General features: G+C 38.9%; 1 protein-coding gene across 1 annotated transcript; it reads right to left on the reverse strand.

Annotated features, from left to right (window-relative positions):
- Positions 1-68,468: 68,468 nt before the first annotated feature.
- Positions 68,469-243,334, reverse strand: TNS3 (tensin 3). The gene is made up of 35 exons (XM_041471326.1): positions 243,165-243,334; positions 243,018-243,065; positions 239,889-240,000; positions 235,768-235,834; positions 218,359-218,435; positions 214,297-214,352; positions 212,823-212,962; positions 184,613-184,665; positions 183,666-183,837; positions 179,554-179,604; positions 178,198-178,320; positions 176,637-176,701; positions 172,093-172,176; positions 168,754-168,866; positions 167,067-167,127; positions 166,839-166,911; positions 155,869-155,998; positions 154,796-154,861; positions 151,376-151,480; positions 126,970-128,229; positions 116,649-116,827; positions 116,172-116,289; positions 115,989-116,072; positions 113,758-113,775; positions 93,828-93,999; positions 90,666-91,306; positions 89,951-90,037; positions 85,869-85,997; positions 83,477-83,572; positions 79,894-79,971; positions 78,112-78,189; positions 73,881-74,049; positions 72,838-72,906; positions 72,681-72,707; positions 68,469-71,721 (listed from the first exon to the last, which is right to left on the reverse strand). The coding sequence occupies exons 7-35, from the start codon at positions 212,841-212,843 to the stop codon at positions 71,577-71,579; spliced, it is 4,467 nt and encodes a 1,488-aa protein (XP_041327260.1). The 5' UTR covers positions 212,844-212,962; positions 214,297-214,352; positions 218,359-218,435; positions 235,768-235,834; positions 239,889-240,000; positions 243,018-243,065; positions 243,165-243,334; the 3' UTR covers positions 68,469-71,576.
- Positions 243,335-252,150: the final 8,816 nt, after the last annotated feature.

Below are 252,150 nucleotides of genomic sequence, written 5' to 3' on the forward strand. Positions count from 1 at the left end.
AGCTTAAACATGCCCCACTTGTATCTAATTAATTCTTCTCAGGAAGATTCTTCCAATTGCTACTCCATAAATCCTGCTGGATTGAGCTCAAAACATATATACACTTACATACTCTTGTTTAGTGAAATCTATACATCCCTTTCTGTGGTAGCTAACAGCTGGCCTGAAGGCCTCACAATTATTTATAATCCCAGTCTTACAACTGAAATATTACTAATTGTGTAAGTGCCTTGATTATGTAACTTGACCATTGTGGACTGTTAGAGAGCAGGGCTAGTCCACTGGGGACACAAGCAGCTATTGGCTGGTTGGCCGGGTGGCAACTGGTTTGGCCAATGGGAATTAAATGCACAGACCTTCAAATCCCTGCAAGAAAAATATCATTCAATAAAAGTTGGCTGTTGTGCATGAACCTTGGTGTGTTTTGTCGCATTCCTGTCTTCAACACCAGTGATACTTTGCTCCAGCCTTCAGTTTTAAGGCAACAGCAGTGTTCTGCATGATTGTGGGGGGACATGAAAAAATGTCATGTTGGATTAATGCAGGATTCCCAGGGATAGCTCTCAAACTTGTCCTCAACACAGAGTTTTATGTAAATATTATTAAATGCATATTGTCATTTGGGACAAATGTTCAGTGTAACACAAATTTGACAAAAAACTTAATGGACAAGTCTTAAAACTCTTAATAGATGCTACATAATGTAGCAGCATATACTTTTACCACAGAATATGTTTAACAACAGTACTATTTGTAAATATTGTCTGTGATCATACATTTGATGAATACAAGTGAACACCTTCTTTGACATGGAGAAAAACAGCAGTGGGCAAAGGATCATGAGTATAACTTCACACATTTCCTTTGCTACATGGTAATTCTTCTCCCCTGACTTCCCCCCTAATTTTTTTCTGTATGTTTGTTATCAAATTAACTGTCTTGAAAAGATTAAGAACCCTGAAAAGATTTTGTGAGTTTGGAAACATGAACCTAAAACTACAGCATGTGCCTTATGCTCACTAGTGAGAGTGATATCACATTTTTAACAGCAATTACTGCAGTATGACAAATGTGTAGTTTTAAGAGCCAAGCTTATATGGAAGGAGTGTTTGTCTTTGGAGTTTTTCCCCCTGTAATGTACATGTAATACTTTCATAAATTTTATTTATTATATTTACCCTGCAGCATTCTGAAAGCTAAAATTTGATATCATTAAAATCAACTTTGCATTGACATCAGCAGATTCCTTTGAAGCAGATTTTTAGTAGCCTCCATAATTCAGAAGATGGAATGACTTTTATAAATTATGTGAAAAATAGAAAAGTATTTTCCTGGGTGACCAAAAAAAAGGGTATTTTATTCCATTTTTTCTCTACATCAATCCACACGGTTTGTTTTACTGCCCCTGTAAAACCTGGGAACGAAAATAGGAACTGGAGTTTTGACCCCAAGTTTGCAGGGACCAGGGGATTCTCAGGTTCTCTTTAAGAGACAGGGAACAGGCACACAGAGCCCTCTTCCATTCTCACTGAGCTGCCAAGAGAGTTAGCTGGGGCAGGTTCTCTGGGCCAAGGCAGCATGAGGCAGAAGCCTTCTTTTGTTTCTCTCTGAGGTCTGTGGGAAGTTGCCTGGCCAGATCTCCAAGAAACTGCAAATTTCACAATCCAAAACTACTTCAGAGAGAGTTTCACAATACACAGCTGTACCATCAAGCTGGAGCTGTTGGGCCCGGGGCTATGGGTTTCAATGCCCAGTGAGTCCATTTTCTTTCTCCAGAACACAGCAGCAGTTCAGGACTGCAACACCAACATCAGCTGGGTCCAGCTGGCCAAAAAGAAGCAGAGGAACTAACACCAAAGGGAGAAGGTTGAGCTGAACAGGGCTTCTCCACCATTTTGTCTTTGCCCCATGGGCCACGCAGTGGACTAAAGAGGTAGCCATATTGGGTGAGGGATTTGACTGTGTTCGGGGTTAGGTTTCTTGAAGGAATTTTCTTCACATTTGTTGTAATGGAAATGGCAAACAGATGTTGATCTTAGTTGGGGGCGGAGCAGTCTTTTACTGGCTTGCAGGGGAGATGGTTGTGGTGATTGGTGCTGGACTTTTTCAACCCAGGGGGTCTGGCACTGCTGTGAAATTTTCTCCTGACTGCCTAATGGTGAGGCCACTGCTTACAGTAAACTGGACTCACTCTAAACAGACTAGGACTCACTCTGCAGCACCCACCCTCGTCAGGACAGACCTGCATGATCTGCGTGGGTATTTCCAATGGAAAAAGACTGGGCCCCCAACTCTCTCTCTCTGGAGGGACCACTTCCCAGCTGCTGGTAGACTAAACCTCACTAGAGCCACCATTACCAGGTTACTGCACCAGACACCTGAAAACACAGGGAAACTGAAGAGCCTCCAGCCCCTCTACCTTCTCTGTCTTCCCTGGGCCACAATAAACCCCTTGGGAGGCTCAGGGCTTGTATCAGAGCATCCCCTGAAGCCCCGGGGGAGTCATTACAGCCCCTCTGCCTCAAAACGAGCCATCAGCACTCCCTGCCAGTTGTGGTCATAACTACACCAAAGGGCGGGAAAAGGCTGTTATTGAGTTTTCTTTTTTGTGTTGTTGCTGTTGCTGTTGTTGTTCTTGTTGTTGTAAGTGTGTGTGTGTGCGTTTGTGTGTGTGTGTGTGTATTCTAGTAAAGAACTGTTGTTATTCCTTTTCCCCTATCTTTGCCTGACAGCCCCGTAATTTCAGAGTTATAATAATTTGGAGGGAGGGGGTCAGGGGGTCAGCTTCTCCATTCCAGGATGATTCCTGCCTTTCTTGGCAGATTCCTGTCTTTTAAAGGACAATCCACCATATTGTTTTGGTCCTGGGGAGTCCACAGGATTCAGCACATTAATATCTAGTGCTTATTATTGTTATCTTGGTTGTTGCTGTTTTGTTTTTTTAGTAAACAGTTATTTTTTCTTACTTACATCTTCTTGCATTCATTTCTCCTTATTGGTGAAAGGTGAAAGGGTTAAATTGGTGAAAATTATTTAAACTAAAGGGGAGGGAGCTTGCTTCCCAGGCTCCACCCTGTAAATTGTCTTAGACAAGTATGCAATGATTTTTTTTTTTTTTTTTTTTTTTTTTTTTTTTTTTTTTTTTTTTTTTTTTACTATTTCATTCCAAATACTTTCAGAATTTAGTGAATAAATTTTGAAATTTAATGTGAGGAAATTTAAGTCATTTGAACTTCACAAATTGATTCCTTACCCCTCAAAGGGAAGTTGACCACCTGAACAAATACAGGAATTATAAGAAAATCCTGAGTCTTTAGGTTCACATCCCTAACATTCAGTTCAGGTCATATGTAACACTGAACTGAGTCCCATTTTAAACACAGATAGGTTTAACAAGCCTTAGACATTTCTGTCTACAGTGACAAAAAAAATTGTCCCTACTGTATCTATTTGTTCAAATGTTTGAAAAGCTCAGCTTTTAGCTGATAGAAATGTTTCTCCTATTTTTAATATTTAAAGAGATTACATATTTATAGAAAACCAACATTTATTTTTCTCTTATGAAGCAAGGTTTCTATGCTCCCATTTATCTCTGTCTGCAAGAGCCTCAATTTGACAGGGTACACACTATTCAAATGAGACTTGATCAGTTTGTTTTAAAATTACATCCAAAATGACATATCCTTACTGGAAATACCTCAGGCAATACAATTAAGGGCTTTCTGGTAGGTAATTGTCACAATTTTGGACACAGACTAGTCACGAGACACACTGAGCTCATGCAGCAACAGTTCTTTTTAGTCAGATCTTGCTTCTTCATATACCTTAGGAGCCCATGAGGTTAATCCTCATTGGCTGAGCCTGTTACTTCCTGGTCAGCCAGCCAATAGAAACCTGAGACTCCAACGGCCTGGGCCTGCTCTTACTGGCCACATTATAGAAGTCAGGTAATTATGAACTGATCACATATTTCCATTATAATTTCATAATTATTTATACTTTGAGGCCTACAGGCCAGCTCTAGGCCACCACAGACTGACTGCAGCACACCATTTCTCATCTGCCTGCATCACTTGAAGAAGGGGGAAGGGGTCTAGCATGAAACTAGAGTGAAGGAGTGATACTGTGTCTGAGAAGCGGGGTAAGAAAGGTTGTTATTTTAAAGTTTGTCCTTATTTCCCACTACTCCAACTACTGATTATGTTTTTATTTTAATTGGCAAGTGATTAAGTTATTTTACCCACAATAAGTCTTTTTTGCCCGCAAAACTGACTGGTAAGCAATCTGCCTGTCTTTTATACATGCCCTCAAGCTTTCTCATTCCTGCTCTTTCTATTTTCTGCCCCATCCTGGGGAAGTGACAAGGGATAAGCAAGCAGCTGGCTGGGATTTTGCCTGTTAGCTGAGGCTAAGCCACAATATGAAGTCATAAGAATGTTTGGCTTCACTTAGATATTTGCAAAATATTTTTTCTCTCTTAATAAGAGGAAATCATAGTGGGCTACTCTGTACATCAAAACTTCAGTCCTTGTCATCATTATAGTTACTCCTCTGAAATAGAATAACTAAATAAATAAACAGATGGATACTGTTATCAAAAAGTTATATTTCTATAAAAAAGTCCTATTCAGCAGTGGGGAAAAATGTTAGGAATTAATTAACAACAAGGGTGATTTATTCCATGAAATAGATAGCAGTTAACAAGCAAGCTCTGGGTGATATCCATGGGTTAGAAAAACATTTAGAGCCTGTCATGCTTCAGTGCTCTCAGACCTGGGATAGGAAATTAACAAATCCTGGAAGTGAAATTTATTATTGAGACCTGGACACCAGGGATGCAGAATTTATAAACCACAAAGATAAATTACAAAAACCAGACATGAAGAAGAAACTAAGACAATTACTGCAGCTCTCCCTATCTGGGAAAAAGTTAATAAAAACACAGAAAATGTGGACTAATTGGCATGAGCAGCAAGAAATCGATCACCAATAGAATACAGAATACTAATTAATGAAGACAGCTATGCTGTTGGTTTTCCCAGCTTTTCAGGGGCAACTGAGAGGCGTTTTAAAATTTTTATTCCATTCTCAGTCTTGATGAAGGGTGAGACATAAGAGATGTAAAACTCTATAAGACATGTAAAACATTCTATCAGAAGCCAACCTATTTCCTGGCTACAATACCTTATAAATGTTTTTCAGCCTATTAGCTTTTGCCACACAGTGCTACTAATACTTCTAATACCAATCACCTATATTTTTACCCCACGTGGTCCTGCTACAATGCATATTTCACAGTTCTAATTCTCTAAAATATCTGGTCTTTTTGCAAAGCCATATTTTGAAACTTGCTGAAACTTGTTTCTAGTTCAATATGTCTCTCAACAATGTCATGTCTATTCCATGGCCTTCCTAAGTCAGCACACCTTATCTCAGTGTTTTTATACAGGTGTACAAGACTATGTGAGATTTCTGACAAGTTTTGAGAATTCCTTACAAATCCATTTCTCACATCATGTAACTTGTTAGCCAATGAACACTAATTCCTTTGTGTGCTAAAATCTACAAATAGTTAAAAGTTTTGATAACTGATGTACATGATTTGTGGAGGGATCCCCATATAGCTCAACACTGAATAAAATTGACTTTCTACCCTAACAAACTAGTGAGTTTATTTCCTGATTTTCAGCAATACCACATGTTCTTCCCAGCCCGAACATGAGGTTTCTTTGTATGCACTGGATGATGCTAATGTTGAAGAAACTTTCTTGTCTGACCATTGAGGAGCCACTCTGGCAGTCACACCATCACCACCTAAGACTGTTACCACTGGGATCGAAGCTCCATCACAACATATGGCTCCACTGAGCCAGCGCGTGCCCTGCTTGACTCTACACATTCCACTCACACGGATAGACAGGTTTCCCTCACCGGCTCAGCCCCAGGTTCCATGTAGCAGTCACAGATGTCTGGTTCCCGTAAGTTATGGTCGAGCCTTTTATCATGGTGCAGCAGCACAACAACAGCTTGTACTGGTGCTACCCAGAAGGGACCCCAAACAAAGAAATCCTTGGGCGTTTGTTTCCTTACAGTCTGTTCCAGTGGTGATTTTGGGTCTGGAGTCTTCTTGTCTTTCATTTGTTGCCACAGAGTCCCTGAGTGACAGACCAGCCTGCCCCCAAATTCCCGATACCCTCAGCTGTGCAAAGGGTTGGTGCCAGGTCATGGCTTATTGCTGGGGGCAGTCATTTACCATGTGCCCATCCAGGGCACAACCTGCAACTTGCACTGCAGCTGTTCACTGAGCTGCTTGCACGGGGTGCAGTTCTCAACCCTATGCAGATACAATGGGTCACAATCTTAGACATAAGGACTGCTAGCTAAAACAACAGAAAGATGCTTTCCCCCCCCCTCAGTTCATCAGCTTAAAATCTAATACATTCCCCACTAAGATGTGTAAAACTTCTAAAATTATTTTACCCAAATACTCTGCAATTCTACTCTATTTTGTTCTTAATTCTTTTAATGGCATCACAGTCTTTGACTGCATTTAGGAAACTGTACAGCACAATAAACGCAGTTTTGTACAGCACCCCATGCTGGGGATTTCATGTCCACAACACATGCAGTTGGGGGCTTTATTTTGGAGTAGCTTTAGTCTGACCACCTAGACTGAGCACCTGTTAGTGATTAAAGTGCATTAGGTGTACTTCTGGAGCACATTTTCTGATATAGATTGAGGGGACAGGGAGATGGAGCAGGAGGAAGGGAGGAAAGAGAAAAAAATAGTTCCTGCACTCCAAGACTGTTTCAGGATATGAACCAAAATATTTTATGCGGTAGCAATTGGGAGATAAAGTGCATTCTTGATGCAGCCTTAAACACTACTATGTGTGTTAGTTATTCCAAGAAAGAGAAAAGAATTTCAAGAAAAAATATCTGCAGTAAAATAAGAATGTTGTTCCATTTCTATTTCTTCATATGCAATTCCACCAAAGTTAACTTTATTAAATATGTCAGATAAAGCATGGTAAAAAATCCTTTCCCTTTTTTTCTGTATGCCACATAATATTTGATGCTTAAAAGTCACAAAACCCTGTGTAGTTCATAGCTTGGATCCCTGATCCCAAGCTTCCTATTGAAATAGGTATGTGACATGATGCCCAAAAAGAACTATTTTTCTACAATAGGAAATTGAAGAAATTACTACAATATAATGTGGATTATTTAAATAATTGTTATATATCTTAACAGATATATAAGTTTCTGGATGGCTTATTCCTCCTATAACCTAGTACTACTGATTTCACCAAATATTTTCCAACCACAGTCTTTCAGGCAAAGAACAAATAAATACCTGTATTATGCAGCAAGATGAAATAATGGACATTCTGTACTCAAAGTAAAGGGGACACTTAAGACCATGGATATTTCTTCTTTCTTAAAAGGTTGCCACTTCATTGGTCACAGAAAATTAATATAGTCATGGTACACAAACATATACTATAGTATCCATCATTTGCATGTCAACAGATGTGTTACACAAAAGCCTGCTAAGGTAATTATTCTATTTTCAAAAATATCTCACCTTAGAGTCACTGGCAGTCCTGGAAACCATGGCTTTAAACAAATGTGAACTACATTTATGAAGTTGAAAAAACAAATTGATTTATTTTTGGCTTTTGCAACATCACCACCAAGTAAAATTTAGCATCTGTAAATGGCCTCTGTGTCCAAATGAATGGACTCAAGTCTTAACTTGAGGGGAGCTTTATAGCTGGCCCCCCCTCCAGAGTCTGAGGCTTCAGGCTACATTCCTAGGATTTGCAGTGCAGGGACTCTTTTTTACTGTGACTAGGTAGTTCTCTGTTAGAACTCATGGCAGAAAATCAATGTCCTTTTCATATTACTTGCTGTGTTTTTTTAACCTCTCAGAGCTCAAAACCCAGAGAGGCCATATTTCATTCCAGTTATATATCATACTAGCAATTTCCTGTTGATTAACAAAAATGCTGCTAATGTTTACTAGTGGTCCTACCCTAATTCTCATGCGCATTCACCACTTCCGGACTGGCAGAGATAGCAGTGTGATCTGTCCAGGGAGTAGACCAGACGTGTTCCTGGGTCAGCTAACTTGGCAACTGTGAGATAAATACAAGATAAAAATATCATGTTGGGGAAACACTTAAGAAAAATGTTATAACACCTTCTTTAGCAACTCATAGTAGAAAAGAAAAGATGAGGGCAGGGGAACTGTGATCCTTTATTCTTTTTCCTCCTCTGGCCTTTGACTAGAAAAAGAGGTGGCAACTACAAATTCAGTAAGACACTGGTGGTGGTACCACACCTATATTTTATCCTCCAAAATGACGCATACAAATGTGTGACTCGACCCTCTGAACAACAAGCTATTACTGTTGGCAATGTTGCTTGATATTTGGTTAGGAAAGGGCAGACTTGGAAAGTGTTAGGACCTGATCCTAATGAGTTCTTTACAAACCCTCTATTCCTCAGTCTTACAGCGAAGTGAGGTAAACATGATCCTTGCAATCCCAGCTCCCAGCAGTTTTTGCTCCAGCAATCCCAGTTCTCAGCAGTTCAACCAAGGTGTAAGCCATGAACACTCATCTCTATAAGCACTCATGCACTATTACTTAGAATATAAAGATCACTGAAGAATTGAGGGTTTATCTTGTTGTCGTGGTTTAATCCCAGATAGAAACTGTGTACCATGAAGCTGCTCACACATTCCCTCCTGTGAACCCAGTAGGAAGGAGAATCCAAGGGGAAAAAAAGTAAACTTCATGGGTTGAAATAAGAACAAGATCAATGAGAAGGAGGAGGAGAAGGAGGAGGAGAAGAGAAGAAAGGACAGGACAGATGCCTAAATTACTTGTGGAATTAGAAATATGAAGCTACAAAGCAACTTTTAAACCTTTAAAACTAAATCATGAAAGAATGCCAGAGTCAAAAAAATAACAACAACAAAAAAATACATTTAGGCCATAATTCAGGATGGCTTCCTGAAATTATGAGGAAAATATAACTAAAATATTGATGGCTTCTTTTCCAATAAAAGGCTAGTAGAAAATGAAAATCTGAAGCATACAGTACATAGCTGTGATCTGCCATTCAGTACAGCGAATTTTTTTAAGACACTTTTCAATGCTAGATAAGGGATTTCAGGTATTTTCTGTTGTTCTAGTTATTTTGCCTTCACCAAATCAGTAGACATTGACTTGGATTGCTTTACTATGAAAACAGCTAAAGGCAGAACAGATGGTTACCCCAATGGTTTTGTGAGGCCTTCATAATCAGGTGCTCAATAAGGCTACAAGAGACAGAACTTCTCAAAGGCCATTTTCCTTTGACTCATTGATTGTCTTTTCTGTTGTGCCTAGCTGCTGTAGTGTGGCTTGCCAATATATGAAGTTGAGGACTACACCCTGTACAGTCACTTTTCCTAATTTCCTGGTTATTACTGAATGGGGAAGGGAGGTGCATATGATGCAGTTTCCAGGCCAGAGCAAAAATACCTCCTTCTTCACTCTATTAGAATTGCCGACTTGTATGTCAGCCTCCAGAAGACTGTCACTATTTATTCCGTTTAGCCACATATTCTTTACTTCCCCAATGCATGGATTAAAGTAAGAACTGAGTGGATCTCTTGATTATTTTCTAATACAATGACTCCCTGTCTATAACAAGTTAGCAACATCTAGATACCCAGAAGCAAAGGAGGCAGTATCATTGCAGTTTGCTGTCCATGTGGTTAATTGAAGACCTGTTATTGATTTGAGGTTATTTGAATCAAGCAGATGTAGCTTAAGAAAATAAATATTCTTTAACTACAATTAAAACATTCCTATTCTTCTAAAAGTATTCCTAGAAACCATAGCTTCCCACATATCCTAGACCTTTCCTAGCTCAATCCAGTCATCATGGCATTTGCAGTTCATTCATGCTGTTGCAGTTCTTTTTCCTGATCCCTGCACTTGCAGTCAGAATTTACAGCTTTTAAGTTTTAAATTTATAAAGAATAAAAACAGTTGTGAAGGCAGCTGGGTGCCCTTTAGCAAGCACAATTACTTATTCCATCCTAAAAACATTACGTTTTGCCAGAAGCGCAGTTGCCAATAGCAAGCCAAAGATACAGTGCCTCTGTGTCTTACACCATCAAGCCTTCACCTATTCTCCAGCACGACCTGGAAATGTTAAAGCTGGCTGAGGTAAAAGAAATAATCATCTTTCAATAAGACACTGAGAAGATAAGGGTTTTTTTTTTTTTTGAAAAACTGAGGAAGTAGATACAAAAAATTACTTTTAAAACTGTTGCCAGGTGACCATTCATGAGAGAAGCTTTGCCCAAACCACATCAGAGTTACGTAACAGCTGTGAATCACCATTATGCCAGTTCCCCTGCCTTTTCTTGCTACAATGCTTCCCACTGTTTTTGTTCAAACTGAACTACAGTCAGAATGGGAGCTACTTTTTTAAAAATTCCTTAACTTCAAAGTCCAGTAATATACAGTATAGTAATTTGTACCTTATTTTAAATGGGCAAATGATAAGGCAGGTAATTGTTTTTGAAGGTTTTCTCTTCATTTATCTATGGTCTGGCAGTGGAAAAATCCTTTTAAGATTCTTTATGAATGAGGGACACCTACTGGACAAAATACACCATAAAAAAAAATCCACATTTCCCTGGAGTTCCATAACCTTTATACTCCAGAAAACTGAGCTTAAAACCAACCACAGCTTCCTTTAAAAGAAAGGAGGGAAGAAGAAAAGGCAAGCAAGACATTGTTTTTGCCTTCAACGTCCTCAGTCAAATCAAAGTGAAGTTTGTACTGAAAACAAGTAAGCTATCAGAAAATTAGTCTCACTTTCCTGTCTGAAGTAGTCAACAGAGAATTAAGCAAAGACAAGAATTACTTTTCATGGAGGTGTTCAAAGTATTCAAATACTGTTTAATTTCATTTTTAGATTTACTGTATTCAAAGCTCTCTTTGAAAGATAAAAGAGCTTCATCTCCTGTTGATTTCCAGTTCATGTTGGCATGGGATTGTAAAGCCTCATGAAGTTGTAAGACTTAGTTGACAAGATTTTTAACAGGGCTTACAGTTGTTCATGTACTCTGAGTTAGACACATGGCAGAAATACTGACAAGATATTCTCAAGAGGTCAAAACAACAAAAAAGAACTTTACCAGCAACTTTAGAAAATCAAGGAAACTTTGGCAAAGGGTTTAGTGCAATATTCAATCTATTTAAAAGACTTCTCAAAGCGTTAATTTAGCCCATTCAAGCTAGCAAATTTTAAGCCTGTTAAACTACAAGTTATTCAAGAATTCCAAGAAAAGGGAATTGAAGAAGAAGAAAGAGAAAGAGAGAAGGACAGAAAATATACAGAAAAGCACACATACAGCTACCAGCTCCCGGTTTCCCATGATGATAGAAACTCCAAAAGGAGATAGCGTCCAGACAAAGTGATGGTCTCATGTTTGCAAAGCCTTAAATACCCCTTGGCCTTCCTGGGCCCTTCCCCCAGGTGGGAATTCTGGTCATTTGGCCACTTAGAAGCTGGGTTAGGAGAGTGTGGGGCATTGCCTCTGGTGTTCCATGACTGGCAGCCACTGCCAGGCTGGAATATAGGCTCTAAGAGTAGGGGTGTAGAGGGCAGATAGCTGCCTCACCAGGGCAAGGCCTGACCTGCCCCTTCCCCCACACACATGAATGTCAAAATGTCTCAAGACATTGATCTTTCCAGGCTCTCACACAAGGCTGGAAGGCATATCTGGAGGTCATCTAGTCAAATTCATGTCCTGCTCAAAGCAGGTTGCTCAAGGCCCTGTTCTAATGATTTGTGATTACTACAGCCTAGCTGGGCAAACTAGTATGGTGTTTGACAACCATCATGGTATCTTTTTTTCTCTCTAACTGGAATTTTCCATATTGCAACATGCATCTACTGCTTCTTGTACTATCAACACCCTTGAGAATAATCAGTCTTTTTATCTTTTTTGCAGGTAGGTATAGACACCAATAAGACCTGTCTTTAGCCTTCTCTTCCTAAGGCTGAAGGGATTCTTATAACTTGAGCTCTCATCTTAGACCCCTTTACCATATGCTGGCAGCCATCCACTTGGACTTGCTCCGGTTTTTCCCTGCCTGTCTTTTGACCTGAATTTGTGCACAGCACTCCACATACAATCTCACAAGTATCACAAAGAGAGGTAAAACCACTTGCCTCAGTCAAGAGCATATAACTGACTTATGTTCAATGTGCGTCCCACAAGTACTCCCGTTTCTGCAAAGCCTCTTTCCAGCAGTCTGGCCTGTACTAGTGCATAGGGTTATTCCATCCTAGACAAAGAATTTTGCACCCTCCTTTATTGAACAAACTCAAATCTGTCTTACCTGCCTCTGCTGTACATAAGTAGTAACCTTATTGAGATGGACTGAGTAGGTTTTTATTTATGCCTCAACATATGTGACACATAAGGTGAAAGATTCCTATAATGACTGTGCTGGCATCCCTATCCCGGGAGAGGCTTCTCCTACCAATCAGGGCAGAGAAAGCCTCCATGATAGGGCAAATACCCAAATGCCTGCAAGGAATGATGGATTGCCTGGGAAATCAAGCTGTGGAAAGAACCTTAGCGCATAAAAGCAGCTAACTACGATACAAAGGAAGTGATTTTGCTTTGGGTGTCTTGGAGGGAGAGGGGGCTCACTTGTAGGGTCTGCTCGGCCTCCCCATCCCCCCACCTTGCCTTTTCCTCCCTGTGGTCCTGCTTCATCGTTCCCGTAAACCAGCTTATCATCGCGATGACCTCATGCTATGGCACCTATGGTCTGTTCTTACTTCTTAAACCCGAGAAACTTCTTAAACCTTCTTCTCTGAGAATTCATTCAAGAGAAGGAAAGAAGATACAAAATTTGAAGTTTGAGAAGCAGTGTAATCTGAGGTGTGTCCATAGCATGAGGAAGCATACTGAAGCCAGTATGCTGGTATTTAAAACACCTAAAATGTACTAGCACAAATTTCTGAACAATTCAGTTTTTGAAGGTTGCAGCTTCAGGACTTGCAGGGAACAAGCCTAACTTTTAAATGAGGGGGTTGGCTAACTTTTAAATGAGGGGGTTGGAGGGGAAAAGTCCTGTTCATGCTACCCACTCTCAACTATCTCAATCATCAACACATGCTGCACTTCTTTCAAAATGCTACTCATTTGACCTCTCCCTCCACTGATAAGGTAGCAAGACTTACTCCTACAATTACATAGGAAATTACCTGATTAGATAGAAACATTGGAGTTTCCTGCCAGCAGGAGAGAAAAATTAGATAGGTTTGGGATGTCTGAGAATACGAATTCATAATAATAGCAGCAATACATGATTTGCATACAGTTCTGGAAGGTATTTCTATTGCTACCCAGATTAACACAGGCTCAAATAGCCCTGCCTACACTGTCATTACACTTTTGGCTAACATGGCACACATGCCCTTGGATTTCCTATGTTCATGTGGAGTGTGCAATATTTCATTATGAGTGTTTTCTCCAGCTGGAAGTCACCCAGTCCTGGATCCAAGTGAACTTTATAGTGTTAGTCTGTAGACAGTTCCTTGCTTTATGCGTTTCTTACTTTTTAATATATATATTACCTTTGCTAATATATACAAAAGTTTACTTTCCCAAAATGTACTGAAATTTAACCCATAAGTTGCCTTAACTGCTACTTGTTATTTATCCCACAAGAAAACCTCTTTTAGATTGTGACAGCTAACAGCTGGCCTGAAGGCCTCACAGACACAAGTAACCTTGACCTTGACTTGATCAGTCTGTATTCATGAGAAAAGGAAGTGCTTTCTTTAAGGAAGAAAGTACTGAAAACCAGAAGGACCCCAACATGATGCAACAATAGCCAGCCCTGTAGAGAGTGGCGGAGAGGAAGCCCAGTGGAGAAGAGGAGCGTGGAGAGCTGCAAAGGTCCAGACCTACAATTAAGAAGGTGGGCTGCTGGGGACAATGGGAGTTCAAGTGTCAACCGAAAAAAAAAAAAGCTATAGTGAGTGTATGGATCCTTATGTTGGGCAAATGAGGGATAAAATATGATGAGCAGGCACTGTGAACTTTGTTGTTATGGTGCAAGAGCCAAGGGGTAGATGCCACCACAGAAGCCACATTTAGTACTAAATGTTGGGAATGGCCTGGTGAACTGATTTTTGAGTCAGTCTCTCGAGGCAATGAGACTGCTAAAAATACTATGACTATCTGGAGGTTGGTACTGGATACCTTGAAACTGCTGAAAGCCGAGCAAAATGCAAAAGCAGCAGCTAAGGCACCACAGACACCACCCACCAGAACACCCAGTGATAGTGGAGCGCAAGAGGGAGTGGTTGGGGGAGTAGGTGCCGCATCGAGTTCGTAGGCAGAGAGGATGGGCATGAAACTAGAAGAGGAGTGGCTGTTATCCAAGCCTCCTATCCTTGCAACACCGCCTGCACCACATGCACCTTGTCCTACACCTGCAGTTTCCACAAACCCATTCTATCCTCCTCTGCCTGCAGATGACTGATGATGAACTTATGCCAACAACCACTGCTTGATATGCCCATTCACAGCCTCAGCATGCAAAAGGAAGCCAGGAGCCGAACGGCACTCAGTGCTGAGAGTTCTGGTGGGGAGCTGCCAGCACCTGGGATCACAGGATACTGCATCCCGCTACATCCACAGTCAAAGCCTGAGAGGCCCAAGGAACCCGCTCTATTAATAGATTTACAGGATCCTAACAGGGGAGGCCCAAGTTATTGCCCCCGTGCCCTCAGGAGGATGTTTTTACCATGCAACTGTTATCAGTTACTATCTCAGCATACAATGAGGTTAGCTTTTGGAAACATATGAAATTAATGGCAGTTGCTAGTGGGGATCTCAAAGGCACTGAACGAATTTCTGTACCTATGCCCCACTGTCCTTGGGTGGCTGCGGGAATCCCTGGGTAGGTGCTGTCAGAGTGACTGCCTTCCCGAGAGCGATTCCCTCCTGGTCCAGACCACCAGCAACCCCAGCCCACTTTACACTCAGGCCCGGATGGAATAACTGCGTGCTCTACCAGAAAATGAAGGAGGGCTCCTGACTAGAGGAATCCAACTGGGTTTTATTACAGGAACAGTGGAAGGTCTAGGGAAGGTAGGTTGCAGGTGAGGTGGAGGGTAGGAAGGGCTGGAAGGTCCACAACCACAGTTGAAGGGTCTTGGGATCAAGAAGGCAGAGAGAGTGTGCTGATCTCTCTCACAGAAGCACAAGGCACGCAGGCACAAGGCACTGAGAGCCCCCCGCAGGGGAGGGGACAAGATATATAACCAGGGAAGAGTGGGAGGGGATGGGACACAAATAAATCAACAGGATTAGGGGAGAAGGGAGGAGCTGGGATGGGGTGACACAACCACAGCCAATGGGGAGCAGAGAGGGGAATGGTTCTGAACAGAGGCCAGTGGGTGGACAGAAGGTACAGAGTCTTCTAGAACAGGGGAGGGAGTACTATCTGAGTGACAAGACTAGATTTACATAAAGGAATGGAGAACCTTGGGAAAATGTTTCCATTTCTCACCCTGAACTAGAAGGGGGTTTCCTCCCAGGGCATTCCCACTTCAGCACCTGACCCATGGCCTCCCCACAGGTGGCCAAGGGCCTGCAAGCAGGATGACTGGGGAATTTCCAGTGCTGCAAAACAATGGGACTGCACCCAATATACACGTGTCCCCTTTAAATGGCAAATTCTTTCCAAGTTATACCAACTGGCCGCCAAATATGGACTGGGGTCTCCAGCCATAGCAAACATGTTACGATTTCTAGTTGCCAGTGAAATGACACCCTTTGATATCAAGCAAATAACTAAGTTGCTCTGTACCCTGATTCAATACATGATGTTTGAGTCCACCTGACAGCGATATGTGGAAGAGCAAGGTCTGCATAATTTAGAGGTGCCGAAGCAAGATCCACACTTTGGGGTAGGGGTCCCTCAACTTCTGGGATTGCCTCCCATAGATAACGCAGCTGCAAGCACACCTAAATCCCTTGACATTGGCACATGCAAGAGATTTAGGAATGCAACCACTGATGAAATTTGCAAACATGTGAACACCAACTCAGAGATATGCAACAATTAAGCAGGGCCCCAAAGAGCCTTATACGCAAATTACAGAATGATAATAAGATGCAATGGAAAAGCAAATAGTAAATAAGGAGAAAAAAAAAAAAAATCAGCTGATATTTGCAATTGGCACGAAACAATGCAAATGAAGACTGTAGGAAAGCTATAGATCTATTACCAAGAGAAAATCCGTTCTTAGATGAAATTATTGATGCATGTGCTAAAGTTGGAACTGAATCCTATAACGTGGCTTTGTCAGCTAATTCTTTGGCAGCTGCTGTGAGGTTGTCATGCCAATGCTATGGATGTGGGCAACAAGGCCACATGAAAGCAAATTGTCTCCATAAGTCCAACTAATTGGGGACACATCAGAAACAGAGAGCTGTGCCTATAGTGGGAAACTGTAACCTGTCACCAGTGACAAGACACACTGAGTTCATGCAGCAACAGTTCTTTTTAGTCAGATCTTGCTTCCTTATGTACCTTAGGAGCCCATGAGGTTAATCCTCATTGGCTGAGCCTGTTACTTCCTGGTCAGCCAGCCAATAGAAGTCTGAGACTCCAACGGCCTGGGCCTGCTCTTACTGGCCAAATTATAGAAGTCAGGTAATTATGTAACTGATCACATATTACCATTATAATTTCATAATTATTTATACTTTGAGGCCTACAGGCCAGCTCTAGGCCACCACAGTAACCAATGCAGAAAATCCAGCCATTTTGCCAAGCATTGCAAGTCTAAATTCCATGCTAACAGACAACCTCTTAATGGACAGAGAAATAGGAACAAGAGTGTGAAGGGGAATTGCACACAGACACAAGCACCTTCTCATCCCCCAGTGCAGACCTAGGCGACTGGCTCATAGGGAAAACAAGAGGATCAGCTGGCATGGGTGTTTCTACTGCCCACACAATAACTATAGACTCACTAAAGGTATATAAAATCCGCCTTAAGGCCCACTGGCCTACTGGGAATGGATTAAGTGCATTACTATTAGGACAATCAAGTGCAACATTACAGGGTATTTTTGTCCACCCTGGAATTATAGATGCAGACTATACTGGATAGATATTTGCTATAGTATCAACACCTACTCCTCCTGTAAACATTCCAGCTAAAAGTCATATTGCTCAGCTTGTACCTTTTAAGTCTTTTGTTTCTAAAACAGACTCAAAGCTGTGAGGAAACAAGGCTTCAGGTCAATGGGAGAACCTCAAGTATACTGGACTCAGGTTGTATCCGATCAAAGACTAAACATGGTTTGTACTCTCACAATGCCTCAGGCAAATCCATCCCACATCAAGGTTAGTGGGATGATAGATACTGGAGCAGACATTACTATCATATCTGCTAACACATGGCCTCAATCATGGCCCACCATGGCTGTAGGATCTGTTGTTGCTGGCCTTGGAGCTACCACACAAAGTTACTTGAGTAGTAAGTCTGTGTTAGTTAAAAGGATAGGACAGACAGCCATTATCCATCCCTATGTTACTGTTGCGCCGCTCAACCTATGAGGAAGGGATGTCTTGTCAGCATGGGGGATTTGGCTGGGAACAGATTTTTAACAGGGGCCACTGTGCTAAAGGGCACAAAGCATCCTACTTTAGGCTTAAAGTGGCACACTGAATGACTTATGTGGGTTGATCAGTGGCCCCTTGAAAAAGAAAAACTATACACCCTTAAATTGGTAGTTCAAGAATAATTAAATCAAGGACATATTCAGCCATCAATAACTCCATGGAACACTTCTGTGTGATTAAAAAGAAATCAGGTAAATGAAGTTTACTCCATTACTTAAAAATTAATGCCGTTATGGAAAGTATGGGTGCTCTATAGCCTGGAATGCCATCCCCAACTATGATTTTGATTGTTGATTTAAAAGGCTGTTTCTTTACTATTCCTTTAAATCCTGATGATATCCCAATGTTTGTATTTACAGTGCCGTCTATCAATCATGCAGCACCACTCAAACAAGATTAATGGTAAGTGCTGCCAATAGGGTATGAAAAATAGTCCAACAATTTGCCAGCAGTATGTTGCACAGGCATTATCATTAGTAAGAGAACAATTCCTGGGAGCTTATTGTTATCATTACATGGATGACATTTTAGTAGCAACTTCAACCAAAGAAGGCCTTATAGAGATTCAGCCAAAATTGATGCAGGCACTGCAAGAGTTTGGGTTGTAAATTCCACCAGAAAAGTTGGAACAACAACTCCCAGTGAAATACTTAGGAGTTAAAATATTAGACCAAACAATACAGCCGCAAGCAATTCAATTTTCAACCAAGACCCAAATATTAAATGATGCACAAAAACTTTTGGGTGTCATCAACTGGGTACGACCCTATTTAGCGTTAATTACCCCACAATTATCACCCTTGTTTAACATTTTTAAGGTGACCCTGAGTTAACTTCAGAAAATTAAAAATTTAATTAAAAATTAAAATTAATCCAGAAGCAAAAGCCACACTCAAAACAGTAGAGTGGGCCATAACAAACAGACAAGTTTATCAACTATGCCCTGAGGTTTCTATTACAATAGTCATTGTTATTCTGTTTTGCATGCTACAGGTATTATTGGTCAATGGGACACTCAGTGGTCTGACACACTACACATTTTAGAATGGGTCTTTTTGCCCCACCAACCTAAAAAGACAGCACTATTTTTGAATTGATTGCACAATGACTTAGTAAATGCCATCAGAGATGCTTGCAGCTGAATGCTAGGGATCCTTTTAAAATTATCATTCTGGTACAACAAGAATACTTTGAATGGTGCTTTACAAACAGCACAGCACTACAAAACACCTTACAAAACTTTACGGGGCAAATTACCTATCACCTACCCAGTCACAAACTGCTGCAGCTGGACGGTACCAGACAACACTGTGTTGTCTTTGAAACTGCTAAACAACTGCACACCCTTGAAGGGTCTCACCATTGTTACTGATGGGTCCGAGAAAACAGGAAAAGCCATTGTGACCTGGAAAGATGACAATGGATGGCAAACAGTAGAGGGTCACGATAGTGGATCACCTCAGTTAGTGAAATTATGTGCTGTAGCCATGGCTTTTCAATGTTTCCCTCATGTTCCCTTAAATTTTGTAACTGATTCTGCTTATGTTGCAGACATCACACAATGATTGGACTAATCATTGTTAAAAGAAATTGATAATGCTGCATTATTTGAATTGTTAAAAACTTTGTGGCATGCAATCCAAGGCAGAACTCGTCCCTATTATGTGTCGCATGTTCAGAGTCATACAAATTTGCCTGGCTTAATAGTAGAAGGTAATGCACAAGCTGATTGATTAGCCAGCCATGCCTGGACAGCACCACACCCACACATGCTGGCACAAGCGAGAGCATCATGTGCCTTTTTTCACCAAAGTGTTCAGGCCTTACAAAAACAGTTTTTGTTAACAAATACCAAGGCCCGCAATGTTAATACCTATGCTGATCGTCAAGGCCACACTGCATCAGTGCACACCTCTGTGGTCTGTGAGACTTACAAATTTAGCAGAGAGATGTTACACACATTTCTGAATTTGGTTGGCTAAAGTATGTACATTTGCATAGGCACCTCTTCATCCACTATATGGGCTTCAGTTCATGCTGGAGAAAAAAGCCATGATGCTGTTACACATTGGCAGTCCTAGTCCTTTGCTGTCCTAGGCATTCTCCACACCATTAAAACTGATAATAGCCCTGCCTATATCTCACAGAAAATTCATCAATTCTTGCAGTTACGGGGTGTGTTACATCTTAGTGGCATTCCTCATTCCCCTATAGGCCAAGCCATTGTTGATCATGCCCATGGAACTTTGAAGCGCATCCTAGAAAAACAAAAAGAGGAATGTCTGGTGAAACCCCACAAAGGAGGGTGGTCAAAGCTCTGTATATGCTGAATATGATATTGCCAAACTCCCAAAATCCTATAATTTTAAATCATTTTTTTGTTATCACAATCCTCCAGTAACATCCAGTTGCCCAAGCCTAAGATATTCGTTATCAACATATGAGAAGGTACTTGGGACCTTGGGGGTGTGAGAATGCCTGTATTTCTACAGATGCTGGAATTCGATGGGTACCTACCTGCTCTACACTCTGCTCTGGATGACAACAAGAAACACCTCCTTGACGGCCCCTCAGCTGACTCCATGAAACAGTAACAATGTTTGGGTATGGTTGCTCCTTGCATTGAATCAGACACGATTTTGTGTGTCTGTGGCACAAGCAGAACAATCTTTTGATACCTGCTTAGTGGGGGTATCCTTGAATTGCACACAATGTATACAAGTAACACAAAATGTTGTCAAAATGTGACGCTCTTCCCAGAACAATTGTAATACCAAACCCACTGGGAACTATGGGTTCTTTGGGATGACAATTTACCTGTTGCTTCACTTGAAGCCCAAGAGTTAGACATTTTAGGGATATTAGAAGGATGATTCAGCAGAAAGATGTGTGTTTTTTAATTATACACCAGGACATGATATGTGGGACCAAATTGGAACAGGAAAGCAAAATGTTACCCCTGATAACAATTAAATAAATTGGCTTACTTTATAACAAAAAGAGTAAATGAAACTTCCTTAATTTTGAGTGCTTTGGCTATAGATGTAGATAGTGTGCGGCATGCTACCTTGCGAAATCATGCTGCAATTGATTTTCTTTTGCTAGCTCATGCACATAGTTGTGAAGAGTTTGATGGCATGTGTTGTATGGAGGATTTTCTGGGATAGATCACTGGCTGGAAGGGTTAGGTTTGTCAATCTGGGTGAAGAGATAGCAGAAGAAAAGACATCAGAGAAAACCAGTCCTGTGTAGTTCTTACACAACAAACATGAGAACACAGTTAGCAAGAGTAGAAATATTGTTGACTTGCCATTATTCAACTAGGGGAAGTGTTTCGTCAGTCAGCAGGTAGCAACTTAAATACTAATAGGCACACTGAATGTTTTTTACAAAGAGAAGTGTTTATTCCAGAAGCTACTACTTGATGCTGGGAAAAAAGAAATGCCCAGAATTTAAATGGGATAACTGCTTAGCTATAGCTCCAGCACTGGTTCAGGAGAAATCATTTAAATATCTCCCTGGGAGTGAAAAATAAGCTATTAAGATGCACATTGCAAGAATTCTGGGCCAAACATAGGGTTTGCTTGGCCAAGTTTTAGTAGCAGGGGTAGGGTTCCAGAGGTGGCTGCTGTGAGAAGCTGCTAGAAATTTCCTCCATGTTCAGCACAGGCAATGCCAGCTGGCTACAAGACACATCCACCACCGGCCAAAGCTGGGCCAATCACAAATGGTAGTAACGCCTCTGTTGTAGCATATTAAGGAAGAAGAAAAAAAATTATTGTGCAGGTGTAATTTGAGATGGAGAAAAGTGAGGCTATATGTGAGGGACAACTCTACAGACACCCAGGTCCTTGGTGAAGGAGGGGGAGGAGGTGCTTCAGGTGCTGGAATTGAGTCCATGGTGAAGTCCATGGTGAAGACCATGGTGAAGAAGCTGTGCCCCTGCAGCCCATGGAGATCAATGGGAGTGCAGAGATCCACCTGCAGCCCATAGAGGAGACCCATGCTGGAGCAGGTAGATGACCAAAAGAGGCTATGAACCCATGGGAGTCCTGTGCTGAAGCAGGCTCCTGGCAGGGACCTGCAGACTTGTGGAGAGAGAAGCTCACACTAGAGCTCACACTAGAGCAGGTTTCCTGGTAAGACCTGTGACCCTGTGGGGGCCTCACATTAGAGCAAGCTGTGACTGAAGGACCCCATGGAAAAGTGACCCATGATGGAGCAGTTTGTGAAGCACTGCTGCCCATTGGATGGATTCACATTGGAGAAGTTCAAGGAGAGCTGTCTCCTGTGATCCCATGCTGGAGCAGAGGAAGGACACTTTTCCCTGAGCAGTGGCTGGAACAACTGTGATGAGCTGATAATAATCCCCATTTACCATCTTCCTATGCCACCAAGGAGGAGGAGGGAGAGTCTGTTAAGAAAGGAGGGATGGGGGAAGGTAGTTTTAAGATTTATTTTACTTCTCATTATCTGCTCTGATTTTTTGGTAATAAATTCAATCAGTATTCTCACATTCAGTCTCTTTTGCCTGTGGTGGTATTTGGTGAGTGATCTCTCCCTGTCCTATCTCAACACATGAACCTTTTGCACTATTTTCTCTCTCCTATCTAGTTGTGGAGGGAAGTGACAGAGCAGCTTTGGTGGAAGCCTAGCATCCAGTCAGGATCAACCCACTATACCTTGAAGGGTGAAAACTCACACGGATTATTGCTTTTAATAACATCACTGTTCAGTAGGATTTGATTTTTCAGGATATTTGCAGACATTTTTGTTGGGAAGGATGAAAGTTTGACAAGAAAATCTCACAGATATGTATGCTTAGCAGAAAGATTTTTGAATGGAGAAGCTGAGGAAGGAATAGAGATAGAAGCAAGTTTTGATATGGAAGAAAGGAATTGCTGAGCTAGTCTTACTGGATAACCAAGGAGGCAAAGGGTATGTTAGTTAGAAGGGGTTTTTATGACTTAGAGCAAAGGATAAACCCACCTCAAACAAGATGTTTTTACCAAGCAGAAAGATAGCACAGGCAAACAAGTCAGCAAATGTTGCAAGTAGAAAAAAGGTCTCAGAATTTTCCACTGCAAGAAAACTGAAAAACAACTTGTAGCTTAAACTGTAATGTACTAACTTTTAGTGACTGGAGAATAGTAACATGAATATGGTAATTATAGTAGTTATGATAGGCTATAGATAAAAGTTAAGGTATAGATTGATTCTACTGTATTAAGATGCTCAGCAAAGAAAAGTATATAATGCATTTGTAACCCAAACTAAGAGTCTCCAGGCCTGCCTGCAGCTGACTGCTGTAGGCACAGGCTCTGTTGCCCATGACCCTGTACTGCTGTAAGATCTTGAATGTAATAAACTGCATTTGGAAGAGCTGCCTGGAGTCCTGCATCTCTCATTTAGGATCTTACAATTTTTAATAGGCATTCTATGTAAGCTGTGTTATGGTATTAATTGCATATATATACTATGTGAGGCAACCATCAAATATATTTATTTATTTAGTTAAGCTTTTTTTCCTATGAATTCAATAATCAAAGACTTCAGCAGGAACAGTTATGTCATCAAACTGTTTTTAAAAACACATCTTATTTAAAATGGAATATTATGACATATCATTAACAAAGATAAAGTAACCATGGTTTTCTTCCTTCTTCTATATCCAAACAACCTGAAAATATGTATGAAAAAGTATACAAGTATACTTACCAATTATGATAGTTATTGTGTCCCACTGTGACTATATTTTTACAGTGCAGACATTGTCACTGCTGCTGTGTAGTTTTGCACAACAGCAACATTAACCACTTCCTAAATAAACAGGGTTCTCACACTTCTATGATACCGACTTCACAATTGTACAATTATTTATGAAAACATTTAATTGTAGACGTGTAAATCTCATTCCATGACTTTTGATTTGACCCAGTCATTAGGCCCCATTAGTGATACTATAATTTGATGCCAAGACTTTTGTAAACACTTCTATCAACTAATAGATGAATCAGAGGAGATAGAGGAAAAAATTATTCAATTTTGCATTCAGATTGGAGATTATTCTCTTTTGAAGATACTGTTAAATTATGTAGACATATTTGCTCTCAGAAACTAGAAAAAAAATTAAGCTTGAAGTAACCAAAATTCTCAGTCCTCTTTCCTCTACAAAAATGGCATGCTACTCAAAAATTGTGCAGTCATATATAGACTCTTAGAAATATTTAGGTTGGAAAAGACCCATAAGATCATCAAGTCCATCTTTAACCTACCACTGCCAAATACATCACTAAACTATGTCCCTAAGGGTCACATCAACCCATCTTGTAAATATCTCCAGGGATGGTGACTCAACCACTTGCCTAGGGAGTCTATTCTGATGCATGACATTCCCAGTAGCCTCTTTATCATACAAAATGATCTGATAAATAATATGATAAAGTATTTTTAAGAGAAGCAAAATATCCCAATTCCTTGTTACTGTACAACCTCTCTTCTCTGTAGCAAAGCAGCTGCAAAGATATTAAGGAGAGAACATGACACCATTCTGTAATTTCCAAGTTAATGACAATTAAGTTCATCAATAAAATCAAGGCTAATAAGCCAAATAATATATCATGTTGACATGTTTATTTAGCTACTTAAATCGAGTTGCCATCTTTGCCTTGCACTGTGCACTGTACCAGACATATCAGGGGTTTTGGCACCTTCACTCTCATGCCTATCACAGAAAAGCAACAATATCAACCAATATCAACCTATATCAGCCAATAGCAACCAATAGCAACCTCTATCTACAATAGATGTAGATAGAGGCCGTATGGGTTAAAGATGGGAAAGATTTCCAGAGACAGTGGAAGGAAAGATAAAACTACAACTTCCATGGACATAGTTAGAACAAGCTTCTGCAAAGATGCGAGAAATGCTTTAACTTCAATCTTTTTCAAAACTAGGCAGTTGCTATTAGAGAAGTCTAAGGTACAATCCACAGACTGGCTCTGCCATTAGGTCCTGTAGCATGTTGTTCCTGCCAGATGTGTTCCTGCTGCAGCAGAAGCACAAGTAGAGGAAAAACATAAGATTAGAGGGAAATTGGTGAGGAAGAAAGAGAGATTATTTTATACAAGAATTATATCTTATATAATTTCTCTATAAGTCAGGAGGCAGGGAAATAATACAGGTATCAGGACCTGGAGGGGAAAACCATTCAGAAAAAATGGCTCCTTAGTTGACAAAAAGTGCAAGGGAGTCTGAAGAGGCAAGTGCTTGAAAGGGATAATTCCTTAAAGCAATTACATCTATATTATTCCCAGTTCTGTAATATTTTAGATTTAGCTGCCCTTCTATTTGAAAAATATGCATGTGTGGAGGATGGGATTTGACTATATTTCAGAAATTATTTTCATAAGTTTATAAAAATTGCTGGTGTTTTTACAGAGGAAGAGACATGGAATGGGGAAGAAGAAAGTATTCTAAAGGTACTTTTCCCTTTATTTATTGGCAAAAAAAATTCCTTAAAAATAGAAAGGAGGGTAATGAATAGAGAACTAAAAATAGAAATGAGGGAAATGAATAAAGAACTAAAAATAGAAAGGAAACAGTAAGGCAATAAAGACTGTTGGTTATCCCCACTTAGAACACAGAGGAGAATACTTAGCAATTGTGCTTCAGCAGAAATGGAAAGGCATATATCAAGAGTAAATTTTTGAACATGAGTTTCTTGGAGACATTTAGAGAAAAGAAATATGGAATGTATGTTGCATTATAAATCTTAGTGCAGTTTACTGCTCAACTATCATTTCCATTTTCAAGTTTTCCCAGGTACTTAATGTGAATCTTCCTTGCTGTAATTACGTTCTTTTAGAGGTAGTTCCAATTTACCAGGGTCTTAAAATTCCTTTCTCTTTGCACAAAGTCTTGGTATATATTAAAACTATTTTTTACTCCTTCTATGAACGCATTAATAAACCTGTGGTCTTGTTCTTCTCAGAAATGTTACCAACAGGGTAACAGCCTTCTTGAAACATGGAAAGTCAAAGCAAAAACAAACCAAAGCCAAGAGACAGGAATGATGCCCTAATTATAAAGGGATTTTTAATTTTTCTGTGGGGGGTGAGGATGAATATTTTCTGTGGTTACTTGTAGTAGCTCTGAGGGTTAAATTTTTGTTACAGGTTTTTAATTACAAATTTAAGTAGATTAGTCCTCATTTACCAATAGTAGCTTCAGCAAAATTGTAGACTTCTGTAATTTTAGCTCTATCGCTGGTTTAAAAAGAGGTATTGACTGAGGAAAAAATACTTTTGTTTGTTTTACTTGTTACATGGCTCCCTAAAAGTCTGTTACATCTAAGCATGATTTGCTAAACCGGCACCATCTTTAATACTTACAGAGTACAAAAACTTTCCAATTCTAGACTTCAAATTTTGACATGTAGGAAGGTTGCTATCAAAAGTCAGCTGGTCTAGTATTAATTCTTGTAGTACACAAACAGAACAAGCCAAAGGAATTATATAAATGTGCATAGGCCAGGAAGATTGGAAACATATAAAACAATTAGTTAACAATCATGAGTAAATTGCTCCCAACACACAGTGATTTCTTTGCTGCTTCATTTTAACTATTATGTTGCCAAGTAGAGATGGCACCACAAGGACCTTGGCATAGCTTTTTCACAGTTATTCCTAGGAAATATCTTTCTGTCCCTTTTTTTCATTACCTCATCACAAAGAAAAAAATATTTCCTGGACTTACTGTGCACTAATCATGAAAGAGAGAGTAGGGGGAGGGGGAAAAAGGAGAGCAGCCTCTGGAGTCAAAGATTGAATCTTCACAGAAGTATGATCAATGCTCATTTGTTGTTAGGTTCAGGGTACATTTATATGGTTATTCAGGGTTCAAGCAACACGGGAAAGTATCTGATTTGTTAACAAAGGACCGTGCATAAAACAAAGAGCATTTCTTAAATATATCTTGGTCACGTAGCTTAGCTTGTCAGCAATATCAGCAGAAAATCTTCTCATCCACTGCTAGCATCTTCAGACCATGTTCTTTCACATCCTGTTGCCTTGGATGCAGTTGGCAAACTTTCTCATGCTGGCTGCCCAAGGGCAGTATGCCTCTGCTATCAGGCACGTACACAGAGTGTTTGCCAAGTATGCTTCTAAATCCACTGAATGTCCATTGTTTTGCCTGCAGGTTTGTGCACATAGGCTACAGTGTCTGTCCCAAATGCTCTCTAACACATTCATATTCTCATTTCTTACAAAATACTTAATTTTATGTCCATTTTTTAAGATGGTGTGAAATCTGTTCTCCTGGCTAATAAGTGTTTTTAATAACTATAGAATATAAAATGCAGCTCTTCATGTCTTCAACACACTTTGATTGCTCAATCATGTTGAAACCTAATGTCAGAGTTTGACTATGTGAGTACAATCAACTGCTAATTGGGAAGCACTTACTCAGGCCCATCTTTATCTCAGCTAGTAGTGCTATTGATACCTCTGTGTATCTCTTTTCCTAAACAGGCTTACAAAATATTCAGCTGCAGAAGTACCTAAAATAAAAGACTCAATTTAAACTGGAACACAAGTTCTAAATGTGTTCTTGTAGAAATACAATTATAAGTCATATGAATATCCAAAGCCTCCAATCCATTATGCACATGCACATGCCATTAGGATAGACAAGGTAAAAAAATCATAGACAATTTGGTGGATTTATTATTTGAATATATAAGGCCAGTAAAGAGTGAGAAGCCAAAATGACTGAAGCTATAAAAAAGATCAGCAACGATGCCAGAAATAAAAAACAGACTTCTATCCACACTGTAACCTGCACAGAATCCTTTAAAAACTATATGAATTGTGAGGTGGGATTTGATGAATGATTAATCTAGTAGCTCATAATAATAAAAACAACTTTATATCAACATGTTCTCACTGGAAAACATAAATATTTTGTCCAGTGTTCTGATAAATCATTCATTTTAGTCTAATATTTCTTGATTGTATATCTCTCAGAATCTTGGCCCAGTCCAGGAATTTGAATCACATCAGAAGTCAGAATCTTGGACCTCATGATGTCTTATTTTAAATATGAAAACATCTTGTGCCAAGCAACATTGTTACAATGTCAATAAAATAACTATGTGAAAATTGATTTTTGTTGGAAGTCCACTAGTGGCTGTGTATAAGTAACCAACTTGTGAAAAAGAGCAGAAGAAAAGCAATGGAGGCACAGAGATTTTTCATTGGCTAGAAAGTTAATCAAGACCTGTATAGAAATGATGGGTGAATTTTCCCATCTCCTTTCAGTAAGATTAATGTTCCACTATCTGCCTCATGACTTGCAATTTTCCTGAATGGTGTTGCTTCTTTGAAGAAAGGAATACACACAGAACAGAAGAATATGCACAGAACAGAAACAGAGGTCCAAAGCTTATTTTTCTGAATACCTTATGCTAGTATGCAATTATTTAGCTTCCACGATACTCTAAGATTAACTGATCACAACCATGCAGTTTTAGAAATCTTTTTTCCTTTTTCCAGCTTGGCTTTCTAGCTTTATTCTGTACATTCCAATATAAGTTTCAACTAAGACTTGATATGCAAGAGACAGGACATTAACTGATCCTGATAGCTTGAATGAGATTCTCATGTACTAGATTTATCTCAGTGGCTACACACTAACTCTCTTTTGATGTGACCAAAATGTTTTTTTTTAGCCATAGTTACCGTGCTTTGCAAACTCCCCACTGCCTGCTCCTCATCAGATTACCAGTAAAAGATGGAACCATCTCCAGGTTCCATAAGTGCCTCTAGTCCTTGGTATTTCCATGCTTAGTATTGCGCTTGAACTCCAGTGCACAAAATGCACAACATTGCACAGAGACTTACGGATAAATTAAATAATTGCAGACTAAATCTAACAATGACATTAATCTACAATTCAGCATTCTCCCTGACCTTCAAAGCCTATTAATGGCTGTGTTGCTTTCTTCTGTCAAGTAGAGTTGGGCTTTTGTAACTTTGCAGTGAAGAGTGTGTTGCTGCAGAACAAGTTTTAAATATTGGCATTGTTATGTCTATAAAGCTGCAATCATGAGGAAATACTCTTTTTTCTCCAGACATCCATAGTTTTTGGCAGTCAGAGTCATCAGCATACCCCAGGGAAACAGAGTGGATATCTATCTACTGTAAGTGGGAACTTATGTAGTTCTTTGGCATTACTGAAGCCATGTGCTATGAGTCTGTTTATTATAAAACAGATATTTAGCCGAGGGTAAAAGGAAACTAAAAATAACATAGAAAATCTTCTCAGTGGCAAGCAAGAAATACGTACTTCATTAGTCTGTGGCTTCATGAAGGAGTAAATACTTCAATCTATTTAACCTGGCCTTCAAATGCAGCCTGATGTCTAGCTCCTCTTCAAATCAAGATGGAGCTCTAAGGCTCAGCTTCCTTTAACCTCTTTGTTTATACTAATACTGCATGTCTCTTATTTCAACATCCTGTCAAGATTTCATAGTAAGAAAATAATCAGACACAATACTTCTTATGTTATTCTGTACTCACTGTTTCAGTGAGTCAAAAATAGGTCTGTACTGAGGACAATATGAATTAACCAATGCAACTTTAGAGAAGTCAGCATGAATACCAGTGCTAATTCACCTCACTTTAGAGAAGTCATCATGAGTATCAGTGCTAATTCACATCACGTATAAGTTAATTTCCCACAGTCAGGCTTTTTTTAACATTTAGAGTTAGCTCTGATTGAGCCAAGTCAGACAATATCCATGCTAAGCTGTCATTTACTTTACAAATACATACTCAGTTCCACTTTGTACTGTTTAAGAGGAAACAGACACACAAAACTGCTGGCGGTATTTACCATGTGCAAGCGCCCAGGTGTCTCCTCTGGAAGAGGAGAGGCTACCCCAGGTCTAACATAACTGGTTCCAGATAGCTCCAGCACCTCCAATGCCTCTCAGCTCTCTAGCCTTGAGCTCCATAGGGGAAGCACAGCTGAGAATGGGCAGAGCACGGCCCACCAGGGGGGTGGTGAAGAAAAAAGGAAAAAACATGTTGAATTAACTTTCCCCAAGTCAAGTCTGTTTTGCCTGTGATAGTAATTAGTACATGACCTCCTTCTCTTTGCCTTGACCCGCAATATTTTTTGTCAGTTTGACCCCCTATCCAGTTAAGGAAGATGCACAAAAAAAGAACAGCTGGGAGAGGATTTGGCAGCCATGCAATGTCTATTGGAAGGCTTGGTTAGCTAATAAAATGATTCTTTATTAAAAAGCCAGTGCTACAATACATGTACACACAGAAACAGATTAACAGGTATTTGCCAGGGTTGCTAAAATAACAATTTTGTTTTTAATTTAGGGGTTTAAAAAGAAAATTCAATACTCAAAGAATAGACAAAGGAATAAACTATCGAAGTAAAAGGCAAGGGAAACAGTCTACCAGATTTTAGATTAAGACGAGGACTGACATCAACAGTTACCAAACCATAAACCTAACTGGAGAATTGATATTAGAGAGGAAAGCCATTATTTTGTATTCATGCTCCACAGAGCCATGTGTGCAATTATATTCATGCTTAGTCAGAATAAAAGAAGAATGTCTCATGTGATGCTAATGTCTTCCAGGTTTCTGACAACACAGTTACTAGGTCCATTCTTCAAGAAGAATGATCAGCAAGTACAGTTCTGTAAGACTAGAGGAAAAAGGTTATGTATCAAAGAATAGATGATTTTCCCTTAAAATTAAGTATCTGAGGCAAGCTCACACTGTGTAATTTGCATAACTAATTCAGATTGGCATGGCTATAACTACTAAGTACCGAACGCACCACAAATTAACTGAAGAAAAACAAGAAAGCTCCCAATTTGTAGAAAGAAGTACAATATGCAGTTAGATGCTAGCCATCCCTAGAGCTCTTGTTTCTGTAACAAACACGATGAAGAATTAACTATTATATTCTTAAATGAAGCTGTTGTGCATAAGCGTCTGGTCAAAAGTGGCAAACGGAATGTCCTAAGCATTATGCAGATCAGTAGAGACACACAAATCCCAGCCTCTGAAAGTTTGCAATTGCCTTTTCAGACAGGTAAATGGGCTTAAACAAAGAAAGGCAATTTGGGAAAACAAGGGTAACAATAAAACAAGTGTTTGGCATAAAAGCAGCTGTATTAGATGTATTTGGTAGAGAAAATGTGAAGCCCTTGCAATAAAGAAAGTCTCCATTTTGGGGATGCCCACTCTACGTCAGGTCATAGAACAAGACAGCAGAGTGTCTCGTATATTTCAGCTAAAAATGTAATTTGTGGAACAATTGGAAAGGGAGAGTAAAACTCAATAGCTAAAATGCTTTCACTTCCTAGTGTTTGGGAAGGAAACAATAAAAAATTGAAAACACATTACTCTCTGCATAGTCTAAAGTTTTCCCCCTCCTTTGAAAAACTGCCAAAATTTCTTCACAGTTTTTCTGATCACTCTCAATGATTTGGTCAGACCTTCACTAGGACCTGTCAGCACTTGCTGTTTTAATCACCATATAAAAGAGGTTGCAAGAGTTCTATCACAGAGAACATTAGCCTATATATGTGCAGCTACTCACCCTTCAATGCAAGGCCAAGTCTCAGACTCATGAATCAAAAACAAGCCAGTGCTGGCCTAGTCTCACCCCTATTTTTGCAACAGGAGGTCATGGACTTCTGACTCATTTATCAGCTGATGATGATTTGTTTGTTTGTTTTTCCTTTTAATGTACCAAATGTTTCTTAGATGTCTGTAAACTTTGTTTTTATTTTGTTTATGTTTTTCTGGAAGTGTGTTTTCCCACAGAGGTTTCTGAAGCAGTTATTATCTCTTCTTTCCCAGATCTGTGTGTTTTGGGACACAAAACCCAAGTAGCAACCTGTCTACTGCCAGATGTTGGATATCACATTATGTGTAGCACAAGGGAAAAATATGCCCAGAACCACAGATTTCTAAGAACTTAAGTCACTTATTCCAGGAATAGTATTCCTGGTGTACACCATTCTGCAATGGCCGCTGGGTGCTATGTTTGTTCACATATGTTTGCAGCATGGATCACAGTACTTCAAGCTGTGCATTATTAGATCCAGCCAGTTTATTCACTTACTAAGTCATATTTTGTGTTTTGTGTCTGGCATAACTACTCCTTGAAAAACCAGTGTCCTACATTTGTTTCATGTCTGAAATTTACCAGACCTGTAGGCAGTTTGCTTTCTGTGGCATCCATAATGCCAACCAGTACTGCTAACAAAATTTTAAGGCATTTAACCAAATTTCTATGGGAAAAAAAGAATGGTGGTTCAGTGACAACAAAAAAGACACAAATAGACAAAACATAAAACACATAGTCTTACAAAAACAGTGTCTGAAAAACAATTAACTCATAAATCAACTGTATTACCATGCAACAGTGTCATGTACTTAATGGATTAATTCAAAATTAACCCAATCCCGAAGATGAGGGCAGCTAGAATCAATTCTTTCTAGTTTGTAAACCTTGCTCCTCCCAACTATGCCTTATATTCCGGTAACATCTGTATGATATAGCTATGCTTTTTCAAGAGCTAAATAATATGGCATCAATTTTATCTCACTTAGGTTGAGCTTTGTGACTACCCATTTCAAAGTTACATGGTATCTGAGGTTACCTAATAACAAAGTCGTTTGAATAAAGCATGATCTTCTTTAAATAATACTCTTTTAAAATAAACAAAATCTGATTATTTCTTACATACATGGTAAGGGGAAAGAAACCCAAAGGAAACACTGTTTCATTCAGGAAGTTTATGGTAGAGTCAAAAGCTTAAACCCAATTTTCTGCCAAGCCATTGCATTGAGCCTGAACCTCACAGGCATCCTTTCAACTTCCCATTTATAGTCAAAAGTATAGTCCATTAACATACTTAGCATTTATAACAGTTGAGTTTGATCCCATCCACAGCTCTCCCCCCACTTCCTCCATGCTACCATGACCACACAAACAGGAACAAAATGTTTGTTTTAGACTAAATCAAATTAAGGAATGCTTAAGCATAAATTAACATGTTTCTGACTTGCTCCAGTGGGATCTGTGTGGAAATGTGAAACTACATCTACTCCAATTTGCTTTGGCAAATAAACTCCTCCCCTCACATTTCTGAAGAAGCAAAAGGCTACACGTACCGATCAGATACACTTTTGCTCTGATGCCTAATTGTGCAATTAGAGATTTATTTTTAAAATACTGACATGGTTCTTTTTCTGTCTTGCTCATTTATTCACACACGGTTGTAGATAATTCCTGTGGTAGAGCATTTTTCAAACACTAATTTAAAGTAGCAGCATCCAGTTCTTTACAGCTACCTGAGATTTGAATAGGGAAAAAAAAAAAAAAAAAAAAAAAAGACTGGAGTAGTATTTACTGAAGAAAATAAGGCAAAAAAGGACAATTGATTCAGGACTGGAATTTACACAACTGAAGCACAGCTGTATAGCAATCTGCCACCAAGAACAGTGAACAAGATCACATGGGAGTTAAAACTATGCATTGCCATATGGTAGATTGAGAGAACCTAACAGAAAAATACCTGAAGTTTTCTACTTTTCAGCACTTTAAGAATATGTCTATAAATGAAGATAAATAAAACCCAAGGAACAAAAAATGTTACTTCTCTCTCTGAAATTGGGACCTTGCCCCCACATTATATGAATAAATTTGGAAAGAAAAATCAAACTACGAGAAAGTTTTCTGATAATACAAGGGAAATTCCTCATTTCATAACTGCCTTTCCCTTGTAATCAAATTCCACTCAAAGGCTGTCACAGGAATAATATGACAGACAATTGCTCAGGTGCAAGAATTCTTCAGGACTCAAAAGCTCTCATGTCTTTCATCCACCACCATTGCTTTGATTAGCTGTTCTTTTAATCTCAAATTCTGATGGTATATTCATGGAAGCAGGTATTAAGAAAGGCATGGGGTTGTGGGGAGAGAGTTCCTTGCTTGGGTTAATTTACAATATTTTTTGTTGACTTAAAAATATTTTTATAATGGTAACTTGCTAGGAAATTGTTTATAAAAAAAAAAAATTGTCTGCTGCTTTCTAAGTGCTTCAGACTGCTGACTGCCAAAAAATGTGGGGGTGGAATGGGAAGAGTTCAGCTGGCCAAAATATGTTCCATGGAAAAAAATACCTTCATTATTTTTTTTTTTTCCCCAGTTTAGTTCACTTTTTAACTTCTGGGAAAGTAGTGCTACTTTTCATTATCTGATCTATTTGTAGTGTCCGGGAAAGATCTCTTCTCTGTGTGTTGGAGGTTAGGATTTTTCCTTTTTTTTTCCTTCTCCTAGGGCATTTTCTCCCATGTGTTGCCTATGAAATAAAAACTACAACACTGAAGATGTGGCAGGGAGGAGATGGAGGGGGAAGGGTGCAGTTTGCTACCATGCCTTAACTGGGCAGCTTTCTCTTGGGAAGTGCAAAGATACCACAGGATTTTAGCTGTGGGGTGAAGGGCTGGGCTTGGCCTTCACTCGCTCTCTCACTCTTGGGGTGGGACTGGGGACAGGTGGAGTTTTGGTGCTGGACCATTGCTGCCCAGAGGATTTGCTGCCATTGTAGAGTTTCTGTCCTGCACAGAGCTTCTCCTTACCATGAGTGAGCCCTTGCTCATAAGAGCGGCCATTGAACTGGGACCTGTTCAACACCCAATCTCGCTGGAAAGGACCCTCACCATCTACTCAGGTGCCTCAGGGGAAAACCGAGTTCCCCGACGCCCAGCCTCTGAGCCCCTCCAGAGGGAATGTCTCTTGTCTGCCTGTGGGAGCTGGGCCACCACTGCCCAGCCTTGCTATTTTCTGCCACTGCTTCAAGCTTTTTTGCTCTAATTTAACCCAACACCCCATGTCTCCTCACAGCTCCTGGCACAGCTACAGAGTTTTTGCTGCACTTTTTTGTGACCCCAGGTGTGCTCACTTCTGCTGTTCCAGTCTGCTACTCCAAGGTTCCTGCTACAGCCCATTTCACAACCTGGAGGAGCACTGAGACTGGTTGTTTCCTGTGAGTTCACAAATGAAGCCCCTTTCTATCTCTCACGCTAGCTAAGCTGCCATTAACCAGTGAAGAGGCAGCTGAGCTCACACCAGAGCGCCCCCTGCAGCTGCGGGTGAAACATCGCACCTGCTCTGCCCAGCCAGGAGCCACCAGCACCCCTGCTGGCTGTGACCATAACTACATCAACTACATCAAAGGGGAGCATGCTTGACAGCTGAAAGAAGGCTGTTAATGGGTTTCTGGGTTTTTGGTTGTTGTTGCTGCTGTTGCTGTTATCTATTTGCCTTTATATCTATATCTCTATCTATCCATCTATATATATATATATATACACACACACATGCACACACATATACATGAATACCTTTCCCCAGGACATTGCCCCATGTTGGGTGAAAAAAAGTATTTGTCCTGGTTTAGGGCAAATTTTGGGAGTAAACCTCTGAAGTGGTCCCTCTAGAAAGCAAATTCAAGAGGCCTGTCCCCCACACTGGTTCATGAGACATAAATCTCCTTTGAGAGAAGTGGAAAAAACTGTTTATTTAACAAGCAAAGTATTCATAAACATTGAAAAATTAATAACATAAAACAATGGAACCTCTCATTGTTCTGAAGAGATGGCAAATTCAGAGAGAGAGTCCTTTTCGTGGGGTGTAGCTCGGTTCGCTCAGTCTCTTATCAGTCCCTCCTGAGCTGGAAAATGCCATGTCCTGGGCCCCAGTGGACCACAGGCATGAGCTCCCGGTGTTTTTCTGGGTTTTTTGGTCCAAAGCACGGCTCATCAGTTCCAGGAAAAAGAAAAGCCACAGTCTGGGGAGCTTCTCTGCCTCAGCTAGCTAAAAAAAAAGCAACTAAAAGCAAAAGAGAGTTCTCTCCCACTCCCCGTCCATGCGGCAGACAACATGCACCAAGAGAAAAGGAATTCCAGGGGAGTGAAAATGAAGCTTCTGCACACACAAACTGCCTGCCACCACTTTCCCTTCCTTTCACTCTCAGATCTGATCTTAAAGGAGCAGAACTTATTTCTGGGCTAGACAGAATGGACAATTGATACAAGCATCGTAAAGTCACCCTAAGACACAGTCATCTGAGGCAAGGAAAGGATAGGCAGGTAGGACTGGGCTGAAGGCATTTTCATTAACAATGGAGCCAGCAATCTCCATCACAAAAGAGAAATAATACTGTTCTACTCATGAGGTAACAAGACCGAATAGGAAGGAGACTCAGTCTTGATATCGCATCAGTTCAAATTTCAGCTTTTATCAGATGTGGGTATAGGTAAACTTGGAGAAGTTGCAGAAGGAAGTTCATGCCAGTTTGTTTCAGCCGGACTACCTATCTCAAGAAACACTAGTAGGTCTTTAGTATTTATGCATAAAGCTAAAAGCATAAAAGACTAACAAGGCTGAGACTTTTAGAAGTCCACAACTACATGGGTTTCTCAAATGGGAAAATTGCTATTGAAGTTGTAGGGCACTAAGATTTGATTCGCTTTCAGCAGTGTAACTGAAAATCTCTCTCATTATGCATTAGCAGTGGGTGGTAAATGCAATGGCGAAAGCTAGAGGCATGCATGGAGGACAAAAGCAGATATTAAGAAAACAATGCATAAAAATGAAATATAGTTTGGCTCACTAAATTGAAGCAAAGCTTCAGAAATTAAGGCTCTTGTAAAAATCTAAGGCACAGCCCCAACCACATATCAGTTTATCAAAAGAGAGGTCTTGTTCAGCGTTTGATATAAAAGTAAATCCATCAGTTCCACCAGGACTGCAGCCAACCCTGAGGAATTGGTGACTATTTTTCAACTGAAATCATTACCTTTTGGAAGTGATCCCAGACTTGCGCATGTCACATACCAAATCAGCAGAAGGACCTGTATGAGACCAAAGTAATTTGAGTCTGGTATCTCAACTGATTTTCAGGTCAGCACTCCATAAATTACTTCACCTCCTTCTTGATATTTACTGTGCAGTTTGAATATGTTTCAGAAACTTCTTGGCTTTATTGTCTTGCTTTAATATATATATCTGAAACAGACATTCAAACAAGTCCTGCCAAAACCTAATATTTTTCAACATACAGCTAAGAATAAATTTTATCTTTCACAAGCCATTGAAGAAGAAACAATGAAAGTGAATTTTTTCCCTAGCAAGCCTAATTAATTTATTACCATGACATGCATATTCATCTTTAATTACAACATGCCATCCCTGTGCTGATGTATACTGTCCAATTCTTTCTTTGTGCAAATAAGAAGATGGATAAAGAATTAATCACTGTAACGAATTCTGAGAATAGTACTTCCAAAAAAATTAAGTGGTTACCTTGTAAACAGGAAAAATGTCCTGGGTTGGCTATATGATGCTTGTATCCCCAGTCATCTGTTCTGATTATGCTAGATAATAGGTTGTGCACCTTTAAGACTGGTTCTGAGTGAAGGGAGTGGAGAGAAGAAGTGCGGAGTTTGTTTTCAGAAACTGCACTCACTCTTCCACATTCCTGCTCCTGGACTGTGTTGGAAAGAAAGGTGGTGGTGGGGTGGGGAATACATTTTAAAAGTTTGTCAAATGAGGGCAAAGTTGAGCAGCTTTAATTAAATTCCTTTTATTGACTTTCCTGTAGTAAAGCCAGTAGTCTTGGACTGGTCTCCACCTTACCTGAACTGTATTTGTTTCTAATGAGGTACTTATACATTAGAGTCCATGTTGTCACAGTTGCTTTCAAGTGAACTTGGAAGGAGGTGGAGCGTCCTATTGTCACTATACATATAGCATCTGGGGCACATTATTCTTGCAAAAACAACATTCATATTTTAAAAAAATTATTATTATGAAATTTTATTATTATGGCCTACCTAATCAGCCTCAAGAGTAGTAGAGCAGTGGAGAAGATTGGCATTGAAAAGGAATATAATAGGGAAAACATGTGATTTGATTTGGGGTCATTGTTTGTTTTCTTATTTGTACTTTGCTATTACGGTAATCAGTTCATTTGTTCTAATCTCAAAGTAATTCCATCAAATATGCAATCCTGGGGAAGAGCACCCTTTGAAGAACACATTTGGCATTCCTTTAGCTTCATCAAATGCTCTGGGCCAAACCTGCACACTGGCAGATCTTGAGTGGACCTCAGCCAGTTTATATTCAGCTGATTATTTGACCCAGTTAAAAGTCTGATTAATACCATATTCAGTGTTCTTATCCCAATACAAAGCACATTTGCACAGAACTATTACTTGTAGTAAAACAGTTATTCTGGGGAAAAGAAAGGATGTGAGTGAATTAATTTTAAGAAGTCAGTAGGCACGATATTTTCTGTTTACAAGTGAACAGCAAGACAACTGCTACTTACAATAAAGAAGCATTTTGCAATAATAATAATTGCCACAGACAACCCTGACCCAGTTTATACTTAAAGATTAATGCTGCTATCGCACACAATTGCATTCTACTCATATTGTATAACTGAAGAATCTTCTCACAGTAAATTTTTTGTGAGTCCTCTGGATGCTACACTTTTTCATAGAGTTCTTTGCTTTGTATAAAAGGGGATATTTAAGCATAAAAGCAAAAAATTATAAAGTATCATTTGTGCAATATTTTATAATATAAACCCACTTATTATCAAAGTGTCATTTTGAATTACAACAGTTGTCCTCTTGTTAGGAGCTTTTCTTCTCTTACACCCCAGTCATCCCTCTGGGGAAAAAAAAAAACAAAAAACAAAAAAAAAAAAACCACCAAGGGCAAGATTTTGATGTCTGTTGTAATCTCACTGCCTTTTTATTGAAATTCCTTCACTTCTGCTCTATCTCTTTTAAAATGAAATGTCCAATTCTGCATTTAGAATGGAATAGCCAACTCTCTAATTCCATAAGGGATTTATAATTCCTTCATTGCACTTCTGTGCAAACTATCATTTCTGATTGCTGTTGCACATTCACCAGTGTTTTCCACTAACCTACCTACAGCACCCCACAATTGTGAGCAGTCAGACAACAATTTACAGCTATCCAAAACTGGAGAGCTGAAACCTTCCTCTGGAGGTTGTAACAACTTCACTGAATTTAAAGTACTACTGGACAAAATACTGTAGTCTAATGGCTATAGCACCATTCTTCCATTACGCACATATGAAAAGTAAATATGATAATTGTCTGTGATTTTATTTGCTGGTGGGTTTTAACTAATTTTGCCAAATGAAGAGGATTTACCTAAACCCTTATTACTTTCCAAAATTTTTGTACAAATAAAGTAATAAATTTTCATGTGACTTTCAGTACGTTTGTCTTCCCTTTTAAGATAAATAGTTTATTACAATTATACTCACAAGTTGATATCTCTTATAAGCTGAAATAAACAGTTTGTTTTGAGATTATTAAATTTTGAATTTTAGGCAGAATAGGAAGAAAATCATTCTATATTACCTGTAAGGACCAGTTCAGGCTGCTTGATGCAGCTTGAAATTCAATTTTTATGTCAAGTCTTCACAAATAAATGCCCATATTTCTGGAAAAACAATTGTTTAATAACTTTGAAGACATATTTTTGAAAAACTTATTTCCTTAGCTCTCGAGAAAAAGAACTATTAAGTCTAACTCAGTCCAAATAGTTTTCATCTTCAAAAGAGACTGTGAATATACACATCCCAAAAGGTCGCACATCAGATAGATAGGTGTCACACCTTATAGAGAAGCAAGCCACATAAAAGAATTTGCTCAATGCACCTGAGAGAAGAGAGAATCTCAGTAACAGTATTAGAAACCTTTTATATTGAAACTTTCATGCAAATGCAAATGAAAAGAAGATCTGTTGCTGTAGCCTTTTTATTATTCATTAAGGTCTGATCCATTCTTTCATGGAGTAGGTGGAAATACATCCTCTACCAATAACTGGGAAGCAGATTGGGAAAAGCACCTGCAGCCACACTCTATGGAAAAAGCTGCAACAGTCCCAGGAGCAGTAGCTGTGCAACCTGATTGCCAAAGAAACATCCACTAATTTTACCACTACCAGGCAAGTTTATAGGGGCAGAAACAAGAGTGCTATTCAATTAAAAGTACTTCTGCAGACATAGCTAGATGAGAAGGGATAAAAATCTCTAAGCTGGCAGCTTGCCAAATTACCTTTTTAAGGTAAGGTGCTTTACCTAACACTTGTTTCTGTGTTTCCTCTGGAATAAAAAGCAAGGCATTTAGAGGTGGGCCTATGAGGAATACAAAGACCTTCCAATTCACTATCTAGAGTAAACATTAGAATCGTGCATTTGATCCTCAAGAGTACAAACATCAGCAAAGTTGTCCATTGATAGGTGAATGTCCTTTCCTGGCCTGTAAGGCTGAACTGCAGGGGAAAAGTGTTTCAAGCAAGAGGTTGAAAGCATAGCATCAGCAGACTTCCACCAATTAGCAGAGTAGCTGCAGACCAGAGGACTACACTTACTGGATTTTAAGCTCTACTGATCTCCATTCTAGAACAAATCCAAGTCAGTTGAAGTTTCCTTTTAGGAACAACAGCTATAATATCTCATCTAAATAAATGGATGACCATCTATGGCTCTGTGTTTTTTAAATAAAACTTTCTTGGCATAAAAACTTCTAGTAACGGTGATTTGGCCTATCCAGTTGTGAAAATTATTTATTAAACTATTCTAAATCCTTGTAGCTGATGATGTCATGACTCAGCTTCTGTGCATGGCTGAATGATGCAACTATAGGAGAAAGTGATCTGACTTCATGGAACTTCCTGGCAGATGAGTAACTCATGAAGTAAACAACAGTAATTCTCCTCCAAGTGGGAGCTCAATACAGTACAAAGAAAACAAACTTAAAATCCAGGAGAGGATTAGGAAAATATCTTCCAAAGACATTGCCATGGATTTAACAGAAAAGGAGAACAAGATGAGGCAGCCTTGGGGTCCATTACAAAGATTAATATTTGCTGAGTTATTTTAATGTAAAAACATGTGTATGGCAATGTAGATGTATAAAAATGAAGCCAGCTCATGAGGTACTGTTGGACAGCTGCAACCAAGGGTAGTTTTTTGATGTGCACAGCGCAGCTATATTTTCACTAAGCAGAATAAATTCTCCCCTGATTCAGCTCCTCTACTACTGCTGTTTGGGTGAAATGGAATAATGACTACACATCTAACACACACTGGTCCAGAGTGTATGAGTACAGCCAAAATTAAAGACTTGCCTGTAACCAGGATATTTGATAGTTTTTTCAGTGTTACTGATCATTCTGACTCTCAAATCTGATTATCTTCTGGGCTTCATCATGGACTTGCAGCATCAGCACAAGCACTCTGAAAAGCTCAGTAAGAAACGTTATGTAGTAACTGAACCATTTTTCTACCACAGATTACAGACATCTTCTACTAGAGAACCATAGAAATTGAAGGGATGTGGCTCAGACTACAGTGCTCCGCTACAGTTTTTTAGATGTGAGAAAGCTGGAAAAGTTCCACTCATGCATCTGCATTTACACCCTGAATCTATCTTCATGGATGAGAGGAGTCAGTGAACAGTAATTTCAATGTTGTGAGCTCACTGTTGAGAAAGCTCACTATTTCCCTATTTCTTTCAAGCGAACCAATAGGGCACAGGTGAGGAAGAAAAATGTCTATGCTAGCTATGAGCAATTTTTTATATTTGTAATTACATACTTAATACAAAGCACCTCAAAATATTTGCAAAATCAAATGAAAATATTTACTCTGAACCATGTAGATGGCATATATAAACATTAGTAGGCAGCAATCCAACCTACAAAGCCTTTGACTAAATATCAGCTTTTCAAGTTTCCCACAGACTTCCATAATTGTCATATTTAGATACCATTGCTGTAAAGTCATTAGAAAGAGTAACTGATAAAAGAAACAAGCCTTATGCAAGGATATTCAAACTTTCCGATCTCAAGTGTAAGAAGACACTGTCCTTAATACATGAGAATTCAAAGACGTGGTTATAAAGGCCTGCTTGTACAATTGGGAGTAGGTGTTGCAGTTTCTTCATTTCAGCATCATTTCAGCATCAATGTTACTTACAATGTAAGAAGATACTTACGAAGATTTCTCTTTATAATTCAAATCCATTGTAATTTCTGGATAGTCTCATGGAAAAGAAAAAAAAAAAAACCACCAAAATCAAAACCAACCAAACCAAAAAAAACCTTAAACTCACCCAATCATCCAACCCACAAAACCTACAAAATAACCCCAACAAACTATGCCACAAAATCCTTACCAGACAAAGCAAAAAGACTTGTCTAGGGAACACCCATCGGCAGCACATTTGAGTTTATTTCGTCTAAGCCTTAGGACACTAGAACCACATTATGCTTTTTCAATGCTAACTACGCATGGAATATGCAAGTTCATCATTGGTTTCTAGTTACACAATAGAATACAAGCATTTTACAACGACATTATGCACAAATTTTGCTAGAAATTAATTTGCAATGTGTTATTTTTAGATAACTATAAAATTCATTCAGAAATTAGCTATACTAATGTCTTAAAGGAAAGAAATACCTGTGTCAGGGTATGCTGATTAGTACAGGATAGAGGTTTGTGATACAGCAAGTAAGGGTGATATGTGTCTTACTCACAATTCTTCATATTTCCCTCTGGAGACTTTTAAGTTTAATGCTGAGCAGCAGAAAGGAGGTATAGTGAACTATCACTGGGGCCATGGTAGGGATGTGGCAGTACAATTCCCTGGAGAGGGGCACCAAGAGGTCAGCGTTCTCCCTGGGAAGTTTCTACACCCCATTCAGATACTCTTTATTGCCCACATTCACCAAAATCACCTCTATAATTTCCTGCATTTTAGAAACAAAGTGGCATCATTCAGTTTAAACAGAATGGCTTCAACTTTAGAAGAAAACAAAGATGAACTTACACTGTTCAAAAGAACCATCTCCTCCAAGGATCCTGATGGACACAATATACCCCTTCTTTTCTGAGGAGCAAAAAGTGTACATATCACTGTGCAAGCACTCTGTGTAATCTTAACAGCATGAAGGAAAGTTCAAAATCAGATAATTAGTTTTATATGCTCAAGCACGTCTCAGGCACTGTACAAATGCGCCATCTGCTGGGCAGAAATTTTCAGCTATCAGCAAAAACATCAGAGGAACCTGGGCATTTTGGGAAACATTCAACTACCACTGCTGAAAAAAGAGATGAAAGGGCTGGGAGGTAAGGGAATACCAATTAACCAGCCTGACTCCACCGTGGAGAATTCTTCATGGCAGCTTAATTCCAAAGGCCTTTAAGCAAAAATCAATGTCTTTAAAACTACTAAGCACAATTCCAAGTACTGCCAAGCACAAATAGTAAATTAAATTTAAAAAAAAAAAAAAGGGCTCCATTTCAATCTCAACCACTCTCTCCCAACTCTGTTCTCTAAACAATAGTAAAGGCACATGCTCCCAAGGAAATGAGCCAAAATAAACTTGAGCACAGTAATAATTTGATGGCAATTAAGACTGTCAAGAGTTCTGAAATTAACTTTGCTTTTGCTTCTGTCATCACCTTGCATTGCCAGACTCCTTAAATTTTCCAGGCTTTCACTGTCCTCCATTTCAGCACATATGAAAACATAATACAGTGCACATATATGAGTATATAAAAATATAACACAGTAAACCACTCATGATAGCTTTGATTCTGGAAATCTTTGGTTAGTATTTTGGTTACATAAGAAAAATTTAATTCTGTATAAAAGCTAGGCAAAATTACTTCCACTCTCCTCACATATCTAATTAAATGCTGGCAAGATTTTACCCATGTTTAGAACTCATGTCAGTCATTAAGAAACCAGCAGGAGGTAAGAGCACCCATTGTCTTTCCATTCTCCTGAACCACCTGACTGTTGACACTTTACCCAGACTTTCCACTGAACAGATCAGCCTCCAGCACTTAAATCCACATTTTGTTTGCTTTAAAACGCACTACTTCTGAAACTCAGACTTCCTGTGAGTTAGTATCATTCCTGTAGGAGCAGATATCTTTCTCAGATATCCCCCTTATGATAAATTCTAAGAAAAAGAAGTATGTAAATCTTCATAAACTGAGCTGGACTATCAGATACAGATGTGTTCTTCTTGTCTGTGAGAATGCAGGAGAACAAGTTAATCATGTTGTCTAAGACTTCTTCTCTACAAAAAAGTTTTCTGTCTGCATCATATGTCCCTGAAACAGTAGCCCCTCTCTGTTCTTACCTTTCTTGTACAACAAAGCTGTCCAAGCTGGAACAAAAAATTCTCCATTCCTTTGAACAACTTACAGCTGTCACACAATAGCTATGTTGCCAGTGTCACATCATTAAGTATTGATGAGCATGCCACTGATGGAGTATCTAAAGTATAATCAGCTGCTAATTACGGCAAAGAGGCCTTTCAGTTTTAGGCATAGTTTTTGATGAGATATTGTAATCTATGCCCACAGTAGAAATACGTATCATACACGCAGTCTAGTAAACTGAAAAGGTAAACGTACAGACATACGTATATAAATTATATAATAATATATGCATATCCGATTGCGGATATGGCAGCAAAATAATATATTAAAATTAATTCTCTTTGGCATAGTGAAATCTATATAAAAATATATAAACATACATACACATAAATAAGACATATATTATGTATATGCAAGTGTATTAAAGCTGTTCAGATAACTTTCCCTGATATATTCAAGCAAGTCATCAGTTAAGCCAACAGTCATATCTTACTGCACAAATGCTCCTTTTAGGGTTCTGTACGTGCCTCATGCATGGAACATTGAATTGGCAAGAAGAGATACTGAGGATGTCACCAAAGATGACTGCAGCATGGCTTCAAATAGCTGGTAATCAGGCAAGGAGATTACCAGCTATTGTAATATTGTAATATATATATATATAGTATATATATGTGTATATATATATATATATATATATATAGTAATATATCAGGCAAGGAGAGATAAGCAGATTTGATAATAGCAAATAAAAGCATTCTATTTCCTGGTGTATATATATATATATATATGTGTGTGTGTGTGTGTGTGTGTGTGTGTGTGTGTCAGCTTTCTTGCTCCACAATGAAAGCATCACAGAGATTATTACAAACCTACTACAGTATTTAAGCTCACACCTTTGCTTAGGCCAATTCAACCCTGCAAGGAAGAGGTAAGTGGAAGTGGGCTTCAAAGTTTTAAAACATGGAATCTTAGAACAGACCAGGCTGGAAGGTCATCTGGCCCAACTTTTTTCATGGGAAAGAGACATGATGAGATTACCTAGAACCCTGTTCGATCCATCTTAAAACTCTCTACCACACCCCTGGGAAGGTTGTTCTGGTTTAATCCCTTCTTAGACATGAATAAGAAAAAAACAAGGAAAAAAAATTAGCCACGTGTCTATGCCAGCCTACTGATGCCTAAAGCACCGCCACCTCATCCACTACTACAGAAATCCTACAGGCCCTAGCTTCAGGACCAGGGTTCACATTATGCGACAAGCAATCTCCAGACACAAACAGGAACCGTACAGTTTTGTGAACCACTTCTTAATTTTTCTGGTTTTCTAAACTGCATATCATTCAAAAGTAATCTTTTTCCCAGTTTACACAGCCTCCTGAGTGCCATAACAAGCTTCTTAGGATGGGGTTGGGGGGGNNNGGGGGGGCGGGGGGTGGGAAATTGAAACCATACATTAATTCCTTAATTTGCTCTCTTCCCTTTTTTTGCAGGGAATTGGATAAATTAAGGAAACATTCATGTCTGACCATTCTGATGTCATTCTAGCAGTCCCACTTGCACCACCCCAGATCTGAACTACTGGGACTGAAGCTCCTTTGCAGCAGGTGGCTTCAGCAAGCCAAAAGGTGTCCCACTTAATTCCCTACAGACACCTCTCTCACACAATCAGACACGTTTCCCTCACCACTTAAGCCCTAGGTTTCCTGGAGTAGAGTCCCAGAAGTCTGGTTCCTTTAAGGCATTTAATCGTGTTGCAGCAGCAATACAACAGCTCAAGCTGATGGCACTGGGGAGGGACCCTAAACAAAGGGATCTTTGGGCTTTTGTATCCGTAAGGTCTGTGGACACGTTCCTCACACACACATCATGCCCCTTACATATGCCTCTTGGCCATCTAGAGTTCCCTTTTTGTTTGTTTGGTTTCTACAGAGTCCCTTAGTGACCACCACAGACACCATACACCCTTCTCTCTCTGGTGCCACAGGTCTCCATGCCATTTGTTAGGCAAACAGCCAGATCAGGGCTGGTGGCCAGGGGCCATTTCCCCCTACCCATGCTACAACCCACAGCTTGCACTGCAGCTGCTCATTGAGCTGCCTGCATTTGGGGAGTATTCCTCAACTCTGCAGCTGCCTTATTTTTTTTAACTCTCCTGTCTTCCTGGATAAGCTTTGCCTTCAAACAAGGACTGAAGTGCTTATGATGCAAGATTATGCTTTGGGGGCTGCTCCCCACTCAGGAGATGCCCAGCATGCAGCATGCCTCACAATTGGTCAAGTGTTTGCATGATTCTTGCTGTTGAGGGACACCTGTCCAGCTCCCCCCATACCTTTGGTGCCTGCTATAGTCCTTGCGGGGTCTTTACCTAAATGGAAAACATGACTGCTAGGATTCAAAAGTAAACGCTAACAAATGTCCAAGGCCAGAGCCAACAGTCCCCAGATGCTGAACTGCTGCCCGAGTTTCTCTACTCCCCCAGGCAGGGGAGGGGATCACAACACCCAGATGATCTCAGAAACACACATACATCCCAGAGGGACTCAGATATTGTATTCATCCAAACTATCCAAAACTTATAATGATTCCAAGATTTTTTTTTCTGTTTTTAAACATTAAGATACACAGCTATGCATGACACATTTCATCGTAACACATATCCAGACTTTGAAATAATCTCATATCTTAATAAAGACCTCACTTTTCAGTGCCTATAACAATTAGATTTGGAAAGAATATGTATCAGCAGACATTGTTTTTCCTAAATAGTGTTTTGAAATTCATAATTTCATGGCATGTGCAGCATTTATAAATTATTATCAAGACTCAAATACTGAGGCTTTCCACTGAAAATTGGAAAGATATTACCTTTATTTTGAATAAGAAACAAAAGTAAGCCGCTAACTTGATTCCAGGTCTTGAAGCCTTTAGAAACCACAACCAACAAATGATGACCAGCTCTTCAGAGAAGTTCAAGAGGCTCAGTGATGGCTTCACTGTGAAGAAACTCAAGTTTTCAGTGGTGAAACAGCATCTGTATAATTTACCTGTGGCAAACAGGGTTTAGCCCATTTTAACAGTACATAGGTGATAAAGTACTTTATAAGATAGACTGGACGTTTCAGTAGCATTTAGGGTTTGGGAGGATTGGAATGGGAGGAAGGGTTGAGTCTTTTTTATTGGTGAGTTAGGCTAAGAAAAATATTACAACTTACTGGATTGTGAGCACAATAGCTGTTGTATTCAAACGACACTAACTCCTGGAATATACTGCAACTCAGTAACCAGCTGCATGCTATATTTTAGGCTCATCAACGAGTGGAAGTGAAGTTCAACCTGGATCATTGCTTGTAGTGAAACTCAAATGAGAACTGAAAGATCTTTTATATTGTTCTAGCAAAGTGAAGGGAAAAAAATCTTCACATCATGATGGGAAATGCTCTGAATGAGAAAATTTAATTTTAACAAAAATGCATATGAAATGTGTACAAAAATGAAGTGTGGGGTCATCAAAACACTTCAACTTCTAGTCAAAATTGTTATGAGGAACAACAAGAGAATATTTAATCCTGCTAAGGTGAAATGTACCAGCGTGGGGTTTAGATGGTGGATGCTGATACCTTTACTTATTCTCCAATAGGCATCTGCTGTGGAAAAGCCGCTTGGGTAAGCATTCAGGCAAAGAAGGCAAGTCCACACACCACACTCACCATGGCTAGCTCAGTGAAGAGAGGCAGAAAGGCCTTTTTTATGATTCTGTTCCAGCAAAGGTTTATGTTGGCACATTAAAGGAAAATCAGGACAAAGGCCATTGGCATACAGGGAAGATGGGGCTGGCCACCAGGAATACCACAACCAAGAAGGAAACAGGGAAAGGAAAAACCACTAGAATTTGGAACATATGGGAAAAGGAACTGGAGTGGTTCATGGTGTTGTGCAAGACTCCAGGGAGGAGTCTTTTCTGTCTGACTAGGTGGGGGAAACTCTATGGTAAATTCTTCCAAGGCAATGCTCTGGGGCCTTCCCGGAGGGGGAAGGATTCAGAGGATTCCACAGAGAAATGTGATCATGTTCCAGTTTCTTATTTGACTATTTCATGCACATATGGGAATAGAATACACTATCTCAGTTGGTTGATCACCCAGTCCAACTGCCTGACCACTTCAGGTCAAAAGTGAAAGCATGTTATCAAGGGCAGTGTCCAAATGACTCTTAAATGCTGAAAGGCAAGGTCAAGCATGACTGGCTCTCCAGGAAGACTGTTCCACAGGGTTTGGTCTTGGTAAAGAAATGGTTTCCTTATGTCAAGTCAGAACCTTACTGACTGACACAATTTTCAGCCATTCCCAGTCTTGGCACTGTGTACCAGGGAGAAGAGATCAGCACCCGCCTTTCGTTGCAGTCAAAATGGACACACAACACGACACTCAAGGTTCATGTGACAACAGCCAACTTTTATTGAGTGCAGTTCTCTTTGTATAGTTTTAGAAAGTCCACAGGGTTTGTCCTGATTGGCTGAATTTCGTTACCACCTGGCTTATTGGCCAATAGTTGTCGGCGTCCCTAATGGCCTAAATTGCTTCCCTTCCAGCCTAGACTGATCAAGTTATATAATTAGGGTTATCTATAACTGGGAGGCCTCCAGGCCAGCTGTTAGTCACCACAGTTCCCTGTTTTTGTTTTTAAATACAAAGGCAGTGTCTGTCATCCTCTGCAGGGCCCTTGCAGACAGGATGACAAACATGACACAATGTACAGAATAATGATGATGACACAGATAATACTCCTAGTTCAAATGAGGCTCTTTACCCAACTCGACAAGTCTAGCCTTACCAGCTGTTGGTTTACCCCACATAACCTTCAAGAGATTTTACAAACATGTTGGGAGCCATCAAGAACAGCTTTGCAGGGTGGTATGCCGCAGGCTATTTTAATCTATGGCCTAATTACACAAACTTAAGAAAGTTACAAACAAGTCAACCCAAACACTGTCAGAGATAACATTCAAAAAACTGCCAGAGCTAATGCACCGCTGTCTTGTTTCCACTATAAAATATGTATCCTTTCTACTCAGTCCTGTCTTTAAAATGTCTGATTCTTGAAGTTAAAGGAAGTTATAGGCAAATCTTCATATCAAGGGTATATACCATTCTGCTTAGTCTTGTCCTTAAATTGTTTAATCTTCAAGTTTAAATGAAGCAATGGACAAACTGTCCCACAATTGCTAAGTGAAGCAATGTGTTGGGAAGGATGAAAGTTTGACAAGAAAGTCTCACAAATATGTATGCTTGACAGAAAGATTTTTGAATGTAGAAGTTGAGGAAGGAATAGAGATGGAAGTAAATTTTGATATAGAAGAAAACATCTCTCATTCAGGCTCTTACAGCAATGGGCAAACAACTGTCCCACAATTGTTGACAACATCCTGCATCTGACAACTGTCAGTTTGTTAGGTCATGATTGAGAATTTGAAGAACATCCAAGGCTTTCATGGGGGTATATACCATCCCCACACCTCCTTCTTTGTTTTTAAAGATGCATTTTAAAGTGCCATGGGCACACTCAATAGTGTCTTCCTTTTAGCTACTACTGTAATTACATTTTCTTATATTCTTTCCAGTAGTTCATACAAGGAAGCACTAGATGTTCCCACACTATTCCATTTTTTATATAAACAATTCCATAACTGCTGGTTTAGTAAAGTCTGATTTCTCTTAAACATGCATTGTGATGTTCAGCTGTCTCTAGCACTCATTTGTGGTACATAAATTGAGTTGGACTGAATTAAGTTCAGGTAAAATACCACATCTATAGTGGTAAGGCATAATATTTCACTGTTTAATTCTTGGATGCCCTGTTTCTCCCAATGTCACGGTTTAATGGAAGTCTGATTTTCATTTGGGGGGTGTGGTTCCATGTGGGGATTGCTGGAGCCAATCAACTGGCTAGTTTTGAAGATCGACAGCCAGTTAAACTACTTAAAGGAGTTGAACATGCCCCTGTGGAAAAGCACATTTAAGAATGAACAAAGCCCAGGAAAATGCTCTTGGCTTCCAGTCTTTGAAGAGGTAAACTGGCCATCTGGGCCCCACGCGTGTCTGTGGCAGTGTGTGGCAGCACCACCCAGTCGGGGCAGCCCCCGTGCAGCCCAGCCAAGATTTTCTGCCCCCGGAGGGGTGGTAAGCAGGCTGCCAAGCCCCTCACCAGGGAGCCCATCAGACCCTGTCCCAGCAGGTGGCTGGGGCCCCTTCCTGGCAGAGTCCAGGCACCAGCGCTTGGAATGGCCCCGTGGTAGGCACTGGGGGTAGCCCCTAGGCCAGCAGAGGCCAGGGCCGGGAGCAGCCATGCAGCCACCGCTGTCCTGCGGACCAAGAGCAGCCATGCAGCTGCCACCGTCCCGGACCAGAAGCAGTGACACAGCCAGGGCCACGTGGCCAGGATCGGGGCAGTCACAGCTATCTTGGCATTACTCTCAGTGGACTTTATTTGCTTACCCATTTTTAGCCTGCTACGCTGCAGATTGAAGGACAAAAGCAGCAGCAACAGGGTTTTTTTTCTTACTCTTTCCCAGCACCCTGCATGAAGGAAAAGCGTGAGGTAGCGCCAGCAGCCAGCACAGCTTGTGCAATGTCAGCAGAGACCACATGATTGGCAGCAAAAAACACAGTGATTCCTTAGCTGCAGAGCCTAGATGAGATCAACCTTTCAATGATACAGAACTCTATAAAAACTCTTTCAATTTATAAAGAAATATTGAGAACAAATTGATATTGAGAACAAATAAACCTACAAACACCAATTCTCTCCCGAATCAAGAAAAGGAAAGGGTAAAGACATGTAGAGACAACAACATGAGACTCTAAGGTCATTGAAGAGAGAGTTAAATTCTAGATAGGAGGAGATTGAGGAGATGCCTTAGTTTTGGGCTGAAATTCTTTTTGTAAGGCTATAGTGAAGATATGATTTTATTATTTTTCTTTTAATTCTGTTAATAAAGTTTTCTTTATACCCTTCAAAGTTTAAGCCTGCATTGTCTTCCTCCTAACCCTTATCTCACAGCAGAAAAGGAGTAAATAATTCTACTAGGTGCCTGACAATTTAGCCAGTGCTGGATCCACTACGTAATTAGTGCATTAGCCAGGAAATCTCAAGCTGGCAAACCCAAACCGCAACACCTAATAAATTTGTATTTCTCATAAAAAAGAAGGGAGCTATATATTAAAAACATTGGGGCAGATACTAAAATGAATTTAAACTCAGTGATAATTTTGTTACTTTCTCAATAACCTTTTACAGATGCACTTAATAAATGCTCTTTGCACATCTGATACATGCAGACCATTAGTGTGTGTTCAAATTTAACCAGCATTATTATAATGTAATGGTTTTTAGTGAATCTCCTCTAAGTAAGTTTGAGAAGCTGCCCATTGTAAACTTTGACAATCAATTTATCTGATATTTACATCTTACTGGTTTCAACTTGCTGAGGCTGAGAGACTCACTGCTGATTGCATGGATTATGGACGGACAGTCAGCCTACCAAAGAGAAGAAATAGTTAATGCTGTCCATTGCAATCAAGGAGAAAATAGTTTACATATCAGAATTCCACTGATATTTTAGTTCTTTGACAATAACTAAGGCAATTACTTTAAAAATTCAGTTCAGCTTTAGTGTTACAGGTAAGGAGATTCTCCTCACAGCTAAGTGTCAAGGCAGCTGTTTCATGCAAGTTCAGCTGCATAGTCTGGTCCAGCCTACAATTTTGTAAATAGTTTGGGCTGCTGAAATTAGTATATGTGATTTTCAGGTAAAATTTTGTTAGTCAGCTGTTACTTGGAAGGATGAATCTGAGTGGCAGGTGCTGAAAGGCCATGAGTCAGGCTTGGCCAAGTTGGTTGAATTGAAGGCTGTTGGTTGCTATGGCATTCCAGTGATTTTCTCAGGTACCTCTCAATCTGGTCACTGATTCTGCTTATGTAGCAGACTTAACCAAACGTTTAGATTGTTCATTTCTGAAAGAAGTCAATAATGCAGCTTTGTTTCATTTGTTGAAAACTTTGTGGTGTGCAATTCAGGCCTGAGTTCATCCATATTACATCCTGCACATTCGGAGTCACACCAATTTACAGGTTTCATAACAGAAGGTAATGCCAGGACTGACAGGTTAGCTAACCCTGCATGGGTAGCACCTCAGCTGGACAAAATCGCGCAAGCCAAAGCATCGCATGATTTTTTTCCATCAAAGTGCACATGCTCTGCAGAAACAACTTCAGTTAACACCAACGGAGGCTCATAACATTGTCAGTTCTTGCGCTGACTGTCATGGCCTGGCTGCACCTTTACCAGAAGGGGTAAACCCCAGAGGCCTAAAAGCCTTGCAGCTTTGGCAAAGTGATGTCACCCATATTGTCGAATTTGGCCAACTTAAGTATGTGCATGTGTCTATTGACACCTTCTCCTCTGCTGTGTGGGCATCTGCTCATACTGAGAAAAGGGTCACGATGTTATTGCCCATTGGAGGATGGCTTTTGTGATCTTAGGTGTACCTTCTTCTGTGAAAACTGATAATGGTCCCGCCTACATCTCACAGAAGATGCGGGCATTTTTACGTTTATGGCGAGTGTTGCATGAATTTGGTATTCTGCATTCTCCAACTGGTCAAGCTATTGTTGAACGCACTCATGGTACTTTAAACCGTGTTCTTGAAAAACAAAAAGGGGGAATGCCTGGAGAAACCCCTCACAGCCAATTGGAAAAAGCTCTGTATACAATTAATCACCTTACAGTGCCACAAAATTCGAACAATCCTGTCATTTTAAATCACTTTCTTTCATTGCAGTCTTCAGGTGTCATCCTTTGCTAATTGCTTACAAAAAATCTGTCTTAAGTTATTATCCTCAACCTACCTTTCTAAGTCTGGTGCAATTTTCTCAACAAATGGCAGAAATGGTTCCTTTATTTCTTGGGTTATTGTTGCATATCTTGGCCTGGGAGCAGCCATTCCTGTTGTTTTTAACAGTGCTCCAATGCCTATCTTTTGACCCTGCTCAAGAATCCCAGGGTCCCAGCCTGAACATTAGGATTAGAAAAGACACCCTTTCCCATAAGAGCATCTACTCCAATGGTATATCTGGGATCATCCTTAGGTATCCGCATATTATCTGCTGCAGCCTTATCAGCTATCTGCCTCCAGTTGTTCTCAAAAACTCTGAATTGCACAGGTTGGAACAACACTTGACCCAGATGTTTAATATCAAATGGGGCAAGCAGATCTGTGTTTAACACCCTGATAACTTGGGTAACTTCTGAAGAACCAAGCCCCTATTTTGCTACTTTATCTTGTAAATCTTGCACAACTTCCCATGCGATAACATCATGCCTGTCAATTTGTCCCATTGGGAACAGCCTTAAATACGGGAAAGGCTTGGACACCCCCTTGTGGGGCTACACTGCCTCCGTGATTCACCTGCATACTTCTTGCAGATGCTGGAACAACCGCTTGACTTTCCCCTGTGTCTCCCCACGCTGCATCTACGGTCTTGATAATACCGCCGCCGGGCATTCCCATCTTCTCCAGCAAGTCCCAATTCCCCGTTTCCAGAGCTCGCAATTTGACCAATTCCCAAAAACGTCCATAATGCTCTGGACGCACTCCTGACCTGACAGGGTGGCAATGTCCACAGGTGGCTCTGAGGCATTCTCGCAGCGCGTCGGTGCCGGCTCTCAACTGCCGAGGCACTCCCCCGCTGCGCGACAAACTGTCGGCTTTCATCCGTCTCACATCCCGGGGCAGCAGCACGTGGGACAGCTTGGAGGAAGCGGAAGAGAGGCGGGCCGGCTTGAGGCGCTGAGGCGGGTGGAGTAGCCGTGATGGGCGCTGTGGGCGGTGGCACCTATACAGCGGAAACAGAAGGCATGGCGCCCAGAGTTCCGCTCGCGGCAGAGGGAGGAGGTAGTGCAGACGCTTGCGCCGACCCCGCTGATGGGAACGGGAGGCCTGAGGGGACAACGGCTCCAGGTGGGCCACCTGTCTGCAGCGGAGCCACCCCCGCCTGTGCTTGCGGTGCGGAGGAGGGAGGGGCAGGCGCGGGAAATGGTGCTGGCTGCAGTGGAGCCATCCCTTCTGCCGCTTATGGCGTGGAGAGAGGAGGCGCCGGCGGGAGGAACGTAGCTGTCTGCTGCAAAGGCTCCGCCGCCGCTGCTTGAGACGCAGAGAGAGGAGGCGGCGGGGCGGGAAACGAAGCTGGGTGCCGCAAAGGCTCGGCTGCTGCTGCTTGTGGTGCCGGGACAGGCGGTGGCGGGGCGAATGGAGGAGGACGCCCAGAAATTTCTGGCTGGGGCTCGGGTAACGAAGCCCTCGTAAGCTGCGTGACCGGTGACGGATACGTTGGCATTATATAATCATGGGAAGAGGGATATATCGGGGGGACGTAATCTCGCGGTGAGGGATATATTTTACGAGCAACTTCTGTGTCCCTCAGGGGTCCGGGCGGAGCTGAAGGAAAGCCGCCAGCAGCCCCCTCAGCCTCCTCACCTTCCGGCACATCACTGTCCAGAGACGGATCGTCCACCCCCTCTGAGTCGGCCACATCCGGTTCGCCCTCCCCGGGTGTCCTGTTTTGTAACGCTTTAAAAAGAGTGTCCCGTGTAACAGCTAATTCAAATGTGTCCTTATCTCCACTGGACATTTCTTGCCACAGCCGGGCTCCTAGCGATTGCCAAGTGTCTAAACTAAAAGCAGTCCCAGCGTACACCGAAAGTCCATGAGCCTTTGTCCAGCAAAGCAGGGCGTGCATGGAGTGATCCAATACAGCAACTTCCATGCACGGCAATGCGTCCTTCCACACAGAAAGCACGATTTGTTCCTCTGTAGAGGTTTGATTCCCCATCTTGAAGGGAATCTCTTCCCAGCAGTCTGTCTAAGCAAACGGTCCGGAGCACAAACTCTCACTTGCTGGACACCCATCCTAGTCGGCTAAGCTGTCTCCACTATCTATGGTCAGAAAAGACCTGCCCCCTCTTAGGAGGCACGGGGAAAAGGCACCGTACCTCTCATCTTGGAGGACGGGGCAACTGCGAGTCTCCAGTCTTGGCTGCAAGGAACGCCGGAGATTACCGGACTCCTTGTTCGTCAGTGTCGGCTGCAGAGAACGAGAGGGTCCCCCAGGCCCGTGGTTCTTCAGTCTTGGCTGCAGTCACATCCGGGGTCCACCAGATGTCGCTGTTGTATTGAGGACGGGTGAATAAAACGACATGTAGACTCCAAAGTCTCAGAAGGCAAAATGCAGTTTATTAGAAACCACACATTCTTTTTATAGATAGTTACGATAAAGGTGGACCTGACTGGTCCCTAATCAACACCCCTCGCACCATTGGCTCATTAGGAACAACACCCTTCTTGAACCTCTTACAAGTAAACAGCACATTCAAAACACCAGCTGCAGGATTGTTTTAATTCTTTCTCTGAAGTTTTCTCAAAACTTCCCAGAGGAATGTCTGGGAAAGTTTATCTGACTCTTTCTCTGACCAGACTCTCAGTATCCACAGTCAGCCTCACTGATCAAAAATTCAGTGGATTATGGTATCTTTGGTTAATCCTTTAAGAAGCCTTAAACTTACACTCAAGATGAATGCTGGCTGTCAGTCTGGAGATCAATAGTTTTTTTAATAGAGTCATTTAAAAGGTTTCAATGTTCATGCAGGCCCTGACCTGGTGAGCACTAGTCAGTCATAATACATACTTGTACCTAGTGCCACTTAGATGTATTCAGGTTGTCAGTACCCACTTCTGTTCTCAGCCTTAATAATTCAACCTATTAAATTCAGAAGGGTGTTCAGGAACAAGATGCACCTATCCCATTATGAACAGTAAAACAATACATTCAACAAAATAATCAGCACCACTGAACAAAAATACCTACAACTGCCTAAATGTTTACCATCACCCAGGGTCTGCAATAGCTGTAGAGCCCCTTTTCCTAGCAGGGATTTGGAAAGCCCCTCCCGGGCAAGGCCTCCAAGCCTACCTTGAGAAATGAGGTCCAGCTTTTATAAGAACAAATTTACAATTCTAAGTGACTTGATTTCATTTTTAGGATGGAAACACCTGGGTTTGATGGCATAGTTCCTCTGCCAGCTAGGGCCATGGCTTGGCCAGATCCAAGACCTTGGCTGGGAGGTTTTCCCTATCATATCTTAAAAACAAACCTCTATTAATATCTACTGAAAAAGTTTCTTAACATAAATAACTTAAAAATAATCAAAGGAATGTACACAACTAGCATCAAATAATATGGGTGGATCCCTATGTGTGCCCAGCATCTATTTTAAAGCTTAGTAAAAATACACACTTAACAGACAAGGTGACATTCAGATTTTTATTTCAATTTTGCCAAGTATTACTAAATTTTGCAAATGCATCATCAGTACAGATAACAACATCCCTCTCTGGAATCTGTAGCTGACATGATCTTACACCAATTCCAAAAAAGCACACTTAAAAACCTTTAGCTTATTTCTAAGTGGGTAAATAGTAAAACCAGTTAGCAGAATTAAACACCAGAATCTTCAGAAGTCATTCCTGTGCATAGTTAAATGCTGCAAAATAATTTCACATTTAATAAAGCAGACTTTCATTAGAGTTGTGTAAGTCGTAATCAAATCTAAGTAGTTTTTGTTAATTCAAAGTTTACAGCAATATCAAAAAAGACTTGGCAAACATCAGTAATATTTAACAACTCACAGATATGGTCCTTAAATTCCATAATGCCAGACATTTCAAAATCTAGCAAGCTGTTGGTTGTTGTTGCATCTTTCTACTGCTGGAAACTTCCTGGCTAAGAATTTCTATGGTAATCACTTGCCTTGCCGTGTCTGATTATCAATTCTTTGGAGGACCTCACCACAGGAGCCTTCCTCAATGCATTTCAACTTGGTAAATAACTCTGTGTCTGCTCTGCGCATCGTGCACCCGCACCACCACAGGCAAGCGGGTCATGGCAGGCTGCAGCAGCTGGGAAGGTGCCGCCCGCCGCTCCCCACGGCTACCTTGCCCATGCCCCGTTCCCCAGTCCCAGGGTGGGGGTGGCTGCTTGGGGCCCCTCCAAGATAGTGACTCTCGGCGCAGCCACGGTTGGTTCAGAACCGGTTCAGAGCTGTGTTGGGCTCTGGCTGCAGATGGTGGTTGCTGGACGATGTGACTCGTCGCCCGCTCCGGCGTGGCTCTCGGTGGCATGTGGCTTCACTCCTCTGGTTCCCAAGGCCGCTCACAGCTAGGAGGGCCCTCCAGCTCCTCAGGTGCTGACAGTGGCGCTGTCTGCAACAGTGTCCCCCAGGCTTCTCGAGCCCCGACAAGCCTTGTAGAGCCTGTTCGTATACGTATTTTATCCCCCGTTTGCATAAAAAGAGGGTCCACACCGATACCATGGCATTTTCTTCAGTAGAAACTTGTGTCCCCATGTCCCCAGTGGCTTTTTCTATTTACACAGTCTGGACCTTTGCAGCAAACCCCACTGTGGGCAGCTCTTCCTGGCTGCCCTCCTCCACTGGGTTCCATCTCCGCCGCTATCCCCATGGCCTGGCTATTACCAATCACATTGGGTATCACCCTGTTGTGGACTCTCCGTGTGTTGAGACACGAGGCTTGACTCCATTTCAGAAGGCTGATTTATTATGTTAAATATTATATTAAAATACTACATTAAGACTATACTAAAAGAACAGAGAGATCAGAAGGCTACAACAAGAATAGAACAGAATAGAATAGAATAACAAAATCCTGTGACTGCTCACAGCCTTGGCACAGGTGGCTGTGATTGGTCATCAATGGAAAACAATCCACATGGACCAATCATGGATGCACCTGTTGCATTCCACAGCAGCAGATAGTAATTGTTTACATTTCTCTCCTGAGGCTCCTCAGCTTCTCAGGAGAGGAAAAATCCCAGCAAAGGATTTTTCATAATATCATGGCTACATTACCCCTTGTCACAATCAAGACAGTTACACAACACATTTGAGGTTCATGCCACAACAGCCAACTTTTATTGAGTTCCTTTTATATAGTTTTAGAAAGTTCACACAATTGGTCCCGATTGGTTGAATTTCATTACCACCTGGCTTACTGGCCAATAGCTGTTTGTGTCCCTGATGGCCTAAACTGGTTCCCTAATGGTCTAGACCAGTTCAGTTATATAATTAGGGTTATCTGTAACTGTGAGGCCTCCAGGCCACTTGTTGGCCACCACATGTCTCCACTACCCCTCCTAAGGAAGCTGCAGAGAGCACTGTAGTCAACCCTGAGCATCCTCCTCTACAAACTACATAAGCCCAGTGTCCTTAGCTGCTTCTCAGAGAAAATATCTTCCAGTCTCTTCCCCAGCTTTGTTGCCCTCTTCCAGATGCATTCAACAACCTTCACATCTTTTTTACATGGTGGGTCTCACATGATACCCAACTGTGAGGCTGTGCCAACAGTGAATACAGCAGGATAATCACCTCTTTGGACTGGCTGTGTTTGATGCATGCCAGGACATGGTTTGACTTCTTGGCTGCCCAGACTCACACTGCTGCATGATATTGATGCTACCAATCAGTAATCTTAGCCCCCTTCCTGCAAGGCAGCTCTCCAGCCACTCCTCACCCAGTTTAGACTTGTGTCAAGTGCTACTCCATCCTAGGTGCATTTAGACTTGTTAAATTTAAGCCCTTTAATCACTGTCCAATGCTCCAAGCTACCCAGATCCCTCTGCAAGCCATCTTGTCCCTCAGGAGCACCAGCAGCACTTCCCAGTTTGGAATGATCAGCAAACTTCTAATGGTGCAGTCAAGTCTGCATCCACATCATTGAGAAATATATTGAACAGAACCAGCCCTGGAAGGGAACCCTGAGGAACACAACTGGTGACCAGTCACCAGCCAGATGTGACCCTGTTTACCACAACCCTTAAGTTCTGCCCTTCAGCAAGATCTTCACCCATGAACTCACTCATCCCACAGCTGCACAACTTGTCTGAAGAACAGCCTTACCATGTGAAATACTGAACCAATTCTTTGTTTAGCTTTGCTTGTTCATGCAGCTATTGCTTTACCTACTAACCTGTCTTTATCAACTCAACCCATGAGTTTTCCCACTTTCATTCTTCCAAATCTCTCCCCCATCCCACTGCAGGAGAGTGAGAGAGTGGCTATGTGGGATTGTCACTGCTTGCATTGCCAACGCCCATCAGAAGGTCCAAGATCAGCTGGGGGAGAACAACCTCCATTCAGACAAGCTCTGCCTTCTCCATGTGTTCCTTCTCCTGGAACTGCTGCTGCCTGTTGTGCTTCTCTGGTGTCCATCGCAAACAGGTGCAAACCAAGAAGTAGAAAAACAGAGTAACAGCTCGCAAAGAGCTGCTTAGGAAACCTCCATAGGGCTGTGCTACTGTGAGCTGCATCACTACAGATTTGTGTCTACATCATTCCATCAGGTGGCAAGAGGTCAGATCAGGAGTAGCCAAAAAGGCAAAAAAAAATCAGGATTTCTACTGAGTTTTTTTCACCGCACTTTGCCTTGTATTCTCATAGATGGCTAATTACATGGGCAGCTGAGCTAAAAGTTTGAAAAATAAGCATGTTTTGAACCCTGAAGAACTTCTGGATGTCTAGCACCCAAGAACCCCCAAAACCACAACACAACCTTTGGGACATCTTTCTTATTTCTTGAGTATTCTTTGCAATTTTTTATTTCTCAAGGTCAGCATTTTTTGTTAAGAGGGAAAGGATTTTACATTTTCCTTAATGACCTGGTTTTGTCTAGATCTTCCACTTTTCAATTTTTAACTATATTACTTCCCTTATGTAAACCTAAATGCAAGACAAATTAAAGTCTCAACCACCTATATTTTAACTAGAGTAGAAATACGTATTAAGAAAAAAAATTAATTAAATTCCCACTTATTCTCCCTGTTCACAATATCCCACTTTCCAAAAACCCTAGATCTAGTTCTGCAGCCTCCTTTTTTCCAAGGCTCAATTTTTTATGAGCATACCATACTACTACCTTCCTCTTTAGGCATATTGCTCTTCCTTTCTCAGGCAGCCAAAAGGACCTTGAGCACAGTGGGCAAGATTCTACATGGCTATAAGAGCACACAGGTTTAAGGACACAAAAGCCAGCTCTGGAATACAAACACAAAAACAGAGATACATGTCCAGAGATACTAAGTCAACCTCAACTACTCAAGTAAATATAGGAGGAATAGGTTCAAAGTCATGATTTTTTTTTTTTATATGCACCCCTACAACTTTACCCACATCAGAAATCACAATTCACAAATTTACCAGAGTATTAATGTTCACAGGTATTTGCCAATAACTACTTGTCTGGTTTAAAGACAAAAACTTGAGACTGGATTTTTCCATGCAAGCATCTACCATTTCATAAATGATTAATCACCTTCCCTAAACAAAAACAATTAAGTCTTGTCAAATAGTTTACATTGTTTTTTTTTAATGGTTCTATGATTTCAAACTCATGCAGGATTTTTTTTTATCTTTCCAGTAGTTTCTAAAAATCTTATCTATTACATCTCAGCAACATCTTGCCTGAGTCTGAAAGTACATACACACTTAGATAGCCTTATTGTGAACATAGTACTTTAAAAACCCTTTGTGTGTCATGGTTTGAGACTGGCCCAACACCAGGCATCAACAAAAGTCAACTCGCTCCCCCTCCCCTGCCACAGCTGGGCAGAGGAGAGAAAAGAAAAAATGAACAAAGTGTTCCTGAGTTAAGGACTGTGAGAAAACACTTCAAGGGCAAAACAGGCTCAACTTACAGCTGCAAAGTGAATTTATTACTAACCAAATTAGAGGAGGATAATGAGAAGTGAAATAAGCCCTTAAAACACCTTTTCCCCCCAGACCCTCCCTCCTTCCCACTGACAATGCAGGGAGGCAGGGCATGGGGGTTTTGGTCAGTTCGTAACCCCAGATCTTCTTCCACTGCTCGGGGAGAGAAGTCCTTCCCCTGTGAGACCATGGGACCCCTCCCATGCAAGACAGTTGTCCAGTAGGGTCCAATCTCATGAGCAGCAGTTCTCCCAAAACTGCTGCGGCATGGGTCACCCTTCCATGTGGTGCAGTCCTCCAGCCTGTAAGCAGGGACCCCCTCTCTCTACCAGGTCTTCCACTGGATCACAGCCTCCTTCACAACCTCCTCCAAGTATTCACCCATTCCAGCATGAGCACCTCCCCCATGGGCTGCGGGTGGATCGCTGCATCCCCCATGGATCCCCATGGGCTGCAGGGGGACAGCTGCTTCACCATGGTCTTCAATCACGATGGCCTGCAGAGGCATCTTGGCTCCGGCGCCTGGAACACCTCCTCCCACTCCTTCTCCACTGAGCTTGGTGTTGCCATGTTGTTTTCCCTCACATGTTCTCACCTCCTCCTCTTCTCTGTGATGCCTGAAAGATAGGCTGGAAATAAATCCCCTAGACCTGCTCTACAGAGCAGGTATTTGTTTACTGCAGCGGTGGTGGTGTGTGGGATAGTTTTGCCTAACTCACCCCCCTTTGGCAAGTGCTATGGGGTAGCAGCATGGTAATATGGATGCTAGGTGCTACCTTTCTGAAAGTATCTTCTGAGAAAGCCGCCCGGCAAGTACAGACAGTCACTCAATCCACACTCACACATACCACAGATACTGAAGACAGACAGAAAGGGTCTCTGTATAGAGTTCCAGTGAGGTTTATTGTAGAGTCACGCTGAAGGATTCCAGGGACAAAGACAGGCAAACAGTGCAGGGCCCTGTGTTACATATAGGTTCAAGAGCCAATCATTTGGGACCACAGGGGTAGTACAAGGGCAGGGCAAAGGGCAGTGACCTATGAGGAAAGGGCAGATTAACAAATGCCGCAGGGCTTCATGGCAGAAGCCCTTTTTGACTCACCCTGAGGATGAGATATTCTCAAAGCCTCTAGTAATTTCTTCCAAGGAAATACCCTAGAAGTTTCCCAAACAGGCTCAAAGGCCTCCACACTGTGGTATATTTATACAATAAGTATTGCTTAGCATCACTATGTAACTACAACATCATCATGTACATGCCAGAACTAATTTACATTGTATGATCTATGGTTATTAGTTCTTTTGCACTGTGCTTGCATCTCGCCAATTCAGGGGTCATCAGGGGTCTTTGATGAAGGCTTCCGAAGTCTTCTTTGCATCTGAACTTTTCAACTTTGTCTTCAGAGCATGTACAGTTATGGTGTTCCTTGGTCTGTCTGGTCTTAACTGGACTAAATTCTTTGTTTTGTGGCTAACTGGCTTTGTATTCACCAATTTTTCATTAGCACTATACTTATCTATCTCTAAAGCTATCCACCTGGTGAGTTATTTCTTCTTTTTTTGTCTACTCAGCATCAAGCAAGTTGCATCAACCAACCATATACTAGCCAATACATTGTATAAAAAGTTATTTATATCAGGTTATATAGGTACAAAAAAACTATGATTCAGGTTACATAGGCATCAGGTTATACAGATATACAAAAAGTTATGATTTAGGTTATATTGATATCAGGTTGTATAGAAATATCAGGTTATATAGATATATTATAACTCAAGCTATATAACTTTTTAACTTTGATCTAAGTTATATTGTGTTGCGGTGTGATGTCATGATTTGCCTCAGTTCCCCTGGGTTCTCCCTGAAATCTCCTTCCCCAGGTGGTTTGTAATCACCCTTCCTTTCCCCACCCTTGACACCTGCTGGGCACTGTCTATCAACCCAGAAATTCCAAGGAGAGCGTCGAGCAATTGGCAGGTTCAAAGGATGCTCTCCACCCCCTGGGGGGCCATTGGCCCACCCAGGTGTCCCTCTCACCTGAGACCCCCTCCCCCTGTACCTGGTTGGTGCTCCCTGGGTCCCCTCCCCTGCCCCTCTCCTCAGGTAAAAGAGCAAGCAGACCACGCAGTTGGGGTTCTGGTGGAAGAGTTCTGTTAGAGAGTTCATTGGAGTTATTGCAAGATTCAGAGACTGTGCCATCGAAATAAAAACTCTGAATTGAAAGCTCTCCATCGGGATCCGCTCCTTTCTTCACCTCGCCTTAAAGGAACCTCCAGCTCAGGAAGGCCAGAGGAGTGACCCCCTCAAAGCAAGCTCCAGCCCGCAAGCACTGGAGCTCGGGGCATGCCTGGACTTGTCTCCATGTGCTCAGCTGCAAGAACAGGTATGGAATAGCATCTCTGGGGAGAAAACACCACAGGTGCCGCTATTCGGTCAGCAGCCGAGACCAGACAGACCAAGGCAGTCCCGTCAGTAATACTGGTACACTCCAATAATATTGGCATCTCTGGCTAGAAATAACTATGTCCTCACTTTTTGATTTTCTTCTTAAATATGTTACCACAGAGACATTACCAACCTTTCTAATTGGCTCAGATTTGGCCAGCAGCATGTCCATCTTCAGAGCCATCTGCTGGATATGGTGAAAGCTTCTTGCATCTTGTCATAGAAGCCACCTCTGTGGCCCCCCTGCTACCAAAAACCAGGCCATGCAAATCCAATACATTGTGTGACAGTGCACACAGGAAAATGTATACTCAGACTGCATGTCACTCAATCAACTGGACTAAGGTTTAGGCTGGGAAGTATTCCACACCTAACAAATGTATCAGAGGTAGGAGCAAGCAAAATTCTGCGCTATTTAACATGTTATTCTAACAAAATGCAGCATAAAAGTTTTAAGTTACAGTGAAAAGTGACGAAATGTTACCACTGAAGAGATTAAAACATTTATTTCATTTTTGCTGAGAAACAGGTATGGATGGGTCCCATGTAAGAATACAGAAAAAATATCAAATCTGGATGTTCTTCAATTGGCATGAGAACAAATATATATTTGACAGGAACAAATTTACATACAGGTTTTAGCACATGTAGATACCATATATTGTAGTTATGCCACTACATGATCAATACCACCTTTAGGGATGTTTTCCTAACTGCCTTGTAACAGAACATACTGATACATGTTAAGCCACATTTCCTCATAAAAATCCTTAACAGACTTCTAAGTGCTATTTCAAATACCTGGTACCAGGTACTTGTTATGGAAAGAGACTGACGTGGTTAAAAGTTGAGTGCTCCAACAAGGAAAATTATTTAATCTAGCAGTTGCTTTTAGGGGTTGTTAACATGTCTTTTTGTCACTTGGAGCAAAACATGCTTTTACATGAGAATATGACTCCAAGTTTACTGTACAACTAAGTTATACGAACACATTTGAACTGTTTTCATATGCAGGGAGAAATCTGTGTGCTGTGAAGCTTCCTGCTGAAATCTGAGGGCCTCCTCTCATCACTTGCATACCCTAGGTATAAAGAATTACCATGTGCTTTAGTGGGAGTTTCACATTAGCTTGCAAACAGAAAGGCTTGAAACTAGTACTTCTATCAACATAGTTCTGTTTATTTTTAAAGCTGGATTATTCTACTAGAGTAAACACAAGCATATGGGTCTCCTGGGCCAATTCCATCCCACATTTTGATCCCCCATCCATGGAGCATTTCATCCAAGTTAGTTTTTCTGTATTTTCTTTGATACTTGCCATCTGCTTTATAAACAAATCATGACTTGTTTATAATACAGGTGGCAACAGGAAAAGAATCCAAAAGTCAGATTTAATTAGACTGGATACAAATAGTTGTAGATATTTAAAACAAAATTTGAGGACAGTATGTAACAGAAAATAAGTCATTGTTACATAAAAAGCTAGTTCTGCTTTTTAAACAACTCTTCAAATAACACTACCAAAGACATTAGAAGATTTTTACAATTATGAAAATATATTTTAATGATTTTAAAGACTTAGTTTTTTTAAAAGGTCACGCAGAAATCTGAGGTGAATCCATTTGTAAACACTGTTTATCTTACTGTAAAGACACTAGTGGTTAGCTGCAACCCAGAACACCTTCCATAAAACTGCCAAAATTGTGTACCTAGAGAAGAAATCTTCACAAGGCAAAGCACCACTTGTTTGTGGGCCACAGAATCATAGATCATAGAATGGTTTTGAGCTGGAGAAAAACTCTGAAGATCTTTACAAGAGCAGGAAGACCTTTCACTAGATCAGGTTGCTTAAAGCCCAATCCAACCTAGCCTTGAACACTTCCAGGGATGGGGCATCCACACCTTCTCTGGACAACCTGTTCCAGTGCCTCACCACCCTATGACTCAAAGAATTTCCTCTTCTAAACTTACCCCTCTTTCTGTTTAAAACCATTACTCCACTACCCATCATCTGATCACTACACTGCCTGATAAAGAGTCCTTTCTCATCATTGCTGCAAGCCTTCGTTAAGTACTGGAAGGCTGTGGTCTCCCTGGAGCCTTCACTTCATTAGGCCAAACCATCCAGAGTCACGCAGCCTGTCTTCATATGGGAGGTACTCCAACCCTCTGTCTGCCTCCATGGAGTCAGCATGGCTTCTTTAAGGGGAAGTCATCACTGATCCACCTTCTGTGATGAAATGACTGCCTTAGCTCAAGGGAAACCAGTAGATACTGTCTTCTTGGACTTCAGTATGGCCTTTGACACTGCCTCAGATAACACCATCATAGACAAGCTGTTGATGTAGCTAGATGGGCAGACTGTAAAGTGGATTGAAAACTGCCTGCATAGCTGGGCACTGACATTGCTGATGAGCAGCGCAAGGTCTAATTGGAGGCCAGTAACTACTGGTCTACCCCAGGGGTCCATACTGGGTCAGGTCCTTTATACCATGTTAATTGATTGTCTGGATGGATGATTAGGCAGAATGTATCCTCAGTAAGTTTGTTGACACAAAACTGAGGCTGTGGAAGCTGTGCAGCCTGGCAAAGAAGGCTCGGGGGAGCTCATCAATGTGTATAAATACAGGGAGAGTACCAGGCTCTTTCCAGTGGGGCTCCTTAACAGGACAAGAGGTGATTTGCACAAACTGAAACTCAGGAGATTACCTCTGAATATTAAGAAACGCTGTAAGGGTGACTAAGAAGACACTGATTGACCAGGGAGACTGGAATTCTACCCCTGGTGAATTTAAGCTGTTGGGCAAATGGCTCTAGATGTCCCTCTTTAAGCAACAGAGTTGGACTAGATGATCTACTTAGGTCCCTTCCACCCTTAACCACCCTGTGATTCTGCAAATAATAAAACATTAAAACTTGTCCAAACATTTGTATGTTGTGAGACACTAAATGTCTTCAAAGAAAGGGAATAGTTACGGTTTGATATCCCTTGTGACATGAGATGCAAATCCCTTTTCAGTTATTCAGCAAGATCCTTTAATTCTCTAAAAAGCTCCCCATTGCCCTCTTGGTAGTTTGCCAGATGTGCTAGGTCTCCTGCAAGCTTCCTGTTTCCAGCTTTGGCTTTTAAAAACTTCTTCAGCTATATGCCCTTGTAATTTCCTTCGTCCACACCGCCTGATACAGTTTACATTACAGTAACCTTTATTCTAGGTATCAACAGCAGAAGCAGATGAGAGATTTACTCTGCCTATCTCATAGGCCAAGTGTTCTTGTTCCAAGAGTTTTCTAATACAAACATTTAAAAAATTACAAGGCAGCAGCTTCTGCTCCTTTTATAGTGTCTGACTGTATACTTAACGGTCTCTCCAAAGAAATTACATAACTGACAAAAACCAGCCTTTCAAACACAAAAGCACATAAAGGCCAAGTGCTGACTTGTTTAGCCTTGCCAAAAGAAGACTGAGGGACACAAGGGGAAGCAGATCTCCTGCTATAAATATCTCAAGGAGAGAACAGTTATTCATACTAAGGGAACTCTGGTATAAGAACAACTGCATATAAACTAGTTGTAGAAATATCTAAGATGAGTCCTGAAAGCAGATTTTCTTCCACTGGAGCAGACTCCAGAGCAGCCTTAAAATGCACCTAACAGCAGCACACATACACAATGGCATCCAGGTTCAAGGACAAGAGTTTAACAGAAGAGACTGGACTCTTGACACAGAAGATCATTTTACTATTGCATCCTTGTCATCTGTTCCACATTATAATTCATTCTAATAAAACACCAACACTTTTAATGGATAAATGTGACTTTACAACTATACATAAACCTCACAATCACCTGTACTGATGAATGACAGTCAAGCACTCTGAATGAAAAATTCCTGCCAGTGTATGCCTCACTGTCCTGGGTTGCAAGATGTGGGCGGAGGTGTGTATTCTATTTTCATCTGTTAGAGGTGTGGCAGTTATCTTCTGTTAATTGGGTAGGTTTTTTTTATCTCTTCCACAACCAATCCTCCCTCCGGGGTAATATCTTCTGTTAATGGGCCATTGAGTCTCACTGAAAAAATTACATCATCCCATTGTGAGACACACCGCCCAGAGGGAGGAGCCAAGCACTCCTACCTAGATGTAATCTGGTATTTGGAACACCACGGGCAGCCTTTTCCCCTGGATTCCCAAAGGAGCAGCTTTCTTTTCCACTAGATTCCCAGAGGAAGACCAGGTCCATCTACACCACCACTGGATCCTCAGAGGAAAACTACACCCTTCTACAGGATCACTGCTTCAACAGAACCACATCTGTCACTGCAGGAGGACTGCAGCCACCATTCAATCAGGTTGCTACCAACACCCTGACCAACAGTATGCAGGTCGTATTCTGACTCTGTCAGTGGTGTTTTGTATTACTGCATTTTTTTTATATTTTTATTTTTTTCCCTAATAAAGAACTGTTATTCCTGCTCCCATATCTTTGCCTGAGAGCCCCTTAATTTCAAAATTATAACAATTTGGAGGGAGGGGGTTTATGTTTTCCATTTCAGGGGAGGTTCCTGCCTTCTTCAGCAAATACCTGTCTTTTCAAACCAAGACACTCACAGAAAAGGCATAAGCATGACATACCAGAGTTCATCAGTCTCAGAAACAACCCTGATAAAGCATGCATATAACTCAACCTTCACTGTCTGGCTGATGCACTGATTTTTTATCTGTTTCAGCCAAGGGTTAAATTGCTCAGCCCCCTCTGGAAGGTTTTCCAGCATAAGCACATTGGAGGCAAAGTTAAATGGTTACAACATCTCAGAGGATGGTATCATATTCTTCCTTCTTACACTGAAATAGGCAATGCAAACAATATACTTTTATACCATTATAACCACAAATTAACTAGGAAAAACATATGCTTCAACTGACTTGAACCACTAACACAGGCTCGTCTGAAGTCCTTGAAGGAAATCTCAAACATTTCTTACAACTAAACCCCACCACCCACATTATTCTTAATTCATGAAGAAGGTTTTGCTTATTAGCTGATTTCAAATGCCAGAAGGTAACTTTCATTCAGAACAGACTGCCCTGTGACATTGTGTGGTGGAATTTCACATTTGTTATTTTATTATAATCTGAAAGAGGCAGTATCTGAAGAGCAGAGAAAATGACTATACAAAGAATTTATAGAACATTCATTGATATACTAAAGAACTTTAGATGCTTCTTTACAGTTTCAAGAAAAAAAAAAAAGAAAATTTTCACTAGTAGGAAAAACCAAGAAAGAAATATTAAATATTTAATGACAGTATTTGGTACAGTGAAACAGTTAATTAAAAACGTGGCTTTTAGCATTTTTGTAGTTTAACACTGTATGATTATAATGGTGTATTTATGAACCACATTAACAGGAGTCTGGCTAAAGGTATGTGTCAACTTGCTGCCATTAGTTATAAAATTGCATATACACATCTATCAAAAATCTTGAAAGAAAGTGCTATATAAAGGTTAGTCTTATATTTGCCATGAACATATAAGTTCCATTAATTTTTTTCTACACAGACTACATAATGGTACATACTGAACTATCTTGCTTTGTCCATTTTAAAATTCATTAAAAAGCAAATGCATATGGCAATATACCATCCAAAAGAATGCAAAATAGAAAATCTCCCTTAGAAACAGAGTAACTTCTTTTTTCCCACTTAGCAAGTAGAGCTAAACTCCCGGAAAATACCACCAGGAGTGTCAGCATGCAATCCCTCATGCTTTTGAATTCAGCAGACCTTGAGAAAGCACAAGGAATAAAAAATAAGGTCCTGAATGGAAATGACAATACACGGGGAAAAAAAGCCACTTTACTTTCAGCCCAAAGGCCAACACTTAGTGTCTAAGAAGACACACTAAAATTTATTATCTACATAAGTGAAAAAATATACTTTAAAAAATCCTCTTTATTTCAATTCTTATGACACATCAGATTAAAATCTACCTGAGCTTAAATCTACTTGAGATGTCAGCTGAAGAATTTCTGTGGGCTCCAACAGGTTGATGAGATTAGTCAACTGGAATCTTTGTACACCAAAAGAATCTTAAAAGAAAACTTGTTCTCACATTTTATAAAAGGAGCAAAGCTCCTAGATGTAAGAACTGCATTCTTTTTTTTGGATGGTACATAAACATTGTTTAAGTAGTATACCTCTGTGCCAAAAGAAAATAATTATATGTTTCTAATCAAAGGTACTTGTCTTTGTTGCTTCAATGGTAGCTATTGAATTCTGCACTTTGGATTGCTTCACCCTCCTATAGATAGCCAATGCCTACTGCTACTAATAAACCACTTTCTGGTGCAAATACATTAAACTTCAAATATTTCTTCTCTCTCTTTCTTCCTCACCACCTTCCTCTTAAAAAATCATAAAGTTATTTACACAAAATTGGTAGTTACACAAATAATTTGGTAAGACTTCAGCTATGGTCACTGAATAAGGTTTAACACGGTCCTAATACTTAAGGAAATACAAAGAGATCTGTTAAAAAACCCCCGTATTTTATACAGGACAAATGTAGATCAAATTGGTGGATAAAAGGATTAAAATGTACAAGTGGATAAAGTGGCTCATCTATCAACATGCAAAATACAGAAAATTCCTCAGGTTATTAATAGAATGTTGACAGCTACACATGAAAAAATAGAAGCAATGAAATTTTTCAGCACTTGCCACACTAAAGTTGCATTATGAGTTCTCATACACAGGTCTAGTACTGCTCTTTTTGAGTGAATGGGAACTACACAGGAGATCTCAGTGGCTTACTCTCCTTGTGCAGGCTTCCACTGTAACCTACTGCATCAATTTTCTATAAAGCTAAATAGCACTCTCTTATGCATTTCAAATATCAATGTGTTAAGAATGATAAGTAGATATGTACAAGTGTGATGGATGTAGAAATCACAACATAAATGCTCTCGAGAAATGGGATGAAATAACAAAATAAATTCCATTCACTTTCAGATTCCCTAACTCAAGGAATAACATATGAAATATAGTTCCTATATACGGAAAAATCAAAAGGTAAAATAATCCTCAGAACTCCAGCAAAATAATGGGGCAGAAGAGTCCATAAATATAATTACTTATTATGTAGGGGAATAAAACAGTACTGCAGAGGCAGAAAATGGGAAGTGTCTTGTCACTGTAAGACAAAAGACAAAATATCAGACTATTGTCTCTAGAAAGGCACAGGCTACATACAGTGCTAAGGTAAAGTTATATAGTGCTAAGGTAAAGCTCAACAGTGGTCTAGTTTAAGAATTATCTTTCTGACATACCAAGAACTGAGATCCACTATAAATAATCTGTCACTGGTAAAAATGCAAAAATTACACAATCTTCCTCTTTGCTTTTCCCTCATTTTTATCCTGCAATAACTAAAATGCTTAATCTTCCCTGCTTAGTTCTCTATATTAAAAAAATTACAAAAAAACCCTAATTATAGAAAATATTTTCACACCTCTTTTTCTTCTGCCACTTCTGCTCTATTGACAAATTATCAAACTAAAACAGCTCAGCCTTCTTAACAATAAATACATAGCAATCTTCCTGAATATTCAAAACTGCCACTCCTTTCTTACCATAAAACAACTTGCACAAACGTTCTCTTCACATACATCTTCCCCTTTCTCCATTCAGTTCTCATCACTGATCACAAAGACATAGGGAAGAGCAAATAGTTTTCCTCAGATGATCATTCTCCTAAAAGCATGTTTGCAAGGCCTATAACTACCATTGATGTAACCATGGCAAGTGCCTTTGTGGAGGTTTTACAAAACACTTCCTGAACAAAAAAGGAGTGCAATCTTCTAAGTATTTCTGCTCCAATAAACTATGAGAAACAGCATATGAAGATACATTAGAAACCCATCAGGAGAAAAGTTCTTCATTTGCACTTCATTCAGGTAAGGGCTATGTGGTTTAGGGTGGCACCCAGCTTCTTTTGTTTTGTCCTCTGATATAAAAACAAAGAAATAATGCATTGTGAGGCTTCTTGAAGTAAAAGCCTGAGCTCTCAGAAACCGAATACACAGATCATTCTCTACTTTCCTTATTGGGAATGATAATATTCAGACATTGTTGCTGAATAGCCTTTCTCCCTCTCACAGTGATTTCCTTCCATGAAGTCAATGAAGAGTTCTGAATCAAGGATGGAAAGGCATCAGATCTTCTTTTGGGATCCAATCATGACCTTTGATACAAAGTTCACAATGGCACTGGCCGGCTGTTCTGGATCGTGCTCTGCAAAGAGGTGGCATACGTTGTCTGTAGCACTGCCTTGCTTCCTGGCAACGAACCCAAACACTCTGCAAGGGCAGCAATCAAAGTATGTCAAAGAACTGACAGATAGGCATTGCCTCACTTCATAAAACAGAAAAGATACTGCAGAAACCAAGCACACATAGCAGACTTCTCTCTTCTGATGGATAAGCTTCCATGTGGCTGCTAAACACAGTGGTCCAGATGGACCAGCCAGCTCAGGAGATAATCAGGGAAGCAGACTGTCCCCTTCCTTCTACTCTGTCCATATGGCATCCTGTACTGTTCACTGTCAGAGACATGCTGCTAACCCTGGAGAGATATTTAATCTGATTCAATACTGCTGTTCTCTAACCTAGCTTGGGGGGGCATGTGGTGTGTTGTGGTGTGTCAGGGATTGCCCAAAGAGAGGATTTTGAGGGGCACACATCTTAGTGGACAGAGTACTGGAAAAAGGATTTAAGCCATCTATTCCTCTTCCTTTCCAGAAACAAGTGCTGAGCCTCTCTGTTTAAGTTATTTCTTTTGATTAAAGGGTGACAACAACGTTTGCCTTCAGCAGAAAACACTTTGCAATCCACAGGTAATCAGGTATTTATGACATAAACTAATATTACTAGGAGTGTTTTCATCTATGTGCTAGGAGAGGCATTTTTTTAAAGCTATGAGTCTAAGTGAGAAAAGCTTGTGTTAAGTCTTGCTGGACAGGTGGAACACAAAACAGAGAGCAAATATCTCCAACGCCTGAAACCGCAGACCTGCAGTCTAAATAAACCATGCTAGCTCTGGCTCCAGACTTCTCACCCCCACCCAACACATAATTAGGCCCCAATTTGCAGAGGTGTAGATGAAGTAACCAATGTCTAATTACAGAGGGCTGAGAGACTTTTGTCTCTGAACAGATGCTTTCCCTTCCACATCTCAGACAAAAGTAATTTAGAACACCAAGAAACTGATCACTTTAATGATATTCCTAAAACATTCAGTTAAAAGAGACTCTACTTACTTTGCAGAAAGGCCATCTTTCACCCACCTTGTCCATTAAGAATGCAGTACAAAAACATAGAATGGAGAAATAAAAATGTTAGTTTTAGTTTGTTTGTTAGGGTTTTTTGGTAGGACAATGCAAATAACATATTAAAAAGACTGCTTGTCATACTTACTTTCTGTCCTGTGGATCCAAAGCACAGAAAATAACGGTGTTGACGGAATAATGTCGCCGAAAAAAGAGTCTGGATACGAAGAAACAGAACAAATTTCAGAAACAATAAAGATGCTTAGAATTCTAAACAATAAACTAATCCAAAAAATAAATTGTATTTAGTCTTAATTTAATACAGACAGTATTTTTTGCTATCTTTGAGTGACTTTGAAATCCACCTGAACTACTCCAACCCAATAAATACATGTTAAAAACACTAACATGAAGTTTTTTGAACTAAATGAAAACTGATTCTCAAGCTAAGAGCTAGGAGTATGAAATGTATTTTTTCTAAAAACTGGCCATTTAGATATTATTTTAGTGGGACAGACAACTTTGTGGAAATTGTGAATAATTTGATCATATTACATTTCAAAATATTCACACTCCTACTCATTACAGTTAAGGTACAGGTTCTGTGATCTGCTACAAATGATTGCAAGCCCCATGGAATGAAGTCTGGTACTTTTTGTTTTTTTAACCTAGAATGAATTCCTGTTGTCCTTCCTTTGTTATTATAATTTTTTTAATTGGAAGCGTTTGTGATAGCCTAACTACCACTTAGAAGAAGCAAATATAAATTAACTTTTTATCACAGTTTTTTACAGTCTATCCAAAACACTGTTTCAGATCCTGGAGATACACATCATCTGCTTAAGTCAGCTCTGTTCAGTGGTACTGGTGAAAGACATCATGAAGATAAATTATTTCACAGAATAGTTTCAATATCAAATGCTAGCAAAGCCATTCCTTTCCTAAGAAATAACAATAAAAAAATGTCATATCAGAGTGACCTTCCAAAGGTAAAATACACCATGTGGAAATAAAGTCCACAACTTTAAAAAATATTTTCCTGTACTACAGCCATCTTACACAGCCACCATCATTCTTATAATCCTCATATCCTCTGAGACAGAGACTCCAAAATGTAACTAGGAATGTCAAATCAACAGTGGCCAACACCTGACAGGGCCAGATATTCCCTTCCCATCCTTATTTGCTTACTTTCTTTGATTATCTGTCAGTGTGATTCCCTGAGCAGACACCTTGAAATGGACAGCGGTTGAGATAGGAGATGGATCTTGCATCAGCGTCAGGCTCAAAGCTTTTTGTACTGCCTGGTATCCTGTGAGGGACTCCATCTCTACTGAATTCAGGTACCAAACGTTACAAGCTGTAATGAAAGAGGGGAAAGATTTTGAGAGGTCATAGGTCTTTTACTCTCCCTTTGGTTTTAATACCTTTATATCAAAGCCAGTGACTGTATTTATTATTACCCATAGATATCCTGAAATTTAAATAAATACCAGACAACACCAGAGAGTACACTTGTAGGTAGTACTGGAGCAAAGGCATCCCTGAAAGAATGGAGATATTTTGCTTTTAAGTTCAAATACATCAGCCAGTAAGAAAATACACATTTGCAGTATACATTCACACATTCTACAGTTTCAAATATTTAAACTATATTCAAAGGGAACCATTCACTTGATTGGCAAGACAAGAATGTTTTCACATCAAAAAAACTGAGGCTTATTTCAAAGCTCATTTCTCTTCAATTTTCATTAATAGTGTTACATATGTTTAATGATTTCAGAGCAAGTAAAACAATTTCCATACTGATAAAAATTACTGACGTACATTTTTAGGCCTTTTCTTTATTTCAGCATGCACTTACTTCTAGAAGTACTATTCCTCTTCTAGAGATACTAGCAACTTCTGAAATATCTCTATAAAATAGATGCTCACTGGTTTCTAAGGTTACCAATCAGTTACTTTTTTTACATGGTTTCATATCAAACCTGCGGTGAGCACTAGGAAAGTATGTATTAATATTATATAGCAGTATACACTAGTACTGTACTACTCTGTAATACCACATAGTACAGTGGCATCTGAAATACGGTATCAACACAATTTATTCACATGCTTACTATGGAACTCTGGTATAAAGTCAAACTTACAAACAAATTAAGAACAAGCAAGAATGATTATGCACATCCATAGCTAAACACTAGCACCAAGAGATTCTGTGTTTGGTAAAAACACTTGTGTAGGTATCCAGGAAAAAATGTACAACTCCATCAGTTGACACATACAAATTACCACGGTTACATTTCATTTGTTTAGCAGTTTCATTTGGCTTGCCGACATTACTATGAAAGCAAAGATTAAATTAAATCTAACAGTTTATCTTTTTATTTAGCTATTCTGTAATCTGTCTTAAGATTTCTCCTATGACTATCTACATAAAATTATAGAGCTTGACACTTGCACTTTCAAAACAACAAAGTAATCATACAGTTAAAAAGTGCATAAGCCTAAGTTTGACTACAGCGTAATGATCAGCCCAGTAACTTCAAGCTCTGGAGTCCATCAGTGAAAGAAGGGATCCTGAAATTTCATTTATTTGATTTGCAAGTGTAAAATTTCAAAAATATATTTTTGCATTGCTGCGAAAATTTCAGTAACTTTTGCTTGAATCAGTTAAATTCATGCAGAGAGGACATAAGATGATGAGCAGCAATCCAAAACTGCAATGAACATTCTAAACCATAAGCTCTCTTCTTCTCCCCTCATTACTGTGTATGGTTGCTACAGATCTAAAACTCTTCACTATCCTGTGGGTCTTTCCCAAGAACAGGAAGTTTCCCTTCTTTCACAGCCACACACATCAGAGTCCCTTCCTCTTCTGCCACACAGTGCATTGTTGTCAACAGACTGTTTTCAGGTTTTGTTTCCAAATGAAATTTCCAAGCATTTTATCTAGATTGCCCTCAAAGTGATAGTTCAAACAGAAGTTACCCAATACAGGGTATCCTTTGCTTCTGTAGCAAATAATAAATGGATTACAAAAGTGTTGCAAAGTGAAAACATGTCAGCTTGAAAAGGAGAGGAAAGGTAATGAGAAACACAGAAAGACTTCTCATTAAAGAACATCATACATGGCCTGACAAGGTATCCAGAACAGTAATCCTGGAAAAACTATGCTCCAAGTCACAACAAAAAGAAGACCTTTTGTTCAGTGCAGCTGCCCTGCAATGTTGCTGCTTTTGTCTTTCACAGGTGACATTTTGGAGCACATCTGTGCCATCAGCAACAGCTTAAAAATGCTGCTTTTAGACAGGGAATGTCCTTTGCTCAGAATGCTTAGTTTCTCGACTGTATCAGTGTAAAGAGAATTAAGAACTGCAATTTATTTGAGCAGAAAATTTGTTTGCTGAACAGGAAGATTAATAAAGCAAGGTATATTCTAGGGAAAAGCCTCTTATCTGTATGATTTCTAGTCTTCAATTGTCAGAGTCTAAGAAGCAAAGGATTTCTAGTCAGCTTCAGCACTTAGAACCTGGAAATGCACATTAGGTTTTTCAGGGAGCTATAAAAAATAATCATTCTAGGAAAACACATTATTTTTTTGCTTGTGGAGTGAGAGAAGTGTGGGTATAGAAGGACAGGGAGAAAGTGTATCTGCTTTAAAGTTTCTTTGAAAGGACTCAATTTACATGTTTTGAATCTGCACTTCAGTGTTGAACTCCACAACTTGAATGCTTCTGTGACTGGAAAGGGACCCCTGATGTAGCAAGGCAAAAAAAAAAAAAAAAAACCACAAACCCTCTAAGAACCTCTCATAGCTAATTTATCTATTAGAGTTCCAAATCCTTGTTTAAAGACATCAAAACACGTTAAAACCAAATGGACTAAGTACCCTAAATGATCCATGATACAAAAGCTCCCATAAAGACTTATCTAACTACTGCCCCAGCTGAAGAAATAATTATTTCTTTTTCTTTGAAAAGCATAGTCTGAGCAAGGAGAAACCAGTATTTCTTGGAAGACAATATATGCCCCTTTTGATAGCTTTTCTAAGAAGTAGCACTCTACAAAAATTGTTTCTCTGGTTTTTTTTTCCCTGTTGGCCACAACAAACACCAACCAGCGAGTTAATATGTGCTCACTCGCAGCACAGCCTCACAAAGGTTTGCCATTGCCTCAGCCACACATGCCTGCTCAATTACAGCACTCAAAGTGGTGCTCCAAATTTTGAAGTCAAAGCAGATTGCTGCCTCTCTCCAGAGCTGGCCAGTTTGACAACTGCACCTACAGATGTGCTCTAAAAATGCGTGAGGGCAATGAGACAGCATCCTTAGAAACACATGCTTTGCCACAACACTACTTGTGGATCCAGTGGTTGGCTAAACTCAAAAGAAAGGGGAAAATGTAGTGTATTCCTGTGCTCTAATGGCACTAATTGGGTAGCTTCTGGGGAGAATGCATAGCAACCTGAAAACCAAGGACCACTGCAGGACATGGGCAGAATCCCCCGGACATGCCCACTGTACAGCAGAGTAACACAGTTGGTCACATTTCTAAGGACAACTTTAAGATTATGCAGGAGTACTTAGAGCATTGACCAATACATGAGTTAGAATGTCACCACACTTTTTCAGATAGGCTGCTTAACTAGCTCTCTGGATCAGCTGCACATTAACAAAGCAGATAAGAAGCAGACCACATCTCTACGCATCTCTTGCAAACACCCCAGTTTGAGAGCCATACAGATGGTAACAGCGCATAGCATCACATAATTTGAACATACTCTGGTCATGGTTCTTCTATCACACCAAATAAGCTTGCGGTAACACAACTCAACTTGCCAGAATGGGTGCTGCACTATGCATAAGAAACCATAAAAGCATCCAGTGGAAAAGATACATGACATTTCCTAAGAACATGCAGCAACAAGTGAAGTAAAGAGAACTGTTCTTCAATATTTTTTTTCAGATTGATGCAACAGTAAGCATTTTGCAGTGGTATTGTTAACCCCTATGATAAGAACTTAACCCTAACTGAACATCTTCCTTAGTTGGCTTTTGCAGACCTCACACATAGTTCTTGAACCTCTGCAACCACAGGCTGAAAATATCCTCTCAAAAGTTTATCAGTTATGAAAGCACTGTCCTGCTTAAAAATTGCCATGCTTGAAGTAACCTACATATACCTCATATTCTCACAAGACACATGATGGGAAATGAAACACAGAACATAGGAGCTAGTTGCAGAAAACGGAAAAAACTTGCTACATATCCTCACAATGCCCTTTACACTTCTACCCAGCTCAATAAATTTAACTGCTACCTTTACACATCCTTTAATCCAGTCTAAGCTTCAGCTTCTCCCAACCTGTAAAATACAAACTTTGGTAACAGTCAAATGCAAGGATAAAAGTTTAACAGACCTGCACCCTGTTTGAGAAGCTCCGCAGCTGAGTTTGCAGCAGTTTGTGGAGAAGTTTCTGCTATCTCCTCCAAGGGATCTGCAAACAGAAAACACTGTCTATGTCTTGTATGGACTTAAATCAACAAATTGAAGTCTGCAGTCATGTATGAGCTGTTACACTTATAACTGTGATCTCATCTATTGGACAACTCTTGGCCAGAAACATGAAACCACGTTTTATCTGCAGTTCTAATCATCTATGTAGGTTTTGTGCTGCATCAGGTTTTTTTTTTGCCTTGAGCACTGCAAGCAGGATGCTTAACTTTTATTTCCTGAAAATAAAAGACATAAGAGAGGCATATGCTGTAGGAACTCACATGATACACATTAAGACAATACTTATAGCTGTATTCCCTCACTACAGCCAAAAATATCTTGACTAGTGTGATTTTAATTATATCATTTGATTTGTATAATTTACAGTCATTCATACAAAAAGACCTTGTGTTACCGTGATGAAATCAATTACATTTTGATTCAGAGGATGACAACAAAACATTCTTCTTAAGTTGAAAAAAAAACCATCTGAACCTTAAGACAGCAGTGGAACGTTTCTTCCCAGTTGATTGTTAAAAGTAGTAAGAAACTGTCCACCAACATGTTATTTCAGGTATATAAATGCATGTAAAAAGATCTCACTTACTGCTGCATTTAGCATGAGGCATGCCATCTTTGAATATAATCAAATGAGGAAGAGAGTCATAATACAGTATGCGACACTATTCATATGGTTAATTACAGTTATCCAAACATTTCAAATACTCCAGGCACTGTATCCTGTCATTAACTACAGAAGATCATCTTAAAATGCATAATCAAATCGGATTAAAAAACAAAACCGAAATATAATTTCACTCTGGTATGTTTATTCAAGACAAGGCAAATGTTCCAGACTTGTAGCTCTGGAAGAACAGAGTAATTTTTCCATGTTAGGTGAGGGGGATAAAGAGAACAAGCCAACCTCCACACTGGTTCGCCACATAAATGCAAGAGATCTCTTGTCATTATCTTCCACAGCATATTTTTGTGCTAAAATGGTTTCACTGATGTATTTGCATAAATCAAATCCTATTTTTGTATATTAACATATGGTCTACGACAAAAGTTTATAGGATTCAAAAAACCCTTTAAAGTCATAAACCACAAGAACATTTAATATTTCAATCATGTGTCTAGTGTTAACTTCATGTGGAAGAATATAAGGCAAATTAATTACTTGACAAGCATGAGCATTTTATTTTTGTCTTAAGAGTGGTTTATGAAATCAGTATAAGCAAAATTAGAATCATAATCCCATGAAGCAACATAGACTTTTTGATCATTTACTTGAACAATATTTGAACCTGTGCAAGTTGCTACACTCTTCCTGCCGGTGTCGCACTCAGGACACCATCTACGCTTCATCTACTTGTCCTTTTGCTATCCAGACCTGAATGAGTGGTTAAATCTAACCATACACTGGCATAATGTCATGTCTAAGAAGTACATTTGTCTTCCCACATGGTAAATTACTGCATGGATTTCCATGATGAATATATGCTTATGACTGGAATACCACAGCACCAGTATGCTCACAACCACCCTTCGGATAAGGGTTATCACCAAAGACAACACCACAGCTTCCTCCTTGGTGAGTTTTTGCTTAGATCTTAACTTGTGACACATTAACCTGCCTTCAGACACTGACACTTTGAAGCAAAACTTGGCTGGGAATATCTCTTCTGTACTTCAACAAGCATACCTCTGTCTGGGATGAGCAGCTTGCAGGGCAATGCCAGTGGAGTGATGGAATGCTGATACACTAGAGCTGTCAAACTCCCTGTAGTCAGAAAAGTAACACAACATGCACTGTTAACTTGATAGGCAACAAGAATGCTTAAGTTACGTTTGCTCTCACGTATTTTATAGACTAAGGGCCCCCTCTGCTTCACTTTAAAAATCTCTTGGGACCTAAGCCAAGATCTTCTTGAACTCAGTAATCACAATTGTATGTTCTCCTTCTCTCTTTTATACACTGCTTATACTTATACTTTTATATACACTGCTTAGATCCTAACCTAAATGTCTGTGCTTCAAATGAAGAAAGTACAAAAATGACAAAATCAGTAACATAACAGTAACAAGTAATAAAATCAGTAACAGGTCAGTAAATTCTTTCAGTGCTCTTAGCTTCTGCTACATTAAATGCAGTAAATTCTTATGAAGGTGGCAAGAGCACAAGAGGTTGCTTGTGCTACACGATGAGGTAAAAAAAAAAAGCAAGTTCTACCTCTTAGCCACCTAGTCTTCATCATCTAGTGTTCTGTCTACACACACCTCTATTTTGTAATTCTGAAAGTATAAAAGATAGTCCAGGTAAGACCTCTTCCATTTAAGGCAGCAGTGATGTACATAGAATTCTCTTCTTTAGAAGAGAATAGAAGAATCTATGTACATAGATTCTTCTTTTCTATTCAAAGTCACTCTTAGTCTTGGCTTAACTGAAGTAATTCAATATTAGTTATCTTTGATATTAGCATGTCAGACTACAAGGTGTGAGAGGAAGGCATAGTATTCATCAGCCTGTTTGTACAAAAAGCCATCCTTCAATCCCAATTACTAACAAGCAGCAAACATTATAACCATGTGCTGGAGAAAAATCCCAGTTCAACCAAAACCAACCGCATCTTTACAGTCCATCAAAAATTTCTTTGAAACAGAAAGATGACCCAATTCTACAAAGGTCTTACAGAAATGCAAAGACTGATCGATACTATTAGTCCTTCAGGACCTTACCAAAACATGTGTAATAGTGCCTGTTCACCTATGCTGTGAACCAGTTTTGAGCCTGTGTCCTGGGTTACAACATGGGGTGTAACCAAACTATGCATTCTACTCCCATCTACATAACTGTTGATGAAGTGTTAACAGTGGGTCGTTTTTAACAGCTGCCCAGTGTGTGCCCAACCCTTCAGACTGGTGTTAGATAAGGGAGAAGAGACAAACCCTGCAAGGCACAATGGTCTTCACAATTAACTCAGGCATGGTAACTACAACCCATCCTGTGGGGGTCATCTCTGCTCAGGGGCCATCGTGGACTCAATGGTCCTAGCAAGAATGGACCACTGCAATGACTCAAGAGTATTACACCATTCCATTGTGACACTCCCCACCCCAAGGGAGGTACCACCTGAATCTGACTGTTCATCATCTGTGGTTTTGGGGACTTGGGGCACCACCACCATTGCTAAACAGACCCAGAGGAGGACCAGACCTTTCACAGGACCATGGCTTTCAACAAAACTGCAACCATCACTTCAACAGGACTGCAACCACTGCTTCATCAGACTGTGACCACCACCCTGACCAACAGGGTACGAGATTGTACTCTGACTTAGTGAGTTTAAGCCAGTTTTTCTGTATCACTGCATTTATGGTAATATTTTTTATTGAATTGTAACTCTGACCTGCTATCAAGGTAATTGTGTGGGGTTCATCTTTCACTGTGGTTTATTTTTAAACCAGCTGTACAAACTATAAGACTAGGAGATGTTCAAACTAAATAACTAGTAGGGCTACATAGGTGCCTAAACAGGTACTTCAAGATTGAGGTAGGAATGGACTAAAAGTTCTCATTTAAGGTAAGCCTCATGCCATATACTGATAAACTTCAATCCACCTTTATTTTAAGTATGACTTTAATTTCACATCTGTTAATTTTATGGTAGATAACCCTTTCACAGGTGTATCTGGTGTATGTGACAAGGCGGGTAACAGGGGGTGGGAGGGTTGCAGGATGACTTCTGGGTAAAGTTCAGGGGAGCTTTTCATGCCAAACACAACCCATTCCTAGACCCACTGTAGGACACCTGTGGAAAAAAGGCTGGGTGAGACACAGCAGAGAGAATGCCATGGACAGAGGAGGAGGAGAAGGAGATGCTCTGGGTATCCAAGTTGCCATCCCCAAACCTGTAGCCTCTGGAGGACCTCACATTGGAACAGATGGGACATTTTCTGTGGTCAACAGAGAGCACATGCTCGAACAGATTTTTTTCTTTTTTTTTCCTGCAGGATGGAAGCCTACAAGGAAGGCCCACATCCCAGGAAGGAAAAACTGGGAGAGAGATGAAGCAACAGAGGAACTGTTCTGTAATGATCATATGCCCTCACCCACTGCAGTGGGCATGAGGAGTCTGGGAGGAAGCAGTGAAACTGAGCTTGGAAAAGGGGAAGGAAAAGTGTTATTTAATACTTGTCTTTCTTTATCATGTTAAGAAAACTTCTCTGTCTGACCATCCAGGAGCCATTCTGGCAGCCACTCTTGCACCACCTGAGCTGGTACTCAAAGCCCCTTCACAGCTACACACTCCACACCTACAGTCAAATGTTTGAGTTTCCTCAGAAACTCAACCCCAGGTTTTCCTTAGCAGAGTCTCAGACTTCCAGATCATTAAAACAATTTAATTTTGGTGCAACAACTTAATGACAAAGAAACAGCTCAAACTGGGTGCCTCTGAGGAGAGATACCCTTACAATCAAAAGGCATGAAAGTCTGGGGGTTGGCGGCTGCTGCTGCTGCTCCTCTTGAGTGCTTGGTCACCTGGCCATAGAGGCCCCTGGGCCCTTTGTTATGCAAAGAATCATCCTCTTGCCTGGGACACCCATCGATCAATCTGCAGTTTGCACTTCCAGCTTGCAAAGCCAGCTACCTTCACTAAATGCATCCCTCAGCATCTGACTGCTTGAATATTGATTTTAATTGGAAAAACATTAAAATAATTTTCCTCAAGTTGAGTTTCCTTTGCCTGTAACTGGTTAGCACCTCCCTGTTTTTATCTCATCCTATTTTTCCCTCCGACCCCAAATGAGTGGAAAGCAAATGAGGTAGGTAGGTAGGTCTTTGGCTGTTTGTCATTACAGGTATTGTACTTCCATCATATTATATTAAATAATGTACAGACATAACATAATATATTTTGTGAGTATCTCACTCTGGTGTCATTTTTAGCCACCTAATATGCAGCATAAATATAACACAGGACAAAAGGTCTTGAATCAATTAGGATGATAAGAGTGAATTAAATATAGCTGCTCAGCTTTCTGCAGCTACATTGGTAGTGGTAGACAAGCTTGACTGTTTGAAGCTTGGTCATGTGTATCTATGCTAGAGTGCCCTGTACATCTTAAGGTAAATGTGTAAAAGGCTCCTGGAACCTTGGAATGGGTTTCTACAGAAGTAATGAGGACTCAAACAAAATAGTGTCTCATTTGTATTCCATCCAAGTCAGCACTGGCAAATGCCTACTGTTTCCATCTTCTCAGTCCCTGTGATGCACAGTACTTACCAAAATATGGTTCATTTGGGCATCCTTTCAAGCGTACCCCCTTCTGAGTACATTCAATCAGAAAATGCCTTACAAGTTCATTTGATGGATCGCCAACTGTGTTGAAAAAAAAAGCTCATAAAAAGAAGCAATTAACAGACAACTCTCACAAACTAGGTCTTTATGAAGCAGTTTTTCCACATTACTTCCAAATGTCTTATATACAAAATGCAAAGAATACAATTAGACCTACTCTGCAAGTTACACAATGTATTTAAAAGGTCGTTTTTCAAAAAACAAATAAGCAAACAGCTCACTTTAGACAGCCAGAGGAAATGGTTTTATATTCTTAAGTGACTGGCATCCAAATATACACTGGTGTCCAAAAATGTCCAAATATGGTCCCAGCTACAGACAGGAACAGAAATTTGGTAATGGTTAATAAATAATGGTTAGAAATTTTGATGCACTTGCCCATTAAAATAACTTGTATTCAAAGTGACAAGAAAGAAAAGTACAAAAAAATATTCCCATTTCCAGTGACATTTCTGTTCACAAAAGTTCCCCAAATTAAAAGAAGAGTAGATTAAGCTACACAAAGGTAATGATGCAATTCTCTCAGTGCATTTTTATGTTTCCAAATGTCTGCAGTTTTATGTTATGTCTCTGCTCCTGAAAACAAACACTTAAATGAATCACTAAGGTTTCGCTAGATTTCTAAGACAGTTTTAATCTCAGGAATCTAAGACAAACCAAAACTGTAGAGTTGGATGAAAAGAGGAGATTCAAAGTCCGAGAGACACATAAAAATTCTCTCGAGATTTAACATTCTTTTAAACATGTACATATATATGCAGACATATAATTAAGGCAAATATTTCTTGGAAGATGGATTCACAGTATTGCACACCTGACTACAAAACTAATCCTTCTCCAAATAGTAAAAAGGTTATTTCATACCAACAGGACAAAGCTATCAAACCATTCAAATCTTAACGAAAGAGCTACAAACAGGCGTTGCCTCTGATTTATCAGGAAACACCTCAAGGGTTGACTTTCAGGCCAATACAGATGAACGCATTAATATGCGCAGCAGAAACCTCTACACAAGCAAAGATTGCACTGATCACTTTTTCAAACAGCTTACTGTTTGCTGTTATACTCTCATCAAATTAAAAATAAATTACTACAGGGTAGGTGGGGAGGGGAAGTCTGGAACAATAAACACTACGGGAAACAGAACCAATCTGTGCCTTCTGGGATTAAACAAGGGAAACCAAAAAAGCTAAGTATCATGAAGCCAGAAGTGGAAGAATGCTAGTCTTACTACTACTAATATAAACTCTCTTAAAGCCTGGCAAAGCGTGAGCTTTCACGTCTTCCTGGACTTCATCAATAGGAAAAGACTACTAGAAACACGTTACAAGCCACTTTCAATTTGCCTCCTAGTTGTTGCTATTACCACCCCAGTGCACCTATGCTGAGTTCATTACATAAGTCATTGGAGTGGCTCTGCTGATATTTATTGGCAACAAAAAGGACTACAATAATAAGTTATTATTAAACATTGTTTCAAGACACCAGATTAAAAAAGATTCAAAGTGTTACTGTAATAGAGGTGAACAGCTAACATTGCCGCAGAGTAAGCAAATCCAAACCAACGGCCAGACAAAAAACCAAACCAAAAACAGCCAAAATCATACTTCCATAAAAACAGCACTAAAAATAAATGCTTTCCTGTAATCTTAATTACCTACCTCACCAGTCATTATGTACTAATGAAACATAATAAGCTTTGTAAAAGAAAAACAGCAGCAACAAAAACCACGCCACTAACCTTGCAGTAGTACAAATGGAACCAAGAACACTACAGATATTGGCTGCTGAGTTTCCATATACCAATTAATGATTTCTGCATGTTCTTCTCACTTCATGTTTCACAACCATCAGGTACGAGTTATATATGGAGGTACTAGAGCTGACAGAGTAGATATATAAATCACCACTTCTTTTAAATAATTATCCTTAGGAGTCTCTTCAGAATTATAGCTAAAATAGAACTGTCTCAAACCAAAACTTTGGAATCAAAAATGTTCAGCCCTCCAGCTGAGTGAAAACTTTACATTGTAGCCTGTGAATCAAATGCAAACTTTTGATTGCTAGGGAAGACCAATTGCTGAGATGACACTGATTTTCATTAGGCTGATGAGGTACAACACATACACAGCCACAACAGAAGTCGTGGTGAAACCATATAGCAGAACAGGCATCGTATCCAGTCTCATTTAAAAACATATCAATGTAACCGGTAATTCAAATTGCACTTATGAGAAGAGGGGAAGATTCCAACAGATTGCTACCCACCAATAAGGACTACCTACTATGTATAGCTTTTAATAACATAGAGAAGTACCTTTCTTTAACTGTAGCACAGAAGGAGGTGGTGTGGCAACTTTCATTGCTAGCCCATAGGCTCCCCGGAAAGAATGACTGTCTCGAACAATGAAAGACCCAGGTTCCTTTTCCTTTAGAATAGCAATGGCTGCAAGGGATTCCAGAAAAGAGATAGAAAAACAGCTCAAGCACAATGCACACACTCAAAAAGTACAGAAGTACAAATGTATAATGAATAGGACACCAGAAGAAGTAAGAACTCTATCTCTCATTGCCGTACAACAAAGTACAATCAAGCATATTTGGGGGACCTGAACAGAAATACCTTGTCCAAATCTCACAGATACTTATTTTAAAAGAAGCCTGAAGTACGGAACCCTATTTTTACTGGTTTTTAAACTAAGAGGAGTGCTCAGGTCCCACCAGAATTCCTACAACCAGTACAAGAGCAAGCCTACTTCTGCTTAGATTTTGTCAATTTGTTAAAAGACTGCATAGCTCTCTGTAATTCCCACACTGACTAGACAGCACTGTTTTTCACTTCCTATTCAGCCTCAACACGCAGGACAGATTCATTTTTATCCACCACCAAGTTTTTGTCCCTGCAAAGCTACCTCACTGCCTTAGGAGTTTTAAAGCACAGGAAAGAATGTAACTGTATATTTTGCTCTTTGAATTATTTTTCGTCTGTATTTTGGGATCTCTTCTGTAAGTGCAATATGAAGCCCTCTCCGAGAGGGAACACTTGTAGGGAAATTGCTGCTACTTTGCACAAGTCAGTTGCAGACTTTGAAATCTAGTAGCCCAAAATTTTAAACTCACTTTGAAAACAGACAAAAAGTTTATCTAATGATTGATCTTAATAAAATCTTTGTACTTTGCTTTCTTTCCTCCCCCATACAAGCTTTAGAAATACTTGTCCATACCAGTATACTTTGTTTCTAGAATTTCCAACCATCAGCATGCCTTCAGAGAAACACTAGAAAGAGCCCAATTTGACAAATTTGATGCTGGACTGCTTAATTGACTGTCCATACAGAACATGGATATTATGCATATGGAGCACAAAGGCACATTTTGCAAGGCCTGAGCGATGTTTACAAAGCAAAGGTTCTTTTCATGAAAAAAGGGGAAGTAAAAAAAAATTAGGAAAATGCAGACATAATTATCTCTTCTGTCAAAACAAGTAAAGCAAACAAGTATGCATTCTATTCTCTTCATCTGTCAGAAGGCAAAGGAAAGAACCTTTTTTCACAACAATATGTCTTGTTTTGAGAGGATAAGGAGGAATACACAAACACCTGTAATTAAGCAGTACATAACACTTCTAAATACAAAGGGATACAGTAATAATTTGTCACAAGAGCAGTCTATTAAACATAGGGGAAAAAAGATCAAAAAAGATCAGCCAGAGTTCCTTAAAACGTTTTTTAAAAGAAGTTTTATCTCAAGGATGAAAAGAGGCATATTAAAAGGTTGGGAAGACTGTTGTTTCATTTGTTCAAGCAGTTAGGCTTTAAATTGCTTTGTATCTACTTCCCTCACTGGACACACATCACGTGAGGTATTTTTCTGCATATTTAAAGACTCAGTTTTCATTATGGGTGGTGAGTAGATAACGTGAAGGGGACTGGAGTGAAAGGACCAGCAAAGTATCATCCAAAAATGAATTAATGTTCTGTTTTCTATGACCTTTATTCCCCTGGCATCATATTTACCACTACAAAAGAACATCCTCACCATCTGAGAACCTAATAACTTCACAATAGCAATTCATCATTTGCCAATAGCTGAAGTTCACACTATTTTGGTTTAGTGTGAATATCCTTCTCAATGTGGAACTAGTTAGTAATTTTTCCTTTTTGACAACCACATTTTAAAAAATCCCAGCTTAAAATCCTGCCTTATCTCATTAATTACAATTCACTATAGCTGACTATTACAGTATAAACACAAGCACAGTCAGACCAATTGCATCTGGAAAGCACTGTCAGAGACTGAAATGTTATAGTTTTATAAAGGACTTTTGCCCCTTATGGCAAAAGTGTGTAACGACGCTGCAGCAATGAAGCTGTGCCACCAAAGCCCACCCCACCCTGAATGGACCTCCTGACTGAAACCCTGAACTGTGAGTTAAGCCACCTAAAAGAGCTTGAGATAAGACAGAAGTGACACTGGTTTTCAACCATCTCAGCTTTGAGAAGAAATGGATAAGGCTGGGGGAGAAGGATGCATTCACAGGAGGGTCAAGCTCAGCAGCTGTCCTGAAAATCATCACCAGCTGGCTTCAGGGTGGAGGCCATAGCCCACAGGCTTATCTGCAGTCAGGTTTACACAGACTCCTCCCCAACCAAGGGAGGAGGAGGACAGTTTTGGGATATGTCATGACCTCTGGTCAGAGGCAGTGAACATTCACCCTCCATTACACAAACTGGCTCAGCTGTAAAACCCCCCACTCTGGGAAAGCCACACCCACAGGACACTCAGGTGAGGGGCAGCTGAGGAAGTGTCATAATCCAACAAAGACCCCTAAAGCACTCCCCAGACTCATTCCTGAGGCCCTGCACCACAGCACTATACATGATGCAAAGTGTTGCAACCGATTCAGAATCTTGCAAGAGAGAGTATCAAATTTGTCCCCCTTCAGGGGAGGTACCTGGGCCCAATTTATATTAATCTTGGGACCCACAGAGGGGTGATATATTTCTACGTAATTTGTTCCCGTCACTCTTCTTGTCCCCCCACAAGCTCTTTTTCTATTTCTTTCTCTCTCTCATTTACTGTTAAATAAAATATATCAATTTTTTGGTATCAATATTTGACCTTGTTTGGTTTTATTCTCGTTTCACAGAATATTCAAACCTGAAGTTTCTATCTGGAATCCACAGAGAGCTCACTTTGCTCTTCTATGATTAGTGGACTGTAACAAGCACCCAGCATGCTTATATACGTACTGTTGTAGGGACAGAGTGTGAGTTCACAGAATCATGAAAGAATGGCCTGGATTGGAATGAACCTTTAAGATCATCTACTTCCAATGCTCCTGCCATGAACAGAGACAAGTTTCATTACACTAGAGCCATATCCAGCCTAGTCTTGAACTCATTTCCATGGATGGAGGGCATCCCACAGCTGCTCTCGGCAGTCTCTTCCAGTGCCTCACCACCCTCACAGTAAAGAATTTTTTTCTACTATTTAATCTAAACCTACTTTCAGTTTGAAACCATTTCACCTTGCCCTGTCACCACTACATGTTCTTCTAAAAAGTCCCTCTCCATCTTTCTTGTAGGCTCCTCTCAGGTACTACTAGGCTGCAATTAGGACACTCTGAAGCTTTTCCTTCTCCAGACTGAAAAATCTCAATTCTCTCAGACTCTCCTCACAGGAAACATGTTCCATCCCTCCAACCAACTTTGTGGCCCTCCTCTGTACTCGCTCCAACAGGTCTGTCTATGTCTTTCCTGTACACCAGATGCAGTACCCTAGGTGCTCATAAATATTAATTTTCACATAGGTAATAAAAGACTTCTACAGTTCACTGAATAATACATCTACATATAAAAGTATTGTATCTGCATCATACATCATAAAGATGTTGGTCCATGGTAGTGACCTTTAAGAAATAATGTATGTCGCTTGACATTGAAATTCAGGCTACAAAATGACTGGTGGGGGAGGATGCCTTTGTTGTGACCTAGCTAATGAATTATTCTGAGATCATGTCAGAACAGCACACTTATACTCAAAAAGTTTCAGAGAACAAACAGCCATTTGGTGTTGTTTCATGCATATCTGCCATTCAAAAATCTGCAGCTTCACACCAAAGAGCATTTGCAGCAGCTACCACAGGTAGATCTATATTACTTTATAATTAGTTCAGTTAGGTTAATAATTTGTTTGATTAACTGAATATTTTTCAGGACTATTTGTCTGCCCTCCACACTCAAATTCAGCCTTTCAACAAAAGAAACAAGAGGAGTTGTCTGTGGCCCTTCTAGGTTTTATATTTCTTTTAGAGATCAGGTATGTATCTAAAATCGAGACTTCACCAACTAGCTTTTCTATGAACACATATGTCAGAATATTTATCAATTGATATACCTTGTTCTCTTGAAATATCTGGCTTATACCAGAACTTGGATGTGTCCTGAACAAATTTTACGGTCACATGTTTATCAGCTGTGTTTTCTGTGAAATCAAAGGGAAAAAGAAGTCAAGAATTTTTTTTAATTCAAAAGTGTTTTTACTTTTCTTTCCAACTTCCAATCACCATGATTACTCAAAAAAACTCACCATTAGGACAGTTTAGAGAAACTGAGCTGTTTTAGAACCAGCAAATATAATAACATACACTAAGATTCTGGAAGCATATTCGATGTTTCATTTTGCAAAATCCATAAAATATTAAAACCTTTTAGTTATAAAGCTGCATTAAATACAAACTTCTCAACAGGACCCAATGAACACACATGTACATCTTTTACTTTTCTTGGCACAACTCTAAAAGGACAGAAAGAAGCCAGCCATTTTTAAAAGACTCAACACTGGATCCTTGTAATCTGACAGCTGAAAACGTAGGCTGCCCAATGGCTGACTTCTAGGAATTAAAGGAAGAAATCTGAAGCCTCGTTTCCTGAATAATGCATCCAAAGACAGTGCACTGGCACCATTTACTGCAAACATTCAAGTCCTCTGTGCGATTTTCATTCCATTACTTTTTTTTTTTCCCTCTCCACTTTTAAAACCCCCAAAATTCTTTTTATAAACTTTTATATAAAATCTAATGTATTTTGCATTTCTCTGATACAGAACCTACCTGGCACTGAGGAAGGGCTTAACATTTTTGAGAAATCTGGGAGGACATTTGGGAAGGGAATGCTGATTGTGCTTCCACTGTGAGGGCTAGAGAAGCCACTTGAAGAAGGTGACACAGAGGAAAAGGAATGTTCTCCTTCAGAGGACCTCTTCTTCTCTGGAAGAGGCGGTTGAGCATGTACGTTCCCTTCATGGTGATGCAGAACTGCACTGTTCTGGCTGCTGTGTCCAGAGGCCACTGTAAAGAAGTTTTGTGTCAAAAAGTCATTGTCATCAGCACTTGCCACTGATGAGCTCTGCATTTTAAACATGCTAGCACTGGCTATGCAAGTAGCTTGTGTCTCCTCTTGGGGGGAGCTACTGTCCCTGGTACTGGCACTGTAGCTCAGGTAGGCATGGGCACTGCTGCTGATATCATGTTCTTGGTGTGGCTTTGCTGGTGAACTCTCCAGGTCGCTCAGGGTGACAACTTGCATTCCCGGAGTTTGGAAATGAGACAGGAGAGAGACATCCTGCGCAGCACTTGATAATTCAGAGGGCACAAGGTAACCTCCTGGCTGCCTGGTGTTTCCTATTGAAAACTGGGTTGACAGGGAAGCTTTAGAGCTGTTTTCAAGCCAAGGATATTCTGCTGCAGAAGAGCTGTGAAAAAAAAAAAAAAAAGAGCCAAAAATTGAACATGAAAACAAAACACCAGCCACATCATTCCCTTAAAATGTTAACTGTAGAACCTATACTTCAGTGGTCATTGAAAGAAATGAAACATCACACTCAGGACAAAAAAAATCTCAGGGTGCTCTTTGAAAACATGCCGGACCAGGTAATACAGCTAGATCAAGGGATTCCAACCATACCCTGACCAGTAACTTTTTCAATGTACATCATTATGCTCTGTCTTATCTCACCCTCCACCTAGCAATGTTGATGGGATAGTTTCTGAGTTTGTACTGTAAACCAGTCCATGAAATTAATGACTGCTAAAAATACTTCTCCTTGTTTGAGGGGGTTAATTTTAATATGAATCAGTTAATTTTAATATGAATCAGAATAGTGAGGCTGTTTGCAGCATTGCTTCACATACAGCTCTCCTGAAGAGCTAAAGTGCTACCTGAAAAATAACAATAGGAGGCAACAATTTCTTATGCCAAAGCTGCATAGAGGTAGAGGTTTATGGAAGAAACATGACACGGCCATATCAGCTCTTTCATGCAGAGTAAGAATAAATGCTCACCAGAATAAAAATGAAAATAAATGGGCTGAGGAGGTGGTTGTGCACCACCACACAACAAATCAGTAACTGTGATAATGGTAAGAACACAGTTCACAAGGAATAACTTGTAGACCAGATCTATTTCAATACAATTTATATTAAAAAAAAAAAAAAAAAAAAAAAAAAAAAAAAAAAGGAGGCAGGTCCAGTGGTTAATTTATTTGACAGCAGAAAAATTCTGATTTATAGAATTAAATATTTTAACAGTAAACATTCTGTTTTTCTACTGGGTAGCAATTCTACCTGCTCAAGTAAAAAATGAAAAAAAATTCCTTCCAAACAAAACAAACTAAGCATCTGATAAAATCATTTGATAAAAGTTTAAGCTGTCTCCTTGCTTCTGAAAACTAAATGCCCTTAGGCTGTAGCTGGACAATATTATTAATATTACCAAATCCAGAGAGAACAAGCTCATTGTGAAATGCAAAGAGAAAAAACTGATGTAAGATATATATCAAAAAAGAAAGGATTTTTAATTAAAAGGGACTTGTGGAAATGAATGCCAGTAGACTTAAACAGTTCAAATTACAAAGGCCATTAAAGAAACGGAAGGTATGCAAATTGAAGAAGACATTGCTGCAAGAAAAAAACCTCTCCTCTAGAGCTGTAGCTATCTTCTAGGTGAAATAAAAAAATTATAGAAAAATATTTAGAAAGAAGTGAACAAAATTTTCTAGATAAAGTCTGAAGCAGGAATGTAAACTTGATAATGGCTGAATTGCCTGATAAGCTTTTAATACATATCCCCTTGTAATTGTTACACTGCCTCCTCTGCAGCAAATACCAACATATTTTGTTCCGTCTTAAGGTTCACATTTGTAATCACAAAGCCAAAACATTATTTCACAGTCCCAGTACTGACTGAAAATGAAATAAATAAAATAATAAAATAATAAATAAAATAAATAAAATAAATAGGTAATGACATACTTGAAGAACTGACACACTGACACTCCAACCAGAAGTATTCCCAAATACTTACTGTGAAAAAGGAGCCAAATAGCCAAAAATAAGAATAGGATAATTAGCCAGAAAAGAATGGCTTTACAGAGTGATAGAGAAGGTAACTTTTCCAGGTCTAACGTACCACCTTGTCCATTGAGTAAATATAGCGCACATCTAATCACGCATTTTCATGGTCTTCTGAACATTCTAACAGTAACTAGGGACTCACTGTTTGTTTGCTGTTTCTTGCCATTTCTTAGCTTATGCTATAAGCTCCTTTGGACAAGAACTGCTTTGTAAATTTATACTGTTCACACTGTTGTCCAGAGCCCTACCTGTTTACCACAATCTAATTGTAAAATAATAAAATGTCTAAGCCTCCTGATCACTTGAAAGGTAATCAATTATACTCTACCAAAGCAAATTTACTGACATTTTACTGACTAAAAACATATGTCAGCAGTGAGAAGAGGGCTCCCTTTCTCTCATATACAGCTTATTCCAATGTGAATTTTCAGGACATGGCTTTAAATTAAACATCAGAGACACCAGTTAAGCACATAGAAAAATATATATGAGCTTATATATTAGCTATATATTGTGCTATAGCACAAATATATATAAAAATATATATATATAAATTATATATATATAAATATAATATATATTATATGAGCTATATATATGTGATAGCACAAAAACATAACTGAGCTATAAAATTCTATTTATTTTTGTCTTCTCACTTATCTTCAAAGCTAACTGTGTCTCTCACATAAAAGTAGCACCTCTGTATGTGTTAAAATCCATTCAATGGACACCAACATTAAATGTCACAACCCACCTCAAAGTTCTTAGAAAATGGTCTGCAGTGAAGATGCAAGCATAATGTCTTGTCTGGGAACTATCATAATGAGAACTAAACAATAATGTAGGAGAATCTTTTCCTACCTTTCTGCCCCTGGGATCGGACTGCTATTTGCAACAGTACATGAAGATGCAAAACAGTGCTGAAAAGAGGGATCAGTCTGCATGTTGACCCTCAGCAAAGAAGAGTTAGTGCCCACGGTGCCATCAGACATCGCCACAGAGAGGTTAATGGCTTCCATGCAACTTTGAGATTCTGCAGCAAAGAAAACAAAGTAAATGCAAATTTAAAAACAACACACATATTTATGGACCTTGTAGTGAAAAAAGTGTTCATAAAATAGTTTGGTTTTCTCTTAATAAGATTATAAAGAAGATTTTTTGTTTGTTTGTGCAGTAGATATTATTTCACAAAATTATGTTGATTGCTGAAAACATCCAGCAGGTCAAATAGCAGAGGGAATAGAGATTACAGAATTGCTACACTCAAACTGTTTGATCACTTCTCCAGAATACATTCTCTAGCCCTAGAGATGAGAATGGACTGTTTGTTCCAAGATGCTTTGCATTTCACAGTCCACAGTGCTAATCAGGTAAGTCTAGACAAGTGCACCATTTGCACTTAAAATACCAGTAGAAAACTGGGTGTCCTGGTCCCAGCCACTACAGAGTTAATTTTTGCAGTAGGCCAGGACCTGGAGTTACTGTATACCACCACACATCATTGCTGAGGGTGGGGGGAAGGGAGTTTCTTCCAGGGAGAAAGGGTTCCTTCTGATTACGAAAGCATGGTGGAGGGAACAGGTGGTGGTGGTCACAAGCTGGAAGGTCTCAGGGTGGAGCCCACTTGCTGAATGGGGCAGGGGACCTGGTGGATACAGCCTTCCTCATATCAGTCTTTATCAGTGAGACAGGCCTTTGGGAACCTCAAGCCCCTTAGACCACAGGAAAAATGTGGATCAAAACAAACCCTCAGTGGAAGAGGACTAAGCAAAGGAGAACTAAAACAAACTGGACATATTTGAGTCCATTAGGGACTGAGAGGTTGAACACACAAGAGCTGAGGGAGCTGGTTGATACCCTGCAAGAACCATTCTCAGTAATCCTTAAAAGGTCTCAATGACTCAGAGAGATTCTTAAGAACAAGAAGGGAGCAATTATCACTCATTCCTCCAAGAAAGGTATGGAGGATGATCCAGGGAATTGCAGGCTTGGTTAATTAACCCCAGTCTCTGGAAAGGTGATGGAGCAACTAACCCTGGAAACCACTTCCAAACACATGGCAGAAAAAGGATTGAGAGTTGTCAGCATGAATTTACAAAGGGGGAATCATGCATATCCACTGAGATAACTTTTTTCAGTAAACTGACTAGCTTAGTGGCCAAGGGAAAAGCAGTGGATGTTCCTTATCTTTACTTTAGTAAGGTTTTTATCTTGGTCTTCCATAATATCCTCATAAACACACTGATAAAACAAGGGTTAGATAAGTGGAAGTGAGATCTAATAAAAACTGCCTGAATATCTGGGCCCAGAGGCTCAGCTGCAGCAAGTCCACTGGAAGGCAAGTCATAGCATTATACCCCGGGGGTGATACTAGGACCAGTAGTCCTCAACATCCTTCATTAACAACACTGATAATGAGATAAAGTTACATCAGCAAGTTTTGCAGACAACAGAAAACTGTGAGGAGTCATTGACAAACCAGATGGTCATGCTACTATTCAGACACGGGAGAAACTGGAAAAAAAGGAATCTTAAATTTAACAAGAAGAAATACAAACTCCTGCAACTGAGAAGGAATAATCCATGGCACTAGCACATGTTGGGGGCTGACTCGCTGGAGACAGTTCTGTGGAGAAGGACTTGGTGGTTCTCATGGACAATGAGCTGACCATGAGGCAGCAATACAACTCCATGGCAAAGGTGGGCAATAGTATCCTGGCCTGCATCTCAAAGTCCTGCCAGCAGGTCAAGGGAGGTGATCCTTCCTCCCTGCTTAGCATTAGAGGCCACATATGAAGCTCTGTGCCTATTTATGGGCTCCTCAGTACACGAGAGACAGGGATTTGCTTGAAAAAGTCCAGCACAAGGTCACAAAGACACCATCACTGGGACTGAAGCATCTTTTATAGGAGCAGGGACTGAGCCCCAAACAGCTGGGACTGTACAGCCTGGAGAAAAGAAAGCTCAGGCATATATTATCACTGTCTGTATAAGGCATGAAGGTGCATCTTCGCATCACTGTCTGATGTGAAGGCATGAAGGTGCCTTCTGCTCAAAGGATGAGAAAAGGACACAACTGGGGTTTAAAGTTTAGCAGCACAGAGCAGCACATGGTTTACCTGTTGTGCTGGCTTTGTCCAGGGTAGAGTTAACTTTCTTCAAAGAGCCTGGTATGTGACTGTTTTGGATTTGTGTTTTATACAGTAATGATCATACAGAGCTATTTTTGTTATTGCTGAGTAGAGCTTACACAGAGCCAAGGCCTTTTCTGCTGTTCATACTGCCACACTGGCAAGGCAGTTGGAGGTGCATGGCAGGTTGGGAGGAGACAGCGAGGACAGGTGACCCCTACTGACCAGAAGGATATTCCAGTTCACATGACATCACGGTCAGTATACAAAATGGGGGGAGGAAGGAGGAAGGGGAGGACATTTGGAGTGATGGTGTTTGTCCTCCTAAGTGACCATTACATGTGATGGGCTCTGCTCTCCTGGGGATAGCTAAACATCTGGCTGCCCATGGGAAGAAGTAAAGTAATTCCTTGTTTTGCATTGCTTCTGTGTATGGGGCTTTTGCTTTCCCTCTTAAACAGTCTTCATCTCAACCCATGAGTTTTCTATTTTTTACCCTTCCAATTCTCTCCCCAATCCTAGGAGCTGGAGGGTGCCCAGCAACTGCATTGGGCTTGGCAGCTGGCTGGGCTTAAACCATGACACCTGTGCAGCTACAGTTTTCAGGTGTGACTTTGTCCACATCACACAGATAAAGAAGCAAAACAACTGTAACCTTTATTTCCTAACAACCTGCAAACAGCACCAGAGTAACTGACTGAAATATGAAATATGTTCAACTTAATTATACTGTACATAAACATTACAGGATACAGTTAAAACAGATGCATTTAGGTGAGGAATAATGTGGATGCTGTTACTGCAGAGCTTTATACAGGAACAGTTTCACCCTGTTTTTCAGAGGTACACTTAAATAATCAGTCAAGCTCTAATGGAGATTATATTTAATTATTCTGTATTAGTATTAAGAAGTCAACACCTATTCACATAGGTCCAGGCTCAATCACACTGTTTTCCATGACAGAAGACTGTAAAACTACAAATGCCCACGCATCTGAATAGTTTCATTCACCTGAATAGTCCTACTGACCTCAACACTGGCAGGGCTGAAACCCAGTAAGACAATCACAGATGAAACAACCTCTAAATGCTGTCTCTTGAGTTGATACACTTCCAAAGAATCACGGAGGGGGAAGAAAAGAACCCAAAAACCAAGGAAGTCAGGGAATAATTCCACTCCTACAAAGAGTTAAGATCACACTAATACATTTTTTCCATAAGCAAATCTTCCTAAGGTAAAAAACCACTGAAAACAAGCCAAAATGAATATTGTTTTCCCTTCAATTCATGGCAGAGCTTGGTTCTGCTATTACTTGAATGAGGAATGTGCAAGGTACTTAAAAGATATGTCTGAGACAAGAAAATACACAAGTTAGTGCCCTGACTGTAAACCATCTGAATTCAGCACACATTGAGCAGAGCAATCATAATTGGATGAGGGAAACAGAAAATTGCCCTTTAACAGAAATGGTCTTTTAACTACACCATTACTTTAACAATATTCATAACAGCCATAGACGTGAACTTTAAGGAAATACTGCAGAAATGTTTCATGTGGAAGAGCTACAGAAATCTGAATCTGTATTTACCAGATCAGCTACATTACAGTCATCCTCATACTGATGCAAATAAGAGTCAGAAAAGCTGGCTGCACAAAACCATATTGGTCAACTTGATGCACATAGGAAGACTACTAGAGCCTCCCCAGAAACACAACTTTGACAAATCTCCAGAGACCAGCATTTGACAAAGTATCTCAAGTAAAACAAGCATCTCATCTCTGCACATGAACTTGCCCAGATGCTTCCCAATTACACTGCAGGTCGAGATGATTCTGCTTCTGAATGCATTCCCAACAGGAACGGGAATTACAATCCCAAGTTTATCTCCACATGCTTGCTTGTTTTCATGTCCCTGTGTCTCTCCTGATACCAGACTATATACAGGAGTCACTGGAATCCAGTTACCAAGAGTCTGGGGGCAAAGAGGGGAGTGGCACTACTTCTGAAATAGCTTAAAATCTCCCACTCTAATACGACCTCAACTACGTGCATAAGAGTTAGTCCAACAGATTTACACAGCAAATTCCACTCCTTCCACAGCACTTGCTTGAATAGAGGGACCAAGGCTTGATTCTTCACTGTTTCAGGCCTTGGATTGTTGCTATTATCTTCAGAGCTTGAGGGAAGGACCACTGTCCTGCTGACAGATGCACTTCACACGTGTAAAATACTAAACATAGAGTGAAAAGCCACTGGCAGCCAGGCATGTAAATTGCAGAAAAAACACAAACTGAGTACAACTCTTCCCAGGCTAGAAATGAGTATATCTTACAGGAACTTCCCATGAAAGCAGCCTTGTTTTTACTTCAATTAAAAACAAACCGGCTGGATATTTCAGATATGTCCTCTCATCGTCTGATGCAGAGTTCACTGGTCAGCTATTAACCCTTTATCTCACGGAATCAATAACTCTGCAATTTCATAGCTTCTACAGAATTAACTAGCCTGGCACATTTGAGAGAAAGCAAAGCATCAGTGCTTCTAGGTTCAGGCCCCTACCATGCCATTTATAGCTGTAAAAACACTGCGAATGTAAAAGTGCAGCTCCCTACTTCTAGAAGTGACATGACAAAGCCAGCATAATTCATGTTTGTATCTTTTCATGCACCCAGGTCAGATCTGATCATCAACATTAAAGGCAGGACCTTAGAAAGGAGCTAGACTCTTTGCACCATACCTTACTGAAAAATGAGATTAAGAAAAGAATACTAATTGTGTCAACATGCAAGGTACAAAAATATCCAGTTCATTCTTCCACTTGGCAGCAAAAGGTAAAACCTGTAGAAGTTGTAGGCTTTTTTCAGTTGTTAGCAGAAACTGCTCGGTGTGCTGACAACACAGCCATATAAAGCAAGACCTTATAGATTAACCCATATTTTAATCTACTAAACCTATTGAAACAAAGAAGAAAAAGGAACCCACCTCCATGCCCCCCCCCCAAAAACCCCAAAAACAAACAAACAAAAAAAACCACACACACAAAAAAACCCAAAAAAACCCCAAAAAAACTAACCTAACAAAAAAGAAAAAAACCCAAAGTAGCTTAACCCACACTATGGTCCAGATAAAAGATAGGTAACAACATTCAGTCATTTCACTACCATACCTTGTATTTTAGTAGGTTCTCATACATTTCAAACTTTGCAATCCTTTTAGTGAGAAGGTGCTAGTTAATACGGATTGTATCAGCTTGAAAACTCAAGTAAAGATCCTCAGTTACACCTTCTGGGAAAAGGGAGCTTTAAGTCAGTATTCTGCTTCCAAAACACTGAACTCACTACCTCACAACTATCTGAGACTAGTATAAAAGCCGAATGAACAGAGAAAATAACACTGCTCTGAAATAAGCCAAAGTAATGGCTCACTTGAGCCAGATAACAAACTAATGCCTTTAAGAGTCTATTTGCACTATAAGATTCTTACAGGTTATCTATCTTCTCTTTCATTCCCTTGCTTTTCCAAATACAAAGGCGCCAAAAATAGCAAGAGTGAGCAACAGTCTCTCCTGCTTTCAGCCAAAGTATTCACTTTATTGAAATTCTGACCTTTTAACCATGTTACATTCTGCTTTCAATTTGACTAACATACAGTGAACCAAATTATTCCCTTATATGAAACCCATCAACTTTGGTCACTGTTCCTTCCCTTTCACAGAATACGTGGAAATCAATAAAGAATGACTAAAGTCTTGTCTTTTATAACTTCAAATACCAGGGAATGGAATAACTTTATTGCGTCTTTTGTACAGTACATGCTTTCCTATTCAACGTAAGTAGCTCCACTTCTCATTTAGAAGTAGTACATGTCATGTACCAACACGGAGACACCGGTTCCTACACTTCCGAAAAACCCACTAATACCAAGCAGAGAAAATGTAACAGGATTTTTCATATTTGTGAAGGAAAAGACAAAATTACTATTGCTAGGAGATTCTGCTAATGCCTGTTTTGAGTGACCAACTCTCTTTGCAAGTAATCAGTCAGGCTGAACCTGGGGCAAGTCATTAAAACAGTGGTCCTAGCATCCAGGCATTAACCTCTCTGCACAAAAAAGGTCAGCTTTAGTTGCTTCATCTGAGAAGAATCTCAGTGGAATATGTATTACATGCTTGGATATTACAGAAAATACAACAATGGAGTGACTGACAACCTCAGAAATAAAACAGCATATCTGGAGAGGCAGTAAAGTATTTCTCAGGGACATTTATTTGATGGAAGAAAAAACATGTTCAACAGTTAGAACCCAAACTGCTAATAATTAAATGTAATGTCTGCAACAGTACTGAAGGTTTTTAACTTCATGCAGGTATTCATTGTGTGCATTTAGAAAACGTCCACTGTGTTTTGGGAGCCTATCAAATGAATTCAGAATTTAAAAAAAAAAATCATTCTTGCCTTATGCCCTAAAGAGAGCTATAAAGAGAGCTGTCACCCCTTGAGGAAGCATCCTTGGCACAGCAGTCTTTCCCAGCCAGCACTGGGTGAGGAAGGCTGGCACTTCACCAACGTTAGGAGAGACTCTGGCCTGCCAGTAAGATGCATGACAAAAGTGGCAGTGTATTGCTACATTCCTGTGTTCTGCAAGTTCTAGCTCCCATAACAGCCTGCTAGTAACAGCCATATGCAGCTTCTGAAGCTATGCCAGGTGTCAGCTTATCTCCAGGCAACCACAGGCTGACACAATTAACAGCATTTACCCTCTGCACAGAGAATCAAAAGTATGATTTACCAGACCACATTTTATCCCATCCTAAAGCCCTAAGACCTGTACTATGTAGCTTCTTTTCTGAGAAAATAGGTAGACAGTTTTACAGGCAACTTGGTATCATACATTCATTCAAACACCAAAATACAAATAACTCCTATGTGCTGAACAGAATTAACAATACTGCATCTTGAAAGCAGCAAAATCCTTATCATCACTTCCTGAAAGCTTTCTTATACTATTTCATTTTATTCTCCCAAGTAGTACCAGGAGAAAAAAAGAAACTTCCCCAAGGACTAAAGAAATCAGTTGCATATGTCTTTTCATGTATTTTAAAAGATCTTGCAGATGCTGTGCTACTGACTTTAAGCAAGCTTTGCTGTCTTAGGAATGCAAATCAGCTGCAGAGGCACATTCTCAAGACTTACAGATCACATGTAACATAAAATGTGATTAAAACACTCTTTAGGAGAGAATCACTATTAGTACATAACACATAAACAAGAGAACCCCTATTCTGACTCTACATACAGCAGATCACTCAGTAGTGAAAAAAATAAATCCAATAAAACAATTAGAACACAATTATTAACATGTCCACATTAAGTTTACACAACAAATTAGTAAAATGGTTTTAGAGACAGACAATTCCATTCTTATCATGGTTCATCTCGTAATGGAATTTCAGACATTCACATTGCTGAATACGACAATTTTCATCCAACCATACAATTAAATTGCAATAGTTTTAGAGAAGAAAAAAAGAACCTATGAAACATGCAAATGGTACCTTCCAATGAACAGTAATACTTTTTCAGGCAGAATGCACTGAAAGACCAAGCACCTTTCCAGTAAAGAGTAAAATATCAGAACTGTGCTCCAAAGTTCATTATCCATTAAAATTGCTTGAAATGTTGGAGATGCAGGTCTAAGCTGTCTGTGCTGAATTGAAAAGTGCCACTCATGTCTACTGACAAGATACAGTGCAACGCCAAAGGAAAGGAGGCAAGGGTGAAGGTAGAGAAGGCAGAGTGAAGGAAGAAGGGACAGAGCTTGGGCCTGACTTTCTGACACTTCTGAGAAGCCAGCACAAAGACTATGTAACATTTTCTATTTTGTGTTATGACCCTATATACTTTTCCTAAGGTGAAAGAGAGACAAAGAATGACTTTAAACTCCCCTTTTTCTGTCTCAGTCCAGTCCTCTGGTGCCACAAGTAACCAGAGAGGTCCCAGTATGCAGCTTTTGATGTCTGAGGCATACTTACCTCATAGAACAAATGGAAGCAATCAAACTGATGTCTGGACCTTCTGTCAAAACTCTCACTTTAGTCGTGTTCCTCTGCTGTGAGAAAAATTCTCCCCAAATGTGGCAATCTTCAACCTGTTCACTTTTCTAGTCACTTGCCTGCTGAACAACAAAATGCTGAACCCAACTAACTGCAGCCTGAATAACAAAAGTAAGGGCTGTTTTTTGATTTTCAAGCAGTATACCTAAAACATTTTATTTTAAAACCAGAAAAAACCTGACTTTTCAAAGGCTGTTTTTAATAAGCTGAAATTGAAACTGGTAAAAATAAACTCAGCTCAGTTTATCTTCAGTGTTGTTCAGTATCACAAAACACACAACTGGGAAGTCTTGCATTTTTTTCTTGGTCTGTCTCTCGAGAACTGTGATTCAGTAACTCTCCTTTTAGGGTTGCAGTCTTTATCCAACCATGTGCTGCTACTGCCTGAATAGAAAAATTGTTTGCATTAAGGCAGTAGTAACCAGGCTCTTTATTCTACTGCATCCTGTACACTGTATCATGTAATAGCTGGCTACTCTAAGACTCTATTATATTTTCATGGAAAATTCAGATCTGAAGCAAGAGAGTGTTTTACATGTATTACACAAATACACTTTGTCTTGGATGCACAAATTAGACCAATAACCCTTCCAGTGCTAATCGCACAATAAAGTGTTTTTCTCACTAAGCAAGAAAGCGGAACAACTACACCATATTCCTCATTTAAGAAAGACTCCTGTTTACAAAATCTTACACCTTTCACGTTTTTGAGAAGAAATTCAGTGCTGCTATAACATTACTAAAAATTCCTCAGGGGAGGAAAAAGATTTCGCTTGGACAAATTTTTTTCTACGTACACAGAAATTATGTATACTCCAGGCAGCCCTCATTTCTTCTACTTTGAAAAAAACTCACCACGGAACACAGAAAATTACAAGGCTTCCTCGGCAGGAAAGTGACTAGACAAAACTTTCGAGCCCTGCCTCATGCCCTCAATCATTGTCAGCGATTGCAGAAAACTCTCATACTGACAGAACTCCTTGTCTGCAAACCTTCTCAGTTTCTGGGCAGGCTCCCAACGTTGTTACATGACTACAAAAGGCGTAACTCTTTCTCCCACTTAATTTCTACAGAGCTCGCAGCAGCAGCAGGCCGCAAGTTGCGTGCGTGCTCCCATCTCCCCACCCCGCAACCGGAGCGGCCCCAGTGGCCCCTGAGGCTGGCTCGCTTTAGTGAACTCCCTCCACCCTCTCCTTTTCCCGGGGTCGCGTTTCGCTGCCGCTGCGGCGAGCGCGGCTGCCAAACACAAGACCAACCCACGAAACGAGTTTTCAGACTTAGGAAAACGCCCAAAACAGGGGAGCAGGGAACCACAAACCCACCTACGGAAGCCATCCTGACTGCTGTTCTCCCACGGGGCTGTGCGAAATGGTCCTTCCCCTCCCTCCGTGCCGCATGCTGCCTGTGGCTCACGGAATCGAGGCAGCGGGGCGCGCCGGCCCGCCACGCAGAGACTTGGGAAAGGCTATTGCCCGCATTTGTCAGCACCCGCCACTCTCCCTCGCGTGTTAGAACTTCACCGCAAAGTGGGTTCCAGTGTCTGCGGCGAGAGAAGCACAGGCTCCCTTGTCTCAATACAGACACCCAGACGCCAGAGTTCACTTCATCCAGGCAGAAAGTAATTCCCTGATAGTTGTTAGATTAGGCTTCCCGCTCACTCGCCAGCTCGACTGCCCATTCAGTGTATGCCTGCTGTGCTGACTCCACCTCATTTGCGTTTGACTTGTTCCCCCCACTTTCCCCGCCCGGCTCTGCCCGGCTCTCACCGCCTCTTCCACGCAGAGCGCCGCTTCCAGCGGGTCCTGTGCTCCGCGCAGCGCCGCGGAGGCGGAGAGCGAGCGGCAGGCACACGAACCGGGGGGACTGGGAACTTGGATTGGGGGGAGGGGTTGTGTGTGGTGGTATTTGTGGGGATTTTTTTGAGAGAGGGGGGGGTGTTCTGCTCCCACCACTTCATTTGACCTCACTTATTTTGTTTCTTTCAGAGAGATGCAAGACACGGAACCGAGAATTGTCAGATTAGTGCTTTGTAATGTTGACCAAAGCTACTCCATTACACCAAAGTGGCCCAACACTCTTGGATAAATTTAGCATCCAGAGCTCTGAATAAAGTTTTACTCACTTCCCAAGATTACAAAACACGTATAGCCTTACTGTGTTTCATTCAGCAGCCCCCTAGCATTGTTCTGAGCACGTTTTATTCTCAGTTCAGGAAGACGAGTGGAAACACTGCAGCTCCACAATGAGAAGCACATTTCCTTTTCAGATTGTTCATCAGTGCCCAGCACACAGTATTTTCTGAAAGGATCACTGCAGGAAATTACTAGATCTAGACAGAAACAAATACAACCATTTAAAACTTTCCCATGAGGAATTATTCTATTGCTTTCAAATTTCTACTGGTGCCATGTTTTGAATGGACATACTAAACCATTTTGATAATATTAAAATACTGGCTTGGTTGTAGAGATGAGTACTGGTAAAGTCATTAACATTTTGCTTTCTTCCACAGACCATAATGTAAATCAAACTATTCCTTTATAAAAATATTCATTCCTATCACTGTTTTCCTTCATAGCAGTTGCTCCTATTAAACATGTTGCATAAAGATTGCACTCAGAAGAACCAAATAGCAAAGGTTAGTTGTGATATACACCATATCATCAGGTACAAAGAAGAGAAAATCCTTGCCACAGGGTCAGAAGAGGTTATTATGCAGCAGTTCAGAAGTGACATCCGTTACTTTGAATAATTTATTATACAACTACACTTTGTCTTGGATGCTTCCTGTCAGAGCCAGATGCAGCCAAACACAGTCTTCACACTTCTATAAAGAATAATGATTAGAGAAAATTTCTCTCCATAGAAAGCATCTCTGTCTCTGCATAAAAAGCACTGTAATCACAGGACCTTTGGATATCTCATTTTTTTCCTGATTTTCAAATCTAGAAAGCTTTGCTTGTTTGGCTATTAACACTTGCTGAATTAGAAAGGAACAAGAATAGTAACCTTCAACAAAGAAGATAACAGTGGTCTGAGATGACCTATGAAGAAGGTTGGTTAAGTAAGAAACTTACTTTCCAATGTATTATAAGGATGTAATATAAACAGAAATCATGTAATTGAAAGTATTAATATAATTGAGTTTTGTCAGCATTTATCGAATTCACCCTTTTAAAAAATTTTTTTGCATAGATCCTTCTAACAGACTCAGTTATACTTAAGGGGCTACTCATCAAGAAAATCACTCTGATATGGACAATTAGTAACAAACGAAAGGGCACATAACAAAAATATCACCTTTTGCTTGTCTTTCTGTCACAAATTCAAAGTTTCAACCAAATGAGACTTTCTTCTCCAAGGAAGAAAAAAGTCTGAAACTCTAAAGCCAGAAGATAAAAAGGGCAAGGCTGCACACAAAAGAAGAGTTAGGAAGAGAACAAAAGGCAGTGTTGGATGTCTCCAGTGAGGAACTGATTTGGTTTAGGTCAGTGTGTAAGATACTGCCATCTCAAAAGGAGAAAGTCTCTTATTTGGCAAGAAGAATTGATTTCATGGCTGTTCCAGGCACGACACAGCAAATCAGGATCAGGTCTTTCAATCTCTGCCAGGTGGTACCAGTGTACAGTTCCCCTAGATATATTACATAAGATTCCTGGTTTGATCAGAACCATTACACTGCAAATTCTAAGGAAAATAGTTTTAAATGTAGGGCTTGAATTGTGACATGCACCTTTCTCCAGCAAGAACTCCTGAAGCAGAGTGGCTATGCCATGCCCTTCATACAAATTCAGCAAACTCCACATTTTGTGAAGGAATGTCACGTTTCCCTGCTGCTCTGATGACTGACAGAAACGTAGGCGTCAATGTCAAGTAGATTGCTCATTTCAGATTTTGTCTACAAGGTGCCTGAATATAAATGGCTTTGTGAAATAACTTGCCTAACTCAGGCATAGAAAAAACACAGATTAATTTGGTTTTCTCCTCCTCTGCAAGAGGGAATAAACATGAAGAGAATTAACATAGGAGAGAACAGCATCCTAAAAAAAAAAAAAAGAAAAAAAGAGCAATATGACCTTCATTCTATAAACAATTAAGTAGAACTGAATGTGTATTTCCTCTCTGTTCCTAATCAACACTGGAAGGTCTGAATACAGAATATCTTTAACTTGTAAATGCAGTAGACAGACCTTCCCATTTACTCAAACACAGGATCATTTTAAAACTGCAATTTTTTTGAAAACGTGCGCTCACAGCTGTACTTTAATTTTTGGAGCTCTCTTCTTCAGGCTTTCCTCAAACTACAAGGATTAATTTGGCACATCACAGTCATGAAGTACCATGCCATATAGTAGGAGGCCTCACCCTGGAAAAGTTGAAATAATTTCATAGAATCATAGAAAGAACAGTAGTCGTTGCTATGGTTTTTGTTAATTTAACCTTTTCCAGACAAAGTGACTAGTGACATCTCAAAAATGTATGCTATGCACATGCACTGGAAACAAGCAACCTCAGGTATGTGTAAAAACAAGCACATCTGCCAGGCTGTATGCCCATCCAATCCTGTATTTCTATTAAAATTGTTTTTAAGTTTTTGTCAATGGCTTATTGTTTGCATCTTCAAAAGAAGCAAATATTAGTGATGGATTTCGCATCTTCAGCTGATTTTGGGTTTTCATATATGTGTAAGACAATATTCACCTATATTTCAATGATTATATACAAAGATAGTTATTTATCAAATGACTGATTTATGTGGAGAAATGTATTACTTTTTCCCATGGAAAGCGAAAGAAAGAGAAACCAAACTCTCTAAAACAGAATGCTTAAAAAAACCACTCAAGTAATCACTTTTTCAGTGGTTCTTAGGAAGAAAAAAGAGGAAAAAAACAAAACCGAATCACCACCACCCACCAGTGTATTATCAGAGTGCATTTCAAATTTAACTGTAGAGGCACATATGCTTTGAGACCATGATCAAGTAACAACACTGAAGCATTGTATAAACACATTTTTCCCATGCAATATTTGATTATATAAACAACTTTTTTTGGCATTTGGAACTTCAGAATTATACAGCTTATTTTATTGCCTGAATTTTAGAATTTTTGAGCTCTCACAGATACTAGTGAACATAACAAGAAACTCTGTTCAGGACCCTTGGAAGTGCTGTCATCTTTTCAACTAATAAATGCATATTCCAAGTATAGTCAGTTATCTTGTATGGCAAGTATTTAAAAAACAAACAACAACCCAAACAAAAAACAACCACAAAAATAAATAAACACCAGATAACACTACTGCATTCTTTCAAGAGAAAATGCCTTTGGATTAGAGCTACAGGAAGGATGAAAGCTGCAGGCTGCACAATTAAACTTTCAGATGTATTGGTTCCTGCATGTAACTGCAAAAGGCAATAACGTGTCTTATGCAAAAGTTCAAGTCTTTTCTCAGTTAATAAATCCTTTTGAAATAAGGCAGTTGTTTCATTTTCAGTTCACAGTAGAATGAAAAGTTAGTCAAGACAAAACAAGTAACAAACTGGATTAAAGTATGGTGCCCCAAATAAGGGAAGCACATAGAGGGTGGGTAGGTTCTTGATGAAGAACCGATCAGCAGTTGCTTGATTTAATGCTAGTAGTGACAGATCAAGGATTAGTCAGACTTGTTGAGGTACCATTGATGAAAGATATATAACATGCAAGAGACTGCAAAGATGTCCCAAGCTAGAAACCTTATTTCATATCAACTCCTGTAGGAAAACTCTTTTGTCACAAGACCTGCCATTCCTTTAATGTAGTTAAACATTTGAATTCAGGACAAAACGAGTGGATGAGAAAATAGAGAGCCTCTTTCTGTATTTAGGGTGTCCACTACTTGAAATACTTTCTCTACCATGAGAAAACTTAATTCACATTTGCTTGAGGCAGTAGACTCCATATAACTTTTCAGAAGTGTAATATGGATTGCCAAGAGACCTCTGAGAGGGCCATTTCTAGGGGAACAGTCTCAGTTCTCTGATTTACATATCTATCAGCACTTTGCCCACATGGAATGAAAAGTCATCCATTAAAACAAACAAACCAATGTAAATACTTGCACAGAAAATTAAACACACAGTATAAAACAAAGTCTTTCCAAATCAGTATCTGATTCTATCTCCAAAGCAGTTTTAACAGAGCATTTTTAATGGTTTAAGGCCCATTCTGATCCATGATCACAGTGTTTCTGTCCAGATGCAAATCCTGCTACAAAAGCAAGGGAGGGAGGAAGAGGAGACAGTGAATAGTTTCACAACATCTCTTCAATGTAATGTTTGAAGAACCTATCTGTGGGAAATAGTAGAGGTAAGAAGTTTGGGTTTTTTTGAGTTTTAGGCTTGGCTAAGATAGACTTTAAGCCTGCAGAAAAATATGCTTACCAAGATAATAGAAGCTTTTAAGCTTAATAATGGTGTATTGTATATTGTTAATAGAAGGTATACATGCAAGCACTGTGTGAAGCAGGCATACATGTACTTTTAGTGATTAGCTAGAACAATTGTCTGTAAGCTTTAGCACTATGCTATTGGCTAGAAGGTTTATAAAATGCTCTGTAACAAAGAAATCTTTGGCTGCTGCTGGTTGTACGTGAGCTGTTGCCATTTTTCTATTGTCTTAACCACGTAATGAGGCTGATGCAGCAGTCCCATTCTGTTCATGAAAAAACCTCCAAACACACCTATCTTCTTTTTTTTTTCCTTTTCCCCAAATTCTTCAGTATTACAGAGAAGCTGCACATGGAATTATATGCATGTGCACTAGATTATGAATTCTGCTAGCACAGTATTTTCCATGACCATGACCAAGTACATCTGTAGTACTTGAATTTTTCTTATGTTCAATGTGATGTTCAACATGTAGGTACAGCAGACTGTGTCCCTTTGCAGAAGTTTTGCTCAGGGAGCTGTAAGAACAATTAATCATGAAATATCTTTGTCTTAACATAAGCATGAGATTTGAAGAATTATTGACTCTGTGATCAGATACAACACTGCCTACAAAACAAAATGTATTCATGTTCTGGAATGTTATATCGACCTAGAGTATCCAAAACAAGTGGAAGAGAGAGTACATTTTAGAGAATGAGTTTTCTTATGAAAATCCAGTAACAAGAGTGGCCTATTTTGTCAGCTTTAATGTATCAGCCAAAGAAAACATACATTTATATTATCCCACTGGTTTATCATCACATACTATCTGCCATGGACTTGGCATGCCCTAGCTTTTTATATTCAGTTATGTATAATAATATTCCTTTCTCTTCTGAATCAATGACATATTAGCGTGTTTGCTGAGTGGCTAAAATATGTACAGATTTTTTAAGGTTTTATGTAGAATCATATAACATAGCTGTAAACAAAACCCAGCTAGCTAAATGGATTAAACTCTAAATAATTCCATCTCTAAAGCTTTAGGAAGTTAAGTAGTGTAGACCAGGAGAGTTCCTCCCATGAAAATCTTATCCAAACTGAGGTGGGGGAGGGGGGGGGGGGGGGGGAAGCTCAATTACACCTGATTATCAAATAGCTCAGTTGTAGACACTTACACTGTAAGGACTGTAGTTAATACCACTCAGTGGAGGCATAGGCTACAAGTATTTTAAGTTATTTTCAGTTTCAATTTCATTCTACTGTTACAAGATATTTTCCACTATTCAAATTGATATAAACCAAATGAAATGGTTAAGCTTTTTAGCACATGAGATGGAATATTATTACTTTTTCTGTGAATTTGGATTACCAGAGTGAAATCACTGATAATAAGCGTTGCCTATTTCTCCACAGCCCAAACAAATACATTTCCATTATTGTACTTGAAAGATATGTTGAGAATTGTATTATAATCAGTGGCACAAAGGGAAGGAGTTCTCTGACAATGAGGACTTGAAAACACATCAAGTCATACTCAACTGTCCTGCAATAAAAACTTTGTACAAAGATTAGTTTTACTGAGCTGAATGTCTCAATGAAAGTAACCCAGAGACAGAAAAGTGTGATAGACCATGGTGCATTATATTGACTCCAGTGTTTACAACAACCAAGAAGTGGTCTCTGAACATTTATGATTTTGCTTTACAGCATTCCAAATGCTCTTTTTGGAAGCCCTCATTAAGTTCATGCTGGTAGAATCCCAACAGGAGATCCAAGTAATTTTCTGCTTGCTCCAGAAGGCTAGGGAGGCTTCTTATGCACTAGTAAATGGTGTATTTTTAAATAATAAAGTGTAGTGTGCCCCCTGTTGACGGAGTGACCAAATTATTCTTTCTCTGCTTAAAAAGGCAAAAAGCCCAGAAGTTTCTCTCTTCAATTTCGTAAAAAGACACCGCTTCACCTCAGACCTGGGGCTGTCCAATTGGACAGAGGCCAAGAGGTCCCGCCTAGGTAATTCACTAGAAAAAGAAGAGAACAAAGGAAATAATCACTTTTGTGGGGTGTTTTAGCAGAAGCAAAGACCTCTTGCCTGGCTTGGTTTTTTCTCTGTAAGAGCTTTGTTATTATGCCTTTTACTAAACCTTTTTCTGTTTCCAATACTACCTCAGAGCCATCCTGCTAATTTTATGCCATTCGGGGTGGCTGAGCTATCTTGGGTGTGATGGGTTCTCTGAGAGCTCATAAGACCTGGCTCAAAGAGTACCATATCAATTAAGAAACATTAGGTGTTTAATTGTAAAAATATTATGTAGATGAACACCGTATTCAGCCATGACATAAACATGTCAAGGGCAATTGCAGGACAATGGAAAATGTAACAGAAATCTGGTGTATCTGCTTTGCATTGTCATAAATTTCCTTTCTCTACTTGTATTTTTTATTTTTTTATTGATAACCTCAACAAAGAAACAAATGAAAACCCACTAAAATAAACAAAACATCCAAAAAACCCTAAACACAAACACTCCAATAGCAAAAATGAAAATGCACGGTTTCGAGGAGGACAGAGCTTTTGTTAACCATCCACATAAGTGAATGCATTGATGTTATAAGCAAATGAACCCAGATGTCTGGAGAAGTTCTTAATCTATTACTTGCTTTGAACATGTATATCTTACAAAAACAGGTAAGAAGAGGAGAGAAAGACAGGTAAAAATATCATATGAAAGCTTTTCACATTGTGGAGAAAGTTTTTGCCCATCATAAACAGGGAATTTTTCCCTTCCACAAATTAGTTTCACTTTTATTCCCAAACTGACCCTCAGTTTAGAACCCTGATATTTTTTAAATCAAAAACTTAAGCAGTATGTATAATTTCCCTTGCAACTCTGTAACTAGGAGAAATTACAATCCTGGAATAACAGTATGATACCACAACAGTATAAAATTCTAATCAGTAACATAATCATGCAATAATGAGGCTGTTAGGTTGTGGGCTTGCCTTCCAATACATTTATTAAACAGTCATCACTCTGCTGGATGATGTAATAGAGTAAGTCTGTATTAGTCAGTGAGGAGAATTAGGGCTCCAAAGCCCTAAAAAAAAAAAAAAACAACCAGAGTCTGTATGAGAAAAATTGTGGAAATATTCCAGTATGTGGTCTTGAAGAGTTCCATGATGGCATGAGGAGAAAAGTTGCCCTTTCTAAAATTTTTAGAATAGATGCAGCTCATACACAAGCTTTGAGTACAGTACATAGTCTAAGCTCCATGGAAGAGATGAGAAGGCAAGGCTTTACACATGGTTGAAGGCTCAGAGATTCCTTATAACAGCACCAATGCTTTCATTCCGTCATTTGCACTGCTTGACCTACATAAGTCTAGTTAGGCTGTTCAGAAAAGATGGAAAAAAGTGACATCATGTCTTCTCTTTTGTCAGTACACTGATAAAGGATTATAGACAATCTTCCCTTGTTCCACAGATCCCTCCCCTCTGTTGCAAGACAGTGCCTGTTTGTGAATGCAAACCTTCTGCAAAGTTCTGTCTATGCTTTGACCAGGGCTGAAGAAGGGGCAGTTCTTCACATCTAGCCGTGGGGGTGGAGTGGCAGGGCAGCAAGCCAGCATTCAGTCCCCTGGCAAAGAGCTTGCTACGCTTTTATGTGTTACTTCTATATACAAAGAGACTTAAATTAGCTGTCTGCTGTTAGAGAAAAAAGAACCTTTATAAGTTTCAAAATGGCCTACAAATAATGCTTCAGTTCCTTCACTGATGTGTGGGACTTTCCCTCCCATGTAATATACATCAGCTATTGTGAAATTCCAGAGAGCTGTATCTGCATTCTGGGTGGAGCAGCCCTATTTTTTGAGGGGTATTTATAAAACTAGCCAATTTATAGGCCACTAGCCAATTTATAGACCACTTAGGTTCATCACAATAAACAAGGTGTCTTTCAAAGACAATTCAGAATGAACTCTGTGGGTGCTGTATTACTTTCAAGCTACATAAAGTGAAGAAAAGGACCATGAAACCATAGCAGCACAAGTTATCACTGGAGCAGTAGTGCTGACATAAAATTGGCTGCATGCATACAGACTGAGGGAGGTTAAATTTATACCTGTTTGAAAAAGAACAAGGCTCTGAAATACTGCAGGCAGGACATCTCCAACAAATGTACAGGGAGAATGAAGAGTTAGGGCATAGCTAATGTAAGCAAGGCAGACACATAACACTACTAGACTGACTTTCCCCAGCAAAGTGATTTTAGCTGGAAAGAAAATTAAGATTTCTAAGGATAACAGAGTTCCATTTTATAAGACTTTATTTTAAAAAGTGTCCATAGGTAAACAGGTTAAAGATCAGACGCATTCAAGATACTAGATACACAGTTTACATTAATAACTTAAAGAAGAGAGAATTTTATAATTTTTTATACTTAAGGACCGGATGTCATTGCAATTCTTGACTACTTTTCTTTTAAAATATATACTTTTGTGCTTTTCTAAAAGCACAACAGAATCCCTTGATATAGTAAGTGCTACTTACACTGAATGCTATTCTCCACAAGGAAACAGGGAGGAAATAAAACAGTAATATGTCTAGATAATTGGTAACCAGGTTACAGAATCCTCACTGGTAACTTAAAAAGCAGATAAACAGCAAAGCTGATATGCAGAACAAAGCAATTTTGAATTCAAGGGTGATCTGAACTGAGACAAAAGTAGTAATATCTTAATGGCAGAGCTTAAGACTCCAGAGTTCATGACTCAAAAGGCCTCACGCTGTTGAAAATTTCTGAAGAAGACAGTATGTTTCCTGACTTTTACCAAAATAAAGACCATGTAAGCATTTATAAGAAGAGCTGGGCTGCAAGGGAAAGTACTAAAAATTGAGGCTGTTAAGAACTCTTGCAAAGTGCACACTCTTAGAGTCACCTTTGTGGCACGTGCATGAAAGCATTCTCAACCACAGGAACAGCTGCATCTGTTCCCTTCAGATTCTTGGCCTCTTCAACACACAAAACATAACCCTCTCACTCAGGGCATGCATTAGGGATTGGTAGCAGAAATAAGAGGCACTTCTTGCAAAAGAAATTAGAAGACATAGAAGCAAGTAGATACAGTGGATACTTACTGTAGATACAGGCAATAACTGTAGTAGAATTGAAGGGAAAAGAGAAAATTTTAAAGCATTTAAAGTTTGATTCTAACTCACCTCTGACAATAGAAGTTTCTGTGCTCTGATGGGAAAATCACCCAATTAACATTTCTAAGAGATGCTTGCAAACAGGTGTCTTTACTACATGTTTTCTAGCTGACTTACCTCATATACTTTTAACTAATTAACAACTAACATCTTTAATGTCAAAGTACATTATGTTTACAGCTAAAACCAAAGCTGCATGGAGATGAGCACGTAACCTGCAGCATTCAGTACACCTTGAGCTCCATTTTAAAACAGGCACTCAAAGGAAGAATTTCCTCCTTTTCTAATAGTTGGAATAATTATTTTCAGTGTTTCATTATATAAAACCAGCCTTTGAGAGATGACATTATTTAAAATTAAGCAGGAGTATTGTTGAGAGCTTTGTAACAAGCTGGCTCCTGGATAAGGGCCACAGCCAGATTAATCTGCCCGAGATACAAACAGGGGAAATGTAGAGGATTTTGTAGATAGTTAGCTAGCTAACAAAGATCATGCTGAAAGCAAGAAGGAGACGAGGATAAAAGCAGCAAAGTCACTGTGCCCTTGCCGAAACTTGAGGTTGTGGGAGAAGCTCGTTAGCTAGCAAGAATGAAGGAACGATAGCAGAAACCATAACAAGGTGAACACAAGAATGTAAACGTAGACGTAGTTGACTGATAAATGACTAAGCTAATGAGCTCAATTTTTGCAATATGCATTAGCCTTATTAAGACTGCTATAAATGTGTGTGCCTATCCAATAAACTTTTGAGACTTGTTGCTCATCATCTAGTGTGCATGTCTTCCTTCTCCATCAGAGTATCGAAATAGAAAAATACATTGAAAGCCAAATATTTTTCCAGGGCAAGTCTTAGCTCTTAGCAACATTAATAGAAACCATTTAGCAACAAAGTGTTCAGTAGATCAACCTATAACTGATTTGATGAAGTTGTCCCCAGGAGGATATCTGCCACTAATTACTTAGAAGTAGGAGAACCATAAAGAGATGTCTTGAACTGGGTAGAAGATTTTTCTAAAGCTAAAGATACTTTTCTTCTGTGCTGATGTTATTTACTTTTGACAACTATTAAGTGAGGCAAATTCAACATAAAGGGTTTTTTAAGTTAAAACTTAAAACTAATTATTATTGCATCAAAACCCATCATCACATTTATTGAAAAGTCTACTATCAAGATCCTCCTGGGGAATACAATCATAGCCTAAGCAGTAAAACTATACATAATATACATGAATTTTCATGTGAACATAATGTAATGCATAAAATGAATGCCTGTGATTTTTATTCAGGTTTTTTTTTTTTTACATTAGCTAGCTTCCTGCTATGTCCAGCACTTTCTGATGCAGTCCAGAAATACTTTTTTTCCTTTAAATCCTATTTTTCAAATAAATTTGCACAAAAAAGGTGACAGGTAACAGTAGCTTAGCTGCTACTTTTAGTAGCGAAGAGTTAAGGCCTTGAAAATCATCCTTTATTATAAAAAATCATAGCTAGATCATAATAAATCTTTAAATATGTAATCATCCACTACCAACTACTTTCTCATGGTTGCGCATTTACAAACTGTATTATGGCAAAAAAACCCCCTCCAGAACATCAATTCCTCTGGTAAAGGATCTCCTTGACTTGAGCATAGCTACTGTCAAGCTCTACTGTCAGCTTCACTTGCCTGGAAAGATGGCAACATGGATATCACCCGTCTTTCCTGAGATGGAGACAAAACCTGCTTAAAATCACAAAGAACTCAAGTCTCCTGATATAGTATTTTGATGTCATCAAATATCAGCAGAAAGACTGAGGAACACTGAAACCATGCAAACACAGAGAGAGAACAAGAGCAGGATGGCCTCAAACACTGAGCTGCATTTCCTCTTATTTCCATGACACAGCTGCCTAATTGCTTCACACTAAATTTGCACAATGACTGTGAACGTGGGACTTCCTGTTGGCAGTTAAAATCTGGAACATTTTAAATATTTCTTGGATAATTCTTCATTACTCACTTGTTTTTGATGTGATTAAAACAGGACTGCTAAAATCTGTTTCTCTGACTCACATGTGTAAATTCACTATTTATATGTCTTACTTATAAAACACTGTTGTGTTAGTTGCCTTCATACACAGTTCATTTTCACATTACTTAGGAAAGAGGGGTACCTTACCAGAAATGGTTCTGTACAGCTCAGATAGGCTGCTGACCTTTTGGCTGGAGGGAATCTGCTGATGGCGTGGTGGAGGTGCTGTCACTAGGAGAGAAGGAAAAGGGCAGTTCCTCTTCAATAACAGCTAAAATGTCAATAGTGCTAGTTAAATAAATAAATAAATAATTAGAGACATTTTCTTACCATATGTCACCTCTGGTGAGAGGGGAAAAGCTGATGTGAATGTGACAGTTTCATTTCCATTTTTTATTGTGGAGAAAATTTCCCCGTCTATTTCATCTTGGTAATGTACAACAATCATCTAAGAGAAGACACAAAAAAGCAAAATTACAGTGTGACAATTCTTTTATTTTTAACCCTATGACACAGTGGGGCATTCTTCATCAAATTACTGAAGGTTTCTGTAATCAGATATAATGTAATCTAATGTTCCAGCAGAGAGATCTTGGAACACTGAAAACATGCAAACACAAGAGACATCCAAAACATGCAAAGACAAGAACATCCTTAAACACTGAATTGCATTACTGAGGTGAATTCAGTTATTTGTTCTTATTGCCATGATGCAACTGCCCAACTGCTTCACAATAATTTTGGACACAGAACATAAGACTTCCTACTGGCCACTCACTGCAGCATTTAGTGAAAATTCTTGTTTACCTCCTTGGTTTTCCCTTCAGCAACTGGTGATCTTGGAATTACGGCCTGGTGACTAGCAGCAGACTTCATCCATCCACACCTGTTATACGATGATTCCCCAGGAACATCATTGTCATACTGCCCAACACTTAACTTTCTGAGCCTTTTCCCTGTTGCATCATCATCTTGCATACTTGTTGCTGAAAACAGGCAAGCTGATTAAGAAACTAATTTTTTCCAGTTAGAACTGTTAAAACAAACTTCACTATTCTGTCTGTAGTGATTATAATCAAGAATGTTCAAACTATTTTACAAAACCACATAGGTGGGGAAAAGACACCAGTTGTAGTTTCTTTGTTGACACCAGCTGGAAAATATTCACAGTGCCCTTTGTTCTAGAGTAAGTTTCTCCTGATGCTCATTTTTGAAGCGATCACCCCGAGTGCAATCGGAAGAGCAAGCCAGCAGGGGCCACTACGGGCACTCCAATGAGAAGCCTCTTTTGCCATTTCTGACACAGTGGCTCTTGGCAGAAAAACCATTGCTGCTGTCCAGGGCTGCGTTCCCCCCACCTCCACCTTTCCCCTTCCAAAAGCAGATTATTTTTAGATAAAACAGATCCTGGCCCTTATAAACTCAGTTCACTGTACACCTTTTGTGACACACATAGCAATCATACTTAATCACAAAAATTAGGTATTAGCTACACACAGAAGCTGTAATCCTTTTGAGGAACAGCACAGAAGAGCAACCTTAACCAGCAGAACGATCCAGGATATTCAAGGATATAAAGCACTATTTTTTTCCAAAGACGTTATTAAGAGCATGTCACTAGATGCAGAGCTATGATTAGCAGGATTTTATACATGGTCATCCACTCCAAACAGCAGACATTTCCAGATTACTCCTGCAACAATTGCTTTTTCTACCCTTCTTAAATCAGCAATAAGTATCCATAGAACTTACTGAGTAGTCACAAAAACAACCACATTCATAGCAACTTTTCAAATACTCCTCTGAGAGCTTCCATGGTCTATATATATGCAAAAAGATCTTTGAGGATTAGCTACTTGTCTTAAAAGAGTTGAGTATTTCCACAAGAAGTTACTTTAATTGCTTGGTATCATTTAAACCTTTACAGTAATTTCCAGCAGTAAGTGTGTGTTGTTGAAGCACGTCTCCTACGGACCCTGATCATGGAGCCAAAACACTAGGAGTCCAAAGTGTGTCCTTCATCTAAACCAGGAGGGCTTAATCAGCAGCTTGGGTAGAGAAAAATGATAGCATACACCTTACACACACATCAATTTCCTAACCTGAAGTAGCTGATAGAAGCTAAGGTGTAAAATCTGGCATGCAGCATAACAGTCTGTGTTATAGACATTCCATCTTGATTACACGACACAATTATAAAGCATTAATGCACAAATACATTTCTGTATAGTGGAAGAGTTTTTATTCAAGCTTGAAACAGAGACAGGGATTTTAGTCTAAAATCCATGGTACTTAACTGATTCTGAATTGACATATGTATGTATCAACCTGAGTAACTTGCTGGCAAGTAGTGGCTTATTCTAAAAATATTAATAAATCTCTTGTTAAACTACAGAATTAGACACTTCCAAAAAATCCATCTCTGCTAGCATCCAAGCCAGTGTTATAATAACTACTATTGAAGCAAATAAATAAATAAACACATAAAACCTTGTTAGTAATTTTTGAATATTCCACCAATATTTTGAATATTCCACCAAGACTAAATTTCAGGGTCCAAATACAGCCAGTTATTAATTTTATCAAGTCAGTATTTATAAATCTAGCACATTTTGAAAAAAAAACACAACTGAGATTCTGTTTTTATGGTTGCTGGAACCTGGACAACTCAAAAACTTTTTAAGCATCCATATTTAACTCTTTTTCCTCACAACTTGAACCTTTATGTGTGGTCTCTCATTTATGGAAAGAGTATGTGCTGAAGACCCTGTAAGCAAACTAGATGCATCACTCAAGATTTTCAAAGCCAGAAAAGGACATAAAATCACAAATATCTTCTAAACCTCTTACATGATACTAAACAGTCACGGTGAATTCTACTGAAATTGGAGACATTTAAGAATGTAAAACTATTCCAGCATTTACCAACATTTACATTGGATTTCCTTTTTTATTTGTAATGTCTGTAAAGAAAAATGAGTGGGAATCACTGGAGAATCTCAGATGATCTGAGACCAGACACTCCCAGTCCCACAACTTCTCCACAGGAGGCAGTAGGAGCCAGGAACAGCACATAAGAGTTTCACTCCATCTGTAACCAAGTTACAAATGCATAGACAATTTATTTCAGAATATTTCTCTTAGTTAACATGGCCTTGTAGACTACTTTATGATGAAGAATATATATCTTTTGGATGGGTCAAAAAAGACATTTGAAATTTAACACAAGTTTTGCTTGTCATACTAATGAGCGGATTTCATCATCAGTAATATTGATATACTCAGGAAGCTTGTAATTTCTACAAAGTTAATGTAGTCCTCAGAAAGCTACAAACAGGTCTCTGTGGGAAAATGGATATTTTCCTTAAATAGACTGAAAGTGCTTTACATACCAAATTACCATGAGATGCTGGACAACAGAGAGGAGAAGTTGAGCTGATATATTTCAGTAAAGCTTAAAGCAAATAAATCTAAAAGATTAAAATTAAGTGAAGGAGTGAGCAAAAAATTACTTCTACTCAGGTCGTTAGTTTCAAAACTTCATAATATTTAGACTTATATTTTAATAACTTAATATTTTAATATTTTAGACTTATTAATTTGAAAGGAACCTTTTACAGTGTAAGGTGTCAGTTGCCAAGACTTCTTAGAAGTTACAAAATTCATTTTTGCTGTTATCATTTAGCTTAAAGTTTTGGCAGAGCTTCATAAATATCCCAGAAGCACATATTTATTTATTTGAAAGCATTTCATATACTGTCCTTTCTCTCTTTCTGAAAAGTAATTTTTCCCTACAAAAGTAATTTTATTTTCCCTGATAAACAAATAATAACATTCCAACAGACTGGCATCAGAACAACATCAGGCACTTCATCGGATGGTTACCACCATGCAAAAGCTACAGCTAAGAAAAGCATAGCCAGTGGTTAAAGGTTAATCTTTGGTTTCTTTAACTGCTTAGCTTTCCTCAACTACTATTAAGAAGTATTTATAACTATTGGAAAGTAAACAACACTAAACTTAAAATCTTGTCTCCAGTGGCTTGTCAATAACAGTGCTGTATCTCATTTATTAGCAAATTATCCAACTGGTTGCAAATATAATTCCTTGTGATAGCATTGAAATATAAATGTCTGAACTTGTAAAACTGAGTTTAACCACTTGAATTTCAATCATCAATACCTGAGCAACAGTTAAGATAATTTTCTCTGGATATAGCTTAAGCAGTGTTAACTATATTATTTCACAGGCAGCTTCTCACCTAACTTCATTTATTGTCTAGCAGGATTTTTGGAATCTGCAATTCATTTCAATTCTAATGCTTTCACAAGAGGAAACAGGTAACATTTATACATTCAAGAAAATCTGACAAACTTTTAAGTGGTTTAAGAAAATTATATTTTTTTTAAGAAACAAAAGGAAAACTTACTAGGATGTATGCTAAATCAACCAATCAATACAACTTAACAGACTTTGCAGACAGACAAGCTGGAATTCATTGCTTGTGTACAAGCATGTTACACACAGAGAGGAAAAGATGAAGTGCTTGCACTTCAAGTGAGCTTCTTACCACAGCTCCACCTGGTGTGGAAAGCACCATAACATAAGAAGCTTTACCAGTTCTACCCACAGATCAATAAAATGCAGGACTCTGTTGTGAAAGGAACGGTGAAAATTTCCACAAAACTGGTTCTCCAGTGTCCCTTTCACAGACGTCAGCAGAAGTCATGAAGGCTGAAATAACACTCTGGGGAGAACTGTGTTAGCATTGCAGAAATTTCAGAAGTCAATGACTATACAGCAGTTTAAAAAGACCTATCAATTACTGTGAAACAAGGGAATACAATGCAACATGAGGCTTAAGAATGCAAAAAGGAAAAAAGTCTGTAAGTTAACTTGTAACAGAGGAGCCTTCAGCGACTATCCCACATACTAAAAATGTTACCAACAACGCTATCCAAACTGAAAGTGATCTCCTCCTTTGCCACCGTTTATCTTCTACAAAGTTTAAGATTTTTAAAGAAGGCATGTAATGATCAAGCTTTCAAAACAGATTTGTGCTTAAACCGTAGCAAATCTACTTTTAAGAATTTAGAATCAGTTTTAGAATCATAATTACATACGGAAAGAAAAAGTATCTTCAATGACAGCACGACAAAACTTGAACTAAATATTGCTGTGGTGGAAAAAGGATAATCAAATATATAGCCAGTTGAAATACAAAATCTCAGAATATTCTGAGTTGAAAGAGACCCAGCAGGATCACTGAGTCCAAGTCTTAAATGAAGTACGAGGATTGGACCCATGACCTTGGTGCATTTGTGATGCAAGTACTAAACAAGGATCTTGATATGCTCAAGCTTTCAGATTCCCAGATCTTTAGGAACACTGTTTCAAAAGTATTAATTAGAACAAAAGCCAACTATGCTGTGCCTGTGATACATTCAATGCCTTAACCTTTCTAAAATTTAACACAAAATGCTGCTGAAGTCAGAAAATCCCTTTATTCTTGAAAGAATACCCAATAATTAGCAATTACTAACAAGCAAACTATTCTTTTTAACCCCAGTTTCTAGCAGCTAGTAGACTAGGAGTGTGAACTCCTTATAACCAATTAGTCTAACAAGCAAATGAAAAGGTCTAAACTCTACCCCAAATACAAGCAGACCATCAAGTAAAGGACACAGCAGCTTTGCAGATCTGTCACTTTAGTTTCATCGCCCATTTACACTATTCTAAGAATGGAGAGCAAGCCCAGTGCAAAATCCAAACTGGTATCTCCAAACCCATAGAGAGCGTTCATAATGATGGTACACTCAGGCCCACATGCTGAAAATTACAAGACTTAAACATTTGTGGTGTAAGTACATAACATAAATTAAAAGTTATTGTACTGCTAAATGTAACTAAAATTCAATTTTTAACTGTAGCTTAAAAAGTTATTTAATTCAGTTTTAAAATTTACTCTAGTTCAGTTATAACTTAAAACTTCAATTTTTACCTTTTATTTACCTAAAAACTCTAATTTACTGTTAACCACTGTAAAATTAACTCCCAAGTCAGGCACCAAAATTTTCCTGTGCAACGGAAATGATAAGTTTTGTAGTGCATTTTACATACAAATAAGGCAGGTGAGAAGTTTGACAAGCTTTGCTTTTCACTCACTTCACAACTTATTTCAGAGGGACTGCACTTACCCACAGAATAGCACAGTAAATGGGAACATCTGCAACAGTTCAATGCGAATAAAAATATTACTTAATAAGGTATGCAGAAAGGATTTCTTCCTCTCTCCTTTGTCTGCAGAGACACTGTAGTATGATTTATGATACTGTATCCTGGGCCATCTCCAAAGGTTTATTTTTGATAGAGGAAAGATCTGTGCATGTATTCCAGACACCTCGGTTTTATTAATTTCACATTATTTTTTTGAGAGAGGGTGGCTTTGTTTAATGCTCAATTCTGTGTTGAGCTGATAAACTCCAAGCAAAATATAAGACTGTATGAACTGTGTATCTGTGTAATTCCTACAGTAACACCATAACTCATGCATGAAGAATTAGAATTACCTGAGAGCAACAATATAATTTCAATCTTATGGCAAATAGAGAACCTCTTTTCCTCATGCTGGCAAATTTAGATAGAAATGCATATCTTGGTCACAGTCATTAAAACAGGCTGCCCCAAATATTGAATGCATGTGTTTCTGTGTTCTGCCTTCACTTGATCACATAATTCCTCACCTGCACCTAGTACTTTTCTAAAGACGCAAATTGTAACATTTTAACAGTGAAAAGGTGGGGTACAGAGATGAGACATGGGTGACAATGATGGTAGGTTATAATGAAAATGGGTAAAAACCTTCCTGTTCTCTACATTTATTAACAAATTCTTGCTTGTATAGTTTTGTAGGTTGAAGCAAAACATTGATTTTGCTTTCCTTTTTTACTGAACAAGCATAAGCCTTGTGGTAAAAGATGGCTGATTTGAGAAAATAAGTCTTACTAATATCTTTAGAAGTAGACTGAGGTCATGTGTTATTTATTAGGCATAAAAGAATGTACAGAGAGTGAAGTAAATGGGGAACATAAGGCTGAAAGAAAAGCTTACATACATATCAAAAATTTTTCATGCTACAACCTTCCTGTCATTTAAAATTAAGCACTTCTGCAGCACTGTGTTATTAGTAAATAGCAACTTCATTCACTATCAGAAACTCATCTGTGCATAACTCAGCTCACGTAAAAGATAAAAATTGGAAAAATCTTAATTAATAGCGCAGTGATTCACCTCTGATAAGCAACACACATGACACTGAAGGAGAGAAGAATCATCAACCATTGTTCTGCACGGTTCACAAAGATAGATCCTAGCAAAAAGAAATTCAATGATCCAAAAATGCTAAGCACTCAACACAAAAAAATCATTTCAGACAGAACCCAGAACTCTGCTGCATGGGCAGTCAGTAGTTTGTGCCAGGTTGACCTATGCTACGGATACATGTGTATAAAAACATCTAGGAAGAAGCATGAAAGGAGAGATAGTTGCCTGTCAGTCAGTGCAGAATCATATGAGCAAACAGAAGCAAGAATGCACCATAATGTACATCCCAGCTGACACACACACATTTCATTCTTAGGCACACTCTTCCAGCTTTGCAGGGCACTGGAAATATGCACACACCTTTAAGGCATGCATTTTCTGCACAGTCATACAGGAAACCAGATAATTCCACCATCCTCCTGTAAAACAACCCTCAAGTTAGACACACACACACACACCATGGATCACATTGATCTCATTCACCTCCAGCACTGGTCGCTCCTCCCAACAAAGAGATTCACACAGAATGTCTCATTCATCCAATCAACCTCATTCAGACCATTCAGTCCTGGTCTGCCAATTCTCTTTATCACAGGTCAATTCATTCTATTAATATACTTGTTAGGTCAAGGACTGTTTAAGTCACAGAGTATAGACCTCCCTCTAAAACCTGACTCTGTAAGATCAGCCATTGTGAGCAACTGTTGTTTTCATTATCCATTATTAATTTGTATTTCTTCATCCCCATGGCAGCCAGCATTTCTTTGTGCTATCTATTATAGCTCCTGTGCTGCACTAGTTTAAACAGCTAATTAAGTGCCTTGGATGTTCCCCTGCTTATCCTAATTCTATAAAATTCTATGAGTCTACTCCAAGGTAAGATAAACCACATTCAACCCATTCTGGAGTATGGCTGCTCCTCCCAGCTTTATGCATCAGCAAACTTGCTGAGGAGTAATAAGTTAAACAAGACTGAATTTAGACCCCTGAACTACAGGCATCTGTGGACTGTGCTACTGACCACAACCCTCTGAGACCTGATATGCAGTCAGTTCACAATCCAGTGATTCAGAACAGTGGTGTATATAGGGAAAAACATTCCAATGTTCCTAATTCTTAATATTCATTCAGGTAAATAGCTTTTTCCCCATGCTGGTTTGTGCACATCATGCATGAATAAATGTATGATTCTGTATATTTCAGTGGGGCAAGTCCAGATATGTAAATAAATAAATTCTACAGCACTTAGAAAATCAGTACATGCTGGTGACCTCATAGTCTCAAGCAGAGGTGGCAGCATGCCACATATATGTGTTGTTTTACCTCTAGAACCCTGAGCAGTTTTAAAATCAAGCTCTTGTTAGTATAAATTGAATATTACTTGCAGAAGTCAGAAATGGAACATTTTAGCACTTGACATAAAGACAAACTTAAAAAATTATTATTGTTCCAAAGCTATAAAAATTATTTTTCTAATTGTTTTAAATTACAGGCTATTCTTATGTTCCTGACTACTAAAGTCTTTCCTCTTCTACTGTGCCCTGATACCTTTTCTCAAATATCCAGAATTTTAAATGCTGTCTATACATTTATATTTGATTCCCTTAAACACAGAAATTCCACAATTTAATTCTTTAAAATAAATCCTCTTCCAGATCATTCCCCAAGTACACTTATTTTCACTGGTCTTTATTCACCTCACATTAAAAATGGAAGGGAAATTACAGTGACTTCTACTTCCTATGAGATGACCAGAATCTCTGAGAAAATTGCAAATATCTCTTTTAAACTTCATATATTCAAACACTGAACTGTAAAAGGTGGCTTATTCTAAATGATCTCTTTATCCCCTTCACTAGATTTACTGTATATAAAGAGAAGAGTTCTCTCCTGCTGGAAAAATCTCAATTTGTCCACCAGCTAATAATTTGGAAAGATTCAAGAGAATTACAAACCACTGCCACAAAATACATATTGTGTATTAAAAATAAGCAGCAAAGCATCTCACATTTATTAGTCATGGATTTTTGGACTTCTTCAGTCCTCGGTTACCCTCCTAAACACAGAACTGTGATTTCATCTTCCCTACAAGAATCACCATCCTTGATCACATAGGCCTGCCCATGAATAGACACCACATGCTAGTTAGGCACATTCATGGTTTAGCATATCCTACAGGGCTTGAGCTGAAGCAACTCATTTGTGTCCAGCAAACCCATGGGCAGATCTTCTGTCATGCTGGCTAACGCTCAATCAAATCCTAGGGACACAAGCAAATCTTTCATTGCACCATGACTCTCAAGATTTTCTCTGGGGTGCCCACCCAGGGATGCCAGTTCTCAGGATTCCCTCTGGTTGAGATGATCCCAAGGTGTGTTAAAAGTCTCTTTTCCCCAACCTGGCTGTTGAAGAAGAGATCAGGAGTCTTCAGCTCGCGTTCTCAAAGTTGTTTATTATTTTTTATCTAAAACATTTTCTGTCTGGCCTGCCAAGATCTGTTCTGCAGGTCAGTCTGAGGCACACACCCTGCCCACGGGGTTGGTGTTGGCTTTTATACTATAACCTACATATTCGATATTTACAGTTATGTTCCAATACCTATCACCTATGTTACACAGTGACTTTCTACTCTAAACCAATCCCAAAACGTCACCATCACCAAGAAGATGGAGGCTAGGAAGAAGAAGGAAGAAGGACAGGACAACGTCCAAATCCCTCCATCTTGTCCCCCAGGACCCCCATGGTAAAATTCTTCAAAATTCCACCTTTCACCCTGTGACAACTACTGTTATGCTGCTTAAACTTTTGTGACTTGTAATTCTTCATATAAAGTTGGTAATTTGCTCCATAGGTTAAGATCGAATTCCCAGGTGTCTTTGGCTTCCTGCCAGGGTCTCCGAGCCCCTGACAGGATTTTGAGCCATCCAGTGCATCCAGAGGGATGTCCTGGGTTCCAACACATGACTGGAGACAAGAAGGGGAGGAAGAGGAAGATGGAAGGGGAGAAAGGGAGGCAAGGGTATATGTTTTGCCAAAGAAATTAGACCACATACAATTTTCAAACATGACAGTAGAACCAGCAAGAGCTTATTTGTCACATATTTTAGTTGACCATTAATAATAGGTTTAGTGGACTTAGCCAGAGGCAGACTACTCATCCTTTTGCAAAGCTGCTAGTTCTAGCAGTATTACTTAGGCAACATAGTCAGCAAGTGTTGTGTATTTAATTCCACCAGCTGTAATAATTTCAGAGTCAGAGATAACAAACAAGCACTGTGACTTGTACATTTTCAAACAGAAAACTTTCCCAAAGAGCATGTCTTAAAATACTTTACTGGTAAATATTACATTATTTGTGAAAACATTGCATAGAAATTTAATGCCAGCATCATTACACTGTATTTGAAGATAAAGTGGTTGGAAATTTTTCTCCTAATTTAAATGGAAATTGTAATAATGAGAAACCTACACCACCAATGCCTTCTAAAAAAGTCTCAATGTACAAATTCTGCTCCCTTATAACTTAAATTCACAACAGCAAAATAATGCCAAGAAATGCTCGATAACAGGTAAGAACTTGCTGAACAGTACTTTTTTCAAACAAAAAGGCAAATACCTGCAAAACTCACTTACCTTACATCATTTGATTCCATATCTTGGATGACTATGTAAAGAGGACATCAGAAATAATCCCTTGATAATCATCGTCAAAGTTGTAAGCAATGACCTGAGGGTCCCACTGTACCATATAATGAACACCCAGGTGCTAGAAAAATAATGATTTTCAGAAAGTAATACAGCTTACCATGTCCGGAGACATTCCTGTTTCTGACCTCAAATTTGTCATGGAAGCCAGAACTACTGTTAAGTGCTTCCATGTGAGCATCAAGGCTGCTGAAGCCATTTGCTTGATTTCTGTCACTGATGAGAGTGTTAATGCAGGTTGGGATAGGTTCAAATGTAGGGTCTAACTCCAAGATCAGCCTGTTCAACTGTTCAATGGACTGATCAATATCCAAAGTTGGAGAAGCTGGCAAGCCTCCAGCATTTTGTCCTAGATCCAGGCCATTTGTGTCCCTCTGAGGCATTGGCCTTGACTTAAAATTGTCAGCACTTGCATGTTCTTCAGCTTCTGCAGCACCCAGCATGCTTCCCAGCCCTCTCTGCACAGCATCTCTGCTGCTAGAGCCACGTGTTGGAGCATCTGGGACTTGGGACTGGCTCTGGACACTGCCCAAATTCTCCACAGTTTTATGAATGCCAACCCTAATTTCATTCTCTGGGGCAAAACCGTATTGGTGAGCAGTGACCATCTGCTGCTGGCGCACCCAGGTCTGAGTAGAGTAGTTACTTGGGCCATAGGCTTGTGGATGGAGTGAGACAGAAAGATTCTGTTGCAATTGCTCAGTTGACTTTGGCTCAGTGCTTCCAAATGACCTCTCAAAGAGGGAATCCACACCAATTCTCAGGTCTGCAGCAAAAGCATTTTGATGCTCTTCCCCAGCATTACTTCCAAAGCCATGTGAAAGAAGTGAGTTTTGACTGCTCTTGTGGCAACTGAAGTTCCCTAGGTGGGTGGAGTGCTGCCCTTCTGAGGAAGACAGCATCCCAATGCTGTCCACACTGTGAAGGTCATGATTAGGCATTTCATCATCCAGAATATCAGTCTCCCTGTCCTTCATTTTGATTACTTCATTCATGTGAATGTGAGCTGGCATAATGTGGTGAGTAGCACTGTAGTTGCTTTGAGCATCCGTCATGTCCTTGGCCGTGCTGACAGAACCCTCTAGACCAAAGCCACTAAGTAGCTGGTCCAGTTCTGCCTTCTCTTGTGGGCTCAGACCCCATTTAACTCCTGCGACACGGCGCTCCTCAGTCTTGTCTGTTCTGATGGAAGCTGTGGAGTGTCCAGAATCACTACTGACAGACAGGGTATGATCACTGTGATCAGGACTGCCTGTAACATGAACACCCTGAGCAACACCAGGGATGTTGCTGTCTGTAGAGCTCTTCTTTCTCACTTTTGCATACAGACTGCCATCAATGGGACCTTGGGTATGCAACACTGTGGAGGTACAAGTAAAAAGGAAAAGGAGAGACAAGGACAAGGCATCATATAAGGGCTTAGACTAGTGTCATGCCACAAGTATTTGTTAACACTAACAGTATTGTTTCTGCAAAACTAAATCAACTCTATAACTACAGCAAATACCAATGACCAATGACATTATCTTCTTTAATTTCACAAGACTTTTCTTGATGGAAATACCATATGCCATTTGTAGCTCAAGATCAAATAAAATCCTCTCTTTTTTTGCCGTTTTGAGGGCATGTTTATGGCTCCTAAAATTCTTCATGCTAATTTAAAGAATCCCACTATTGCAGCACTAGAAATTTGAGAGGTAGCTACTATGATTCAGAGCAAGAATGGTACAAACTTACCAGCAATACTTGCCTTTAATATATATATATAATGTAATTATTACTTTGTCCATTTTTACTTGATGGTCTGACTATACTACAAAGAATAATTTTCTCCTTTTCTTGGTGGTGCAAGGAAAAGACAAGCTTTTAATCAGAGCTGCAGTCCTTGGCATATACATAAAGCATCGTCATAAAAGAAGGCACAAGTAAATGTTAAAAGTATGACATTTCTCCATATATGGAGGATCTGGTATGCATGTCGTGTTTTTGTTTCAAAGAAGGACTAATGAACTTAAGTGGAAGTTACTTCCACAGAAGTAACTATATTTGTCTTACTCCCGTCTAACACATTACAATGAACACGTCACACAGGTTAGACCAACATGAGGTCAAAGTATGGCTACTGAATTTTTATCCAGTGCTGAAAACAAGCCCAATTCTATTTCTCAAGGAAGGTTTTAGGAATGAATATGTCTAGTGTCTGTAAAGTCAAGAAAATAAAGTAAGTAGTTCCACTTTCAAAGGACTTAACGTTCATTTACCAGAATATTAAGCAGATATTTCTGAAAAACTTTTCCTACTCATAGTCTGAGAATGGTTTGAGATTAAGAAAATTAAACCATTACAATTTAGGAACGGGCAGACTTTTCTCAATGGTTACCATCAACTACATCTGTTGTAGTTCCAGATTCAAAAGCCCCATGAAGAGCCCAATGCATTTCAACATCAACTCTACCACATATTTTCAAAATACATGTAAAATGGCATCATGATAATGAACTTCCAAACTAGGAAACTTTTCTAGGCAATACCCATTTAAAAAAAGCATTATGCAGAAACTGTAATCACAAAGGTAATTAATTCATTTGTCTTTATAATGGCAAGAAAAGTGGTTTGGTTGGAAAAAGTTTTGGGGACAAACCACTGACAAGGTTACATCAGTTAAAATACTTACATACTAAAGGTTATACAATAGTTTTAATAGATTTCAGCTAAACTAAAGGACAATCTTTTACTTTCTAGGGACTAGGAACTATTATTTGTTCTGATGTTGATTTTAAAAACAGCACATGCAAAACACCAAACTACTCCTTTTCAGAAAAAGTTATCAAACTGAGTAAAAAGGAAAGCAACTCCCTTTGCTGTAAAATTTCTCTGTGGATCAAGTTTGATGTGTAAATTCCATGTTGAAAAGGGCTGCTATGCATGAGGCTGACTGTCTGTATACAGATACTTAAAAACAATATTTTTGAAAGAAGATGTATCAAAAATACAGCCAACAGTTTCTCAGGCTCTTTCATGATGTGATTTCTCATAAGCTCTCACAACCTTCTAGGACTATAAAGCGTACTTGGTATTTCATGTGAAGTATTTTCATACAGTTACCACAACAAATTGCAGGATTAAAAACAAAACAAAAAAAAACCAACCAAAAAACAAACAAACAAACAAAACCCCAAAAAAAAACAAAACAAAAAACCAAACAAACAAAAAAACCCCAAACAAACAAACAAACGAAAAAACCCACAAAAGCAAACAAAAAAAAAAAAAAAAAAAAAAAAAAAAAAAAAAAAAAAAAAAAACACCTCCCAAAAAAAACAAAAATAAAAAACCAAACCCAGAACTAGGAGCAACTATTAGAACTATTAGGTGGGGGTTTTTTACTGTATGCTTGATTTTGAGTTAAAAAAACCAGAAAACAATAAAAAACCCTGCTTTGTTTGGAATAGTTGTATATCCTGACAGAACACAGACTTGAAAACAGGTCTGAACTGGAATGCAGTGAAGTAAATACAGAACCAGTACACTTGAGCTATTATAAAGTCTTCTTGTCTGATTGCTCTGGTACTCAAAACTAGGCTCTGTGCTTTAAAAATGCTAGTCAGCACCACTGTAGTGGGTTGACCTTGGCTCTCATGCCAGGTGCCCAACAAGCCATTCTATCTACTTCCCTCCCCAGGGAACCAGAGAGAAAAATAAGATGGAAAAGGCTGAGATAAGGCAGTTTATTAAAGCAAAATCCCCAAAAGTTTGCGTGCATAAGCAAAGGGGAAAAAAGGTGATCTCTACCTTCCACCAGAGAGTAATTTTCAGACACTTCCCAGAAAGCATGACTTTGACACATAGCGGTTGCTCTAGAAGGCAAACATTGTAAAATAACAAATGCCCCCATTCTTCTTCCTTGCTGCAGCTTTTATATCTGAGCTGACATCATATGGTATGGAATTCTCCTTTGATTAATTTGGGTCAGCTATTTTTACCTAGTTGGGTCTCCTTCCAGGTTATTGTCCACTCCCAGCCCACTTGATGGGAGGAGAATATGAGAGAATTGTTAAAGAGACAGTGCTGCTGGTGTGCCAGTGCTGCTCAGCAGCAGACAAAACACTGGTATGTTATCAACATTTCCAGCTACCAATACAAAGCACAGCACTGTGAGGGCTTCCAAAAGACAATTAACTCCAGCTCTGCCAGACCAAATACTATACCTCACACAAGATCAAACATTCTAGCATGCAGATTTGGTTCTCCTTGCAAAAATGGTAAATACAAAAAAACTGTCACATTCTCAAGTACAGCCATGGAAGCAATGCAAAACTTTTGTGTATCTTCCTCTCTTAGCCCTTCCAGTACCATCATACAGTACCATACAAGCATAGTGGCAGAAGCACAGACTAAAAAGACAAACTGACAGCGAACTACTGACCCAAGGGTCTTGCACATGTGCCCTCTGTAAGATTCAGAGATAACCCTGTCCAGTACTTCTTCCACTAATACAAAATTATCAGATTTATTCTGCATCCTGCTAGGAATGCTAGGCAACCCCAAATATCTGGGGATCTTCCAGCTGTGAATTTTACAGCTTCTGCTGTGAAGAAGAGACACAAGTACAGCTTACTTAAAATTTCACTTAGGAAAAAAACCCAAAACAAACAAACAAAAAACCTAAGAAAAGCCCCAAACAAAAAAAAAAAAAAAAAAAAAAAAAAAAAAAAAAAAGCCCACAAACAGAAATTGAAGTACTACATTTATGTGTCAGTAGCCTTAATTTAGCCGTAGCCTTACACTACTTCAGGATTCTCAGATCGCTTTTAAGTAAGTTTAAAAGCTTTAAAAAGTAAATAACTTTAATAAATAAATAATAATAATAACTTTAATAAATAAATAAATAACTTTAATAAATAAATAGCTTTTAAATTTACTTAAAAGCTATCTCTCCTGGGTAACCAAAATTTTATTGTATTCTGTGGCTGGAAACAGCACCAGAGGTTGCCAGGGTTTCTTTACAAAGTTGGAGCACCCAAGCCAGGTTCTCTTTTCCCTGGTGGCTTTTGCTCAAGGCAGAGGCTTTTACTTCCTCAGAGGTTGTTTCAGGTAGGTTCTTCTGGGCTCAAAAAAAATAACAGCTCAACTGAATTCACAATCAGAAACTGTTTTGGAGTAAATTTTGCAAACTCTGTCAGCAGCACAAAGCCAGTCCCAGGCCTGGTTCACCCCATATCGATCCCAGGACACCGTTTTAGGGAAAAGGACGTCACTGCTGAAAGTCTGGTTCACTACCAAGTCTCAAAAATCCTGTTATAGATGGGTAATAAGACGATTGGCTCTCACAATTAAGGGATGAATATTGTGTGTATGTTAAGAGAAGTTTTGTTGATGTATGATTATATTATTGTAGCTTGTTGTTTGGACACCCTCTATTCTCTCCATAGTCCCCTTTCCCCCCAGTGTATTGTTGCCACCAGACAGCTTTGGTTGTCAGGATTGTCAGGGACATGTGGAGGGAGAGAATGCACATATGTACCTTCCACAGGGCAGCTGGGAATAGGGAACACCTCACCTCCAATGAAGGTCTCCACCAATGGACAGCAAAGAAGAGTTGACTGGCAGAATTTGGGAGGGGCCAGAGTTGCCTGATGCAACACCAGGGATATAAAAGGCGGAGCAGCCATTTTGTGGATGAGCCTCTGGCAGTTAGCCACGCACCCGGTGCTGTCCCTTTTTTCCTTATTCAGTCCTTTTTTGTGTTGTTGAGGCTTAATAAACCTTTAAAATTTTAAAGTGAGCAGTCATTTCTCACAATCCCTAAAGCAATTTCTTGAAATAATGGCTTTCCAAACAGAAGTCTCATTGATCATAAGGAGGATGGTGAGCCTGACAGACATGACTTTTGATATTTACTGTAGAACTTGAGGAGCCACATTATGTGTCTGCAAATGAAATGAGAAACATAAGAGTTTGGGACCTGCTGATTTTTGGCTCTAAATTTAAATATTAATACAATACTATTAGACACCACAAGAAAACAACTGTGATTGTGGGTCAAAACAATTTATTTGCAACTAGACAATTTGCTCTAACAGATAGCTGCCTTTTTAGGAATCAAAAAATACCACTCTGCATAAGATAAGAAAGAATGAAACTCATAGCTAAACAAAAATCCAGCTGTTCCTGAGGAGTCTGGATATTTAAACTTTCAGCTTCCAATTGTGAAAATAAAATGCGTATTGAATATATCAAAATTACTTTCTGATTTGTACAGTTGAAGTAAAACATTCTTAGATTAATTTGAAGTTTTTAATTTTAACTATCATCATAGAATATACCATAAAATTGTTTGGGTTGCAATGGATGACTAAACGTCATCTAGTTCCAACCTCCCTGCCATGGGCAGGGACACCTTTTGCTAGACTAGGTTGCTCAAAGCCCCATCCAACCTGGCTTTGAGCACTTCCAGGAATGGGGCATCCACAGTTTTTCTGTGCTGCCTGTTCCAGTGTCTCTCCACTCTCTATTTATTCTTTATATCTCATCTAAATCTCTCCTGTTTCAGTTTAAAGCCTGTCCTGTAATGCTCTTGTAAATAATCTCCCTCCATCTTTCTTGTGGGCTCCCTTCAGCTACTGGAAGGCTGCAGTTAGGTCACCCATTTGTGCCTTTCTCTTTTCCAGACTGAACAAACCCAGTTAGCCTTTCCTCACAGGAGATAAGGAAAACCACCCATTCTTCCAACCAACTTGTACAGTTGGTCTTGCTTCCTGTTCTGGGGACCCCATAGCTGTATGTAGCACTGCAGGTGGGATCTCGCCAGAGTGGAGGGGGTGAATCACCTCCCTCACGCTGATGCCAACATTGCTTTTAATACAGCCCAGGACATGTGGCTTTCTGGGCTGCAAGAGCATGTTGCTGGGTTGTGTCCAGCCTCTCAATCACCAGCACTCCCAAGTCCTTCTCAGCAGGGCTGTTCTTGATCTGTTCATTACCTAGCTTGTATTGATATTAGGAGATGCCCAAACCCAGGTGCAGCACCTTGCACTTGGTCTTATTAAACTATAAACTATATATATAAAAACTATAAACATATACAACCATAAATATATAAAAGCTATATTACACGTATGGTTGTTTCATAAAACTAGGACAAATGAACTATTCATATACTACAAACCTACAAAATACAAGGGTTTGTAGTTGTTCTTCTATTATATAACATCTTTATTTCATATTCTACATTTTTCTTAAATGTAATTTTAGAATACCTCTTCACTAAGACTTTTTGATTTTACTTTACCATGGTCTTCATCCATTCATGTGTTTCCCAAAAAAGGTGATAACCAACTTAATTGTAAAAGCAAAGCTATGCATATAGGCAGGGAACAGTTTTGAGAAAAGAAAATGAGAAAACAGCAGTGCAAAATTTCATTCTTTACACCTTGCTAAGTAATGGCACCACAGAGGCCTTATAAATTCAATATCTCATCTCCATGCACAACTCAATCCCTGCTACCATTTTTTCCAAGGAAGCAACACTTAAAAATGCACAGTAACATAGCTGTCAAAAAACAAGACCGCAACAGAGGTGACCTAAGTAATGCTGGAATTTAATTAACTAAACCAAAGGGGCCTACTTACTTTCAACCTGACCACTCTTCCCAGGAGCTGTTCCAACTCTCTGAACTGCCCAGGCTGAAGCCCAGCAATATTCTCATGCTGAATCTGAATTACACACACACATTAACTGATTTTCCTAACTGAAAATCTCAGAGCAAAGGTTATGTGTTTATATTCACTCCTCTGCCTGATACACAAGGAGTAACTTATCTAAAAATTATGACCTGAAATACTAACACATACCAAATTTAGTGACATCCTTCCAAGCCTGTGTTTTCCTGGCACTTCTCTTCTTGAAATCCAAATATCCAAAAGCAAGCTTGTGAATTAAAAATATTTCAGTCTCTAAACCTTTTGACTTGACCCCACAGCTATCCGCTGTCCATTCATCACTTGGGAAAACATACACAAATGAAAACCAGCTAGGTAAACTCATGCACCACAAATTCAGCAAGAGCTGTTCTAATCCAGTCCACCTGAACAAAAAGATGATGATTGCAAATACACAAATTTTTTCAAACTGTACCCTTGTTCATGTTGCAGCAGGAAACATTATAGAAGATCTCGATTATCTTTTATCAACCTCATAAATAAATATTTTTACCTTCAGGCAAACCTGGAGTCCTGAGCTACATTCTTTTGAAGTTAAATTATTTTATGTGTGCTTGTCTTTTCCTTTCTCCCTCTTTAACAAAGACAGGCCTTCATTCCTTGCAAACTCTCCCTGTGTAACTCCTACAAAATCCATAGAGAAATACATGTGGTTTGTATTTCCAGCTCTTGAGCCACAACAAAGTTACTTACCTTTTTAGTGGGCATGACCAGGAATTTTCTGCAATAGTCAATCACTGGCATATTTACATCAACTAATATTCTCTAAGCAAAACTCTGCACATAGGAGAACCAAAGTTAGGGCGAATCCCCAAGCTTAAAAAGGCCAGAAATATCTCTACTGCTGTTTGAGCTGCAGCCACTGTTTCTGCTCCTGGAGGTAAAGTAGTCTTGCTAAAGAATCGCGAGACTTGTACCAGCCAGAAAAAGCAAATGAAAATGTAAACACAAGGAAGGAGCCAGAGGAGGCAATCGTGTTCAATGAAATCTGAACTACTGCAGCAAAGGAGGAGTGGAAACAAGTTGGCTGCCAAGGTAATTCAGTTTATAAGCTATTTCCTTATAGTGGTTCTTTTTACATTCTGTTTCAATTTCCAAACAAAGCTGAGTGAATTTCCGTTTCTAGATCACTGCCATAATTCTTCCAAAAATAAACAGCTGCTAGAAAAAGTTGTTCTCCTCCACTGACCAATTAGACTAGACGCTCATTCACATCTTCAAGAATTTGTGTATTGCCAGAATTCTCAGGCAGAAAAAGCTTTCTGGCAGTCCTGCAGCAGTAACACTTATCTAGCAGCTTCTGCTCTCAAGCTCCCAGATCCCAGAAGGCTTTACCTTCTCTGTCTCTGGAATGAATCACTTCAAACTAGGGGAAGTGAAGCTGTTAGTTCCTCCTTTAGTAACAGCTGTAGCTCACCACAGAGCAGTCCACAAACTTCTACTCTAAACGTAATTCCAAATGTATACACGCATCACCAGCAGATAGCTGTGCCCCCGGACAATGTTAATTTTCTATTTCAGGAGCTGTAAGCACTTTAATGACTTGTCAGTTGAACAAAGAATAAAAGTGGTTCTTGTATCCCCAAAATACATCTACCTGTTCATTGTTTATGTAGGAGTTAAAAATTACATTCAAACCTAATTCAGAAAGTACACACTTTTTGGTTCAAATGTTCCTGTTCTTACAAATCAGTAAATGGTTGCACATGAAACAAGTCAGAACTCTGATAAAAGACACAAAACACACAACAGAAGCTATGCTGGCAGTACTTTTCAAAAACCAGAGAACTGGGATGACCCTTTGGGATTGCCAGAATTCTCAGGCAGGAGAATTGCTATTAAATTTGAAGAATTAATCTGCTCTTAAATTGCAGAATTGCTATTAAATTTGAAAAGTCCCACATTTGCTTCAAAGATATTAAAAGAAACAAAGAAGTATATTAAAAACTCCTAATCCAAACTGATGAGTCTCACTTGAGATGCAAATTTAGTTTTAATCTCACTGCATTTTGGTTTTCTGTGAGGAAAAAATCCCAGCTTTTTTCCTTGCTTCAGTTAGAGGCCTCTTTTGTGTGGTAATCAGATATCCTCTGAACAGAGAGAGACAGTTCTCCCAGGATTTTTCTGAGAAGGTGTGAAAAAGCTCAGAGAAAAGAATGAGAAACAATTCTTATCTTCACTTGCTGCACCTGTTGTTGTGCACATGTGGAATGTGTTATGGAGATTTGTTTACCAAAGGGTGATTTCTTAATTGGATGGTGATGGTGTTTGGATTTATTGACCAATTGGATCAGTCTGTATCAGACTGACTGCAAGGGCAGTGGGTTTTTAGTATAGTATAATGTAGTGTAGTGTAGTGATTGATCAGCATTCTGCAATCATGGAGTCAATGCTAATTATTCCCCATTCAGGGGCTCGCTGCTATGATACTTTTGCTCCTCCATAAGCCTGAAATGCATGTACATGCCAGTGATTTTGGACCATTAACACTAAGCATGCTTGAATACAGGTTGAGGCTCAACACTGACACCTAGCTAGATTACCAGAAGAAACACAGACAACATAATCGCTGCATAAATTGACTTACCCTATGGATAAGTTTACCTGAAATGGATTCATTCAGACAGGTCACCATGCTGCTCAAATTTTATTGTCCTAGGTATAGAACAATATGGTGCCCTTGGTGCTGCTCCATTACAAGAATGCTTTGGTATAACCACTGGTTAAACCTATCCATGGATGTGTTTAGAAAGATGTTCTCTAACCATACCACTCAACTGATTTCACTTCCTCTGTTATCAGTACCAGGCCTCCTGGATGCATCACCTTTTGCAGTAATAGGTATTTCTGGCTGTGTGCACATTCCCACATCCGAGGTCAATTGGATTACTGGATTCACCAGTCTGATCCACTTCAGATATAGATTTAAATTTTGTAAGCAAGGCTACAATAGACACCTCTTCAAAATTTTTGTGCTGACTGTTTTAACTACAGATGATACCTGGACTGGTGCAGAGTGGCAGAAAAGGGTCATGCAAACGAACAAATCACAATGAACTGATAAAAAATTTGGGGAAAAATATACGGATTGTGAATCTATGTAATCTTAGAACCTGGCATTGTCCAGTTGTAATGCTTTCTACAATTTGGAGACCTAGAATTGCATTTAGTTCAATTCTCAAACTGTGACATAAAAAGTAGATAAGTAGGTCCTGATTTCATAAATTGGTTCAAGACTGTGAGATCAATTTCTGATTAATAAATATTAATCTGGCAATCCTTTAATATGTTTTTAAAGAGCTTTTAAAAATTATTATTTGAGGATAACAGAATTTAACTAGAAAGGAAGGAAAAAGGTATGAAGTCTTCTATCACTTTTTTCCTTAACCTGACCCAAGCAAACCTGATATTCATATATGCATTTCATTTTAAACAAAATGAATTTTCCAACATGAAAGAGCAGTACCTAAATCATCAGGAAATTGTTTGGTTTGCTAAGCTTCTCAAGTCCCTGAGTATAACAGAAAAATAAAGGAGGCTGAAGAAAACAAGGTGTGTTATCACAAAACCAAAACGTGAACAAACACTGTGAAAGGAAAACAACTGATGGGATTGTTGTTAGCAAAATGCTAACAAGCAGAACACACAGGATCACATGAGTCCTTAAACCTTGAATCTTTTGAGAAGCAGAAAAGAGGACATGCAAGACCCAACAGAACGTTTATCTGTGCAAAGTTTAAGATGAATTTTGCCAGTCAAAAGGATTACATTTGTACTTTAATGTTTTTACAAGTACACTGGAGCAAGAAAAAACTGCTTCACAAAGTACTAGTTTCTAGACCAGAGGCTGGCTGCTGTTCAGCCAGTATGGAACATGGGCAGAGTCAGCCAGCACAGGCTCATCCTTACAATTCTACTGTAATTTATCATCCCACTTTTGCCCACCCGGGATCAATAGAAAATAATACTTGTTCCACGATCCAAAGTACAAAGAATAGACTGATATATTTACAACTGTCACCCAATATACAGAAGCTATTATGTCATTTTGATTCTAATTCTGCAAATTTTTTTCAGTTTTTTTAAGCAAAGATTCAACTTGAAGTACCTTGTGCTTGGTTAACCAGCAAAAGAATAACACAACATCACAATACAGAAATATTGCCAAAAGAACAAAACACTAAGTAAAGTTTTATTTCAAAGTCACTAAACTACGTGAAACTATCTCCCTTTGTTCCTATCAAAAACAAAGCCCATTTCAGGAACACTCCAGTAATTTGCCAGTGCATATTCCAAGTGCTGACATTCAGAATTCATCATTATTCTTTGAAACAGCACACACACCATGAGTCATGGCATTTCTCTTACTACACTGCTAGGCTTTCAGCAAAAATTAGTTATGGTCGTCAAATATAAAGCAGCAGAAAAACACTGATGGCTCTACATGGTTGCTGAAAACTGTGCAGAACCACAGTGAAAGGCTTAAAGTGGCTGTCTAAAAGGTCAACATAGTGGATTTACTCCTTTCTTTAAGTATGGAACATATAGTTCCACAGTATTGCCATTCGCAATAAAATTGCTCCATCACTCCATGGCACAATAAATTGATCTTCAGGTGTTTCTGAAAAAGTACACATATCAAAAAAGGAAGTTCAGATACACATATGTTTAGTAGAGCTCTTTGATTTTCTAACTCACTAATTGAACTTAAAGGATTTTGCACTGGGACTCAAAAAATTTGTCATTTATTTTCAAGTAATAGAGCAATAGTACAAGCGATATGGGGTAACCTTACATTGTGGATGTGACAGCATGGTCAGAGAGAGAGAAAGCTAGATAAGTTTTCCCAGAATCGGCCTGGGAAGCTTTAGGGAGCTGGAGATAAGCAATGATAGTCAAATATTAAAAACAACCTGCAGGTGGTGTTTTTCTCATAATCTGTTTTGCTGTTTTTCCCATAAGATTGTTTACAAATGGGTGTCTTGTTAATTAGCCAGTCATGTGAAATGTATTAATTAAATGACCAATCAGGTCCACCTGTAGTGAACTAAGCTATAAAAAGAGAGGATTAAATAAATGAGGTTTTTTGCCACTTTGCCTTCTGATCTGACTATGTGTCATCTCTGACTCAACAGCGACATTATATGATAATAATTATAGTATTTATCTCTTGTAAAAAAAAGTTTTAAGATGGTCTACACATATGTTCAACATAACCATATACTAACGTAACAAATTATAGATTTGGTGGAAAACTTATACTGTACCTAAATGATTTAAGAACAAAAGTTCTTCATGCAAAGAATATTTTATGCGTATTTACTGAAAGAAACACAGGGAATATCCTGACACAGAAAACTTAGATGAACTTCAGAAGTTTAGCAAGTTACTTAAATGGGTAACAGTTTAGGCAACATTCTTGAAGGTTCAAATAAGCTAGAGAAAAACAGTACCTAGCCCATACCCCTAGAGAGAGAGTTCACTGTTCTGGGCCATCTCAGAAACTGTACAGATCCTGCTACCTGGAACTCCAAGAACAGAGAAAACATAAACAATAAAAAAGAGATGTAGTAATGCAATTTTTACTTCCATAGTTGGAGAGAGCATGTCAACAGTAAGAAATAGGATTGCGTTCTGACAAAAAGACTTCCATCTGCTTACTGAAAGTTGCTTCCATCTATTCAGTCTGGAAGGAGTTTGAACTAGTGCTCTTCTTCAGCATTTGGATTCTGCCCATGTTTGAATGCAGAATCTAGAGTAAGTATGATAAATATGAAGGTAGACCTGCAGTCTACCCCATCTCTTACTTTCCTCTTGCTTAGCAGTCTGATCCAAAGCTTTCTGATGTCCAGGAAAATCTTTGCAAAGAACTTAAGCCTTAAACAAAAGGAATCACAGATGAATATTTAACAGTTACGTGAAACTGCTAGAGCAGGGATAGACGTGTCCAGGACAGCTTTCTAGGATCAATACATGGATAACAAATTGTACTATCTCTAGTAAAGCTTTCCTTACCATTAAAAAACAAGCAAAGCACTAGTGCTAACTACACTAAAGGCTGTTAATATTATTTGTACTCTTGTATTTGCAGGATTCCCAGATGAAGTAAGGAATGATGCATCTGACTCCATTTTCTCAGAAGACTAATTTATTATGTCATGATACTGTATTATATTAAAGAATACTATTCTAAAACTATACTAAAGAATACAGAAAGGATACTTACAGAAAGCTAAAAGATACTAATGAAAAACTCATGACTCCTTCCAGAGTCCTGACTCAACTTGACTGTGATTGGTCATTAAGTTAAAACAATTCACATGAAACCAATGAAACAATCATCTGTTGGACAAACAATCTCCAACGACATTCCAAAGCAGCAAAACACAGGAGAAGCAAATGAGATAATATTGTTTTCCTTTTTCTCTGAGGCTTCTCAGCTTCCCAGGAGAAGAATCCTGGGCAAAGGGATTTTTCCAGAAAATATGACTGTCACATTGTACAGCTAAAATTCTTCTATAATTAAAAAAAAATAAAAATACAATCTCCTGGTTTGGAGGAATTTATTTAACCACAATTTACTATCAGAAGTGTCTGTGGTCTTTAGTGCTAAAAAAACACCTACAGAGTATTAAGCTTCACTCTGTACAGACTATTGAATATAAGAGGAACCTCTTCAAAATCCAAACATTAAAATCTAAAACTGTGGGACTCAAGAGGGCTAGTCTTTTATTATGGTCTTTTCCAAAGTCAAGGAAAAAAACACACCAGCACATATTTGAGATGGTTGTTCATGTACTAACATCATCTTGGAAATACATGCAAGAAAATAAAAAACCTCTCTAAATATCACTATTTGTAGAAGATGCTTCCTGCAGAAAACTTTCCAGGAAAAGTCCTCAGTTCTTCAATAATTATTCAATGGCAGAAACTTAACATAGTGTTTAATTAACCAGTGTCTCAGACACTGAAAAAAATTTACAGTTACAGAATAATCCAAATAAATCTCAGCATGACAAATTTGCTGAAAGAGCCCTCCTTCAAAAAACAACACTTTTCATAGAATCAAGCCTTCCTGACCAAAGCACCTTCACAACAAAAGAACAGATTTTGAACAAGCTTTAACTCTTCAGGCCTTTATAATCAACAGAACATGCTTGCCAATGGGGAGAAAAGTGTGAACACCACAATATCATTATCTTATAAAAGGAGTGTTGCAGTAGCCAGCTGAAACCACCAAGCAGGACAAAGATAGTCACTGGAAAGAAGTCTAGCCAAAAAAGGAAAGGTACATAATGTCAAAAGACCAGCGAAAGGGCAGAAATTACTCCCAATCAGAACAATATGATTACTTCAGGATTCACCAGAAAAAGGATTGCTATTGCTTCATGGTGGCCTAAAAGGACCTCTCTCTTGTTCTGTAAGTCTTCCCAGAGATTTGTCATTTGACATTCATAACAAATTTGGTATCTTAATTCAAGTTCATTCATGCACATGCAATGATTCTATGACCTCTTATATCATGTACAAATGGCATCATGATTGATAATGCCATCTATTCGCAATTCCTTTGTTTACTAGAGTAAACACTCACATATATATGATGCATAAGGTAGTTCAGTGTATGCATACTTTGGTGTGGACACAGAGTGGGGATTTAATTGTTCCTCCTTCTGGTCTTATGAAAGAATCAAATCCTAATTTGTACTAAGGCATTTTGCATTGTTTCTTCCTTACACTTCTAATCTCTTAGGCTGCCATGCTAATTTTACTCTCAAGCAAGTACAGTGTTAAAATACATCCAATTCCTATAACATCAAGAAGGTTATTTTTCCTTGTCTAATGAAGCTAAACAGGTGGGATGTCCTATTGCCTTCAAAAGAAGGAGGAAGAGTTGTTCAGGAAGCAGGTGCAGGGAAGGAAAACACCTGTGGCAGAGGCTTACCTCTGATGCCTTTTTCAACCTTACCTAGAAACAGAGTCCAGACAAAGTTCAAAGAATAAAAGTGGATATATTTAATGAAGGGTCTTCAAGTACATTAAGGGCAGACAAAGCCTCCCTAAAGGGCTACACCCAAAATGAACAATGGTCACAAGTTTTTCAGACAGATATCAGTTTGGTCTATTTACATATCAGGGGTTAATCCTCCAATTACAGCTTCAGGTAATGAAGTCATATTCCCCCAGTTTGCTCCCTGCCAATTCACTTTTCTTTATACGTTTTTGGGCCTGAGGCTGTAGGGTGTCCTTGAGTTTCAGGCCTAGAGGAATTATTTTGTCTGACCAAAATATGTAGACAGTAGCTAACACTTCATATGGCATTTAGAGTTATGTACTAATGCAGTAAAGGATTTAAAAAACAGAAAGGCTAAAATCTTAAGGCATCACCTCTTGCAACTTTTTATTCAACCTGATCCATTAAACAGGTTGTAAGATTGGGTGAGGAGGCTTCTCCTGTTGTATGTGTACATGGGAAGAGATATTGATTTGGACATTAGTGTTTAAATTAACAACATTAGCAACCATAGATTGAAGCTGACATAACTAAGAAATAGGCACATGCTAAAAGATAAATACAAGCCTACTAAAAAAAACATATAAGCTGGGCAAATATAGACTTGGTTGAAGAAGCAGTGTTACATGGCCTCTAAGTTAATGCTAGTCTGTTGTGGTTTAACAGATTGGTTTTTAGTTGGGGAGGGAGTCCATGGGCTATGGGGTTTGTTCTCTGTGGAGACCTGGCAGAATCAATCAACAGGCTAGTTTTGAAGATTGACACCAGGTTAAACAACTTAAAAGAGTTGAACACTCCTCTGTGGAAAAACACATTCAGAAACAAACAAAGCCTATTCTAAAGGTAAAGGGTAAAGTTCTATTGCTTCTATTGCTTCCTTTGAACAGGTAACTGGCCAGGCTGGCCGCTTCCCGGGAAGTCTGCTGAGCCCCATCCCGATGGGGTGGCTGGGGCCCCTTCCCAGTGGGACCAGGTCCCTTCCCAGCAGAGCCCATCAGTCCATGCCACCAGGGGCCATCCCAGCACCAGGAGCAATCAAATGGCCAGGACCAGCACCGGGAGTGGCCCCGCGGCCGGTGCAGAGGGCGGCCTCAAGGCCAGGAGCAGCCATGTTGCTGGGACTGCACAGCCAAAATCAGCACGACTGGAGCAGTGCCATGTGGCCACAGCTGTCTCAACATGGCTCACAATTAACTTTGTTTGCTTAGCTGCTTTTAGCCAGCTATGCTGTGGACAGAAGGACAAAAGCAGTGGCAGCAGTTTTTCTTTTTCTGGTGCACCGCTTGAAGGAAAGTCATGGGGTGGCACCATTAGCCAGCAGGGTGGTGCCAGTGGGGACCATGTGATCAGCAGCGAGAGACACTGTGCTTCCTTGATTGTGGGGCCTGGACCAGATTAACCTTTCAATGCTGCAGAACTCTATAAAAATTGTTTCAATGTATAAAGCTTGAGAACAAACAAACCTACAGACACCAATTCTATCCCAAATAAGGAAAAGGAAAGGGTGAAGACATGTAAAAAAGACAATATGGGACACTGAGGTCAGTGAAGACGGAGTCAAATTCTAGATGGGACAAGATTGAGGAGATGCCTTAGTTTTGGGCTGAAATTCTCTGGTAAGGCTATGGTGAAGATATAATTGATATATCAGACATTGTTTTTTTCCTGTAATTCATGGAATGCATCGGGGGCCTGTAGTGTTCTAACTAGAGCCGTGAGCAGAAGCACCAGTGTTGAAATAAGCAGATGTTGCAGTAGCTGTAATCTGTAAGAGAAGAATCTGTAGAATCTGTAATCTGTAAACTGTAATCCAAAGAGAAGCTTGAACAGAGAGAGAGGAGAGAGATGAGAAACTTTGCCCAGGGATGAAAGAGGAAAAGCTCTGTTCCCAGAGATAAAGGATGAGTACCCCAATAAGCTGAAATGACCCATGGTGGTAGTTATGAGAAAAAACTTCCAAAACATGGGAGGGACTTCACGATTGCAGATTTGCGGGCACATGCTGATTTGTTGTGACAGCAATGCCATGAGAGAACTGTTTCTTGTGGAGAAGTCTCCATAGCATGGTAAGACAGACTCCTCTTCCTAAGAGAACTGAAAAAAAATTATTTTAGAGGTGGTAAACTGACTTCAAGTCCCAGGTTTTGTCTCTTTACATTGTCAGTGTGAAAGAAAAGAGGGTGTGAAGAGGAAGAGAAGTGTTCTGAACAGAAGATTTATTCTGATTTTCTTATTATTTTCTTTCTTCTTATTATTTTTTTTTTTTTACTTCTGTTAATAAAGTTTTCTTTATACCCTTTAAAGTATACCATTTATACCCTTTATACACTTTAGAGCCTGTTTTGCCCTCTTTCTCATCCTTATCTCACAGCAGAAAATTAGTAAATAATTCTAGTGGGCGCACTGGTGATTTGGCCAGCACTGGACTCACTACATTAATTGGTGCATTGGCCGGGAAACTCAGATTGGCAGACCAAAAGCACTACACTTAATCATTGTTTCTGCCCAGTTTTTGAACCGAAACCGCCACATAGTCAGTCACATATGTTACCTTCCTCCAAGTTTCTACTATCTGAATCTGCTGTGCTGAAGAGAGAGGTCTTTTGCACAGTCTTACAAAAGTAGAACTGCAGAGAACATTTAAATGCTGCATAAACTACATTAACATCTGTTAAACCACTCAAATTTCACCCTATGGTCTTTGGGTTTAGAAGTGTAATGAAAGCTTTTGACAAGGGCTAGTGAATAAATCCTTGGAATAACAACACTGCCTACTACTGAGACAGGACAGAAATAAATAGGAGGACATTAAAATGCATTTTTTCTTTTGAAAGCAAAAAATTGGCTCTGCAGTAGCTTGGAAGTATTAGACAAGTGCAACCTGTGCTTCAGATAAACACATTGATATCAAGGGGTGTGGAGGCAAGTGTTCCCAGAAATGGAAGTACAGGTAGTGAGAGGCAGGAGGCTCACAGAAAAAATCCAGAGGCTTAGGGAACACTGGTTCTCATCTCTTCTTGTATTCAAACATAAGAATTTCAATATTCAGGTAAGGTATAACTATTCCTCTTTGGCCCTCAGCATTTTGGGGAGATCCTCTTTTTATCTGAGCTAAGTTTAAACTAAGCAAAACTGGCAAATAGAAAATCACTGTCTCAGGGCACTAAGTAAAATACACATAATTTCTCACTTCAGACACTATTTTATCAACATGGGTAAAAAGAAAAAACTATTTTTCAACAGAACTGGACAGGTGAAGTTCTGGAGCTCAGCTCAGCACTTAGGTGAACACTCTAGACTTTCAATGACGTGTTCAGTGTATCTTATTATATATTCCTAAAAGAGAAAAGAAAGTAACTTTGAAAGAGTAAATCCTTTGAAAGTCTGGTCCCTGGCTGCACTTAACTGTTGGCTCCTATCTGACCTATCCAAAATACTAGAATAATTTTCTTTTTGGTAACAAAAAAAAACAAAAACAAAACAACCCAAGAAAATCAAACACAACCAAAAATCCCAAATCCCCAAAGCATAAGTCCAGAGAAAATACGTTCCAGACCAATCTTAGTTTATCAGGCACAAACCTGAAAACATCTGTGTGAAATTATATTTATTCCCTAACATATTGAGGTAACAAAAAATTTAAGCCACAGTACTGTTAAAACTAATGCTGTATTAATGAGGAAGGCAAAAGAGAATTGCCTATTGCTGCACACTTACAAATGAAACCTTGTAATCCTGTGTTTGCATTCAATGTTTCTAACATACTAAAGAAACCATCTTATATTAATTTCTCTCTAACTCTTTGTCAGCTTCATTATTAAGTAGACAAACTAATTTAAATTATATCTGTTAAAGAAAAGAACATACAAAACTTCAAGAAATAGAAGAATTAAGTTTTCTCAAAGAAAAATCAATTAAAAGCAGACACAATGCTGCAGATACTGTTTCAAGCCAGCAGCATTTTATAGTGTAAATTTGTCTATCTTCTATAGGCTTCTCTATTTTTACTGTCAAATAGAGGGGAATTGTAAGAGGACACATTTTTATCCCCACCTTCTACCAAATTTCTCTTTGTTTCAAAAAATACTGCATCCAGCTGGTGACTAAAAATCTGAAATTAACGTTTATTCACTAGGAATTTGTTCTTCAGCTTCACTCACCAGAAATGGCATCAAAGCTGCCATTTTCTTTGGTAGTCTCTGCATTCCTGTTAAGGTGCCAAAACCAAGCAGTTTTGCCTCAACTTTTGAGTTTTGCAATATTGAAGGGGCCCTCTGGGAAAAACAAGTGTTTAAACATAAGAGGGCACCTCCCTACTGAATAGCTATTTACTTTGTGTTGAAGAGGACAAAAAAATCTCAGTAAAAGTCAAACATTCTGTTTCATCACATGACATGGGTGCATACCAGAATGTTGGTTATTTATTGCCTTCATGGAAACATTTATTGCATACATGGAGACACTTCTCAGATACTTTCCTTTATGGGAAGAAAAAAAGCAGGAGCAAACCAGTTTATAAATACTTGGCAAATTTTGACTGATTGTTGTTGATTACAGTTACAAAAGACTAGAAAATTTGGAAAGCAACACTCCTGAGACATAGGAATTTGGATTCACTGAGCCCTACCCAATTCGGATTAAAAACATAATTTTTATACCAAAGCTGTTTCTGTTCTAATTGTCAAAGCACCACTGAGCAAGCAAAGGTAGTTTGCTGGGGAAAAAAAAAAGCAAGGCTTTGTTGAGAAAGAAATTTAAGTATCTGCTTTATAAAGACTAAATCAAGGTCCTTCATTTGTCATTTTCAGAAATTCTAACATGCCCATGTGCTTCTTTTTCCACAGATTGTAGAGTTGGAAGACAAAACAGTGCAGAGGGATTTAGCAGTTAAAATAAGTGAAACGTCTTAAAATGGAACAGTGAACAAGAATCATGTGCATTTCTGTTGCCAAGCCACTGAATTTAGTTGAACCAAAACAAATACTATTTTGGCCAACAATGAACTTTGGGTTTACCAGTTTTCTTTATTAAAAAAAAAAAAAAAAATTAAAATCCTGTATCTCAGGCAACTGAATGCCACACACACAAATGGCATTTTCTCTCAAGAATAATTTTAGCGTGCTGTCAGGATACTTAGAATAGACTACAGATAAAGCAGTCAGACAGTGCAAAAGGAAGAGTAGCATTCATCTGTTCTTCCAATAATTCACATTTTCTATTAAAATGAGTTCATGTTCTTTAGCAATATATATTATTTTAATATTTTTTTTATCTTAATGTCTTCTTAAAATCTGATTTCATTTGTCTTAATGTGTTCTTAAAATCTGATTTCATTGGGCTCACTTCAGAGCCCAGGCTTTTACCAGGATCCACTGGCAGGTTTCATATAAACTGATGGTTCCTATTCAAAAGAGATTTGCATTTTCAGCAGGAGGGAAGTGTTTAAGAACAGTGTCTGTCATGCACTATGCCAAGTAATAATCCTGGCAATTATCACTGAGAACTAAAAATAAACTCCTTAACAAAAGACAAATCAAACCATTACCATTTACCTCAATACCTCTGGTTTGAGGTGGGGGGGGAACTTTTTTCAACACTATTTGTCATTTCATATCTGAGAGAGATTTTGGAAGATAATACACGTGTGGCCACAGATATCTTGCTATTTTGCAGCAAATGAACAACCTTTTGTAAATCCATACACATTTATTATATGCTAAGTGACACTTTAAAGGAAAAAATAAGAGTCTTCAGAAAGATCAAAAGTAATTTCTGTTCCTTTCTATCACAAAAGTCCTTCCCGAGTTCAAAACCACAGGAAAAGCAATGGCAACTATGTCAGACTTCTACATGGCAGTGGGAAGATCAGATTCTTCTGGTTCCAAATACTGCATTTAATTGCATACTTTTAAATCAGTGTAACAGAAGTCTCTGTGCTAATGTACTGCTCAAGAAGGTGGAAATCTGATACAAATTGAAAATTAGGACCTAAATATAATTTTTCATCTATTATGGAAGACCACTTCCCAAGGAATCTGAAAAGAAAGTATTTATAAGAAGAAAAGCAAATAATTTCTTGCTTTCCAATTGTCAGAATTCCTTAAGAATATTAAGAATGAAGGATAAGGAACTAAATTCAGATAACAAACTGAATATAGCCTGGCTGTTCAACACCTATGTACACAATCTTATTAGCAAATGATTCAAGATCATTTAAAAGGCAGTTGCTTATGTCCATAACACTGTATCATGCCAGTAAATCAAGAGCCTTTGGGTATATTTTTCTTTTATCATGTCTTCCCATCTTTTGTTCTTTTGGTAATAAAGCCAAATAGTTGTACCATTTCAAAAGGGATACTACTCTCTTATTCACTTCTAATTTCTATTTGAACACAGCAACTTGGAAATACACATTCCACACACATATACCTACAAAACAATTCATGTTCGGAAGGCTATGCTGTAGCCTTCCTGATCACCTTGGTAAGGAATTTCATGGGCCCACATTTTTGAAATTAACAAAAAGGTGTATAACTGTTATATAAGAATCATCTGTCACACTAACATCTCATACTATTCCTACTGAAATTCCTGTGGGAAAACAGGTGCGAGTAAAACCATGAAGACGAGCTCCTACATAAGGCCATGGGTTTAACTTAATGTAAAGTAGAACTGAAAAAGGTGCTCTATATGACACTTCCCTGCACCTTAAACATATCACCACTTATGGAGTTATGCACTTTCAAATGTACCATGTATTGCACCTTTATATTTTCTAAAGTACAGAAGAGATTCTCTCTCAGACTTCAGGATTACAGCTAAAGGCCTCATATTCTAAGGTTTTTGACTTTGATCCCATTCTGGATGTGAAATCAACATCTCATCTTAGTGGTCTCTCACCTTAGTGAAAACTAGGATGCAATAGACATTTTTAACGCACAAGCATGATACTAAACATCTGCACAAACCCTAAAGAGAAGCTTGTCCTGGTGTTTATAAATCTTATACAGAATATGTCCTAACTGCACTATATTTACCTTAAGCAGCAGACTAAGCTCAGACCCCGTCCTTAAGAGAAAAATACAGCTATTGCCTATGTATGTGTTCCTTGTGATCTTTTGCCCAGCTTATGCAGAAACATTGCTCTGCCTGCAATTCTCCTATTGAATATCACAAGGTAACAGTCTGCCTCATAAATATTTACTTGTGAAAAGAATAACTATATACATCTCATCTTGTGGTATATTTTCTATCTTAAACTCAAGTGGGTTTTTTTGGAGATGTACAATGAAATTCTTACTATCTATGCTATCATATCATATTTCTGTTCTATCTCAGGTAATTAAAAAAGTACCCTGCACACAAATTAGATATAAAAATCTATTAAATAGCATATATGACTTCTGAACAGCAGGCAGACAAGCTAGTTGTACTTGTAAATGGGCTCTGACCAACTCTTATCATAGATATGGGCAGCATACAGCTCTGTATCTTTCAGCAGAGTGCTGCCTGCATGTTTATCTCTGCTTTCAACTTCCTGTACTGTTGCAGTTACCTACAATGCAATGCATGAGGATGGGAAGCTCAAATCCATCTAACCAATCAATCTCAGCAATTAAAAAATATTTTACATCAATGCATTGCTTGTTGAGGGCTAGGTATATGCAAAGGAAGGGGGAAAGGATGGCAGAGGGAGGAAGGGAAAGGAATCATAAATTATGCTGGAACATCATGGGAAGGAATTATGACATCACCTCCAGTCAAGATTCAGTCTCTCTGACATTACTTCTAAAATACACGTGCAATGACTGTTCTCTTTCCACTCTCTCTATTCCCCCAGTTTTCTGCAGACTGGAGTCTACTGTGCTTTAGGAAATACTCTTATTACAAGAGTGAGGCACAGGAAGAAGGTCAAGCTCCCAGTAAGCTTCTGCCCTCACTGATGTGGTCATTAGATGGTCAATGCTGAATCCAAACTAAAAAAATCAATTGAAAGTGAACCTAGAGAGCAGCTACCTAAGTATCCTAGCTTCACGTGTCTCTCATTTGATAACAGGCAAGGTGTTTAAAAAAAAAACTTTGGCATCTATTCAATACCATGTTTTTACTTGTAAAAAGTCAGTGATGTGTGCAGTCACAAGTGTAACATTCTGAGTCCTTACATGAAAACTACATGCATTAAAAGCACAGCATTCACTCAAGCAAAACCTCAGGAGAGCATTGACACTGCAGTCAGAATATGAAGGCAGTACTGGACGTTTTCATCTTTTGTACATGTCATCTGATTACAGAAAAAAAAATCTAAAAAACCTGTAAACAAGTACATTTACAAAGGAAGATATGAAAATAGGCACATCCTTTACTGTTTGTTTATTAACAGCCTGGTGCACGTTCTGAAATACTCCAGAAAACATAGTAACCAAAAGCTACAAAGTCACCATATAATTTTGTTGTTCTTAAAATTCAATATTAGAATTCCAATTAGAAGCTTTTGAACAAAGAGAAGTCTCTAGGAAAAATTACAAGTAAGTAATTTCTATAAATCAGTTGTGTCTCAGTTCATTCTGTGTATTGACAGGGATCTCACTTAACTACTACAGCTTTCTTTCCAAAATTAGAACCACTGATGTGAAATAGGGAAGGGTAGAAAGCTACTTCACACATCAGTAAAATGGCATTAGCTTCAACCAAATGAGGTCTCCTTTCTTCTTTCGAACACTCTGGAACTGTTGCAAAAGGTTTTGCCCTGGTCTAATGTGACAAAATTACTCACCTTCCCCATCAGGGCTCATATTTTCATAGGAATCCCAGTGTATTAGTGGGTCTGATGTATTGTAATCAACTATTACTCCATGATCATTCTGAAGGTGTTCACATCCTAAAATGAGATGTGTTTGAAACCAAAAATTATCAGTCACATATGTAATTATATACACACACAGATGTATGTATGTAGCCTTCTGACAAACGTTTGCTTTCTGAATGGCAACACCCTATTCTGAAATGTAAGAAGCCACAAAAGTGGAAGAAAGGTTAAATAAAACAGTTTTAAAAAAAGAAAAAAGGATAATTTATCATTCAGAGAATTTTATCTTGAGCTTTTTGATTATGATGTAGGCTGATAATGTGGATCAGTCCCTAAACACAACTAACAAAGATGGTCCATCCAGCCCTAGAGGGTCAGACATGATAAAAAGCTTCTGAGAATGAGACCATGAATATCTATAAGGAGATGGTTCTAAAGGAAAGATAAAATTACACTTTGTTACAGATTTCATTCTGATTCATATAGATTATCATTCTGATACCAGAGCAATTTATCACTAAGGATGAACAGGAAGAGCTGAAAACTGTGACTTCATGTCCCTTACAGTTCCCCCTAGGTGGCAGCTCTGCAGAATCTGAGACTAGACAGCTGGCTTTCAATGTGTTTTGCTGCATTTAAGTATGCTCTGCTGAACATACCTGGAATATTCAGCAGTAACTCATGTTTTTGTGCCCTTAACAAGGCATTAAATAATGTTCAGGTTTTACATGGATACAGTGAGGAATTTAGGCATAATCCAGTGATTCAAAAGCAAAGCACAGGCATCAAGAATTCATGACCTTGAACTTGGCTTTGATACTGATACAAATCAAACAGACTGTCTTTTCTCTTCTGTCTAGATTAGGGAACAAAGAAATCCTCAGATATCAAATCTTTGGCTGTGTTTACAAAGCAAGTCCTACTGTAAATTTTTCTAAAGCAACAGTATTATGCACATACTGTGACATTTAAAACAAAAATAGTTACAGTTAGAACAAGAATGCTATGGTCCTGTACCTTTGTGTACAGCCTGGAAAAAGCCATCTATAGAGCGTTTCTGTGATGACATTTGTCATAAGGCAGATTTATAAACTTTATTATTAAATATTCAGGGATCTTATATTCTTGGCAACTGCATTCTTTCTTAAAATATCACAGTCAGTTACGTTAGAACACTGTGTCCAGCTTCAAGCTGCAGAATACAAAAATTATATTAATAAACTGAAACAAATTCATGGGAGCATGACCAGGATGCTCAGGACTGAAAGACTTTCCCTGTGCGAAAAGCCTAAGGGATCAGGGCTTCAGTCTGGAGATGAGATGGTCTTGACAAGGAGCTGACAGCAGCCTCCTGAAGGCCATAGAGGAGACAGCCAGTTTGGAGCAAGGCAAAAGGAAAAGAATATTTGAAAATTATTTTAATAATTTGAATCTAGATAAATTTAGAGTCAACATAAGAAAAAAATAATTCCACTGTAAGGACAGTCAGACATTTAAACAGCCCACCCACTGAGGCAGTGATGTCTCAGTCCTTGAAGTTTTTCATTATTTGACTGGACAAAGCTCTAGGGAAACTGGTCTGATTTCACAAATGAGCCTTGTTTCAGCAGGAGGATGGACTAGAGATATCCTGTAGTTATTCTATAATATTTTCAGATGTGGAAAACTCATTTTGCAGAAATTGTAAGTAAGTATTTCTAGGTGTCATCAAAAACTGGGAAATAAATTCTCCAACCAATTCATAGGTTAGAAAGCCAACATTACCAGCAGCATTGGCTGCATGGGGATTTCTCCTCAAAGCAGGTACTCCCAGTAACCTAACAGACCAGGTTATATTCCTGAAACAAATACACACTCATCATATTTCCTGAACACATGCATATATGCTAATTATTTCTGTGGACTTATTTGGATGTGGTTCCAGATTTTCTGATTAATCTTTTTTCTTTGAGAGTATTTCAAACATGTGGTGATGTCATAATGTCCTTCTCTTATCATTCTTTGTTCTGATAGATGATCCTTATTCTCAAAACTAAGATCTTTACTAGTACATATTAATCACTAATATAAGTAAATAAGGAAACATTAGCTGGCAGAAGACTTGTCAGTCCCAGATGTAGAGAATTAATACAAGGTCATATTTATCTCTGGTATTTGTATTAAGCACTGTATGGTGCAAAACTAAGCATTAACCATTACAGAAGGATCATGTACCATTGTGCTAAAGTTAAAGAATTTTTCAACATCTTCCAGATCACTACATAGACTTCTTAAAAAAATATAACTTGTTTAGTAACAAAGGTGAGCTGCTCTTCCTAGCCAGTTAATTCCTCAGACAGAAACTGAATACAAATATCCAATTACTTAGAACCTTACTTTTCAACAGCTTGAAGCCTACTAAAAAATCCACACCTCTCATTTGCCATCTAAGGAAGGGAAACTTGAAAAAAAATTTGGTCCTTTTTTAGACATGTTAACTGGCCTGTCTTCAAATATTTACTGTCCAGAAACACTTAGAACAAGCTAGACAAATTAATTTATAAAACTGGTTTTCTTTTATGGCTTTCAAGCAGGCTAAGGGAGATTTTTGTGCTCAGTTGGACAGAATTAGTGGCTCTGGCCATAATTTTCTAGATTATCAAACTCATGTGGAAAAGAAAAGGAGGAAAAGATGCAATTCACAGGACAGTGAGGACACTGAATGGGAATATGTATGAGACAGACAGTTAAGAGTATTTGGTTTTCAATCAGTCTTAGGCAGAATCCACACTTTTTGGGACACCATAAAATTATTAAGATTATTTAACAGAATTAACAGAATTAAGCTGCAATGATCTGCATAATCTTAAATTCTTACTGAAAGTAAGAATTATCATATAATCTTAAACATATTAAAACAGAATTTTGGAAGTGTGCATAATATCCTAAGAGCCAACTTTGAAGCAGAAGCATTTCCAAGAAAACGGTAGCTGTATCTCTTTATGCTAAACTGAAGACAGTCCAAACTTTAATACTGCAAACATAATCAGTTATGACAACATCTCAAATAGGTTATGGGATAGGCCACTGCTGTCACTTATGCTGAGCCAAACCACCTACTATCTATGTTTTACACAGATACATTAATGTTTTCTACTAGTTGTAGCAAGTGTTCTGATATAGCTTTAGAACAAAATCTGGTGACTTCTATGCTGATATAAATGCAGAGTGTTTAGTAACTTTTTCAAATTTAAACCAGTAACTAATATAATTTAATGAAAAAGTAAAATTTCATATTTTTAAAAGAGAAGTGGAAGAAAAGAGGAAAAAATATTTTATTTTTAAAAAAATGTGTATTTCAATAAGATTTATTTCAAATTAAGCATATTTTTGGTTCTCTATGCTCACCTTGAATTTTCTCTGGAGTTCCTGAAAACACTAATTCCACCTTGCTGTAGTCAGGGAAACGTTCATCTAAGAACAAAGGACAGGAATTCAGCAAGATGTTTCCCAGGAGAGCAGTTTCAGAGCACTCAGAAATCAGGATTCTCTACAGCTATCTATACATCTACCCTCATCACTCTTCCCTTCCCACTTGCAGCTTAGTGATCTGCTTTTAAAAGCCGTATACTTTGTGCCACACATTCTCCAGAAAAGACGACATAAATGCCAGCAGGAGTTTTGCTTACTTTCTAGAACAGTCAAAAGCAGAAGAGATGTACAGTTCCTAATCCCCTCTCTAGACAGTAGACAGACGTGGCTTATAAAGAAAACACACCCAGGAAAATTAAAATTGTTACCATACTGACTAAACCACAATACTTGACCACAAAACTTTTGGTATCCTTATGCTGCATGCTGCAGGAAAATATGCTTGATTTTAGTTTGCTAGTAACATAGGCTGAGGAAGTTCCAATCCTGCATATAAACACAATAAAACTAACAATATGATTTGGAAAATATGAGGACTAGTGTGACACATTTTCAAGTGTGTCTGAAAACTTTGTGTCCATTCTTTGATATTCTGAAGCATATTAAAAGACTCAGACTATGTCACAAATGCATTATCAGACTTTATGACTCTTTTCATTAGCCAGAAAAGAGAATTATTTAGCTCATCTTATTTCCTACAATGGTAACAAAGAGAGTCACCATTTAAATGAGGGAGAAGGTGATTAGGACTGTGTAGGAGTATCTGAATTATTCTGACAAGTTAACTTGCTTGAAAAGCTTTTCCTGTCATTAGGGTTTTACTGGTATTACACACTACTATTTAACTAACTCAAAGCAGTCTCCCTTTCCCCAAAAATAAGAAAGGGCGGGGGGGGGGGGCAGGAAAGAATCCTTTTGAAAATGGATTCTGAAGATTCTGAACGGATTCTGAAACAGATTTTGAAAACAGGTGCTGAAGAAGATCATCACATGCATATGCTTGCACGCCTGCACATATACGCATCTAACCAACCACAGAAGAGAAGTACCTTTGTTGGCATTATCCAAATCTTCTTTGCCAAACACCAATCCATGTCCTTGTATAGCTCCAGTGTGAAATTGAAGGCGAAAAATCACATCACGAGTAGCTGACCTGTATTTTTTGTGATAACACTTTATCTAGAAAGACAGAGCAACGTTTTATGTCAGATAGTATCTTCTTACAATTCTGAACAAATGTGTATATATTAGTTGCTAATTAAAGCAGCCACAACACAATTTATTGTAGACACCTCTGATGTTGGAACAAGCAGGGTATGTATTATTCAATCCTTTATGATTACACAGGCCCAAGGCAGGATACTTCTAGATATGTAAAAAATAATAATCACTATTTTCATCATTATCAGTCACCCATCAGTAGGTTATGAGCCAGAATCACAATATCTGGCAGTACAATATTGAAATTCTGACCTGTATACAGACTTCTTCCCTACCAAATCAATGAATTTCAGGACACCCTTTTCAAAATAATTGAAGAATATGAGGACTTTTTCAAAGCAAGCCTGCAAGCTGATTATATCTATTTTAGGACTTGTAAAAAACCTACTCTAATGATAGGATCTTATTTTAAATTACTGCAGGAAGTTGATTGAAAGTTGAAGTTTTCACACCTTGGCTAGAACAGGAACTCTACAAAAACATCTAGTATGATTTCAGTAGCTAAAAGGAAACACCATACCCATTCTCTAACATCAGCTTCCCTTAGACAAAACCTATGGATATTTTACCTACTAATTCTCTGACTCTACTGTCATACAAAGGCACTCACCATTCTTGTAGGAATATAAGGAATAACAGGCAACCTTAGTCACAGGACTGAAAATTTTGTTATACTGTCAGGATTTTATGATAAAGCAGATATTACTGAAATGCATTAAAAAGAAAACAAATATCACTTTTATTAAAGTCAGAATAAGAAAAGCATCCTAGATAGAAAATTCCAAACAATTGAATAGCATAGAGTTATTGAAATGAAATAATGCAACAAAGATGTAAGCACTTATGAAGGATGCTTCTGAAAGTTGGGGTTAAAACATAGTTATGAAATTCTTCTCACTACTGAATTTGAAAAATCTAACATAAGGTGTTACAATCTAGCCTTCATTATAGTAACCTCATGATATCCTAAATTCCAAAAGTTAATCAGCACTCACCCTATATCTGGCACACAGGACAACATCTGAAATATTTCAGGCCATATACGAGAAATGTTTTCTTGTCACACATATTCCTAAACCATTATAAGGGCTGGGTGATTCTCTATGCATGTAATCTCTATTTCACCTGAAAGCGAGGAGGTTGGTTGGTTGTTTTAAGAGAATCCCCTACAGTATATCGGCAATACCAGGCAAAATAGTATTTGCTTCTTTTTTTAGACAGTGCTTTACATGCACTAATTGTGTAAATTATGTACACACCCCTGTTAAAGGGATCTACTTCCTTTTAGTCCAGCACAACTACCAGCATGACTTGACTACTTTAATTACCAAAAGGTAAGGTATGAGTAACAGCTTGACTGCTTGAGTCAATAAACAAGTGCTCAATCTCCAGCATGCCAAGCAACTCTGTAAATAAAAAACACCATCATAAAGGATGAAAAAGGCAAGTTTGCCTAGAAGTCAAAAATGGACAGAAACAGAATTAAGAGAGCCCTGATGAGAGATATTAGAACTAACCTCTTGGAATTTTTTTTTTTTTTAATCTAGAGATGGGGCAACTGAGAGGCGTTTTAAAAACTTTTATTCCATTTTCAGTCTGCTGAGAAGGTTGAGACAATACAGATGTTATAATTCATGCCCTCACAATCAGAAGCCTACTATTTCCTAATTACAATACACTAAGTTTTTCCTGGCCTATCAGCTTTTTGCCACACTATGATGTAGATGCTTTAAAGCTAATCATCTAAAAATACCCCTCGTGGGTCTCTACAAATCTATTTCCCACATTAACCTGATCCAAAATGTAGAATTGATATGAAAGTAACTGTGAAAATTCCATGTAATTGTATTATGTAAGCAAAAATACTAGAAAAGAGCATCTTTAAGTTTATATGCATTCATCCATAATTTAAAATTTTGGCTTTGCACAGTTGTTGGATTTACTCAAAATGTGCTGTCTTTTACATAATCTCATTTATGAAAATGCTGAATGAGAGAAGGAGTTCATTCTTCTTTCTACTTTCTAATTCAAAGTACCAGCCTTGGATTTAACCTAGATTAGCTTAAAATTAAATAATTTAAAATTTTAATTAATTTAAATTAAAATTAACTTAATTTTTGCCCTAAAGAATTTATCTACAGAGAATTGTAATTTTTAATGAAAATCTGTTCTCTCTTACATTCAGTAATATTTTACCTCTATATCCATAGACTAAAAACATTGTTTAGTGCTCAGTATGCCTAATAAACTTTCAATGAAGTCTGAGCGTAACTTTCAATTCTGACTTCACTAACTTTTGATGCCATAATCAAGAATTAATGCAAGATCAGTGTTGTTCAGGGTTCTATGGCTGTTGATGAAGTTAGGTGGCTGTTGATTATCTTAATATATAGCCTTTAACTTATTCTTGTGAGTTGCCTTATAAAGTTGTACAGCTGTTGATATTGTCAATATTCTAGAGATATAAATATAAAGGTTTCTGATTATATGTAAAGTAAGTTTGGGTAAATATTCTAGAAGTATAAGTATAAAGGTTTCTAATTATATGTAATATAAGTTTGGGTAATGATATGTAATGTAGGTTTAGGTAAATATTTCAGAAGTATAAGTGTAAGGGTTTCAGAAGATATGTAATGTAAGTTTGGGTCAATATTGTAGAAGTATAAGTGTAAAGGTTTCTAATGATATGTAATGTAAGTTTGGGTAATGAATCAGTATAAGGGTTTTTGATGATATGCAATGTAAGTTTGGGTAATGAATCAAAGTCGGCACAAATGCATTCCAAAGTTAAATAGAAATTACACAAAAAATTATTGTACTGGGTTTACTGTCTTTTGCAAAAAGCCCTGCAAAAGATAGTAAACACAACATTAGTTTAACTCATTCACTGTTAAACCTAAGTAATATATGTGAATATGTTATAATGTCAATTTACTTGAACATATCTTTCTAGAGAAATTGCAACTTTGTAATTAAAAGAAAAGGGAGAATTGTAGATGGATGGAATGTAGGGAAAGAGAGATACTGATGAAGGTAATCTCACCCCTAAGGAGTTACAGCTGTGCTAATTATCAAGAATTAAGAACAGGCCTGCCCTTAACAGGCCACAGCCAGATCCAATTAGGATAGGTGTTGTAAAAGAGTAAGTTAACTGGTCAAAAATTTAGATGGAGTTTGTTGGCTGTGCTGAGAAGAAGAAGGAGTTGGTGCTGAGAGGAGCTGCCCATGAGAAATCACTAAGAAGGTACGAAACCTTTGCAATAACATGGCAACACTGTTACGGTTTAGGAATGGTATTCCCCAATTCAATGTTCCCACTGAAACACTTTAAACCATACACCACTCTACCACACCTTCTCCCCTTCTCCCCAACAGCAGGCTGAAGAAAATTGGAGGCACAAAAGGTAAAGATGACAGTCTGAGATAAAAACAATTTACTGAAAACAGCAGTGAAATAAGACAATGAACAGTAACAGCAACAATACTAATAACAGCGTGTACAGTAAAAAAAAGAAAAACAACAACAACAAATGAACAAGTCATATATGATGCTCAAACCTCCCCCCCCCCCCCCCCCCCCCCCAGAACCCCCCCCCCCCCCCCCCCCCCCCCCCCAGAATCTCCAACAGTGCCCAACTGCTCCTTCCACCATGTAATCCAAACCAAAAGGAAGCCTTTCCCAATCCCAAAAAAATGAAACAAGGTGATGTAGAATAATAACCTCTGTGTCATAGCCATGCCCCTTCTGGCTATTGCAAAAATTAAACCTGTGCAGACCAGGACATTATCCACCCCTTATTCTATGCCATCTACATTATGCCCAAAACCCGCACCTTCCATCTACACACACACACACACACACACACACACACAGATATCATTTCCATGGCCACTGGCCTAATCCCTCCAAGTTGTCTGCTGAGTTCATTCAGTTCATGACTATCATTTCCATCTGTCCTAGGTGTCTTCTAGGGCAGAAGGGCTGGTGTGCTGTTGGGTGGTTGCAAGCTGCATCAGGAGCTCATGACGGGTGTATCTGGAGCAGGACATTCTCACTGTTCATGGTGGTGATGACATATACTGGCAGTGTCATTCAGCAGCCAGCATTATACAATTTAATATTACTGTTCTCACCCAAAAATCAAATCCCCTGCATTACACACCAAGTGCACCCAGGTCCCCGAGTAAAAACAACCCCATGGATGTGTTTGCCTTTGCTTGAAGCAGAACTAATTCAAACTGTCTTGCCTAACATATTCCTCATGCACTACAGGGTCTTTATTCCCTTCTGCAGTATGTGGAGCTTTTGATTGGGCAGGGCCACCTCAATTGGTAGAGTTCTCACGTTCTCAGTGGCCTCCACTACATGCCAATGTTTGAATGTCCCACCATCCATTGTTTTCAATATGGTTTTAACAGTCCATTGTAATGTTCAGTTTTCCCAGAGGCTGGTGCATGATAAAGAATATGATACATCCACTCCATACCACACTGTCTGGTCCAGGTGTCTATGAAGCAATTTTTGAAATCAGTTCCCTTGTCCAACTCACTTCTTTCTCAGGCGGCATGTCTCCACAGGACTTGCTTTTCAAAGCCCAAGATGGTGCTGCTGGCAGTGGCATGAAGCACAGGGTACATTTCCAGTGGTTTCTTCCACCATTGTAAGAAGGTAGCGCTTGCCTTGGTGGGTTTGCCTGAGTGTGATGCAATCAATCTGCCAGACCTCCTCATATTTATATTTTGACCGTTGTCCCCCATACCACAGGGGCTTTACCTGCTTGTCCTGCTTGATTGCAGCACATTTCACAGTTATGGATAATCTGAGAGATAGAGCCCATGGTTAATCCACCCCTCAACCACAAGCACATCTGTATGTTGCATCTTTTCCCTCATAATATGAGGTGTCATGGGCCCACCAAGACAGAAATAATTCACCCTTATGTTCCCAGTCCAGATCCACCTGAGACACTTTAATCTTGGCAGCTTGATCCACCTGTTGTGCAATGTTCTTCGGTAGCCTGACTCTTCAGCATCTACATGAGGTACTTTTGCAGCCAACTTCTCTATCCAGGTAGCAATGTCTTTATATAATTCAACAGCCCAGACAGGTTTACCTCTGTGCTACCAATTAATCTTTTTCTACAGGTAAAGACATTCCCAGAGAACACTTGCCACCATCCACAAGTCAGTGTACAGGTAGAGTGCTGGCCATTTCTCTCATTCAGTGATACCTAAAGCCAACTGGATGCCCTTCACCTCTGTGACCTGATTTGATACAACTTGTCCCTCAATAGCTTCTGCAACTTGTCACATAGGACTCCTTACAGCAGCTTTCTGTTTTCAATGTATCTCTGCAATACAGCAGGAACTGTTGGTAAAGAGAGCATATTGCTTTCATTTTCTGGTGCTGATTATATAGAGAGGCCTCCTCAGCATGTCACCTTCTCCTCCTGCTTCTCTGATGTTACTAGAAAATTTTTGCCTTCAGGCCAGTTTGTGCTGACTTCCAAGATCTCCAGGCAATTCGGGTTTCCTATTCAAGCTAAACATGTGATCAGAATGACACACTCCATGAAGCGTCAGTGGCATGTGTGAAATATCCTTCTAAAATCCAACCCAGCATTGGCAGTTGAGGTGCCAGGAGGAGCTGTGCTTTGATGTCAGTCACTTCTGAAGCAGCTCAAACCCCTTCATAAGCTGCTAGGACCTCTTTTTCAGTAGGGGTATAGCAGGCCTTGGATTCCTGACTCTGGAACCCTAGGGCTTGTCCTCAGGTCTCCCCAGATACCTTTTGCCAGACACTTCAGGAAAAACCATTCTCCCCAGCTGCGGTATAGAGCACACTTTTCACATCTTATCCTGTCCTGACTGGCCCAAGGGCTACTGTATGAGCATTCTTTTGTTTGATTTGTTCAAAAGCTTTTTGTTGTTCAGGACCACACTTAAAATCATTCTTCTTAAAATCGTTGTTCTTCACTTGATAGAGAAGTCTTACAATCTAACTGAAATCTGAAAAATACATCCTCCAAAAACCTCCATCAGCTAGGAAAGCCTATGTTTTCTTCTTGCTGGTTGGTGGGGACATAGCTGCTATTTTTTTTGCCTACATCCATTGGAACCTGACAACACTCATCTTGCCATTTTACTCCTAAAATCTGAATTTCCTGGGCAGGTCCATTGACCTTACTCTGCTCTATGGCACAGTTGGCCTTCAGGAGGACCTGGATTACCTTCTTGCCTTTCTCAAAAACTTCCTCTGCTGTGTAACCCCACAGAATGATGTCATCAATGTGTTGCAAGTATTCTGGAGCCTTGCCCTTTTTCAGTTCAGTCTGGATCAGTACATGGCAAATAGTGGGGCCATTTCAAGTCCCGGAGCAGTCCATTTCAGGTGTACTGGACAACCCTCCATGTAACATCAAACTGTTGCCTGCACTTTTCTACTAAAGGAATGGAGAAAAATGCATTAGCAATGTGAAAAGTGACACCATTTTGCTGCCTTGGACTCCAGTTCATAGTGAAGTTCCAGCATGCCCAGCACAGCAGCACTCAGAAGTGGTCTCCACTCTCCAATGGACTTATGCACTGGCCATACAGGACTAATAAAGGGTGACCAAGTCTTGCTGATCACTCCCTGGCTCTCTGGAGGACAGTTGGCCTTCAGGAGGACCTGGATTACCTTCTTGCCTTTCTCAAAAACTTCCTCTGCTGTGTAACCCCACAGAATGATGTCATCAATGTGTTGCAAGTATTCTGGAGCCTTGCCCTTTTTCAGTTCAGTCTGGATCAGTACATGGCAAATAGTGGGGCCATTTCAAGTCCCGGAGCAGTCCATTTCAGGTGTACTGGACAACCCTCCATGTAACATCAAACTGTTGCCTGCACTTTTCTACTAAAGGAATGGAGAAAAATGCATTAGCAATGTGAAAAGTGACACCATTTTGCTGCCTTGGACTCCAGTTCATAGTGAAGTTCCAGCATGCCCAGCACAGCAGCACTCAGAAGTGGTCTCCACTCTCCAATGGACTTATGCACTGGCCATACAGGACTAATAAAGGGTGACCAAGTCTTGCTGATCACTCCCTGGCTCTCTGGAGGACGAATCATTTCATGTACGGGGAATCATTGTGGCAGCCGCTTTCTGGTCACAGAGAGTGACAGGCACAACTTTCCCAGGCATTTTCCTGGGGAAGGCTGTGGGAAGATTAGAGAAAAGAATGATAAACAATTCTTATCTTCACTTGCTGCACCTGTTGTTGTGAACCTGTGGAATGTGTTATGGAGATTTGCTTACCAAAGGGTGATTTCTTAATTGGCCAGTGGTGATGGTGTTTGGATTCAAGGACCAATAGGGTCCACTTGTATCAGACTGTCTTTTCTTAATAAGTATAGTATAATAAAGCGATTTATCAGCCTTCTGGAATCATGGAGTCAATGCTAATTATTACCCGCCAGGGACGCCATGCTGCGACAAATCATGGTGTCAGTGTTTGTTGTGCTACTGTCAAGGGTACAGTGTTGTGGTAGCGACCAATACCTATTGTTTTTCAACTCTCAGAAGTCCCACAGCAGGAGGGTCCTCTGAGACACCAGGCAAGGTGCTCAGCTGTCCAATTTCCTCTGTCTCCACAGCAGCTGTGGAGACACCAAAAGCCCAATAATGCCCTTTTGGGTCCTCAAAACACCCACTCCTAAGTAATCTATGCCAATGATGCACAGGGTCTCTGGACCAGTCACAGCTGGGTGTTTTTGCCTTTCATTCCCAGTCAGGCTCACTACAGCTTCCATTATAGTCAGCTGTCACACCAGAAAGAGCAAAAGATTCTGCCCCTACATATCTCGACAGCATCAGGGTACATTGTATGCTGATGTCAACTAAAACCTTACATTCATGTGGGTCCGATGTTCCAGGCCATGGGATCCATGAAGTCAAATAAATCAGACTGTCCCTTTCCCACACCTTACTGAAGGTAGGGCCCCTCCTGTAACAATACTTGTTACTTATTTCCTGTAAGTATGGAGATCCCTTCAAGAGCATTGGAAGTAGCATCAGTCCTCCTATTCTCTCTGAGGTCTTACTTACTGGAAACTGGAGCAGGATTTATCCTTGAAGAATTTCCTGCAGTAGTTGTGCTTCCTCTCAATTCACACCCCAGTGCTGCTAGGACAGAGGTGGGTTTTCCATCCCACCTCCATATATCCTCTCCATGGTTATGCAGGTAAAACCACAGGTTACTTTGTGGTGTGTACCCTCTCTCTTGAGCAGGACAACACTTGTTGCTAATAACTGGTCTGTACTGACAGGACATGCGACATTTCTTTAAATTGCTGGTAGTCCTCTCTAAATTGCAGGAGGTCATGGGGCAGTCTTTCCATGGACAAGAAGCAGGCCCACAGGGAGGAAGAGATACTTTCTTCATATAGCTGGAGTTTGGCAACCAAATTATCCACTCTTTGTTCACCTTCTTTCCATGACATCACTGTCAAGGAGTTCATATACAGCAATGGTGCACTTCCTAGGAACTTCCACCACATGTGGTGTTTGTGTACACCGGATTTCATCTGGATTTATAGGGAATTGTACATTATTTGAATCCTTATAAAGTACCTCCAGCACAGCTAATTCTCTCAAGTACTGGATACCTTTCTTCTTCATGTTCCACTTGTTTCACTGCACTAATAGATCACCCTTGTTAAGATACAAGACACTCCTTATACTTGACAAGACTCACCTCCTGAGGCTGAGATGCTGTCCTCTTCCCAATCCCAATGTACACATTCCAGGACACAGATCCCAGTTTCTTGGCTTCATTACCATCTGGTTTCATACTGTGGGCCACAATATCCCAGTATTGGACCAGCCACATCACCAGGGGCTACCCAGCTTGTGGCTGAAATCTTTACTTATACGTCATAGCTCACCCAGGGACAGAGATCAGGCGATTATCTCTAGCCCTGCTTCTTCCTCTTGTGGAGTGCCCTACTGCCTCTTCATCCCTCGTTATGCCAATTGATTAGTCTTGGATTTCTTCTTATGTATAGGAGCAACTGCTACCAGCACATGTTGTTCCTCTGGTTTAGCTGCAGTTTGGGTGGCCACAGTGCTTGTTGATCTGCTTTCCTCCCTTCCCCCTGAGGGTGCTGTCTGGTAATGAGCAATGTCCAATAAACAGCAGCCAGAGCCCAGCACATTGCATAACTTCATTCCTCTCTGGAACTGCCAGAGTATTTCTTCTTTTGCATATTTTATCACTTCAACAGAGTCTTGTAGTTGTTACAGGGGTGAACTTACAAACCACTGGAGCAGAATAGTCCTTCAGAAGCTGGCCCATTTTCTCCTACCTTCCATGCCACTCATGATGATCCACCCTCAGGGCAGATCTCTGAAAGACCCTCCTAAAAATCTCCTGTAACTCTAACATGGTGTGGACCAGACTGAGGAGAGCTGGCAGACCTAGATACAAAACCAAGATTTCCTAAATATCCAAGGGAAATTCAAAATTTTCAAAAACTGTTGTAAGAGGTCTGAAAGAGAAAAAGGAGGTGAAAAGCTGGGGAAAATCATTCTCCCCTGTTCCCCCCACAAACTGCGTATAATTACTAATGGACTCCCAAAGGTAGTGCTGGAGGTAAGGGCAGGAGAGCAGCACTCAATACACATCCAAATGACCCTCATTGTCCTTGATGTTACCACATCATAAGCTTGTATCACATAGTACACCAACAAAACAATCCTGATCCCTTTCCCTGATCTAAAAATATCATGAGCTATGGAAATATATATAAGTACCACACTACATGGACAAATTAAGCAACATTGTGACCAGTGGCTCTGGACCTAATGCAACAAAATGCTTAGATGAAATTTGTTTCAAACCCACTCTGGGCAGACCTGTTGCTATCCTAGCCCTTCGTGCCTCACATTGGTGCCAAATAAGACTATTGTGGTTCAGAAATGGTGTTCTCCAATTTAGTGTGCCCACTGAAACACTCCAAGCCACACACACTGCTCAAGCACTACCCCTCCCCCTCTCCCCCACAGCAGGCTGGAGAGGAGAATTGGATGCACAAACAGTAACAGCAAGAACATAAATGACAGAGAGTACAAGTAAACAAAACCTAGACAATTCACACATGATTGCACACAGACCTCTCCCATTCTTCCTCCCACCACCTCCCAGAAACCCCAGCAAGACCAGCACACTCCCTCCATCGTGCTACCTGACCAGGAAGGAAGCCCTCTCCCTGTCCCTGAAAAATAACATGAGGTCATACAAAATAACTTTTGGGTCCAAACCATGCTCTGTCTGGCTACTGCAAGATTTAACCCTATGCTGGCCAGAGCTCGGATATTATCCCTTATTTGGTATTGCACTTTTTTGAGTGCCAGAACAATTTAGAATTACTTAGGTATTTTCTTTATAGCAGATAGTTTTACAGTTGTGCACACTGCCTGCCAAATTAGAGGGCAAGATATTTTAATGTCGAATTACAAGTACTCCCCACAGTAATCTTTATAAAGAAAAGAGCAATACAGGCCTTACTGGACTTAGTGATGCTATAAAATGAGAATGCTGAGAGCAATTGTTTTGAAAACAATTTGCTCCTAAAAACCCTCTTGTTTGAATTTTACAAGACTTTTTATTCTCATGAAAGCCAAAGATGATGACTAAATTAACCTAAATCATTCTGTAGTATCTCCAGGCATTTCAAATAATTTTTTTACAGCACAAAACAGGTCAGAGACTGTAAACTAAATATCATGTCAATAGATTTTCATTCCATACAATTAACTCACCATAATATCTCCTTTCAAAAGCTGGGCAGGGTCTATAGCAATGCAGATTCGACTTTGATTTTCTGACCCTATACTATTTGACAGAAGAAAAAAAATACATGGTTTAAAGACACAAAACCACAAAACCAACAACAAAACCACAAACAAAACTTAAAAAGGCTATGTAATTCTGCAATCATGGAAATTAAAATCTAAATTCAAACACAGTGGAAAGTGCTTATAACTTACTATATTCCAGATGTATAAACTGGTTGCATAGCCTGGTATAACTTCAGAAAAGGCCAACAAGCTGAAAAGAATCCAACAAAAAAGGGTATTTTTTAACATTCAGATATAGGAAAACAATTACAACTAGGAAGTTTCATGTACATCCAGACTGAGCAAAATGGCACATAAGTGGCAATGCTGGACTGTCAAAATACCTTTCACAGCAAAATTGGCTAAAAGGTATTTTATTTCCTTTTATTTTGTTTTATTTTAATTTTATTTTCTTTTCTTGCAGACTAGTTCTGAATTCAACAGGAAAGGACTTTAAAGGATTCTAGTAAGGAAGGAAATAAATTCTGCAAGAAAACAAAATTAATAAAGGAAGAATGATAATGGCCAAAAGAAAGCAAACCCCCAATATAAAATAAAAACATTTTCCAAATAAATTATCTGATCTTCAGATTTCAAAATTAATTAAAAAAAAAAGAATTTCTACCTAGAACAAACAATACCTTAACTTCATTAAAGCAGTTATTTTAGAAATAAAATCAGACTAAACAACAATGGCAATATAATCATTGCAAATTCATGCTGATTATATTACAAAAGACCAGTGCTGTTTTACCTTTGGATAATAAAAATGCAGAAAAAAATCATAAATCATTAAGACCTCTAAGTTCATCAAGTGCAACCATTAAAGTTGTATTCCTTCACTGTGCTCTAGCATATTATCTCATTCTATCATTTCAATTTTAAATCCGCTTAGGATAGCAAGACACGTTAGTAGCAGTGGTGAGGCCACACTTCAACTACTGTGTTGAGTTCTGGGCCACTCACTTCAAAAAAGACACTGAAATGCAGTAGTGTGTCCAGAAAAGGTCAAGGGAGTTGGTGAAGAATCTCCACACATATCCTATGAGGAGAGCTGAGGGAGCTGGATTGTTTAACCTGGAGAAAAGGAGGCTCAGGGAGACTTTATCACTCCATATAACTGCCTGAAGGGAGATTGTAGCAAGGTGGGAGTCAGCCTTTTCTCCTGGTCAGCTAATGATACAATAAGAGGACATAGCCTCAAGCTGCACAGAGAAAGTTCCTTTTGGACAGCAGGAAGAATTTTCTCACTGAAAGGTTTAAACTTTGTAACAGAATGCCCAGGGAGGTGGTGGAATCACCATCTCTGCAGGTGTTCAAGAAACAACTGGACGTGGCACTTAGTGCCATGATCTAGTTGACAAAGTGATGATGGGTCAAAGGTTGGACTTGATGATCTTGGAGGTCCTTTTCCAAACTAAATGATTCTGTGTAATTCTGTAAGTACACCCTATCCAAACAGCTTATCCACACAAAATCCAATCTCAAAACAGAAAAGAGATTATATTTATAATAATTTCCCAAAACAACAAGGAAATTACTGTGAAACCTGACCAGGTTCCCAGATCCTTTGCAGTAACAGAGACCACAACTGTTCAGAGATAGACAGACATGAATAGCATCAACTATTCATTTAACAAAGAACAAGAAATTGATTTCACCTGCTCCAATTTTTACTCTTAGAATGGTTCTCTTATGGCTACTTTATTGGGAATATCTGGATGGATATCAAGAAGATATTAATTCTAATTTGAGATTCATGCAGGCTTTCTAGAAAGTTCCAAAATGAAACAAGACTTTGATCCTACACCTGAATAGGAAAAATTAGGTAATTTACCTCCCCCAGCATCTAAGTTGGGCATGCCATGAAGGATAACATAGTGCAGGAAAAGAGGGGTTGCATTCATTTTCATAGATCCAGATAGAAGGCCACTTAAGAACTGCACGTACCTGAAAACAAAAAGTTTATCTGAATTATATAAAACCACTAATACTAGGGAAATACATTATTTACACAATGGTATTTCCAGATTATGGGTAATGAATAGCATTGTGACAATGCATATAACTCCAAAATAATAATCTTCACAAAACAGCATGAAAATACACTAATTTACCACTGTATTAAATCCATGGCTGTTACACTGCTGTTGTTGATGTCTTTATTTTAGTTATTTACATTACTATTCTAAGAAAGAAATTAAGTAGAAGAGATAGTAAAGTCAATTGTTTGGGGTACACATTTCCAGTTACAACTGTAGTCTTAAATGTCTTTCACAGCAGCATGATATAGTTGCCATCCAATTTACAGTGAAGTCATCTTCATTAAAACAAGAGCAAGAAGTGCCCTCATCAGAAATCTTAAGGGCAATGAGGTCAAATAACATCTTCATAATGAGAAGTGATCTCATTCAGCACAAAACAAGAGGAAAACTACCACAGCAATGTGAAAATTATTCTATTTCTACAATTTAATATGTGGTTTGGTTACAAGCTCATGAGCAAATACATGCAAGTAAACATCACTGCAAGTGCCTTTAATTTTTCCACCAGCTTTGAGTCCCTTTTTTTTCCATGCCTATGAAAAGATCTTAATTTAACTTTTTTCTCAGGAATGTATAGAGGAAAATCACCTTTTTTCACCTTTGTGCACAGATCTCATCAACTGAACTCCTGGTAACACCACAGCTAAGGATATCCTGCCAAGTAACAACAGCTTTACTACCCCAAAATGGGAGTTGTAGGCAATTTAAAATAGGTTTCATTTTACAGAAAGCTTTCAAAGCTCAATTTATTCTAAATGTTAAGAAAGGCAACTTTTTTTTTTTTTTTTTTTTGTTTTCTCCTTCAGTCTTTCTGAAAGGATTTGGTACAAAATTAAAAGCAATCAATTTGTTCAAAAGCACAAATTTTACAAATTGACACACCTGTCATGATAAAAAAATATTGTGTTAAAATGTTTTGTCAGTGACCTCTCACAACTTTAATAAATTAGTTTATTATTATCAATGTGAACATTTTCTCTTTACCAGCTTTTAATTATTACAAAAATTAGACTGAATTTTTTAAAACCTTTCTTAAGGCAGTGCACTTAAGGGGCCTAGAGACAGTTGGCTTATTTTTGAGAAGAGTGTTCAAACATTTATCCTAAAGGTTTATGAGAAATTTTTTTTCATATGAAGGGTCTCTTTCTGCATTTCTCATTCAGAGAAATCTTCAACTGCTTATCTGAGAATGGATTCAAAACAGATCTGGTCTACAGTTACTTTTCTTGCCATTGTTACAGTACCCAACTAGCAGTAGGGAAAAGCTAAGTGACTTAGTGGCCACAATTTATTTTTATCTGGACAAAATTTAGTAGAGAAAAGGTTTCAAAATGTGAAAAATGGGTGTATTTTCATATTTTACAATTTTGAGATCCACTTAAATTATGCCCATTTATACATCAACTGGGTTTTAACAAGGATATCACTAATTAATTACCCAGCAATGGTTTCAGAGAAAAAGCACATTAGAAGACCACTAACTGATCAGAATGGGAACAAATGAGTATAAAATTATCCACAAATATTAGGAGAGTTGGTTTTCCTTTCTCTGCAATAAGATTAGTGGCCACTGCCAGGCCAGGCAAAGATAGGAGAGGTGAGATTTGGGATAACAGTTCTGACAAATAGTTTGGCAAACTACCTCTGTTCTCATGAGAAATTGCACTCCTAAGTATGTGTATATGTCTGGAAGATGGCAAGGGCAGTTCAAGTTCAGTACTGGTGAGCAAAGATGTTAACTCTATCAGTCAAGAAGCAAACTGAGTATCTCTGAGGCCCTGCCCCCAGCAGTTAGCCCCAGAAGAATTAAGCAAGTGTCCTTGAAGGGGGTGTAGGAAAGATAGATGCAACCATTTATACCCTAGCTTTATACATCTAGCTTTAGGGCTCACATACAGTTCACTTAAGTTAGTAGCTACTGAAACTTCCTGTCAATATGGTTGGAAAACTGCCCTGATGCACAATTCACAGGTTGTTGTGGAGGCTCCTAGCTCTCACTGAAATATGCCCACTGTCTAGGGCTTCTGGATGGGAAGATTAACAGTATCTCTCTCCTTCTGCTGCTGTGGCTCACAGTTCTCTGTCTGGTAGGCAGCATTCTCAAATCCTTATTATTGAAATGCGATACACATATATGCAAGCACAAAAGTGAAACAAAAAAAGGCCAGTCAACTTCTACTAATGAAAAGTTTATTTCAAGTCTAACAGAATATTGTGTTACTATTTTTCAAGTTAAAAGGAGCTGTGCATGTCACCTAATGGGTTAAAAAAGTAACTGGTTAAGTTTTTATTTAGAGATTAACAGAACCAAACACCTTACACGAGTTGTTACTACTGGTTTTTCTGTTTTAATTACTAGCAAATTTTTATACTTTAAACAACTTCTAAACTACCTACTGCATACACATGGATTAAGACAAAAAAACCCCCAGTAATTACCAAATCAAACCCAGATGATATTTTGTATTTCTAAAACAGATTCACCTATATCACAATTATTTGTCTGATATATATCAGTCTCTTTTGGTACTGATTCCTTCAATTACCTGTCATAAAAACAAGATACACAGTGAACCCCAGAACTATTCATTTTCCAAAGTGCTTATTACTTCAAATCCTTATTCAACCTTTGCCATACAGACAGACTGAAAAGGTAACACATCCAGATAAACACAATGAATGTTGCATGCTTTGACAAACATTTACTAGCATGGACATGGGGCAAGTGCATAATCTGCAGATCCTCTAAACAAGTAGTAAAAAGATCTTTTTTTGCACACTAATCAGCACACTTCCCATATTCATCATTATACCACAGAAAAATTAGCTTATTATTATCTCGGAACAATCAAGACTGTGACATCTCTTTGTTAATAAAAAAATGCAGTGAGAACCCGTTTAGAGAACAGTTTGGTACAAAAGGTCTTGTCTGTCTGGGACCACATGCAGGAACTGAAGGAGAGATCTCATCAATCAAGGAATAGCAATAGAAGATAAAGTGCTGAGAAATCAGGAAGCACTGGAGGATCTTGTGGAAATAGCCTTCACATAGCTGGGGAGGGATTAAGGGATGGATGCAGAAGATAATTATGACATTTCCAATTTATATAAATTAGAAACCAATTGAATACCTTCTTTGGGACGGCTGCATTAAAGCTGAAACTTTATCGTCAAAGAATTTCTTCATAGCAAATCTGTCTAGAGCCTGATCAGCACTGTCAAGAAAGAGATACATGTTATTCTGCTTCAGTGTTATTTCGAAAATTCACTACCGCTTGAAAAATGCAAAAATATTTGGAAGAAAAAAAGGAGGGAAGTAAAGAAAAATAGAAAAAACAACAAGCACCAACTAGCAACTCTAGCAATTTGAATGTTGTGGACAATGATGCCTATTCCACTGACACCTTCTCATTCAATATCTTAAGACAGTTTCCTTCCTGAGCAAAGCACCTACTTCTTTATTCAATAAACTGAATTGCATACTTCCAATATGAATACATTGAAATCAGAATGGCAGAACCAAACAGCTCAGGCTCCCAAAGAAGGATACATGCCATAATTTCCTGAATGTGCCACCGGGAGTTCTCGCTATAAAATACAAATTTATTTTATTTTTCAGAAAGAACTGTAGTACCAGGATAGAGGTTAATTTAAGCAGTCAATAATTCATTCAGCCTTTGTTTCCTGTACCCTGAGCCATCAAGGAAGAGACTGTCTTTGAAAAATAACTATTTTACATCAGAGTACCATAAACTCTTCAAACACACAATCAAGGAGCAACATATTAAAAAAAAATACATTTTATTCTATTCTTTATCCAGAATGGCTCTTATGTGGATCTTTTTTTGGGTGAAGGAAGGCAAGAGGCTACAGAAAAAAAGAAAAAGAAGAAGTGCAAAAAATCAGTAAGAATGCTGTTCATCACATATGACAAGTAACATTCTATGGTGATTCTTTTATATCTATTCCAGATAAAAACAATGTGTCTCATACCAAATATAGTTCACAGTTTTAATTTGCATCAGAACGTAAAAGATCTGGAAGTTCCAAAATACAAGAACACACCTGTCCTAGGGTGAGGTTATGATGTTTGTATCCCCAATCAGGTGCTCTGTTTATGCTGGATATTATATGCTATGCCTTCAAGACTGGCTCTGAGAGCAAAGGCAGGGAGAAGAAGAAACACGGAGTTTGTTATCAGCCTGCTCTCACTCCTCCACTGTGGTGTCTGGGCATGGATGGGGCAGAACATGGTGCTCTGTTGTTTTTTAATTAGTTTATCTAGCTGAGGCAGAGAAGTTCCCTGGAGTGGTTTTCTTTCCCTTTTTTTGGAACTGTTTGAACCTGCTCTGGATTAGGACCAGGGGAAATAACGAGAGCTCACACTTTGTAGCCTGCTGGGGCCTACTCTGGGCAGCAGCCTTTCCCAGTGCCAGAGGGACTGATAACAGAGCAACCACCCACAGGAGAGACTTTCTGAATTTGTCATCTCTTCAGAGTGGCAAACAATTTTTTTAATCTGGTATTGTTCATTTTTTGCGCAGGGGAGTGCTTTGCCTGTTTAAATAAACAGGTTTTTTCCACTTCTTGCTGAGAAAATTCTTCCCAAACCGGTTGAGAGGAGGGGCCATGTAGGTTTGCTTTCTGGGGGGGGCCCTTTTTGAGGTTTTCTCCCACATCTGCCCCAAACCAAGATAACACCAAAATCTCAACTTTTAAATTCCACAGCTAGTTCAACCTAAATGAGCTCAGAGCAGGGGAAAAAACTGTGCAAAGTATACACATTTGCATATCAGGATAAAAATTAAAGTTATGCCTTTTCCAAAAATTAATCAGAAGATGCCAATTGTCCTGACAGGGTGCTGGATCAGGCTATGAGGTCAAGCCTTTTCTTCATGGGTGTTAAAAATTACGTAGTGTGTACTTAAAATATTCTTGACCCAAAACCTCTTTCTCACCCAATCCATCATATATCTTCATTCATCTTCACCCACACTGCCATCCAGAATTTAGGCAGCCCGTTCCTAACTGGTCAAACACTGCTAGCACTTTGTGTGTTAAAATAGAGTTTACCAACAATTGCCAAGAGCTCGGTTTGACCTCATTAAATTTGATGCCATGTTATTCCTTCCTAAATGAGAAAATTTGATATTACAACATATAACTAAAGGTAGGTTGCATCAATAAGGATTTTTCATAGAATCATAGAATGGTTTAGCTTGGAAACAACCTTAAAGATCATCTCGTTCCAACTCTCTTGCCATAGACAGGACACCTTTCACCAGACCAGGTTACTCAATGCCCCATCCAACCTGGCCTTGACCACTTCCAGAAATGTGGCATCCATAACTTCTCTGGACAACCTGTTCCAGTGTCTCACCACACTAACAGTAGAGAACTTATTCTTTATATTTAATATCTAATCTAAATCTCCCCTCCTTCAGTCTATAGCCATCCCCTCCTTGTCCTATCAGTGCCTTACTTTGAAAAAGTCCCACTCCACCCATCTTGTAGGCCTTCTTTAGGTACAGAGGACCACCAGAGAGTCTCCTTGGAGCCTACTCTTCTTTCAGACTGAAAAACCCCAACCCTAATCCTTACCCTGTCTTTACAGCAGAGGTGCTAAGCATAAATTCACAGGATTTCATAAAGCCTGGATTTTTTTGGCATGTTGTTCCGGTTCAGGAAGGGAATTCCCTAATTTAGTGCTCCTACTGATGCTCTCCAAACCACACTGCTGCTTGTTCCCTCCCTCCTCTCCCCTTCCTTGCAGTGGGATGGAGAGGAGAATTGGAGGACAATGGCAAAGATCACAGGTTTTGATCTTTGAATAAGAACAATTTTCTATTTACAGGAATAAAAAAATGAATAGTAACAACAACAATACTAATGACAGAGGGTAGAAGAAAGGAAACATTACTGCCCACTGTGGAAACCCCCAACAATAGACAATGCTGGATGGCTCCATCTGCCACACTTTCTCAACCCAAAGGGACCCCTTCTCCCTTGAAGGATCCCCTTCCCCCCACGCCTGGCAATGACATGAAGTGGTCTACAATAACCTCTGGGTACTGGTGACACTCCCTCAAGCATACTGAAAAATTTACCCTGTCCTGGCCAGAACCAGGACACCTATGCATGCTGACAAGTATGAACTTTCTTTAGTGCCAACATCTTCAAAGTCTTCTAAGTACCAATTCAGACACAGTAGAAGGCACTTAACAGCAGCACCTGCAGTAATTTCTGTTTCTGCAAAGTTGCTGTGTACCATTTTCAAGAGTCTTGATAATGCTAGGAATATACAAATCCCAGCTGGGAAACGCCCAACCTCATCCTTACCCAGAAAAGTTAAGTTTTGGATAGCAGCTGCCAGATATCCAGGAAGTTAAAGAGGGCTTCCAAGCTCACTCCTCTCCTGCAACTTCACTGGAGGAATCCTGAATTTGTTTGGGGTAAAAGGTGGTACCTTTCATTGCTGGGCTTAACAAAACACCATCTGAATGTGACTGTAATGGTGTTATAAAAACATATTTTTAGCCAGGTACCACCTTTAAGGATGACATAATACTGCAACACTGAAATCACACCACAACAACTGTACTACCCTCACTTGACAGTTTTTGTCATTCACAATACTTCTCAACAAAATATGAAATTATGGCAATCACTGAAGCAAGTGGTTTTTTCAGCACATATTGGTGTACACAATGCACTTAGTTTCTTGGTCCATAATTACTTATGAAATTGGTTTACCTCAATGAACACAGATTATTTTCCAGGATTCTAGTTTGTCTGACTTCTATGAGTAATTTGCCATCAACCTCTAGTGATTCAAGAGTCCATCAAATACAGTAGTGGATCAAATCTATTACTGACATGCTGGTGTGAATTCAGGACCAAATCTGATTTAACCATGACATTTAGAGTGTATTTTTATTTTAACACATTTATGTATGTATGTAAAATGTATATACATACATTTACGTATGTGTATAAATTAAAAAACCCCAAGAGAAAACAACGTGATTAGAATCTGAACAAAAATCTCCAAAATGCATTTCATCCTTTTTGAGACCATTTATCAAATTGTATCTTTTTTTAATATAAATTGTCAATTGCCATTTCATAATTTGAGCACTCCAAAAGAAACAATTAAAACTAAGTAATCAGACATCTACTGTTTGAACTGACTGCAAACTGAAGTCTAGATTATTCCTTACACTTTTCTGCAATTGGATCAATGTCCAGGAATTCCCTATTCAAACACTCTTTCCAGATTTTAATAACAGTTTTTCTTAAGTACTTAAGGAAAAATTTCTCACCAATTCAAGAGGCCACTTGATGGTTTAACAGAATAAAGATAGTACCATGACATAAAAATGGTTTCTTGCACATTCTGTCATTCATCTGAAAACATCCTTCAGAAAAGTTTTCTGCAAACCAATAAAATCTCAGTTTCAAAGGGACCTTAGGCTGTCACCTAATCCAGTCTCCTGCTGGAAGCAGGATTACAAGAAAACTATCACGAAACCAGACTGTTAAGAAAGACATGCTCCAAAACTCTTTGAGAAGAAAACCTGACAAACAGTAAGCTGACAGACAGTAATCAACTAAAAGGCATTTTTTCCCAATATTTACTGTAAAAAACCACACAACATGCATTATTCACACTTACCTTGCAGAAACATTGGTAAAGTGCATATATGATGATATGACTACACCTATCCTTCCTTTTCCTCCCTGTATTAGGAAAAAGGGAATCATAACTTATATTATGTATTACATTATTGGGCATTATTATATTTAAGACCCATATTAAATACAATTCCAAGGCATGAAATTCAGAGTCCTTTTGCTCATGCACCCTGGGTTGATGGAAAGGTGGAAATAATGGATTGCAGTTTATCTGTCAATGTAAGCTGGCTGAAAAATGACATAAAAAACCACTAAGTATGATTTCTATGTGCATACCTGTCAAATCTTACCAATTAAGAGGAATCAGCTGGGAAAAAAGAAAAAAATTGTATGAACTACTTTAATTTTGTATTATTTTTTCCACAGATCATTCACAACAGGTCTAGACAATGCTCCAATTCCCAGGATGAAGTGCTATAAAATACCTATTTTAGAAAGAATAGGCCTTTCTAGCATGTTTTCACATTTTTACCTCCCCAACACCTGAGATTTATAGTAACTGATTTTCTATGGATAATTTAAAAAATGTTCTAAAGTATTTTTAAATAATTCACATGACAAATGCAGTAAAATTTAACATGCAGTAATGCTCACAGATTTCAAAATATTTTCATTCTCTCAGCTGATAGTAGGTGGCTGTATCTATCCCTGTGGCTGGAAACCTATATTAGCAAAAGGCATTAATCAAAAACATGCATTATCAATTTGTATATGATTGTATACCCAGAAATACTTTGTTTCCTTTTGTCCCATGTACCGGCAGTTTTCTGGGCTGCACTCCTGCATCTAGTAAGATTTCAAGTGTTTCATACAATGACATTCTGCCTCGAAGAAATTTGGGACTGGAGACTACACAACCTGATTTGAAGTTTCCATCCCATTATCACCATCATTTTGTTTAGAGTAACATCTGCCTGCCAGTGATACAGAGATAGGTTTGCATCAAGTATCATAAGCGCAGCTACCAACCCAGTTCTGAATTCATTTTATCCAAATTTAACTAAGGTTTCTCTTTATTTCTGTTTATTGTGAGGAAGCAGGAGGAAGCAACACAGCACACTGGTAGCTTTGCTCTAAGGCACTGCAATGATGCTGTCAATTAAAACCTTTCAAAAGTATCCAGAAGGTCCTTAATGGACTCATTTCCTATAACCATACACAGTATAAAGAGATGATGTGTGATACAGTGCCTATCTTTTTTCCAGCAATAAAATTAATGAGTGTCACAGAACACAGAGAGTTTTGCATCAGCTGGAAAAACCTCAAGCTTCTAAATATATTTACAGAAGTAACAGTGATCTTTGAAGGATGAAGTAACATTGGTTCATGCTATACCTGCAGCAAGGGCTAGAACATAAGTCATAAAAAAGAAATCTTTAACAAGCATGGAAGGTCAATGGATTTAAGTTTATTTACATCAACAAAACATCTGGCACACTGCTGCCAACATTGAAAACAGATCTAACTTTTTATTTTTTTAAACAAGGAGAGTAAAGGACAAGGTTTTAGAAAATGAATACAAACTCATCCACAGCACTTACTCTGCAATGGATCACCACCACGTGTTGAGGATCATTGCCCAGCCAGGACTCCATAGCCTTGCAGATGGTGCACACCTTATTAAGAAGTGGAGCATGGAGATCAGGCCACCCCACATCCATAATCTGCAATTAAACAAGTAACATTTATAAGAGACACCTTGATCCTAATATCACATACTAAAATCTGGATTCAAATAAATGTCATGGTTGAAAGTCTCCACAACTTTTCCCATCTCAGATAACTATGCAATTCAATTGTCATGATGCTTACAGGTCTCTAAAGGGGAAGAGGGAATTTGTGTTTTTTTAAGATGCTAGTACTTTTACAAAAACAAATAAACAAAAAACTTCCTCCTCTTCCTCCTCGCCCCATTCAAATCTCACCAGCCACTTAGAAGTGACAACATTTCTGAAGGTCTTGATTTTTTACATGATTTTTCATTTAGAATTTCTGGTATCTTATACCAGTAAATTCAATTAGAATTAGAGCAAACAATGATCTTTCATTCTATTTTCAATTTATTTCCCTAATGTGCAGCATGATTACAGCATGCAAAAATTTTGTTCAGATTTTCTATTCACTACATAATACAGTTTACTAAGCCTATTTTCATTATATGTATATTTATTAACAACACATATGCAATACATACATATTATGCATTCAACATATGCCTAATATTAAAAAAATCCATCCTTCATGATCAATAAAGCATGCAAAAAGTTAAACTTAAGAGGGGTTTTAATACTTTCCTCAGGTAGCTTATCTCTGTGAATCTACTGCTGTAAATAAACATCTGTGCCACTCTGTCTGGCCTTATAAGAGATGATGAAGTGTACCTGCACACCATTTCTTACAACAAACAAATACATCAATTGGTGAGAAGGAACAAGAGTCAGACATCAATCATTCTGAAATTCTTTATGTCTCTATTGTGCAGAGAAGCAACTACTCAAAGACAGTACAAAAGGGAAATCCTTATCTGAATCAAGTTCACTAACTTCAGCTGACTGTGCATTACAGTATACAACCCCAGTATCCTTGACTGCACAAAAAAAGTATACTTGAAGTGAAATCTGTATCACCCAATAGAAGTTTTTCAGAAGTCACAACAGGCTTATGGTCCTGTGTGTGAAGTCTAAGAAAATAACAGGAATAGCAGTAAAACACAGATCTAACAGACACAAAACAGAACTTGAGAAAAAATAAAAAGGGATGCATGTGGGGTGTTTTAGTATCTTCCAAAACTTCTTCTCTTACTCTGTATATCAACACCTGCATAGCTTCAGAGCTTATTAGGCCATTTAAGTTGTATTTAACACTAGAAAAGCTATGGTATGGAAGAGAGTCGATACCTTTGGGTTAAGCATGGCAAGGTCATACCTCTTTTCAGAGAGGTTTAATACCTGTTCAAAAAGAAAGAAAAAAATATTAACCATCAAGATTCTATAATTTATGTAGTAAATAGATGTATTTGAAGCATAAAAATTACCAGAAACTACAATTACATGGCTTCAGGCTTGCCTGATGTTCTACTAAACTAAATTAACATTTGACATTAGGTAGCACTAGCAAATGTATTTTAGATATTTAGTCATTTTACATTAAAATTAAAGCTAACCTTAAATGCACATTTTGGAAAAGGACAATTAAAATTCTACTAGATCTTATTTATTTCACATGGCTTTGAGTCAGGGGTATACTAAGAAATCTGGCTATCATGAAATATAATGTAGACCATAAGAATTAACAATGAGAAGTCTGGGAGGGTGGTACACTGTTAAATATTTGAATTTGCATGCCTGACAAGAACGTATTGGTCTCTCTGTCATCCCTCATTTGCAGGGATGACAGGATATACCTATTTAACTATAACTTAGACTATGAGATCTTCCAACTCTTCTGTTAACCCACTAAATAGCAAGTTCCCCTCCACTTAGTATTTAATGAGGAATAAATGAAAGGTAGACAGCAAAATGAACAAAAGAAAGCAGTGTATACAAGAATAATTGACTCTTTCATTAGAAAGTGCCTTAAATTAGTATCAATCAATAACAAAAAGCTGAAACACCATTACTCAAGAACTGAAACAATGCTAATGAGGCAGATTCTCCTTCAAAGCATGGCTATTTTACATGCTGTTATGTACAGATGGCATGAGACTTTCAATGGTTATTGGAAGTCTCATTCATTACACTGAGAGAAAGGAATGAACAGGTCATAAACATGAGAAGCAGTAAATATAAGGCAAGTCCATTACACAGTATAATACTACCCAAGAACAATTTAAGAACCCTTTTCTAAAGTGTAAGACTCTTCTAAAGTATTACCCTTTTGCATTAATCAGCACTCTCATCAGCTGTCTAAGCAAAGAAGCCAACAACAGGTTAAAGCAACTACATCACTGTATTTATCCTTCCTGAAATACCAATAGTAAAATAGGAATTAAATTAACATTGTCTTCTGTAAATGGCACAAATTTTTTTGTAATTTTCTATTAGCTTTCATAATTGGAAAAGAAAGTAACAGAGAGGTGTAGGTCTCAATACTGAATTCTTAAAATGAGTGCTAAAGCTATATTGAGAAATCAATTACCTAAAATTTTCCACAGGAAAAGAAGGGGTATTTGACAACAACTTTTTTATTCATCTTTCTTATTGTATTTATATTTAAGAACAATTAAGAATTCCTGTGTCAGGATAGAGTCCTGTTCATGATGGGTACTTGTAACTGCTGGGACAGACATCAAACTCAAAGCTGCTGTTGTACCAAGTCCCCATCAAGCTACAGTGATCACACTGATATACTCCAGGAATCCCAACAGCACAGAACAGAAACGAGAAGGTACAGGAACCAACATTTCGCATACAACAAAGCAAGACATCACAGAAGCCTTTGAAGAGAAGTATATGGTATAAATAGATGCCATTGTGTGTTGTTTTCTGCTGGGATAGAGTTAATTTTCTTCATAGCTCATATGGGGCTGTGTTTCAGATTTTTGTTGAAAATGGTATTGATAAAACAGGGATGTTTTCATTATTGTTGAGCAGTGCTTACACAGTGTCAAGCGCTTTTCTTTTTCAATAAATTTTTTTTTTTTTCAAGAGACTTCATACCACCCCACCAGTAAGTGGGCTGAGGATGCATAAGAAGCTGGGAAAGGACACAGCCAAGAGAGGTGACCTCAACAGAGTAAAGGGATTTTCTATACCATATAACATGCTCAGCATATAAACTTAAGGAAGGAGGGAGGGGTGACATTCAGAGTGGTGGTGTGTGGCTTCCCAAGTCATCATTTTGGCTTATGAAGCCTGGCTATCCTGAGGATGGTTGAACATCTGCCAGCCCACAGAAAGGAATTAATAATTCCTTGTTTTGCTTTGCTCATGTGTAAAGCTTTTGTTTAACCTGTTAAGCTCATCCTATGTACTTTCTCACTTTTAGTCTACTGATTCTTTTCCCCATTCTTGGTGAGAAAGCAAGGGAGCAGCTGTGTGGGGCTAAATTACTGGTTGGGATTTAACCATGACACAGTGGAAGATAAACTGCAACCCTTTTGGTCCCTCTTTGGCATATCCTAGGTCCACTTACTTATATCTTGGTACAAGACAGAGGAGCATTAACTTTGGTTTCTAATTTTCATCTGTTGGAAAAGTCATGTTTCTTCTGGGAACCAAAGCCTACAGGTAATATGGTTTTTTAGGACATCAAAGCAGAGAAAAATTCACTGTAAGCTATTGACAGACTTTCATCTCTCCCTAAGGGACTTTGGTCTCAGACTGTCAAAGCATAATCCTCTACTGTTAAAGAAAATTAGATACTTAGGGGTTTATTTTTCATACTTTTCATAACAGACTCAAACAGGAAACAATATGCTCACTCCTTTCACTGTAGTGAAAGGAAAACAACTAGAAAAAAATGACAAATGCTGTACTATATGTTCTGTTATCTGAGACTCTGACCCAATAGAAGAGTAGAATTGTTCCCACCAACTTCAGCAGGACTGCTGACTTGCATACCATTTTGTGGAGGTTTTGGAGTTTTTTTTCTTTGCTGATTCACATGTGCCTCTTGAGCAGGCTGAAGAGGTATTCAAAACATGAGAAACAAAAGGTAGTTTAAAAACAAGCTCTCTGAATATACAACCTGGCTGTGCTTTGTCAGGTTATTTTGCAAATTTGCAGAAACATATTTGGAGTAGATGGCATCAAGCTCTCTTTTTATCAAGACAGCTGATTACCAAAGTACCCATTAGAAAATAAATTAACAATTAGAACAGAATTAAAACAAAAAAAATAAAAAAAATCTCAACTTTGCAAGAGAAACTGACTACAATCCCTCTCAGAGGCAGAGACTACAATCCTTCTGAGACACTAAACCAGATTTACCATATATCAATTTTTTGTAATACAATTAAGTATTAAGTGAGATTAAGTGTAGTGGAGAGACTACAAGCTTACACTGCTATTGCATGGAAATGGGCAGAGAACAGGTGAACTTCAACCTATGAAACTTTACACACAGGTCACCTTCAAACTATCATGTGCCTTATAAGCTACCAGTGCCTGATGGAAGGGAAGCCAAGGACAGCAAGGCAGCATGCTGCGGACATCAGTCCACATCACAAGTTCAGTCTGGTTTAAAACACACCTGTAACCTTCTCAGTTTGTGAGAAGAAGATAAGGTGTTTAAATCATTAGTGGAATCTCTACAGTAACTAATTTCTACTGTGAATAAAGTTCATGTTCCTGAAGTCATGGATTTAATTCTAACAGTTAACACACAATACCTAAAAGACAGTACAAGAAAAAAAGTAAATAAAATATTGACCTTGTTTAAAATTCAGCCTCATAGAACAAGCTGAGACAATACATGCCATGGCAGTAGCCAGTAAGTAGCACAGGAGATTAACAGCTTTTTGTCAACATTAAAAAAAAAAAAATCTGCACATGGAGCTCACTATATATTTGTTTGATTTCCTATAGAAAATTAAATGTCATGAAAATGCACCTAAAACAAGTTAATGAGGAAGAGTTGGACAGAACACATCAACAGCAACCCTACTTTTAAATGTTGCCTTCACAAGTGAAAACATGACAGTGAGAGACCATCAGATACCCACCTGAGAACCCAGATGTAGCTCACTGCTACAAACGAAGAACACACTCCTCATTGCAGAATGTGTATCTTTTAAGAGCATGCTTTGGACAATGAAAATGGTCAGTGCAATTATTCTCCAGCATTTGACTACGCATTATCACCACACCACCACAGAGACTGCATTGCCCCAGCACAAAAAGTGTTTTCAATATCTAGCCGCTTAAAACACTACTGAAAATCCTGAACTTGCTTACAAGGCTGTAAAGATGGCCCAAAGAGTGAGATTTAGTTTATAAAGGTTTATGTGGACATAAAGTAGTCTTCCTGCATGACAAAATGTGCCACAAATGGTTGATCTTACACATACCAAGTAATTATCACCATGTTTGGATTTGAGCATTTGCGTTACTTCTTGTAGATTGTGGAGGTAAGTTTCCTCAGAAGAGCCAGCAGGGAAGGATACAGCAATAATCCGCTCTGTGATGTAGGTGAGGTCAAGTTCAGAGCCTTCCTCCATAATGTGATCAAAGTCTGCACTTCTGGGAAGAAATTAGACGTGACAGTTTAGAGAAATGCAGCCAAGAAGAAACATGGCATATTAATGAGAAGAAATTGCAACTTAAGTCTCCTACAGCCAAGCATCAGATGTTTCCAGTAACTTCATTACAATTACAACTCACTAAATGCCTACAGAGCTCGAAGTATTCAGTTCAGAACACAAATGGAGTTCTTCACCTGTATTCTTCACATCAAAACTGTAGTGAAAAAATCTCTGCAATTAATAATGTGGAAAATTAATACAAGCAATTTGACAAACACCAGCACAACAAATTTGTGAGTCAAATAGAAATGTATAGGTATTTCTGTCCGTACACATCTCTCTGTAGAATTCTGCAAATGCTTTACAAAGTGGAAGCTTGACCAGAGATCTGTAAAATACTGCAGATCTTGAAGCCTGCTCTGCGTAAAACTGAATTGAATCTAAAACCAGTCCCCAAAGTACGACAGACAGGAATGTAATTAAAATAATTTCACTGGTTAGTCTACAAATACTTCTCTTTCTTTTCCATGTGATGTCTTTTCCACAACTTTGTCCTTCTTAATAAAATACCAGAAGATCAGCTCAGTAAATATGTCTAGTTTTCTCACAAAGGCATTGTAAAAATGGAACTTGCACAGCATATCATATCTTGCAGAAGACTGAACTCCCTCACAACCACAACCACACAATAACATCACAACCACAAATAACAAAGCCTAAGCCCACCTCCACACCACATGACGCTGCTACATAAATTTGAAAGAAATACTTGCCGTGATAGTTTGTCACAACTGAAAGGTGAGTTCTTCAAAACACGGCTGGAATTCTGGAACAAAGAAAGCAGACAAATCAATCCAGAACCTTAACTTGCTGTCACTGATGTCAGTGTTTCTACCTCATTTATGATTTGAAAGACTATAACAACAAGAGAGTACAAGAGGATCATTGCCCTATGTTTTGAATGCAAACACTGATTATGGCCAAGTTTTGTTTAACTTTCTACTACCTCTTCCCACTCACTACTGCCAGAAAAGTCTTTTGTGACATTTTTAGCACTCTTCTTAGCATTAAGATTAGAGAAAACATAGCGGGCTTTGAGAAAATGTAACTTGAATTTTTGTATAAACCTGCAAAAGAAGTTTCTCTCCACTGATTTTCTTATGACAATATTGAAAGATATACTTCTGTATCAGACTCCTGAGAATTTAAATATTGAAATATGTATACTCCTGTATCAGACTACTGAGAATTTCTTTCTGAGAATGTGTAGTAGTTTACTTTTGAAGTTCCATTTGTTCAGTAATAGTAACTATGAATGAAAAAAGTGTGAAAATATACTCCCACATGAACCATAGTAGTAGAATTTGTCTCACCTAATTGTAACTGTCTTAGATTTAAGGTCCAGAGTGATTGTCACCCAAGCTCTGTATGTAACAGAGAGAAAGAGAAATCTGGAGGGGGCAGTATCCCTTCATTCCAGGACAGGTATAAAAATTAAAAAACTCTACAAAAAGAAGCTACTACTATACAAACATTAAATAAAAAGAAATAATAATATTCAATTTACATTTAGCTATTTCTATATATATTTTTAGCTTGTGTATTTTTTTTTAATTCATGTGTTTTGGATTTTTTTTTAATTTAGCACTTAGATATGGATACATTTTGATACAGAAAATCAGAAGTTCAATTTAGTATCATGCATCAGTAAATCAATAAGAGAAAGAGTAATCCCTCCTCTCCCTGCCCTGAATTCATGCTTAATATACAGACACATGCACATAAAAGCTTATTTGTTAAGAGTTACAGCTGAAAGAATGATAAACCCTATCTATTTTGACTCCACACAAGTATTCCCAAACCAAATAAACTGTGTTTGAATAGAAGACACCTTAAACCTTTCCATAAAATGATACTGTGTATCAAAATCTGGGAAGAGCTAGGACACATATAAGCAAAAAAGTGGCACATTTTCTTTCAGAATTTCTCAAAGTGAACTGTTCTGGCAAATTTTAAACCACAACTGATGGCATAAGGTGCATCTCATGTAAGTGTTTGGTCCCAGTTTCACTAGTTTCTGCCTTTACTTAGACAACAGAAGAGGAGGAAACTTCATGGTCTTTTTACCCAATCCCTACTCTGAATTTTAAAGGCTTTAGATTATATACCATGGGTGCCAAAACAAGTAAATAACTATAACTGAAATTCAAGACATAGCTTTTGGTGCATTTTGTTTTGGTTTTGTAAATAGAAAGCAATATGAAGCAGGACTCTACACTTCCTTGGTTTCTGTTGGTGACAAATGTATCCATTGCTTAAGAAGTACTTCTTTGATTTACTAAAAATTTGATGACTAAACTGACATGTATTGTAAAAGCAGGCGAGTCCTCGATGAAGGGAAGAATGATGAGCAGGACTCCATGATATCAGAAGGCTAATTAATTACTTTATTATACTATATTATTCTATACTATATTACACTACATCTAAACTGAAGCTGAACAAGAACTCAACAAAATCTCATGACTGTCCCCTGACCAACCATCAGGACACAGCTCGCAGAGACTGGTCAAGAAAACAAAACACTCACACCAGAATCCAATTACCAAATTCCTTCAGGTAAACAATCTTCCATAATGCATTCCATTTGAGCATAAACACATGAGCAGTAAATGAGATAAGAATTGTTTTGATTGTTCTCTTCTCTGCTTCTCTCAGGTTCAGAGAATGTGAATCCCACAGTCATGTATCCTGAATAATCAGACACTTAAAACAGCTTCCTCTGGTAAGAAAGTTAGTGATAAAATCATTCTCTATTTCACACTGTTGTGCCAGATAAACTAGAATAAATTCTAGTAGCATGCATCCTAGTGTATAAGCATATGAACAATAACAGAATGCAAACCACTAGCAAAAAAAAAAAACCCATTAGTGAGATATATATTTACTGTATGCATACTGTGTCACCAAACCATCAGAATACAAGTTTCCCCAAAAGAAAGGATTCAGCAGCACAGGGCAGACCATCCTTAAAGGCAAATCATCTCCATTCAAGTGAAAACAAACAAACACTGTTTTCTGCTTGCTATACACTGGAGGAATAATGGCAAAAAAATTTTACTAACCTTCCAAGAGAGCAAATGCCATCTGGCATATCCCAGAATGGACTATTACACAGAAAATCTCACAAAACTAGGTATGACTTTCATTTCCTGACAACTAACAGCAGTAGAGAAGATGCAGGGCAATGAAAAACAATGGTTCCATATGGAGTGTTTTAATCACACCTGGCTAAAAATTTAGAGTTGCAACTACAATAGATTCAGTGAAACTAGTGCTTGATATGTTATGAGTAGGACAGACCATCCTGAGACTATTCTTCTGTTAATTTCTCCCCGTGATTCTTGTTCCCCTACTTCCCTGGAAATGCCGGGCAATGATGCCATAACCTGTACATCTGACAGTATAACCAGTCATATAAGACAGTTTTCAATAAAGTAAACACTTTCTATTCACCTATTTATTCAGTCTTAAGCAATTTTGATATTCCAAACAATAACACATAGAAGTTGTCTCTACGTAAGCAAGTGCAAGGAGCCATTTGGTCAAATTTATCTGCATTTGTATGAAAGCCAGCAAGCAGAGGCAATAGGTTCTCAACAAACAACCTTTTCTCTCCAGTCACAGATGTGAATTTATAAACAAATTCATTGCATCTAAGGTACTGTGTCATTGCCCTTTTCCAGTAAAAACTCAAGCCATACAACTCTCCCCTTTGACATACTCTGTATTCCTTCTTTTACCACCATTGCCTCCTGCATCTAGTACTGGACTCATCACAGAGCTTGTGATGCCAACTTTCTCAAAAATTAAGTCCTCAGACAAAACCACCTGTATTGGTTTTGCACAGCCTGGTTTTTGTTAGCAGGGGAGCCACAAAGATGGCTCCTGTGAGAAGCTGCTGGAAAAGTCACAGGTTTTGCTCCTAGTCAGAAAAGAGCAGGAAGTGAGAACATGTGAAGGTAAAAAACATGGCAACACCAAGGTCAATGGAGAAAGAGGGAGAAGATATGCTCCAGGCGCTGCAGCCAAGATTCCTCTGCAGGCCATGGTGAAGCAGGTTGTCCCCGTGCAGTCCATGGGCGCTGTAGAGATCCACCCATAGTCCATGGGGGAGGCATCCACGTCAGAGCACGTGCCTGTCCTCCAGGCATGTGGATGCCTGGAGGAGACTGTGATCCAGTGGAACACCCAGTGGAGAGAGAGGGTCCCTGCTTCCAGGCTAGAGCAGCCTGTCCTTGGAGGACTGCACCCTGTGGGAAGAGAGACCCATGCCATAGCACTTTTGGAAGGACTGTCTGCTCGTTGGAGGGACTCATGTTGCAGCAAGTGCAGAAGGCTGCTGCTCGTGAGAGTGGACCCACACCAGAGAAGTTCACGAAAACTGTCTCCCATGGGAGGGAGCCCACAGTCTCATAGGGGAAGAACTCTCGCAGAGCAGCGGGAGAAAATCTCGGTTATGAACTGACCAAAATCTCCATGCCCTGTCTCCCTGCACTGTCAGTGGGAAGAAGGGAGGGGTTGGGGGGAAATAGTGTTTTAAGGGCTTATTTTACTTCTCATTATCTTCCTCTGATTCTGTTAGTAATAAATTTCACTTTGCAACCTTAAGTTGAGCCTGTATTGCCCTTGAAGTGTTTTCTCCTGGTCCTTAACTCATCTTGTGAAGCCTTCATCAACTTTTAAACTTGTGAAGCCTTCATCAACTTTTTTTCCTTCTCCTCTGCCCACCTGTGGCAAGGGAAGGTGAGCAAGTGACTCTCATGGGTGCCTGGCCATTGTCAAACCATGACACCAGCCCAGAGTCACCTAAAGCCAAGACATGATACAGAAGCTAAGAAACAGTCCCATATTTGATTCTGAATCATTTTCACCAGCTCACAACAGTCAGTAGATATAAGTTTCCCAGTACAGCCTGGTGTCAATGCAAGTGTAGGAAGTGAGCCAAGCAGTCCAATTAAACTACAGCACAGATCGAGCAAAGCGGACTTTTGAGATCAGCCCTGTTTATTCATGTTCTTCCGACACCAAAGAGGGTGAATTTCTTCATGGATTTCCTGGCTTGCCTCAAATAGCAAGCTTGTGCTTGTCCCACACAGCAGACATCTCATACCTCTATAATCTTAATTTGAGCCACTTCACAGCTTCAGAGCAAAAACACCACAAAGGTCATGTATAGGCCATCTCACAGCATGTGGCACAGAGATGGCATTGAGACAACTTTTCCACAAGTCCAGAAACAGAAGGAATAAGAAATAACCTTTCTGCTAAATCTGCATTCCCTGTCCTATGCTGAAAGGCTGTCTCTCAAAGAAATTAAGACAATCAAGTAAAAAATAATGCCTGCAAAAAAAAAAAAAAAAAAAAAAAAAAAAAAAAAAAAAAAAAAAAAAGAGGAGGGGGGGGGGTATTTGTAAGAAGTCATTATCTCAGCTAGACAATCATTTTCAGCTTTTCCAAGAACAGAATAAGGAAACTTGGGTTACAGCCAGTACACTTACATACCTCATTAGTCTTGCACAGCTCATAGGCTAAAGTCCTCTGTAATAGAGCTTCTGACACCAGAAAGATTATGAAAAGGACAAAGGATGAAGATGTGGGAAATAGTAAAGGTAAGTGGATTTCTAGAAAGCTGTAAAAGCAGGCCTTAGAAACAGAAAGAACACACAAAAAGAACACATTTTTTTAACACAGTGGTTTAGTCTTCAGGCAACTTTAAGAAGGAACAAAAGCAGACTTTGTGAGTTGAAATATATGGGAAAATGTTTTGCCAAAAAATAGCTCTTAAAAGGTATAGAGCAAAATCGAGTGTTACACTGGTGCTGGCTAACTTTACTTGATCCTTGCAGTACAGATTTGCCTGTAGAACAACCAAAAGGAAATGTCTGGATCATCTTACCCAAGACAGCAGGCTCAGACACTATATGCCTGTTCAATTCGAAACCAGAAAAGCCTTTTTCAACCTGCCTAGTCAGTGTGCTAGTAAAAGATTAGCCATACCTACCTATTACGATCCCTTGTCCAAAAAACAATAGTAAGCCAAGTAAAGTTGCTGATAGGAGCAATCCTGTAGTTAATTGGGACATTTAGACTAAAGAACTTCCTAAAGCACCTTCTGAACCCCAGCAATTGGAGATTCTTAGTTCCTTAACAATAGATTTCTGACTTACATTTTTAGACAGCAATTGGCGAGACAATGATCCTCTGAAATACAATGTCACTCCCAATTACCCTTATTAGGAATGTAATTAGTAATTCGTGGAAATAAACGCTGTATAAATGCTTACAGAAACTCAAGTTTTTGGTGTAATTACTCAGATAGTTGGGGTGGACTTTCCAGGGTTGAACAATATCCAAGACAATTACCAAAAGCATATTAGTTCATTTGTGGAGATAGGACTTAGCAAAGCACTCCATCACGCCTCGAAGGTAGTCCATGCAGTATTAGACAACTTACTGTGCTAGCACCTAGTATTAAAACAGTCATTAAGAAAAAACATAAAGGAAAAAGATTCACCCAACAATATGAAAAAATTGTAACAGTGGTTTTAGGCCCTAGAAAGCTGCGAAAAGTTTTAGCAAGTTTGCTTCTATCCCAACTTATTTCTGACATGGCGTTGAAACAGTTAGATCGAGTTAGATGTTGGATGAGTAAACAAACCAATGCCACTTTTGCAATTAGTGAAATGCTAACAGACATCAGCAGTGTTAGACATACTACCCTTCAATATAGAGCAGCAATTTATTTTCTTTTACTGGCACATAGACGTGGTTGTGAGGAATTTGAAGGATTGTGTTACATGAATCTGTCTGACCATTTTGAATTCATTCACAAAAGCATACAAAGGCTGAAAGATCTAACAGCTCGACTCAAAGACAGTAGATCATAGATGATTTGATCAAAAGATAGAGCTTTGCACCTTAGTTAAAGAAACTTTGTAAAATATGTTTATGTGTTAGTAGTTTTAGTGGTGATACTAGTAGTAGTACCTTATATACTTCAGTGTGTGCAACAAATGATAGACAAAACTATCAAAGTTTTTATCATTCAAGAGAAAGATATATGAAATAGAATCACAGAAAGTTCTCAAGATCTTATAAAGATAGTAGATGCACGTATAGACATAAATGAATGCTTTAAATTAAGACCTTAGAACGAACAAGACTTATTAGAACAATAAATAGTAACTGCTACGAGATTTTACTTATATTCTTTGAATAGACCAGAATTTTACAGCATTAATATTGCTGTAGTGTAAAATAGCAACACTTAAAACAAGCAAGAGAAGTTCCTCAAACAAGGAAAAAGAAATATGTATTATAATAGAGCTATGTAATACAAGGTAGTTAATAAACTACAAAGTTAAGGAAGTTTCTTTGTAGTTGTACCGAGAGAGGGAAATGTGGAAAATAGTAAAGATAAGAGGATTTCCAGAAAGCTGTAAAAGCAGGCCTCAGAAGCAGAACAGAAAATTTAAGAGCTAGCTGCAGCTACAAAGTCTGAAAGTAGAAAAAATTACAATGGTATGGGGCAAGCAAGGACATGGAACAATAACTTGATGTTTAGGCTTGGCTAAGATAGACCTTAAGACTGCAGGAAAATATGCTTACCAAGATAATAGAATGTTTTAAGCTTTATTATTGTGTATTGTTAATAGAAAGCATACAAACAAGCATCATGTGAAGCAGGTGTACATGTGCTTTTAGTGATTGGCTAGAACAATTGTCTGTAAGCTTTAGCAATATGCTATTGGCTAGAAAGTATTTAAATGCTCTCTAACAGAAGAATCTTTGGCTACTGCTGGCAGTATGTGAGCTGTTGCCATCTTCCTATTGTCTTAACCATGTAATGAGGCTGATGCTGCAATAAAGCTCAAGGAACGTATCCCAGCAGTCCCATCCTGTTTGTGAAAAATCCCAACACAGAAGGGAGTGCAGTTTTGCCCCAGACAATTTGCATTTCTGCAGTACACTGAGTTACTATACAGCTCTGGAAAAGTAAGTAAATAAAAAACCTTATATGTTACCTACTAGTTTCCAATATCAAAGTAAAACTAGACATGTGGGCCACACATGGGCTTAGAATTCTACGTGAGATTAGGACTTGCCCCTTTTGAGACTAGAATCAAAGACAGGCTAAGGAAGCCAAATGAAAAATCAAGCGGTTGCCTTTCCTAAGACCCAGTTGCTGGCACTGAACTACAATACAATAGTATTAGTAGAATGATATAGTATTTGCTTAAAAATTATCTCATTAGAATATAAAAATCCTGGTTTCAAGGACTGGGTTGCTCTAAACAGCTGAGTCACCTGTACATCAACCCTACAGATGTTCCTTTGAGGCACTACTGCAAACTCAGAGCTACAAGATCTGGCATGCATTCACAAAGCGCATCTGTTTCTCTCCTGTGATCCCTCTTGAATGAAAGCATTAACAGGCATAAGGATCGATGAGTAGAAACTACAGTTATCTGAAATATCAATCAATGTCAAATCTGCGACTTAAAGGTATCAGACATTTTGAAAGAATGACATGTATCTACTTCAGATATAAGTATTTTATTTGTGCCTATTTTTAATGGTGCTATAAGCAACAGAGGTTTTTTAGCTAATCTGCATAAAATTACATTGGTTTATACATATTTTAATCATTTTATGAAACTTTTTATCAGTGTGATTGTTCACCATTCAAACAGCATAAATAAAAATACAAAGAGAGAGACTCATCAGCAAGATATCTGAATGCATTTGAACCGGATCTGTGATGTCTTTTCATTCCTCAAGCCATGGACAGGAATCAGAAGAAAGTCTCCAACCTATTCCATGGCACAGTGTAATAGTTCTATACACTTCAGCATATTGCAGAAAAAGACAGTACAATGAACTACACTTGGACATCATTGGACTGCTCACCATAATAATTCCAACTAACACAGTGAAACATGTTTGGGTGTTTTGAATGAGAACCAGAATTTGCATCATCTTTTGGCTTCTGGCTTCAGAATGATTCCAAGTGCAAAAAATATTCATGCTTTGTAAATAAAAATATCTCTATGCTATTGTGTATCAATTCCTGTAGTAAATATTAAATATTAATTTAAAATATTGTTTTAGTTGACTCCACAGAAGAGATTTATTTCTGCTGCAAGCAGCTATTTGTTCGAGAGCAAATTTAGTTTTGTTTTGTATACTGTGGTCCATAAAAATCCTGATCTGTTCCCCTGTGTAGTGTAACAGCAGGAATCCAGAGAGATGTGACCCCTGCAAATGGCAGTGTCCACAGAAATTATAAATCACAGCTAGCTTTCTCTCTCTCTCTTAGTAGCTGGCAAAGCTGCTCCCATGATTCTTTCCTACAACATTTCAGCCAAAACTGCCAGGCTCCCCAAACAAGTTCATTGTAGGGCTTTGTAGTCCACCTCAATTTTTAAAAAGTGTGTTGGGCCCTTGGATATAGAGTCCTACCTACCAATCTGCCAGGGCAAGAAGGAACTAATCAGTTCTTCCAACTTACACAGATTCAAGAAAATAGCCCTGCTCATGGCCTGAAAGTTCCTTGTATGGTTGGGCTGTCTATCCATGGTTGGTCTCTTTTCGTAACAGAGAGAAGGCACATAGCACATTTCTGCTACTAAGAACTCTTTAGAATAAAATACTGAATGCATGTAAAGATACTACTCATGTGAGAATAAGGTATAATTGTGTCCTAGTGTAAAATTTTACAGGTGTGCATGCTCACATTTAGAAAATCATATTTATTGAAGCCTTAGTTCTACAATATCTCAAGAATAGGAGTTCACACGAAGCTTTGTGAGGTTAGCTCCTAGCCCTAATCGTTACTATTGTCTTTTGCACACCTGCCTGGGTGAATCAGAGTCGTGTCAACACTCAGATGACTGTGTTCCTCTATAAATCTATGAGGGAAATTATTATATCCATATGTAAGTATTAGTAATTTAAGTATTAGGAAAGGAGTTTGCCTCAACTGACTAAAATAATGTATGTTCTCCAGCTCCAGTTGTAACAGAGTTTCATAATTATGCTGGAGCTTTGAAACAGCATCCTGAATGAGTACTATTCACAGGCAATATAATTAAGCACAACAGATACAGCAGAGTGTAAAGGTTTCTGCATTAATTCACACCTACCACATTGTGAGGCTCTGTATGGCATGACCAAGTAGCACGTAACACAAAGTTTTTGTATGTATGTGCTTTATTTCCTCTAAAGAGATAGTTATGTGCAGAGTAGTAAAAAAAAAAAAAAAAGAGGTGGCAGCAGAGGGAAAGACTTCAGAGTGGATCTACAGAGTTATTCTCAGACTTAGTTAAGATGAAAGTGATCAAAACTGAAGAAAAACTTTCACCACAAATTTAGAGCACCTGTTAACTAGCAGAAGATTATGTGCACACAATTCTTGAATAGAACATGACAGAATCACTTCTGCTAGCCTTTAGCTGAAACAAGAAGTTAGATTTATTTGTTTTAAATATGTTAATATTATGAATAACATTCCATGAGGAAGGCCTTTAAATGAAAGCAAATGCACCTTTGATTTCCCAAGTAAGAATGTGCTATCCATGCCTCACAGCTACCCTAAACACTAGAAAAAAGCTAACAAAATTTTGAATTCTAGGTAGCATCACAACCAAGGCAAAACTGTCTTGGCTGATGTTCACACAGCTTTCCTATAAAGCAGTAAGGGCTGACTCTAGAAATATTCCAATAGCAGACACATTGCCAGAAAAAAGCAAGAGAGTTTTTCTTTCCTGGAGCAGATGCCATGAAATAATATGCAAAGGAGAGAGAGAAAGAAGAAGCAATCCCAGAGACAAGAATCAGTTAAAGCAGTTTCTTCCAGTTTAGTCAACTAAAAAAAAAAAAAGGAAAACAAGTAGGGTACAAAGTCAGAAGGAAGAGAACAGAAAGATGCACCTCCCATTAGCACCACACAGATGGGATGTGTGCTGCAGTCACAGAACGAGACTTGCAGAAGCCTCATCCAAGCCTCATCTCATGGCTGCATCCAGCCCCACTGTCCAGGGACAGCATTCTGTGAATCGCCCAGTCTTGTAGCTTTACATCTCCTCTCTTTTCCAAATAGACATCTGTGTTTCAGATTGGACCTTTCTTCTGCATGCCAATCCATGTCAACCTTTGCTCCTGGAATACACTGGTCCACAGAAATTAAGTGCTGACAATTTCAGGAGGCTCAATAATGGTCAAGTAATAACCAATGCAAAACAAATAAGACAAAAGGCACAGCTGAAAAAACATTGCTTGCTATTAAAGCTGCATTCAAAATGGCTGTGCACAAAGTATTACATGTAAAGAAAAAAAAAAGCCAAGAAATGTATGACCTTTGCTTGTGTAACAACCAGTAGAAAGAGGAAACCCTCTGAAGGATTAAGATGTAATACAAAGACGTTAAAAACTTCCAACTAGCAACTAGATCAGAGAGTGATCTCACTATTTTGCTTCACTATAAGCAGCTGTCAAAACCAATTATTCATATGCAAATAACTAAGATTAACTAAGATGAAAATCTTTTCTGATTTTTTAATTTTAGTGTATTTGTCCAGTTAAGGAGGAGAACAGTGAACTGAAAGGTGAAACAATCATGTCACTAGACATTTTAGCTGGTCTCAATATCAAATATATTCCAGCAATTAGAAATAATTCTAATTTTACTGAAACAGAGTAGATAACAGCACAGATCCAACACAGAGATACCCTTGGTTGTAGCAAAACATTTATTGTCAGCCAAAGGAAATGAACTATACTGCTAATGCATCTTTGAACATTTCCTGTCTACATAGGTAGTCTCTTCACACCCTGCACAGAGTGGCACGGCAGAAGCCAGCAGCATAGAACCATGGACAGCATCACAAAATAAATGCAATGCACACAGGACTAATACTGTGAAACAGATCCTCATTTATTGCAATAGAGAGCTGGTCTGAAATTGAACAATAAATCAGCCAAGACCATATGCTGAGTCCTTGCAAGTCCTTCCTTCTGCCTCTTTTTAAATTTTAGCCTCATTTTCACAGTGGCGAATCAAACACCTGCATCACAGTCGCCTACTAGCAGATAGTTAACTATAGGCATCTCCCATAATTTATTTAGAAATCTACAAGATTTGACATCTCTGTTAAAAGGTAACTCCAAAGGATTTTTAAAAGTTTTCTTTTTGTCTTATTTCTTTTTGTCTTATTTATTTTACAGAAATTGTGCTAAAAGTATACTTCTAAGTGCTGTTAGTATTAAAATGGGCTGTACTTCCTATTTGCAGAAATTTCTACATCAATTAGACAACTGGGCTCTATTGTACTTCAATAAATGTCATTAATACTACTTTCACCAGGAGCACTACCGCCATAGTAATAAAGGGTTGGGAAGTGGCACCTAATTTGTTTTTTAAATAACATGGCATACCAACTGGAACTAATATAAGCTAACAGATCAATTTCATATTGAATACAATACAATAATTAATATTATCCTTGCTGAAAAAAAAAATCTCTTGACTTTCTGAATGCCTCTGTATACAACTCAGTCTATGAAGACTATAATATTTCCCTTTATTTCTCCCCTGCTTGATTTAAAAACAAGGAATGCAGAGTTCATTGCATTATTTCTGAAAAAAACTCAGTGGTGGAAAAAACACTAATGGTCCTAATCAGAAGCTAATTTCACAGCACAGAAACCAAAGTGAGTACTTCGAAAATGGCTAGCAACAAATGCTTTATGAAGATGTGATACAAATAAGCAGCCACAAGCAGGAAAATAAATCAGGCCAAGTAAAAGAAAAAAATAGTAAATAAACCAGAATTACTTACACTTCTGGTTACATGATTTTTAACCATCTCAGAATTATTAGTCTGCAAAGGGAGAAAAGTTAATACAAACTACTTTAATTCTCCACATAGCTTAAGTACATTCTAAGAAATACCCTCCTAATGGCATATATATATATATACACAAAAAAAAATCATTCAGAAGTACATATTCATTCTACAGTACTAATAAGCTAACTACCTTTCAAACAGATATGGAAAATTAATTAGCTTTGCATTATCGTCCTGCATATTTAGGTCTCTATGACAGAACTCAGCAACTGAGAGTGTTTATTCCAAGGTACAAGATCTAGGGAGATGTACATTGCTAACCACTTATTCCCTTTTGCATTTTTACCCAATCTCTCATTTCATGCTTTTTCATGAAAGCATGAACAGAGATTTGAGTGAACATGAATGAAGTGAACTGCTGAGAATTTTGTATAAGTACTGGACAAAAATATTTCCCAAGGCTTAAAAACATGCTAAATTATATCAATGGAGGTTTAAAACAAACCTTTTAAAAAGAAAGAGCCAATACATTACTACAAAAAGTCTAATATTAGCAGTGGTACAACTAAAAATTGGTCTCTAAATCCTGCTGTGGGAAAGATGTTTTGAACTAGAGAGGCAGTTTCATAACTGTCAACTTTTTCTGCTCACTGAAGTTACAAATGTCAGCTGGAAAGAGCTATAGGTTTTCAGTGTGTATAAAGTACAATACCTTCAAAACCTAGTTAAATGAACCACACACAGTTTACCAGGGCATACATCCCACATCAACCATAATGCTTACAATGTGAGACTGACTCACAATTAATCCATGAGAATAGGCTTTGCGTTTGTTTGATTTTATTACTTAAAAGCTTGACTTACCTTATCAGCCATGAAATATCCACAGTGTTGAAAGTACAAATCTGTCATTCAGAAGAACTAACACACAGACTGATCAGTGCTGTTAATTCAACCCATGAACCCCATTGTTTGAAACATCCAGCAGATTTTCAGCAGATCAAAGGTGATATATAGGACAAACAACTGTATAACTATAGTTACTACTATTTCAGTCTTAGCACAAAGAGACTTCATCAGGTGCATGAGCACAGCACTTGGGAAAACACACTGCCCACTTTGGCCCTTCACCAGAAAGTTCATACATAAGCTGAACTCAGCACCCACACTTCCACAACAAGCCTATTTGTGTAATTGCATATAGAGACATAAATGAGGCTTACACCTAATGTGTGGCAGTTAAAAGGGGTTTATGTCCATGTATTTCTCAGTCTGGCATTGGATTGGTGTAGTCTGCAAGTTTTCTGGGATAGCTGTAAGGTTGAATCTGGAATAAGAAGTAAGAAGCCCTTCTTCACTTTCTTTTTTAATGTTTTGAATTTGCTCTCCAGTTTGTCAAGCTTCTACTGAAATGTCTCATATTCTCTCACACTAGATGCAATAGCTCTCTCCACTTTAGTACTGAGAGGAAACACAGAGTGCTGAAAGCACAGGGCTTGACATAACTATCTCAGCTTGTAGGATCACACTGTTTCTTTTTTCTTCTGACTTAAGGGCAAGACTGCTGAAATGAGTTGTGCTGAAAGAACCATCTCAAGTAAACAGAAGTGTTTGCATACACAAGCAGTGTCTGTATGTATGCATGTATGTAACAAGGGATTACACTCAAGCCTTATACGCTCCCTTCACAGCTTTAAAATTGTTGCCCCAAGCCAAATATTGCTATTCCTGCTGCCTATTCATCAGCTCTAGGACTAAAATTACAAACAAACTCCTTGACAGGCTAACTTCTGTAGTACATTTGCTCGAGATGTGGACAATCCAGCTTCAAGTCTCTGACTGAACACATATGAATAGGGGCTTTGAAAGTAATTCTAATATCCAAGGTAAACATCTTAACCAAGACTATCAGCCCTGTTGAGATTGAAGACTTAAACTTCAAATTCCTAAAGTTTTAGTGAAGGCTTGACATTTCCTTTGAAACTTCAACATTATTTACTACACCAGCATGGGGTGACCATTCTAACCACTCTAAGAGATAGCTGTGCCAATGATAAATCTTTCTGGTTTTAAGTCCTAAAAAAAAAAAAAACCAAAAAAAAAAAAAAAAAAAAAAAAAAAAAAAAAGGAAGGGATCACACATAAATCTATGTGACATCAAAGTGAAAAAACGTAAAGAAAAAAAATTCATTAAAAAAATAAGAAGAACAGCCAAATTTTACAATCTCTGTAACATGACTGTGAAAATCCTCCCTTCCCTCCTTCCCTATTCATCTCATGGCTGCTGTTTCCAGTTTCTGACTTCTCTTCTATTTGGAAGACATACTGACACAGGCAAAAGGTCTGATATCTCACATGGAAAACATCACCAAATATTGAAATATCTCACCACATCATTTTTGGGGTGTTTTTTCCTAACACTAAGCGTAAAAGGAGGTTTTCATGGGGAAACTGTGATGTGTATTAAGAGAATTATTTTCCAGATGTAAAACTAGAAATCAGAGACAACAGAAGATTTGATACCTATCACATTTCATTAGCCCCACATATAGTCATTATACTTAAATTCAATATAAGATATTGAACACCATGATAACAGTATACTCAGTATATTATGGCTAACCTGCATAACACATATGTATGCTTATGACTTTACTGACATCATGGAAACATACTGGGACAACTCCTATGACTGGAGTTTTGGAATGGAAGGGTATAAGCTCTTTAGGAAGGACAGGCAGGGATGATGAGGAGGTGGTGTTGTCCTCTCTGTGAATGAGCATGGAGTTCTACCTCATGATGGATGAGGAGCTGATTTGAAAGTTTACAGGTCAGGATGAAAGGGGTGGAGGCAGGAACAGATGACATTATAGTGCAGGCCTTCTTACAGGCCACTTGACCAGGAAGACCAAGCTGATGAGGCCTTCTACAGTAAAACAGAATGGCCTCAAAGGTAACAAGCCCTAGACCTCATGGGGAACTTCAAACAACCCAGTATCTGTTGGAAGGATGACACAGCAGGACACAGGCAATCCAGCAGGCTCCTGGAACACATTGATCCCTTCCTTCTTCAAGTGACAGATGGGTAAACAAGAAGAAGAGCTATACTGGATTTTGTTTTCACCAAGAAGGAGGGAGTGGTGGAGAATATGAAGCTCAAAGAAATCCTGGGCTGCAGTGAAGACAAAGCAGTGAAATGCTAGATCCTTGGGGTAGTGAGGAGCATGCATATCAAGTGCACTACCCTGGAATTAAGGAGAGCAGACTTGGCCCTCTTCAGGGATCTCCTTGGTAGAATGCCGTGGGCTTAAAGCCCTGGAGGGAAAAGGGGCTCAAGAAAACCAGATGACATTCAAGGATTGTCTCCTCCTGGTTCAAGAGCTATGCATCCCTACCAAGAAGAAATTTGGCATAAATTTCAAGAGGCCTGCATGGGTGAACAAGTTGCATTTGGACAAACTCAAACACAAAAACGTACGCTCTAAAAGGTGAAGGTAGAGACTAAGAAAAACAGAAAAATTGGCTGAGCAGCCAGGGAACTCACACGATTAAATCTGGCCAAGGGCATTAAAGGTAGGTTTCCATAGGTATACTGGTGATGAAAGAAAGACTAGGGAAAATGTGGGTTTTCTCAAGAAACATATGAGATTTGGTTACCCAGGACATGGAAAAGGCTGAGGTACTCAATGAAGGTAAAGGCAGAGATTGGAAGAATTAAGAACTGTCTGCTGTAGGAGATTACAAGGTCCAAAGTCACTTAAGGAACCTGAAGGAGCACAGGTCCATGAGACATGATGAGAAACATCCATGGGTCCTGAGGGAACTGGAAGTGGCTAAGTTACTATCCATCACATTTGAGAAGTTGTAGTGTTCCACTGAAGCTCCAACTGACTGGAAGAAAATTAAACATAACCCCCATTTTTATAAAGGGAAATAAGGAACTACAAACTAGTAAGTCTCACCTCAGTGCCTGGCAAGATTGTGGAGCAGATCCTCCTGGAAACTAAGCTAAGGCACATGGGAAATAAGGTGATTGGTGATGGCCAACATGGCTTCACTAATGGCAAATCTCACCTGACAAATTTGGTGGCCTTCTATGACAGCATTACAACAACTGGCAGATGAAGGAAGAATGACTGACAGCATCTACGGGTCCTGTGCATTGCATTTGACATTGTCCCACACAACACCCTTGTCTTTAAATTGGAGAGACATAGATTTCACAGATGGACCACTTGGAGGATGAAGAACTAGCTGAATAATCACAGTGTTGCAGTTCAATGGCTTAATGTCCAGGTGGAGACCAGTGGTATTCCTTGGGTGGCTACTGAGACTGGTAGTATAACATCTTTTCAGTGACACGGAGAGTGGGATCAGTGCACCCTCAGCAAGTTTGGCAACACTAAGTTGTGTGATGTGCAAGCTGGAGGGAAAAAATGCCATGCACAGGGACCTAGAAAAGGCTTGAAAGGTGGGCCTGTGTGAACTTCATGAAGTTCAACAAAGTCCAATCCAAAGTCCTGTGCCTCAGTTGGGACAATCCCAAGCATAAGTACAGTCTGGGCCAAGAATGGATCAAGAGCAACCCAGGGAAGAAACACTTGGGGATATTGGTGAAGCTTGATACATCTCAACAACGTGTGCTTCCAGTTGAGAAAGCCAACCATATCCTAGCCTGCCTCAAAAGCAGCATGGTCAGCAGGTCAAGGCAGATTGCCCCTCTGCTCCTGCGAGAACCCACCTGGAGGGCTGCATCCAGCTCTGGGGGCCCCAATACAAGAAAGATGTGGACCTGCTGGAGCAGGATACAGAGGAGGGCTATGAAGATGATCACTTCTCCTATGAAAACAGTGTAAGAGCGATGGGGTTGTTTAGCCTGCAGAAGAAAGGACTCCAGAGAGACCTTAATGCAGCCTTCCAGTACCTAAAGGGAGCCTACAAGGAAAGTGGAGTGGGACTTTTAACAAGTGTATGCAGTGATAGTACATCGGGAAATGGCTTTAACTGAAGGAGGGTAGTTTCAGATTAGATATTAGGAAGAAATTTTTTACTGTGAGGGTAGTGAGGCACTGGAACAGGTTGCCCAGAGAAGCTGTGGATACCCATCCCTGGAAGACGTCAGTGCCAGACTGGATGAGGCTCTGAGCAATCTGGTCTAGTGCAAGGTGTCCATGCCCATTGCAGGAGAGTTGAAATTAGACAATCTTTTATGGTCCCTTCCAACCACACCATTCTGTGATTGTATGGTTCTACCTCTGCACCTCTCCAATCACAGCATTTCAATATCAAACAGGACAAAGCATCCTTGTCACCCCCCAATAAAGACAGTTCAAAGGAAATTGGATTGACATGGTTAGAAATAAAAACCACTTTTCTGTGGAATGAGTAAAATCATTCCAAAACCAATCCCACCTCTCTCTCTTACCATTATTGAAGAAAACCATCACAGATTTTTGACAATGACTCCCTAAAAACAGCCTCTCTGAAGGAAAAATGAAGTCATTATAGCAAAAGATAAAATGACACCACTTATAGTTTCTTCACCTTTGTTAACTGTTGTGGTGTGTTTTATACGCTTTAGCACTGTTAAGTCGTAAATTGGTTTGTTCCATTTACCCCTTTGTTTGTAGTGGTTCTGCCCTGGTTCTCTCTCTCCTTGCTCGCCCTGTCAGTCCAGTTTTCTCCTCCCCATTCCCCTTGGCAACCCATGTCTCTGTTCCTTAGTCCCCTCCGGTGCCCTGTCCATCACTCAGCGGCCCATCCTTTTCCTCTAGAATCTTCCAGCCAGGGTGTTGAGTGATTGGTTTGGGGACCAGGGCCCCTCCCCAGGCTTTTCCCTATTTATTGTTCCACTGTGTCCGTCACCCTCTTCCCACTCCCACCCTCTTGCTGATTAGTTGAAGACTAGACTCCACCTCTGTATCCTCTCCTCTTTAAGTTAGTGTCAGACCCTAATTTGGGGTGGTCAGCTGTCAGTTCCCCTAGAGCTAAAAAAATCCGGATTATGCTACAGCTGGAGTCTGTTTCTTTTCCTCCTGTTGGGTAGCAGCCCTTTCTTCGCTGATCCTCGTCCCTCAAGGCGAAAGCCTTAGGTGCCCTCCTGACTGAAGCAAGGATTGGGAGAGTGCCCCAGTGCTGCTGGTGGTGCTGGCCACAGCTAGCAGGGACGTCCTGAAGGGGCAATCGCTTTCCCCTTTAAGGCCATCCGCCACTGCAGTTAACTTTGTTTCGCTCATCAGTAGGGCTACCTTGCCCTGAACAGTTCTCATTTGGATTGCACTTTAAAGACATCCAAAACCCAATTAATTCTCCATTTCCACCCTCAAAATCTACCAGGTGGTGTTCTCCAAGACATTTCTCCGAGAAACAGGCCTGAGGTTCGACTCCAGCATTCAATGACATTAAATGAGAACAATCAAAAGCAAATTCATATGTAACACTTCGGCCATACCATTTTTCTTATGATCAAGTACTAGATTTTTGCACCAATGTGAAAAACATAAATTAAATGAAGCAATATGATTTTTGACATGATAGAGAACAAAAATTGAATTGGACGCCAGAGGCTGAAGTTTAGTTAAGCAAACAAACAGAATGCACCATTATATAGTAGTCAGATCAAACATCAGAATATTACCTAAAGTATCACACTTGCTTCACAGTTCTTTCTGAAGGGCAGGGTCCACACAGATTCATGACTCATTGTGCTTTTTACAATGAATTCTGACTATAAGAAAAACAGATTTTTAAATTAACACTAGAAGATTTGTCTTTTCCTTTTGAAAGGCAAGTGGCAAGTCCTCGATTACATTGTAAAACTAATGTCACAGTCGTTTATTATTTCAATATTTGGCTAGCATTCACTTACAGTGATGGCTTTAGTACTGTCCTATCCTTTCACACGTTGCAGTGTTGAAAAAGCATTTTCAAATATTAATCAGAGGCATCTTCACAAGGGACATAAGATCTGTCACTCTCAGGATAAGCTACGAAAGAATAGAAAATTATGCAGATAAGCAGAAAAAAATACACCCTGTAGTGGGTATTTCCCTTTTCCAATGTGAGCTGTCAAGCAGAACCTATGCAAAGTCATTTACTTTTTAGTGAAGTCAAACATATAAGAAAAATTTCTATGCCATCTGAAAACCATCGATACTGAGGAATCTGAAACATGGATAATTTTGCTTTAGAAAAAGAAAGCTGGGAAGGCAGAAAGAAGCATGCTCTATCTTGAAAGAAAATCGGGCTTCTGGATTTGTCTGCTATAGTAATTAGTGTTACACTTCTGAAAAAGAGATGCTTCTGCCTTGAAAAATACTACACTCAGTAGAAATGTTTGAAGTCAATTTGGAGAAAATAAACAAGCAGGAGAACTTGGCTCTGGAAACTGCCAAACCTTTCCCTCTTGCTGATTCCCTGTTTCTGTTGTTTCAATTGTTCAAAGAAAGCCTGCTTTTCATTTAATTTTGGATGAATGCCTGAACATAGTGTATTATAACAAAACTTCAAATTTGAATTCCTGTTAAATCTTGTAATCCTCTAATATTCCTAGAAACAATGTGAGCCCTCGCTCCTGACAAATGCAGTGAATAGCTTTTGAATTGAGTGTGCTTTGCACAGCTCAGTTCAGGATCACTACATTTCATTAATTTGAGGGATTGGAGTAGCCAATTCATGCAGTTTTATTCTCTGTGTTCTGTTATGACTAAGTCAGAGATATTTACTAACAAGGGACTGACTGCACTTAAAACATCATTTTGGAACTTCAACTCTGCATGTCTCTGAAGAGCGTGGCCTTACTCTGGTAAGCACTTGAAATCTAAAACTAAAAAACGAACCTCATAGAAATGCACTACAAAGAGGCCCACACCAGCCCACTTCTGGAGAACTGAAATCCAAAAAAAGTTCAAAACACAATCATGTCAAGTATTTCAAATCAGGCATCAGTTCACAGGTGTTTGTCAAGAAAGTGTCTCCTTAGTCTGTTCTTCTGCATATCTATGACTACAAATCAAGAAATTGAGAAAACTAGGAAAATCTTTTTAAGAAGCTGAAAGGGGAAAAAAAGGAAGGGAAGAGAAAAGCACACATCAAAATTTAGTAAAGAAAAACTGAACAGCAAGACAGAGCTTTAAAAAAAATTTTCAAGAAGCTTCAAGCAAAAGTTTCACCTTTGCTTCCTTGTGAGTTCAGGAAAGCTGTATGAACCAGAAGTGAAGAAACATCCCTCCTTAAACGTTTCTTCAAAGCCCACAGTTTTCATGGAGACATGAGCATTATGGTTCTGGATGGTGACAGAGCAGGAACTGAACAGACAAATACAAACCTCCACTGGATATTCCCACCCTTTGCAAACAAACCAGAGAACAGAACAAAGCTGTTGCATTTCCCTTCCCATGACGTGCAGGCATGTGCATGAGACAGGCAGCTGTAGCCTGCAGCACTGCCTTAAGAACTGCTCTGGTGATAGTCTTAGAAGGAGCCAGGAAAGCTAGTATCAGTGGCAAAGTCTGGTAGATTTAGCATGTCCTTCACCTTCACTAAATCATGCCTGCATACGCATACAATGCTTGTTTTGCATGCATCTCCCAAATCCTGTGAGCTCAAGTTTGAATGTAGCATATAAGGAAAAAAAAGGAAGTTTCACTAAATAATGGAGCTGGGGATGTTCCTAGTTTTCCATTAGCTTTCCACACTATTTCTTGGAAGGAAGACAGGAAAACGTGATAACTAATTAGCCATTAGTCACAGACACTTATTACAAATCAAATCCACTTGATAAATTTTTCACAAAAGCGTTTACTGATGTAAGCCAGAAACCAAATTCAGAGCTAGCAGGGCAAAATCATTGTATATATCAGTTTCTAGCTCAGTTTAGTTACTGCCATCATACTCCACTGTGTTTGAAGGTCATGCCTGACTAACCCAAATTAACATATCTGCTAATAATGAGACCCCACTTAAAATGGAATTGGAGAATGCAATCCTTCATCTACATGCACAGACCTTCCTAATACTACAAACAAATATTCAACTTCCTATTTCTTAAAAAATCTCTTGCATGCCCACATTAAAAACAGATTGACTGTGTTCCATGGGAACAGTAAATTGTCTCACATTGTTTTTCTCAAAACATGTGTTTAAAAATTAATGCAATAGGGATAAAAATTTTTTCATATTCACTGATCTGTCTCATGCAAAGCTTCTGGAGAGGATTGCATTCAACAGCATGAAAAAAAGGAAGGAGAGGGTTCTTTTTCAACAGGGGACAAGCATTCTTTCAGACACTGTTAAGCGTACTGAATTTTATTAAAGTTTCCTGTTCTCTTCCTCACTTTACCCATACATAGCTGGGAGTTTGGTTTAACTTTTACATATCAACATATATTTCCAGTTCTTAGTTTTTAAAATTTTTTGAGAAAATATTGGCACTAGGTTTAATGTATGTAGGTGTATATGTACCATGGATTTCAAGTAAAAAAATGAGATAGGCAATTAAAACGAAGCCTTTGTTACTTCACACTCACTCTTCAGCAGTTTTTTCAGGGTATGCTCCTGCTCCTTTTAAAAAAAAACAAATGAAAAACACACACGCCCAAAAAAAAACCGAAGCAAACCAATCTCTATTTCTCCCACAATTACTTTTATTCTGTTCTCCCCCTATTTTGAAACAGTACAGAGCACAATCTCTGTTTTGAACTCACTGTTCAAAATCAAGTTTGTTAGGAGGGGCCTGAATGTTCAAGTCTTTGATTTTTCTTTCTACAGGCAGAAAAGAAGCTTGCATAATTAAGCAGCCATATAATAATAATAAGGGAAGGGGGTGGGAATAATAAGGGAAGGGGTGGGAATCAGAACCACTGATGCCCTTCCCCAGTTTCTATCAAAACTATCAAACTTCCAGTCAGAGACTTAGCAAAACAGCTAAACAAACTTCAGCTTGAAGTGACTGTTAGGGTAAAATATACTTTACTTATATTTAGGTAAAATTTACTTTACATATATTTTAAAATATATGTCCATTTAATCTGTCCGCATTATAAGAGCTAGTTATGACAAGTGGTATTTAAGTGACAGACTAGAGGTATGCAGAATTCTTTGGTAACCATTTGGAAAAAAACATAAGAAAAAAAGGGGGCACTAAGGAAGAAAGGCTATTAAGGTTAAGTCAGAAATTTTTGTGCTGAAGATCACTTTTTAAACATGTCTTAAAACTGACAAGTCCTGCAGTCATAAGGACCATTCATAATTAAGTCATTTTAAGATAAGAATTCATGTATGTAAGAGGTTTGGGCCTTCACACATTTCTTTACTTCAAGAAATTTGGCAGCACAGATGATGGGACTGAGGAATTAAGATTCAGTTTGCTTTATTCTTTTCAAAGATACACTATCATGAAGGACAAAAAAGAAATTCAGTGAAGAACACTACCTTACTGCACTTTTGAAGCATCTTAAAATACCCTAGACTATTTCCTGGAATCTAAAACTTATCTCTTAAATAATATCCTTCCATTGGCTTTCCTTTTCATTTTTATCTTTTTTAATAGATGAAAACAAGTATTCAGAGTTTTATGGTTAGGGCCTAAACCTTTTCTTATTTTGACAGCACTAGAGAAAAAGACTTAAGTTGTCAGCACTTTTTTAAATTATAAACATCAATTTAAGAAATACTATCAACTGAGTAACTAACAATCTTTCAAAATAAGATCTAATAATTCCAGTAAAGGCCATTTAAACAAATCTACCATTTTTGATTTTTATCTAATTTTAGGAGCATTATATAAGCTCAATCAGCTCTAAGGTAAAAACAAACAAATACAATGACCATGACACTTCCCCCCCCCCCCCCCCCCCACCCTTTTTTTCTTCAGTTTTTGGGTTAAGCTATAAATCTCTGCAATGAAAGACCATTTCCACAAATAGTCCATTGTTTCTTCGTTAAATAAAATTAAGTGCAGCAGAATACATAATCTCTGCTAAACATTTGAATTAACAGAGCTAGACTAACCCACATTCTGAGGAATGTGCATGACACCATAAAGTAAGTAGTGTTAGAACACAGGAACTACTTTATATTTTAGCACCTGAAAGCCCAAACAGCTGCACTGAGTTGTTATATGAGGCTCCTGATGTCATTACAAAGCTTCAAGACACGTGGTTCATGAGAAATGGGAAGGACCACTCTGGTAACAGACAAAAGAAAATACTCAATAAAACATACATTTTGAAGAAAAAGAACATCTGTGAATTTCATCAGGGTTCAACAGTCTTCCAAGAAATATGTCACTGAGAGTCTAACTGCTATCTTGCTATAAGCCAGTTTAAGGAGCGCAATCTAGGCAACCTTTACATTGATTAAATAGATGCAACACTGATTTAAAGAAGGCATATGTATTGTTTATTCATGTGAAGACTAAAAGGTTGGAATTCCTTAGCTGGAGTGAATGGGGATAAATCCATGGTTCAGCAGCAAATTATGATGCCACAAAGTTTTGTTTAATTTGAATAGATGTTACCCTCTCTATTGTCTAAGCCTCTCAACTACTTGATCTTGTCAAAACTCTACACTCAAAACAGTTGTAAAAGAAACTGCTTGCAGCTATTTCTCCTTCAGAACAACAGAACTCTTCACTAAATAGATAAAATTTACTTGTGCTGAACAAAGACTCCTAATATAAAAATGTCACCACATTTCACACCAAAAGCAAGCACACTATTCAATCTCACTCTCAGCAATAAAACATATTGTATACTGTGTAGTGAAAATATTTCACCTACAGATACCCCTGCAAGAAATTTAAATACAATTCCACTCCTTCTGCCCAAACTAGTAAATGTTTATTTGGTGACTGAATACACCTCAGTCCACAATCCTGCTAGTAAACTAAAACAAGTTAGGCCAGTTATGCCATCTACACTCTTTACGTGCCACCAGGTCACAGAGTCCATTGGGACTACATTATGTGCGTTGCCCCATAAACCAAGTTCAATCAGAATTAATGACTAGTAACATATCCCACAGGTTGCTATATGTTTAAAATTTCTTCTGAACCACAGTAATTGGTTTTCCATTTCAGAATCAATACTTGGGTTGTGTGCACAACATGAAAGGGGCTGTTGCCAGTATGCCCCTAATACTGTGAGCTACAAAGAAAGGGTTTCTTTTCTATTTATATTTTTAGCAGTGATGCTATACAAGATCCTCAGACTCCTGTATGGATTAATTAATAAATTTACTGGGTCAAATCTAGGAGAGACCTCCAATGAATTGATACTCACATTCCTCATAATACCAGAAATTACTGAATTCAGTTCCCAGGCTTTGCTTTACAGGATAATAATTTTAAAAGCACTTTTTGACTTCTATGGTTCATGATAGGCAAGTACCATTACCTCTATTTTTCCCACAGGGAAATCAAGACACAAAAATGTACAAAGTAACTTGGCCAATTCACACAGCAATGCAGAAGTGAGATGTAGGATTCCTAATTGCCAGTGGTTGTATCACTTACCTAAAATACATAGAGTTCTTGGCTGACACTTGTGCATCAGCTGTTTGCTGCTTAGTCCTAGTAATGACACCAGCAGCTGCCAGTGCTGGTTCAATAAGTAACTGTTACAATCCATCTTCCAGGCATCACTCATACTACCCTTGGAGCTAAAACAACCAAATACAGTATTGCAAGCCAGAAAAGGCTTAAGGTTTTCCTATCCTAACCAAGTACGGGTTCCATCAGGAACAAAAAAATAACAGGTCCCAAATAAATCTTACAGTACTTGTACTTCCAAATTGACATGAAACATGAGTATGTTGAAACAAATAATTACTGAAGTATTATTTATATTTAAAACACACAAATAAAAGATAAAACATGTGGATTCCTGCAGGGGACAGGACACAGTAACAAGCTTCAGGAATAGACCAAGCCTTCAATTTGCCAATCCAAGCCAACCAATTTGTCAAGCCTTCAGAGAGGAAGGTGATAGCACAGTACTGAAATAATAAGAGGTTACAGGAGACTACAAGAATAATCTAACCTATAACCTAATCAAACCTGATGGATATCAGTAGTGCCAAAAATACCTACCAGCTCATAGCTGCTTGGAAGAAAGCAGGGTGTCACCACCGGGAATAAAACATTATGATTAAGGAAAAAAAGACAGTACTTTTGGAGATGTCCCAGCTGCATTGTTTGAGCTCTGTCCAGACAGTCAAAGAAGCACCAATCAGAGCAGGCACAGAACCTCAGCATCTACTGCTGCTCTCAGCTGTACTATCTACTTTCAGCTCCCTAAAACATTAGCACTTGCTCAATGCAAACTCAGTGCCCTGCTCACATACTCTAACCAATTAAACCAGTTGAGTAATGCCTTCCTTCACGTCACATATGCAGGGAAACATGAAGGGTTTTCTCCCTTCCTTTATCCTTTATAGCATTCTTTAATCATCACCTCAGTTTTAGTTAATGAGTAGATATTCTGTTTTTCAAGAAATCTAGAACTTCAGCAGTTCCCAACACCTAACCCTTGTTCTGGAACTGACTTTGGGTCATGGGTTTAGCAGAGGAAGAACAGATATTCTGTGGACTCACATATCTTCAAAGATTTGTCTCCAAATTAAAAACACTTCCTACAAAGAACATAGTCTGCATACATGACACTAAAAAAACCCAAACCACCTTATTTTGATATTCAGAAACCAAAACACAAAGAAAGCCAGGAAAAGCATTACTAACTTGGACTACATTATGATCTAGGGAAAACCAAGTGTTACATTATTTCTACAATCTCATATAGCAGGCACCCTCAAATCTCACACATACAGTCTAAAGACTGTAGGTTCATCCCTTTACACCACTCAGCTGAGCTTCAGTAGTAGTCATCATGCATGCTCACTTTAACAAGTACCTTGAGATTAACCCCAGTGAAAACTGTTTCATTTAACATGTCACCTTCAAAATTATGGCTCTCCAGGACAGATTTGTCTCTCAGCCAGCAGAGTGGAGCCAGAAACTCTGCAGCAACACCTGTACAACTGAAAGTTTTCTTTCAGAACAGGTGCTATGATGTTCTGAACACTCCTATCATGACTCAATTCATGGTATACAGAGTGGGTTACTGAGTAGAGGGGGTCTCATGCCTCAGGTCATTTGTAATCCTTAGAATATTACAAAGAAGATGCAGCCCATGCAATAGAGCAAGCTGCAAGAACAAAAAGAAACATCAGTTCTATACACAACACAGGCAAAGAGTCAAAGGGGCTACTACCCGACTACACAAGGACAACCTACTCCAGCTTAAACACTCAGGAACAGCTTTTAACCACTAGCATGGAAGAGACAGCATTTGCCTCCATATATGTTTATGAAAAAGACTGATCTCCAATTGTCAGTGCTTCTTAAATCATAAATTACTCCTAGAAAGGGGAAAAAAAAAAAAAAAGTAGCACATTATTTCTTCAACTCCCAGCTCACTCATGATTTCTAGACTACCCTTAAAGAAAACAGGACAGATTGAACTTTTGCACTTTGTCTGCTCTCCCCTCTGACTCCTCAGTGGGGTTGCAAGTCCAAGGTTTTAATATGCTGCACGTCTGCAGTTCATTTTGTGACTGTGACTCATGATTCACTACTTTATCCAACCAAACACCCATACTTCCAAAAATGGAAGATGTTAACTAACCTGTCATAATAACATGGCTATTGCTGGAAGCAAGAACATTGTGGGATTTACATTCTCTGAACAGATAGAAACAATTATCTCTCTCAGGTTTTTTCCTGGAGAAGCAGAGAAGAAAACAATCAAAACAATTCTTATCTCATTTGCTGCTCCTGTGTTTATGCTCAAATCGAATGCATTATGGAAGATTGTTTAACTGAAGGGATTTGGTAATTGGATTCTGGTGTGAGTGTTTTGTTTTCTTGACCAGTCTCTGTGAGCTGTGTCCCGATGGTTGGTCAGGGGACAGTCATGAGATTTTGTTGAGTTCTTGTTCAGCTTCAGTTTAGATGTAGTGTAATATAGTGTAATAAAGTAATTAACTAGCCTTCTGATATCATGGAGTCCTGCTCATCATTCTTCCCTGCATCTGGGGTTGCCTGCTTTTCCAATAGGACATCATCTGCCTTGGTGACCTCTTGCCTAACATAGCATGTAAAACTTCATATACCACTTTGAATTACAACCACCAACTCTCCTTTCAAGCCAAAGTGACAAACCACCAAGCAGAACAGTGCCCAGCTGAAAGAATCAAAGCCACATGCACCCTGCACCACCACCACAAGCAACGAACACCTACATCTAGGGAGGAAAGACTGTCTCAGTTGTCCTGACCATGCGATTACCTCATAATTATAAACTAGTTTTGCTTGTGTTCTCATTAGCAACACCTAAGGTTAAAGTAGATAAACATGACATTTCAATTTCTTTCCTCTCACTGCATGCACTAGGAAGAAAGAATTAATGGAAACACCAAAGGAGTTTGCACACTGGCTGAGCAGTGCAGTGGAAGAGATGAACTAACATTACATGCTCATGTAATTATTAACTGGAACCACTGCAGAATAAAATTGTCATCACTGACATACATAAATATAATCTCTGATGTCTGCCTTCCCTCCACTGATCAAAACCCTTGAGGAATCAAGCATATCTTTACCCCTTTGGCTAACTAAAATACAGTTCTGCTGTAATTTGCTAGCTAATTACAGCTGACTCACTGCCTAAGAAAAATCCCCTTTCTTCTGACATAAGAACACTGGGGACATCCAGTGGACAAGAACTTAAGAAGAGAATTGCAGATATCTGCAGATTTGTGACATCTTATTCAGGCAACTCTGGTCTGTGAGAAGACGAAAGCTAACACTAAAAATAACACTTGATTTTTTTTCTTCCCTGAGCTCCCTTATACTTGAAACAGCTATACATAGCAAACTGACTTTACAAAAAAATTTCATCTTGTTCTGATTCTGTGTCTTCTGCACTTCCTTTTTACAGAAATCAAAGACTTTTGATGTTCTGCTGCTCTTTTTGAGTTACAAAACTCAACGAACCACCCAGGATGCACTGACCTTTTTTTCTTCTAATTCCATATACACAAATAGCACATTTCTTCACAGATGAAGCAAAATAATCAAGACCTTGCTGTATTCCAGCTTCAGTTCTCATGAGCAGTTGAAGCAAATTCTTCCACTGTTAACCCAGACACAGGCTAAAAGCAAGAGATAACAGATAACAGAGGATATTATGACATCCATACAATCTAGTTTGAGAATTTATGAGTGGCTCCAATTCTCTTTCCTAGTTCCCAAAGGTCTGGGACATGCTAAAAAATAAGTTTAATAGAAAAAGCAGAGAGCTAAAAAGTAAAACAGCAAGACTTAAATCCAGTGACAACACAGAGATAGGAAACGAAGTATAAAGGTCTCAGTCATTGGTTTGAAAAGTTACACACTCTGCACCAACAGTACAAAACAATAAACTTCAGAAGGACTTTTCTGGTCCACCTACTGAAGCTACAGCTAATCTTAAAGACATCTACAATAACCAGGTTTGTCAGCTTTCAATAGTTTCTTTATTCTTGTAAGAAGTGTACTGCATATGCATTAGTGTAATATTTCATAGCTCCACACCAAGGTGGATTTAGCTTCTGTACTTCTGTACATTCACATATTAACAAGCCATACCAGAATGTAAGAATGTTTTGCCTACTTTAAGAAATAGCTACCTTTTTGGTGCCCAGCACATAGTCACAGATGTACATTGTTAGTCTATTCACAAATAATCAAGCAACTATTTCAAAGACAAATTACCTGTTCTTGCATACACAGTTAATATGAAAACATTTTCCTGGTGTGATATTTCCTGCATTCAGCCTTAGTTTGAAAAAGTCCCATATTGATGGAAAAAATATTAAAAATAATTTCTTTTATGAAGAATTCTGATTCCAGTGAATCTGTGGGTAATTTTTCTTCACATGACTATAGCATCAGCCACATCAGTTAATGAGTAACTGACTAACATGAGATAAATGTTAAGTCAAACAAACAAAAAAAAAGTCAACAAATGGCAGGATATCTGGTGCTAGTAAAATAGAATCTGTTCCTGCTTGCTCTTAATAGCAACACAATAATGCCCCCGCACAACACACAACAGTTCACTGGCTGGGATAACCAGTAGTTACATTTCAGTGATTTTTTTTTCCCACTTCCAGATACATACTTCATTTTTATCTTCCTTCCTTTTTATTCTCTTTTTGTAAGAAGTATGTGACTTTTCAGAGCAAGAACCATCTTCAAAGAATGAGCAAGTTATTACCAAAGGTGCATTTCAAAGTCCAAATCTCAATCACTATTATATTGCTTTTGCAAAAGCAATTTAACCACATAGCTATAATGAATCACTTTCAAGCTACAGATTTATCAAGTAAGAAATTCTAGCATGCTTGCCACAGGTTATGTGTAACACAAACTATGTGCAGGGGGAAGAATCTTCACCTATAAAATAATCTACTAAAAAACCTGTTCACCCTAGTTCACTACTTACGTTATAAAATGGAGGAGAAAGGGTGAAAAGACCAGCAAAATGAAGTCACTGACATCCTGCAAATAGCATGAAGTTATAGTCACGTTAGGAGATTAACTGAATGTTACATAGATGACTGTCAGAAGCCTACATAGTAAGCTATATGGTAAGCTCATGGATGTATTTAATATGAGTTTGTATATAGATAGATATATAGATATACATAGACACACATTTATACACACACATCCTTTTTTTAATCTTTATTTTTTTCACAAAAACACACCACACACCCATTTATTCCAATCAAGAGCTCTCAAGTTAAGCCTGGGGAAAAAAATATTTTTTTCTTAGTTTTCTTCTTCTGGCATGCCTGTCAGTTATTGTTCTCCTTTTCCAACCTACCCTCCAAAACACTCATGACAAATGCTGGCTTTCTTCCATGCTGTGGTATTTCATTTTGCAATGTCACAGTCCTGACCTACATCATAGAAGTTCTTCAGTTCTCTGAAGAATACACACAAGGAAAGACACTTGGTACATAGGTTATTTGGGGAAAAGATTTTTTAAAATCCTCTAACAAAACAGAAGGTACTTAGAAGCAAAAATTGATGAGTTTCCTTTGAGAACTGTAAACTAGTAAACAGAGATGAAGTCCTTTCCTTCTTCAAATAATGGGGTTTGTTCAAAATTAGTTCAGAAGCAAAGGAAATGAAAGTCAGAATTTGGGTGTTACTAACAGGGGTTAAACCAGACAACAGAAACCAAGATCTTAAGACTAGATTTTACTGGACTTTGCACTAGCTCTCTGCACTGTGGTGTAATTTGCCAACCTGAACTGTAAATGCTAGTTACTGCCCCTCTTGATTTAATCTGTGTAACACATTAAAGAGCTTTATTTAACACAAATAAGTGCAAAAATACAGTATATGTGCTCAAAATGTCTCATTTTGCTGCCTCTTCAGCTAAAAAAAAAAAAAAAATCTTAATTTTGACAATTGTATACATCTTTTTGAGACTTAACTTCTGCTTTCTTTGTATCCCATCTGACCTATCCAAGCTTTATGAGGCATAGATTACTCAGGGAACTATGCTACCCTCTAAGTATTCCATATGTATGTATTTTGGTATCTCCATGAGAAAACATTCTTCATTTGCAAAGCCAAACAAAACTTGCAACATTACCAGATATGGAGGGAGCCAGGGAGCAGAGGGAGTCTCTGTTCTGCCAACATTTTCCTCTCCCAAAGGAACAAACTACCAGCATGGATTGAATTTTCTTGAATGGAAACAAACTGTACCAGACCAGCTGTATCTCAGAATTCTGGACCTATAACATAAGTATTGGTCTGGTTTCTCAGGGTTTCAGTCTGCTTCCAGCACCTGAATAACAGTGATAAGAGCTTTAGGCATTATGGTTCCTATGGTCATAAATGGCACTTCAGTCAACAGTATCAGAAGTTTTAGGGTGAGGAGAGAGGAGTTTTGTCACAACAAACTGCAGATACCACTGCTTAGCTCACAGATTTCACTGCATCCACTGTACGTCCAAGACCTGGGACAGATCTATGCCCATCAAATAAAGGGATGAAAGATAAGGTAAAAGCAATATTTAAAGAAGCATAGGTTAAAATGGGGGAGAAGTATGCGTTGTTTTCTTTTTTTAATACATATTACATGAAAGAAAGGAGTGGGGTAGAGAAGGCACCAGAAGGCAGCAATGTCAGTCTTTTCTATTCAACATCACAGAAAAATACGAAGGCAGAAGACACATGTCAAACTTGTTGGTAAAAAAGCAAAAATCAAAAATTTGTTTGTGAGTCATTCTGGGTTTTTTGCTTTATTTCCCTACGTTGAATGATTGAAAACCATCCATCTAAAGGATGACTCTGTATCTCCCTAAGGTAAATTTAATGATTAATGTATTAAATCATAAGAAGAAAAAAATAGCTCTTTGCATCAGGCAATACTAAGATGCATACAGCAATTTAGCACAGGCCTGATTTCAATCTGTGACAGAAGGTCTGCAAGAATGATGTCAAAAAGGCAGTGACCTCTCCAGCAGCAGGAAGTTTATAGAAAACATTTGCAAACACTTTAGGAATGCTTTGCTGCTTAGCAAGCCAAAGGAGGCCAAACTAGCCCATAGAGTTGTGAACCAAGCAGGACCTTTCCACTTTCCCAGAAAAAGTGGGAAAATGCCATGTTGTAAAGACACGGTCCCCTCTGTCAGGACCCAATTCACCCATTTTTGAGATTGAGAGCATTTTGTCGGAGGCTGACAGGGAAATACCTGAGTTTTACAGCATTATTTCTGACTTTCATATATCACAATACTGACTTTAACAGCTCTCTACTAATATTTAAAAAGTCCCTCCTCTCAGAACACATTAGAATAAAGTCTTAAACATTTACATTCCAAATATATCTTCCATTTTCCAGCTATTCAGGAAAGATATAATGCAATAAAATGATACAGAATGACATTTAAATACATACTTTATCATCAAAACTAGCTCTCCCAGACTAAGACAGAATTTGCTTTATTATGCTTTAATTGTAGGAAGTATTTTAAATGCTTTCTTCAGCTACACAGAACAAGACAAGGGAAGCAGCCTTTTAGAAATAATTACTAGTAAAATGCTATTAAATGCTGTATTATCAACAGAAGTAGTAAAAGCGAATTCTAACAAAGCCTAGCTGATAAAAAAACAGCTAGCTGATAAAAAAACAGTCAGAACTGCTGGGATAAAGCTTCATAATGGATAATACTGTCATTCTGTTTCCACCAAATTGTGGTTATTCATTATGTCTGTCTCCAGTTTTCAATCTTCTATCAAGCCAGTAAGGCAACTCCTCGCTGTTGGAAGTTAGAATTTTAGAATTTCTTTTTTCTTTCTTTTTGTTTGTTTGGGGTTTATGTTTTTATTTTTGTTTCTCTCAGGGAATTTTCTCCTTTGTGTTGCCTAAGAGATGGTAACTACAACACTTAAGAGACAAAAGATGAGGATGGGAGGAGGAGGAGGGGGAAGGGTGCAGTTTGCTGCCGTGTCTTAAATGAGCAGTTTCCCTTGAAAAGTGCCGAGATACCACAAGATTTTGGGTGGGGGGTGAGGGGCTGGACTCCATCCTCGCTCGCTGTCTCGTTCTCTGAATCAGAGGGGAGACGGTCGTGGTTTTAGTGTGGGACTGTTGCTGCAGCGAGAATTCACCGCCACCGTGAAGCTCTATCCGGCACAGTTCCTCCTTACCATGGGTGAGCCTTTGTAACAGCTGCCATTGAAACGGGACCTTTTCAACATCTGATTGCACTGGAAAAGACCCTCACCATCTATTCGGATTCGTATGCCTCAGGGGAAATCCCGGGACCCTGACCCCCCCTTCAACCTCTGGATGGAGTGCCTCCTGCCTCCCCACTGCTTCGGGGTTTTTTTTTTTTTTTTTTTTTTTTTTTGCTACATTTTAATCCATAGCCCTGTGTCTGCTGGGACACCCGGCAGTTCCTGCTATGGCTTCGGAATTTTTGCTACACTTTGTTTGCCACTCTGGGTGTGCCTGCTCTGCTGTTCCAGCCTGCTGTTCTGAGGTTCCTGCTACAGCCCATTTCACCGTCGGAGCGGCACCAGGACAGCCAGCCTGTGCGGTTGTAAAGAAAGCCCCTTTCTATCACTTCCGCTGGCTGAGCTGCCACTACCATGTAGAGAGAGGCAGCTGAGCTCACACCACAGCGCCCCTTGTAGCTGCGGAGGAATCATCACATCTGCCCTGCCTGACCAGGAGCCACCAGCGCCCCTGCCGGCTGTGACCATAACTACACCAAAAGGGAAAGTGCTTGGACAGCAGAGAGAAGGCTGTTACTGGGTTTCTGGAGGTTTTTTTTCTGATTGTTTTTGCTGCTGTTGTTCTTGTTTGTTTGCCTTGTTTTTCATATATATGTGTGTGTGTGTGTGTTTATCTATATTCTAGTAATGAATTGTTATTCCTTTTCCCATATCTTTCCCTGAAAGCCCCACAATTTCAAAGTTATAATAATTTGGAGGGATGGGAGTCATATTTTCCATTCCAAAGGAGATTTCCACCTACCTTGGCAGACACCTGTCTTTCAAACAAAGATAGCTGCAATATAAGGCTGGGGTGGCTCCAACTTTCCAGATGCAATACTGCAAGAAGGAATTCAACCAGTTTCTATGTGTATGCATGCTTCATCAAAATACCCAGCAAAAACAACATAGTAAATAAAAGCAGCATAGCAAAAGCAAAATAGTATGACACAGCAATGTTGCAGAAGGCTATACATCACTGGGGCCCAGTGCATTTTGCCTGCTACCCAATTACGGCCACTGTTGATACTCAGAATACCCTTTAAGATGTTGCTATTGCCTTTTGCTGTAATAGTGGATGGGCAGGCAATGCCTCTTTAGTAGAGGCTAGGAGTACAATGTAAGTAAGGGCAAACAACTTTTTGTAACAGAAACTGAAGAAGAAAGGAGTGTTATATTTTGTAAGCTACTTAATTCCCTTTTCCCAGAAACAAATGTGGCATGAGCTACATAATGTTATCTAAGGGAGCATTCCAAGCAGCAGCAATGTAAACTGCATAGTTGCTAGGTTCTTTGATCCCGCTTTCAAAGTCTGAAGGATGTTTTTATGTTTTTATTCTTTAAAAAAAAAAAAAATGAAAAAAAGTTACACAACAAGTCTGTGTGAGATCTCTTGCATCTATACAAAAAGGATCAGAGCTAATCAGCTAATAACTGGACCAGTAAAGAGGTTCTTCCCCAAATCATGTAACAGAATAGGTCATGGGAGGATAAAACAACCAACCAAACAAAACAAAACAAAACAAAGCTCCTAAAAATTTTCTAAAGCATCCTGAGATATCTAGTGGAAAGTTCAAATCCATAATGAAAAAGTAACTCCATATTTTGATGGTGAACAAAGACAAGAGGAAATCATTCTGTTTCTTTCTCTCACTAGTATCCTCTCAATATCTATCAGTGAAATTTTTCCCCGATATCTGGGAAGAATTATGAGGAGGACTCCATGATATCAGAAGGCTAATTAATTACTTTATTATACTATATTATTCTATACTATATTACACTATATTACACTACATCTAAACTGAATCTGCACAAGCACTCAACTGAACAAAATCTTATGAGTGTCTGCTGACCGACAGTCTGGAGATGTGCTTGGCCCTGATAGGCCAAGGAAACAAAACAGCATCACTTTGGGTAAACAATCTCCATATTGCATTCTACTTTGGCACAACACAGGAGCAGCAAATGAAATAAGAATTGTTTTGACCATTCTTTTCTCTAATTCTCTCACTGCTTCTCTCAGGTTCAGAGAATGTGAATCCCACAAATATCTTTTCCCCTTGTCAACATATTTTTTTTTTTTATTTTTAATGAAAAACAACAACAAAAAAATCCCAACCTCAAAGTCATACATGTATGTTGGAGGTTAGGATTTTTCCTTTTTTTCTTTTCTGTCAGGGCATTGCATCCCATTTGTTGCCTAAGAGATGACAATGACCAGCACTTCAGAGAGAAAAAAGATGTAGCCAAGGAGGAGAGGGAGGGGTAGAGCTGACTGCACACGCGCACACACTCACTCTCTCTCTCTCTCTCTCTCTTCCCACCACCCCTTTCCCCCCCACCTCAGGATAGGAGGGGAATGTTTGAGTGTTTTGAGTTCCTGTTACCATGGGAAGAATTCACTGCCACCATGCAGTTCAGCGTGGCTCTTCTGCTTCTTCTTTACCATGGGTGAGCCTCTGTTCATAAGATCAGCTGGTGAACTGGGAACTTAGTAACACCCAATCGCACTGGAAAGGACCCTTACCCTCTACCTGGGTCCCTCGGGAAAAACACAGGACCCCGACCCATTCCCCGAGAAGCGCATCTCCCCAGCTGTGTGTGGCAGCTGCTACAGAGAAACCCAGCTGCCACTGCCCAGCTTCACTGCTTTCTGCTGCTGCCTCAGTTTTCACTATGCTCTACCGTGACACCCAGTGTCCACCAAACCAGGCCTCCCCCACTCTGGGCTCCTGCTAAGGCTGAGGAGTTTTCTGTTACATTTTGTTTGCCACCTGGGGTGTGCCTGCCTCTGCCATTCCACAGAACTGGCTGCCCCTGTGAGGTTGTACAGGAAGTCCCTTATCTATCTCTCCTGCTGGAGCACCCACCATTACCTATGCAAAGAGAGGCAGCTGAGCTCACACCACAGCACCCCTTGCAGCTGGGGAGGAATCTTCACACCTGCCCTGCCTGGCCGGGAGCCACAGGCACCCCTGCCAGCTGTAACTGTAACTACAACAAAGGGGAAAGTGCTTGACAGCCAAGACAAGGCTGTTACTGTGTTTCTGGTTCTGTTTGCTGTTGATGCCATTGTGGTTATTTGTTTGCCTCACTGTACATACATACATACATACATACATACATACATACATACATACATACATAGGTGGCTGCATTTCTCTTCACAGAGAAAAGCAAGGCACAACTTCCCAAGCATATTTTCTGGGAATTGCAGTGAGGAACCTCAGAAAAAGAAAAAACAATTCTTAACTCTTTTGCTGCACCTGTGGTTGTGCAAAAGTAGAATGCAATATGGAGATTGTTTACCCAAAGTGATGGTGTTTTGTTTCCTTGGCCTATCAGGGCCAAGCACGTCTCCAGACTGTCAGTCAGGAGACAATCACAAGATTCTGTTCAGTGGAGTTCAGTGCTTGTGCAGATTCAGTTTAGATGTAGTGTAATATAGTATAAAATAATATAGTATAATAAAGTAATTAATTAGCCTTCTGATATCAATGGAGACAGATGCATCATTTTTCCCTTTGTCGGGGTTGCCTGCTTTTACAATATACATACATACATACATGCATACAGATATATATATATATACTAATAAGGAACTGTTATTCATTTCTCCATATCTTTGTCTGAAAGCCCTGTCAGTTCAAAGTTATAATAATTTGGAGGGGAGAGGGTCACATTTTTCCATTCCAAGGGAGGTTCCCACCTTCCTTGGCAGTCCATTAAACCAGGACAATGTACCAGCTCGATCTTACACAACACAACCAACTACCTGAAACTGTGGAAGAGGTTTTACAGCAACTTCTGTGAGCCAGAGCAGATGCATCATTTTTCCCTTTGTCGGGGTTGCCTGCTTTTACAATATACATACATACATACATGCATACAGATATATATATATATACTAATAAGGAACTGTTATTCATTTCTCCATATCTTTGTCTGAAAGCCCTGTCAGTTCAAAGTTATAATAATTTGGAGGGGAGAGGGTCACATTTTTCCATTCCAAGGGAGGTTCCCACCTTCCTTGGCAGTCCATTAAACCAGGACAATGTACCAGCTCGATCTTACACAACACAACCAACTACCTGAAACTGTGGAAGAGGTTTTACAGCAACTTCTGTGAGCCAGAGAAGTTTGGTAAGAGGATCCATGTTCACCCCTGAAAGAATTTTCTATCAAGGTGGTTGACATAGAAACCAAGAAAGAAAGGAAAAATAAGGGAAACACGCAACTTTCTATTCCAATTAGCACTTTGTTTGTCTTTCCTGACCAATGGATAAGGTGTAAAATCATGAGTTTTGTAAGAATGTATAAAAAGCATGCATGCCACAATAAAACAGGGTTTGAAACCTTTTGAAAATGGAATGTTGCTTTGTCTTGTGACCGTCTCAACTACAACATGAAACTACATACACTTGATGGGTGCAGAAATCATGAGCCTTAGAAAGTAGTCAGAAAGAAAAAAAGACTCATAGAAAAAATTCTGAATTTAAGCTATGTGCTGACTGACTACTTCTCTGAAAATCAGAAAATAAGCCTCTTGTAAAAAATAATTGATTATTGAATTTTATCTTCTTTTCATTATTTTTTAATATTCTGTAACAAATGCTAATAATTTCATTTCAGTTATTCAAAAATCGTAAAACATGCCAGTCAGTATCTAGATGTTAGGCTATTATATAGTTTTGGTACTCCATATACTACTCTTTTCAACAGTCAACACCCAAATGGCTGAGAGCTGAAATGAGAGTTTCCTGTTTTAATCATAAGGCACACATATTGAATTGTTCATTTCCAAAACAGGTTCAAAGAATCACAACACTCTCTAGAATCATTTAAATATCATCATTTCTGGAAACTCTAGTTCTGTGCAGCACCTACCCAAGTAAATCTGCGAACTACCAATGTTATCAACAAACCAGATTCTTTCTTATACAACTGGTAGAATTCCATATTGCAAGTACTACTCTGAGAACCAAAGCTACTGTGCAAAGAGGGATCAATTATATCATCTGGTCTAAGAAAAAGTACATCTTTCTACTAAACTGTTTTGCTTCTACCAATAGACCACCATTATTATAATATTATTACTAGTCATTATTGAATGTATATGGGTGATGAAACCCTTTAAAAGGTAGTATCTTAAAAATATTATTACCACTGTGTATTTTATCATCTTATTTCTTTAAAAACCCCACAATTCTGCATTTACCCAGCATACCACACAACACAGTGACTTTCAAATGCACATGTACCATTTTTACTCAAAATGGGAAATGCTTAGCCTATTGAAACTTGTTTTTACTAGAATTTTCCAAAATGACCTGAAAAGTCTCCAAGTCCTCCACAAAGCAAAGATTCTTCTCTTGAGTTTAGTTATACACCTTGGATGCACTGAATCAAACAAATGCTTGCAAACATCAAGGTAACAACACAGATATTAGGTCTTGATCTTTGGTCTCCAGAAGAGCCTATAAAATATGGTGTCGTAATAGATAGCAAGTACTAATCAAAAGTTTAAGTTAAAAGAAGGGAATATTACCCCATAAAAGTGCTGCTGGAAAAATAAAGCCCTCCAAGAGTGCTAGATTTAGACTGAATCTCTAAGTGTCTCTGATTTACACAAATCTAACAATGGGGAAAGTAAGTCACGTGAGACCACAGAACTACTGATCACATCTTGTGCGAAAGGAACTTGAAGATTTTCTAAAGTAACAAAAATCTAGTCATGAAACTGAATGGGGGGAATCTACAATAATCACTGAAAATTAATAATATGTTTATACTTTTATAATCTGATGCCAAACATTTGCTTTTAAATGTCTGTTGCTATACATATTATATATATTTGTATAGGTGTATGTATACACACATACATGGGGGCTGATATACAGATGTGCAAGTGTCAGAGACTGAAATACTATAGTTTTTGATTTAAACATTTTCATGAAGGACTTTTAGAACTGTACTACAAAAGCTGCACAGAATACCACCACACCCTGAATAGGCCTTCAGAGTGAGGCCTGGACCATTGGCTGATGAAGGTAAGATAAAACTCAGGAACTGAAGACATTCACAAAGCACAAGCTTAGCACCTTTGGGGAGAACACCACAGCCCCAGGGTGATCAGCCGAAATGCTTGCCACAGACCCTCCCACCAAAGGGTTGGCGGGAAGAGAGGTGCAGTGTGCAGACCAGCTCAGCTGAGGGGCCCCTCTCCTGGGGAAAGCTTATCCACAGCAGAAGGGGGTGACACAACCCATCAAAAGGCCAGTCCCAGGGGTCTCCAGACCCTGCATCACAGCACCTGAGATGATGCAACAGACCTTCAGTGTTGCAAAGGACAATGTCAAACTGGCCCCCTGCAAGTGGGGCAAAGCGTGTATTAATCCACAGAATTCTGTACTCCTCAGCATGTGGTGGCATGGCATGGGATCCTCACCACCAAGAAGACCAGATGGAAGGGAGCAACAAGACCACCTTGGAACCCTTGGATGGGTGATATGATTCCACCTAACTCCTGTCACTTTCTCTCCCCACACCCCCCACACAAACTTTTTTTTTTTCCTCTTTCTTTCTTTCTTTCTTTCTTTCTTTCTTTCTTTCTTTCTTTCTTTCTTTCTTTCTTTCTTTCTTTCTTTCCTTTCTTTCTTTCTTTCTTTCTTTCTTTCTTTCTTTCTTTCTTTCTTTCTTCTCTTTCTTTCCTTTCTTTCTTTTCTTTCTTTCTTTCTTTCTTTCTTTCTTTCTTTCTTTCTTTCTTTCTTTCTTTCTTTTCCTTTCTTTCTTTTCTTTCTTTCTTTCTTTCTTTCTTTTTTTCTTTCTTTCTTTCTTTCTTTCTTTCTTTCTTTCTTTCCTTTCTTTCTTTCTTTCTTTCTTTCTTTCTTTCTTTCTTTCTTTCTTTCTTTCTTTCTTTCTTTCTTTCTTTCTTTTTCCTTTCTTTCTTTTCTTTCTTTTCTTTCTTTTCTTTCTTTCTTTCCTCTTCTACAATTAAATAAAATACAATTTTTTGGCACCAACATCTAACCTTGTTTGGTTTTAATCCCGTTTTTGGGTATATTTTGAACCCCCCAAGTACTTTCCAGTTTACACACAGAGAGTTAATTTTCTTTGCTTTTCTGGGTTTAAGCTAGATCATAACAGCATGTATACCTTATTCATTCAGATATTTTTTTTCTTTTCTGGCAGAACTGTGTGATTTGTATTTCACCCACTTAACTTGATGTTTTCAACTTAAAACATCTCCTCCTGTGGGAAGAATGAGAAATTCAACCATTGGTGCAAATGTTTCAACTATATTTTGATTTTTTTTAATCAATGATAAGAATAATACCCCAGCTAGGCATCTTAATTACCTCATACAGATAATACTCCAGCTAGGCATCTTAATTACCTCATACAGATTTTGTTACCTCAATTTTGAATAAATGTAGATCAACAGCAAGAAGGGAGGCCAAAAAACATGCTTACCTTTTCTTCACATTTCCTTCACATTTACTTGCAAACTAAAACAAAAACAAAACAAAAAAAAAAAAAAAAACAAAACAAAACAAAACAAAAAAAATACTAAAAGAGTAAGTGAATTGTCCCCTCCTTTTCTTTACATCAGCTTTCTGTAAGAGACCTAGCCAAACTCAAGTCTATATCTCTAGAAGTATTTACATCAAAATAAAATTAAAAGAAAAGATGCGTTTTAGCTTTCATCCATTCCTGAAAGATTAGTTAATTACAGCAGTGTTGTCCAACTTATGCATTCTGTCAGCTAACAATACCACATGTCTGGTTAAACATCATGTGCTGAATATCTTGACACCTTTAAAGCTTCACATATACCAGAAGTGTTACCATTTAAATAGCACAGACAGTAAGATCAAATTGCTCCCAGTGTAACCTCTGAATCTTAGTCATATCAGCAGGCCCAGAGATGTAAGAAAAGGAAGTTAACTTCAAATTTACAGGACACCAGTACTGGCCAGACTGTAATTTGATTATTAAATTCTGGTTATACAGTGTTGCAAACATTACTTTCAAGAAGTAAGCACTTGATTTCTTTTCATTTACTTCTTCCTAAGAGCTGGAAAGGATTAATTGTACCAGCAATTTTAGATTCAGGAAACAGCATTTAACTTAAAAAGCAGCCAGATGAGCAGTGATGTAACTGTGATGCAAAGCACAATAGCTAGAACCTGATACAAGGTGTTTTTAATTTGATTTTCCATATGCACTTCCTCCTTTATTCTAAAATTTGCTTTAATACCATTCAGTGTCTATCCTTTGGGTTACTATGAGGTAACCTGTATTTTAAATTCAGGGAAAATTTACTTATTCAATCTCCAAGACCAGTAAGCTGCAGAATACGATAGAGGTCTAACTGCAAGATTAACTGGGGCATAACCTCAGACCACTGAAGCTGAAAGCCATGTTTGTATCTCTGTGCTTCCTGACCCAACAGGAAAGATAAAACTACCAAGGTGTAAGGTCAGCAAATTCTCATACTCATTTCTTATTCAAGTGCAACAACTCATGAATGAAAAGCCCTAATGCTCCAATCACTGCTCAGGGAAAAAAAAGTAAGGCTTACTGATACGTCTTCTATTCTATCTTGTACATGTGTCCTCGTATAGGGCAGATTTGGGAGAAAATCCCCAAAAGGGGTTCCCCAGAAAGCAAACCCACACGGCCCCTCCCCTCAGCTGGTTCGGGAAAAATTTAGTCAGAGAGAAGTGGAAAAAAAACTGTTTATTTGAACAGGCAAAGCACTCCCCAGCACAAAAAATTAACAATACCAGATGACGAAACTCATTTGCTGCTCTGAAGAGATGACAATTTCAGAAAGTCTCTCCCGTGAGTGGTCACTCTGTTATCAGTTCCTCCGGCACTGGGAAAGGCTGCTGCCCAGAGTAGGCCCCAGCGGGCTACAAAGTGTGAGCTCTCGGTGCTCCCCAGGTCCCAGTTCCGAGCAGGTTCGAACAGTTCCAAGAAAAGGGAAAGAAAACCAGTCCAGGGAAAATCTTCTCTGCCTCAGCTAGCTAAACTAACTAAAAAGCAAAGGAAGGACCTGTTCTGCCCCATCCATGCCCAGACAACACAGTTCAGCAGAATGTGGAGGAGTAAGTGCAGGCTGATAACAAACTCCATGCTTCTTCTTCTCCCTGCCTTTGCTCTCAGAGCCAGTCTGGAAGGCACAGGATATAATATCCAGCATGAAGAGAACACACGACTGGGGATACAAGCATCATAACATCACCCTAGGACAACATGCTATGTTCATTTATTTTCCCCACATAGAAGCAAGTTCTTTGTTCATAGTGTCTTAGAGGATCAAGTTTCTTTATTCTCAAAATATACTAACATTCACAAATACACTATTAGCATTGATAATGATATATACCACTTAAAAACTCTATCAAACTTAAAGCAAATGGAAGACTTCTCTTAAACCATGAGGAAAAACTTAATTTTCTTGCATGACAGCATAGGGGATAAATGGCTAAATTCATTAACTGATTTCACATACCAAAACTGTCTATTTATTAGAATCCATACTTTACATCAGTATGGTTTATTGGCAGTGGAGATAGGCAGGGAGACTGAGAGGTGGTCAGAATCTTTTAATTGTGGACTACATATGCTTATATACTATTCCAGGAAAGCTAGTAATTTTTTACTACAATGATTGGGTTAATCATCACATCAACAAACGTACACATTTTGCAACACCTCTTCCTTGTAGAAGTCTTGATGGAATCTTCTTTCTTGAAGAAAGATCTTCTATCTTCTTGCTCTGATTGTTCTTGCCAAGGTATCCTGATTATCAAATCTCTTATGCTAATCAGGTCCGAAGTACAATGATTAGCTTTAACTTTGAAAAAGGATTAAAAATTCTCTAAAAATATACATATTACCTGTTTATTCTATAAGCTACTTTGAGATTTCCTCCAAAAATAAAGATAACCACAAAAAAAAAAAAAAAAAAAAAAAAGAAGTACTTAATAAAATGGTGAATCTGTCAGAAAGGCCTGATATTACAGATAAGGTCTCATCTACTTTATAGGTGCTTAGACCTATATTCCTGTGAGGCAAGAAGAAATACAAAACAGATTTAATTCCATGACAACTTCCATTATTTTGCTACTGGTTCATGTAAAACCAAATCGCAAATATCACCAAAACACAAAGCCTCTATTAAAGTTGTTGATGACTAAATGCAAGCATTGATTTTTTTTTTTTTTTTTTAAGTTTCCATGTACAAGCAAATCAGCTTTTCCTGCACTTGCGTAACACAACAGCTCTTACAGTTTTTTCTGGAAACAAATCACTCAAGTCAGATGTAAACTTAACCTTGACAGCAACTTCAAGACTAAGTCTTTCAGAAGCTTCAAGAACAACTGTCCCAAGCTGGCTAGTAGTAAAATGGAGACTAAGCCATATTTAGTCAATTTACTGCACTTCAAAACAGTTCCTAAACAACAGGGAGAAAAAGGGAGTAAGGGTATCAAAATAAAGATGTGTTAACTCTTGCAAGTTACCAATATTGCTGCCAGGGTAAAGAGAGAAGAGTAAGCATAGTAAATCATATTTTTTAGACTTAAGCTCCAAAGGTTTTGTAAAATGAAAGTTCTGCTTCTTACATTCTTGTGTCTAAGAAGTGAAAACCACTAGCAATGTATTTACAAAGTAAGAAACTACTGCTGTAAACAAACTGCAGAATGATTTATGCTTTACCAGGACAAACTTTTCTCTGTCTGGTAAGAGCTCTGCACCTTGACACATTTAAGCATTTAATGGACTTATGTTATGGCAATGTTTCATATATTCCATCACAATGCACACATAGTGAATATGCCTGGTTTATAAAGACAACCATACACTTAACCACAGCTTTTATCAAGTGATTCTCTGTGATAGGTTTTTGTGTGTTTGTTTTTAAACCCCACCATGTATGGAAAGGGTACAAAGAAGATAATTCAGGAATACTCTTGGGGTAGAAACTTGCATATTAATATAGAATCAAAGAGATGTAACCCAGTTTAATACCTTTCTAATCCCTAAGAAAAATTACTTGTTCCAAAAACATACACTGGACAGGCCTGGATATTCATTTTTAACTTCCTGGTGACAAAAAAACTGGGATACCAAATCAAAGGCCTAGATGTCTGAAAGATGCTTTCTTTCCCTCAGCAAAACAGACACATGCTATTAAAGATAGATTTTGACAGTAATAGAAGAGTTCTCGAAAATTCACAACAGAATGTAATCTAAACCAAGCATATAAAAAGATTCATGTAATCAAGACTAAAGTTTTATAGTTCCAGACTCCAGACTTCTCTCTTAATACCAGCACAGATGGGCGTCAGAGGGTAATAGAAATGGTAGAGCCCAGCTATTTTAATATGTAGTCTAGTGATACTGCTACTGACCAACAGCTCACACCTGCAGGAAATGTCAAACACAAAATATCAGGACTGTCATTGGCTCTGAAGAAATTTTTTTTTTTTTTTGTTAAAATAACTTGATTTGGTTCCTAAAAATGCAAATTATGGTCACCACAACAAAATCTCCTTGGGGTAGAGAAGGAGAAGAGGCCATTTTTTGACCAAAATCTCCCAAATGGCTACTGGCTTCAGCAAACCAGTCTGGTTGAAATGGCTTTGTGGATGAAATGTTGCTACAAGTGCAGTCTGCCAGCTATTTTTATTTCAACAAGTGTTTAATAATGTTGTGATCAGATTATGAGAAAAAAAATTTTTCTGCTGACCTGCTCCTACCAACTTTGCAACAACTCATCTCAAGGAAAAAATCAAAAGAAAGCAGCATGAAAATCAGACACACAGAAATTAAGTGCAGCATTAAAAATAAGTTGGTATGCAATTTCGTGTGAGGCAGTTTTGTGCATTTCTTCCCCCAGCCCACTTTGTGTAGAGGGTGGGATAAGTATAGCCTAGCTGGAAATATTAGTCATTAGATGCAAAAATAAACAGTTCTATTTTTAAGAAGTTACCAAAGCCACATGCCAAAGATGTCACTACTCTAACAGCCACATTACAGCAGCATCTGCTGGTGCATTTCCTGTGCTTCAAATATTATCCTTCATTTTCTTTTGTTCTTTTTCTCATATTCAGCCAACCACTGTCTCCTCATCTGAATATTGCTCCCACTACTTCATGACAGTGCCATTGTTTTTGAAGATGAAGACTGTAGTGGTATGAGTTCGCAAATCTGAGTTTCCCAGTCAACACACCAATATATGTAGTGGGTTTAGTGCTGGTTAAACAGCAGTGTACCCACTAGAAATTATTTACTCATTTCTTGCTGTGAAATATGGATTAGGAGGAGGAAAGCAAAACAGGTTCAAAACTTTAAAGAGTATAAAGAAAACTTTATTAACAGAATTAAAGAAAAATTATTAAAAAATCAGAATAAACCTTCAGAACACTTCTCCCCACACACCCTCCTTTCTTTCCCACTAACAACGTAAAGAGACAAAACTTGGAATTTTCAGTCAGTTAACCACCTCTAAAATAATCTTTCTTCAGTCCACTTAGGAGAGGAGTCGCTCTCGCCATGCTATGGAGACTTCTCCACAACAAACAGTTCTCTCAGCAGTCTTGGCTTCCATGTCACAGCCAATCAGCCACCTGGGTAAGGAAAATCTGTTTGCAGAAACAGTGTCAAAGTCCCTCCCATGTCTTGCTGCTTTCATGGGCCACGTCAGCTTACAGTGTACTATTTTAAGGATGAGCTGTTTTAGCATAAAAACAAAAGTTCTATTATTTTATCTCTGGGAACAAGGTTTTTCTTCTTCTATCTCATCTCTCTCTGTTCAAGCTTCTTATTAGATTAGAGCTTTTCAGCATCCACACACTCCAGCATAAGTGCCCTTTCTTCATGGCTGCAAGTGAATGCCACATCCCCCCATGTACTTCACAAATTACAGGGAAAAAAACCAAGTCTGATATATCAAAAATATATATCTTCACCATAGCCTATAAAAGAATTTCAGTCCAAGACTAAGGCATGTCCTCAATCCCCTCCCATCTAGAATTTGATTTGCTTCTTTACTGACATCAGTGTCTCATGTTGTTTTCCCTACATGTCTTCACCTTTTCCTCTTCTTGATTTGGAAACTATTGGTGTTCATAGGTTCATTTTTTCTCAAGCTTTATCAATTGAAACAGTTTTTACAGAGTTTTATAGCACTCAAATGTTGATCTTATCCAGCTCTGCATCAGGGAAATCGCTGTGTCTTTCGCTGCTATTGATGTGGTCTCCGCCGACACCGTGCAAGCCTTGGCAGCTGTTGGCTTTACCTTCACTCAGAGCACCAAAACCAAGAAAAGCTGCTGCTAGCAGTTTTGTCCTGTCCACAGTGTGGCTTGCTGAAAGTGGCTAAACAAACAAAGTGCATTATGAGCCATGCCAAGGCAGCCATGGCTGCATGCCTTTGTCCCAGTCATGCCAATTTCATCTGCACAGTCTTGGCCCTGTGGCCCTTCCCAGTCCAGGGTGGTGGCGGCCACACAGCCACCCCAGATCCGGCTACTCCTGGTCTCAGGGCTACACTCAGCGCCAACCATGGGGCCACTCCTGGTGTTGGTCCCCACTGCATGGTTGCTCCTGGCGCTGATATATCTTCCGGCCAGCATGGCACAGTGGCGCCAGTAGAACCAAGGACTAGCGGGCTTCACTGGGAAGGGGCCCCAGCCGCCCGCTGGGATGGGGCCCAGCAGGCTCCTCGGTGAGGGGCTCAACAGCCCATGCACCACCCCTCACAGGGCAGAAATCTCAGCTGTGCTGTGGGCAAAGCCAACCTGGCCACACAGCGCCAGCCCAGCCCGGCTATGCGGGCTATGTGGGGATGGCCCAGCCCAGCATAGCCCAGTCCTGCTCAACTTGGTCACACAGGGCCAGGTCAGCCAGCTACCTCCTCAAAAGCAAGAAGCCAAGAAAGCTTTCCCTGATGTTGCTAGTTTTTAAATGTGCTTTTCCACAGAGGCGTATTCAATTCTTTTAAGTGGCTTAACTGGATATCAATCTTCAAACCTGGCCAGACGATTGGTTCTTCAAAACTAACCAGCTCATTGGCACCACCAGGCTCCCCACAAGGAACCACCTCCCCCAACTGAAAACCAGACTTCCTTAAACCATGACCAGGCTAACAGACAGTTATGGGAAATTTGTGCAGAACATCAGCATTTTGATGGGAGCAGAGTGGGGGAACAATGCAATGTTGTGAATGAGCCTTCCTACAGATGAAATATTGCACTTGTTGTTGCCAACAACAGCAGTGGAAGATCTTTATAAAGAGAAAAATATTTTGGCCCTACAGCTGCAATAGCATGTCCTTTCTTTTCCTTTACTCCCACCTTCTTCCTGTCCCGTAGGAAAATCTTGACAACAAAAGGTTTACAAAGGCAGAACAGTGGTAACAATGTTTTAACATTTTAAAAAATACTCATACTGTTAATTTCTCTGATCTTTTTAAGGTACACTGCCTGTCGATTAGGAAATTGATAAACCTTACTCCAGTTTAGAAACAAAGGTAATTTTTACACCTCCTTCCTCCAGCTAAAAAAATAACCCCATGTTACAACATTTCATCCACAAAACCTTTTCAACCAGACTGTGGATTACTGTAGACAGCAACCCACACAAAACCCAAAAAATGGCTGGACTGTCTCCAGGTTTTTCTTCTGTCTTCAGCTGCAGACATTCTAAGATCTCAAGAGCTTGCATGTCTGTGATGGATCTTGAAAACATATCCTGCATAAATTATGCTAAGAGCAAGGATCAAAGAAAAATAAGAAGAGATCAGCTTAAAATGGGTGATCTCCAAAGTAAGAAGGCAGATGTTGCTAGATTATGTGGGTAAAATCTTATGGGCCTGGAGGTTCTGATTCACAGTTGTTCTTAAAGCTCAAACAAAAAATGTAAGTGACAAAGACCACCATCAGATGAAAATATAATATGGGCTATGAAAAGGAAATCATCAATATTATATGCTGTGTCCTCTAAGGAAGGCAGGAGCTTCTCTTGAAATGGAAAATGCAAATGCCCTCCCCTCCAAATTATTTTAATTTTGAAATTAGGGGGCTCTCAGGTAAAGATATGGGAGTAGGAATAACAGTTCTTTATCAAGAAAAAAAAAAATGCAGTAATAAAAAACAACACTAACAGAGTCAGAATATGACCTGACACCCTGTTGGTCAGAGTGTTGGTAGCAGTCCAATTAAATGGTGGCTGCAGTCCTCCTGCAGCGACAGATGTGGTTCCATTGAAGCAGTGATCCTGTAGAAGGGTGTAGTTTTCCTCTGAAGGTCCAGTGGTTCTATAGATGGGCCTGGTCTTCCTCTGAAAATCCAGTGGAAAAGGCTGACTGTGGCGTCCCAAATCTCAGATTATATTCAGGCAGGAATGCCTGGCTCCTCCCCCTGGGTGGAGCATCTCACAATGGGATGATGTAATTTTATCAGTCATGTAGTAAGACTCAATGGCCCATTAACAGAAAATACTTTCCAGAGGGAGGACTGGTTGTTGAAGAGCGAAAACAACTGTCCCACCTGGTTTTCAGTGGTGGCCCAATTAACAGAAGATAACTGCCCCACCTCTAACAGATGGCAATAGAATACACACCCCCAGCCACATCTTGCATTTCCAACCTAAGACATATGCTTATATAATCAATACATTATGCTTGTAGCCTGCCTTAGGGTCTTGAAGCTTTCTTCATGTACCAAAACAAACTCTTCAGTATTACAATTTTCTTCACCCACCTCTTCTTTAAATACATTTTATCTTCCTATACATTATTTCTGTCTCCCATTGTAGTTGTTCCTCTGGCCCCACCCCTTGTTTTGAAGCAAATTAGAAGGGTGAAGTAGTTTCTGAAATGCATCAATATTACTTTGAGGTTCCTCTCCTCACATAGCATATGAATTTTGTCACATTCACATAATATACTCTAAAGATACTAGCATTTCATTTCAGATTTTCCCATTAGAGCCAACAATTCTGATTTCCAGTTACCCTTAGAAATTTTATGTTCCCTTCAAGTGGGCTAAGCTTATAAAATTGCAGGAATATCAGATGAAATAGCCAGCAGTCATTGGCTTTGCTGGCAAAAACTGTGGGGTGAGGGATCAAATTTACTTTTTATATAATTATTTATTGGCCATAATAAAGAGAAGTTACAACTTTTTAGAAACTTTAGAAGGACTAAGGTAAAAGTAAGGTTTAAATGTTAACTTTAAATTAAATAATCACAGATCAAATTCTTGTGTCATTAAGTTGGTGCTTCTGAGGTAAACAAATAGGGAACTTAGGTTCCACAGACAATTTTTTGAAACATCATGTAACAGCTGTGAACACTAAACATTCCACAGAGGTCTTTGCCTTGTGTATTTTTTATTTTTAAGTTAGTAGGAACTTACCTCAGAGATTTCTGCCAAAATTCCTCCCCTCTCCCTGACTTCTGACTATGGTACCAATATTCCATCAAAGGATGTCAATTTTACTGTCTCTCTCAGCTACAGAGTGGCTGTGTTCAGCCAGAATGCTTATGTACCAGTTGTGTAATGCCTACTGATTACAGTGGCTTCTTTTGTATCTCTATATGCTCCAGTAAGTCTTTAATCATCATTCCCTTTCATGTCTGTGCTGTTGTTATGCACATAACTTCCACGGTGCGCATAGTTTCCATGTCTCACTAGCTAAGCCCTGAAATATTAATGCCTATCTTGAAGAATTGTGTTAGAGTACATTTTACTAATCCAGTGGAACTTGCTATTTACTGTGTGCAACCTTTATCTAGAGAAGAGGGGCTGACAATCCCGACCTTCTAATGCCACAGATGGGCTGCAGTCCACATTTCTTTTTTCATTCTCCTCCTTTCTAGGACAGTACACTCTGTGTCACTCATATCCAGGTCAACATCCACCCATTTCTGAGGAGTCACTAGAAAGACTTCTGTTTCAATTAACGCAGTCTCACTTGGACATCTTCACAAACAAGACGGACAGTCAAATCAAATTTTACAGCAAGAACCTGGGTCCCAACCTAACTCAGTCTTGCTTGGGCAATTTGCAATCTCTCTTCCTTAGAGTTCACCAGAGCTGTAAGTTATTAATCTGCTATAGGGACAACAACAGACCATGCCATTTGATCCTATAAGCTACATATCCTGCTTTAAATTTGGAGGTAATTAGCAGTTAATTAATTTGGAAAATAGTATGGTTTGTTTTCTGCTGTTTCTTGGTGAGTCTAAACCACACATACAAGAGATTCAAAGCCATCTTAAAACAGTCCCACAGAAGACAATCTGATTTGCTGGATCAGTCCTCAAGAAAACATGTAAGTGTACAAACACCACACAGAGAGCAAACAGTGATATGACGAAAATCCCCTTCAATTTGATGACAATCTTTTCATTCTCTCAAAGACTTCCCATGTTATAACATCGACATGAGTAGATAGGTATGCCGGTTACCAAAATTAATGATCTTATGGTTATCAACCAATGCCCATTGCCATAGTTAACTAGAAGGTGGTTTAGTTATGCTGAAGTTACAGTGTGTATATATATACATATATAAAATAGATTTCATAATACACCCATGTAAACACCTTATAGGATCTTAATTCACAAGGATCACTCAGACTGAATGGAAATCAGACTGACACAAACACTCCTACCTCACTTTGTCATTTAGAGCCAACTGTAATGCCACTAACCCAAGAAGGATACAAATTCTTGCTTTCTAGTTTGTCAATTCAAATTCAATTTCAAGCTTTCTAGTTTGTCTGTCAGGACTCTAACAAGGGACATTCTTTGCACACTATGATGATGCTCATAAGTTATTACTGATCTTAACATTTACTGAAAAACTGAGTATATAAAACCACCTGCAATATAATAATATAAAATTAAATACACATATATTTAGACACAGAGTATGCCCAAACAATGTCATGTCCATATGAGTCTTAATAAAAAAAAATGTATTTTGACTTGCCATAAATTTGACAAGCAATGAATTTGATTAAATACAGAGGGCTTTTTCAATTGAGTAACTCCAACTAACCCGAAAGCAAGATATTAAGTGGATCACTAGCCAACCACAAGCACAATCACAAACAAGTAAGTGAATTTCAAAAGAAAATATCAAACCTCTTAAAGAAGAATTGCTCCAATTATCTTCAAATCTTGATCTATGGTCTGTAAGCATGTGAAGGCACTTGATTAAAAACAGATATTGCAATTTGATGAGAATATAGTTTATATCATTAACCTCCTCAATTAAATAGTCCAGGATTTATTTACTATATGCCAATTAACAAATTAATAAAACACATGTTAACACAATTTAAAGATGGATAATATCTTACAAATAAGACAAGAAGATGAATTGTATTCTTTATTACACTCAGCTTGCACATAATACCATGGTAACCATTTCTCTGCTCACAATAGTTAACAGCACATACCAATATAATTTGACACCTCTAGCTTACACTTTTACAGGGTTTAAAGTAAGAAAGTATCAAAGGAAGAAAGCAAAATTCAAATGTAGTCAAAGCATCAAGGAAAAAGGTTTTAAAAAAAACCAAAACACCTAAGACAGAGGAACTAAACTTCTACAAGAACTCCTATTTGGATCACTCTAATATATATATTTCCAAAACAAACACATTCATAGCTACATTAGATTAACAAAAAGATACTCAATTCATTCAAACAACCATTAACTGCTTTAAGTTCAAAAATTAGCTTATGGAATGCTTTGTACTGCATGTAAAGCCTCAGTAGCAGCTAACCCTAAACTAGGTAACTTAACTGTCAACTGGAGATAAGGGGAGTTTCATCAGAAGACATTTATACAGTGCTTCAACTTTTCACATATATTTCACCCATCACACCAATGTTCTAAGAGCTGTGAAATTACACTTTCTTATTTAAAATTACTCAAATCTCCCAAATCTGGTCTCCGGTTTTTTTAATTGCCAGGAAGTTTAGATATTCAGGAGATTCATAGCTCTCTGTTCTAAAAATTATTTAATCACAACACAACAAAGATAAATAATAACTTTTAAAAGGAAAGGAAAATAAAAGAAATTTTTAACATCTATTTTATAAATATAAAATATAAAGTAAAAATAATAAAATAGAAATCCACTTGTAAAGACAGAAATTACATCCTTATGACCGCTTGTTTACTGTTGGAACCTGTCGCATTCATATTTTCTGAAAACTCCTTTTGCCCAGGATTTTTCTCCTGGGAAGCTAAGAAACCTCAAAGCAAAAGGAACACAATTTTATCTCATTTGCTTCTCCTGTGTTTTGCTCCTTTGGAACGTGTTTGGAGATTGTTTACCAACAGGTGGTTGTTTCATTGGGTTTCTAATGTGAATTGTTTTGACTTATTGGCCAATCAGGGTCAAGCTGTGTCGGGACTCTGGAGAGAGTCACAAGTTTTCATTATTATTATCTTTTTAGCCTTCTGTAAGTATCCTTTCTGTATTCTTTAGTATAGTATAATTTAGTATTCTTTAATATAATATAGTATCATAAAATAATAAATTAGCCTTCTGAGAACATGGAGTCAGATTCATCATTCCTTCCTTCATTGGGGCACCCTGCAAATACAATAGCAACCCTGTTGCACAGGGAATATTTCTCTGCCTGTCCTGAGAAGTCCTGATCCCCAGGAGAATACTGCTTTTCACCTTCATCCATGGAGGAAGCTTCCAAGACCTTGGGATGAATTGAAATCTATGAGTGTGTGATAGTAGTATGGTTTATCACAGGGTGAAAAACTTGAGTTGTGGGTTTTTAGTATGGAGGTAGATAGAAGACAAGATGGAAGATTTTGGGCATTGTCCGATCTTCTTGTTCTTCATCTACTCTATTTTCTGCAGTGTTGGTAGCACAGAGTGATTGGTTAGAAAGAACCACAATACAGATGTTGCATGAACAGACAAATAATTAGTTATTGGTAGAAAGGTAGAAATAAAATATGTTCTAAGAGTCAATTGGAAAAAATAGCTTTAAAAGACCTTGAACCTGTGTGCCCTGTGACTTTTGGTGCCTTCTCTTTGTATGCTAAGTCTGAGATATAGACAGTGTGCTGAAGTTTTGATAAGAAAAAAATAAACAGCAACCTGAAGACCAAAAAAACCAAAAGTCCCATTCATCTCTCAATACTGGCACAGAACATTTTAGGGGTTTCCCAATCAGGGGGATCCTTGGGGGGTTTCTACATTTACAAATAAGGTAAAATAGTGAACATTCAACATTTAGGGTAAGCAGCTTAAAAAAAAAAATCAAAAAGCTCCTGTAACTCTAGTGGCCTTTTGCTAACCATGTAAATGTGCAAGATTATTATGTATTATTTGCTTAGCCATGAATTAAATTATACTGTACTTCAGGGAAAATCAAACCAGAACATTCAAGTTTGAGGTAGTGCTGAAGAGACATGGGGAATTGTGCAGTCCTGGGCTTACTGCAAGATATGCAGGTACTGTCCAAATCAATCCACAGCTTTTTGTCCTTCATAATGAGAATCTGTATCAAAGACAAACATGCTTACCATGCAAAAGAAGAGCCAGGAGCTTCCCCTCCTTCAACTCTCTTTCCTTTTTCCACTGCTTTTGTAAAAAAACTGTAACTGAGAATGCTTTACTGGGACAGAATAAAAGTATAAAGGGACACCATTCAAAGGCATGTTTCATTCAAACATTAATTATTCACAGTAAATTTTTTACGCACCACATTTACAAGACAGGGCTAAAAAACCCCCCCCCCAAAATGAGTACAACATACTACTAAAAACCTACACAACACCCACTCACAGCTTTTTTATCCAAAACTACTTAGATGTAGACACAGATGTATCATAGACATGAATGTACTTGAATGGGGAGCATGTTGGCAGGAAGTGGTATTTAAAAGACACATCAATGTGGCCCTTTAGGACATGGTTTACATAGTGTTATACTTGGACATGATGGGTTAGCACTTAGACACAATGATGTCAGAGGTCTTTACCAGTCTAAATAATTCTATGAATCAAAATTCTGATTCTCTCCTGATACAGTAATTTTTACACTGAAGCTGATCAAGAGGGTCTTTAGGCAGTTCTTTCACTAAAACAGTCTTCCTTCCAAAAAATTTCTGCTAAATTGAAAACAACTAAATCCTAAGAGCTTTGGAATCAACCTCCAGAAGGACAGAATAAATTTTTAAAGAAATACATACATAATTGCCACTACAATGATGATAGCTATAATGCTGAATATATAGCTGTTCTATGGTACAGTCTGTACCATAGCTCAAAAAATGGCCACATTCCTTCCACATCCTCTCACACTCTCAGAGGGATCCTAAGGTGTCTAAAGAATACGGAAGGGTGGAGATGGGAGAAGGAGATCCAACTAGAATCTGAAGTTGGTACAAACACCTCTAAGTGAAAACAGCAACTACTTTTTAGATGAACAGACAGTAACACTCTCATTCTGGGAAGTAAACCATGCATATAGCAAGCAAAGAAACTGCTTGATTAACATAGAACAACAGGAGTCAAACATGAAACAGGTGGAACCAGCGGATCAAAAGCCCTATCCCTGGATAACCTGCAGAAAAGACCTATTAAGCTTTCCCAATATTTAATTTTATCACAGGTGTCCCCATGGAGAAGATGAAAGGATGTCCAATTCTACACAGCAAGGGAGAAGAGTGAGGGAAAACAGCAATAAGGTGCAGGTAGGAATGCCACAGGCAGAAAGTCTCTAGTCTGTGTTATCCAGGAGATCTTTATTATTTCAGTAAGTGATTAGACTGAAGGACTAAGGATCAGAAAGTGCATAATGCAAATAGACAACTGCTTTTGTGATTTTTTTTTTTACAAATTAACATAGATAAATCCTTCATGCCTCAGGGAGCAAGGGTCATACACTTCCTCATTTGTAGACTGAATTCCAGAGCCAAGTGTCATCCACCATGCAAACGTCACTCATATGCCCCTCACAGATCCTCAGCAGGCACTGCCTCATTCTGTCTGAATAGCATAGTAGTAAAAGCACATGATTATACAAGTCCAATTACCTACTACAGAACACTACTCCCTGACAGTAGCAGAGAACCTTACTGCACAAAGGAAGGAAATAAACCAAAGGTAACTTAATCCAAGGGGAATTACCAGAAATATGTATTCCTAGAAACTTTTAACATTAATATAAAACTCATTTTCTTAACAAACCAAAAAGGTAAAGACCACATCATGTATTACTCACCTCTGCAGGAAATTCCTTGGCTATCGATGATTTGTTTGCAGAATCCACATATACTGGATTACTTAAAAGACTTATTTTTGAAGGTGTGAGACCTTGAAGCTGTTTCTTGAGGCTGGAAGCAAGGAGAATAAAAAAAGTGAGAATCACTCAGCTTTTGAGACATAATTTTAAGGGAAATATAAACAATTTGTAATAAAAATAGCAGTGGTGTTATATATAACAGTGTATATATATAAAATATTTTAATAGTATACTTCTGTATATAATGCAATTTAACAGTAATGTTATATTTAGCAGTATAATAGTAGTAACGTGAAAGTGCTCTCACTCGCTCTCTCATCCTTGCTCTTCCACTCTCAAGTGTGGGAGACAACAGAATGTGAGGAACCTCTTCCATATAAGGACATGGCCACTGCAATTAATTTTTTATCATAATTTCACAATTCCCTCTATAACTTATCTTTTAAGTGGAAATACAGAATAATGTTTATGATATGACCCAACACAGGATCACCATATGGCCATCTGATGTAAGGTCTTACCTACATAAAAACTAGCATTGGTTCAGTTTAAACTGGTTAAAAATATCGTAACTACTGCCCTATCACCCATTAGCCAATTTAACAAAGGCCTTAAAATCCCTTTGTTTCTTTCCTGCGTAAGAAACATACACAAGTTTAAAGAAGCATTATTTCCACAGTAGCTGAAATATCATATTGAAATATAATGCAATTATTACATTTCTAACTGGGGACAGAATTCAAGAAGTTGATACCCTATTTGCAACGTGTATTTTATGGCTTCTGTGACTTAAGAAACATTTAGGTAGAAAAACAGAAGGCTACCAAAAGCTGTAATCTTTTCTACGAGGTGCAGAACAACATTCATGTTCATTGGCAGACTTTTAGGAAAATCAGTCACCTATTCAGAAATAAATATACATTTCACCAGACCATGAAAACCTCCAAGCACTCTTCACATTTCTTCATTTTCATTTCATATTTCACCTTACTGTCCTTAAAATACTGCAAACAAGCCTGCATTCAACACTAACAGCTATGCTGAGTTTTAGCACCACAAGTGTCTAGAAGCAAAAAGCATTCCCATGGCTGGATCATTGTAGCACCAGACTTCCACCTGCACACTGGTTGACAGAGCTTCCCAGCATGATGCAATGCATACATGGTAAAAAGGTATCACAAGATTTCTTTGTGGCTTTAAGCAACCTACCATGGCTCTAGGTGAAAGGTTTATTGACTCCAAAAATAACTACAACACAACTATATGACAGGCACAAGAACAGTAAGAAAAATTAATAACACTTTTCACATACAGCCTCCACATGGGTCTATCCAAAACTCCACAAAAGCCCTGAGGAACACAGATTGCAACAATTGACCACACTGAGCAGTGGGGGGGCTCAGAGGCTATCCCTACTGGGGGTTCACAGTCAGTTTGATCTTAAGAATAGCTTCAGGAAATATTTTTGGTCTTACCCACAGTGTACAATCAAGATAACTCACACCTATAAACAATAAATTAGAGACTACAGGAATAAACTTTCAGGAAAATCTTTCCCATAATAAGGTATATTAATCAGTAGAACTTAGTAAGAGAAATAATCTACTAGTCCACATCCTTGGAAATCTAAAAGAGAGGATGAAACATTTGAGAAATAAAACTGAATTGTATACTTAATAATGTATTGGGTTTGCATGGCCAGGCTTTGGTGGGCAGGGTGACTACAGCAGTGGCTCCTATGAGAAACTGATAGACGTTTCCTCCATTTCTAGCACAGTCAATGCCAGCCAGACTGCTGGTCAAGGCTGGGCCAATCAGAAATGGTAGTAATGCCTCTATGATAACATTTTTAAGAAGAAAACAGTTATTGTGCAGATATAATTTTGGCCAGAGAAGAGCAGGGTGAGAATACATAAGAGGAACCACTCCGCAAACACCAATGTCAGTAGAGACGGAGGGGGCAGAGGTGCCCAAGCATGGGAACTGAGCTTCCTCTGTAGTCTGTGGTAAAGACCATGGTGAAGCAGCTGTCCCTCTGCAGCCCATGAAGGATCACAGGGATGCAGAAATCCACCTGCAGCCCATGGAGGAGACCCACACTGGAGCAGATAGATGCCTGCGAGGAGGCTGTAAACCTATGGGAGGCCCGTGCTAGAACAGGTTTCTGGCAGGGACTTGCAGACCCTTGCAGAGGAGGGAGCAGGTTTCCTAATAAGACTTGTGACCCCATGGAGGACACACACTGGGGAAGGCTGTTCTCAAAGAACCCATGGAACAGTTTATGCAGAACTGCAGCCTGTGAGATGGATTCGCATCGGTGGAGTTTGTGACGCATTGCCTTCCATGGGAGGGACCTCATGCTGGAGGCAGGGGAAAGACTGCTCTCCCTGAGCAGCAGGAGAAACAACTTGTCATCAATTGATGTTCATCCCCATTCCTCATCTCCCTGCACCGCTGGCAGGGAGAAGGTAGAGCTGGGAAAAACGTAGGGGTGGGGAAAGGTATTTTTAAGATCTAACTTCATTTTTCATTTGCCTGCTCTCATTTTGTTAACAACAAATTAAATTAATATCTCTCATGTGAGCCTAGTTTGCCCACGATGGCATTTGGTGAGTCACCTTGTTGTGGTGTGGTTTTGGATTTTTAACTGTTTAAACTGTAATATGTTAGATTTTTCTATATTATGAAATGTTTTTTTTCCACACCCCCCTGTTCAGTTTCAAAAATAGTTCTTTCCAGAGTTGTTTACCCCATATTTTCCCACCCTTCCTTATGTCAACCCTCATGCCAATCCCTTTTACCCCTCCCATACTTGTAAATCCTCCCTTTTCAATCCTCTAGACCCATCCCCTGCAGCTTGTCAATTAGGGTTTGCTTTGCTGTACCCCTTTTACCAAAAAGTTCTGTGTCAGTTATGCTGTTTCCTCTCACTCATTTGTCCATTATGTATTCACCCCTGCTTCCTTCTGCCTCATTGGTGTTATGTTAATATCAGCCCACCCTATGCTCCTCCTTGTTAATCTCTAATTGGTTGTAGGCAGTCTCCTCCCGGGAGACTGCCCCCCTTTATAAGCCGTTGTCATCCCCATTCTCTCAGCTCTCTCTTACCTGTGCTCCCTCCAAGATTGTTTTGTTGTATCATCCTGCCACTTCTCCCTGGGGGAAAGAATAAACGTCTTGGAACTTTGCCACAAGAGAGTTCCTCTCTCCCTTTGTGTCACTCAGCATCGACGAGGAACCTCTCCAGGTGCCCACCTTCGGCCAGGCCAGGTAGAAGGCGAGATTCCAGCAGAAAGGCCGAACCACTACCCTCGGCCCCAGCTAAAGGAGGTCGAGGCGGGGAGTGGCCACTTGGTGGTGCCGCTTGGAGGAAAAGAGCTGGGCAGCTAGCCGGTTATGAGGCTCGCCCTTTCTCCCGGGATCCAGGCCACGGCATCATCACCTGGCTCTGTCCTTAACTCACGAGCCCTTTCCTGTCCAGTTGCAGAGAAAAGTGAGAGAGAAACTTCAGTGGGTGCTGTCAACCAGTCAGGGTCAACCCACTATAGTCTTTTTGGTGCCAAAACCCAGGAAGGGGTCTGCTGTGGTTTAAACCCAGACGGAAATTAAGTGCCACACAGCTGCTCAGTCAGTTCCCCTCTTTATTCCCCCTCCACCCCACACGGAATGGGGAGAAGAACTCATGTGAAACTTTTATGTTGAGATAAGAACAATTTATTAATAATTACTATTGTACTTAATTTTCAATGGTAAATAATAATGATAATAAAAAGGAAATAGTAAGCGATGCAGAATGCAATTGCTCACTACCCGCTGACTGATGCCAGACCACTCCTCCTGAATGCAGACTGGCCACCCTTTCAGTAATTCGTCCCACTTTATACATATACGGCATGATGTTTTATGGCGTGGCATATCCCTTTGGTCAGTTCAGGTCACCTGTCCCATCTACACTCCCTCCCAGATTGTTTTGCTCACCTCCTTACCAGCAGAGTGTGAGACAAGGGGGAGAAAAAAGTTCTTAACTTAGTATAAATACAATTTGGCAAAACACAAAACATCAGTTTGTTATCAACACCCTTTCATACCAAATCCAACACACAGCACTGTAACACCTACTGAGAAGAAATTACCCTAGCTAAAACCAGGGTAATTAGACACTTTGATCACTCCTTGTAGAAATCAAAGGCACAAATTCCCCTGTATGACATTTGCAGCATGTTACTTCAGGTTAAATTGGATGACGTTGTCAGCAGTACGACTCATATCAAAAATAAACAATACAGAAAAAGAATAGCTGAACTCCAGAATTACATAGGAACACAGCTGATGGCAAACAGATCAAAGTTTTTAGTTTTGAAAAATCTCTGTCATGATTGGTTCTTTTGCCTTTGAAACTACAGGAGATGCTTTTAAGGAGACAGGGGTCTAGGAGGAAGAAAAAGTGTCATTACACACAGGTTACTTTTCTAATCGAAGACAAGGAGGTTCTGTACTGGGTTTGGGTATTGTTCCCAAAGAGCTGGGAGTCCCTCATTTCCCTTAGTCCCTCATAGCCTCTTCTACATATATATTTTTTAAAAAAGGGGAAAAAAAAAGAGCAATCTCCACTGGTTGCTGCAGTTTCTCTTTGTAAACTTCTAAACAAAAACCCGCAACTCTTATTTTAGATTTATCCTCCCTTCTTCCCTGCAAAGTTCTACTTTTGGGACATGTTTGTGACTTTCTCTGAAAATGAGTTCAGCAGACTTTTGAAGAAATTAATGGATAAACTTCACTGTTAATTTATTCTGTTGCTAGGCCTGCTTCTCCTTATTTCCTACCTAACAAACGCTGCTTTGCAAACCCTGGCACATGCACTATTACAAAGAAAGACCATAAGAAATTACTATTTCAAAGAAAGACTGTAACTCACAGTTTATATACTGAAGTTTAGTGTAAGTAGGTCTTGACATTAGTTATCAACTAGTCAACCTATCAATTTAATTTATAACATAAACAACAAATGCAATTTTTCTCTGTGGTATTTAGGAAATATTCTGCATTGCAGTCTTGGCATCTGTATTTTAAAATATGCATGTTTTGTTCCCTGTTGTTCATTTTAGGCCACTGTGGCAATTTAGTTAAACAGTTCATTTAGGAAATTCAGTACCCACAACTTACAGTCTCCTTATACAAGAACTCAGCATAACCTGTGAAATCTACAGAAGCCTAGACAACGGTTTTTTTGTTGTCACCTGGTACAGCTTTAGTGGAGAGCCACAAAGAAAGACATCAAGGAAAAAGAAAGAAAAATATATAAAAAGTAAGGGGGGCAGGGGATGGGAAGGTAAGGCAAAGCAAATACACCAGACAGCAAGCAATGCTACTTTCACGAGGCTCAAGATCGGAATCCAAAGTGCACATAACTGTTAGGAGCAAAAACAGGAAAAAAACAGTGCAGAACCATAGGCTCCAGACTCAGGTTTTGCCAAAAGAAAAGGCTGTAATTACATGTGGTCTCAACTGATAGCATTATAAAAATTACTCTGGAAATATTTTGCCATGCTGTGCTCTCTTCAGCACGCAGAAATCTGATGAAGCTGGAACTCTGTCCCAGACTTATATCAATGTAACTCTGCAGACTGTGTAAAAACTTAAGAGATGCATCCTCAGCTGTCCTCATCAGCTGATGAATTTCAAATACTACTCATGACAGACCTTTTTCATTGGGTAGCTACAGGCTAAACATCATCAGATGCAAAATTCACAGCAACTCTGTCAAAGGCAGTTTACACAAAATCTTTCCAGACTGAAATTAATCCAATATAGATTAAAACAGTCAAGATCCACAACTTTGTTTTTGGCAATACCAGTACAGCAATTCCTTCTTGACAGAGAATCATATTAAAAAAAATACATGTTTTGTTCACTTCCCACCTGTGGTCATACAAATTCCTTTTCCTTATCCTCTAACTTAGCAACCTGTACTGCAATTTCCTGGGACTCTCCTTGTGCGTTCTTCTACTCTCCAAGGTAGCTTTAAATCCACTGGATTATATAATGGTTACAACTATTACTTTAAATACATGGAGGGAGGGGCCAGCAACGTATTAGCAGAATAGGTATTTCACCACCTTTTATAGGCTAAAGAAATATCCATAGATGTTTCCAAAATAAAGGTTCAGACAAGAGATGACTGGAAGAAGTCTTCATGAAAAGTCTCAGCCCCAGTTCAAAAAAGGAAACCTTTGCAAAACTAAGCTATATAAATAAACCGTATCACTAACAAAAAAACCAGCACACCAAACAGAGGAATGTCATCTCTCAGTCCTTTCTGTTAAGTTTGCTCATTGTTACTTCTCTACTTCCTCTCTTCCTTCTTACTTGAAATGCACCACAGAAGTTGCATGATTTCTGCCCAGTTACTTAAAGATCCCAGGGAAAAATCAAAGAATGAAATGTCTTCTGGTTACCCACACTTTCCCATAACCAGCATTCCTCAAGCAAATACTGATAAGATAGAGCTTCCTAGAATACAACAGTTGGTATTATACTGATGAAACAAAATAGTTAATAGTTTTGAGTTTCTCTACTCATCAAATGCGTGCAGTAAAAGGATTTTTTAACTTTCCTCCTCCTGAACTGGTGCTCCACATTTGCTGCAGATTTCATTTCCAGAAAAATATTTAAGAATGCCTACTGTGTATACAGACCAAGTAATATATTGTCCATCTCCCCTCTAAACCTGGCTTTTTAGAAGAGGGCTGACCACAACTTCTTGGCGACTAAAAAAAAGTGATTATGTCAAAAGTCTCACACAAGGATAATATGAATATATAATGAAGAACTTCCCAGAAATAGAAAAGAGCATAGCATATGAGAATCTCTTGGGAAACATATTATTGCTTCAAAAGTAGCACTGTATTTTAACCAAATGACATCAACTAAACCTACCACACACATTTAAGTACATCCACAAGTACCACCAATGAATATATAAATATTGTAGAACCTATGCTACATGACAAGAATATGGGATAGTGGCAAAAGAATTAGAATACCAAGGTATTTTTACACTGGCTGAAATAAGGCATTTCTGGCTGTATATATATGTATGTATAAAAATATGGTTTTATTTTTACACACATGCTAAAATGTCCACAAATGGCTAGTTATAGTACTAACACTATTACTAAATGACTTAAGAGGAATTTCAAAGACAATGGAGTCTTTGTTATAGATACTCCATTTTCTCCTCATTCATTCAAGGTGTTTCACAGAAAGATTAACAAGTAGACCAAGCTAGAGAAGGAGAGACTTAGGATCATACAACCTGAACCTGCAATATGTCTCCAAATGGAGTCTGCTCCTGACTTGTGATTCAGGTGACAGCACATGGAGAAGTTAGTGAGGAAAAAAATGTCTCACCAAACCAGCTGAGTAAAGTTAACACCAAAACGAAAAAAGTGATGTAATTTGGTAGTACAAAACTGCCTTACTGTATAAGCATAAGGGGCCAAAAAAGTAACATAAAAATGACAGAAGGTACTTTTATGCCAGCTTGTTGAAAATATTTGGTGTTACAATTTCAAGCAGCAGAGGCCTTTGTAGTTTCTCAGACTAAAAAAAATCCAGGTCTTCATTATTTTAATAAGAAATTCTTCCCAGGTACCAGGGTTTCAAACCTACACACTTTTCAAAAAACAAATAAATAAACAAATCCAACCAAAAAAGCCCCTAAAAAGCAGGCTCCAAATGACCTTACAAGCCATAAAGATTTAAAGAAAAAGGTCAGACGTGAAAAGCACCAACACTCAACGTTTATTCAGTGTATTAACAGCCAACTGCTCAAAACATAAACTCTGCCTTACTGGGTCAGCACAACATCCACCTCCTTCACAAAAGTACTTCACTATTGCTTCAGAGAGAAACTATTCAAACAGAGCAAGCCAGCCCCATTCCTTTCGTGTCCCACTCCCTTCATGCTCCTGCATGTACATGCATGCTAGAAGGTCTATCACAGACCCATCCTCCCCGTTTATGCTAATGGACACATTTCCCACTAGCTCTGTCAAACTCTTGCTTTGAACATATTGGTACTGTCTGGCCCACAATATTCTGCAGCAGAATATTCCAAAAAGTTATACTCTCCTTTGTTTAAAATATCTTTATGTTGTGTCTGGTATGTGTAGATGCGAATCTCCAGTCCATGTTTCAGAAGGCTGGTTTATTATATTATGATATATGTTATATTATAACGCTATACTAAAAGAATAGAGAGAAAATGATTCATCAGAAGGCTAGAAAGAACAAGAATGGAATGAATAACAAAGGCTTCTGACTCTGAGTCCGAGCCAGCTGCATCTGTGATTGGCTATTAATTAGAAACAACCAACATGCCGCAATCACAGATGCACCTGTTGCATTCCACAGCAGCAGACAGTTATTGTTTACTTTTCTCTCTTGAGGCTCCTCAGCTTCCCAGGAGGGAAAAATCCTAGCAAAGGATTTTTCACAAAATACCATGGTGACACCTTTATTTGTTCACTTTAAAGTAAATCCCCACTGTGCCTGATGCTTACTAGTTTCTGCATTGTGGGACTGCATAACTTGTCCTGTATGTTAACCTACCCAACATCTTTATGTTTTTGGAAAACCAAAATGAAGAGTCCCCGTTTTTTCAGTCCCTTCCCAAAAAGCACTGTTACATCCCCTTGACCATTTTCATAACCCTACCACATTGACTTGTGACACAAGCTTTTATACAGGCTGGGATCAGACACATACTTCAAAGTTTCAAGTTAACAATCGAAAAGGATAAATTTGCTCCACAGCCTATTCATACAGCCTAGTACTCTAGATCTAGATTTCCAGACATGCCTCCTTCTAATTGCTACTGTCAGAATAAAAAAACCACCTTGGTAGCTTAAAGGAAAATTGTATTGGCCCTCACACACGAAGCTTTTCAACTTAGCTCTCTCACTTATAGCTCTGAACCAACAAGTTAAAAGCCAGACAGACACAAGGCAGTGCAAGATGCAACAGAAAAGCAGCAGAACAAATCTAGTCTCGCATTGGGTTCTGGAATGTGGGTCCGGAGCCTTAGCTACCCTACCAAGTGACCTGTCCAGAGAGAGCCATGACTAAATGTAACAGCAACTTCACTGTTCTCTAATATGAGAGTAGATCTATGTCTCATGTACTATTCTTCCATGCACATTTGTCCTTTGTAGACAGTTCACCTCAGAGGAGGTCCTTTATCTAGACCATCTAGGTCCTTCATCAATTGCAGGTGCCCTTCTCAAAATTTTTAATTCTTGAGAAAAAACACTATTTCTACAGGATGCAAATGTAACATAAGAGAATAAAGTGTTTGAAAAAAACTGGTAATTAGATAAATTTATTTTCCCTTTTTAAACTTTGAAGTTGACCACCTCCAAATTTAAACAACAAATACAAACTTCATATTTGCAATTTTCCAAAAAGTTCTCCCTGTTATGATCTAGCTGAGATTTCAGTCCAGAAAATAATAGGTTCAGATCTGCAGAGGTAGGTAACACCTGCTGAAGAAAAACAGCACCCAGCATTGTCTGAATGCATGCCCATTAGCAGTCTAACATTCCTTCCAGCAGAATGGAGCCAGAGCGACATGCCTGCTGTAGAAACACAACCTTCTTGCCTTTCTCCAGCCAAATCCTCACTGCTCTCTTTTATCCTAATATCCCTAGGAACCAGTAACCTGTATAGAGCAGTGGTTCATTCCCACTCCTCCCAACAGGAACAAACAGGGGAGCCTGAGGTTCACTCCTCACATAAAATAGCAGCAGATCTCACATCTTTTTATTTCATCACTTCTTTGCGTTTTTGTTTCAACGCCTCCATTTCTTCACTGCTCATGCATCTGTATAAGTAGAATAGCAATTAGGAGACAGATGGAAAGCCCATTAAGACAATCATTATTCCAGACACTGAAAAGCTTGTATATTTTATCCTCATCTCATTGGCAAGCCAACATTTGTTCTGTATGGGAAAATACCACAGAAAGGAAATGTCTGAAAGCAGCAAAGGACTATCCTTCGCTTTCCATGAAATTTCAGTGTTTGTCAATGGCTGTTTTTCTTCGTTAAATGAACTGACCTTGTCTTCTCTGAGACTATAACACTGCTTTTATTACATAATGACTGGAACTCCCTCATAGTCAGAACTAGACAGCTGAAGACTAGAATTCATCTATTTAAATAACAGGGGGGGAAAGGCCATATCTGAATATACTTGGTTTATTCTATTTACAGGGTAAGAAAATGAAGAGCATAAGAAAAGTTACAATTCAAATACATCAGGCATTTAACCTCAAAATGTTGCCAGCTAACCAGGTTTTTTTTTTAAATCATCTTACACACAGAATCTCCAATCAAATCTTTTCCCACTGCAGATGAATTCTTGCAGGTACACATTTTACATGCATGAGTTTATATGCAAGTTTCCTCTCTCTGTCTTGGTAGTCCCTAACGAGACTGTTTCCAGAAGCAACAAAGGATTGCAGTAATGTGCAAAGTAATCCTCTTGTGACATAATGCAGATAACAAGGCCAAATACCAAAGAGCTACCAAGAGTTCTCTTGCAGCGATTTCTGTGCTAAGAACCAGATATTAAGACAAAAAAAAATTTTACAAAAAAAAAAAAAAAAAAATTTTAAAAAAAAAAAAAAAATTTTAAAAAAAAAAAAAAAATTTTAAAAAAAAAAAAAAAAAAACCAAAAAAAAACACCAAAAAAACCCCAACAGGAAATCTCCCAAGGAAACAACTAGGAACAATCTAACAAGGAATAACCAGGAAATTTACCAAATTCTGCAGAGAAAGGAGAGAAAGCAAAAGAAGAGGTCAGCCCTGCACTACAGAAAGGACAGACAGAAGCAGCTATGTGTCGGAACACTGATGAGAAGAAAAAGAGCTGAGAGGAATGAAGATGTCACTAAATCAGTCACTAAAAAGTAGAAGAAATATTACTGATACTAATGCAGTGGATACTTTTACCCATTTCATTTAGGCTCAAAGCCTGAGTTTTCTCTCCTACCCTAACAATCCTGCTTGAGGCAAACATGCTACACTAATACATATTCAATTTAGCACTTCAAGCAGGTAATGTGTGTTGCCATCTTATTGTAAAGGTTTCATACCTTCTTGGTGATTTCTCATGGGCAGCTCCTCACAGCACAGCACCGACTCCTTCTTCTTCTCAGCACAGCCAACAAACTCCATCTAAATTTTTGACCAGTTAACTTACTCTTTTACAACACCTATCCTAATTGGATCTAGCTGTGGCCTATTAAGGGAAGGCCTGTTCTTAATTCTTGATCATTAGCACAGCTGTAACTCCTTAGGGGTGAGATTACCTTCATCACTATCTCTATTTTCCTACATTCCACCCATTCACAATTCCCCCTTTTCTTTTAACTACAAAGTTGCAGTTCCTCTAGAAAGATATGTTCAAGTAAATTGACATTATAACATATTCACATATATTACTTAGGTTTAACAGTGATATGAATGTTCAGGCAACATATCACAGCAAGAACATATGTTTCTAAGTTCTGATTTAGTTTTGCTTTTCACAATCTAGAACATCAACTTAAGGTTCGTCATCAAAAACCCTTGTACTCAGACTTCCATATCATAGTAAAAGTATATGTATCTAAATTCTAATTCAGTTTTGCTTTTCTACAGTATAGACTTGATTCATTCTCTAAATTCACAGAGTACTTATCATCAAAATCTTTAGATCCACAGCTAATTGCCTAATCAAAGATAAACTCACAAGAATGAGTTAAACTAATGTTGTGTTTACTATCTTTTGCAGGGCCCTTTGCAGAAGATATTAAACCCAGTAGAATCATCTTTTGTGTAATTTCTATTTCACTTTGGAATGCACTTGTGCTAACCTTGATTCATTACCCAAACTTACATTATATATCATCAGAAACCCTTATACTTCTAGAATATTTACCCAAACTTACTTTACATATAATCAGAAACCTTTATACTTGTATCTCCAGAATATTGACAATATCAACAGCTGTACAACTTTATAAGGCAACTCACAAGAATAAGTCAAAGGCTATATATTAAGATAGCAACAAATGAACAGCCACATAACTTCATCAACAGCCATAGAACCTTGAACAACACTGATCCAGCATCTGTCAAGTGTACTTAGGCTTACAGAATATAAACCTTTACACTTATGCCTAATCAAAGATTC

The sequence above is a fragment of the Pyrgilauda ruficollis genome, unplaced genomic scaffold (assembly GCF_017590135.1).
Source record: "Pyrgilauda ruficollis isolate IOZ18807 unplaced genomic scaffold, ASM1759013v1 scaffold261, whole genome shotgun sequence".
In the NCBI taxonomy this organism is placed as follows: Eukaryota; Metazoa; Chordata; class Aves; order Passeriformes; family Passeridae; genus Pyrgilauda; species Pyrgilauda ruficollis.

Bases quoted from the DNA above. Each gene is read 5' to 3' on its own strand.
- TNS3 (XM_041471326.1), bottom strand. From the start codon at position 212,843: ATGGAATTAGAAGAAAAAAAG. The intron at 172,177-176,636 runs GTAAGTGTGAAT...CTTTCTTGACAG, and splicing joins TTTACCAATGTTTCTGCAAG to TGCTGATCAGGCTCTAGACA. The intron at 71,722-72,680 runs GTAAGTAGAGTC...CTGCCCTTGCAG, and splicing joins AAAGATGGCCTTTCTGCAAA to AGTGTTTGGGTTCGTTGCCA.